Consider the following 288,358-nt stretch of genomic DNA (forward strand, 5'->3'; position numbering starts at 1 on the left):
GTAGAAAATCAACTGCAACATTTCTCTGACAAGTTAATTGAGATGTCTCATTGGGCCCTTCTAAATATTTTATGTTTTGATTTGAGTGCCAGTTTTTGCTATTTCATAGTAGGCCGACATTTCTGAATAGTAGGCTACAATAATAAAGTCATTAATAATAACTATATACTTGGTATAGGCACATTTCATGAAGCTAGATCACACTTTACAACCAGACCAAATAAGAAGGCTCATATAAATAGTCATATATTATTTCATTGCACTCACCACAGAGCTGTGTTCCATAGCTGTTCATCACCTCCCTCAGACTGGCAACGTCAGGCTGGAGGGAATATCTTCCTCCCACAGAAATAGCCTTCAATATATCAAGTTTTATATAGTGTCAAACAAGTCTGGCGGCTACAGTGCATCCTTCTTTCATTCCTTTAAGTAATTACTCATTAGAAATGGCTGGACAGGTGAATGCCGTGAGGTGAAGGCCTTGCGTTCACCTGTACAATCATGTGTAATCAGTGATTACTTCAAGGAAGGGAGGAAAGATGCACTTTTAAGGAATTTGAACAGCTCATGTGTAGCCAGTTCCCAGACTTGTGAACCAACATGGTCATCTAGCGGTCATTTGGCAGAAAACAAATCAAATCAAGTTTATTTTATATAGCCCTTCGTACATCAGCTAATATCTCGAAGTGCTGTAACAGTGAATAGATCCCTTCCTTATTGCGTTCCTGACAAATATAATGTATCATTCTCCACCCAGACCCCAGAACCAAAGGCATGAGTTCTTCAATGGACTAGTGGAACTACTGGTTGTAAACAAATTGCTGGCTCAATAACTTCTTCATTAAGATAATGGTCTTGGAGGGGGGTAGTAAAAAGAACACCCACTGGAAAGCCAACCCTCACCAGAAGTGGAGAGGGAGAGAAAGAAAGAGGACTGACAAGGCCAGAGAAGTCTACTTAACAGCTGTATATGAAAGGCTGATTGAGTGCCACAGTATGAGTTATAATACCCATAAAACCTGGTGTGACGTTCTGATAACCGTTTGAATCTCTCTAGGACAAGGTGACTTTTATCAATATATTCTTTCACCTGTATTTACCCCCCCAAAATGAAATGCTAATTATCTGCTAATGTGGCTATTGTTATTTTTTTTATTTAACTAGGCAAGTCAGTTTAGAACAAATTCTTATTTACAATGACAGCCTACTTTGGAACAGTGGGTTAACTGCCTCGTCAGCTCGGGGATTCGATCCAGCAACCGCCCAACGCTCTAACCACTAGGTTACCTACCACCCCTTCATGATGATCTGGACGAGACTGCCAAATCGAGGCAAAGGTAAGAATCTCTGGATTAACTATCTAATGTTAGCTAAGTGTATTAATGTAGATATTGGCTACATTTCTTTAAAATGGACAATTCTGTGAACGGTCTTGTGCAAGTTTTAAATTTACACAATACCTGTTAGCAAAGGTGTCAGATAGAGATGACGTGCAGGAAATCTTCCATGATTTCTACTTTTATGGTAATTAGCATTTTTCGGATCAGATTAAATAGAGCCGAATATATTGATAAAAGTATCCTTGTCTGAGATTTACATAGTTATCAAAATGTCAAGCCAGGGTAAGACTACACAAAACAGACCATATTTTTAAGTGTCTAAAATCCTCTATGGGAAAAAGTAATAGTGGAAAAACGATTAGAACAGTCTCTCTTTTTGGCCGCTAGGTTTTATGGGTATTATGACACCTCCACTGAGGGGCATCACACTGATGCTTGGCAAATAGCCTGCCCTTTCCCTTACCCCCACCCAGCGGACACAGTTGCCAGTGTGTCCACACAGATGTATCATACACTCGTACGCATGCACACACACTACATGTCGTCTCCTCTGAAATGAATGTCGTCATTCAAGGCCACAACACAAAAACCAAATCGTAGTCAAGAAAAGGTTTAGAGACGTATCTTTATTTACAGTATCAGGACATTCATGTACAAATTTGTTCCCATAATAAGGAGCCTCTCGTTTGATAGAGACAAACTTGGACCAATTTACAGTAATTACTATTGGGAGTTAGGACAGAAAAACAAGCGCCGTCTGCATATACAAGTAAATTATTTGCAATTATTGCTGAAGAGATTGAAACCCATGGGATGTTTCCAGTTCTGGGTCAAACGTGTGCAATGGCTTTTTAAACAGTATAATTTAGAGACATACTCTCAAAGCAACATAACGTTTGTTTCATCTACATAGAATTAACCCTCTCTCCCCCGTTCCCATTTTAGAAGATATCGATAACCTTAAACAAAACACCTTAAGAAAAGACATGGCCTGGCAAAACATGGACAAAAAACTGGAGAGAAAAAAAAAGGGAAAAAAATATGCAATTGCATTTATGGCCCAAGTCATTGCTAATTCTCCAAGCATGGCACCAAAGAAGAAGAAAACAAAAACAAAACAAAGTATCACAACAAGGTTTAGGGCCAGATTCAATCAGATCGGCTTTAGCCAAACCCACATAGCTGATGTTTTGACATTGTCGGAGGTGGAACCGTGTTAGAGCTGTCAACGGATCCCGCCATTATACCTGAAGCGGACATCGCCATTGGCTGCACAGAGTCGCATTGAGAGAAATCCCATGCAGCCTTGTTTACAAGTTCGAACATTGGAATGTGAGATGCAATCTACACCTCGATTAGGCTGATAGAAATCCTCACTATTTTGCTCAATGATTTTCTATTCGAGCGTCATTATTTCCATATAGCCTACACTTTCTCGTCCTGAACTTTAATGCAAGTGGGATGGCTGTGGTTTCGTAACAATGACCACAAGAGCAGCTCTGATTTGACAGCTCCAACGCAGTTCCACTTCCGACACCGCCAAAACATCAGCTCTGCGGGTGTCGGATATGGGTTAACGCTTGATCTGACTGAATCTAGGCCTTAGTCTGGATTAACGATTCCCATGTATAGTAAAGCAGCACAAACATAAGACAAAAAACAACAGGAAAAAAATAAAAAAAAGAGTTTGGCTTACGAGTACAGACCATGAGGTGGGTTAAAAAGTGTCATATTTATTCTGGTTTGTAAGTGCGACATTTTGTACCGCTTTCAGCTAGATGTAAGAGCAGGGGTTCTCCACTATGGTTCCTGGTGAGCTACTGGATGGTGCAGGCTTTCACTCCAAGCCGCCATTAATGTACCTGATTTTACTAACCAACCAATTAGGGCTGTGATCTGGTGTGTTAGTGAACGGCAGGAGGGAGACCCAACACAACCAGTACCTCTCCAGGACCGGAGCGAAGACCCCTTGTGTAAAGGTTGAGATGTCTGTGTGTGTGTCTGTGTGTTTGTGTCCTTCAGTATATGAAATCCCCGGGGACCTCTTGGAGGGTGCTAAAGGGCTCCTCGAACTTGAAGCGCTTGGAGATAGCCTTCTGGTCGGGGTTTATGACCTCCTTGTCTGTTGACTGGCGACACTGGCCCAGTGTGTAGGCTGCCACCACGATCAGCTCCTCTGTTACAGGACCTTCCTTCTCCTCTTCCCTGATGGGGCTCTCAGGGCTGGCTGGCTCCGAGGGGCACTTGGTTGAGCCGATAGTCTCTTTCACCGCTGTTGTCGCCTCCTCCTCCTTTTTCTCTTTTGGCTGGAGCCACTGGTGCTGCAGGCACTCTTCTGCTGTGGCACGGTTCCTGTTGGGAGAAAGGAGAGTGTGAGGCCAGGGAATCAATGGGAATATCCACCTTCTTCGCTGGCTTGGTGGGTTTCAGCAAACATTTTTTAGTACCCTTCCCCAGATCTGTGCCTCGACACAATCCTGTCTCGGAGCTCTACGAACAATTCTTTCGACACCATGGCTTGGTTTTTGCTCTGACATGCACTGTCAACTGTGGGACCTTATTTAGACAGGTGTGTGCCTTTCCAAATCATGACCAATCAACTGGATGTACCACAGGTGGACTCCAATCAAGTTGTAGAAACACCTCAAGGATGATCAATGGAAACTGGATGCACCTGAGCTCAATCTCAAGTCTCATAGCAACGTAAATCTGAATACTTATGAAAATAAGGTATTTTTGTTTTCTATTGTCAATGAATTTGCAAAAATGTCTTAAAAAAATGTTTTTGCTTTGTCATTTGTCATTATGGGGTATTGAGAGGAGGATTTTTTTTATTTAATCCATTTTAGAAAAAGGCGGTAACAAAATGTGGAAAAGGTCAAGAGGTATGAATACTTTCCGAATGCACTTTATACACTGAACAAAAATATAAAACGCAACATGTAAAGTGTAAAGAGCCTAGAAATGTTCCATTAACACAAAAAGCACAATTTTGGCACAAATTTGTTTACATCCCTGTTACTGAGCATTTCTCATTTGCCAAGATAATACATCAACCTGACAGGTGTGGCATATCAAGAAGCTGATTAAACACCATGATCATTACACAGCTGCACCTTGTGCTGGGGACAATAAAAGGCCACATGTCTCAAGTGTTTCATGTCTCAAGTGTTGCTATTGGCATGATGACTGCAGGAGTGTCCACCAGGGCTGTTGCCAGATAACTTAATGTTAATTTCTCTACCATAAGCCACCTCCAATGTTGTTTTAGAGAAATTGGCAGTACATCCAACTGGCCTCACAAAGTGTAACCACGCCAGCCCAGGACCTCCAAATCAGGCTTCTTCACCTGCGGGATTGTCTGAGACTAGCCCCCTGGACAGCTGATGAAACTGAGGAGTATGTATGTCTGTAATAAAGCCCTTTTGTGGGGAAAAACTCATAATTGGCTGGACCTGGCTCCCAAGTGGGTAGGCATATGCCCTCTCAAGCCCAACCATGGCTGCCTCCCTGCCCAATCATGTAATATCCATAGATTAGGGCCAAATTTATTTATTTCAATTGAACTGTAACTCAGTAATATTTTTGAAATTGTTGCATTTATATTTGTATTCATTTTTAGGGCATTAAAGAGTCAATACTCACTGGGGTTCTTTGATGAGCAGGGCTTTGATAAAGGTGATGGCGGCCTGGTCTACATGCTCCAGCTCCTCCTCCTGGTAGCTGATGTTGATCTGGGAGATGTTGAGGAATGTCTCCTGCTTGTCCTCTCCCAGGAAGGGAGATATGCCCGTCAGCATCACATAGGCCAGTACACCAATACTCCTGTCAGCCATTTACAGTGACAAAGGGTTAGACAGCCACTGGAAATAAGTTCCAGATTTTCTCTCTAAGATAAACTCATAACTTGACATGTGCATAATGGAACGGTGCTGTTTTCTTTCATGTGTGAAGTTTTTCATTTTCTATCCCTTTTTCAAATAAGCTTTTGGATAATTCAATCACAAGCCATACAACGTACTGTTGCACTAAGTTACAGTACAGTGAAATGCCACTTACCACATATCTGTCGCTGTGCTAATCGGCTCATAATTCAGGATTTCTGGAGCTGCAAAACATTTGTCTTTATTTTTTTGGGGTGAACTATCCCTTTAAAGATTTTGGACATGTTGAGTGCAGTGACCATGATGTCCATAACAAAATGGCGTCTGCTGCACTACTTACCCACATACTCCGGGGTCCCCATGATCTCCCTGAGCTCCTGACTGCTGCTCACCATCCTGGACAGACCAAAGTCCACGATCTTGATGTCCCCCAGAAGAGCATCGCTGGTCAGTAGAATGTTCTGGGGCTGGAGAGGAAGAAAGAAAAACACAGCAGCTTCAGAGGAGGTCCAGTGGGGCTAACTTGCGTGTGTTTGGTACTGCGTCTAAACAGCGATATTAAAGCTCGATTCCATCTTTAAAGGGATAGGGCAACATTCTGGCAATGAAGCTTTTTCGCTAGTTAGCAATGGCTCCAGAAACGACCTTCAACGTCCTTCAAACTGCACGCATACCTCCAAGAAAATTGGTATCCGCGAGTTCATCTGACTCTGGGTAAGCAGAAAAAAAATGGCCAAAATGACACACTATCCCTTTAATCACAAGGTGGACTATGTGATCACATGCATATAACAAGAACATTGGTAAAGTGTCTAGCAGGTGTCAGGGACTGACCTTGAGGTCCAGGTGCACCATGTTGTTCCTGTGGAGGAAAGAAACTCCCTCTAGGATCTGTCTCATCAACCTCTTCACGTCCTCCTCTTTGAAGGCCTCGTCCCTCTCCGCCACACACTGGTTAAAGATCTCTCCTCCTGCTGCACTGTGGACACACACCGACCGGTTAAAGATCTCATCTTTTCCATACAAACATGCAACCAAGTTGAAACCGTAATAGTAGTATTTTACAAGCTGCTTTGCGTTTCGGATTTGACAGGCTGGCTATATGCTGGTGTGCATTGGATGCACACAGACCACAAGTAAAACCACACATCTTATCAGTACAAACATTCAAACCTTTCATTTTGCATTTCACTATTCTCTCTCTGTCACTAATGTCTTAACCTCAACAAGTGGTTTGCTATATTCTTTGGGAGTCTTGGATTGCCTGTCCTGAATGACCAATCACTGAATGATTGATGACTGTGATTACTGTGTTTCTCATGTCTGGTGGTGGTTATGCTGCCTTCCAGCTAGGTCTGGGCTCCTGTCTGGCGGTGGTGATTATGCTGCCTTCCAGCTAGGTCTGGTCTCCTGTCTGGCGGTGGTTATGCTGCCTTCCAGCTAGGTCTGGGCTCCTGTCTGGTGGTGGTTATGCTGCCTTCCAGCTAGGTCTGGGCTCCTGTCTGGTGGTGGTGGTTATGCTGCCTTCCAGCTAGGTCTGGTCTCCTGTCTGGTGGTGGTGGTTATGCTGCCTTCCAGCTAGGTCTGGGCTCCTGTCTGGTGGTGGTTATGCTGCCTTCCAGCTAGGTCTGGGCTCCTGTCTGGTGGTGGTGGTTATGCTGCCTTCCAGCTAGGTCTGGTCTCCTGTCTGGTGGTGGTGGTTATGCTGCCTTCCAGCTAGGTCTGGTCTCCTGTCTGGTGGTGGTGGTGGTTATGCTGCCTTCCAGCTAGGTCTGGGCTCCTGTCTGGTGGTGGTGGTGGTTATGCTGCCTTCCAGCTAGGTCTGGGCTCCTGTCTGGTGGTGGTGGTGGTTATGCTGCCTTCCAGCTAGGTCTGGGCTCCTGTCTGGTGGTGGTGGTTATGCTGCCTTCCAGCTAGGTCTGGTCTCCTGTCTGGTGGTGGGGGTTATGCTGCCTTCCAGCTAGGTCCGGTCTCCTGTCTGGTGGTGGTGGTTATGCTGCCTTCCAGCTAGGTCTGGTCTCCTGTCTGGTGGTGGTGGTGGTTATGCTGCCTTCCAGCTAGGTCTGGTCTCCTGTCTGGTGGTGGTGGTGGTTATGCTGCCTTCCAGCTAGGTCTGGGCTCCTGTCTGGTGGCGGTGGTGGTTATGCTGCCTTCCAGCTAGGTCTGGGCTCCTGTCTGGTGGTGGTGGTTATGCTGCCTTCCAGCTAGGTCTGGTCTCCTGTCTGGTGGTGGTGGTTATGCTGCCTTCCAGCTAGGTCTGGTCTCCTGTCTGGTGGTGGTGGTTATGCTGCCTTCCAGCTAGGTCTGGTCTCCTGTCTGGTGGTGGTGGTGGTTATGCTGCCTTCCAGCTAGGTCTGGTCTCCTGTCTGGTGGTGGTGGTGGTTATGCTGCCTTCCAGCTAGGTCTGGTCTCCTGTCTGGTGGTGGTGGTGGTTATGCTGCCTTCCAGCTAGGTCTGGTCTCCTGTCTGGTGGTGGTGGTGGTTATGCTGCCTTCCAGCTAGGTCTGGGCTCCTGTCTGGTGGGGGTGGTTATGCTGCCTTCCAGCTAGGTCTGGGCTCCTGTCTGGTGGCGGTGGTGGTTATGCTGCCTTCCAGCTAGGTCTGGTCTCCTGTCTGGTGGCGGTGGTGGTTATGCTGCCTTCCAGCTAGGTCTGGTCTCCTGTCTGGTGGTGGGGGTTATGCTGCCTTCCAGCTAGGTCTGGGCTCCTGTCTGGTGGTGGTGGTGGTTATGCTGCCTTCCAGCTAGGTCTGGTCTCCTGTCTGGTGGTGGTGATTATGCTGCCTTCCAGCTAGGTCTGGTCTCCTGTCTGGTGGTGGTGGTGGTTATGCTGCCTTCCAGCTAGGTCTGGTCTCCTGTCTGGTGGTGGTGGTGGTTATGCTGCCTTCCAGCTAGGTCTGGTCTCCTGTCTGGTGGTGGTGGTGGTTATGCTGCCTTCCAGCTAGGTCTGGTCTCCTGTCTGGTGGTGGTGGTGGTGGTTATGCTGCCTTCCAGCTAGGTCTGGGCTCCTGTCTGGTGGCGGTGGTGGTTATGCTGCCTTCCAGCTTGGTCTGGTTTCCTGTCTGGTGGTGGTGGTTATGCTGCCTTCCAGCTAGGTCTGGTTTCCTGTCTGGTGGTGGTGGTTATGCTGCCTTCCAGCTAGGTCTGGTCTCCTGTCTGGTGGTGGTGGTGGTTATGCTGCCTTCCAGCTAGGTCTGGTCTCCTGTCTGGTGGTGGTGGTGGTTATGCTGCCTTCCAGCTAGGTCTGGTCTCCTGTCTGGTGGTGGTGGTGGTTATGCTGCCTTCCAGCTAGGTCTGGTCTCCTGTCTGGTGGTGGTGGTGGTTATGCTGCCTTCCAGCTAGGTCTGGTCTCCTGTCTGGTGGTGGTGGTGGTGGTTATGCTGCCTTCCAGCTAGGTCTGGGCTCCTGTCTGGTGGCGGTGGTGGTTATGCTGCCTTCCAGCTAGGTCTGGGCTCCTGTCTGGTGGTGGTGGTGGTTATGCTGCCTTCCAGCTAGGTCTGGTCTCCTGTCTGGTGGTGGTGGTGGTGGTTATGCTGCCTTCCAGCTAGGTCTGGGCTCCTGTCTGGTGGCGGTGGTGGTTATGCTGCCTTCCAGCTAGGTCTGGTCTCCTGTCTGGTGGTGGTGGTGGTTATGCTGCCTTCCAGCTAGGTCTGGGCTCCTGTCTGGTGGTGGTGGTGGTTATGCTGCCTTCCAGCTAGGTCTGGGCTCCTGTCTGGTGGTGGTGGTGGTTATGCTGCCTTCCAGCTAGGTCTGGTCTCCTGTCTGGTGGTGGTGGTGGTGGTTATGCTGCCTTCCAGCTAGGTCTGGGCTCCTGTCTGGTGGCGGTGGTGGTTATGCTGCCTTCCAGCTAGGTCTGGGCTCCTGTCTGGTGGTGGTGGTGGTTATGCTGCCTTCCAGCTAGGTCTGGTCTCCTGTCTGGTGGTGGTGGTGGTTATGCTGCCTTCCAGCTAGGTCTGGTCTCCTGTCTGGTGGTGGTGGTTATGCTGCCTTCCAGCTAGGTCTGGTCTCCTGTCTGGTGGTGGTGGTGGTTATGCTGCCTTCCAGCTAGGTCTGGTCTCCTGTCTGGTGGTGGTGGTTATGCTGCCTTCCAGCTAGGTCTGGTCTCCTGTCTGGTGGTGGTGGTTATGCTGCCTTCCAGCTAGGTCTGGTCTCCTGTCTGGTGGTGGTGGTGGTTATGCTGCCTTCCAGCTAGGTCTGGTCTCCTGTCTGGTGGTGGTGGTGGTTATGCTGCCTTCCAGCTAGGTCCGGTCTCCTGTCTGGTGGTGGTGGTGGTTATGCTGCCTTCCAGCTAGGTCTGGTCTCCTGTCTGGTGGTGGTGGGGGTTATGCTGCCTTCCAGCTAGGTCTGGTCTCCTGTCTGGTGGTGGGGGTTATGTTGCCTTCCAGCTAGGTCCGGTCTCCTGTCTGGTGGTAGGGGTTATGCTGCCTTCCAGCTAGGTCTGGTCTCCTGTCTGGTGGGGGTTATGTTGCCTTCCAGCTAGGTCCGGTCTCCTGTCTGGTGGTAGGGGTTATGCTGCCTTCCAGCTAGGTCCGGTCTCCTGTCTGGTGGTGGGGGTTATGCTGCCTTCCAGCTAGGTCCGGTCTCCTGTCTGGTGGTAGGGGTTATGCTGCCTTCCAGCTAGGTCTGGTCTCCTGTCTGGTGGTGGTGGTGGTTATGCTGCCTTCCAGCTAGGTCTGGTCTCCTGTCTGGTGGGGGTTATGTTGCCTTCCAGCTAGGTCTGGTCTCCTGTCTGGTGGTGGTGGTTATGCTGCCTTCCAGCTAGGTCTGGTCTCCTGTCTGGTGGTGGTGGTGGTTATGCTGCCTTCCAGCTAGGTCTGGTCTCCTGTCTGGTGGTGGTGGTTATGCTGCCTTCCAGCTAGGTCTGGTCTCCTGTCTGGTGGTGGTGGTTATGCTGCCTTCCAGCTAGGTCTGGTCTCCTGTCTGGTGGTAGGGGTTATGCTGCCTTCCAGCTAGGTCTGGACAGTAGCTTTAGCTGTATAGCTATTTGACATTCCAGGGTTGAGGTGGAACATTTTACTCTTATTCCACCACCTGGGTGATTCTGCCCCGGGCGATGCTAGCTGTTGAGTGAGCCACTCCTGGCGTTGACATAGACAGCCCTTTATAATGATATATGGCCACTGTTAATGAGGAGAGACCATTTTTAAGAGTCTGTTTGCCTCTGTAGCCCGCCACAGACAGTGATATGTCCTGCTAGTTCACCAGACAAGGTCATGGATCTCCTCTTGGGTGGGCTTCGGAGGTGCCGTGTGTGTGTGTTTGGGGTGGCGGGTATGTGTGTGTGGCTTAAAGCAATGGCATTCTGTTCCAAAACTTCTCTGGGGGAACTTGAGTCTATTCCAGTGTCCCCCATGGGAGACAGCTAGATATTGTATCTAGATCAAGGGAGTGTGTGGAAGGCTCCATCTCGCTAGAGGGATTGGTTCTAACATAGCACACTAATTAGGGATAGTGCACTACAATACCACTATTGACACGGTTTGATTGACCACATGATCATACGATTGTGATTAGTGAATAATATTATGAATATTTCACAACACAGTATGCCACAAAGTTAATATAAAAATATCCAAGACAGTTAATATAACTAAATGACATGGAACGGAAAGGGCTTGCCTTTTGAAATCACTGGCAGTTCTTAGTGACTGAGGGATAATACTTTATTTTACAGTCCTATTTCAGATGGTTATTACAAAGAATGATTAATGTCTTATGTCTATTTCCTAGTACTTACTAAGCACTGCTTCAATTAATCCCAACAAACGTAAAAGGTCATTATTAGGTAACCATTGTGTACATCATATCATGTGGCTAAGTAAATACCAGGCAAGCAACAGACTGTAAACTCAATACTATTTTAAAGTCTTGTGTTATCTCTCATAGTACCAGTTGTGTAAAGTACTTAAGTAAAAAATACTTTAAAGTACTACTTAAGCATTTTTGGGGGGTATCTGCACTTTACTATTTATATTTTTGGACTACTTTTACTTCACTACATTCCTAAAGAAAATAAAGTACTTTTTACTCCATACATTTTCCCTGACACCCAAAAGTACTTGTTACATTTTGAATGCTTAGTAGGACAGGAAAATGGTCCAATTCACGCACTTATCCCTGGTCATCCTGACTGCCTTTGATCTGGCAGACTCACTAAAGACATATGCTTTGTTTGCAAATGGTGTTGGAATGTGCCCCAGGCTATCCTTAAATAAAAAATAAAGAAAATGGTGCCATCCAGTTAGCTTAATATAAGAAATTTGAAATGATTTATACTTTATCTTCAGATAATCAAGTATATTTCACCAATTACATCTAATTTTGATACTTAAGTATTTTGAAGACCAAATACTTTTAGACTTTTACTCAAGTAGCATTTTACTGGGTGACTTTCACTTTTACTTGAGTCATTTTCTAAGAAGGTATCTTTACTTTTACTCAAGTATTACAACTGGGTACTTTTTCCAGTCTTTATGACATGAGGAACTAGCGGGGGGGGACGACGACGACGACACCACCCTGTGCCCCTTTCCACACGACACCTTATGTGACACGTGAAACTAACTTCATTTCCTCCTGACCTGCAGTGGCTGCCACCCAATTAGCTTGGAAAGCGAGACACGAGAAAGTTTGTTGAAAGAGTGAAGCTTATCAAAAATAGACAAGGGCTCCCTTGAAGCCAACATTAATTGGGTCCTGTCTGGGTATGGAGGGAGTTTCAGAAGTTGTTTTGGTTCTAAGGCTGAAAATACAGCGCTTGCCACATGCCAGGTTGAAAACACAAAAAGGTGGAACATAGAGACGTCAGATTTTCGTCAGCTGAGTGGTAGGCTTCATGTAGGCCTGCTGTACTGTATTGTCACATGGGTCTAAACTCACGGTATGTGGTTTTGGGTTATGCTGTATTATATTTTTTCCAGGTGGTGTAGCTCTACGCTGTGTTGCTCTGTGGTGTTGCGCTGTGCACATTATGGCATTACTAGTAATTCTATTTCCCTGGAGCTGTTGTTGTGTTGCTCTGTGGTGTTGCGCTGTGCACATTATGGCATTACTAGTGATTCTATTTCTCTGGAGCTGTTGTGCTAGTGTTGTGTTGCTCTGTGGTGTTGCGCTGTGCACATTATGGCATTACTAGTAATTCTATTTCCCTGGAGCTGTTGTTGTGTTGCTCTGTGGTGTTGCGCTGTGCACATTATGGCATTACTAGTGATTCTATTTCTCTGGAGCTGTTGTGCTAGTGTTGTGTTGCTCTGTGGTGTTGCGCTGTGCACATTATGGCATTACTAGTGATTCTATTTCTCTGGAGCTGTTCTTGTGTTGCTCTGTGGTGTTGCGCTGTGCACATTATGGCATTACTAGTGATTCTATTTCTCTGGAGCTGTTGTTGTGCTAGTGTTGTGCTGCTCTGTGGTGTTGCGCTGTGCACATTATGGCATTACTAGTGATTCTATTTCTCTGGAGCTGTTGTTGTGTTGCTCTGTGGTGTTGCGCTGTGCACATTATGGCATTACTAGTGATTCTATTTCTCTGGAGCTGTTGTGCTAGTGTTGTGTTGCTCTGTGGTGTTGCGCTGTGCACATTATGGCATTACTAGTGATTCTATTTCTCTGGAGCTGTTGTTGTGTTGCTCTGTGGTGTTGCGCTGTGCACATTATGGCATTACTAGTGATTCTATTTCTCTGGAGCTGTTGTGCTAGTGTTGTGTTGCTCTGTGGTGTTGCGCTGTGCACATTATGGCATTACTAGTGATTCTATTTCTCTGGAGCTGTTGTTGTGCTAGTGTTGTGTTGCTCTGTGGTGTTGCGCTGTGCACATTATGGCATTACTAGTGATTCTATTTCTCTGGAGCTGTTGTTGTGCTAGTGTTGTGTTGCTCCTCGGCTGTATCTAGGATGACATGTCCAGTGGCTAAGCCTGGGTGGGTGACTTGTCTCTGGTTTGTCTATGGCGGTCTGTCTACCCATTCTCTTCCCTCTCCGAGTATAGGATCCATCATCCAACAATTGGCCAAACTCGTCACAGACAGACAGAGACAGAGAAAGACAGAGAGAGAGAGAGACAGAGAGAGGCCCCATCGAAAAGCAGTGATGACTCCAGTCAATGCACTCTCTTGCAAAGGGCAGACAGCTGAGAGAGAAAGCCAACAACCTCTCCTCATTCATTATCTTTATCATCTTCCAGACAGGTGAGTCACACAGTGAGCCCATGCCTACACATCAGAGTGTACAGTTAATGTCCTTGAGTGATATTAAAACACATGGGCCATGTCTCAATAGTTGGAGAATGAAAGTCCTTTCCTCAGGTCTTTTTCTTCATTAACACTTGATAGGTGAGTAGGATTCCGCTATATTGCTCATGTCCTGCCAGATCAGCTATCATGGAGGTAAGAAAACAAGGTTGTTCAAAGGGCAACTCCACCACTTTTCAACCTCATTTTCCTTATCTCCAGCGCAATACCAGTGTCAACACGTGTGAAAAACGGCATATTATACATGAAGTTAAAGTCCATAGTCAAAAGTTAACACTTTAAAAAGTGCTTTTTCAAACACTGAGATTCACGGTGACGTGGGGAGCAAGAAAAATACCCTCCCTTGGGCTAGAAACTCGCTGCAGGTTTTTGAAAAACACAGTTTTATTTTATTTTCAATACTACCCTGTAATGTCACAAAAGCATTTTTTTTTTTTAGGACCTTACATTTTGTTTTACCACAGCTGTTTTCACATATGTAGACACTGGTTTGGTGCTGGAGAAGAATGGAGGTTGAAAAGTGGCAGAATTGCCCTTTAACTCGTGAGACACAGCATATAACTAACTCTCTAGCTGAGGGCGAAATGTGCTTTTCTGTTATTGTCTCTTAAGGCAATTCTGGAGAGATAATGCAAAAAACCCCTGCAGTTTCACTGCCTCACCATCAGGTGTCAGTCAAGGGTAGAGGAGATGGGTACAGTAGCCTGGTTAATGTCTATGACAGTAACAGAGTGGGATTAAACCTAAACAGAGGGAGACCTCCTTCCCAGGTCGAGGTCTGGTACAGCACTCTGCTCCATATGGTCAGCCACGAAAACACCCCATGGAGCACTAACTAAAGGCTGAATCAGGAAAATCATGTTATCAGCTTTGTTTTCCCTGTAACTCAGTGGTTGCTAAATGTTTCAGCATTGTGACCCACTAATCAAATCATCACAGCTGAGTCTCAAATTACAACTCTGACTTGGTCCCAAGTCCTGACCCACCATTTGGGGAAACAAACTGCCCCAACTGCAAAAAAATAAAATAAAAATCTGGATATTTTCAACGTTAGTCACTTGGTACCAAAACAACAGAGGGGATTCTGTTTGAACTTTGCGACCGGTATAATGCCGGACACCAGGGACGTCCAACTGGCAGAGAAAACTCAGACAACACGGCACAGAACCAAAATGTTTTTTTTGTGGGAGGGGGGACAGTTTCTTAGAGCCTCCCCTTCTCTATGTATTCTCCACAGACACCGAGGACATGGAGGGCTCAAACTGGTTCCTCTGTTAGCACGCCCAGTAATTATAGCCTAGCGCTGCCAGTTTAGCCTCTTAGAGCCTCTAACCACTGAGTGCACCAGGGGCGTCAGGGGAAATGAATCTGGCGGATTCATAACTAGGTCATTGCTGTTTTGGATGATGAGAGCACGTCTGGCCAGTTGCTGCTGTGCTGTTTTGGTGTGGTGGGACCGGGGGTGAAACCCCATTCTAATCCGAGGGGGCTCACACAAAGTGACATGAACTCTTAATGCCAAAGTGCCACACACATCACATGCACAAAAGAAACTATTGGAATGTAGCCTATTGCCCCATTTCAGAGAATATGGGAGTCTTTTTCTGAGTATAATATTTCTAGATTTTGGGCCCTTAGCTCTCAGTATAACAGGTCAATCATTGCTTAATCTGATCTGCTGAAAATGTAATGATGAATAGTATGTATTGGGATCAGTGGTTCATATGAAATAAGATTATAATTTTGATACCAATTTCCACGATACTAGCTTGTCAAACTATTTATGTGGATGGGATATCTTTGAACGTGACCTAAATCAGTGTTCAGTCTGAGCGGACAAAACATTTCCCGTGCCCTGGATTCATTCAATCAAAGACAGATAGATCCCACTGATCCCTGACCCATTTCAGCGGAACACGGGAATCGTCCGGTCTAGTTCTATATTTGTGGTGACCTGTTTTGTTTCACCACTCAAACAAAACACTAGCCACTTGATCAATGGAAGATGAGAACGAAAGAGAAGAATGAGGATGGAGGAAGGTGAAGTGGTTGGATTGATGGGACAGAGTGACAAAACGATCAAGTGCCATCGGGCACAGTAGAGCTCAGTGTAGATTTGCTTGAGATGGGCTATCCCCCTCGCTCCGGAGATGAACCCTCCTTTATTGCTCTTATCCTCCCACTTCTCTGGGCTGGCAGCCACGGTCCAGACCCTCACGTGCCGCCATGGAGCACCACTGACATAATAAACTTCCATCTGGGGCCCAGGGAGCCCAATGAAGCCACATTCCTCCCTCACCCAGCCCCTCCCCTCTCCATCCTGCCTGGAAAAGAGCTTTGGAGCCCTCTCCCCCAACCATCCGCACTCCCCCCTTCCGCCTCATACTGTAATTGCTCTCTTTAATTTCAGGCTGACCCTCATCAGAAGCCTCACCACCCCCTCCCTCTCCTCATTCCTCCCGGTTTGCCGTAGAGCTTCAAAATATCCATCAGCTTAAAAAATATATTAAAAAAATAAGACGAAAAAGGAAAAACACAAAATCTAAAAAAACACAAAACCCTCCCTCCTTCCCTCTGTCCGTCGCCCTCCCTCCGTCTGTCCGTCGCCCTTCGGCCGCCTCCGTCCCTCCCTCCCTCCCTCCGTCCGTCCGCCTCCCTCCCTCCCTCCCTCTCCTCATTCCTCCCGGTTTGCCGTAGAGCTTCAAAATATCCATCAGCTTAAAAAATATATTAAAAAAATAAGACGAAAAAGGAAAAACCCAAAATCTAAAAAAACACAAAACCCTCCCTCCTTCCCTCTGTCCGTCGCCCTCCCTCCGTCTGTCCGTCGCCCTTCGGCCGCCTCCGTCCCTCCCTCCCTCCCTCCCTCCGTCCGTCCGCCTCCCTCCCTCCCTCCCTCCCTCCCTCCCTCCCTCCCTCCGTCCGTCCGTCCGTCCGCCTCCCTCCCTCCCTCCCTCCGTCCGCCTCCCTCCCTCCCTCCCTCCCTCCGTCCGTCCGCCTCCCTCCGTCCGCCTCCCTCCGTCCGCCTCCCTCCGTCCGCCCGTCCGCCTCCCTCCGTCCGCCCGTCCGCCTCCCTCCGTCCGCCCGTCCGTCCGCCCGCCTCCCTCCGTCCGCCCGTCCGCCTCCCTCCGTCCGCCTCCCTCCGTCCCTTCCATTGTCCGTCGCCCTCCGGCTGCCTCCCTCCGTCAGTCCGCCTCCCTCCCTCCGGCCGCCTCCCTCCCTCCCTCTGTCCGTCGCCCTCCGGCCGCCTCCCTCCCTCCGTCCGCCCCCCTCCCTCCCTCTGTCCGTCGCCCTCCGGCCGCCTCCCTCCCTCCCTCTGTCCGCCTCCCACCCTCCCTCCCTCTGTCCGTCGCCCTCCCTTCCTCCCTCTGTCCGTCGCCCTCCGGCCCCCTCCCTCCCTCTGTCCGTCGCCCTCCCTCCCTCTGTCCGTCACCCTCCGGCCGCCTCCCTCCCTCCCTCCCTCCGGCCGCCTCCCTCCCTCCCTCCCTCTGTCCGTCGCCCTCCGGCCGCCTCCCTACCTCCCTCTGTCCGTCGCCCTCCGGCCCCCTCCCTCCCTCTGTCCGCCTCCCTCCCTCCCTCTGTCCGTCGCCCTCCGGCAGCCTCCCTCCCTCTGTCCGCCTCCCTCCCTCCCTCTGTCCGTCGCCCTCCGGCCCCCTCCCTCCCTCTGTCCGCCTCCCTCCCTCCCTCTGTCCGTCGCCCTCCGGCCCCCTCCCTCCCTCCCTCTGTCCGCCTCCCTCCCTCCCTCCCTCCGTCCATCCGTCCGTCTCCCTCCCTCCCTCCCTCTGTCCGCCTCCCTCCCTCCTTCCCTCCGCCTCCCTCCCTCCCTCCGCCTCCCTCCCTCCCTCCCTCCGCCTCCCTCCCTCCCTCCGCCTCCCTTCCTCTGTCTGTCCGCCTCCCTCCCTCCCTCCGTCTGTCTGTCCTCCTCCCTCCCTCCGTCCGCCTCCCTCCCTCCCTCCCTCCCTCCCTCCCTCCCTCCGTCTGTCCGCCTCCCTCCCTCCCTCTGTCCGCCTCCCTCCCTCCCTCCCTCCCTCTGTCTGCCTCCCTCCCTGCCTCCCTCTGTCCGCCTCCCTCCCTCCCTGCCTCCCTCTGTCCGCCTCCCTCCCTCCCTGCCTCCCTCTGTCCGCCTCCCTCCCTCCCTGCCTCCCTCTGTCCGCCTCCCTCCCTCCCTGCCTCCCTCTGTCCGCCTCCCTCCCTCCCTGCCTCCCTCTGTCCGCCTCCCTCCCTGCCTCCCTCTGTCCGCCTCCCTCCCTGCCTCCCTCTGTCCGCCTCCCTCCCTGCCTCCCTCTGTCCGCCTCCCTCCCTCTGTCCGCCTCCCTCCCTCTGTCCGCCTCCCTCCCTCTGTCCGCCTCCCTCCCTCTGTCCGCCTCCCTCCCTCTGTCCGCCTCCCTCCCTCTGTCTGCCTCCCTCTGTCCGCCTCCCTCCCTGCCTCCCTCCCTGCCTCCCTCCCTGCCTCCCTCCCTGCCTCCCTCTGTCCGCCTCCCTCCCTCTGTCCGCCTCCCTCCCTCTGTCCGCCTCCCTCTGTCCGCCTCCCTCCCTGCCTCCCTCTGTCCGCCTCCCTCCCTCTGTCCGCCTCCCTCCCTCTGTCCGCCTCCCTCCCTCTGTCCGCCTCCCTCTGTCCGCCTCCCTGTCCGCCTCCCTCTGTCCGCCTCCCTCCCTGCCTCCCTCTGTCCGCCTCCCTCCCTGCCTCCCTCTGTCCGCCTCCCTCCCTGCCTCCCTCCCTGCCTCCCTCCCTGCCTCCCTCTGTCCGCCTCCCTCCCTGCCTCCCTCTGTCCGCCTCCCTCCCTGCCTCCCTCTGTCCGCCTCCCTCCCTGCCTCCCTCTGTCCGCCTCCCTCCCTGCCTCCCTCTGTCCGCCTCCCTCCCTGCCTCCCTCTGTCCGCCTCTAAATCCATTCCGCTCTACTTCCCTTCTGTATTAAAAAATAAAAAACAAAACATCTCCATTATCCATATTGAATGGTGCTGACAGGGGCACTGCCAATCACCAGGGAGGGATTGCTTCCTATCCTTCACTCATCCCTCCTTTTTTGACAGGGTTATTGATGATATTGTGCCCCTCCTGGTCGTACAGAAGAAAGTGGGTAAAGGCAGGGGATGGGTAGTCAACTGAGGTCTGAACAGCAGATCAACAATGGGCTTGGAGGGGGGGGGGGGATTAAGACTAACGGGAGTGCAGCGGCAATTAAGAGATATTCTATTCTAAAAGATTACATTCTAATACACAAAAAAAATGTCATCCCGCAAATGCGATACGCCGATGTAACTATGAAAAACGATCCCCCCGCTTCTCAACGTAATACACATTACGCTGAACGAGCCCCCTCTTCTCAACGTAATACACATTAGGCTGAACGAGACCCCTCTTCTCAACGTAATACACATTAGGCCGATCGAGACCCCTCTTCTCAACGAGACCCCTCTTCTCAACGTAATACACATTACGCTGAACGAGCCCCCTCTTCTCAACGTAATACACATTAGGCTGAACGAGCCCCCTCTTCTCAACGTAATACACATTAGGCTGAACGATCCCCCTCTTCTCAACGTAATACACATTAGGCCGATCGAGCCCCCTCTTCTCAACGTAATACACATTAGGCTGTACGAGACCCCTCTTCTCAACGTAATACACATTAGGCTGAACGAGCCCCCTCTTCTCAACGTAATACACATTAGGCTGAACGAGACCCCTCTTCTCAACGTAATACACATTAGGCTGAACGAGCCCCCTCTTCTCAACGTAATACACATTAGGCTGAACGAGACCCCTCTTCTCAACGTAATACACATTAGGCTGAACGAGCCCCCGCTTCTCAATGTAATACACATTACGCTGAACGATCAGTCTCAAAGGAGAGTAGTAGGGCATCTCATCCTGTTAACATGAGTAATCTAATAACTGGCTACTCCAGTATTTGTCCATTGAGTAGCCCCCACCACAGGGAGCATTACAGCCTTGTCCAGGTGAGCAGTCAAGTCACAGAGGGGCTCCATATGGACTGGAGTGACCGTTAGCGGAGATCAGCAGTGTGGTGCCCTTTGCATTAGCTTAGGATGCTAATCTAGCAGGCCAATCAATTATCTCCCTGCTAATGCTAACACCACTTCCATCCCCCAGGCTACTCCAGGCCAGGGCACCACAGGGGTCCACTTAAAGCTTCTTTAAACCTGAGTCGGGGGGAGGGGGTGCCCAGCAAGCCACAGATAAGATGTGTCTCTGTAGGCTACTCTACTAGGACCTCCTCACATTGAAATCAATGTTGGAGCCACATCATCTTGGCTAATGTACTGCATTTGAGACACTATTCAATAATCTTTGGTGGCAAGGAGAAAAGCTGGGTGGACGTGCATCGTCTCTGTGGCCACAGTCATTAAAACACATAGACGACGCGCATCCATCAGACACTCCCTCCCTCTCCTCTGTGAACTGGACACATGACTGTTTGCCCACAGACCCAACTTCTCACGGACACTTCCTTATGGTGGACGTCAAAGTGGGCCGTTTTAAAACGGAGTGGGGTAATTGTGTGTGAAGGTGGTGCAAGACAAACGAGGGCTACGAGTGCCATCTACAAGTGGCACCTTTTTTCTGCTGGGGGAAAAAAACAACACGATTTTCTGTGTCAAACACCGTGGCCCGGCCCAATGAAACGTTGAAGTAGTGGGTTTAACATAACACAGCGAGAGGGTGAGAGAGAGAGAGGGTCTGCCCTGCAGTAAACTTGTTCCCCAGGCCCGTTTAGCGTTTCATTAAGTAGAATAACATCCGTCTCTGCTGTCCTGAAACACAAGTGCACACACATAAACATGCACGCACACAGTGTGCCAGTACAACCAGCAGCACAGTTACAATAATTGAATGAACACATTGGAGAAGAGAGAGAGAGAGACAGAGAGCCAAGCTGCCCTGGGGGAGGAGAGGTGACCCCATGTTGAGTGAAGGGTCCAAGCCTCCTGAGCCAGCACCAACATGTGGAAACATGGCAGCCTAGGGGGAAGTGCATGTCAATGTGCTCAATATGGGAGGGAAAGAGACACACACAGACACACCCACACCCACACACGGCCTGAGCAAACAGCGGTGGTGGGGTAGTTTTCATGTGCAGGCAGGGCGGGAGGGAGGAGGAGGGAGTGCAGCTCTATGAGCTAGCTGCTGGGACCTCTCCCTTCATCGCTTCACGCCAGTCTTCACACACAAAGGGCACATGAGAACCAGGTCAGGTCACTCATTGGTCAACAGCACTGATCTCACTCTACCACTCAAACAGTTGAAGACCGTTGGAATGTATTTTTGATAAGCCGAAAGGATGGCCATGTTTTGTCAAATCAGAATGAGGATTTCTTCATTAAAATGGTCAGGTTTTTCATCCAGCCAACATTATTACAATATTGTAAAAGCAAAGCGGCTAGCCTAAATCAGGGACTTTGACTTATCACAGAGGTCGACACAGAAGTTAGTATTAGGTAGGTACAGTAGGCTAATAGCTTTTCTTCTACAGTGAGATTGATTCCAAAAGAGACCAGTATGGATCCTGTCTGGGAAACCAATCAGCCAGTCAGTGTGATGGCACAGCAGCTAACTTCCCCTGAGTCCATGAGAACGCTCTCACCCCAACAACCCCAAAGTTCAATGTCTGCATGTGACAAAGGGGAAACCCAATCTGCCACGCAATGCGCCTGTGTCTGTGTGTCCCATCCAGTGCAGCAGAGGGGAGGGGGGATGGCACGTTGTTGAAATAGCCAGTGCTCACTGAGGCATGGGGAGTATCGCCCTGGGCTTTGGGACTGGATTACTGCTCTCTATGGCCCACTATCCACTTCTCTGTCTCTCTCCCCATCTCTATCCAGTGAGGCCTCCCCATCTCTATCCAGTGAGGCCTCCCCATCTCTATCCAGTGAGGCCTCCCCATCTCTATCCAGTGAGGCCTCCCCATCTCTATCCAGTGAGGCCTCCCCATCTCTATCCAGTGAGGCCTCCCCATCTCTATCCAGTGAGGCATCTCTCTTCCTCCCCAGTGAGGCATCTCTCTTCCTCCCCAGTGAGGCATCTCTCTTCCTCCCCAGTGAGGCATCTCTCTTCCTCCCCAGTGAGGCATCTCTCTTCCTCCCCAGTGAGGCATCTCTCTTCCACCCCAGTGAGGCATCTCTCTTCCTCCCCAGTGAGGCATCTCTCTTCCTCCCCAGTGAGGCATCTCTCTTCCTCCCCAGTGAGGCATCTCTCTTCCTCCCCAGTGAGGCATCTCTCTTCCTCCCCAGTGAGGCATCTCTCTTCCTCCCCAGTGAGGCATCTCTCTTCCTCCCCAGTGAAGCATCTCTCTTCCTCCCCAGTGAGGCCTCTCTCTTCCTCCCCAGTGAGGTCTCTCTCTTCCTCCCCAGTGAGGTCTCTCTCTTCCTCCCCAGTGAGGTCTCTCTCTTCCTCCCCAGTGAGGTCTCTCTCTTCCTCCCCAGTGAGGTCTCTCTTTTCCTCCCCAGTGAGGTCTCTCTCTTCCTCCCCATCTCTATCCAGCGAGGCCCCCCCCTCTCTCGCTAACCAGCGAGGCCTCACTCTCCCTTCCTCTATCCAGTGAGGCCTCTCTCTCTTCCTCCCCCTCTGCCTAGCCCGTGAGGCGCCCCTCTGCCTAGCCCGTGAGGCGCCCCTCTGCCTAGCCCGTGAGGCGCCCCTCTGCCTAGCCCGTGAGGCGCCCCTCTGCCTAGCCCGTGAGGCGCCCCTCTGCCTAGCCCGTGAGGCGCCCCTCTGCCTAGCCCGTGAGGCGCCCCTCTGCCTAGCCCGTGAGGCGCCCCTCTGCCTAGCCCGTGAGGCGCCCCTCTGCCTAGCCCGTGAGGCGCCCCTCTGCCTAGCCCGTGAGGCGCCCCTCTGCCTAGCCCGTGAGGCGCCCCTCTGCCTAGCCCGTGAGGCGCCCCTCTGCCTAGCCCGTGAGGCGCCCCTCTGCCTAGCCCGTGAGGCGCCCCTCTGCCTAGCCCGTGAGGCGCCCCTCTGCCTAGCCCGTGAGGCGCCCCTCTGCCTAGCCCGTGAGGCGCCCCTCTGCCTAGCCCGTGAGGCGCCCCTCTGCCTAGCCCGTGAGGCGCCCCTCTGCCTAGCCCGTGAGGCGCCCCTCTGCCTAGCCCGTGAGGCGCCCCTCTGCCTAGCCCGTGAGGCGCCCCTCTGCCTAGCCCGTGAGGCGCCCCTCTGCCTAGCCCGTGAGGCGCCCCTCTGCCTAGCCCGTGAGGCGCCCCTCTGCCTAGCCCGTGAGGCGCCCCTCTGCCTAGCCCGTGAGGCGCCCCTCTGCCTAGCCCGTGAGGCGCCCCTCTGCCTAGCCCGTGAGGCGCCCCTCTGCCTAGCCCGTGAGGCGCCCCTCTGCCTAGCCCGTGAGGCGCCCCTCTGCCTAGCCCGTGAGGCGCCCCTCTGCCTAGCCCGTGAGGCGCCCCTCTGCCTAGCCCGTGAGGCGCCCCTCTGCCTAGCCCGTGAGGCGCCCCTCTGCCTAGCCCGTGAGGCGCCCCTCTGCCTAGCCCGTGAGGCGCCCCTCTGCCTAGCCCGTGAGGCGCCCCTCTGCCTAGCCCGTGAGGCGCCCCTCTGCCTAGCCCGTGAGGCGCCCCTCTGCCTAGCCCGTGAGGCGCCCCTCTGCCTAGCCCGTGAGGCGCCCCTCTGCCTAGCCCGTGAGGCGCCCCTCTGCCTAGCCCGTGAGGCGCCCCTCTGCCTAGCCCGTGAGGCGCCCCTCTGCCTAGCCCGTGAGGCGCCCCTCTGCCTAGCCCGTGAGGCGCCCCTCTGCCTAGCCCGTGAGGCGCCCCTCTGCCTAGCCAGTGAGGCCCCTCTCTCTCTTCCTCCCCATCTCTATCCAGTGAGGCCTCTCTCTCTCTTCCTCCCCATTTCTATCAAGTGAGGCCTCTCTTTTTTTTTTGGTCCCATCCCTGTACTTATCTCCTCTCATTCTCTCTGCTTCCAGGAGCAGAGATAGTGGATAGGGCTTCACCTCAGTCTCAATATTGAACAGCTTGCCTTGCCATGGACCTGCTGCCTTTCAATAAACCATCTGGGTCACAGGCTTTTTATTATTCACCAGTCAGTTAAAGTGGCATGCAGCTAAGAGATCAGTCTGCAGTGCCCGGGAGCCTTTCTCATACTTCCTGTGGGTCAAAGGTGATACGTAGTGTCGAGCTACCTTTTCCATGGCCTAAATAACACTTTGCATTAGATCACTAGCACATTACCTATCCTGCTTTTTCAGATCAGTGTAAAAGAAGGAGATGAAGCCACATTACACTATTGAGATACTAACTGTGTGTAAATGCGCATAAAAAGAGATTGTCAGATTGTCATCCATGTCTGAAGTGGAGGGTAGACCTTCTCTCTTCTTCCACGACTGACCTTTAAGTCTACGCATCATAACGTTGAGAACGTGGCATTGTTCCTACAACTTCTATTTGACCAAAGTGCGACACTCACAACTGGAGGACGAGCACCATCTCGGCGGCCATCTCGTAGACCTGGTGCAGGTTGACCACCCGCTGGCTGGCCGTGGCGAGCTCCAGAACGGCCACCTCGTGGATGATCTCCAGCCTGCAGTCCTGGCCCTTCCTCCTCTTCCTCATGAACTTAGCGGCGTACTCCCGGCCCGTGCACTTCTCCACACACTTCCTGACCACCGCAAACTTCCCCCTGAGGAGAAGCACAGGCAGAGAGAAGAGGGTGCTGGGTGAAGACTTATATTTCACTGAGAGATTGGTTTAGTACAGAGAATAAGGTAGGCTTTTCCAGACACTTTCTAGTCTCATGTCATCTACAATAGAGAAGGTTTCTTTATACAACATTCAAGATATTCTAAAGCCTTTTAACTAGCTCTGTAACTATGGTAACTGAAGACCGTTCATCACTTGGCATGACAAGTTGACTATATGACCTAGTTTCACTGACCCAATAGGGCAATACTGACTTTCTAACAATTCACAAGAATGACACAAAGCCACAATGAATGTTAGAGTTTTCAGTCTGGAGAAACTAAAGGAAGTAATCGCAGTGCGTCTCATTCGAGCTGCATGACGTTACAAATCAAAATGACCCGATGAACAAGCAAGTGTTTTCACATACAAGTGTGTACACACAGGCAGAAATGTTTTTCGTAGAACCCTTTCATCTGTGAGAAGAGGCGTGTGTGTGTGTGTGTGTGTGTGTGTGTGTGTGTGTGTGTGTGTGTGTGTGTGTGTGTGTGTGATGCTGTTGATGAGAGGGAGGTGTGGTAGTGATCCTGAGACCAGCACACTTAACGTTGGATCTGAACATCCCTTTGTCTCCTTGGCATTTCTGCAGGATGAAGTCATCTCCCGTCTCCAGAACCCAAGATGGCCCATTTTCTTACCGCTACAGCCGTCTGCTTTGTGGCGCTGACCCACTTTGAATGTGGACTATGAAGGGGGTAGGGGCCTGAACTGGTCTGGTGTGAAAAACACACAGCGAGCGGTTGTGTTTCAAATGGCAACCTATTCCCTATGAAGTGCACTACTTTTGATCAGGGTCCATAAGTAGATCTGGTCAAAAGTATTTAGGGAACAGGGTGCCATTAGGGACACAGCGAGTGTGTTGCCCGGGGGGCCTCGCAGAGAGAAAGCAGTGTAGAAAGACGACACGCCCACATCAACTCCCCTCTCAGCTACCGAGAACGCAGTCAAATGCTCTAATACACTGAACCAATGGCCCCATTATTTTCTGACCTCATTGTAAGAGGATATGACAGCACAAACTCAGGTTCTAAAATGTGCAGCAGAGACATTTAAAATGCCAAGTAGAAACAGTGTAGGCTACAGTGATACTGTTTGCCTACTTTGTGTCCATGCGAAGGCAACACAACTTTTATTTACACTTTATAGTACAATGGTATTGACTTAACCTCTGAGGAGAAAGTATTTGCGGGACAAGGAACGTTTCTTTGAACTGAGGTTTGCAGTGGAAAAGTCAGAACTCTCCGGAGCCAGACAACTCTCTGATAAAACAGGTCCGAAGAATGATTTACCAGCCGAGGTGACTTGAGGCTGATAAACAGAGTTTTGTGAGCGATAACCATGCACACACACACACGGATTTACGACTCACGCCGGAACATAGTGGCAGTTGAGAAAAGTCTGAGCGATTGACCTCTCTGGAAGTGCCAGAGCTGCCAAATGGTGTAGAGTAAACATCCACCTAAACATCATTCCCCTGACCTTAGCTCCTCTCATCCAAGCCTTAAATCACCTGGTCCTCCTCATATCCGCCCACGTTCATCCCTCCGTGCACACGCAGATAAATGGTGTAAGACCATGTTCAACATCTACCTTAAAGAAGACAGTGGCCTTGAAGTTTGAGTCTGACAGCTGTCAAAAAGCTCAGGTTGTCTTTACTGTCAGATTGTTTAAGGGGATGGGCACATCCTCCCAGTTCTCATGAAAGTAGTGTCAACTAGCCTGCATCATGTGCAATACAGCCATGGCATGCGAGAGACTGGGCAGCAAAGAGGGATAGATCTGACTAGAAGTTGACCGATTAATCGGCATGGCTTTATTGGCCCTCCAATAATCGGTATCGGCGTTGAAAAATCGTAATCGGTCGACCTCTAATATACACACACATGTATACACATTCATACATACATACACACATATATATATATATATATATAAATAAATAGCCCGATTAATTGGTATCTGCTCTTTTTGGTCCTCTAATAAAATCGGTATTGGTATTGCCGTTGAAAAATCATAGTCGGTCGACCTCTAGATCTGACCCAAGAGAAAACACAAGCAAGAGACTAATGAGAAGTCCAGTTTAGTCATGCCTGCCTAACGCCACCATGCTGAGTGTCATTGTCATGTTGTCGGGGCAGGAGTGGAAGCAGACTGGAAGAAATTGTGTCTGGAGTTGGTGTTGCCCTCCAGAGAAACAGGCAGTAAATATCTGAAGAGCGCCTTAGACTTGATTCGCATAGGAATTGTGACAGACAACTATGCAGTAGCTGGTCAAAACGATGCAGTTCCTGACGTAATATGGTCAGTGTTTTTAGTCGTGAATATTCTAACACACCATCGAGAGAGAGAGCCTGGGTCTCGGGGTGGGGGCTAATCTGAGCTCATGTGAGAGTCATGGGTCTGGAGGATTGTGCTGGGGCTATAGGCTCTCCAGCTTTATTCCCTCTTGTCCTTACATTCTCAATCCCATTCTGTCCAGCCACGCACAGATTTACTACGTACAGCTGCCTTTCCCTTGGAAAAACACTCACAAGAAACAAAAACGTAGAGACTGGAGGATGAAAAAATAAAATGCCAAGCTCTTTGGCTTGTGCTGAACTCATCAAGTCCACAGACTTGCCTTAATGCGTTGGGTCAGGCTAAATATTTGAGGAGTTTGAGGATGTGGCAGACAGAGGCGTTTGTTGTTGTCTGAGGCCAGTGTGACAGGGCTGTGACAAAGAGCAACGTGACAAGGTCAGCGAGAACATGAACATGAGGCACGTAGAGGCGAGGAGAACCACTGACTCTGTAATGTGAACACCTTGTCAACCATCCAAACCAGGAGGAAAGACGCACTTGGTAGCTGCAGGAAGGCACTTGACATTAGCTTGTGAAAATCCTTCGGAGGGAGGGGTCTCCTTATAGTCACAGCATCCAATGACAGGAATGCGGGGAGCAGACGTAATCTCTTCCATTCATAACATCTTAACGGGCTGGGTCTAATCATTCAAGTTCAGAGGAAATAGTTTGTGCTATAAGGAACCTTCCGGGCCTTTGAAACTAGCTAAAGAGCAGGTCTAATAGGCTTTCGCCACACTTGACTGCATGGCTGAGGCATTCCTTCATACCTCTGCCACCACCGATACTCTAATCCAGCCCCTGCTGTCGTAAGATTGGTTTCCTAAAAACTTGAAAGCCCTGGAGCTCTGTACGTGTTAAGCGAATTATCTTATGTAAAAAAAAAACAAAAAAAACAGTGATATAGATGAGGTGTTTGTGGTGTAGCGTGGTGGCAGGGGTGCGAACCAGCCCTAGCCTAATGAAAACCCTCACAGCAGCCTCGTCCTGTCCCGTCTGGCCACTCACCCACTGTGAGTAATGATGCTTTGGATAGGATGCATTGGCATCAACTCTGTGTGAAGTTCATCAAGTCGGCCATAAATCGTTGCTATGCCTAGACAGGAGGTCTAGTGTTGGACAGGAGGTCTAGGCCTGCCTGGAACGTTCTATGGGTCATTCCAGAGGAGACAACTAGCCTATTTTGATTTATATTACAGCTGGGCAACTATCTGCATGGGATTGAGGAGAAAACACTCTACCATCAATGCTAGCAGTGCACAATATACTAAATATTCCAAGTTCAGCCAGCACACACAAGCCATTGATTTAGGGCTTGTGTACATGCATGCTGGAGAGACTGGTTGGGACTGGGACTCTGGTACCTTTAAAACAGACCACAGCCTTTCTGCAGTCATGTCAGCACATTTCCCAACGCCTGTGTTCAAACACAGACAACACCCTGAAAGAGATGGCTTTCACGTGTGCAGAGACCAGGGGTGACTGCTGGGTCACAGTCAATGTAAAGGAACGGTTCGATTCAGAACAGATGGCTTGGCCGTTTATGCACAAAGACAAATGGCTCAAAACCACTGGACTTCATCAAGAGGCAGTAAGTTTCCTTTTTTAATTTTTTCTTTTTACAAAAACTGTGAAACTAGTCTGAACGTGGCACCTCTACTTCGGTCCATTTTAGCTTTTGGCTGAAGTTTCCTTATTTATAATTTATCACACCCAGTTTCCTGACCCATGCTCATTGAAATTAATGGACATCTTTTTTCCATACACATTTTTGCAGTGGCAGGCGTCCAAGCAGAAGATTAATTTAATATAACAGTGCTATGCTGCAGGCGGTGTGCCAGGGCTGTTTGCATGCCAGGAGCTGAATGGTTCGTCTCCTTTTTTTATATGAAAAGATTCCACACAGTAGCCTCTCAGAAATTCTGAACAAGCCCTTGAGGGGGAAAAGTCAGCTCAATGCAAGTACGTAAGGTAACTTACGGGTTAAAAGAGGTGGAATGTTAGGAATCTAACATCTCTTTTCTCAGTTGAGTGGCCAAACTGTAGGAGGGGGCTTGAGATAAAGCTGCTGACAGATCTCAGCTTTATTGTATTAACCTCGGCAAGATCGTCCCCTCTAAATGGCCTCTGCATAGGCCCAATTTTTGAGAGTGACACAGTTGGTAAGGGTAGAGTGACACTTCATCAGGTGGCTGTAAATCTGATGGATGCTGACAGTAAATTAGAGTGGCTCTGACGGACAGATGCTTAAAGATGACGTGAGCCCACTTTGGCCTCTGGACTTTGACCACCTGTTAAACCGTGGCACCAAAGTTGTTGCTATGTTGGGCGTACACTGATGGAGTGGCCAGGTCATCTAACTGGTAGGTGTCAAACTCTCAAGTCACTGTGCGTACGGTACAAACCTTCTGCGCGTCATCCCATTTCTGACACCAATGTGCCACAGAAATTACAGACAATCAACACTTCACAGAGTGGTGCAGATGACATCGGCAATTTGGTGGCTTTAAGTTGAGAGGCCTTCCATTGTCGTCATTCGTCTCACAGATAACTGCAAAGCCCGGACAGATGGTTTCATTCCATCTGCAGTAGCAGACAAGTGGTCCACGCAGACTAAAAGGAGCTCCCGTCTACCATCTGCAGCCACTCTTATAAAGGTTAAAAGGTATTACTTTAAACCCTCCCGCCAAAACTATTCTCATCAATGGAATCAGATCTAAACAGTGCAAAAAGTGAACGCAGCCTGGGTATATTGAGGCCAGTTTATAGCGTCTATAAAAATGCAGACAGGGTCTCCAGTTGGCAGAGGCGTTGACAAGATACCAAAAGCCAGACTATAGCAGTGTCCTCAGATGGCAGAAAGAGAGAAGGCTCTAAGCCAGGGAATCCAGCCTGGCAGCAGGGCCGCTTCCTCCAGCTGTTGCCCATGGGAGAACGTGCCCGTGTTTTTAATGCATTTTAAGTATGTATTGGAAATGAGTCCCTAGACTCACTAAAAACAAAATCACTTTATATGGGGGGTATTTGTCTGCCTGCTCAGTTCTGTCAATATTATGGCAACCAGGTGCACTTTGGCTAATCAACTACATTTGTTCCAGCGTTTTTTTTTTTTTAACAGACTTGTAGTTTCGCCCGAGTGTCCGGAGTAAGTGCGGCCATCTCTCCATTAATCATCAACGGGCGCACGGAGAGTGAGCCTCAAGTAATTAGGTAGTGGCTTCTTTTGACAGGAGGAAAGCCTCATCACCATTAGAACAAAAAGCAAGGCAGAGTAAAGAGCTCCTATTGACCGACCCCTCGTTTTCCCCCAATAAGAATAGGGCCTCTTACCAGCGCATGGACTGAAACCAGGGGTATGTTTACTCTGCGTCTATGACATGGGGGAATAAGGAACTCTGACATGTGACCCCTGTATGGAGAGGAGAGGGACAGAGAGAGAAAGAGGTTGCCTATTCACATGCTCTTTGGACACAGGGCATTTTCTGAATACCTTGGGAAAGGGCATTATTACCTCATCACCATCCCCTGGGCTGCCTGTTTCAAAAACCCCACCGGCTCAGGCTCCGTTACACAGAGGTTAATGGCCCACAAAAGATGTGGTTCGCCCGCCACGCCTTTGTGGAGATGAATGATTTCCGTACTCGGGTTGGACTTCATTGCCTGGCTTTTGTCTCTCGCCACAGCTCAGTACATGTGAAAGGACATGACAAATGGAGTCTGCTGAGCGAGCAAGGAAACACGATAACGCGTAGCACCTCTAATCTGTGAGAGAGAAAATGTCTAGTGCTAATAGTTCATTTGAAACAGATTAGGCCCAGTTGATGGAAACGTGCGATTCCTTGGTGAGGTGTGTCACAGTTGTAGTCGGGGAGGGCCGTGACCCACAGGAAGTTCTATCAACTTAATTAGATTGCTTTGAAGGTGGGAGAGGAAGTATAGCATGACATACCCCCTCCATGCGCTTCCCTTCCCCTCATCTCATCATGACGAGAGAGTGAGGGGGGATCTCGCTGATGGGGTTCAATAACAAACTTGGCTTTCACATGTCCTTCCCCCCTCCTTTCTCCGCGGTTGGCTGTTTCCAAGGCGCTCAGCAGATGTTGCCACCGGCCCGGCCGCGAGACCCAAACAACGTGAAAAGCCAGGCCGATGATGTCATGGAATCCTGCCTGATTGTCAAGACACAGAGATCCTTTCTGTGAGAACCAGAGGGGGGAGGTTTGGTTCAAAACATGAAGGGGAGGGGTTGGGACTGGGGAGTGTGGGTGAAAGGCACACTGCACACATCCGACAGACACACAGGCTCATCCAGAGAGAAGACCCCCCCCCCCCCATACTAGGACCCTGAGAGCTATCCCAAGGAGGTGGATGCTGCATCACCGCATGCTGTAACTGCAGTCTAATCCTTCAGGGCGATTCCCAGGACAGCAACTAAATATGACACACTCTCTTAGTCAATGATGACAGATTTCTTTCTCCCTTCATGAGACACTGAAGGCTCCACTGACCACTGGATTACTGTTGGCAAAACAGATTTTCTTCACACATTTGGGGGTGCAAGTGGCGCAGCGGTTGAAGGCAATGCATCGCAGTGCTAAAGGCGTCACTACAGACCCAAGTTCGATCCTGGGCTGTATCACAACCGACTGTGTATCACAACCGGCCACAAGTGGTCCAGCGTCAATGTAAATAAGAATTAGGGGAAGGTTTGGCCGGGGTAGTCTGTCATTGTAAATAAGAATGTTCTTAAATAAGACAGTTGAAGACAGTTGAAGTCGGAAGTTTACATACACTAAGTTGACTGTGCCTTTAAACAGCTTGGAAAATTCCAGAAAATGATGTCATGGCTTTAGAAGCTTCTGATAGGCTAATTGACATAATTTGAGTCAATTGTAGGTGTACCTGTGGACGTATTTAAAGGCCTACCTTCAAACTCAGTGCCTCTCTGCTTGACATCATGGGAAAATCAAAAGAAATCAGCCAAGACCTCAGAAAAAATATTGTAGACCTCCACAAGTCTGGTTAATCCTTGGGAGCAATTTCCAAACACCTGAAGGTACCACGTTCATCTGTACAAACAATAGTACGCAAGTATAAACACCATGGGACCACGCAGCCGTCTTACGACTCAGGAAGTAGATGCGTTCTGTCTCCTAGAGATGAACGTACTTGTGCGAAAAGTGCAAATCAATCCCAGAACAACAGAAAAGGACCTTGTGAAGATGCTGGAGGAAACAGGCCCAAAAGTATCTATATCCACAGTAAAACGAGTCCTATATCGACATAACTTGAAAGGTCACTCAGCAAGGAAGAAGCCACTGCTCCAAAACCGCAATAAAAAAAGCCAGACTACGGTTTGCAACTGCTCAATCCTTGAGAAAATTTGTGGGCAGAACTGAAAAAGCGTGTGCGAGCAAGGAGGCCTACAAACCTGACTCAATTATACCAGCTCTGTCAGGAGGAATGGGCCAAAATTCACCCAACTTAATGTGGGAAGCTTGTGGAAGGCTACGTTTGACCCAAGTTAAACAATTTAAAGGCAATGCTGCCAAATGCTAATTGAGTGTATGTAACCTTCTGACCGACTGGGAATGTGATGAAAGAAATAAAAGCTGAAATAAATCACTGTACTATTATTCTGACATTTCGTATTCTTAAAATAAAGTGGTGATCCTAACTGACCTAAGACAGGGAATTTTTACTAGGATTAAATGTCAGGAATGATGAAAAACTGAGTGTACATGTATTTGGCTAAGGTGTATGTAAACTTCCGACTTCAACTGTATATGCATACAAATATACGTGTGTGTGTGTGTCTGTGATATCTATAAATACACACACATACATATATATACACATACATACATACATACATATATATACACACACACATACATATATATATATATACACACAGACACACATATATACATAAATACATATAAATATATACATACATATATGCACACACACACATATAAATATATATAAATACAGTGGGGCAAAATAGTATTTAGTCAGCCACCAATTGTGCAAGTTCTCCCACTTAAAAAGATGAGGCCTGTAATTTTCATCATAGGTACACTTCAACTATGACAGACAAAATGAGAAAAAAAATCCAGAAAATCACATTGTAGGATTTTTAATTTATTTATTTGCAAATAATGGTGGAAAATAAGTATTTGGTCACCTACAAACAAGCAAGATTTCTGGCTCTCACAGACCTGTAACTTCTTCTTTAAGAGGCTCCTTTGTCCTCCACTCGTTACCTGTATTAATGGCACCTGTTTGAACTTGTTATCAGTATAAAAGACACCTGTCCACAACCTCAAACAGTCACACTCCAAACTCCACTATGGCCAAGACCAAAGAGCTGTCAAATGACACCAGAAACAAAATTGTAGACCTGCACCAGGCTGGGAAGACTGAATCTGCAATAGGTAGGCAGCTTGGTTTGAAGAAATCAGCTGTGGGAGCAATTATTAGGAAATGGAAGACATACAAGACCACTGATAATCTCCCTCGATCTGGGGCTCCACGCAAGATCTCACTCCGTGGGGTCAAAATGATCACAAGAACGGTGAGCAAAAATCCCAGAACCACATGGGGGGACCTAGTGAATGACCTGCAGAGAGCTGGGACCAAAGTAACAAAGCCTACCATCAGTAACACACTACGCCGCCAGGGACTCAAATCCTGCAGTGCCAGACGTGTCCCCTTGCTTAAGCCAGTACATGTCCAGGCCCGTCTGAAGTTTGCTAGAGAGCATTTGGATGATCCCGAAGAAGATTGGGAGAATGTCATTTGGTCAGATGAAACCAAAATATAACTATATTTATATTTTTGTAAAAACTCAACTCGTCGTGTTTGGAGGACAAAGAATGCTGAGTTGCATCCAAAGAACACCATACCTACTGTGAAGCATGGGGGTGGAAACATCATGCTTTGGGGCTGTTTTTCTGCAAAGGGACCAGGACGACTGATCCATGTAAAGGAAAGAATGAATAGGGCCATGTATCGTGTGATTTTGAGTGAAAACCTCCTTCCATCAGCAATGGCATTGAAGATGAAACGTGGCTGGGTCTTTCAGCATGACAATGATCCCAAACACACCGCCCGGGCAACAAAGGAGTGGCTTCGTAAGAAGCATTTCAAGGTCCTGGAGTGGCCTAGCCAGTCTCCAGATCTCAACCCCATAGAAAATCTTTGGAGGGAGTTGAAAGTCCGTGTTGCCCAGCAACAGCCCCAAAACATCACTGCTCTAGAGGAGATCTGCATGGAGGAATGGGCCAAAATACCAGCAACAGTGTGTGAAAACTTACAGAAAACGTTTGACCTCTGTCATTGCCAACAAAGGGTATATAATAAAGAATTGAGATAAACTTTTGTTATTGACCAAATACTTATATTCCACCATAATTTGCAAATAAATTCATTAGAAATCCTACAATGTGATTTTCTGGATTTTTTCTAATTTTGTCTGTCATAGTTGAAGTGTACCTATGATGAAAATTACAGACCTCTCATCTTTTTAAGTGGAAGAACTTGCACAATTGGTGGCTGACTAAATACTTTTTTGCCCCACTGTATATACACACACAAAAAATGGCGATATGAAAAGAAAATACAAAAAAAACAAATGTCTGTCATACAGCACATAGTCATGAGTACAGGCTGTAACTTTGGCATAGGGCTGAAACTATGTGAAGAACTGAATATCCCTTATGGCTATTATAGGCCTAACCTACTTTTATTAATTAGAGCAGGCCTGGAAAGATCCAGAAGAGATGAAGCGATGTGGAAATAAATGTGATGGATGTCACCAGAGAGAACAGTAGTGCGAGCACTACCCACTCTTTGTTCTCTATATTTAAAACAGTGGGTTATCTTGATTTCATTAGTATGCTCTCTGAGGCATGTGATAGTGCTGGTTTAATAACAGGAACACATTTAACAGTTAAGCATGGTAAGGAAAAGGCTTCAGACTTAAAAGCTCAAAATAGTCTAGTTTAGTCTTTTTGTTTGTTTTTCCAAGGCTTTCTTTTACATCACCTATTAGCCCTGTTACAAACCTAGGCTAATTCCTTGAAATTTGTTGACAAACTAAACTACAAATGGTTGCACACTTATACAACGAGTATAGCCTTCAAGCTACCTACACTACATGGCCAAAGGTACTGTATGTGAACACCCCTTCAAATTAGTGGATTCGGCTATTTCAGCCACAGTGGATGCATTTCAAGGCCTACCTTCAAACTCAGTGCCTCTTTGCCGGACATCATGGGAAAATCAAAAGAAATCAGCCAAGACCTCAGAAAAAAATTGGAGACCTCCACTAGTCTTGTTCATCCTTGGGAGCAATTTCCAAACGACTGAAGGTACCACGTTCATCTGTACAAACAATAGTACGCAAGTATAAACACCATGGGACCACGCAGCCGTCATACCGCTCAGGAAGGAGACACGCTCTGTCTCCTAGAGATGAACGTACTTTGGTGCGATAAGTGCAAATCAATCCCAGAACGACAGAAAAGGACCTTGTGAAGATGCTGGAGGAAACAGGTACAAAAGTATCTATATCCACAGTAAAACGAGTCCTATATTGACATAACTTGAAAGGTCACTCAGCAAGGAAGAAGCCACTGCTCCAATACCGCCATAAAAAGCCAGACTACGATTTGTAAATGAACATGGGGACAAAGATGGTACTTTTTGGAGAAATGTCCTCTGGTCTGATGAAACAAACAAAACTGTTTGGCCATAATGACCATTGTTATGTTTGGAGGAAAAAGGGGGAGGCTTGCAAGCTGAAGAACCCCGTGCTTCACGGTTGGGATGGTGGTGGCAGCACCATGTTGTGGGGGTGCTTTGCTGCAGGAGGGACTGGTGCACTTCACAAAATAGATGGCATCACTGAGGAAGGAAAATTATGTGGATATATTGAAGCAACATCTCATGACATCATTCAGGAAGTTAAAGCTTGGTCGCAAATGGGTCTTCCAAATGGACAATGACCCCAAGCATACTTCCAAAATTGTGGCAAAATGGCTTAAGGAAAACAAAGTCAAGGTATTGGAGTGGCCATCACAAAGCCCTGACCTCAATCCTTGAGAAAATGTGTGGGCAGAACTGAAAAAGCGTGTGCGAGCAAGGAGGCCTACAACCCTGACTCAATTACATCAGCTCTGTCAGGAGGAATGGGACAAAATTCACCAAACTTATTGTGGGTAGCTTGTGGATGGCTACTCGAAATGTTTGACCCAAGTTAAACAAATTAAAGGCAATGCTACCAAATACTAATTGAGTGTATGTAAACCTCTGACCCACTGGGAATGTGATGAAAGAAATAAAAGCTGAAATAAATAATTCTCTACTATTATTCTGACATTTCACATTCTTAAAATAAAGTGGTGATCCTAACTGACCTAAGACAGGGAATTTTTAAGAGGAATAAATGTCATAAATTGTGAAAAACTGAGTTTAAATGTATTTGGCTAAGGGGTATGTAAACTTCCGACTTCAATTGTACATGTAATTTCATCTACACTGTTCACAAGCGTATGCGTAGCCAGGGGATAAAAAAGTCCCGCCTCTCCCATCTCCTCATTGGTTTTTAGGAGCATATACCCACATGGGTGATTTAAAGATAAAGCTATTTCAACCTGCGTGTCTGGATCGTGTCTGGTGTGGATGTACAAAATCAACTAGCGATGTCGCACGCGCATTCCCGGTCTAGCCAGCATGTAATCGTTCAACATCAGTGCCCGACCTCACTAATGCTCTTATGGCTGAATGGAAGCAAGTCCTCGTAGCAATGTTCCAACATCTAGTGGAAAGCCTTCCCAGAAGAGTGGAGGCTGTTATAGCAGCTAAGGGGGCCTGGTTTAGATCTTATCTGTCAGAAAGATATCAGTTTGTCTCTGTGGATGGTTTGACTCCTGACAAATCAACTGTACATTTTGGTGTTCCTCAAGGTTCTGTTTTAAGACCACAATTGTTTTCACTATATATTTTACCTCTTGGTGAAGTCATTCAGAAACATGTTAACTTTCACTGCTATGCGGACGATACATAGCTGTACATTTCGATGAAACATGGTGAAGCCCCAAAATTGCCCTCCCTGGAAGCCTGTGTTTCAGACATAAGGAATTGGATGGCGGCACATTTTTTACTTTTAAACTCAGACAAAACAGAGATGCTAGTTCTAGGTCCCAAGAAACAAAGTTGGATCTGTTGGATCTGACAATTAATCTTAATGGTTGTACAGTCATCTCAAATAAAACTGAAGGACCTCTGCGTTACTCTGGACCCTGATCTCTTTTGACGAACATATCAAGAATATTTCAAGGAAAGCTTTTTTCCATCTTAGTAACATTGCAAAAATCAGAAACTTTTTGTCAAAATGCAGAAAAGTTAATCCATGCTTTTGTCACGTCTAGATTAGACTATTTAGACAGTGGTTTATTCGAGTAGCCAGAAAGTAGAGCACTAAGTAAACTTCAGTTAGTGCTAAACACGGCTGCTAGAATCCCAAAAATGTGATCATATTACTCCAGTGCTAGCCTCTCGACACTGGCTTCCTGTTAAGGCTAGGGCTGATTGCAAGGTTTTACTGCTAACCTACAGAGCATTACATGGGCTTGCTTCTACCCATCTTTCCGCTTTGGTCCTGCCGTACCTACCTACAAATACGCTACGGTCACAAGACGCAAACCTCCTTACTGTCCCTAGAACTTCTAAGCAAACAGCTGGAGACAGGGCTTTCTCCTATAGAGCTCCATTTTTATGGAATGATCTGCCTATCCATGTGAGAGACGCAGACTCGGTCTCAACCTTTAAGTCTTTATTGAAGACTCATCTCTTCAGTAGGTCCTATGATTGAGTGTAGTCTGGCCCAGGGGTGTGAAGGTGAACGGAAAGGCACTGGAGCAAAGAACCGCTCCTGCCGTCTCTGCCTGGCCGGTTCCCCTCTCTCCACTGGGTTTCTCTGCCTCTAACCCTATTACGGGGGCTGAGACACTGGCTTACTGGTGCTCTTCCATGCTGTCCCTAGGAGGGGTGCGTCACTTGAGTGGGTTGAGTCACTGACATGATCTTCCAGCCCGGGTTGGCGCACCCCTCGGGTTCGTGCCATGGGGGAGATCTTTGTGGGCTATACTTGGCCTTGTCTCAGAATAGTAAGTTGGTGGTTGAAGATATCCCTCTAGTGGTGTGGGTGCTGTGCTTTGGCAAATTGGGTGGGGTTAATTCCTGCCTGTTTGGCCCTGTCCGGGGGTATCGTCGGACAGGGCCACAGTGTCGCCGAAACCTCCTGTCTCAGCCTCCAATATATATGCTGCAATAGTTTGTGTCGGGGGGCTAGAGTCAGTCTGTTATATCTGGAGTATTTCTCATGTCTCATCCATGTGTCCTGTGTGAATTTAAGTTCTAACTCTCTAACTGAATGAACGGCTATGAAAAGCCAAATGACATTTACTCCTGAGGTGCTGACCTGTTGCACCCTCTACAACCACTGATTATTATTATTATTAATATTATCATCATCATCATCATCATCATCTGACCCTGCTGGTCATCTATGAACGTTTCAACATCTTGGCCATGTTCTGTTATAAATAATCTCCACCCGGCATAGCCAGAGGAGGACTGGTCACCCCTCAGAGCCTGGTTCCTCTCTAGGTTTCTTCCTAGGTTCTGGCCTTTCTAGGGAGTTTTTACTAGCCACCGCGCTTCTACATCTGCAATGCTTGCTGTTTGGGGTTTTAGGCAGGGTTTCTGTACAGCACTTTGTGACATCGGCTGATGTAGAAAGTGCTTTAGAAATCTTAGCAGCGTCCACATACTTTTGGCCGTGTAGTGCATTTGTCCAGTAAATTCATTGGAACCTGAGACACAACTGAGCCATTTCAATACCACGTTGAAAACGGCAGCCGAGCTCAACGCTCGACAATGAGCTCGTAAATAGAAAAGGACATTCTTCCAAAATGACACGGGGTCTCTTTTTTTACATGGCCAGGTCCTCTTACAGCTAATGGGGTTAGTTTTGATGACTCACACATAGGCTAAGCCTTGGTTCTGGTGTTGATCCATGCGGACAGGGAGTTTCCCCCAGAGCAGGAGGCCTGTGGAATTCTTTAGGGCTGGGTCGGCCACCGCTAGGCCCTGCAATTATCTACATGCAAGAGTATGAAAATCACAGGACCGCGGGGATCGCACTTCACACCACTGTGCACAGTACAGAGGGATACAGACAGAATGTTCTCAGAGCTTCCGTCTTTCATGCTTTATCGTCAGTATGCAAAAAACACAGGCCTCTGTATATTTCTCTACCTCTAACTGCATTGACAGCGCTACACTCAGTGGCGGTAAAATACAGTAACTTTGTAGCAACATGCAGAAAACACTAAAACACAGGTGCACAACTCAAATCTAGTTCCAGGCTGAATTTACAGGTTCATAATCTCATGGCGGTTGGCGTACTAAAAAGAATAATAAAAAATAAAAATAAAAATTACATGACAAATCTGGAATTTGGACAGCTTAGTAGGGTTATTAGTCAAGTGCTTACTTCAGCATTACAGCCAGATAACTTCATTAATCACATTATTTACAGGAATTTGATACAAGGCCAACCCAAACAAACAGATTACATCTAAACCAGGCTCAGGCTAGAGCCTCAATTGAGGCATACAGACAGACAGCGATGGTAATTTAATGTCCCTGGTAAAAGTATAATGGTCCCAATACCACTAGTAAAGCAAAGACAAGCAAACAAATTGTTAACCGTCATGCAACTCCAGCTAACTCCATGACATCCATGCCTTATGTCAGGGTTCCCCAACCGGTGGCCCACGGGTCATTTTATTTGGCCCCCCAAGTTTTCTGAGCAAAATAATATACGGTGCATTCGGAAAGTATGCAGACCCTTTGACTTTTTCCACATTTTGTTACATTACAGCCTTATACAAAAAAGTTGTTTTTTTCCTTCAATCTACACACAATACCCCATAATGACAAAACAAAAACAGGATTTTTGCAAATGTGAAATATGTGAACAAACTGAAACCCTTTACTCAGTATTTTGTTGAAGCACCTTTGGCAGAGATCACAGCCTCAAGTCTTCTTGGGTATGACGCTACAAGCTTGGCACACCTGTATTTGGGGAGTTTCTCCCATTCTTCTCTGCAGATCCTCTCAAGCTCTGTCAGGTTGGATGGGGAGCGTCGCTGCACAGCTATTTCCAGGTCTCTCCAGAGATGTCCGATAGGGTTCAAGTCCGGGCTTTGGCTGGGCCACTCAAGGACATTCAGAGACTTGTCCCGAAGCCACTCCTGCGTTGTCTTGGCTGTGTGCTTAGAGTCGTTGTCCTGTTGGAAGGTGAACCTTCGCCCCAGTCTGATGAGGTCCTGAGCGCTCCGGAGTAGGTTTTCATAAAGGATCTATTGCTTCGTTCATCTTTCCCTCAATCCTGACTAGTCTCCCTGTCCCTGCTGCTCAAAAACATCCCCACAGCATGATGCTGCTACAGTAGGGATGGTGCTAGGTTTCCTCCAGACATGGCACTTGGCATTTAGGCCAAAGAGTTCAATCTTGGTTTCATCTGACCAGAGAATCTTGTTTCTCATGGTCTGAGAGTCTTTAGGTGCCTTTTGGCAAACTCCAAGCAGGCTGCCATGTGTCTTTTACTGAGGAGTGGCTTCCGTCTGGTCACTCTACCATAAAGATCTGATTGGTGGAGTGCTGCTGAGATGGTGGTCCTTCTGGAAGGTTCTCCCATCTCCACAGAGGAACTCTGGAGCTCTGTCAGAGTGACCATCGGGTTCTTGGTCACCTCACTGACCAAGGCCCTTCTCCCCCGATTGCTCAGTTTGGTGGGGCGGCCAGCTCTAGGAGGAGTCTTGGGGGTTCCAAACTTCTTCCAATTAAGTATGATGGAGGCCACTGTGTTCTTGGGGACCTTCAATGCTGCACAAATGTTTTGGTACCCTTCCTCAGATCTGTGGCTCGACACAATCCTGTCTCTGAGCCCTACAGACCATTCCTTCAACTTCGTGGCTTGGTTTTTTCTCTGACATGCACTGTCAACTGTGGGACCTTAGACAGGTGTGTGCCTTTCCAAATCATGTCCAATCAATTTAATTTACCACAGGTGAGCTCCAATCAAGTTGTAGAAACAATAATTATCAATGAAAACAGAATACACCGGAGCTCAATTTTGAGTCTCATAGCAAAGGGTCTGAATACTTATGTAAAAAAGGTATATGTTTTTTATTTGTAATACATTTCCAAAAATGTCTAAACCTGTTTTTGCTTTGTCATTATTGGGTATTGTGTGTAGACTGATGAGGGGAAAAATATTTTCGTCCATTTTAAAATAGGGCTGTAACATAACAAAATGTGGAAAATGGGAAGGGGTCTGAATACTTTCCGAATGCAATGTGTGTGTGTGTGTGTGTGTGTGTATATTTATTTTTTATTGTTGGACATAGACTAAAAACACCAGAAAATTATCTCAGTGATTTTAATGTAAGAAATCTGTTCCCAATTATTCCCACGCATAAGAGAGAGAAACATGTGATTGCATAGAAATGTAAGCAAGGTTTAAAATTATTATGTTTTAGTCAAACATATCAGTTTGGTCTTCTTTCCGTCAATTTGTCGTCTACAAATGATTTGTAATTATGTGCTGGCAACCAGACCATCCGCTCAAGAAAAAAAAATGTATTGAATAAATCTGCAGCCAATCAGATACCCTGAAGAGACGATCCTACAGACATTTTACATTCTTTGTTTGAGTAAAGGTTGTCTACAATGGATAGTCATTGAGAAAAAACGAATTAACAGTGAGGACATAGCAACATATGGTCAGCTAGAGACGTTCCATTGATTGAGATGTGAAACGTGTGTTTACCTTTAGGCTTAACGGGCCTCAATTTGCAGTTAAAAATGATCGGAAACCAGTTCATCTAATATTTCGTTGCAATTGACTCCTTTTTTCTTTTAAAATCTAAGAAACCAGGGTTCATAGTGGGTGTATTTGGGGGCTTTAGACTAAGGATGCTTATGACCAGTCACCAGAAGGCTACTTCCCTAGCAGCTGGTCACTGGGCAGTGCGCACAGTGATTTGACTCGTATGTGGCTTAGCCAAACACTTTGAAGTGAGTGCCTTTAGCTAATCTCAGACGCAACGGCCGGTCATGCGATGCAAAGCAACATTCTGAATGTCCCTTTAAATAAATAGTCGCTAAAACGTTAGAATCTCATACAAAGCTCAAATACCTTCTATAAAAAGGGCAATGGCTATGACGTTGAAGAGGGCTCACATATTTCTTATCAGTTTAATCAAATCTCAGAGGAGTTCAATATACTTGTCCTTGGGTGAACATGGTGCCATTCAGATGGTTGAGTATGGTGTTTGCAATGCCTAGTCTGACTGGTGCTCTTTAGAATGTGCAGTGGCAAAAGTCCCTATCCCAAGACTGTGGCAGGCATGTTCAGGGAGCTATGTGGATAAACAAGGCTGAGATGTTCCACTCATAAAAACACACTGGAATCTCCCCTCTTTCTGTGTCAGTAAAGCAGAGACGGCTTCCAAGAACAAAATGGACTAAAGCTATTAGGTAAATCCATTTGAATGTAATAACCTTTTGACAGCATCCCTTTGATTTAAACAAAACTTTCCAAACACGTTTGCCCATTGAAGAAGTGGTCAGAAAGTGACTCTTTGGACCTGAATGACAAAACATTCAAGAGTTAAAGGTGATCAAAGTTTATTCATTTGGAATAACCCACCAAACCATGAGACATCCATGTCTTCATCATTTAAAAGCTTGTCAAAATATCTGATCATAATTTTTTTTTAAGTCATTAAAGCGTATAACCTCAGATTGATTTCAGAGTCGCATATGTTGTAGCTTAAACCTTATTTCACATCATCCGAGTTTGTGTTGCGCCTGCCATCAGTTGAGACAACATGCTCGTAAATACAGGGAGGGTGTCATTTCAATCATAGAATGAACCTATTCCTTCAGATGACTGCAGTCTGACTGAGCGGTGGTAGGCAGCAGCAGGCTCTTAAGCATTCATTCAAACCGCGCATTCCTCCGTTAGCCAGCAGCTTTTCGCAATGCTTGAAGCACAGCGCTGTTTATGACTTCAAGCCTATCAACTCCCGAGATTAGGCTGGCAATACTATAGTGCCTATAAGAACATCCAATAGTCAAAGGTCTATGAAGTACAAGTGGTATAGAGAGAAAAAGTCCTATAATAACTACAACCTAAAACTTCTTATCTGGGAATATTGAAGACTCATGTTAAAAGAAACCACCAGCTTTCATATGTTCTCATGTTCTGAGCAAGGAACTTAAACGTTAGCTTTTTTACATGGCACATATTGCACTTTTACTTTCTTCTCCAACACTGTGCTTTTGCATTATTTAAACCAAATTGAACATGTTTCATTATTTATTTCAGACTAAATTGATTTTATTTATGTATTATATTAAGTTAAAATCAAAGTGTTCATTGAGTATTGTTGTAATTGTCATTTAAAAAAAAAATATATATATTTGTAATATCGGAAGATTAATCGGTATTGGCTTTTTTTGGTCCTCCAATAAATCGGTATCGGTGTTGAAAAGTCATAATCGGTCGACCTCTAGTGTGAATACTTTCTGAAGGCACTGTATATGGAAAAAAATGGAAAAAAATGGAAGTTTATGCGTTTTTAGATAGATGTTAAAGGTAACAACAAAAAAATGTCCAGAAATTATAAAGTAGTTTGACAACCCTGTTTGGAAACTTTTAAATAATGTGAATCTGAACTGTTTATATTTTCAGGTGATGAAAACATGGATGTCTCATGGTATGGTGGGTTATTCCAAATGAATAAACTTTGATCACCTTTAACTCTTGAATGTTTTGTCATTCAGGTCCAAAGAGTCACTTTCTGACCACTTCTACAATGGGCAAATATGTATGGAAGGTTTTTGTTCAAATCAAATGGGGTGCTGTCAAAAAGTGATTGAATACAAATGGATTTACCCTAATTCGTGGTGAAGTTTGGAGTTTCAAAGCGCCAATGACAAAGTCTTGATGTATTTTTACTGGCGTCGCTGAGTGGAAAGGGTACAGTAGTGTATGCAGGCTATGCTGTAATTATCATGTGTTTCATCAAACTTTACAACATGGAGGGTGATGCATCTAAGTCGCAGCTACAACTGAAGGCAATTTGAAACAGAGCCATTGCCAAGTCATAGGCCTATGCTTAGAGAAATGTAGATACTTAATGAAGTAAAAAAGACCAATAGTGTGTTTGCAAAATGCATTCATTAGTACTGTAATTGTTATGATGTGGTCCCAAGACTAGGCCTAGTGAAGACTGCCTGAAAACAGAGGGAGAAAAAAGCTCTTGCATGTTTCATTACAGAACCCATCTGCTTATTTTACGATTTAGCAGGCACATCACAAGGTGTGGCCGCCCACATCGCAGTTCAAACACTCAGCAAAGATATGACTTGAGCAGTGGTGGAAAAAGTACCACACTGTCATACTTGAGTAAAAGTAAAGATGGCTTAGAAAATGACTCAAGTAAAAGTGAAATACACACAGTGAAATACTACTTGAGTAAAAGCCTAAACGTATTTGGTTTTAAATATACTTAAGTATCAAAAGTAAATGGAATTGCTAAAATGTACTTAAGTATCAAAAGTAAAAGAATAAATAATTTCAAATTCCTTATATTGAGAAACCGGACAAACAATTGTATTTTTTTTTTTCTTTAAGGATAGCCTGGGGCACACTCCAACATCATTTGCAAACAAAGCATATGTCTTTAGTGAGTCTGCCAGATCAAAGGCAGTCAGGATGACCAGGGATAAGTGCGTGAATTGGACCATTTTCCTGTCCTACTAAGCATTCAAAATGTAACAAGTAATTTTGCGTGTCAGGGAAAATGTATGGAGTAAAAAGTACATTATTTTCTTTAGGAATGTAGTGAAGTAAAAGTAGTCAAAATTATAAATAGTAAAGTAAAGTGCAGATACCCCCAAAAAACTCAAGTAGTACTTTAAAGTATTTTTACTTAAGTACTTTACACCACTGGACTTGAGTGACCTTTGCTGTGGAGAAAATGCAAGTCTACTACTATACTTCAGCATTCTCAAACCAAACAACAACAAACAATGGAAGCATGATTTGGCAGCTGGGACCCTGTATTCATGGTTGAACATTGGAGTGCACCAATCATTGTTTGGTTCCAACCATGTGCACTGCGACATTGGGGAATCCATTGAAAGGATTTGCATCAACTTACACTTATGTGCACAATCCAAAATACATGTTGCAACTTTTAACTGCTGGACAACATCCCACAACGTTTCATTAAATGTAAATTCAATTAAAGGTGAACTTGTGGTGCAGACAAATGTCTACATAATGACAGCAGGGATGGAGATGTGGCACTACTAAAGGCTAAAACCGTGATATTTGAATATGAATTCATCTAGAAATTGAACATTTTCCTGTATTATATTTTCACAAGTATGGAAACAGACAGTCATAGTAAGCAAAAAGGTTATTCAGGCTGACAGACAAACTCACAGACAGACAACTTGACAAGCTGAATGGATAGATGGCCCCCTGTAATTATTAAGCACGTATAGTACCTGCCAAGTTCTTTGCCCGGAATGATGGTGTAGTGGTCAGTGAATAGTTCATTCTTGATAGGAGTTTTGATTTCGGAGAGTAGCCCACATCGGTTCTGGTTTGGTTCGGCTGCCTGACCATAGTGGCAACGCGTACGGCTTCTTGTCTCGCTGGTCCGGGGACTATATTCAGGAATCATCGCGTCGATTCGGTTTTTCAGCTTGTTATCTCCTGTCACTTTCAAACAAACCTAACAGCTACCGCAACCAAACTTCCCTAGCTAATAGATGGCTAGTAAACGTTGCCTACAAAGTGACCACAAAAATAGCAGTACTTCGCTGCTTAGGAGTGATAAAATAAGACCGCATGCCTCACGGATATTTCAGATGAGAGAACTGTTACTTTCATGTTCAATTAAATTATGTCGAAGGGCGCAACAATGTATCAATATTTTCAACTCCACTAAATGTTTGTAACCGGGTGATCTGTTCTAACTTCGCTCGCTCATCAGTACGAACAACGGATGAATGAATACAAGTTTACCAGTCAGATACTTTGCTCTCTGTCACCATGGTAACACTCTTGATTGACAAGTAATTAGACCAAATAGAGTGGCGCATGCTACTTTACTACAAGCAGGGGGAAGGCTCTCCACATAAATAAGATCAGCCTACAGTGGGCGCAGTGCCATGAGTCTTATTCAATTAAGTTACATTTGCTTTAAATATCCTAACTAATCGGAACACTGCACTACCGTTATCTCAATGAGAAAGGGATAATTCCCAGTAAGATAATAACTAATATAATCAATTGCTTGTCACTATACATTCCCCTTGTCTAACCTGTACAGTTTTCATAGTATTTTTTCATAGTAAAATCTGGGCACATTAACCAGTGAGAGTCACTAGAATGATAGAAGAAAATAGAGTATAATAGAATGAATACTTTATTGTTCATCTTGCAATGGAAACAACTGTTATGTTCCCTCCACCCTCCAATACCCTACAGAAACACACCCACCACAACACATTTAAAACAATAGATTATATGGTGTCTTTTTGTCTATTTTAACTAAAGGCTTGCACCTGAGTGAGTGGGTTTGCATAGCAGAACATGTCTTTTGTAGAATCTGCAATGTATATTAGAGTGCAGAGAATCAAATTCTCCCTCTTCTGGTGAAGGGCAGTAGTGCAGTAGTGCACATACTATAGTAATAGTGGTACTAGTAGTAAATGTAACCTTTATTTAACTAGGCAACTCAGTTAAGAACAAATTCGTATTTACATTAACGGCTTACCCTGGCCAAACCCAGACGACGCCGGGCCTGGATTCGAACCAGGGACTGTGGTGACACCTCTTGCACTGAGTAGTAGTAGTGCACATAGTAGTAGTAGTGCACTTATGCTGCACTTTGCTGTTTGTTGTTGGTGAGTGGTATGTAGTACCACAGTACGGGTCAGAATACCCATAAAACCTTGCGGTCAAACAATGTTTCCAATAATTTTTCCACCATTCATTTTTCCCATAGGGGATTTTAGACATACTTCAAATAAGGGCTGTGTTTGGTGTAGGCTTACCCTGGCATGACGTTTTGATAACCATGTAAATCTCTCTCGGGCAAGGTGACTTTTATCAATATTGTCCCCTGTATTTACCCCCCAAAATGAAATGCTAATTAGCTGCTAATACCGCTATGACACATAACTACAAATGCCTGTCTCAAACTTCCCGTCACTCATCAGGGCCATGATGAGACGAGATTGCTGAATCGAGGCAAAGGTAAGGATTGCTGGATTAACTAATGTTAGCTAAATTTAGTAATAAATACATTGGCTAAATTGTTTATTTACTGTACACAATACCTGTTATCTAGTTAGCTAGCTAGCTCATGGTTAGCAACATTAGCCTGGCTATGGCTACATTAGCCGTCTATTTGTCTAGCCATTTAAATGCATGAGAAGTTTAAAAAGTTTAGCTTTCTTTGGCTTTTATAAACCAACAGTTTATCTTTCTAGTTCACTAGCTAGCTAAGATGGTGGAGTTAGGCGTTATTAGTTAGGTTTCTTTGTGTCTGTGGGTGAGGAGTCTACTTCAAGTAATGTTAGCCTGATACTTGATTTGTAGCTACTTAGCTAGCTGTATTATTTTGGTCTGGCTTTTTGAGAGGTTTCAGAGATGGACTGATTAGCTCTTATCTCTTGAGTCAAGCAGTGTGGTTACTTTACTGCAGGAAGACATTGATCTGTTTGTTGTTTCCCTCTGGACAGCAGATCATTAGTATAGCTAGTAGGCAAGGTTATGTAACCGTATTTAGTCTTTTCTATGGTGGGTTTTACATTATTTGGTATTCACACATTTGTTTGAGGTAAAATTACTGCCATGTTATTGATGCCAAATTAAAAACCTTATTTACACCTTCTCTATTCCATAACCAATGGGTATGCCTGAGTCTTAGGCATTCAGGCCAAAGAGTTCAATCTTGGTTTCCTCAGACCAGACAATCTTGTTTCTCTTGTTTCTCATGGTCTGAGAGTCCTTTAGGTGCCTTTTGGCAAACTCCAAGCGGACTGTCATGTGCCTTTTACTGAGGAGTGGCTTCCGTCTGGCCACTCTAACATAAAGGCCTGATTGTTGGAGTGTTGCTGAGATGGTTGTCCTTCTGGAAGGTTCTCCCATCTCCACAGAAGAACTCTAGAGCGCTGTCAGTGACCATCGGGTTCTTGGCCACCTCCCTGACCAAGGCCCTTCTCCCGGGTGGTCAGCTCTAGGTAGAGTCTTGGTTGTTCCAAACTTCTTCCTTTTAAGAATGATGGAGTGTTCTTGGGAACCTTCAATTGTGCAGAAATGTTTTGGTACCCTTCCCCAGATCGGTGCCTTGACACAAAACTGTCTCAGAGCTCTACGGACAATTCCTTTGACCTCATGGCTTGGTTTTTGCTCTGACTTGCACTGTCAACTGTGGGACCTTATATAGCAGGTGTGTGCCTTTCCAAATCATGTCCAATCAATTGAATTTATGACAGGTGGACTCCAATTAAGTTTTAGAAACATCTCAAGGATGGTCAATGGAAACTGGACGCACCTGGGCTCAATCCTCAACGATGAAGTTGTATTATGTATGGCTCAATCTGTGAAAATGCTGTGATCATTCATTGTCTTTAATGTCGTGATTCCCAAGACACAGGATGACCATGATTATTGAATGCTGAGACAGAATGACCCCGAGTATGACTGGACATGGGCCGGATATTTGTGACAACGACCTAAAAGGGGTGCAGAAGCACACCAGCACCCCATTTTATATTTATTCCATGGCCATCCATCCCTTATTTCACACAATGATTTAATATCATTTAGACTCAGTAACAAGTGTTGTGGTGTACTGTTTTTGCTACGTTTTTTTCACCTGTGTAATGCTGTCCTCCTGTTTATTCTGGGGTTCTGACTGAATGCAGTATTAAATGTGCTGCTCACAATTGACAGCAGCGACATGGACCAACAATTGACAAGGGTGTTGATATAGCTGTATTTAGGCATGGCTTCCTTGTATTGAGTCTGTATATTTATCATTCTGCTGGAGATGACCTAGTATTTTATATTAAACCTACCTTACACATCCAGTTGTGTTTTACATGTTTTACATTTTGTGTTATTTGTGCTGGTCTAATTTCTAAAATGGAAAAGCAGAAGAATCTGTGCTCTCTCGGATAGTAACAATAGTTCATACTGTGCTCGTCGATGTCCCAGGTTTGTGGCAATGATGAATCAATAATTTAAGAAAAGTATATATAGATTAAATATAGACCTCCACCGGCTGAAGGAGAAGAGGATCTGGTAAAATAAGGCTATGTTGCTAATATCATCTAGGTAGGTAGCTTCTTTGCAAAGAACAAAGAACTAGCCTAGTATTCATGGCACATTGTAAATATCCGACTGTTACTAGGAAAGTATTCTATTTATATATATTTTTTATTTTAGCTATATATTTTAGCTTTTTTATATATTTTTGCCCGTTTTCTGCCCAATTTAGTGGTATCCAAATGGTAGTTAGTCTTGTCTCATCACTGCAACTCCCGAACGAAATCGAGAGAGGCGAAGGTCGAGAACTGTGCGTCCTCCGAGACACAACCAAGCTGCCCTGCTTCTTGACACAATGCCCACTTAACCCGGAAGCCAACCGCAGCAATGTGTCGGAGGAAACACAGTGCACTGTGGCCCGGCCCGTCACAGGATTCACTACTGCGTGATGAGACAAGGACATCCCTGCCGGCCAAACCCTCCCCTAACCTGGACGACGTTGGGCCAATTGTGCAGTGCCCCATGGGTCTCCCGGTCGTGGCCGGCTGTGACAGAGTCTGGACTCGAACCCAGAATCTCTAGTAGCCAGAATCTCAGAATCGGGTGGCCCTTAGGAAAGTATTCTGCACAAGACAAGACCAACTGCACAAATAAGCCAACAAATATTAGTAAAATAAAATATGGAACAGTAAATGAAAATGTTCAATCAATATTTTGTATTGGATCAAGGTAGCTAGCTAGCTGACAGCAAAGGTGTAGATTTGTAGTCTTGCATGTCTACTTTGATGCTAATTAGCATTTCCGAATCTGAGAGTAAATAGAGCTGATTATATTGATAAAAGTCCCCTTTGTCCGAGAGAGATTTACATGGTTATCAAAACGTCATGCCAGGGTACGCCTACACGAAACACAGACCTTATTTGAAGTGGTTCTAAAATCCCATATGGGAAAAATTAATGGTTAAAAAAAGATTGGAACCATTTCCGTGTTTGACCGCTAGGTTTTATGGCTATTATGACGCATCCACTGTGGGGCTCTATTGATTAGGAGCCTAGTTATCAAGGTCTCAAACATTCCTCTACCTTATCAGGCTCTTTAATCCTGAAGCTACCATGGTAACATTTGTACCACAGGCATTTTGGTTTTAGTGGCTCTGCCAATATCCATCTATTTCACTACATTGAGGTCAAACATATTCAAAGGGACTAGAGACAAAAGATTAATTACAAAGTGATTGTTTATTGACATTCGTGTACAGTGATATGAGTACATGGAGCGAAAGCACAGCCTGAGAATTTAGTGACCTGTCATCAAACCAAATTTGATTATAAACATGTCTTTCAAAATGTCACAATTCTGAAAGACAAAGTCTTACAGGACAAGGAAAGTTAAAAAGGAGAGGACAAAGGACCAATTTCCATAAGAGGGAGCCTTTTATCAAGTCATATCAACAAGGTATAGATGCTAATGCTAATCTATATCACAACCTTTCTGCCAGTTTTTGACTGATGATTGGAAGATCTACTGTTTTACCTTGCTGTTTCCAAGGGGATATAACATGAAAAATAAATAGGCAAATAAAAAGATTGATTTAAAAAATCACAAAAATAAGGTACTCATAAACAAACTGTAGTACAGTTAGATTGAATTACCGGTGCATTATTTATTTGAAAGCTCTGATCAAGCTCTGATCTTATATATTTGAATAGTTAATGCACTTAAACAACGTACATAGATCATTTAGAATAATTTAAGGGTAATATTGAATAATTTAAGAGCAATATTAATTTAATAAATATCCTCATATTTTAGGATTGATCATACCAAGTGATGCCCAGGATATTCTATGGATAAAATTCTTCATAAAGCCAGTAAAAATAGACTACTGAATTACATATTTTTTAAAAATACAATGCTAGACAATTCAAACAAAATTACTTATTCTCTACATGACACAATTGCATGTCCCAAATGGCTACCCAACCCCTATATAGTGTACTACTTTTGAGAGGGCCTGGTCAAAAGTAGTGCACTACATAGGGAATAGGGTACAATTTGGTATGCAGACATTCTCTGTGTCTTCGACCATTAAGGATGCAATTCCTACGTCAACAACTTGAATAAACAACCACTTTCACCAGCCAATACCAACATAGAAGATAGATAGATTGGGTTCCCACTAGATGGCCAAACTGCAAAATTGTCTATATCATAAAAATGTATGAAACAAAACATTTTTTAGGTTAGGGTTAGGCATAAGGTTAGCAGTGTGGATAAGGTTAGAGTCACGGTTAGGCTTAAAATCAGATTTTAAGAATAGAACTAGACAGGGCTTCTGACTTTGCAACTTGGCCAGATAGTGACGAAATAGAATGAGGAAGAGAAAGAAGTGGTTCCATTTACAGTGCAAAGGGAAGGAAGACAACACCAACATTTCCCCACAAATTCTAAATGAACAAAGCCATTTTGAAATACAATTCAAAATCATGAAAAATATAAAAAGGTACTAAATGAAGGCATAAGTAACAAAAAACTGTATGTACACATGGGGGAAAAAACACGTAAAAGTCCTGCTTTTGAAAGCATTTCAATTCCTATGCCATCATTATAAAAACACCTAAACAATACTGGACAATGTTTACCAAACAAACATTCAAATTAGTTTTCCACCTTATGGTCCTAAAGAGAAACCATAGTATTACATCACCCGCTTTGACAAAAAAAATCTAAAAACATTATAGAAAAAAACGACAGTACTTATGAAACAAAACTAACAAGAATCTTCTTTGCTCCCTGAACATGTTTTTTTTTTGTAGTAGCCCTGGTTCTTTCCATACAAATATTATACTATAATCATAGTACAACAGCTGTAGCTTCAATCATGGACAATCTACAGTATTTTACAGTATAACTAGGGGCCATTTAGGGCTGGTTTTCCTGAAAGCACAGTCAATTGAGAATCTTCATTGAAATAGCTTTTTAGTCTAGACAGTGGTATTCAAACTTTTTCAGCGGGAACCCCTTTTCTTTCGTTAGAATTTCTAGCGACTCCACCCCACCCTAAATCTAATGACAAACAAATAACCTTAAATTGATTGCATTTTCATATTTTATCAAAATGATACATTCACTTAATAAAATTTGATTTTTCTAATTATGTTTCTCAAAAAACGTTTACATATTATTGTATGGGACAATATACAATCCTAATTTTCTGGCCACCCTCCCCAAAAAAACACGACTGCAATTCCCTCCGACTTTGAATACCACTGGTATAGGACTATGCCTAATCTGTGTTCTGGAAACTGCCATTTAGTGTACATTCTTTTAATGAAAATGTTAAAAAAACAAAGGACGAGACCCCAAGAATAATTGTCAACACTAGACCAGGACAGAAAGGGATGTTCAACATGACGTTACACTCCATCAAAGTTGCACAGTGCCTCACTGAGTACAGAATTTACCTCTATGGTTGAGATCTCTCAGTCAGCGTTTGGGCTTAGATTGCAAAGCCCATGGTCCGAATGGGTATTATTTATAGTGTGAGCTCAATGACTCTGCAAGGCTGACAAGAGAACTCTCAGAGCTTAGCCTTTCACATTCTAATCTTAGCCTTGTACAAGATACATCATCACCTGGGTCTCTACAGTTCCTCTCACTGTACTGCACAGGAACTGTGACTTGACTCTAATAAGCCTCCTACTGCCATGATGCGGCAAAAACCATTGCACCACTGCATTGGCGTCTCCAATAGTATGTGTGATTCATTAACACATAGCTGGTGTCACTGAGGCAATAACTCACAGAGGCACAGTACAGTATCTTTCTTGGGCGGGAGATTCAGACAACTGTGTGCAGTAAGTACACACAGGCTGGGCATGGACTCAGAACAGTGAAGGAATTCCTAAAAAGCAGCTGTTCATCCACTCTGAGGAAAACAGTGATGCCCTTAGGATGATAAAGCAATTGGTGAAACATGCATGAAACATGCTTATTAAATGTAACAATGGAAATAAAAAAATGTTTGGTCTTGTCACTGAATGGTCGTCGGGAGTCAAGGTGATTTCAGGAAATGCTCTGCGATGATTGATAGGACAAGATTAAGGTCTGGAGAGACTTGCGATTTTTAGGGGTTCACCGCCGATGTCACTTCCTCTGATATCAGAGGTGGCGGGCTGTGGGCGGCGGCCGGTGGAGCAAGCCCTTCCCCTGCATAGTGTCAGCCTCAGTCTTTGGAGCTGGAATAGTCTTACCGGGAAGATTAAACTGATGAGACCATGAGGTGGACAAAGTGGGGGGGGGTCGTAGAACAGGCTGGAGCCAGGGTCTTCACTATTGCATACATGTTGGTTTATGTACAATGTCTCAGATGCAGTGCATGCAAGTTTTAATACGTTTGATCCCTATTTTTCAAACCCACTCCTCAGGTACGTATTGTAAGAAAACAAGAACAGAGAATACCATTTGTCCAGAGTTAATATTTGTACGTAAAAATAAAATAGTTTGTTAGTAGGGTGCCAAAGGAAGTCAGTCAGTGGTCAGCGCCAGTGGTTAGTCTCACTCCAGGCCAAAGGTACTGGTCTCCTCCACAGCAATCAGCAGTTTCTCATACAGCATGGTGTAGGAGGGGTACGGGGGAAGGTCCAGGCGGTTGAAGCACGTGTGAGCCCTGAAAGAGAGGAGAGGAGCGGTACCGTATGTCAGGGACAATACTGTATCAGGCACTGTCAGGGAGAGCAGCAAGTCGGAATGAGACCCCGATATGATATGATTGGTCTATTAATAATGTCCCATATGATGTGTTCATACTGTAAGTCCAGGGTTGTGGGTTTGATTCTGACTCATGGACATTGTTTATCTCTTCCACCAATCATGAGAAAGCCCTAGGTTGAAATGTTATTCGCTAGCCATGCCATTCCCTTCTCCAACCTCAGCCTTATTTAGCTTCCTTACTGCTGACACTGGGCTTCCTACACAATGATAAACACCACCACTTCCTCTCCTCCACAGCGAAATGGGAGCCCTCTCGTTTCTGCTGACTTAGTTAGCTTTAAATGAGATCTTCTCCCGTTTGCCAAATAAATGTCCAATGCAGGTCTAACAAGGTGAAAGGTATAAAGCAAATACTGTACAGGCATTAAATATAGCACTGTTTGCAATGCAACCAATTCAGAGGGATCCATGAAAATTGGAATATGAAAATAGAAGTAGGCCCAGGGGGTGTGTAAGGATCCAGTACTATAGTCAGTACTCATTTCAGCGAATTGAACTTCATATCACGTCTGGCACTAGTGAGTGACCATAATAACGTGTGTGTTCCAAACTCGGCAGCTCGCCTGGCTTTAGACATCAGCGACACCATAGTGTTGTAGAAGCAATGTATACTGTGTGACCTGGGTGGTGTTCATTATAAGGCACACGTAGCAAAACATTTTGCAATGGAAAATATACACAAGGATTTGTCATCAGATAGTAGGCCACGTCCCTGCTTCATTCTGTTTGGTACCTGCTGAACGTGACCCAGCCACTTTTCCATCAACAACTCTTCACACAAGCAAGAAACCACATGCTAGTGGCGGTTATAGAAAATACACCGATAGAAGTGACTTTTATGAATCTTTGCTAGACCACGTACAATTTACTCATTCGTGTTGAAATGACAAATAACGTTATCTGCTTCCAACGCAATTGTTTCATACTCCAGAAGATTGTCTAAACCAAATATTTTCACCAAGTTTTAGAACAAGGTGGGGGTGTGAGAAGTCTTTTTCTCGCTCCTGAGAAAATGGGTTATACCTCTCTGTAAAGCTGGCTGGCACTAAGAGCTGATTACGAGGTAGATCTCTACATGTAATGGTTGAGGAAACACCAGCAGCCGTTTCATTCCTTCCCCACATGGGTAACTGTCACGTTCCTGACCTATTTCTGTTAGTTTGTTGTATGTGTTAGTTGGTCAGGATGTGAGTTTGGGTGGGCATTCTATGTTGTCTGTTTCTATGTTGGTTTAAGGGTTGCCTGGTATGGCTCTCAATTAGAGGCAGGTGTTTGGCGTCCCTCTAATTGAGAGTCATATTTAGGTAGGTTGTTTCACAGTGTTAGTTGTGGGTGGTTGTCTCCTGTGTCAGTATTTGTCGCACCATACGGGACTGTTCGGTTTGTTTTGTACATCGTCATTTTGTGTAGTCTATTTTCCCTGTTCGTGCGTTCTTCGTGTTTAATGTAAGTTCGTCGTCCAGGTCTGTCTACTCCGTTTGTTGTTTTGTTAGTTTATAGTGAAGTTCGTGTTTTCGTGTTTTCTTTAATTAAATTATGTATTCACAACCCGCTGCGCCTTGGTTCAATCACTACTCCTCCTTTTCGGTTGAAGAGGAGGAGGATTACCATTACAGTAACGTAAGCCTTGATACCACACTCAACCAGCTGTCCATATGGAGAATATGTATAAAAAGGAGAGGGAGAGAGATAGAGAGCTGGTTACATCCGTCCTGTGGGTGAGAATAGAATGGTTGCACTACGAAAATGTTGGATTAAATGACAATATCATGTGGTCTGAATGAGAGTGTCTCAGGTAAGGGAAGTACAATTGGGAGATAGGGACTATGCCTGAAATGGGCAAATGTTTTTGTTTGAGTGACCACCTAATTTCCAATGACAGCTGACTGAGTGCATTTCTGTGGTGTTGATTTTGCGCTTTGAGAATTGTCACTGGCAGATAAAATAGTATTCGTTTCAAAATAGATTATCTCATTGATAGAATGGTAAAAGCCATTTTCTTTGTGACTTTTCTTTGTGTCCAGGACAAAACAATTGCTGCTGTATGGGGTCTCATGCACACACTAACAAAAAAACAAAAGCTGCCTTTCAGCCAGGAAAAAAAATTGACAAGGCCATTAACAATACGGAATTTGAAAGAACTGTCCCAAAGTTGGGATTGCAGTCTGTTCTATGTTCTAACGGAGGTCAAATTGGGCTGCCTGTGTATTTACACAGGCAGCCCACTGCCTGTGTATTTACACAGGCAGCCCAATGCCGATCTTTTTCTACTAATTTGTCTTTTGACCAATCAGATCAGATCTGTGTAAACGCAGCCTTACTCTCATAATAGCCCAGTCAGATAAGCTGCTGATATGTTTTTAAAAAGCAGACAGTTTTTTTAATTTCCTTAAAAAATATTCTCGCTACAGCTCTTCCTATGAGGTGAAAGACTGTATTTATTTTGCTCAAATGTCTGTCCCTAAATAGGGTGTGGCTACCTGCTTTAATAATTCTAAATGGCCACATTTAGCATGCGTTTCCAATGGACCTTATAAGTGTGGCAAGTTACAGTACATTTGACCCCAGAACCAGGTTTACTGTACTATTTCCCAGTGTGCACAGAAGTAAATTCAACATCTATTCCACGTTGGTTCAATGTAATTTCATTCAAATGATGTGGAAACAATGTTGATTCAACCAGTGTGTGCCCAGTGGAATGTCTTTCTGGATATTTTCATCTCCTTGTAGTGGAATAATTACATTAGTCAATGAAATTACCTCTTTATTCCAGAATAAAACACCCAAAACAGTGCACTCTGCCTCTAAGAATCATGAGTCTGCTTATGCCGTAGTGGTAAAAAAATACTTACAATGTAGTTTGCTTTTATTAAGAGATGATACTAGTTGATTATAAGAATAAAACTTGTCCAGGAGAGATATGATTCTTATAAGAGGATTCAATTCCAAACTATATATTTATTAATATGTTGGTATATTTTCCATCTAGTACCTGGGTAATGAGGTGACCTTGCCCCACTTCTCGATGCAGAAGCGTCGCAGGCCGTTGCTTCCCCGTAGGGCAGCGAAGCCTTCGTATGGAACGCTGGAGGTGCCTGTCACAAACTGCAGCAGCCGCAGTCTCTGCTCGTTGTTGAAGCGTTCCACCGCACCCCAGAACCACCGCATCACTATGTGGCCATCATGGTAACCTGGGGAAGGAGTCATTATGGTTCATTGGTGAGGTCAGTGTAGGTGTAACTGACTGGTACACAACCCTTATCCTCACTGCTTTGTATTCTGCATCAACCGTACACACATGTGGTTGCTACACACGGAGGGTGAAATGGATTGAGTCAACCCCTTATTTAGTGTTTGAGATATGTGCTTATTAACTGCAAGTCATTGTCATTACTATTAATACTGTGGACTAAGAAGCTAGCTCTCATTTTGAGATCAAATTTAATGTTCACCACTTTCTCTCCATTTTGAAAGTTTTCACTTTAAATGACAAACTGCAATCTAAACAGGGCGCTGTTTGCTTTGGAGGCTGTGGTGAGAAGGGTGACTGCAGGCTTTCCAGTCCGGCTTGTGATACTATCCATCCACAGCAAACTGACGTCTTTGCCAAACGAAAGGGCAAACGGCTCCAATTGTGCAGATGATGAGTTTGGCCAATTAAGAGCTTAGCCATAATGAGAACCAGATGAGCAGCCTGGCAGCTGGAGCACGGCCTTCTGGGTGATTAATGAGTTATGGACCTTTATGGGCATTTCGGGGCTTGCCGGACCCTCCGCCACATCTGTCTGTTCAAAGGAGGCAGAGAGAAATTGCAACGGCGCTCATGATGTGGCCGTAATCAGTTACAGACGCACAATCTCTTATGTCAGGTGACATGGTGCGTATGCGCTAATGAGGCCATGAGATGGATGTTCCGGCATGTTTTACTTGGCGTTGACCGCTCTGTGTCATTACTGTACTGTACCAGGCCTGTCAGTTGGAACATATAGACTCTAGTACTTTGTTATGCAGAAAGGGACACATTGATTTATGCTTCCAAAAATGTAGGTTTTACATTAAACAGCATGACTGTCAGGGACAGCTTTTCGACCATCACTTGGTCTTTGTCAGTCTTTTTACACTACTGCTTTCTTTCCTCCCCTGTGTGGTCTGCAGCACTGTCAGTTTCAGTTTAAACTCTTAGAAAAAAAGGTGCTATCAAGGTTCCAAATGAGTTCTTCGGCTGTGCCCATAGGAGAACCCTTTTTGGTTCCAGGTAGAAACCTTTTTGGGTTCCATGTAGAACCCAATAGGGTTCTACCTGGAACCAAAAAGGGTTCTTCGAATGGTTCTCCTATGGGGACAGACAAAAAACACTTTTAGGTTCTTGATAGCAGCTTTCTTTCTCAGAGTCAATAGTACATGTTTTACTTTAGGAAAAAAAAACGTTTTCCTTGGACACTTCACAAGATGACTATCCCAGAACAGAAATAGAAGCACTCAGATATCTGCATTGATTTTTACTTTCTCACCTCCTCTGTACTCTGTGTTGGTCCTCCAGTCGTTTAGGTCGATCTCAGCCGTCCCTGCAATGACCAGCTCCAGCTCTCTGGCATCAAACACCGACACCAGACGAGAGTCTACCACCTGGGGCCAGAGGAGGGTTGGAGTGGGGATTAGGGATGTCAATAGATGATTGCCGGCTGTTCCACAAATGAATGGAATTCATTTGGCAATGGTGAGATGGAATAATGTCTCTGACACTTCCTCTAGAGACCATACCTTCCTTTGGCATTTACAAATCAAAAGTGACTGGATAGGTGTACGCATCATGATAATGGGGAGGATCCGCCATATTGCTTATACCCATCCTATTCTTTCAGATCTGCAAACACTGACGGGTTAGTAGGGGTTAGTAGTAGGTTTGTGCTGTACCTCATAGAAGCCTCGGACCAGGGCCTCAGTCTGCTGCACCACCCCGCGCTCTACCCTCCACTTGGCCATGCGCTCAATGTACTCCTTCTTGTTCTTCTCCGTCACCTGAAGGTTGGAGCCACCCGACTTTAGCTCCCGCTCCGTCACCTGACACAGGAAATGACAAACAGGAAATTATGTCAGAGAACTGTATTTATGAAGGCTGCGTGGTGTGGGGACCATTTTGGGCTAAAATAACTGTTGCTTCGTTGACCTCCCGACAAAATATGTACTCTGGTGTGGTGGGTAGGTGTTAACTTCGAAATTAAACTTTTTAAAGTGAAACTTCCAACACATTTCATTCTGTCCTGGGCAGAATGATATAATCATTTATTGATAAAGTATTCCATTTCCCCAAGTTACAACACACTACAAAGTGCCAGGTCAGGCTAAGCAGAGACAGTCAAAGCCCTAGTGCCTCGTGGCCTACCTCAGACTGATCCCTGAGACTGACCCCTAACAGACTGACTCCTAACTGAGACTGACCTGGCCAAAGACCTCCTCATTGACGGTGAAGGTGAGGTCCAGGATGTCAGTGATGTCATTTTCCTTCATCCACTGGAGACTCTGATGGAACTCCTCATCCAGATACTCCAGATCACTCAGGTCTGTGGATCTGGGGGAACATCACACATTGACTGGTTGACTGATTGATATGATGTTACAGTAGGGATTCCTTTTAGTCGACGTGTAGCAGATACATTGTACAGGGAGAGGTGTGTGTGGGGTAATTGTACAGGGAGAGTTGTGAGTCGGGTAGATTGTGGCACAAGACGTGTGTGTGTGTAGGGTGAAGAGGGGTAATTGAGGTACAGAAGTAAGGATGTGTAGGATAGATTATGGTACAGGTGTGTGTGGGGGGTATATGGAAGCAAAAGGGTGGTCAATGCACTCACAGTCTGAGGAGGGCCTTGTAGAATGGTCGTGTGAAGAAGGCATCCAGCAGATACTGGTGGATCAGGGCCAGGCCTAGAATACGCCCACTGAAGCGGAACCTAGGAAGGAAAGGAGACGAGGAGAGGAATCCACTTTAGACTATTGAGAGGCAGGCCATGGTCTTGGACAGGACAAGCTGCATAAACTTGTCTTTGTCTTCCAAAGGTAAAAACTGTGGAAAAGCGCTATCAACTGTTCAGGAAAGGGTCTATTCTCAAGGAATGATGGATGTTGTTGGTTAATGGTATAATTGACACTAATTTACTTTCAACTTGTGACTGGTAATTAATGACTCGGCAGAGTGCCAACTGCCAAGTTATAAACTCTACCCTCATTGGTTCAAGTCCAGCTTCCAATGACAGGCTAATTGGAATGCTATGGCAACCATTTTGTGTCCATGAAGTAGTTTAATTTCCGGTGACAATGAACTGAGCTCACAAGGCTGCATTTCCACTAAGAGTAAAACAGGGAATATCACAGGGTGTTGGCTACATTTCACAGCTTAAATCAGTTTCTCCTCTATAGGTTTTAGTTTTTCAGTCTATGCTATTACATTATTCATTTGCCTGAGTACACAAGTCATTTGCGCTGTTGAAAACCAACAATCCTTGTACTATTCCCCACTGCTTCAGGGTTGACACAGATGGTCAATACATCATACTGGTACATCATACCATGTTTACTAGAGTGTCATCGTTATGTTTGTGTCAAGGGGAATATTAAACAATGCTTGGTTTTACATGACTCCCCTAGTCCCACCAATAAAATGCTAATGAGCGATAATAACCTCTAGACAGTTTGATGACCTACACCAGTTGCACGGTGATCATAAAATCCTTGGTCCTCCTTGGTTAAAGATGCACAGAAACCAACTGTAAAACCTCTGGTTTTATTAGTATTTTTATTAATTAATAGTCTCTTGGCTAAGCCTCCCATGAAGAAGAGATTCATATCTCATTGGCTGCATTTACTCAGGCAGCCCAATTTGGATATTTTCCCCAATTATTATAGGTCTCTCTTTATGTAGTGTTGTGGTGTCTCTCTTGTCATGATGTGTGTTTTGTCCTGTATTTTTTGTTTTAATCCCCCGTCCCCGCAGGAGGACATTTGCCTTTTAGTAAGACAAATAAGAATTTGTTCTTAACTGACTTGCCTAGTTAAATAAAGGTTAAATTCATCTGATTGGTCAATAACCATTTAGTGGCAAAATATCAGAATTGGGCTGCCTGTGTAAACTGTGTAAATTACCAACTGATGAATTGGTTTACAATTACCATCATAAACATAAAAACCAAAACATTCCTCTTTCCACTGTGGCCCTGTTAAATACCTGTATAAAAAAGTAAAAAATACGATAATATGCTCTCTTAGGGTATCAGTCCTCACCATTCCAGATGGTTCTCAACGAAGGCAGACATGGGGCTGATCTGGACGGTGTAAGTGTCGTTGGCTGAGTACTCAAACAGGCCGTAGTAAGGGTTGAATAGCTCTTGGGACAACAGGAAGAAGAACTCCCTGGAGGGGCCGCTGTAGTCCAGCCTAGAGACGGGGGACATGGGGGATGCAGTTTTAAAAATACGGCAATGGGATCAATCCCACATGTACATGTCCACTTCCATTCACACACATGCACACACACACACACACACACACACACACGCTTACCCCTCCTCTCCCAAGAAGGTGATGTAGAGCTTGTTCCTCTGCAGCTCCTTGCGGGAGTAGGCCATCACCTGGTTGAAGGTGCCCTCCAACAGGTGGTCTCTTCTGATGATCAGTCTGGGACAATAATTAAATGATTAGCAAACTACAGTTCCTGTACAGACATGCTTATCTCCTCTCATCACATCATCTTACTGGGTCTTATAGAGCTACTCAGAACATATATATAAATTCAGACATAATCCACAATGCTACATTGCATATAATTACCACCAGGGGGTGGGTATCAGCATATACACTCAAGCATGTGTCATACACACACACACACACAGACAGACTTACTTGATCTTCCCTGGCCCCTGGCCATAGCCCTTAGCTTCCAGCTTCCTGTAAAAGTTGCGCAGTTTGGCTTCAAAGTCTCTGCGGTATGGAGCCGGAGCTCGGGCTCTCTGTAAGCCTGCCAACACACACACACGCACACACACACACACGCACACACTCACAGAGTGAGTGATAGCCATAATTTACATCTAAGCTAATACAACTGCAATCAATACCTTATACATACATAATTCATGGACCTCAAGACCCAGTGAAAAACACAGGCACTTATGGTCAGTTGTTAAGAGTTCAAAACCTTCCCCAGTAGAGTAGCTGAGCCAATGATCATCCTTGTTGTTGTATTTTTTGGGGTCACGTTTTGATGCCTGAAGCACTTCCACATCCCTAAGGAGGACCTGGTGACCGTATTCACCATCTAATGCACAGTGTACATCCGACCAGCGGTGGAATATGCTGCCTCAGTGTGGCATGCAGGGCTAACCAAGTGACAATCCGATACCATCGAGAGAGTCCAGAGAAGAGCAGTTCTTATCATCATTGGCACATTTGTGATCCATCAGTCAACACATTTTTTGACCTGACTTGAAGCTAGCCCGAGTCAGGCCAGCCTCAGTTCAACAGAGCAAGGGAGGAGAAAAGTACTACTCAGATGCATGCACCAATCTGGGCCTACCATCACTTCACACGCACTCGCAGGGAAAGTCTCTCGGTCCTTTGCAAGATTACATTTTAAATCTGACCCGTAGCGCCGTATCCTCCCACTTCAACGATCGTCTGTGAGCCTACACCAGACCTGCCCCTCAACTAAAATGGAACTGATCCACTGCAGGTCTGAGCATTTCTGTTGCACCGCCATCCCAGCCATGGTTCGCCTGCTGAACAGTTGACGATTAACATAACTTTCTGTTGTTTACTGTATTTTAATTTGTATTGCCAATTGTAATATTCAAAAGTTGTATTCACAATTCAGTATGTTGCTGACATTTGTACTGCCAAATTCTGTTGAAAAAGCAGTAAAAAAAACTTCTCTCTTTTCTCTCGCTCAACAAAGACCAAAGGGAGAGAAAATGCAGCATCATTCCAATCCATGTTTGCCTCCCTCCCGCTGTGGCCCTGCTCCCATTCATCCATTAATAGCTCCTCTGCTCTCATCAAAAAATAATAAGAACCCCTGACACCTCCTCATGGCCTCTTAACGACTCTATCAGCTCATTAACGCTGCATGGCCATGCTCTAATGTAGCACAGCAGGGCCTTTCATGGGGAGTGGTGATCGTAGTGTCAGGATGCTAGCTGTTAGCTGCTAGCGTAGCACCAAAGATATTTATAACTAACCCAAGATATACTGAACAAAAATAGAAACACAACATGCAACAATTTCAATGATTTTACTGCGTTGCAGTTCATGTAAGGAAATCAGTCCATTGAAATAAATTCATTAGGCCTTAATCTATGGATTTCACATGACTGGGCAGGGGTGCAGCCATGGGTGCCCCTGGGAGGACATAGGCCCACCCACTGGGGAGCCAGGCCCAGCCAATCAGAATTTTTTTCCCCCACAAAAGGGCTTTATTACAGAGAGAAATACTTCTCAGTTTCAACAGCTGTCCGGGTGGCTGGTCTCAGATGAGCATGCAGGTAAAGAAGCCAGATGTGGAGGTTCCGGGCTGGTGTGGTTACACATGGTCTGTGGTTGTGAGGCCGGTTGGATGTACTGCCAAATTCTCTAAAATGACTTTGAAGGTGGCTTATGGCAGAGAATTGAACATAAAATTCTATGGCAACAGTTCTGGTGGATATTCCTGCAGTCAGCATGCTAATTGCACTCTCCCTTAAAACTTGAGACATCTGTGGCATTATGTTGCGTGACATTTTATTGGCCATTAATTGTCCCCAGCACAAGTGGCACCTGTGTAATGATCATGCTGTTTAATCAGCTTCTTGATATACCATATCTGTCAGATGGATGGATTACATTGGCAAAGGAGAAATACTCAGTAACAGGGATGTAAACAAATTTGTTCACAAACATTTTCGAGAAATAAGCTTTTTGTGAGGCGTATGGAACATTTCTGAGATCTTTTATTTCAGCTCATGAAACATGGGTCCAACACTTAACATGTTGTAATTATATTTTTGTTCAGTATACTGTAGTTCATCTGTGTCGTTTTTAGTGGGAGCAAATTAAGGATAGTGGGCAGAGCCAAGGACGCGTAAGCGAGATCCTATTGGCGCGTTTTAGCATGTACAGTACATTGGCAAGAAAAAGTATGTGAACCCTTTGGAATTACCTGGATTTCTGCATAAATTGGTCATCAAATTTGATCTGATCTTCATATAAGTCACAACAATAGACAAACATAGTGTGCTTGAACTAATAACACACAAATTGTTGTATTTTTCTTGTCTATATTGAATACATCATTTAAACAGGTTGGAAGGTTGGAAAAAGTATGTGAATCCCTTGGCTAATTGGAGTCAGAAGTCAGCTAACCTGGAGTCCAATCAATGAGACGGGATTGGAGATGTTGGTTGGAGCTGCCTTGCCCTATAAAAAACTCACAAAATTTGAGTTTGCTATTCACAAGAAGCATTGTCTGATGTGAACCATGCCTCGAACAAAAGAGATCTGAGAGAACCTAAGATTAGGAATGGTTGACTTGCATAAAGCTGGAAAGGGTTACAAAAGTATCTCTAATAGCCTTGATGTTCATCAGTCCACGGTAAAACAAATAGTCTATAAATGGAGAAAGTTCAGCACTGTTGCTACTCTCCCTAGGAGTGGCCATCCTGCAAAGATGACTGCAAGAGCACAGCGCAGAATGCTTGATGAGGTTAAGAATAATCCTAGAGTGTCAGCTAAAGACCTACTGAAACCTCTGGAAAATGCTAACATCTCTGTTGACGAGTCTACGATACGTAAAACACTAAACAAGAATGGTGTTCATGGGAGGACACCACGGAAGAAACAATTGCTGTCCAAAAAAAAAATGGCTGCACGTCTGAAGTTTGCAAAAGTGCACCTGGATGCAAAATATTCTGTGGACAGATGACACTACAGTTGGGTTATTTGAAAGGAACACACAACACTATGTGTGGAGAGAAAAAAGGCACAGCACAGCACACCAACATCAAAACCTCATCCCAACTGTAAAGTATGGTGGAGGGAGCATCATGGTTTGGGGCTGCTTTGCTGCTGCTATCATCAACGGAAAAATGAATTCCCAAGTTTATTAAGACATTTTGCAGGAGAATGTTAGGCTATATGTCCGCCAATTGAAGCAGAAGTTGGGTGAATCAACAGCACAACGACCCAAAACACAGAAGCTGTCATGTGTGCTCCCTCTCCGGCCTCTAGGTCACCAGGCTGCTCGTTATGGTGCACACATGTCACCATCATTACGCACACCTGCACGTTGTCAGACTCACGTGAACTCCATCACTTCCCAGATGACCTTCTCTATATTTGTCACTCCCTTTGTTCCCCAGGCATCATTTCTTCCCCAGTTTCTTCCCCAGGCATCATTGTTTCTGTTCCAGTTTCATGTCTGTGCATTGTTTCATGTTTCATTTATTGATTAAATCACCCACTCCTTGAACTTGCTTCCCGACATTCAGCGCACATCATTACAGAAGTAAATCAACAACAGAATGGCTTCAACAGAAGAAAATACGCTTTCTGGACTGGCCCAGTCAGAGTCCTGACCTCAAACCAATCGAGATGCTGTGGCATGACCTCAAGAGAGCACTTCACACCAGACATCCCAAGAATATTGCTGAAATTAAACAGTTTTGTAAAATGTAATGGCCCACAATTCCTCCTGACCTGTGTGCAGGTCTGACTACAGAAAACGTTTGGTTGAGGTGGTCAACCAGTTACTAAATCCAAGGGTTCACATACTTTTTCCACCCTGCACTGTGAATGTTTACACGGTGTGTTCAATAAAGACATGAAAACGTATAATTGTTTATGTGTTATTAGTTTAAGCAGACTGTGTTTGTCTATTGTTGTGACCTAGATGAAGATCAGATCAATTTTTATGACCAATTTATGCAAAAATCCAGGTATTTCCAAAGGGTTCACATTTTTTCTTGCCACTGTATCTGCACATTTCAAATAAGGAACACACTCTCTGTGAAGCGTGTATGTGCAATAATTCAATTCGCCCTTGCACTACCTATAATATTTTTTTTTACTTTAGCAAAGCGCCACAAAACTTAGTGAACTCTGTTCGTAACAGATTCCAGGTTTGGGAATAGAGAACTGTATTGCGATCTGGCTTTTCTTCGATGAGAAAATCAGCAGAATGTCAGCCCAGTTCCATCCCGCTCCATACTCTCCCACTGCCGGCCACTGGGCTTCCTCTCCTCACCATATTACATCAGAGGTATTGATCTATGGTGTGATATTTAAGCAATAAGGCCTGAGGGGTTGTGGTCAATATACCATGGCTAAGGGCTGTTCTTATGCATGATGCAAACCGGAGTGCCTGGATACCACAAACCCTCAAGGTGCCTTATTGCTATTATAAAATGGTTACCAAGGTAATTAGAGCAGTAAAATACATGTTTTGTCATACCCGTGGTATACAGTCTGATATACTACGGCAGTCAGCCAATCAGCATTCATGGCTCGAACCACCCAGTTTATAATGGATTCTATTTCACAGTGTAATTATTCATTCATAACTGGCGCTAGGAGCCCACAGTATGGTCTGACTGATATTTCATAGCCAGTGTAATTATGGGTATGTTATCTTTGTAAAGGCTGAGGATAGAATGTTGACACCATCAACCCAATTGCTCATTTAAATCACTCATTGTGGTTTGCATTGAGTGGTGCTTGGGCTTCGAGAGGTGACTGGTTGTTTCCCTTAATGGGACTAATTCATAAGTGGCACTTGTTATGACTTGATTTGATGTGGTTCTAAGGATCCTGATTGGCTTAGGTCCTTAGTGCAGTCCGAGTGGTTAACCTCACTTAAATAAATTATGCCTATTTAGACATGGTTTGGGGTATTAAGTTAGGAGGGATTGGTGGTGGCCCATGAGGCTAGAGCCCTGTACTTGGTTAGCATGCATGAAAGCTGATTGGCTGGTCAGTGAAGTTAAACGTGAGGGAAGACCCACCTGGGGAGTTTTGTGGCGAGGATCCGGGTGAGCAGCGGGGCGAGAAGCTGTACCCCGGGTGAAAGGAGTGGGGTGGAACATAGGACATGATTTCCTCCTCAAACAAGCTGCAGGGGAGGGAGAGAGAGGGAAAGAGAAAGAGAGGGAAAGAGAGAGAGGGAAAGTGAGGGAGAGAGAGAGCTTTAAAGGGATAGTTTACAAATTCCAAATGGTCCAAATGTTATGGACACCTAGAAAGTACTAAGTATCAGGTCTTTATTCCATTCCATTTCGTGAAGGAAATTATCCCTGCATTCTTTACAGAAACTGTCTGTCGATCATGTAGATGACAGGGTTTGCTCTCCTCACAAACATGGTAGACAGACTGTAACAAAGACCAATTCTGTCAGGCTGGGTCTGTGAACTATAAACCAATCAAATTACGGCTGCTGGCTGGTCTGTGGACTATAAACCAATCACATTACGCCTGCTGGCTGCTGGTTGTGGGCATGGGTATATAGGCCTAAAGTAATACAGTGTGCCCATGTGAAGGGTGTAATCGGATTGGCTGTGAGACAGACAGTGAATGAGCCGTGGGACAAGATGCTCTGGGTTTACTGTAATCTAGCCAGCGTCCGGCCAGCGGAGCCCCGCAGAACCAGCCAAAACAACCATCTAGTATCAACAACAACAGGGTAAACAACACTACCTCAGTAGAATGACCAGGTCAGCATCACAAGACAGCTTCTCCACCCCCTGTGAACCTTCCGTCTTGATGTAGTGGATCTTCTCCCTGATTGGTTGACAGAGTGAGGGCAGTCAAACATTCAGCCAAATTGTGACCTTAGAATTCTAAGGTTCTGTCGGCAAAAAGAGGATTCTGAGATTGGCTTTAAAGAAAAACTCACTGTACTGCCCTGCCTGTTCACACGGACTCTGTTAATACTAAGAACTTCACCCTCACACAGTAAACTGGATCCCTTGTAGTCACACTTACAAACTACAACATAAAGGCTTCATAGGGCATTCATAAAATAAAAAAGGAATATATATACTTCACAAATAATTTATAAACCAAGTCATAGTACATAAAAAGTGATATAAAACATTATTACCGAACGTATTTGTTCATAACGTAAACACAAAAAGGTATAAATACAAACTCATGAAATTGGCAAAAAAATATAATATATAGAGGATCACCTTAGTACATGGTTCCTGGTCAGGCTCGGCTGGCGCTCTTGAAGCATCTCAAAGATGTTTGGCTGGCGAAGGAACGTCACTATCTTGTCATTGTAAGCTGTGGTGAGGGGGAGACAGAGGGGCAGGATGGCATTTATTGAGATGACTCATGTATTGGAGGCAGCTCTGCAGACTGGTCACCGGCTGGTAAAGTCACAAAGTCAGAAAATCTGATTTGAAACTTAACCCTGACCTTAACCCTTAACCACACTGCTAACCCTAACCTTAAATGCTGGAAACCTGATAATATTTTTACGATATAGACCATTTTTAACTTTGCAGTTGGCCCACGTTAAGTTCTGCCTCCGGGGCAAGATTCATGACAATAAAGGTTAACCTGGACAGAGGGCAGGAAAGTGAGGCGCAACACTATCTCCCTTAAAATGATAGAGTCAATAAAATGATGATTAAAACAAAGTGACCTTTCTGTCAAATGGCATTCATCAGACAGAGAAACTGTGGAGACAGAAGACATGATGAAGTTAGCTCTGGTCCAGGGTGTTATAAGCAGCTTGCTGATGCTGAGGTTCAGAATTAGCAAGCTGCATATAAGTCCTTGGACCAGAGCAAGAGTATGAGTGATCGTGCTGAGATACTTCCTTTGGGTTATTGCTATTCACCCAAATCACTAAAATAAGACTAAAATAAAGTGTTACATCCTGCTTAAATATTATCCCATGATACTTTACATTCCTTTTAAATAATTTTGTTGAATACTATATATTTTTTTAAAAAAGAAGAAAATATTTATTCGATACAAACGAATGTAAGAAACGGATGGATGTTGTGTTAGTACTCTGTGGTTCCAGATAACTTCAAAAGATAACAGTCACTTTATAGTGTGGGTAATGATTCAAAATCCACCAACAGATGACAGAGTGCAGGCAAGTGACTGGTCGCACATCTTGTCCTCCATACAAGAAAATGTTCCGAGAGAATGTCACGCTGTCGTTGCTCAACACACATCTGGATAACTTACTGTATGTCTAAGTGAACACAACTACCCCATTGAACCCGTTTCCGATGGAAGACGGCTGCCCGGTTAAAACCGCCCATCACTCTGTCCTAGTCCTGACATGACTGAGGAGAGGAGAGGCATTCTGTGGCACTCTGGGCTTTGTAATTACAGCGAGTGCTGTGCAGCTCAACCGCACCAGTCGAGACGTTACAGATGCGGGAGGATGAGAGGGAACCATAGACTTACATGAGGGGAATGAGGAGGAATGTCAATTCCTATGGCAAGCCAGCGTGTCTTTGAGTGCCACACCAGCTGTGGTGGCTCGGGCCGTGTCTGAGGCCTGGCTGATTCAGGAACAATTTTCAGCGTAATTAGGACAGAGAGAGAAAAGGAGGAGTCTCTCAGGGGACGAGATAGAGTCACGCAATCATTGTCCTCAGCAAAGAGACTCTCCAGTGAGACAAGCTGTATGCTTCTGGTTTGGCCCTCACTAGAAACACTTGGGGTGGATCAGTTGGTAGGAGGGTTGGGTTCTTGCATAGATCACCTACACTGAATACCGGTACGCATGTCGTCAAGACCATTTGGATGAAAGTCTGATAAATGCCTAAACACAAACAGACAAAATATGTGTGACTATGACGAGCACGAGGGTCCAAGTTTTGTAAAAGTTACCGCCACAGCTGAACAATATGGACTCTGCTGCAGCACTTACATGGTGCACCTAACGGTGTGGAGTCGGGGTGGTACTGGCTGCGTATGGCGGCTACCAGGCTGTTCCCAGGTCTGTGAATCAGGGAAGCTACTCGACTCCGGGACACATCAGACGCCTGGGACAGACACCAAAAAGATCATCATCACTGTGATCCTCATCGTCATAATCTCAATCATCAGCTCATAGAAGACATTAGACGAGTCTACTATTATGACTACTATACGACTCCCTTAGTAATGACAAATAGACCGTTCAATTCCATTCCAAGAGGATTCTCTCACCTCTCCAGCACTGTAGCTGCGTAGTCTCTGCAGGTGCTGCCTGTGGGTCAGATGGTTGGGCAGACGGCCGTTCTGTAAGGGGATCCTGGGGTCAATGAAGGTTGTCGCCCGGCTGTTGTGGTCCACGAAAAACGACTGGAAAGAAGAGGAAAACAATGTCAAACAGAGATTTACATGAACAGGACTTAAGATGAAGTATCCAGGGGAAAGCCACAGCCATGGTACCTAAAGTTTCATTACACTTCACCATGGCTCAAGTATCTTTCCACTGTGGCTAGACATTATAGGTGGAATCCTGACTTCAGATAACTCAAGCTTCTTATTGACAATCAACTATGGAATCGGGTTACAATCCGAATCCCTCAGAATTCTTAGCTTCATCATTTATCATTTCAGGACTAAGCTCCATCTCTCAATTATAAACTACAACCTAACTATAAGTGCATAGACGCGTTTTGGATAAGTGAGCAGACCGTTACCTTGCCCTGTGGGTCTGTTTTGATCTCCCAGCCTCGGGGCAGCTCTAGTTGTGTGTCGGCAAACTTGTTGAGGAAGATCACCAGGTCTCTGTTGTGCTGGTAGCGCTCAAAGTTGCGTGCGTCCCGCCGGACCTTCAGGATCATGTGCTTCAGACAGGTACTGCTGGTGAATATCCGGTAGGCACCCTGGGATAGCGACACAGAGAATACATTACATTACAGGATGTGGTGTGGTGTGGTTATACTGTGACAGTGGAAAAATACCCAATTTACTGGCTTGTAATGCTTCTGAACGCTATTGGAGTCATTGTGCACAAACAGCGCAACTAACGCTCTCTCCACACAAACGTACCAGGCTTTATTACATAAACACTAAAAGCACGGCAAAGTTTCAATCAAACCATAAAGCTTGTGTTTACAGTATTGTACAGCATGCTTTTAGACACAACCCTGAACTGAAATAGAATTTCACAGAATCCGCAAACAAAGTTATCCGATCGGGTGTACTTAGTAGTAATACACACTATTTGACCTTTCCATCAGATCAACTATCTACAAACTCCTTTCAACCCAGGGGAAGAATTTCTCCCTCTCTGCCTCTCTCTATCAGTTGACAGGTCACGTCCCCACCTCTGTAACGGCTTCCCTTGCTTTGGCAGGAAGTTGCAGCGAGCTCCAACTCCCAACGGTCAATGAATCAATAACCAGACTCTATAAATAGATCGGCCATCGGTATGGAACAACGCCGTATCGACCCAACCGCAACCGCTGGGCTTAGTTTGATGAGGTCATGACCGTGAGAGGACCATGAAGTAACTGTTGGTGGTAATACACACCGTTTACCAAGGCAAAAGCAGGGTGACATTATCTGGAAATAGACCTGAAGTGCTCAGGGATATGACCTGTCCTGTGCTGTGCTCTGAGGGAAGATGGTGAACGGGGGAAACTGCACTGAACAAAAATATAAACACAACCTGTAAAGTGCTGGTCCCATGTTTTTATGAGCTGAAATAAAAGATCCCAGAAATTTTCCTAAAGCACAAAAAGCTTATTTGTCTCAAATTTGCTGCACAAATTTGTTTACAACCCTGACAGGTGTGGCATATCAAGATGCTGATTAAAGATCATGATCATTACACAGCTGCACCTTGTGCTGGGGACAATAAAAGGACACTCTAAAATGTGCAGTTTTGCCACACAACACAATGCCACAGATGTCTCAATTTTTGAGTGAGTGTGCAATTGGCATGCTGAATGCTGGAATGTCCACCAGAGCGGTTGCCAGAGAATTTCATGTTAATTTCTCTACCATAAGCTGCCTCTAACATTGTTTTAGAGAATTTGGCAGTACGTCCAACCGGACTCACAACCACCGACCACGTGTATGACGTTGTGTGGGTGAGTGGTTTGCTGATGTCAATGTTGTGAACAGAGTGCCCCATGGTGGGGTTATGGTATGAGCTGGCATAAGCTACGGACAATGAACACAATTGCATTTTATCAATGCCAATTTGAATGCACAGAGATACCGTGACGAGATCCTGAGGCTCATTATCGTGCCATTCACCCGCAGCCATCACCCCATGTTTCAGTATGATAATGCAGAGCCCCATGTTGCAAGGATCTGTACACAATTCCAAGAAGCTGAAAATGTACTAGTTCTTCTATGGCCTGCATACTCACAAGACATGTCAACCATTGAGCATGTTTGGGATGCTCTGGATCAACGTGCACAACAGTGTGTTCCAGTTCCTGCCAATATCTAGAAACTTTGCACAGCCACAGTCATCAACTCTATGCAAAAGAGATGTGTCGCACTGCATTTGGCAAATGGTGGTCACACCAGATACTGACTGGTTTTCTAATCCACGTCCCTTCCCTTTTTTTTTAAAGGTATCGGTGACCAACAGATGCATATATGTATTCCCAGTAGTAAAATCCATAGATTAGGGCCTAATGAATGTATTTCAATTGACTAATTTACTTATATGAACTGTAACTCAGAATAGGTTCTTGTGATAGGGCAACAAGGTCAGTGTTAACATGTGCTGTGTCATCAGGTACAGTGGTAGGATCGAGGCGAGACAGAGGTGAACTGTGTATTTCAACAGAGACCAACATACTGTAGGAATCAAGCGCCAGTTTACCAGGTGTTTACACACTGTAGCAAAGTTTGATTTATTCAGAAGGGAATTAATCACTGGTAGGTTATCAAAGGAAAAACAGACAGTAAATAAAGGTTCAACTGACAGTCAAACATTACATCCAAAGACCTAAACTATCAAAGGACTATTCCTATTTGAACAGCACTTACGTAGTTGGCGTGTAGGACCGTGAAGAACTCTGGGTGGGTGACGAACTTAACGGCAGGGCACTGGAGGAGCAGGGTGATCTTCTGGTTGCTGACAGGGGACGAGGGGCCCTCTCTCCTGGGCTCTGCACACAAAAGTAGGCAATGCGTGTCTAAATATTGAATAATATATGTACAATATGCATGTAATACTGTAGTACCACATACCTTGATCATGTTAATACCATATTAACGCCATGTCGGTCGAGCATGGAGCTTGCAATGGGTCATGGGTCTGATTTGAATGGGGCCACTCATACGAAAAGGTATGCATACACTATTGTAAGCGTCAACTAGATGGCATATTCCATTATGGTTTAGGTAGAGGAGTGAGATACACACCAATGGCCTGTGGTGGAGAGTCTGTTTCCGTTTCCGTGCTGACACTTCTCTCCAACCTCCGTCCACCACACTCATCCTCCGTCGCCATGGTCCTCTGGATGTTCTGGTACCTGGAAAGGAACAGGGAGTGACATCACTGTACGCCAGTACACCAACCAGGCACCTTATTGCATCGAGGCACTTTTACGGTCAACTCTGTTGACTTGATCTGCTACTGTACACACTCGAGCAGTAAAAGTAGAAATGAATCTATACAGTACTGCAGCTTTGCACCGTTTTGTCATTGATAAACTAAACGTTATACTTTCAAGATGCAACCCACGTCAAAGACAGCATCCACCTTTCTTAAAGCTGTAATCCATAGCAGTGGAACTGCCAGGTCCGTTTGCAATAGAACTGGGTAATTTCTCATCTCTTATTATTCATTTATTGGTCAGTGGGTGTCCCTTGTGGCATAAAATTAGGTCAGTGTGTGGAAGGAGAAATTAGTTTATTTCTGAAGGTGTGTGTTCTGAATCTAATGTGGGAAAATCACTCTGGAGCATTAAAGACAAGGGGGCCCTCAGCGACCGGGAGCCAAACGATGGCTTCATTGCATCTTCACAGATTTAAATGTGTGTGTGTGTATGTGTGTGTATGTGTGTATGTGTGTGTGTGTGTGTGTGTGTGTGGGGTGGGGGGGGGGGGGGGGGGTGATTGTGTGTGTGAGTTATAGAAAAACAGACAATGAAAAAGAGCGATTGTCAAATGGGAATTTAGATTGGAATTTAGGATGCATGCCCAGGCATGTCCAGTAGATGGCAGTACTACACAAACATAAGAGTAAACTGATGGCTTACCACAGAGGGGATATCGCATGACAAGTAGGTAAAGAGCACATCACTGAGAATCCAACTGGTCATCACATCGTATGACTAAGGCAAGGCAGCCTAAGAGATATTCAATCATGCATGACCCATTCTGACCATCTTGTGCACTGAAGTAGATCCCCGTCACTGCTCTCGTCCTCTCATCCCCCCTTTTCTATCCCCCTTTCTTTATTACCCTCCCCTGTCTCCTCTCTCCATCCCCCCTTCTCCGGTGCTTCAGGATGCCCATGGCCAGGAAGAATGTGTACAAACACTAATCTGTTCCCTGTGCTGTGGGATTACTAAATACAACATGAAATGTCTTGGCACTTATTTATTTACCTATTTTAACATTGCAGTTGGGGCAGCGGCCAGTTGTGAGTGAATGTATCGATGTCCTCTATGTGCTTGTGTATGCTGGACTGATGCTTTTCAATGTGCATGATGATGAATGTGCATGTGTATGGTGATGCCAAAGGGAAAAACATTAAAGTTCGATTCCATTCTATTCTCTCAACCCCAAACAAGACCACAAACCACCCACACAACCCAGAAAGTGAGGCATCACAATAGACCCCTCCCCATCCTCCTCTACAACCCTCTCTCAACCCCATTCTCTCCTCCTCTAACCTCATCCCCTCTTTCTCCCAACCTCACCTTCTGTTGAGCTGCTCCATCTGCTGGGTGGAGCTGGAGCGCTGGATGCCGTTACACTTGGAGGCGGCGTGCGTGGGCCTCCGCCAGGTGGTGGTGCGGTTCACATGGTCCACGTAGAAGACACGTCCGTGGCTGTCGATGCGCGCCTCCCAGTCTGCACACACACACAGGAAGTACAGAGAGAGAGAGGGAGGGGGACACAGAGAGGGAGATGTGATCGTAATATGACAGAAAAAGAAAGGAGAGGAATTGAAGGGAAAAGAAGTTGAAAGGGGTTTGATTAAGAGATCTAGTAGTAGCAAAAGGGAAAGCTGAGTAAGGATGGAATGTGAGGTTTGCTTTGGGAGATGATTGAAGCTGACAAGGGGTTATTGTCTGCTGTGGTCAGCTGGCTTTGGGATCAAAGTAATCTCACGGATGTCGATATTGTATTAAGCAACTAGCTATATGCTTCACACCCCACGACAGTCAGCAAGGTTGCTAACATCAGACATGAGTTGGACGCCTAAAGGTGCATGTACAGTACATCCCTGCATGAATGGCCCTCAGTAAATGGTAAACACATGAGCTTAAAGTAATAAACTACGTCCCAAATTGCACCCTATTCCCTATATAGTGCACTACTTTTAATGAGAATCCTATGGGTCCAGGTAAAAAGTAGTGCACTATATAAGGAATAGGGTTCCATTTGGAAAGCAGACTTGTCAGCTTTGGCGGTCCCTATAGGAATTACACATACATACTGTACATCCACAGCAACAGAGGACCCTTGCCCACAGATTTACACATTAATAGTGAACGTGACCGAGAGCCAAAGTGCCACTTCACCAGCGTGCCTGATGACACATACTGGCAACCATGAAGTGAAAATACAAGGGATCCTTCCTGACCTCTTAAAAATATGATTGAGATCCTGTGTTTAAAACTTGGAAGTGCTTCTAAATGGCATCTGTTGTTTGTGAGACAGGGCTGATGGCTAGCTATGATGCCATTAATGAGGTCTACAGTTGTAGCCAAGGACCAGCATGTAAAGTAATCTCCCAAAACCACTTAAGCCTCCGTCTCAACACATCCATTTAGCCTGCTGTACATCTTTCCCCTTTCTGTCATTCCCTTTCCCTGTCTTTCCTCTCTCTTCTTGAAACCCTCAGGGTGTTCAGAAGCTGGGCCTCACCCTGGCCAAATCTCTTTCCCTTCTCCTCCCTCTGTTTAATCATCATCTGTCTCTCTGTAGCAGGGCATGGCAGTGGGTGGGGCACAGCAGTGGGCGGGGCACATCAGTGGGCGGGGCACGGCAGTGGGTGGGGCACGGCAGTGGGTGGGGAATCATGGTGATGGGATTCACTCTGAGATTAGAAACCTGCTGGTTTTCACAACACATGGCACGGAGTGAGGGAGAGAGAGAGAGATCATCTCATCTGACACCCACCCACCCAGGAAGTGGATTATAACCCACTAAACGCACAGCAGTACAGCCTGCTAGTAGAAGCAGCAGAAAATATCCTCACCCCAAAATCAAGGCAAAGGTATTGAAATGGAACGTATCGCTCACGAGACAATGTTGCATCAGTTGTATACTACTGTATTCAGACTGGCAGAATCATGGGTAGTGTAGTCAGTGCTGTGGCAAGCAGACAGAGAGAGAAACAGAGAAACATGCATACAGGATATTATTACTGTGGAGGGAGTTACTTTGAGTCAGCGTGGAGAGATGTGGGTATTATCACTGCACTGCAGAGTAGAGCTGAATATTCAAGCCTATTTGGGGATGTGGATATGTCTACTTGAGGCTGTAAGGTGCTTACGTTAGATATGAGTGCTTTGGGAGATGCACGATTGAGAGGCAGTTACTGTCAGAGATAGTCTGTAGTTTGGTACTGTTTTGAAGAATGTGTGTGCGCGCATTCACGTGTCCTAAATACTAACACAGTATGAGTCAGTCTGTGAGTTGTGAGCATATTAACAACATCTCCTGACAGAAATATACCTCCTCGCTGCAGCTCCTCTCCATCCCTGCTCTGCTTATTCTAATGAGCTGGAATAGAGTCCCTCTTGGTGCAGCAACACTATATTTGTGGCTGTCGGATCTCTCCCCGGTAACTCTCCACTGATTTGGTTTTTGGAGGCTATTTTTAGCCATTTCATAGTAAAAACCAAAGCTCAGCAGGGCTTCTGCTGGTGTGACATTGCACCAAATCCCAATATCAACACAGAGAAAGACCAACCGAAAAACAGGATGAATTCTCTGCTCACAGGGGAAGAGAAACTTGAGTAAACAAATAAAAAAATGAAAAGCAATGTAAAAGGGAAGAGTGAAATATTTAATCGTATTTTTTTCTATTGTGAATATTTTTCATTTTGCTGCAATTTAACTTACAGAAGAGTTCACAAGGAACGATGTCTATGTTAGCGATAAACTACATTTTCCAGCTGCAGTCACATTCATCTCTTCTCTAGGGTTCATGGAACTTGTAGTCCAACAGACCTTAGCGTGAGGCGAACCCAACAGCCTCTACTAGCATCAGACGCCATGCTGATATAAATATAGACTGCCTCTCCCGCTCTGCCTCTCTTGTGCCTGTCACTATGGAAACGATGGTGGTGAGGGCTGTGGTGCCTGATGTGTGAGATGTACAGCACCCCAGGATGCCACATAGTAGCATATACTGTAGTAGCACCTAGAAACCCAATCTGGCAACCCATGTGTAGTAACACCTTGGACATAAAACGCCAGGTCTCACGACTCCAGTGGGACCAGGGGGACCAGAAATGACTGTTCTAGAAGGTCAAGTCACTATGGCGTGAAAGGTCGTACAGAAAACGTCAAGGATGGATCAATGTACTGATAGACAGAGAGATGGATAGGTACCACCAGAATGGTGTGTCCCTCGCCATTGGAGAGATGTTAAGAGAAATGGCTACATGCACATCGATGAATGCGACACACATATCAACGCACACGGGCGCGTGCACACACAGACACACGACTCCGGGGTAAGAGTAAGGGTGGTGAATGATGTTGGAATTCTTACTTGGAGGCAACGGTTCATCAACAGTTGGGTAATGGTGGGTGTCAGGTCGCAAAGCAGGAGGATGACCGCATGGCAAGTAACTATCTCCTATATAGACATGGGAGGAGAAACACAGGGGAACCTGTGAGCTAACAGAGGGGAGAAATGGTTGGTGAACGTAGACATGTATCCCATATATCAGCTCACATCGGATATATGTCAGGGGACGAGAAATTGGAGGAGAAAATGCAGTTTCAGTGTTATTGAGAGTTTTTTCGCCAGGTTGGAGACTTGCTTTCGCCGGGTTGACCCCAGCTAAATAAATCAGGAGGTAGAAAAGTAAATACCTGTGCAGAATGGATGCTGTGCCACTGAAACTTAATGATGGCGCATGGTATTTCTAGGGCACTCTACCCAGCCTAGAGGGACCACAAAGTAAACACCATCTTACAGTGACCAGAGAGAGTGAGCGAGAGATTGAGATAGAGAGACACATTGTATGGGTGGTGTGGGCGTGACTTTTTTCAGTTCCCAAAGTGCAGTGTGCGTGGCTGCTACTGTATGGCCCTATAAAATCTGTTTTATTTCTGGCCTGATTCCTTTTTGATTTATCTCCCTTTGGTTTTTCCAGGTGAAATATTTAGCTTTTTTTTTTTGCTCTTACTCTCAATATCATACAGATTTTTTATTGTTGTATTTTTTGCATTTTTTATTTACCCCTTTTTTCTCCCCAATTTCGTGGTATCCAATTGGTAGTTACTTGTCTCATCGCTGCGACTCCCGTACGGACTCGGGAGAGGCGAAGGTCGAGACACGTGCGTCCTCCGAAACACGACCCAACCAAGCCACAGTGCTTCTTGAAACAATGCCCGCTTAACCCGGAAGCCAGCCACACCAATGTGTCGGAGGAAACACTGTACACCTGGCAACCGTGTCAGCCTGCATGCGCCCGGCCCGCCACAGGAGTCGCTAGAGCCTTAGACCACTCCACCACTTGGGAGACCTCAAAAATCAGACGTTTTTAATTGAAAAACAACAACATTTTAAGTTCTAAGTCCACAACTATGTTTAAACCACATCAGGAGACCTTTTAACGGGTTACTCTTTAATGCAAGTGCGCACCAGGAAGAGGCCGCTGTTTGGTTAAGCAGTGTTGCTGTAGCGCTCATGTGATTGCAGAGTTTGCAAAAGAAATGGCCACTGGATTGATGCAAATAATCATGTTATCATTCTGCCAGGTAGGCATAGGTTACTTTGTAGTTACTGGGGCGGCAGGGTAGCCTAGTAGTTAGAGCGTTGGACTAGTAACTGAAAGGTTGCAAGTTCAAATCCCCGAGCTGACAAGGTACAAATCTGTTGTTCTGCCCCTGAACAGGCAGTTAACCCACTGTTCCTAGGCCGTCATTGAAAATAAGAATGTTTTCTAAATTGACTTGCCTAGTTAAATAAAGATAAAATAAAAAATTGAGAACGTTTTTGGGAAAGCCTTTCCATCTTTACGAGAAGAAGGTTGTCATTAGCATCATACCGCTAACGGCTACATACGCGCCTACATGCACACAGACAGGGGCATTCCTGCGCCGTTTCAGAAAACTGCATAAAAGTACGAATACCTGATGCATTTTGTTCCTGTCTTATGATTCACTTGGGCAAATGAATGCATAAAATTGTTTACGTTGAAATCTAGTTGATTTCATATTAAGTTCACTACATTTTTGAATATTCTTCAATTCCGTTTTAATGTTTTGGATTCCGTGATTCTGTCCTCATTCTCCGCAACTGGGATTCTATAAGGCCCTGATACTGTTCCGTGTGTGTCTAGCTATTGTACTGTGTCTGTGTGTGTGTTATTGCACAGAGCGGGCGCTGCTATTTAGAATGTCAGGTAAACGGCAACGGAAGCTCCCAGTGCTGTACACTAACAGGAGTGACTGTTAGCGTGGTGGATCAGTGGGGATTGACTTGGTTCTGCTTGGCCGGGTTAGTACAGTAGTGACTGTTAGCGTGGTGGATCAGTGGGGACTGACTTGGTTCTGCTTGGCCGGGTTTGTACTGAGTACGTTGTAGCTGCAGGTACCTGCACGCCTTCCACCCACCCACCCCTTCTCTCAGTATTCAGCAGTGTGTGTGGTGAGCGTACTGTGTGTCTGTGTTTGTGTAGGATTTATCTCCCACCGTATAGTATCTCCGTCCATAAAGAGGTACTGTACTGTCAGGCCTCAGAGAGAGGGAGAGCAGAGAAAACGTCAAACAAGTGTCAAGAGAAATTACAGATATAAAAACGCCACATGCCCCCCCTCCCAACATTACCCATTTTCTCTAACAATGATAACAATAGTCAGTTACCTAGGTGACAGAAGTTCTGAACATTTTTTCATTAGCAATTCTAATTAAGGAAGAATGACTTTGAAGTGTACATGAGATGAAAGGAGAAAGGTATAAAACACAGGCAGGAGTCGCGCCGTGCGCTGATCGAGCCATTAAATGGGGCCTTCATTTATTAGCTCTGAATTGTGACCTACATTGCGTATCGTGTCTAATGAGAGTCAACATGTAAAATACGGAACACTTGTAGTAAAGCTTTGGAGAACACAGGAGTTCAGGTTGAAAGAAGACAATGCATTTTCAGTGTATACCCTAAAAACAGCCAACAGACATAACGACCCTTTGAAGGTATGTTGCTCAGCAGCAGCAATGTCATCGTGAACGATGTAAATGAAGCTGAATTGTGGACTCGCTTGAACAGAACTGTTTCAAATTCAAACGCAATCTGTAACCTGCACTGATTATCTTCCTTATCTTTACTTCAACACAACCCAGCCTCAAACGGTTGGGCATCCACTTTGTGTAGCAGTGTTTTCATCCAGTAACTGAACCAGTAACTGAACCATTAACTGAACCAGTAACTTGACCAGTAACTGAACCGGTAACTTGACCAGTAACTTGACCGGTAACTGAACCGGTAACTTGACCGGTAACTGAACCGGTAACTTGACCGGTAACTGAACCGGTAACTGAACCAGTAACTGAACTAGTAACTTGACCAGTAACTGAGCCAGTAACTGAACCGGTAACTGAACCGGTAACTTGACCGGTAACTGAACCGGTAACTGAACCAGTAACTGAACTAGTAACTTGACCAGTAACTGAGCCAGTAACTGAACCGGTAACTGAACCAGTAACTGAACCGGTAACTGAACTAGTAACTGGACCAGTAACTGAACCGGTAACTGAACCAGTAACTGAACCGGTAACTGACCTAATAACTGAACCAGTAACTGAACCAGTAACTGAACCAGTAACTGAACCAGTAACTTAACCAGTAGCTGAACTAATAACTGAACTAATAACTGAACCAGTAAATTGATCAGCAACCTGACCAGTAACTTAACCAGTAACGAAACCAATAACTGACACCGGTAACTGAACCGGTAACTTAACCAGCAACTGAACCAGTAACTTAATTAGTACCTGAACCAGTACCTGAACCATTAACTGAACCAGTAACTGAACCAGAAACTGAACAAATAACTGAACTAATAACTGAACCAGTAACTTAACCAGTAGCTGAACTAATAACTGAACCAGTAACTTAACCAGTAGCTGAACTAATAACTGAACCAATAACTGAACCAGTAACTTAACCGGTAGCTGACCTAATAACTCAACCAGTAGCTGAACCAGTAACTTAACCAGTAGCTGAACTAATAACTCAACCAGTAGCTGAACCAGTAACTTAACCAGTAGCTGAACTAATAACTGAACCAATAACTGAACCAGTAACTTAACCGGTAGCTGAACTAATAACTGAACCAATAACTGAACCAGTAACTTAACCAGTAGCTGAACTAATAACTCAACCAGTAACTGAACCAGTAGCTGACCTAATAACTCAACCAGTAGCTGAACCAGTAGCTGACCTAATAACTCAACCAGTAGCTGAACCAGTAACTTAACCAGTAGCTGAACTAATAACTCAACCAGTAGCTGAACCAGTAACTTAACCAGTAGCTGAACTAATAACTCAACCAGTAGCTGAACCAGTAACTTCACCAGTAGCTGAACTAATAACTCAACCAGTAGCTGAACCAGTAACTTAACCAGTAGCTGAACTAATAACTCAACCAGTAGCTGAACCAGTAACTTAACCAGTAGCTGAACTAATAACTCAACCAGTAGCTGAACCACCATTTCAGTCAAAGCCAAATCATAAACAAACATAGCAACAAAGAACATAGATAACAAAACAACATGGCAGCAGCAAAGCAGCTTATGACCAAAAACAAAAGCCTGGTACCATATGGCAGCCAGGAAACTAAACCCAATGCCAAAGCGCTACCATGAGTTTGACCGCATTGTTTGTGTGACCTAACCACCCCATGCTGACCCCTCTCCTCTGAGGCCACCGTCACCTTTGACCCCTGTCCAGGAGGCCTGATGTGTGTGTGATGTGTGATGTATGTGTGTGGGGAAGACACACACACACGGGTCATCACAACAGACACAAAGACTGTTGTGAAATTGGGGGTAAAACGCACAACAGCGGGGGTATGTGTTTCCCATTGCCTCCTTTCTCGACCCACAGTGCACTGCTCTTTTAAAGGGCAAAACAATGATAATCACAATCATGGGTGATGGTTCGGTTGGCTTTCACTCATTTCACAGCAGTGGGGGGTTGGGGGGATAATTACAGCAACACTGACAGTGCTCACGCACCTGAATGTGGGGGAAGAAACAATAGGGCTCCCTGTGCAACACACTAATGGGCAGCCTGGCCTGTCACAGCGGAGGCTATGGACTCGATAACAGGCCTCTCCTGTACTCTCTCTATCAATAGACTATTAATGGTGAGGAGGAGGCCTTGTTTCTTAAAATAAGTTATAATAAGTTATAATAAGTTATAATTATTGTGGTGGGCTGCGATGCTGTCCAGTTGTTGTACAGTGTAATGATCACAAGGCAAGAGTGTAGAGTAGTCATGCAAAAATAGAAATGGCACCTTTGAATGGAGACGTTAAGAGTGTCGTTTTCATTTGTTATTCTGGGTATGTTTTTATCACGTTTGCTAAGGTTGACCTGGTGTCAGGTTCTGAACAGGGTAAACACACATTTACCAGGTGTATCAGTTAGCAAGTGACTATGAAGAGCATCTCACCTCCTCCTGTCCTATCGCTAGGCCCGGCCACCGGCGACTCCCCGCTCTCCCCTCTCGTCCCCTCCTCTGTCTCCTCCCTCCATTCTGCTGTCGTCCCATCGCCGCCAGGCTCCCTGGTGCCGGGGCTCTGGATGGAGTCAGGCACTGACTCAAAGGCGCTGTTCTCCTCCTCTTCCTCCTCTTCGTCCTGCGAGGAGAAGACGGTGCTCTCTGAGAGGCGTGTGCTGTCCACCGACGACAGCCGTGTGTGGCTGCAGGGGCGGTTGCGCCCCTCGTAGCCAGAGTTGCTGTAGCAGGAGGTGCTGTAACAACTGGTGCTGTAACAAGACGTGCTGTAGCAGGAGTTGTCGCACAACTCGCACTCGCTCCCCCTCACTCCCCGGCCGCCTCCGCCCCCTTCCGCCTCTTCGTTCTCCAGGCGTGGGTGCAGCGTCCTCCCTCCCCTCTCCCCTCCATCCAGGAGCTGGTTGAGTTCTGACAGGCGCTCGATGGACAGACTGCGGGGGAGGGTCCTACTACGACAGCAGGGAGCTGTGCACTCACGCACCTGGGAGGGGGACGCCAGGGATTGGGACGCGTCTCCCTCCTCCTCCTCCTCCCCTTCCCCCCCGACCTTGGAGGTGGGTTCGATGGTCGGCTCCTCGGTAGAAGACCCTCCCTCCTCCTCCTCTTCCTCCTCCCCGCTGCCCTGCAGTTGGTGTGCTGAAGGCAGGCTGTGGAGGAGGTGGTGGATGCGGATGTAGTGGGTGCGTGGCGTCTCGGGGTCGCCACACGATGAGGCGATCACCGTCTCCAGCTCCGAGACAGGCAGCGAGCAGGGCCTGTTCTTGCGCCGCAGGGCGCTCCGCATCGGAGGGGAGGCGCGGGCTGGGCAGCAACAGTCAACCCTCCTCGGTTTGGCTTCCACCACCACCTGCTGTCCCTCCTCCACTACCTCCACTACCTCCTCAGCCGGCACAGGCCCCGTAGCTCCTTCCAACGGCTCCTCCACAGCAGTGGTAGGTTCCTCACTGTCCAACTCCATCTCCACACCCTCAGGTTTAGGCTGCACCTGGGCCTCCCCCTCCTCAGACAGGGTTTGAGCCTCCTGGGCTCCAGTCTCCTCCTCCTCCTCTCTCTCCTCCACCAATTGTTCAGCTGAAACCTGCTCTTCTATCCCAGTCTGTGGCTCTGAAGAAGATACCTGCACCTCCCTAACTGTACTCTCCTCCATCTCAACCAGGGTGACCTGCTCCTCCACACCCTCCTCCTCCATGACATCGTCCCCAGGATGGGCCTCCTCTGTGAGGGAGACGTAAGCGAGAGTGGTGGAGGGCTCCGGGTCCTCCAAGTCTGGGGCTCCATCCAGGGGAAGTTCGGGTGTGTCGGGCCCCATGCTCAATGTGTCGTCGGCAGGGATCTCTGCTGGGGCGACTGGGTCCACCTGGTTTACCTCCAACTGGTCAGGGTCAGGGACCACAGGGCACTCCATGACGAGGGAGATGTCCTCGTCATCTAAAATGAGAGAGAACAATAAGTCACCTTACTGTCTTAGAATGGTGACTTGGGCACCCAATAAAATAAATTGCTGGCAAAGAGAAATTGCACTGTGAATTTCCTTTATGTGTAATTGTTTGAATAGTGGCATTGGCGTAGTACAGGGATTTTTAACACAAATGTGTTGGACTTGTAATCAGGACAATAATAGTACATGGAATGAATCAACAGTAATATTGTTCACATTAATCTCCACTGTGATCAATGTTCTTGACTAAATCATGTGGGACATAAAAAATTACTGGGTCTTATCGTGGTATTTCAATTTGATCATTGAGTAAAAAGGGACATAAATGTGATCTCGGTACTGATGTAAAAGAAGGTAAGGGATCAAAGAAGGAAGTGCTTGTGACCTGGGTGAATTGAGGACATTATCTCAAATCTGAACTGCAGCTGTCCACTAACATGATCCGTCGGCAGCCTGCGGCCAAGAGAATAGCTCACCACACGGTCCCTATAGTAGAGAGAGGGAGAGAGAGCGAGGCAGAGTGAGAGAGAGAGCGAGGCAGAGAGAGAGAGAGAGCGAGGCAGAGAGAGAGAGAGAGCGAGGCAGAGAGAGAGAGAGAGCGAGGCAGAGAGAGAGAGAGAGCGAGGCAGAGAGAGAGAGAGAGCGAGCGAGAGAGAGCGAGGCAGAGAGAGCGAGAGAGAGCGAGAGAGAGAGCGAGAGAGAGAGCGAGGCAGAGAGAGCGAGAGAGAGAGAGAGAGAGCGAGAGAGAGAGAGAGAGAGAGAGAGAGAGAGAGAGAGAGAGAGAGAGAGAGCGAGAGAGAGAGAGAGAGAGAGAGAGAGAGAGATACAAAGTTAGAGAAAACGCAAGCGAAGTAGAAAGAGACATTTAAAAGGACCAGACATACAATACCAATCAAAATTTTGGACACACCTACTCATTCAAGAGTTTTACTTTATTTTTTACTATTTCCTACATTGTAGAATAATAGTGAAGACCTCAAAACTGTGAAATAACACTTGATGTGGGACTATCATTTTTTTTCAACAGGACAGTGACCCAAAACACACCTCCAGGCTGTGTAAGGGCTATTTGACCAAGAAGGAGAGTGATAGAGTGCTGCGTCAGATGACCTGGCCTCCACAATCATCCGACCTCAACCCAATTGAGATGGTTTGGGATGAGTCGGACCTCAGAGTGAAGGAAAAGCAGCCAACAAGTGCTCAGCATATGTGGCAACTCCTTCAAGACTGTTGGAAAAGCATTCCTCATGAATCTGGTTGAGAGAATGCCAAGAGCGTGCAAAGCTGTCATCAAGGTACAGGGTAGCTACTTTGAGGAATCTGAAATATTAAATATATTTTGATTTGTTTAACACTTTTTTTGGTTAGTACATGATTCCATATGTGTTATTTCATAGTTTTGATGTCTTCACTATTATTCTACAATGCAGAAAATAGAAAAAAAAATCTTGAATGAGTACGTGTGTCCAAACTTTTTGACTGGTACTATACAGTATATACATAACATTCCATACAACCAACATGCAAACTGACATAAGGCTGTCCACACAGTCCACACAGGGGACATGGATCCCTAGCAGGGTCTGATCGCTAATGGCCCAGTAGGCCTGAGTGTGTGGAAGTGGCTGTGGTCAGGTCAGGTGACCTACCCGATGGCGTGTTTCTCCAGTAGCCTCTGCACCGGCATGGACAGCTTGCCCAGGAAACGTTTGATGATGGGCCGGCTCTTAGCAAACTTGTCCTTCACCTCGATCTCCAGCACGTCCGTAGGCAGAGACACAAAGCTGAAGCGCTGCAGACAGAAATAGTGAGAGGAGAGGAGAGGAGAGGAGAGGAGAGGAGAGGAGAGGAGAGAAAGGTATATTATGTTAGTGCCCATGGGCTTACTGATAACATCACTTGATTGGTTACACTCTATTATACATTAATGCCATTTACTGGGTATTTCTTCCAAGGAATTATATGGTAAATCAGGTACTGACATCATAATGACATGATAACTTCTATGTGGGTTTCTGTCACGCCTGCTCCCGCACTTCCCCCCTGGCGCACGAGGGCGCCAGGCTCCCCAGCATTGCGCACTCCTGCCATCATTATTAATGCAGAAGCCATCATACGAAGCATCGGGGAGTGCTGACGTTCCGGTTGGTGGTGACGTCGGGCCCGTGGCTCGACACCGATGGAACCGGGGTTGCCTAAGCTGGCTCATCGGGCCGTCATACCCTAGCTGGCTTGAGAGGTTTCTAAACCCGGTTGGCTCGGAAGGCGCCCATCCCACTTCAGACCTCAGCCGGATCGTTGGGGTTTCACGCCCAGCCGGCTTGTTCAGCGCCCGTTTCTCAGCCCGCCCATAGGGCTCGCCCACGTGGAATGCCGGGTGGCGCCCCTAAAGGAGGCAGTGGGGTACTGTCACGCCTGCTCCCCAGCATTGCGCACTCCTGCCATCATCATTACGCACACCTGCCTTCCCCCGTCACGCGCATCAGCGATTATTGGACTCACCTGGACTCAATCATCTCTGTCATTACCTTCCCTATATCTGTCTGGTTCCCCGCCCTGTTCCCTGCTTCTGCAATGATTATCCTATGTCCTTACATACCCATGTGCTGATGCTGGTCCTTTCATGTCTGTTCCCAATTAAATGTTTGACTCCCCTACCTGCTTCTCAACCCCGGCGTCGGTCCTTACAGGTCTCTTTATGATTCATTTATACACACAACTCTATGTACCATTAATATCATTCAGACTTGTTTTTCATGACCATTCATGGTGTTATCAATAGATCTATTAGGAATAGCAGGAGAGAGTGCATCTTTGTTAGGTATGGCTTCTCATTGATGAAACCTTCAAAAGCACATTAGCTTGTCATTATTCTCTTGATGACAGCTATTTTACATTGAAATAAAGAGCCTTTATCAAGGTCAAAACGGCAGCATTGCCTTCTCCGATTTACCTACTATGACCATACTCAAAATATATATTTTTTTTAAAGATGAAAGGACAATGGAACGTATAGAAATCTTCTTATGGAGTTTAGAGCTTGGATTAAGTAATCAATGTATGATAACATTGGATCTTGAAGGATAAGATTTTGAAATGTGCATTCCCTCTCTCTCTTTCTCTTACTGCCTTTATCTCTTTCTCTCCTTGCTTCACTCCCCTTTTCTATATTCCTCTCCTCCCTTCCTCTCTCTCTCCCCCTCCTTCCCTCAATCCATTTCTACATCTCCTTCCTTGCCTTTCTCTCCTTCCCTCACTCTCTTTTTTCTTTGACTCTGTCTCTCCGTTCCTCTCCATGGCTGGGATGTCTCTGCTGCTGTCCGTGGTGCTGAATGAACCAAGGCCGGCGGCAGCAGAATCTGAGCGCTGTCCAAGGTGCTTAAACGCCCTCTCCCTCAGCCAAGAATCAGAGAGAGAGAGAGTGCCTTGAACTCCATCCAAATGCTAGAGAGACCGGAGGAGCATCCTGCCCAGTGAACAAGCCAGATAAAAGGCACCAGTCTGCAGCTGCAGAAACTAACTGGCGTTTCATTGTAGAGCTTTGGTGGATTTGAAATGTACATAGGAGATGTAATGTGTGTGTGCAGTGTCCCAGAGCACGGTTAGCCATTGGGTGTACTATAACAGGGTTTGTGATGTTTAGTCCTCTGTGAAAGTGGATTTGCTGTGGTGCGTTCAATCAGTTACAGGTCAGTAGAAGAAAAAATGGCTTTGGCGTGGAGGACGGTTGGATGGGAGCACCTTGAAAGTGACCGGTTCATGGTTCCAGGGCACTGTTCCACTACTAGCCTGCTATCAGATTTCAGCTGCAGTGCCAAAGTGGATACGTTTGGTTGATCTGCTTTCTGCTGCACTTGAGTTGCTCCTCGCACTAAAAACAACAACGAAGCCACTGATTCCTCCATGCACTGGCCTAGTTAATGTCCCTCATCCCCCCCCCCCCCTGCACCACCCCTTAAAATCCAATCTGTAGCAGCTGAATGTAATTTGCACCCAGCAGTGTCTCTCCCTCTCCCTCCACCCCACGGCTTTGTCATCCTCAGTGCTCTGTTTTAATTGAATTGAAAAGTACAGCTCTTTCCTGTGTCGGAGAAGATAGAGACAGAAAGAAACATACACATAGTTCCACAAGCACACTATGCACTGAGCAAGAAGAGGTTTCATAGCCCATGTGAGAATGTTTTAGCCTGAGACTCCTTTCTCTGTGAGTTTGACCAATAACCACTACGCAAACAAACAAGATAGCTACAGGCCCACCAAAACAGATGCTGGGCGTATTCAAGGAAAAACGAAGACAGACAAATTAAGGAAGGAATAGGATGGAAGCAAAACTCAATCCATGTTTGCCTCAGTGTACTATCTGATGTGCAGGCTTTTTGCTTTCCCGATGATGGTAAATAAATAATGTCCATAGTATAGGTCATATTTTTGGGTTGAATGAATCTCTATCGGAAGAGAGCTATAGATTTAAATTACAGTAAAGTAGAGCAAATTGTGTGTCGTGACTCGTGAGTCATGACGATGCCTGCATACATGCAAATCCATTTCCCATCCAGCTCTGCATTCCTCTGGCCTGCAGCCATCTGGGAGACTACTGCAGTGACTAAGCTAAGCACAGCACATACTGTACAGTACAGTAAAGATGGTTGGCTGGCTATGGAATAGCCTCAGGCGCATACAGTTCTGTAGTATTATTGAGCCATACTGCTGAACCAGAGATGCTAAGCTAAGCTAACCTACCTGAAAACAAAAACATCCCTCTGTAGAGCAAGGTTCACAACATTGTTTGTTGTCACTTAAAGCCCGGCCAGGGTGGTTAACCATTAAGATGGATCCCCTCAAGTAAACCTCCCTTCCTAATTTACAAGGTGCTGTGGAGGAACTGAGGAGTAACAAAAACATGCTCCGTGCTAGCTATCATTAGCCTACAGCCTCGCACAAACACATAAAGGGTAAACAAACCAAGCCACTTGAGAGAACACAGAAGTGTTTTCTGTGTTCGAGTGCCAGGAGCGAGGGAAATGCTTTGGTGAGTCATTCTCCCAGTTCCAAGCCATCATATCACTTCTCGATTTTAATAAAGCAAAGTGTTAGCATACTGAGTGTTCGTGTAGCTTCCCTGATTAGCATGATTAGCGGGAGTGGCTGTCTGCCTCGGGTTCAGAGAGCAACACTGTCCCACAGTGGTGGGAAACTGAACGCACTCAGTGGTCGCAGTGATAATCGTGTTAGCCAAATAGTAGCAGCGCACTCCAGAAAATGCTGGGTCAGGGGCCGTTGCACTATTCTGAATGAATCCCAAATTAATGCCAACTCCTAGAGCCAGCAGTTACATTATATATACAAAAGTATGTGAACACCCCTTCAAATGAGTGGATTCGTCTAATTCAGCAACATCCATTGCTGACAGGTATGTAAAATCGAGCACACAGACATTGCAATCTTCATAGACTAACATTGGCAGTAGAATGGCCTTACTGAAGAGCTCAGTGACTTTCAACGTGGCACCATCATAGGATGCCACCTTTCCAACAAGTGAGTTCCTCAACTTTCTGCCCTGCTAGAGCTGCCCCATTTAAATAGATGTTCCCGAGTGGCGCAGCAGTCTAAGGCACTGCATCTCACTGCAAGAGGTGTCACTACAGTCCCCGGTTTGAATCCATGCTGTATCACATATCATACTACCATGATTGGGAGTCCCATAGGGCAGTGCACAATTGGTCCAGCGTCGTCCGGGTAGTTCGTCATTGTAAATAATATTTTGTTCTTAACTGACTTGCCTAGTTAAATAAAGGTTAAATAAAAAAATAAAAAAATGTAAGTGCTGTTATTGTGTAGAGGAATTGTCTAGGCGCAAAATTATAGGTCACACAAGCTCACAGAACGGGACTGCTAATTGCTGAAGCGCATAGCGTGTAAAAATCGTCTGTCTTCGGTTGCAACACTCACTACCGAGTTACAAACTGCCTCTGGAAGCAAAGTCAGCACAATAACTGTTTGTCGGGAGCTTCATGAAATGGGCTTCTATGGCTGAGCAGCAGCACACAAGCCTAAGATCACCATGCGCAATGCCAAGTGTTGGCTGGAGTGGTGTAAAGCTCGCCGTCATTGGACTCTGGAGCAGTGGAAATGTGTTCTCTGGTGACGATTCACGCTTCACCATCTGGCAGTCCGATGGACGAATCTGAGAACGCTACCTGCCCCAATGCATAGTGCCAACTGTAAAGTTTGGTGGAGGAGGAATAATGGTCTGGGGCTGTTTTTCATGGTTCGGGCTAAGCCCCTTAGTTCCAGTGAAGAGATATACGAACGCATTATAGATGATTCTGTGCTTCCAACTTTGTGGCAACAGTTTGGGGAAGGCCCTTTCCTGTTTCAGCATGACAATGCCCCCGTGCACAAACCAAAGTCCGTACAGAAATGGTTTGTCGAGATTGGTGTGGAGGAACTTGACTGGCCTGCACAGAGCCCTGACCTCAACCCTATCGAACACCTAAAGCTCGTGGCTGAATGGAATCAAGTCCCTGCAGCCATGTTCCAACATCTAGTGGAAAGCCTTCCCAGAAGAGTGGAGGCTGTTATAGCAGCACAGGGAGGACCAACAACATATTAATGCCCATGATTTTGGAATGAGATGTTTGATGAGCAGGTGTCCACATGCTTTTGGTAATGTAGTGTACCTTACTCATAGGAAGTACATGGACCAGAGTTAAATATGTAATACAGATACAGGTCCAAACCAGGTAGGAAAACAAAAAACAGCACACAATAGTGACATTTAGAAGTATTTCTGACCTTCTAACTTCTGTTAGCTGACAATCTCACCAGACACTACTGGGAACATTGACAGAACATTAGCTAAGATTCCCCTTTAAGTTCTAGTTAGGGATTTAGCTAACAGTATTACGATAACATCCCAAAAACATTCAGTGAATGTTTTTTGATAACCAAATCTTTATATATATGTAAAAAAAAACAAAAAAAACTTTTGACTGAAATATCATCGGAATGTTCTCCTAACATTCACTAAAATGTTGTGCACAACATCTTTACCAACCACCAGAGATAACACAACGTAGGTGATATAGAGACATGGCATTTTCATTTCATTAATAAGACATTTGAACAGAATTTAATTATACAAACACAACCATATTTTTTACAATTTATCTTAACAATCTGGGGTTTAAACCTGCAATGATTGGCTCCCAAGCCAGGTATTTTATCGATCGAGTTCAGTGTGTCAAATCGGAGGGTCTGTTGTCCGGACCTCTGGCAGTCTCTATGGGGGTGCCACAGGGTTCAATTCTTGGACCGACTCTCTTCTCTGTATATATCAATGATGTCGCTCTTGCTGCTGGTGAGTCTCTGATCCACCTCTACGCAGACGACACTATTCTGTATACTTCTGGCCCTTCTTTTGACACTGTGTTAACAACCCTCCAGGCGAGCTTCAATGCCATACTTCTCTCCTTCCGTGGCCTCCAATTGCTCTTAAATACAAGTAAAACTAAATGCATGCTCTTCAACCGATCGCTGCCTGCACCTGCCCGCCTGTCCAACATCACTACTCTGGACGGCTCTGACTTAGAATATGTGGACAACTACAAATACCTAGGTGTCTGGTTAGACTGTAAACTCTCCTTCCAGACTCACATCAAGCATCTCCAATCCAAAGTTAAATCTAGAATCGGCTTCCTATTCCACAACAAAGCATCCTTCACTCATGCTGCCAAACATACCCTTGTAAAACTGACCATCCTACCAATCCTCGACTTCGGTGATGTCATTTACAAAATAGCCTCCAAAACCCTACTCAATAAATTGGATGCAGTCTATCACAGTGCCATCCGTTTTGTCACCAAAGCCCCATATACTACCCACCACTGCGACCTGTACGCTCTCGTTGGCTGGCCCTCGCTTCACACTCGTCGCCAAACCCACTGGCTCCAGGTCATCTACAAGACCCTGCTAGGTAAAGTCCCCCCTTATCTCAGCTCGCTGGTCACCATAGCAATGCCCACCCGTAGCACGCGCTCCAGCAGGTATATCTCTCTGGTCACCCCCAAAACCAATTCTTCCTTTGGCCGCCTCTCCTTCCAGTTCTCTGCTGCCAATGACTGGAACGAACTACAAAAATCTCTGAAACTGGAAACACTTATCTCCCTCACTAGCTTTAAGCACCAGCTGTCAGAGCAGCTCATAGATTACTGCACCTGTACATAGCCCATCTATAATTTAGCCCAAACAACTACCTCTTTACCTACTGTATTTATTTATTTTGCTCCTTTGCACCCCATTATTTCTATCTCTACTTTGCACCTTCTTCCACTGCAAACCAACCATTCCAGTGTTTTTTTTACTTGCTATATTGTATTTACTTCGCCACCATGGCCTTTTTTTATATTTTTATTTATTAATATATTTTATTTGCCTTCACCTCCCTTATCTCACCTCACTTGCTCACATTGTATATAGACTTATTTTTCACTGTATTATTGACTGTATGTTTGTTCTACTCCATGTGTAACTATGTGTTGTTGTATGTGTCGAACTGCTTTGCTTTATCTTGGCCAGGTCGCAATTGTAAATGAGAACGTGTTCTCAATTTGCCTACCTGGTTAAATAAAGGTGAAATAAAAATAAATAAAAATCCTCTGTGCCACCAGGGAGGCCAGTCGTGTATATAGCCATGCCAGTATGGTCAATCAGGAATTCCATGCTTCCTTTTTAGCCTTCTTAGACATAACCAACCCAGGGAAATACTGGTAACTGAGTTATTCACCGTCACTTCACCCATCCTCTTTATATGCTGCATACTTCTGGGCCCATATTTACAAAGTATCCAGGACTATGAGCGCTGATCTAAGATCAGATCATGAAAAATAAGCCAAGGGGGACCTTGGTGAATGCACCAATTTGTAAGTCGCTCTGGATAAGAGCGTCTGCTAAATGACTTAAATGTAAATGTAAATGTTATCAAAAGTCAACAAGTATGAGTTATATCAGGTGTGTTTTTCAAAGTTGTACAGTCAATTTCTATACAATGTTTAATTTCTTACATTTAGTCTAAATTCTGCATTCGACTGGATTTATAAATCTGGACAAAATGAAGACATCCTCTCTTTTAGTAGAGTATACTGTATCTGAGGGGGGGGGGGGGGGCATGGTGAAAGAATAGTTGGGATTGAACCGGCAATCTCCAGATCTGCAGTGAGATTATTAGCCTTCTGTGCCGACAGGAGATAACTGTGGCGGAACACCATTTTTGAGCTATTAAAATGCTCCCATTCTCTTCATATGCTGTCAACTTCTAACACTTTATGATTTTCTTTCTTCATCACGTGTTGAAAGTCTTGTCACGTCTAAGAAGGTTAAAAAGATAGCACGGAATTCCTGATTTACCATACCGGCATGGCTACACACTGAGAAAAGAACATGTAAAGCCGAAACCACAGTTTTTTTTTTATTTTTATTTATTTATTTATTTTATTTCACCTTTATTTAACCAGGTAGGCAAATTGAGAACACGTTCTCATTTACGAAACCACAGGTAACTGGGTAAGAATGAGAGAGTAGAGAGCTTCAATTCCCAGACACTGCGCAGCGTATGCCTACTTAACTGTCACGAGTATCCATAGTAAACAGTCGTGTTTGTTATGTTCACTATATAGCCCTTGTGAATTATCGTTGTGTGTTCCTTTTGACTCACCTTACGTGTCCTACAGGAGCCACCAAACCTGCCTCCTGTTACGTTCGCTCACGAAAAAACGCGAGGAGAGTTTGCTGGGTACGTACTGAGCGACAATTGCAGAAATCATCAACTGAGTGCCTACAAATGGATGAACCCTTTCTCCCGTCCAGCCATTAACATTCCTGTGGTGTTCGGTGAGTCAGTGTGTGGCAATACTCAGAAGGCATGAACGGCATGCTCTGTGCCTCATCAGGGGTTTGATGATGAAATGCCTTTTGCAGAGTCAGACAGGCCTGCTTAGTCAAGCGCTAAGGTAGCTACAGCTACAGTACGTGCCCAGTCCCGCCTCAGGAGGTACCAAATATGCCAGGCGGAATAGAGTGTGACAGGGGCTAAATACTACGGCACGGCCAGAGTGAGAAAGATTAGCCTGGGCCAGGGAGAGGTCACGGGCTTGATTCATGACTGGGCCATCAGGACTGCATCACATTTTAAGCACTTCCCAAAAGACACAAAATGGAGGGATGGTATAGGACACTGCTATAAGAGGGTGATATAGCCACAAAGATTGAAAGGATATGTACTGCATGTATATCCTATATGCTGTACATAAAATATACAGCACAGCAAACCAGTTTTATGGCATCATCAATGCTTACTGTTCCACATCACAGGGCATAACATGCAACTTTTTTCCCTTCAATATGCACAAATGACTTCCTTAACACATCCACGGAAATGTGCCTGCTAAATCAATTATTCACACTGTGTCTCTGCCTCTGTCTCTGTCTCTGTCTCTCTCTGTCTCTGTCTCTGTCTCTGTCTCTGTCTCTGTCTCTCTCTCTCTCTCTCTGAGCGGGTGTGAGTTATGGCCACATGTATGACATGGCAGGCAGTATATTTCATTGGCGGCAGGGCTGTAAATCCTAAAGGACATTTATGGCTGTGGAGATGACACCGACAGGAATAGGGAGAGTGTGTAACAACAGTGATTACAGGAAAGCTCCACTAGTCCAGCATAGTCTGCAGTGCAGAAAGACAAATTCGGGTTAGAAATTGGTCCACAAAAGCAGGATCCAAATTAGTCAACTGGGGAAGGAGCTCCAAGGTATACAGATGACGATTCCAAATGAGTCCACTCACTGAGAAATTAATCTATGGTACAGAAGGTGCAGAAGGAAGTGGGTCGTTGGTGTGCATATAGCCAGCATGGGTAATCAGCATGGGAGCACTGTATTGATGTTATAGTTACAGTCTGTGGGGAGATAGCAGATCTCACCAACATGGCCCCCATGGAACCAATTCACTGAAGGGAATCAAAAAGGGATGGGGTTATCTTTCCCATTCCTCTTGCACCGACCAGGGTCCCATATTTCCATCAGAGTTCATCTCTTCGCCTCTGCTCTCCGCCTCTTGAACACTCATTTGCTCCATCTCTCGCTCTCTCCCCATCTCTCTCTCCCCCATCTCTCTCTGCCCATCTCTCCATTTCTCTCCCCCCGACTTCTCTCTCCCCGATTTCTCTCTCCCCCTTCTCTCTCCCCATCTCTCTCCCCATCTCTCTCCCATATATCTCTCTCCCCAATCACTCTCTCCCATCTTTCTCTCCCCATCTCTTGCTCTCCAGTCTCTCTCTCCCTCTGCTCCACCATAGATCTGTCTAACAGGGTGACGTTACATAGAGTCATATCAGGGTGCCACTCACATTATCAATCCCTCATATCACATTCATGTGCAACAGTGACTTGATGGGACAGACACAGAATGCTAACGCCATCTGTTCTGAGAGAGTCTAAAGACCCTTTCAAAACCTGTTGCAGTTGACACCAACCGAAAGGTTGCTGGTTGGAATCCCAGAGCTGATTAGGTGAAACATCTGTCTGTGCCCTTGATCAAGGCACTTAACCCCAATTGCTCTGGATAAGAGCGTCTGCTAAATGACAACAACAACAAAAATACTGCTGGGCCCTGAGTGTCACCCATTCGTTCTTTGTGTTACACCCATATTTCAAATCGGGTGGAGATGGAGAATGTGGGTCACCACCAGATGAACACCCCCACATTTGTAATGAAGTCCAGACCAACTAGGTTAGTGGGATAAGGTGGTAATGCAATACATGTAGAACATTTATGAAAGGGGTTGTCCTCCATAACATGAAGACGACAAGACATTACTTTAATGCTTACCTTCTATTTGACGTGAAACACATGTGGGATTGAAAAAACAAACAAAGGGAAGCAATTACTCCTAAAACATACCAGGTCAGATTCTTTTTCATTGCAGTTCTATTTTGAAAGAAATGCATTATTGAATATTTAAGGCATATAGTGCTTTTTCACACTGTCAAAGTCACCCAGTGAGTTCCACAGATGCTGTGTGTTCCAGCTATGTGGGGTTTGGCTCGGTGCCATGGTCCTCCCTTGCCTCAGTGCTGGGGGATACACGGGAGAACCCATAAGGACACTGTGACGTAGATACAGGAAGTCCGTTCACTCTGTCACACAAGAACCGCACAGTAGGTAGTGAGGCGACAGAGAGGAACTCCTTAGCACACACACGCACGTACACACATACACACCTACACACATTCTCTTTAGGCTCTTCTGTGAGCCGGCAAAAATCACCAGTCAGTGTAACTGTGACATAAAAGGTAACTTTGACAAATACACAATATTATAATAAACCCACCAATAAATTAGTAAATCAATGAATATCTAATGGCTTGTTTTCTGGAGTTGGCTCATTGATCACAAATTGATAGAGTGTAAGCCTGAGCCTTCTCTTGTACAGACTACAGACTTAACAAAGTGTTACGACAAAAGGGAGGGAGCAGAATGGTATGCGTTGAGAGGTGAAGTTGAACTGTTCTAAGGATACTCAGCGGCAGCATCAAGGAACCCACAAAGACGTTGCTTCCCAGGGGCTCCCCTTTTCAAGTCTCTCTCTCTGCTCCGCGCGAAGAAGAGAAATAAACTCAATGTCAGACACGAGTCCTCGACAAACACACAGCAACACTACAGCTTTCCCAATGAACTGTGTTGCGTTAACGCACAGCAGGCCAATGAAACCGTCCCAAACTTCTCCATCTTGATCCTGCTTTTTTTCCCCTTCCGGGACTTCAATGACAAATCCTTACTTTGGAAAAGTACCTTTGTTCTGGTGTGGACAAACATTTTGTTCCTAACCAAGTAGGTAAACTGAGCATGCACAGTGTACAAACTAAGACATAAAGATAGGTGGGGGAAACAATAATATCTCAGAGGCACACCAAGGTTTGAGTCTTCCCCTATCTAGAATCCTTACTTTGCACAGAGCTTTGAGGCCACTGTGTCAACTGCATTTCCCCGGCCGGTGTCAACATTCTCAAGAACAATGTCTGCGAGATGAATTAGATGTACTTGCCAAATACTCAGTGTAGCAGAGACAGACAGTCGAGGGGGACACACAATAGGGACACTTCCCAACCTGTTTGACTGCAGCCTGTCACCAACTCTTCTCACAGTTCCTACACTTTACATCCCTTTCTTCACCCTGTTCATGTCATGCATTTCTCAGATTTGCCTTTCAAAATGGCAGGCTCCCCCAAGCCCTGAGTTCAGTCATGTTCACAAAAGACATGTGTCAGGGTAGAATTATATCCCCTTAACAGACACACGACGCCATCGAGGATCCATCGACGCCGACCAAGATCCATTAAGGATGAACGCATTATCATTATCAAGTCAGAGTCAACACAGGGACAGGGAGGGAGAGGGCAGGCTTGTCCTCAGCTGTGTGGCTCTAGAGTCTCGTGAACTAAACCAGGCCAAATGGTCACAGACACAAGGTCCTAACTATATAAAGGTCTGTCATAAAAACGGATTTGGAATGGAACAGCATTGAAGTACTTAACAATCAACCAAGGGTATAAGCTATTTTCACATCTACCTCCATTCTATATTGTATAGTGTGTGTATTGTTTTGTGACGTACACGTACTGTATAATGCTTTTCCCTTGCTGGCGTCTTGCCATACCTCCCTGGGTTCAAAACTGAAGACACTTGAATAAACTAGTGACACTGTCACAGAAACAAGGTACAGTTTCTAGAATACCCAGAGACCACTAGCAACCCTAGACCACTGTCAACCCTAGACCACTGTCAACCCTACCAACCCAGCAGTCACACTCACCTCTCTTTGCCAAACAGGGTTGATGGTGTTACAGACAATGCGGGAGCGTTTCTCCTGGCCGTGGTGGGGCAGCGCGGGGTAGAGGCTGTGCTTGCCGGGCTGGATGGCGATCTTCAGGTAGGGGTCAGGGTTGAAGAACATGCCCTTCTTCAGCCCCACCGCTTGGACATCTGAGAGAGAGAGAGAGAGTCATATAGACTGTATTCTGTAGTTTGAAGGGATGTAACTATATTCTCTCTAAATATTCCCTCTCCAGGATGGCAGGTAGCCTAGCGTTTAAGAGTGTTGGGCCAGTAACGGAAAGGTTGCTGGTTGGAATCCCCGAGCTGACTAGGTGAAATATCTGTCAATGTTCCCTTGAGCAAGGCACTTAACTCTCTTAATCGCTCCTGTAAGTCAGACACAGTAAGAGTGTCTGCTACATTACTCAAATGTAAAGAAAAAGTAAGACAAAATGGGTGACGTACGGTAAAAGCTGGTGGTTGGGCGAGAGAAACAGGAAGATAAAATACGTGGAAACAGGGCGAGAAAGATAGAATTCTACAAACCACTCAAGAGCCTGATAACCTGTTCAAATATTCATCCCCTAACAGAGGGAGACTGAGCGATCAAACGCAGTGTGTGGATCTTGCTGTTAATGGTTCTGGGCCTTGTTTACAACTCGGCCTCTAGTCGTACCCCATTGATCAAAGCTTGTGGCGGTGTAGTTCTCTCTCTCCCTCTGCGTGTCCGCTGCCTATAGCTGCTCTGGGCCACTCGATAAATCACAAACAATAGCCTGGGCCAGGAGATCCCCCCCTTTCAGACTGTAAGCGCTAGCTCCCTCTCCTCCACTCCAATCAACCCCGCTGTCTGTCTGTCTGTCTGTCTGTCTGTCTTTGGTGTGAATATATAGGGCTGTACATGCTGCACCTCTAGGGGGGTGACTGTGGTAGCAGACAAGGCGGACCAGGGGAAGGAGGGTTTGTGTATAACGGGAGACGGGGTACAGACAGCAGTCAACACTGGCCTGCTTGGTAGCTAAGTCGCTAATGCTCATATTTGTACCAGCATTTCTAAAGCAGTAGCAAGAGAGAAGTGGTTATGAATGAAATATATATGAGAACACGACACGGTCAATGGCTAAAGCCACACAGTGTGGCGGGGTTGAACGATGTATGTGCGTTAAAAGAGAGTGTGTGTAGCTTCACTGCGTCTGGTGAAATGTTAGTGCTCGTTTGGAGTATAGTTTCATTGTTTGAGGAAAGCTTGGATAGAGTGGCAAAAGCTTTTCAGCTTTTACTCCAGGTAAGGGAGTAGTGGGCGGGAAAAGGGAGGATACGTGAAAATACAGAATACGTTTCATCTTGTGGCGCCTCCCATTGCTCATAGTAACATCTATTAGCTGAACATTTACACAAATAACAGTTCTGGACTACTCTTCACATTATGTTGCCCTCGTACCATATAGTTACTCTATAAGTACTTCAATAACCAGAGTGTACATGGTGCAGTAAAATAGGTGAATTAAAACTATGTTCAAATGACTAATATAGTTACTATGTAGATACATGTACAGTAACTACACCTTAATGCAAATTCCATATAATAACATGCCAAAGTCCAAAGTGTGACCCCTTTATGTGCACGTGAAAGGATGGCCTTGGTTTCAGCTCCTCTTTAGAGAGCGACAAAAGGAAGGTAACTGTGGACCTGTAGCAGTCAGAGCCTTGAAAGAGGACCCCTGAAGGGTTCCTGAAGATGAAAGCCTATATTGAACACGGTCAGCGAATCAAACGGAGCATTCCAACAGGCATCTGAAAGACAGCTACATTTGGAAGGTAGCTCCAGAGGCTCTATCCATAGCAATGTGAAAAACAGCTACAGTACAGATTGCCAGGGCATCAGTGACACTTGTGGGGGATGTTGAGCTGTGGAGGTATGGGCACAGTACAGTAGGGCCAGATACAACAAGCCCCAGGCAGTGCATGGGCGATTGGCTCTTAAAGGAGCACAACAACAAACACTTCCAAAATATAACTACACATTTGCTTTTAAAGAGAACTAGAAAGTGTATGTATAGCTAAGGACAAAGATGCAGTTTATCCACCTACCATGGAGAGAGAAAGAGAGAGGGAGAAACTGCATTGAAAGTTTTCGCCGATGCTCTTGCTCAAATAGATATAGACAAATTCCAAAGCTACAGATGCCTCCAAAATGTCAGTAGTGGTACCTTACCACTAGAACCGCCATAGGTCAAAGGTCACGGACGTTTGATTTTGTAAAAATAAAATAAAAATATAAGCCATGTCCTGCTCCTTCCCTGACTTTTCCTAAATGTTTGTATTTTACACTGCTCGTTTGTCAGAATTTTGAAATCACAAAAAAAGCATTTAGAGCCTTTTTACCTGTTTTATTCACACCTACTCCCAACCTAACCCGCTAAGAAATGTGCTGTAGGACGTTGGTACCCAGTCAGGTGCTAAAGCTTCTCTCTCTATGTCACGTTCCTGACCTGTTTTCTCTTGTTTTTTATGTCTTTATTGGTCAGGGCGTGAGTGTTGGGTGGGCAGTCTATGTTTTCTATTTCTATGTGGGGTTTTGTGTTCGGCCTGGTATGATTCTCAATTAGAGACAGGTGTGTATCGTTTGTCTCTGATTGAGAGTCAAACTAAGGCAGCCAGGGTTTCACTGGTGTTTTGTGGGTGTTTGTTTCCTGTGTTAGCGTTTGGGCCACACAGGACTGTTGCAGGTTAGTCACGTTTGTTGTTTTGTTAATTTGTAGTGTTTGTTGGTTTGCCATTAAAATCATGAATACCTCCTACTCCGCATCTTGGTCCGATCCATGCTCCTCCTCGTCTGAGGAGGAGAACGACATTGACAGCCTTTACAGAAACACCCACCCAACCAGGACCAAGCGGATTGGAGAAGGACGGCAAGAACCAAAGCAATGGAGAGAAGAGGAATGGATTTGGGAGGAGATCCTAGACGGTAAAGGACCCTGGGCACAGCCAGTGGAGTGTCGCCGCCCCAAAGCGGAGCTGGAGGCAGCGAAAGCGGAGAGGCGTCATTATGAGGCGCTTGCAAGGCAGAGTGGCTGGAAACCCGAGAGGCTCACCCAAAAATTTCCTGGGGGGGGGGCTAAGGGGTAGTGTGGCGAAGCCGGGTTGGATACCTGAGCCAACTCCCCGGGCTTACCGTGGAGTGAGAGGGCGTCGTACTGGTCAGACACCGTGTTATGCGGTAAAGCGCACGGTGTCCCCAGTACGCGTGCTTAGCCCAGTGCGGGCTATTCCACCTTGCCGCACTGGGAGGGCTAGGTTGGGCATCGAGCCGGATGTCATGAAGCCGGCCCAACGTATCTGGCCTCCAGTACGTCTCCTCGGGCCGGCGTACATGGCACCAGCCTTACAGGTGGTGTCCCCGGTTCGCCTGCATAGCCCAGTGCGGGCTATTCCACCTCGCCGCACTGGCAGGGCTACGGGGACCATTCAACCTGGTAAGGTTGGAGAGGCTCGGTGCTCAAGAGCGCGTGTCCTCCTTCACGGTCCGGTATATCCGGCGCCACCTTCCCGCCCCAGCCCAGTACCACCAGTGCCTACACCACGCACCAGGCTTCCAGTGCATCACCAGAGCCCTGTTCCTCCTCCCCGCACTCGCCCTGAGGTGCGTGCCCTCAGCCCGGTACCTCCAGTTCCGGCACCACGCATCAGGCCTATAGTGCGTCTCAGCCGGCCAGAGTCTGCCGTCTGCCCAGCGGTGCCTGAACTGCCCGTCTGCCCAGCGCCATCTGAGCCATCTGTCTGCCCAGCGCCATCTGAGTCATCCGTCTGTCCCGAGCCAGTAGAGCCGCCCGTCTGTCCCGAGCCAGTAGAGCCGTCCGTCAGTCAGGAGCCGCTAGAGCCGTCCGTCAGTCAGGAGCTGCCAGAGACGCCAGCCAGTCAGGAGCTGCCAGAGACGCCAGCCAGTCAGGAGCTGCCAGAGACGCCCGCCAGTCAGGAGCTGCCAGAGACGCCCGCCAGTCAGGAGCTGCCAGAGACGCCCGCCAGTCAGGAGCTGCCAGAGACGCCCGCCAGTCAGGAGCTGCCAGAGACGCCCGCCAGTCAGGAGCTGCCAGAGACGCCCGCCAGTCAGGAGCTGCCAGAGACGCCCGCCAGTCAGGAGCTGCCAGAGACGCCCGCCAGTCAGGAGCTGCCAGAGACGCCCGCCAGTCAGGAGCTGCCAGAGACGCCCGCCAGTCAGGAGCTGCCAGAGACGCCCGCCAGTCAGGAGCTGCCAGAGACGCCCGCCAGTCAGGAGCTGCCAGAGACGCCCGCCAGTCAGGAGCTGCCAGAGACGCCCGCCAGTCAGGAGCTGCCAGAGACGCCCGCCAGTCAGGAGCTGCCAAAGACGCCCGCCAGTCATGAGCTGCCCGCCAGTCATGAGCTGCCCTCCAGTCATGAGCTGCCCTCCAGTCATGAGCTGCCACTCAGTCCGGAGCTGCCACTCATCCCGGAGCAGCTGCCCCTTATCCCGGAGCAGCTGCCCCTTATCCCGGAGCAGCTGCCCCTTATCCCGGAGCAGCTGCCCCTTATCCCGGAGCAGCTGCCCCTTATCCCGGAGCAGCTGCCCCTTATCCCGGAGCAGCTGCCCCTTCTCCCGGAGCTGCAGCCCCTTCTCCCGGAGCTGCTGCCCCTTCTCCCGGAACTGCTGCCCCTTCTCCCGGAGCTGCTGCCCCTTCTCCCGGAGCTGCTGCCCCTTCTCCCGGAGCTGCTGCCCCTTCTCCCGGAGCTGCTGCCCCTTCTCCCGGAGCTGCTGCCCCTTCTCCCGGAGCTGCTGCCCCTTCTCCCGGAGCTGCTGCCCCTTCTCCCGGAGCTGCTGCCCCTTATCCCGGTGCTGGCCCTTATCCCGATGCTGCCCCTTCATTTAGGTGGGTTGAGTTGGAGGGTGGTCATTGGGAGGGGAATACGGAAGCGGGGAGTGACTATGGTGGGGTGGGGATCTCGCCCAGAGCCTGAGCCACCACCGTGGTCAGATGCCCACCCAGACCCTCCCCTAGACTTTGTGCTGGTGCGCCCGGAGTTCGCACCTTAAGGGGGGGGTTATGTCACGTTCCTGACCTGTTTTCTCTTGTTTTTTATGTCTTTATTGGTCAGGGCGTGAGTGTTGTGTGGGCAGTCTATGTTTTCTATTTCTATGTGGGGTTTTGTGTTCGGCCTGGTATGATTCTCAATTAGAGACAGGTGTGTATCGTTTGTCTCTGATTGAGAGTCATACTAAGGCAGCCAGGGTTTCACTGGTGTTTTGTGGGTGTTTGTTTCCTGTGTTAGCGTTTGGGCCACACAGGACTGTTGCAGGTTAGTCACGTTTGTTGTTTTGTTAATTTATAGTGTTTGTTGGTTTGCCATTAAAATCATGAATACCTCCTACTCCGCATCTTGGTCCGATCCATGCTCCTCCTCGTCTGAGGAGGAGAACGACATTGACAGCCTTTACACTCTATCTCTACTCACTGAATGAATGATGAATGGGCGATAATTGTGCACCTTACTTCACAATGGAATTTAAATTAGGCCTAACTGAATGATAAGGAGGGTGAAGAGGTTGATTTAATTCAGTTTAGTGTAATGATGCGTTTGTTATGCCTATTTATCAGCAGCAAATCATTTGACAGCACGCCTTTGGGGTTGATACCACTGTCTTTTACATTTTACTTTGTAAAAAGAAGCTGTTATCCTGTTGAGGCTGGGGGCGCTGTTGTCACTATTTATGCTAATCGTGTAATTTTTGAAACGGCTTCCCACTAAATTCTTGATCGTACAATATGCATATTATTATTATTATTGGATAGAAAACAGTCTATAGTTTCTATAGGAGTTGAAATTTTGTCTCTAAGGGGAACAGAACCCATTCTACAGCAATTTCCCTGACATGGAGTCAGATTTCAGAAATGTTGGCCCCTGATCTGGAGTCAGTTAAAAGGCCACTGTTATTGCTATGAGTATACGGACACTGCTTACGTCTTCCCCTGGATGCCTTTACGTGATGACGATTTGAATGGGGTCGATTGCGCGTTCACAGGCACTATAAATTAAAAAACCCTGTAGCTAGCAACTCTTTTCTTGGTGCGTCATGCGCGTGGAGGACACCGACCCGCACCTGTTCCAAGCATTAGTGTTGGGAGTAATCTTTCTCCGGTCATGTTAAGACTCGTTATAGGAGTTAAAAACATCATAAGGTAGTTAATTTAAAGCGTTTTATAGCAATTTATATCCGTTTAGTGCGATTTTGGGACATTTATTTCTGAAACGCTGTGAATCGCTGGGCACGAGTCCAGTTCATCCCGAACGCAGTTGGCATTTCCACATGGCAAGAGGACAGCTTTCCACCAAAAGACGATTAGACCCAAGAAAGGATCCTTTGCCCAAGATACTGATGGAAGAACAGCTCAAAGTAGGACATTTTTATTATGATAAATCGTGTTTCTGTCGAAAAATGTTAGTGGCTTAGGACGCCATGTTTTTTGACGTAGCTTCGCTTGGCGCAAACTGTATTGAAAAGTAAGGATAATTTAAAAAATGTAAATCCGCGATTGTATTAAGAATTAAATTGTCTATCAATCGCTGTCCACCCTATATTTTTTAGTCACGTTTATGAGTATTTATGTATAAGAGTAGATCACTGTCTAATATGGCGCACCAACATTTTCTCACCAGCTGGGCTACTTTTGTCATTGTGTAACCATGATTTTGGTGGCTAAATATGCACATTATCGAACAAACTGTATATGCATGTTGTAATGTGATGTTACAGGGGTGTCATCTGAAGAATTCTGAGAAGGTTAGTGAAAAAATAATATATTTTGGCGATGTTTACGTTATCGCTCACTTTGGCTAGAATTAATGCTGGGGTAATGTTTGCACATGTGCTATGCTAATATAACGATTTATTGTGTTTTCGCTGTAAGACACTTAGAAAATCTGAAATATTGTCTGTATTCACAGGATCTGTGTCTTTCGATTAGTGTATGCTGTGTATTTTTACGAAATGTTTGATGATTAGTAAGTAGGTAAACACGTTGCTCTATGTAGTTATTCTAGTCCATTTGTGACGGTGGGTGCAATTGTAACCTATGCCATCTACCTGAAATATGCACATTTTTCTAACAAAACCTATCCCATACCATAAATATGTTATCAGACTGTCATCTGAGTTTTTTTCTTGGTTAGGGGCTATAAATATCTTAGTTTAGCCGAATTGGTGATAGCTACTGGTGTTGGTGGACAAATAAAAGATGGTGGATTATGCTAATGTGTTTTTAGCTAATAGATTTACATCTTTACATATTGTGTCTTCCCTGTAAAACATTTTAAAAATCGGACATGTTGGCTGGATTCACAGGATCTGTGTCTTTCATTAGCTGTATTGGACTTTAATGTGTGAAAGTTAAATATTTAAAAAAAATATTTTTTTTGAATTTCGCGGCTCTGCCTTTTCAGTGGGGGTGGGGGGGGAGTGCCGCTAGCGGCACCCTCATCCTAGACAGGTTATGGAACCGTTTATTTACTATAACTCTGATACTAATCAAATGTATTGTAAGGGTAACAAAAACATTCTATATGTTGCAGTAGGCCGTTAGAATAATGCAAAACATATCCTTGACTCTATCCAACTTGATGAGCGGGAAACAAACGATGCCAGTCAGCCTGCACAGCCGGCCCATCAAAACTACACCTAAACTATACCGAAACTAATTTCACACATAATAAAAGTTAGCCTGTAGACAAGTATCAGATAGAGAATATTCTGCAGTTTCTATTACACTTACCTATTATTGTCAAATAACTAGCTCTAATTCCAAATGTCACTTTCCAAGAATATCCTTGCATTCAGCACATGCCCATTTGGCCAGCAACATTGCTCTGGCTACTAAGCAAAAACTAGAAACATAATAAAATTACAATTACAATATATTTATTTATGCAATTCATCCTTTACAATTGTTCATGCACTGGTGCTTTTGTTTAGGAATACAGCAAATAATTTCACCCGTGACCTGGCTGGTTCTACTATTAATTTTTCAGTTTCTATTTTGCCAAAAGAAGCTGTAACTGGACTTTATTAATTACTATAACTCTATTACTAATCGAATCTACAAATAAAGTTGATCAAATGGATTACACTGTCATGTTTTTATTGTAAGGGTAACGAAAATAGTCTATAGGCCTACGTTTTCCCTACGACTTTGTAGAATTATACAAAACATATCCTTGACACAATCTAAACAAATAACTATTGATATAATTGTTTTAAAAGGATATAGTTATTCACGCAATGAATCCTTTATAGTAGTTGATGCACTATTTATCAAGTGGTGGTGCTTATGTTTGATCACCTTGCGGGTTGATATGCATCTGATGCATATGCTAAAGGTGCGCCCGGAACGTTCTCTAGCGGGTACTTATAGGCTGAAAGGCCAGGAGGTTCTGGTGTTAAAAAGCAGAGCTTTATGCATTGTTGACTATACCCTCTCCCGCTAAAATGAAACATTGACAATATCGACACAAAGCCTGATATAGAACCAAAACAAGGGAGCGTCTCCCCTTGAAGTCTAAAATAGACCACATTTATAAATCAATTGACTGACATTGAGCCTGACCTTCTGAACTAAAATAGACCTGAAGAGAAAGAAAGAGGTATCAATGGTGCCAAACAGAGCTTCTCCTGTCCCATGTGACACCCTGTGTTAAAAGAGGGATGGAGGGATGGAGGAAGAGGGACTCACTTGAGAGAGAGAAACTGATGAGCCTTCTGTTGCCAAGACTCTGTGTGACCTCCTGGCTGACCACTGGCTTCAGCACCTGTGTGGAAAGAAACAGAGAGAAAGAGAGAAAATGAGAAAGAGCAATGAGAGATAGACAGGAACAGAGAGGAAGGAAGTGACATTACAGTAGGGAGTGAGTTACATGCTGTACCTCCCCTTACCTTCCCGCCCCCTCTCTTCTCCTCGTCCTCCTTATCTGTCCTGTCCTGTCTGGGAAGTGAGATCCAGTATTTCAGGGCCATTACAATGGGCCTGGTTGAGAGCTGGGGATCAATAGCCTTGCATTCATTAGGGCTCAATTGATCCGGTCTCCAGGAAGGAAGGGGAAGAGCAGGGAGAGGCCCCCAGGGAGAGGCCTTCTCAGAACAGGGAAAACTATAGCTGCATCAGCCCTCCCATCCAGGGCTCTCTGATGGGGGAAACACCAACACCCAGAACCCATCAGCTGTCTCTGACATAGTGGAGAAAATTGTGTGTGTGTGTCAACACTGTATTTACTACACTAGAGATTCACAAATCTGTACCGTGCCCTCAAAACCCTTTTGATATCTCGGTGGGAAGTGACTTTGCCCACCATTTTCTAAATGTTTATTACAAAACAAAAGCCTTAAATGCCAGTAAACAGAAACAATTGGCAAGCGAACAAAATAACCTTAAGAGCAGGTGTTTGGACCAGTTGTAGACACAGAAATGCAAATCCTTTGGTCCTGAACATAAAACAGAGGCCAACAACAAGGTCTATTCACAGATTATACCGTAACACAGAGAGATTAACATAATCTGACTGCCAGATTAATCAAATTACAGCTGAACCATAGATTCAGTCACAAAATGAATTTGCACTAGTTTCACAATAACAAGATTATAAAAATGTGAGATTTTTTTTTATTATCCTGAATTAAAAGATGTCAAAGAAAACTGGTTGAATCAAAGTTGTTTCCATCATTTCCATCATTTCCATCATTTCAACCACCGTTGAATCAACGTAGAAAGCTGATTGGATTTGCAACAAGCAATCAACGTAAAGGCATTTCATATTTTTTCCACTTCTAACCTAAATCCAACGACATTTGTTGTTGAATTCATGTTAGTTCACAACTCAACCAAATGTAATCAAAACTAAACGTTGATCTGATGTCTGAGCCCAGTTGGAGGGTGAGACATGATTGATGAGGAGAGGCAGTAATCGATCGTCCTACTTCCTGCAAATAATGCATTTAGGTTGAGGAGGGGCCAAGGGGAGAAAACAAATACTTCGATAACTATCTGACCTGTAGAGGTTTTAATTTCTGCTCTTGAAAGATCCAATATTGTTTCTACCAAACGATGCATATATTTTCAGGAATGTCTCAATATGGACTGTACCCATCAGTCTTCAAAGGTGAGTTAAAAAAATACATGTTTAAGCACTCTGTCCCCACGATTTGACTTAGCAGGCAATGCTCTTACTCAAGATCAAGCCGTACTACATCTGCAGAGTGGATCTGAATTACATTAAAGGGCAAAAGCCATAAATAGACAACGAGCGGATCTGTCGGACAGCTCTCCCATATCACCTTCCTTGTTCTATCATCGTCCGAGACAAAAGAGGAAGTGAGACATCCTACTCCCTCAGTTTTTTCTGGTTCATATACAGTTAATGAACTAAGCAGACCAGACCCAGCTGCTAATGCATGGGTGCCTATGGGAGAGCCACCCTGTTAAGCAGATCGGAACTGACCATTTTTTTTCAATGGTAAACAGCCTGAGTGGGACATCTTCATTTGTCTACCATCTTTGTCATCTTCCAGTTCAGAGAACAAAACCTCTAATTGAATCCAATGGTGTAGAAGTCATCACAATGAAAGAGAGATAGAGAGAGAGAGATGCTAGATTAGAGTCATCACGTAGTGTACACAGACAGTGGAACAGAGAGCTTTGCTGACAAAAGGAGATTGCTATGGTAGGAGTGTGTCTATAAAAGCCATGGGATGTGGTGGGGTAGGACCTAGTACATATGTGCATTATTATTAAAGATGGCACCGATAGAGATGGCAGCTTCGCTTCTAGTCCTTAGGAAACTGTGCAGTATTTAGTTTTTTTATGTATTATTTCTTACATTGTTAGTCCAGAAAACCTTAAGTGTTATTACATACAGCCGGGAAGAACTATTTGATATCAGAGAGATGCCAATTCACCAGCACAACCAGAATTACGACCAGGAATACAACTTTCCCAAAGCGAATCCTTTGTCTGCACCTCCCAAGGCATTTGAACTGATTCCAGAGGCCGACCCAAAACAACGCCACCGGAGGAGAGGGTGCCGGAGAGGTCTTCTAGTGAGGCTTCGGATGCGCGCACAGAACCCACCGCTTCCGAGTATATTACTTGCTAATGTCCAGTCCCTAGGTAACAAAGTCGACATAATCAGGGCAAGTGTTGCTTTCCAAAGAGATATCCGGGATTGTAACATACTCTGTTTCACGGAAACATGGCTAGCTGGGGACATGCTGTCTGAGTCAGGAGCCAACGGGATTTTCAGTGCATCGCGCCGACAGAATTAAACATCTCTCCGGTAAGAAGAAGGGTGGGGGGGTGTGTTTCATGATTAACGACTCATGGTGTAATTGTAACAACATACAGGAACTCATGTCCTTTTGTTCACCTGACCTAGAATTCCTCACAATCAAATGCCAACCGTGTTATCTCCCAAGAGAACTCTCCTCGGTTATTGTCACAGCCGTGTATATCCCCCCGCAAGCGGATACCAAGACGCAACCAAGGAACTTCACTGGACTTTATGCAAACTGGAAACCATATATCCTGAGGCTGCATTTATTGTAGCTGGGGATTTTAACAAAGTTAATTTGAGAACAAGGCGACCTAAATTCTATCAGCATATTGATTGCAGTACACAAGGGATTAACATGCTCGACCATTGCTACTCTAACTTCCACAATGCACACAAGGCCCCCGCCCTCCTTTTGGCAAATCTGACCATGACTCCATCTTGTTGCTCTCCTCCTATAGGCAGAAACTAAAACAAGAAGAACCCGTGCTTAGGTCTATCTAACGCTGGTCTGACCAATCGGATTCGACGCTTCAAGATTGCTTTGATCACGTGGACTGGGATATGTTCCGGGTAGCCTCAGACAACAACATTGGTGTATACGCTGACTCGGTGAGCGAGTTTATAAGGAAGTGTATTGAAGGTGCTGTACCCACTGTGACTATTAAAACCTTCCCTAACCAGAAACCGTGGATTGATGGCAGCATTTGCGCAAAACTGAAAGCACGTACCACCGCATTTAATTATGGCAAGGCAACTGGGAATATGGCAGAAAACAAACAGTGTAGTTATTCCCTCCGTAAGGCAATCAAACAAGTAAAGTGTTAGCAGAGAGACAAAGTGGAGTTGCAATTCAACGGCTCAAACACGAGACGCATGAGGCAGGGTCTACAGAAAACAACGTCTTGCTTCCAGACATATTAAACAACTTCTTTGCTCGCTTTGAGGACAATACAGTGCCACCGATGCGGCCCACTACCAAAGACTGTAGGCTCTCCTTCTCCGTGGCCGACGTGAGTATAAAATTTAAACGTGTTAACCCTCGCAAGGCTGCCGGCCCAGATGGCATCCCTAGTTGCGTCCTCAGAGCATGCGCAGACCAGCTGGCTGGTGTGTTTACGGACATATTCAATCAATCCCTATCCCAGTCTACTGTCCCCACATGCTTCAAGATGGCCACCATTGTTCCTATTCCCAAGAAAGCCAAGGTAACTGAACTAAATGACTAATTCTGTCATAATGAAGTGCTTTGAGAGACTAGTCAAGGATCATATCACCTCCACCCTACCTGTCACCCTAGACACACTTCAATTTTCTTACCGCCCCAATAGGTCCACAGATGATGCAATCGCCGTCACACTGCACACTGCCCTATCCTATCTGGACAAGAGGAATACCTATGTAAGAATGCTGTTAATTTACTACAGCTCAGCATTCAACACCATAGCACCCTCCAAACTCATCATTAAGCTTGAGTCCCTGGGTCTTGACCCCGCCCTGTGTAACTGGGTCCTGGACTTCCTGACGGGCCGCCTCCAGGTGGTGAAGGTAGGAAACAACATCTCCACTCTGCTGATCTCAGCCCCCTCCTGTACTTCCTGTTCACCCACGACTGTGTGGCCATGCACGACTCCAACTCAATCATCAAGTTTGCAGACGACACAACAGTGGTAGGCTTGATTACCAATAATGACAAGACAGCCTACAGGAGGTGAGGGCCCTTGGAGTGTGGTGTCAGGAAACTATCCTCTCACTCAATGTCAGCAAAACAAAAAAGATGATCGTGGACTTCAGGAAACAGCAAAGGGAGCACCTCCCTATCTACATCGAAGGGACAGCAGTGGAAAGTTTTAAGTTCCTCGGTGTACATATCACCGACAAACTGAAATGGTCCACACACACAGATAGTGTGGTGAAGAAGGCGCAACAGCACCTCTTCAAACCCTCACTAACTTTTACAGGTGCACAATCGAGACCATCCTGTCGGGCTATATCACTGCCTGGTACGGTAACTGCACCGCCCACAACCGCAGGACTCTCCAGTGGGTGGTGCGGTCTGCACGATGCATCACCGGGGGCAAACTACCTGCCCTCCAGGACACCTACAACACCCGGTGTCACAGGAAGGTGAAAAAAATCAACAAGGACAACAACCACCCAAGCCACTGCCTGTTCACCCCACTTCCATCCAGAAGGCGAGGTCAGTACAGGTGCATCAACGCTGGGACCGAGAGACTGAAAAACAGCTTCTATCTCAAAGCCATTAGATTGTTAAACAGCCATCACTAGCACAGAGAGGCGGCTGCCTACCTACAGAATTGATATCACTTGAATAAATGGAACACTAGTCACTTTAATAATGCCACTGTAATAATGTTTACATATCTCGCATTACTTATCTCATATGTATATCCTGTATACTATATCCTACACTATCTATTCTATACTATCTATTGCATCTTAGCCGCTCTGTCATTGCTCATCCATATATTTTATATTTATATATTCTTATCCCATTCCTTTACTAGATTGTGTGTATTAGGTTTTGTTGTGGAATTTGTTAGATATTAGGTTTTGTTGTGGAATTGATAGATATTACCTGTTAGATACTGCTGCACTGTCGTCTCTAGAAGCATGAGCATTTCACTACGCTCGCAATAACATCTACTAACCATGTGTATGTGACCAATACAATTTGATTTGATTTGATATGTCCCTTTTCCACTGCAGGGTTTTACACCGATGCTTTGTCTTTCAGCCCCTGAGGCCCCCAAAAAGCCTATGGCCATGGCCCAGGTGAACCTACTCTGACTTGAGGCCAGACTAGGGCCAGTGGGGTATTGATAGGTCGAGTCAGATTCAGCGAGGCAGCGTCAGATTCAAAGGCAGAGGGAGAGAGAGTGAGAAGAGGAGAGGGGGATTCTCCTCTGCAGTGCGGCTGCTCTGCTGACTGCTAAGGCTGGCGCCCCACTGAGTGAAAAGCTTACACAGCGGTCCTGTCAGCTCAGCACATGGCACGGCTTAGACTAAAGAGTCAGGACACAGTGAGGACAGAGACGCATACATACATATACTTTATGCTGACATAGATGCGCGTGTGCATTGCGCGCACACACACACACACACACACACACACACACACACACACACACACACACACACACACACACACACACACACACACACACACACACAGAGAGAGCATAGAGACACAATCACTCCCAGTTTCAAAGACACAAAGACACATTTACACCTCAAAACGAGATCCATGACATGGACAGAGCAGATAACCACACACACTCCCACTGCCGATCACACGGCAGAGGGAGAACCAAGCTTCTACAATGGAGGTAGACCTGAGCCAAACACTGTCATTTTTGTAAATAACTTCACCTAATTTCTAATGTAATAGAGGGCTTTGAGAGTGATGAAAGAGTGGGAGCAAAGAGGGCCCAGTTCATCTGGAGAAGTGAAGCAAAGAGAGTCACACAGACGGTGATGGGCAGATAACACTGATGATAAATACATCTCCACCCCCCCCCCCACCCCCCCAATTCACCACAACAAATCTCCTCCCTGCAGATGCAGATGCAGATGCCCACAACAGCGACCCAATATGTCTGGGACCTCCTGTGGGCTCTGGCATTTTACCAGTATGGGTACACTGATGGATGGGAAGAACAGGTTATAAGGTTTACATCCCAGCTCTGTGGATGTCACCATACATTGTGTTGTTTAGTATTATGGCTGTGGGTTTCTCAGTCAAGCCATTTGTAATCTAGTACACATTCTTGGAAGGAGAGTCCCTTGAGAGGAAACGCCAAGCCAGTAACACAGATAACACAGTGTGTGTGTGTGTGTGTGTGTGTGTGTGATCTGAGATGAAACACAAGAGACGATAGGGACAGTTCCACACTGATTCTCTGATTTGACAGGCTCCTTATCTCAGTACACAGCCACCTCTCCTACAGCCTGAGGTTAGTATGCAAGCGACAACACATGACAGTTAAAGTGAACACCACTTTGTACATTTTTGATACAGAAATGCTATCATTTAACTACTAGATTGACACCTGCTACTTAGACGACGCCTACGCTGAATATAAATGATTTAATACACTAAGCGACAACCATCTTCAAACTTCAAGCGTTATGCCCTTTGGCAGAATAGAGCAGAACACTACCAGGAGTTAACAAAACAGATACTGTCACACATAGGAAGAGAGAGAGTGGGGAGGGAGAGAGAGAGCGAGAGAACGAGAGAGAGAGAGAGAAAGAAAGAGAAAGAGAAGGAGAGAGAAAGTAAGAGGTCGAGGGTGAGAGTGAGAGGCAGAGAAAGTGAGAGGTAAAGTGTGAGAGTGAGCAGTAGAGAAAGAGAGGACAAGAGAGTACAAGAAGCAGAGAGAAATGAACTGGCCATCTATTACCCAGGCCAGCCAGGTGAGTAGAGTCCTCCTCCTCCTCCTCTCAGTGCGTCTCGGAGACACCATCAGTCACAGCTGTTGGCCGTCTCTCCATGAATCACACACCACACACACAAACACACTTCGCCTCATCGGTCCAAAGCGGCCGAGCATGTCCACTCCATCATCTATCTTCCTGACAGGCGTCAGTACTGTAGTGAAGCACTGAAGCTAGGGCCCCCTTCCTCTGCCCATGTCCGTTTGATGTGTACTCTAGCTCAACCACTTCAGCCTTCTCTCTCCCTCTGACAAGGTGAGGTTATTTTAAACCAGGAATACAGTAGTCAGATCAGGTTTAGAGGTGATCAGCATTTCTGGTGGCCACGCCAGCACAACGGCAGGCAGCCGCGGTAACACTATAGCTAGCCTAGCTTAGGTCAAACACTGCACTACCAGCCAGGACCAACGTTCAATGTTGAATTAAGAAGTATGCAACGACAGGTCCACGGGCTTATGTTATCAAAGCAAAAGGACAGGAGATGGTAGAAGCCAATGCAGTCAAAGTGACTCACACAATGACTGGCCAACACACACAACACAACACTGTGTTGACTTTAATGCAGGGAAATCTAAATCATTTCTATCAGCATGTTAAATGTGCAACCAGAGGGGAAATAATTATTCTAGACCACTTTTACTCCACACACAGAGACGCGTACAAAGCTCTCCCTCGCCCTCCATTTGGCAAATCTGACCATAATTCTATCCTCCTGATTCCTGCTTACATGTAAAAATAAAAGCCGGAAGCACCAGTGACTCGGTCTATAAAAAAGTGGTCAGATGAAGCAGATACTAAACTACAGGACGGTTTTGTTAGCACAGACTGGAATATGTTCCAGGATTCTTCAGATGTCATTGAGGAGTACACCACATCAGTCACTGGCTTTATCAATACGTGCATCGAGGATGTCATCCCCACAGTGACTGTACGTACATACCCCAACCAGAAGCCATGGATTACAGGCAACATTCGCACCGAGATAAAGGGCAGGAGCGGGACTCTAATCCAGAAGCTTATAATAAATCACGCTATGCCCTCCGACGAACCAACAAACAGGCAAAGCGTCAATACAGGACTAGGGTCGAGTCATACTACACCGGATCTAAAGCTCTTCGGATGTGGCAGGGCTTGCTAACTATTACAGACTACAAGGGGAAGCACAACCGAGAGCTGCCCAGTGACACGAGCCTACCAGACGAGCTAAATAACTTCTATGCTCGCTTCGAGGCAAATGGCACTGAAACACGCATGAGAGCATCAGCTGGTCCGGAAGACTGTGTGATCACGCTCTCCACAGCCGATGTGAGTAAGACCTTTAAACATTTGAACATTCACAAGGTCGCTGGGTCAGACGGATTACCAGGATGTGTACTCAGAGCATGCGCTGACCAACTGGCAAGTGTCTTCACTGACATTTTCAACCTCTCCCTGTCTGAGTCTGTAATACCAACATGTTTCAAGCAGACCACCATAGTCCCTGTGCCCAAGAACACTAAGATAACCTGCCTAAATGACTACTGACCCGTAGCACTCACGTCTGTAGCCATGAAGTGCTTTGAAAGGCTGGTCATGGCCAACATCAACACCATTATCCCAGAAACCCTAGACCCACTCCAATTTGCATACCGCCCCAACAGATCCACAGATGATGCAATCTCTATTGCACTTCACACTGCCCTTTCCCACCTGGACAAAAGGAACACTTATGTGAGAATGCTATTCATTGACTACAGCTCAGCGTTCAACACCATAGTGCCCTCACAGCTCATCAATAAGCTAAGGACCCTTGGACTAAACACCTTCCTCTGCAACTGGATCCTGGACTTCCTGATGGGCCGCCCCCAGGTGTTGAGGGTAGGTAACAACACATCCGCCACACTGATCCTCAACACAGGGGCCCCTCAGGGGTGCGTGCTCAGTCCCCTCCTGTACTCCCTGTTCACTCATGACTGCACGGCCAGCTCCAACACCATCATTAAGTCTGCTGATGACACAACAGTGGTAGGCCTGATCACCAACAACAATGAGACAGCCTATAGGGAGAAGGTCAGAGACCTGACCGTGTGGTGCAAGGACAACAACCTCTCCCTCAACATGTTCAAGACAAAGGAGATGATTGTGGTCTACAGGAAAAGGAGGACTGAGCACGCCCCCATTCTCATCAACGAGGCTGTAGTGGAGCAGGTTGAGAGCTTCAAGTTACATGGCGTCCACATCACCAACAAACTAACATGGTCCAAGCACACCAAGACAGTCGTGAAGAGGGCACGAAAAGACCTATTCCCGCTCAGGAGACTGAAAAGATTTGGCATGGGTCCTCAGATCCTCAAAATGTTTTACAGCTGCACCATTGAGAGCATCCTGATGGGTTGCATCACTGCATGGTATGGCAACTCCTCGGCCTCTGACAGCAAGGCACTACAGAGGGTAGTGCGTACGGTCCAGTATATCACCAGGTCCAAGCTTCCTGCCATCCAGGACCTCTATACCAGGCGGTGTCAGAGGAAGGCCCTAAAAATTGTCAAAGACTCCAGCCACCCTAGTCATAGACTTTTCTCTCTGCTACCGCACGGCAAGCGGTACCAGAGCGCCAAGTCTAGGTCCAAGAGGCTTCTAAACAGCTTCTAAACAGCTTCTAAACAGCTTCTACCCCAAGCCATAAGACTACTGAACAGATAATCAAATGGCTACCCAGACTATTCCCCCCCTAAAAGCTCATCACTATCCCCTCCCCTAAAATAACAGTAGTGAGACTATATACAGGGGGGTACCGGCACAGAGTCAATGTGAAGAGGCACCGGTTAGTTGAGGTAATATGTACATGTAGGTAGAGTTTTTAAAGTGACGATGCATAGATGATAACAACAGAGAGTAGCAGTGGTGTAAAAGAGGGGGGGGGGGGGGGGGGGGGGGGGGCAATGCAAATAGTCTGGGTAGCCATTTGATTAGGTGTTCAGGAGTCTTATGGCTTGGGGGTAGAAGCTGTTTAGAAGCCTCTTGGATCTAGACTTGGCCCTCTGGTACTGCTTGCCGTGCGTTAGCAGAGAGAACAGTCTATGTCTAGGGTGCCTGGAGTCTTTGACAATTTTTAGGGCCTTCCTCTGACACCGCCTGGTATAGAGGTCCTGGATGGCAGGAAGCTTGGCCCCAGTGATGTACTGGGCCGTTCGCACTACCCTCTGTAGTGCCTTGCGGTCGGAGGCCGAGTTTCCATACCAGGCAGTGATGCAACCAGTCAGGATGCTCTCGATGGTGCAGCTGTAAAACATTTTGAGGATCTGAGGATCCATGCCAAATCTTTTCAGTCTCCTGTGGGGGAATAGGTTTTGTCGTGCCCTCTTCACGACTGTCTTGGTGTGCTTGGACCATGTTAGTTTGTTGGTGATGTGGACACCAAGGAACTTGAAGCTCTCAACCTGCTCCACTGCAGCCCCGTCGATGAGAATGGGGGCGTGCTCGGCCATCTTTTTCTTGTAGTCCACAATCATCTCCTTTGTCTTGATCACGTTGAGGGGGAGGTTGTTGTCCTGGCACCACACGGCCAGGTCTCTGACCTCCTCCCTATTGGCTGTCTCGTCGTTGTTGGTGATCAGGCCTACCACTGTTGTGTCATCGGCAAACTTAAAGATGGTGTTGGAGTCGTGCCTGGCCATGCAGTCATGAGTAAACAGGGAGTACAGGAGGGGACTGAGCACGCACCCCAGAGGGGCCCCTGTGTTGAGGATCAGTGGGGCGGGTGTGTTGTTACCTACCCTTACCACCTGGGGGCGGCCCGTCAGGAAGTCCAGGATCCAGTTGCAGAGGTGTTTAGTCTCAGGGTTCGTAGCTTAGTGATGAGCTTTGGCGGCACTATGGTGTTGAACACTGAGCTGTAGTCAATGAATAGCATTCTCACATAGGTGTTACTTTTGTCCAGGTGGGAAAGGGCAGTGTTCAGTGCTATAGAGATTGCGTCATCTGTGGATCTGTTGGGCGGTATAAAAATTGGAGTGGGTCTAGGGTTTCTGGGATAATGGTGTTGATGTGAGCCATGACCAGCCTTTCGAGGCACTTAATGGCTACAGCCGTGAGTGCTACGGGTCGGTAGCAGCTACAGTAGGGTCTGTATAGGTTTATCAAATGTCTCTTTTTTTAAACGCCAACATAAGCTGATCCTAGATCTGTGCTAGACCTGTGCCTATAGGTTACAAAATATGTGGCTATAGGTTATTCGATCTGTGCCTATTGGTTAACTTCTACACGGAACATTAGGGAGGAGGACAGAGGGGAGGGGTTAAGACGAGGGTGTGTTGTGGTGACACTCACAGGGGCAGATGCATTCTTCACTGTCACACTGGGTGTGGTGGCTCGCAGGGCTCCACTCACACCATGGTAATACTTGAAGCATATCTTAGTCTCCGCTGCAGGAGAGAGGGAAAGAAACAGAGAGAGAGAGAGAGAGATTTTAACTTTAAGTGCCCTTTTCTTGACACATTTCAATGAATGGCCACCAATTGTTCCGTCAGACGACACTTTTGACTAAAATAGTCACATCCAGTGAGCGTGTCAAAATCAAGAGAGAGAGTGAGACATACTGAAAGAGAGAGAAAGAGGGAGTGAGAATAAGGGATAACGAGAGAGAGAGAGAGAGAGAGAGAGAGAGAATAAGGGATAACGAGAGAGAGAGAGAGAGAGAGAGAGAGAGAGAGAGAGAGAGAGAGAGAGAGAGAGAGAGAGAGAGAGAGAGAGAGAGAGAGAGAGAGAGAGAGAGAGAGAGAGAGAGAGAGAGAGAGAGAGAGAGAGAGAGAGAGAGAGATCGAGAGAGAGAGAGAGATCGAGAGAGATCGAGAGAGATCGAGAGAGATCGAGAGAGATCGAGAGAGATCGAGAGAGATCGAGAGAGATCGAGAGAGATCGAGAGAGATCGAGAGAGAGAGAGATCGAGAGAGAGAGAGAGAGAGAGAGGTGAGATTAAGGTCACATCACTACAAAGTCATTTTTTTCGCTTCCCGTGACCCACTGGATTAGATGGAGGGATGGATTGGACAGAGGGATGGATTGGACAGAGGGATGGAGGGAATAGAGAACAGTAGTGACAGAGACAACGGCAGGCTTCCTGACAGGATGATCCAACCCTAATCCCTTTGTTGACATCATCATCAGGTTGGTGGAGGAGTAAGGCAGAGATGGAGCACTACAGTTCATCATTGTTGTGTGACAGACTATAATCCACTGTATCCAATGAGGGATGTCAATCACTTCAACATCATTGTATTTTTTTAACTTTTCATTTTCCTCTAAATTGTACTGCTATCATTGCGATACAGCCAGTGTAGGTTAAAGAGGCGTCGGCTGACATAATAGGAGATTAAATCAATTTAGGATAGGCATGTGCATTCTTATCTATTGTGTGTGAGAGAGAGAGAGAGAGAGAGAGAGAGAGAGAGAGAGAGAGAGAGAGAGAGAGAGAGAGAGAGAGAGAGAGAGAGAGAGAGAGAGAGAGAGAGAGAGAGAGAGAGAGAGAGAGAGAGAATCATGCTCTAGGGAACACACATTGTGATGACAAAGAGGTGGGTGGTGGCAGTGTTCACGAGAGGAGAGTCCCAGGTGAATTTGTGCTGCCAAATCCGTCTCCTCATGCAGTTACTACACATGTTCTAAAAACAGAAAATCAGAGCTGAGCAAAAAAAATAACAACCAGAAAAGACCCACTTTCTGAACGCTCTACTTGACTTCCCCTGTGTGTGTGTGTCTCAGTCTGAAAACAGCTCACACCTGCTCCTCTGTCACCTAACTAATAGGGTACCATTTCACTCTGTAACACATTCCATTTGTATCCAAGGGAGGCTCTAACGAAAAATCACTATCTGCTTGTCACACAAAAATGGGCTCCCCTTATTTAAGCATTCCTAGCACAGTCATTGGGCTCTGCCACCACAGGGGAGTGTCAGGCTTTTCCACAGGGAACCTGAGGATATCTCTCTCTAGGCTTGGGCTTTCTGCAGCCTCGGCAGTAGATAAGGTGGTTTGTTTGGACTGATCCTGAGTCCCAGCCACAGATCAGGCAGGCTGCCATGTGAGCAGCAGACATTAGTCCTGCTAGTTGTCATATCCCTGTCGGAGATGAATAGCAAGGGAGAGAGAAATCAATACATCCGTCCTGGTCGGCGGTGGCAGGTTTGAGAATGAGATATGGACAGAAATGTGGATAATGGGACATATTTTGCATAATCGCAAAAAAAGTTATAAAAAAACAAAAAATAATCTCCCTGGCTGACAAATTGGTGGTGAAATTGTCAGAAAGTTCCCGACATCTGGAGGAGAGAGTGGGTATTTGAGTCTGCCTCACTGTGATTTCTGCAGCCCTCGGAAACATCCGTGCCTGCCTGTAGCCTGATGCACCATTTTAATTAGTATAAATAAAGTATCACCTCATGGTATAATTCTAACAGCTTGCGACATCCAACAGATAAATACTAACATTTTGCTTAGGCCAGTAAACATCCAATGTAGTCTAAATACTTATGACAAAACAACACAGAGGGCTTGAAACGAGCTATCAACTCTCCTACAGGTAAACAACATGCTCTACATGCAACAGTATAACAGGACGTGTTACAATGCTGAACTTCAAATCTCACACATAGTGATAAAACAACAGGCGCAGTCTCAGAATATCTGCTACCAGTTGACCTGTCGACATTTAAAATGTGATTTTAAAGGAGATAGGTATACTTACAATCTGCAAAGTAGGAGCTGGTATCGATCTTCCACACAATCTGGCCCTTGTGGGAGCCGTTCACTCCCCGGTTCTTGTAGTCCAGAAAGTTCTCCGACAGTCCCTCATCTAAATGAACAGGAACATCATACACAATGTAACAGTATATATTGTAGCTTCTATATTATTTTGCAAGCTCACTGTAATCAAAGGTTACTGTGAACTTGACAAATGTCAGTGGGGAAAAGGTATAAACCTCCCACTGGGCACACACTGGTTGAATCAACATTGTTTCCATGTCATTTCAATGAAATTACGTTGAACCAACGTGTACTAGACGTTGAATTGACGTCTCTGCCCACTGGGATTAGTCTAACGGGCAAAGTTTGGACAATCATTCTGATGTTTGGAACTGGTGTAGACTTTACTCTTGCCATTGACTCATCAGAAGCTCCACCCACCTATGAGGTACATGCCGATCCAGTCCCCGGCGTCCACCTCCTCCTTGATGTCCCAGCAGATGAGCATGTCCTGGGACTGGCCGATGGCGTAGTGGGAGGTGCTGACGGTCAGCGTTGAGCGGCTGTCCGAGGTGACCAGGTCAGCATCGCTAGTAGAGCGGGGCTGCAGCGCCAGGGCGGTGGCGTGGTCGTGCCGGGGCCCACCGTTGGGGTACTGCTCGGGGTTGTAGCTGTAACGCCCCCCAGCGTCCTTGCATCGCCGCCGACTCTGGGCGCTCCGCGATGGCGACGCCATGGCGGCCAGGCCCAGGAACCTGTTCTGGTACAAGTTCTGGAGGGAGGTACAACACACACACTACTGGGTGATGTAATTACCGGAAGATGTGTTGGATGTTTCATGTACGAGATAATACAGCTACCCTGTCAGATGTAAGTCCAGCAACTTTAAATAGTGAAGTAAATTAGGGACATTGTTGTAGGACTACATAGATTACATTCTGACTGGGGTACATTTTCTGTTAAAAAAAAAAGGAAGTAAAATGATCCATCATATTGGACAGATATACAACGTCACTGATACCATCCCTTCACAGTGTGACTACATAGAGGATGCATAGTGAAAATATTTCTGCCAGTACCAGCTTTGAGATGGGTGTGTTGAGATTGTAGGGCACTTTGCACTACCCATTGCCAATCTGCTTCGACATCGAAGCTCTTTCGCGTGGCATTAAAAGACAGATAAGAGCAAATGTAAACACAAGTGAATGCTCCTCGCTCAATCAGAAGATTCAGAGCCGTTCCACCCAGCAGCAGTTGCAGCCATTTGGCACTCCGTTCCACATCACCATAAACATGGAGGTTGTTAACTGTTAGCAGCAGGACAATCACAGTAATTCATAGGAGCTGGCAGAAACATTTGGGCAAACACACTCATTTGTAATGGACGCTAACGATGTGTGGGAAGAGTGTGGGGGAACGGGTTCCACTGATGGAAATGTTCATCTGATGGTAGAGCCATGAGGTGCAATCTGGGTCTTGTTCAGTAGGGAGTGAACATTATGAATTGTTTTTAAACTGGGAGGTGTTAGTAAAACTTGTCCCATGACAACACAGATATTTCCGTTACTGTTGCGAAACGTTTTAGTGCAGTTTGCCCCACTGAACACTGCCCTGGTGTTGTAGGTTGTTAGGGGTTGTCCACCACAAATTAGTAAGTGAATCCAGCCCACCAAGGTCAAGGTGGGGAGGTGTACACACTGTATACATTCCATTCTAACGAGCAACCATTACAGGTGCATTCTTTTGCTGAAGGTTGTGACTGATTACATGATGAATATGGATCCTAAAATGATGACCTTGGTTTGGTAAGGTTCAGTTTAAATGGGTCTTTTCCCCATTGGATGTGGGTTTGGTGCATTATAGTGGTGAAGGCCTAAAATTGGAAGAAGATAGGGAAAACAATATAATCCAGTCTGATGTGTCTTTGCATCGTCAAAGCCAGCTCCTCCTAAGGAAGCGTTCACATCCTTGCACAGTGAGTGCAATGATGAACGAGGCTACGTTTGCTTGTGTGTGTTTTGATCACACAAACCCCCCACACTCCCCAGAGATCCTTATCTTTTACATGCAGAACATCAATATAGGTATCTGGCCTAAGGGCACCCACAGACACAATCCTCATAGTAAACAGCCTGGAGTGAACAATCCATGGTGTAGCCTACATGCAGTGACAACATAAAAAGTCCTATCTGTGTGTTGGAAAGCAGCCCTCCCACAGTAGAAGAGGTATTGACAGACAGCTCTGCCTCTAGAGACACCTGGCAGTCTAACTCCCACTACGAAAGAACAGCCCAACTTCTCAGTGAGATTACCATCACCTTACTCAGCTTTAGGCTGGTTTACTCCAACACATCTTCAGTGAAAAGGCCTGATCCTTGCTAACACTGAACAGCGTACTTGGTTCTCTAGTTTTAGTTTAGAGTCATTCAGAATGCAAGCAATGGGTAGGGTCAGTTAGGGCCAACTGTAGGCCAATTAGTCTGTTTAATAGTGATACCGAAACATCACTGCACATCTCGTACTGTATGCTGTCATTCTTACATTTAGCGGGGGGTTGTTTGTAGGTTAGTTAGTTGGTTTAGGTCATTGTCTGTCTATTTCAATGCTTGGAGTTGAGCACCTTTCCCATCTAAGCACAGCCAGGGGTAAGACCCCAAGAAGAGGCATCAATTGGCATTGGACACTGGACCTGGCTACTTTAGTTGTAACACCATATGAGACACAGCTAGAAACACAAACACATTGAGTGAAGACACCACAGACGGACCACGACGCTGCTATGGAGCGCAGCATGGTAGGTGTGATGGCTGATGGGTAATGGTGACGGCACAGAGCGAGGAGGACACTGACCTTAACACTACACAGGTTCAGCAGCATTATGTGTCGTCAACTCAAAGCACATCAAATCCTGAGGAAAAGGTCATGGGATTATTTAGCATGGAAAGCAACACAGCACAATCACAGTTTATATGATTGACTATATGATTGATTACGTGATTAAATGGTATTTTCTGTAGCATATCCCTAAATAACTGTGTTTCTATCACTGTAGGGTTACATAGTACATAGTAGCTGTGAACTGGTGGGTAGGGACGCCACTTCTCTTTCAAAACATAAACATACAATAAGTAGCTATTTAAAACTGGATTATACAGATCGGATGTGTGAAAACGTGAACACTTATATACTGTATAACAGAGATTCAGTTATGGGTGGGGGGGAATCGTTACAATATTGGGATATAATTTTTGACGATATAGGCTATCGTATCCTTTTTACAATATTGCAATATAATTTTTGTATTTTTTCTTCATAGCCTGTTCTCCATCTTCTTTTTAAATATTTTAAGCCCTTTTATTTCCATGACTGATCAAAACTCATTCTCATGGCTCTCTCTCGTCCCTCTGCTAGCAGATTTATGGGGAGCAATACAGTATGTTTGGAACATCGACTCGCAATAAAATCACAATATTGATATATAGAATCGTGAGAATTGCAATACATATCGTATCGCCACCTAAGTACCGTGATCATTTCGTATCAAGAGATCCCTGGCAATGCCCAGCCCTATCATAAATGCGTAAAATACTGGAAATAGCATAAACTGGAGATGCTAGTGGCATGAGAAAGCGAGCAGTAGCTCAGGAGTTTTCATACTTCATCTTCATCAGACAAAATATGAATCATTGAGACACAGAGCATTATGACAGAGACAGACAAACACACACAGATCAAGGACATACTGACCATGTTAAAACAGACAGACAGAAAAAGACAGGAAGAACCAGAGACAGAAGCAGAGACGTAGACGCAGATGCGATAAGAAACAGGACAGCAAGAGCGTAGATCCTTCGCATATAGCCTAGAATCTATACGGCAGCAAATACATTGCTTCAAGTACATCAAAAGACAGACAACCCCATGTGCATTTGCTGATGACCCCAGGACAGTTAAGTAAAAACTAAACCTGCAGAAGAAAGTTAGACAAAACAACCAGGGCTGTCGTTCTCTTAGTATCTCTTCCTTCTATCTCTCTGCCTCTTCCTACAGCGCTTATTAAGTGAATTAAACAGCATATGAGATGCACGGCTCATCGGGTTTCAAATGTTATTTGTGCTAAGTGGGAGCTAAGCACGTTTCTATCCTCTTCTGGAGGAGCCGGTGCGCTCTCGTCAGCATTGAGCGTTCAGTAACAAGGCTAATGGAGTCGGACAACAGCCGAGAGAGAGAGGTGGAGAGATATCCTTCCACCGTTGCTAGTGTGAGACTACTGGTGGTGAATTCCCCTGATCTCCAGGAAACCACCTGATAGGCAGACAGAAACACTTCACTTAGCCTACATTCAGCATAAAACATGGTATTCTAGCTCCACCTACACATCCGTGAAATACAGAAATCTCTTTTTATTTGTCACATGCTTCGTAAACAACAGGTGTAGACTAACAGTGAAATGCTTACTTACAGACCCTTCCTAACAATGCAGAGAGAAAAATAGCACAAGGAATAAATACACAATGAGTACCAATAACTTGGCTATATACACGGGGTACCAGTACCGAGTCCATGTACAGAGGTAATTGAGGTAGATATGTACATATAGGTAGGGGTAAAGTGACTAGGCAAAAGGATAGATAATAAACAATATCTGCAGCGTACGCGGTGAGTCAAAAGTGTTTGTGCAAAAGGGGTCAATGCAGATAGTCCGGGTACCTATTTGGTTAACGAATTAGCAGTCTTATGGCTTGGGGGTAGACGCTGTTCAGGGTCCTGTTGGTCGGTAATGCTTGCCATGCGGTGGCAGACAAAACAGTCTATGACTCGGGTGGCTGGAGTCTTCGGTTAAGAGCGTTGGGCCAGTAACTGAAAGGTCGCTGGTTCGAAACCATGAGCCGACTAGGTGAAAAACTGTCCATGTGTCCTTGAGCAAGGCACTTCACCTTAATTGCTCCTTTAAGTCGCTCTGTATAAGAGCATCTGCTAAATGACTTAAATGTAAAAAATGCTGAATAAAAAGATATAGGGTCTTGTCTTAGGATGTATACATATAATGAGTGTGTAGAGGCTTTTCTGTATAGTGCAACAAGGACGTGATAGGCTGTAACCGGGCCAGAGGTCACAGTTGAATTGTACTGTCGAAGGAGACACGGATCACATGAGCGCACCAGGGTACAGGGTTCCCCACTCACAGGCTGACACTTTAGGCGGGAATCCAATGAGACACTGCTGGGTGAATCTCAATAGTATTTCCTCTCTCCTTGACTCTTTCTCAACATTGTCATAAGCAAGCGAGGAGAGCAATGGAGGTTCCTCTCCTCAGATGTTCTCCTCGCCTCCCCATGACAATTTTGAGGAGGTTGAGAGAGGGAAGGAAGAGAGGACTGCTGAAGAGGACTTAGAGGAGGGACTCCACTCACTGCCTCCCTCCTTTGAGACAGCACACAGAATCACAACAGTAGGTCCACACTTTAACATTCACACCCAGCACTGTGTGAGTATTAATCCCACTCTGACAATTCATTGGAGGCGGTTAATGCTAAACTCCATTACAGATTACACAACACACTGCCGTGCATTCTCATCATGGGAGATCCATGCACCCAGTGTTATTCCCATGCCGTGTCAGGTCTAAAGCCCTGTGGACCTCATTAGATAGATAACACATCCAGCAGTGCGCTGTGTCTCGGTGGGTTTAACAGGGTACCACATCTCCAGAGGGAAGACATGGCTTTCATTTCTACCAGGGCTGCTTCCTGCCTGACACTGGCATAATTAGCCCATATAATTACATTTGAGAAAGAGCCATCTGAATTCCGTTCACATACAGACGGAATAGCTGTTGTTTTATGGGGCTGACACTTACTCTTTATCTATCTAGGTTCACCCTCAACAACACCTCGGATTGCCTCGTGGTTAATTGCCCCTGACTTATCCACACAGATAATGGTCATCTTCCCACGCTCTTTCTTCAAATGTTAATAGAAAGAAATGGGAAGATACTGTAAGAGGCTTCGGTCTTTTTCCTACTCAGCCATGAAAGTATAGTTTAGAACAGGGATGGGCAACTATGATGGAGGTTTGGCTCGCTGGTCTCTTTGTTTTGATTCAAATAAAGCGCTACGTTCATCTGTACAAGTACAGTATTTGCATACATACACAGCACAAGGCCGTATATATGTGGATTTATGGACTTGAAGCATGTTACTATTTCATTGGACACCAGATATTGAATATCAATATCTGTCGGAGAAGGCATGCAACACTATCAGAGCAGGGAAACTGAGTACATCTACTCTTTCTGCTCTACCTCCTTTCACATAAGAGACAACTGGAAATGTTCCTACGATAGCCATTTTTGTACGGTATCTATTGCTAGACGGTTTTAACACACAATCCCAATCTGTATTAAACGCTACTGAGAAGTGACTCTCTCTATGCATGTCAGGTTGACTGTTCACATTCACCATCCTCCTAACATTGTGATGACTCAAGGCAGCTCTACAAGTTGCTGCTGTCTTCCTGCCATGGTGTTAATAATCCCCAAGATGGCTGCCCCATGCGGAGTCTCTTCCTCATTGAGGTAGGTACTGCAGGTCTGTGTGCTTTCATTGACTCATTGTCAAGGGTTTACGTCATTCTACCCTCACAGCAAAAAGATGACCGTGTGAGATTATGCTATAGCCTATATTATCCAATGAAGAGCTGACGAAGTCTCATGTGGAAACGGTTTCACTCTAACCAACTTCCCTCTGACGTCAATCCAACATATTCCCATCTGCATGAAATTCATCTGTTCTCAATTGAAGTGAAAAGTGTTTCCCCTGGGTTAATAAAGGATGGCATACTGTAGGTTGACTCTGACAGTTCTTCCCCAGTCATTTTCTGCGTTAAACATATTGAAGGCCCAGTGGGTAGCGGACCAAAAACAAAAGTTCCTTGTCTGAACAGGCTTTTCAAGTCTATGAAGCATAGCATTTCAACTCCTTTCTATTTGGGTCAGCTTTTGTCTAAGAGAGTATTTTATACATTGCCTCTGGCTTGTTCTATGTTTCAACATCGTACACAAACAAGCAGATTTATTTTCATCTGCACAGTATTTACATCTCAGACTGATGGCTCAACCAAACAACAACTGGATACAGCCTGTACACAGGCCCCATTGATTTACAGATGTCGGATTTGGATAAACAATTATACATTGGGCAGCAGCTTGATATAAACCAAATCAATGCCTCTAAATCATTGTACTAGCTAGAAAGAGTATGTTTTGTGACCTTAACAGAAATCACTCGGCGTTATTGGAAAACCCTAAGATTATGGCCAGATTTCCAATGAAGTAGAGTCTGTTCTTTGGTTCTATATGGACAGAATTAAATCAGCAACCTATGCACCAATAAGACTGTTCTGAAACATTTATAAAGTGTCAAATCCATCCAAATGTGTTGGTCCCAGGCCTGTTCCTAACTAAACCAATCAGATTTGAAATCAGGGTACAAGTTAGCGAAGGACAGGTCCTGGGGGTGATTATTAGAGGTACTGTCTTTTCCTCAAAGCCACCTTCAGACATTTACTGACAGCCGTCTCCACACCAACAACCTCGAAACCTAATTTAGAAACCAAAGCCCCTGCACTACTTATTAGCTCATCATGTGGTCGATGTATTCAGAGCAATTCTTGGCCACCACTGTATGTATGGACTAGTGGTTTAGCCTAGGCCATAAAAAGACTGAACACTCCTTGATGCTCTACACAGGCAGAACCGACCAGTGTCAAAATGTTCCCATTCACTGCATTTCACATCTTTTTGCACTAGAACTGTAACGTGTACACTGAGCATACCAAACATCAGGAACACCTTCCTAATATTGAGTTGCACCCACCCCCCTCCTTTTGCCCTCAGAACAGCCTCAATTCGTCAGGGCATGGACTCTACAAGGTGTCGAAAGCGTTCCACAGGGATGCTGGCCCATGTTGACTCCAATGCTCCCCACAGTTGTGTTAAGTTGGCTGGCTGTTCTTTGGGTGGTGGACCATTCTTGATACACACGGGAAACTGCTGAGCATGAAAAAACCAGGAGCGTTGCAGTTCTTGACACAAACCAATGCGCCTGGCACCTACTACCATATCCCGTTCAAAGGCACTTAAATCTTTTGTCTTGCCCATTCACCCTCTGAATGGCACCCATAAACACAATCCATGTCTCAATTGTCTCAAGGCTTAAAAATCCTTCTTTAACCCATCTCCTCTCCTTCATCTACACTGATTGAAGTGGATTTAACAAGTGACATCAGTAAGGGATCATAGCTTTCACCTAGATTGACCTGGTCAGTCTATGTCATGGAAAGAGCTGGTGTCCTTAATCTTTGTCTCATATTAGAAGGGTTATCCCTTCCCAGACTCTACCCTCAGAGAGACTTCTGAAGTAGTTAATGGTGAGTCAATACACATTTTAACTCTCAGCTTGACTCAGGCTTCCTATGGTATGAGGTTATGTGAAAGGGGGATACCAAGTCAGTTGTACAACTGAATGCATTCAACTGAAATGTGTCTTCCGCATTTAACCCAACCCCTCTGAGTCAGAGAGGTGCGGGGGGCTGCCTTAATCGACATTCACGTCTTTAGCGCCCGGGGAACAGTGGGTTAACTGCCTTCCTCAGTCCCTGGTTCGAATCCAGGCTGTATCACATCCGTCCGTGATTGGGAGTCCCATAGGGCGGCGCACAATTGGCCCAGCGTCGTCCGGGTTTTGCCGGGGTAGGCCATCATTGTAAATAAGAATTTGTTCTTAACTGATGTAACAGTTTAACTTTATCCCGTCCCCTCGCCCATACCCGGGCGCGAACCAGGGACCCTCTGCACACATCAACAACTGACACCCACGAAGCGTCGTTACCCATCGCTCCACAAAAACAGCGGCCCTTGCAGAGCAAGGGGCAACACTAGTTCTAGGTTTCAGAGCAAGTGACGTAACTGATTGAAACACTATTAGCGCGTACCCGCTAACTAGCTAGCCATTTCACATCCGTTACACTCACCCCCCTTTCAACCTCCTCCTTTTCCGCAGCAACCAGTGATCCGGGTCAACAGCATCAATGTAACAGTATAACTTTAGACCGTCCCCTCGCCCCGACACGGGCGCGAACCAGGGACCTTCTGCACACATCAACAACGGTCGCCCACGAAGCATCGTTACCCATCGCTCCACAAAGTCCGCGGCCCTTGCAAAGCAAGGGGCAACACTAGTTCTAGGTTTCAGAGCAAGTGACGTAACTGATTGAAACGCTATTAGCGCGTACCCGCTAACTAGCTAGCCATTTCACATCCGTTACACTGACTTGCCTAGTTAAAATAAGTAACCTTTTTTTAAAGAAAAAAATATATCACCGCATATTGGCTTTGCTTGAATTGCCCTGCCAATGCATTGTTGTTCAGACAATTAAAAAAAATGTTTTCACATTTTGAGGTAGGCTATATGATCACACCAGTAATAGATCCGTTGTATTACATGTGAGACACAGCTAAGTGAGCAAACATCTACATAATTTTATTTTTATTTTACTGGGGTGATGGTGCATGCATCTGATGGACAGTCTCAGCGGAAGGAGAGAGCAGCAGACTGAGGGTCCGCCTCTCAGTGTCCCCCCCACTCTCCCTTTCCTCCACTGACACTGACCGAAAAGGGAACTCATATGAACAGAGAAAGTGAAATATTCCTTGATATTAAAAAAGATCCTAGCCGCTAATAATAACGCAAGCCTTTGAAATCTCACAGTATCAACTTTGCTGTAGCTTTTTTCTACGCCTGCTACATTACTGCAGACACGGTAATCTGAGCCATCCCATTTCCCAGCAGGAGGCCTATAGTACACTTGATTTCCTCTCCGGGCCTGCAAGGGAAGGTACCTTTAGACACATGAAATGGTTCAAAATCGGAACACTTCACCTACCCGGCGAGCAGGTGTAGCTGAATTGGGTGCATCTACCGCCAACAGTGCGAGACTAATAAAAAAAATTGGAACGCAAGGCTTTATCGTTGTGTTTTTTACAGATATATTTGGGGATTGACTAGAAATGCCTTTGAGATCGACCAGTCATGATCGACCGGTTGGTGACCACTGCTGTGTAGTGTCAGCTCAGCACATGAAGAGAAGGGTAAAAAAACACATTTTGTTTTATGCTAGTAATAATGTACTGTAACTGTAGGGTCTCTTGCTATTTTTTAGCTTGGCAATGACTTTTGTTTGAGAGGGGCAACACCTAGGTCCTAGGGTGTGGTATGCTACAATAAGTGAAAATCTATGTACACTTGACAGATTACTGAAGAAACCCTATTAGAACCACCTATCCATCATTAAGTAAAGCCTGATGACAGAGGGCACTTCAAATAAGACCAAGCCCTAGTTGCCTGTCAAGGGAGCTTCAGAGGTAGGCTAAACCTCTAATATGAGTTCCATTTCTGCGTGTCTGTCCGCATCACACTCAACCTGTTCTAGTCTATGAGCCAGGTCAGTTACAGCTGAGTCATCAGTAGCCACATTAAAACCAGTTCAGCCACTATCTCTTGACACATTTCACCAGTGTTAAGGTGCATCTAGTCCAGTCAGCGGAGTGAAGGAGGCAGGCTGGGGTTGGCGTGACACTGACAGTCACGTCTGACTGGTTCGGGTCAACGGGAAGAGAAGGGACACTGGGAGAGTGGCACATCCCTACTGGGTCAGACACTGTCAGGTTGATTACACTGGGCTGTTCAGTCTGTGTATCCAAGTAAGCCAGAGAGCAAACCACCTTCCGGTGTGCTGTTGTCTAGTATTTACGGTCTCTCTGTCTGTGAAAAGGAAGATGGAATCGAAGACAACACAGAAATTAGACATTTAGGGTTCCATCAGCTGTTGGCTCAAATGAATAACTCATGGGAGCTTAATTTACTGAAAAGTGAGCTTTTGTTTGTCACCACAACGCTTTTATCGACTAGAGCTACTGTATCTCCTTTAGACTGCTTCATCAAATGCTAAGTGACTGACAACTTTGATGAGTTTGGGATAAGGTTGTAACATGGTTACAGCAACAACAAGAACAAAAGTAAACAACATCTGCGGAGTATGTGTCAGCTACACAGATTCTAAATTTCCAATCCAGGAAATGAACACTGTGTAGTGACAGTCCCAATGTCAACTGGGCACTTCTGGCTAAATCCCACTTTCAGTAGCCTACAATGAATTCCGTAGCCTACAGTGAATGAATAATACAATATTTCAGAGCATGTTCCATCAAATGATATTTACCTTCAGTATTGTCATGAAAGTAAGATCACAACTAGAATCGGTTTGATTATTTCGTGGGGGGGCATATTATCCCCATTTGGTACAGGGGACAACAAAACATGTTGTTGTTTGTCAACAAACTATACCTGTGAGTGTGGCCCAGTAAACGTGAATGACTGGGGTCTTTTTCAAAGAGAGGATTATGAGGGGAGTCCCACACAAAGGAATTGGGGGCGCCTTGCGTGCTGCCAGAATAACACTCCTGCGGATGCTGTGACATCGAATGAGAAAGTGACATTGACTAAATCCAGATATGCACTGTTTTTGTCACACTGTCAGTAGATTGCCGCAACACATATTCTATCAGTATTATGAGCGAAGTACATCCCAATAAATTCGCCTGCTATGCAATGTATCCAGTTAGAGCGATGCATCAACAAAAGCGACATACCGAATACGCGACATACCTGGGATAAAATAACTTGTCGGTGAATCATACTCCAATTGCGAGCAATAAATCCCAAACGTGACTATCAAGTCGAGCGGTGGATTTCACAGAAATCCATGTTTAAAACGTAGAAATTGAAGCCCAAACGTCCCGGCTGATGTCGACGCATGAGTAGAGCATATTCCCATAGACGATAGCTCGTCTCTGGGTACCAAGCGGCAGTACCAATCACAAGCTGTCTCCTCACATGCGCTACTTTGCCTCCGCCTCTCTGCTGCCCCCCTCCACATCCACTTTACTACAGGACCAAACCGAAAGTGTCAGATGAGCTGATACCATGCACAAAAGTCGGTGATATTCGGAGGAAATGCCTGTTAAATCGAGGCACCAGCCTTTCCGAACCATCACACGTAATGCAATACTATTCCCTGGTAAGGTTGGCAATAAACGTTTAAATGGAACACGAAATGCAGGTTGAATTACTGTATAATATCACATCAACTACCATAAATGCAGGGTTCAAATTCCACGTGAGTATCATCTTATTGATCCTGGGTGACTACCTTTTCCTTGCATTAGATGTAATTGATGTGTAGGGTACATTTTATCAGGATAATACAGATTTGTTGTCTGCGTATAGGCTAGTAAACTGTAGCTAATACAATAACCCCTAAAATGGGGAAATACTATTATAGCCATACTCATAACATTACAAGGATGGACTATTTACAACACATGACATGGTGTTACAATTTTTTAAATATATATTATACTGAACAAAAATCTAAATGTAACATGCAATCATTTTAAAAATGTTACTCTAGTTACGGTACATATAAGGAAATAAGTCAATTTAAATAAATTCATTAGGCCCTAATCTATGGATTTCACATGACTGGGCTGAGGCGCAGCCATGGGTGGGCCTGGGAGGGCATAGGCCCACCCACTGGGGAGCCAGGCCCAGCCAATTAGAATGAGTTTTTCCCCACACACGGCTTTATTACAGACATAAATACTCCTCAGTTTCATCAGTTGTCCGGGTGGGTGGTCTCAGACGATCCCGCAGGTGAAGAAGCCAGATGTGGCGGTCCTGGGCTGCTGTGGTTACACGTGGTCAGCGGTTGTGAGGACGGTTGGACGCATTGCCAAATTCTCTAAAATGACGTTGGAGGCGGCTTATGGTAGAGAAATCAACATTCAGTTCTCTAGCAACAGCTCTGGTGGACATTTCTGTAGTCAACATGCCAATTGCACGCTCAATAAAATATGTAGACATCTGTGGCATTGTGTTGTGTGACAAAACTGCACATTTTAGAGTGGCCTTTTATTGTCCCCAGCACAAGATGCACCTGTATAATGATCATGCTGTTTAATCAGCTTATTGATATGCCACACCTGTCAGATGGATGGATTATCTTGGCGAATGAGAAATGCTCACTAACAGGGTTGTAAACAAATTTGTACTCACAATTTGAGACAAATAAGCTTTTTGTGTGTATGGAACGTTTCTTGGATCTTTTATTTCAGCCTATGAAACATGGGACCAACACTTTACATGTTGCGTTTGTATTTTTATTCAGTATATATATATATATATATATATATATATATATATATATATATATATATACTAGCGTTCAAAGGTTTGGGGTCAATTTTTTGTCCATTAAAATAACATCAAATTGATCAGAAATACAGTGTAGACATTGTTAATGTTGTAAATGACTATTGTAGCTGGAAACAGCAAATTGTTTATGGAATATCTACATAGGTGTACAGAGGCCCATTATCAGCAACCATCATTCCTGTGTTCCAATGGCACATTGTGGTAGCTAATCTACGTTTCTCATTTTAAAAGGCTAATTGATCATTAGAAAACCCTTTTGCAATTATGTTAGCACAGCTGAAAACTGTTGTCCTGATTAAAGAAGCAATAAAACTGGCCTTCTTTAGACTAGTTGAGTATCTGGAGCATCAGCATTTGTGGGTTCGATTACAGGCTCAAAATGTCCAGAAACAAAGACCTTTCTTCTGAAACTCTTCAGTCTATTCTTGTTCTGAGAAATGAAGGCTATTCCATGGGAGAAATTGCCAAGAAACTGAAGATCTTGTACAACACTGTGTACTACTCCCTTCACAGAACAGCTTAAACTGGCTCTAACCAGAATAGAAAGAGGAGTGTGAGGCCCCAGTGCACAACTGAGCCAGTGGACAAGTACATTAGAGGGTCTAGTTTGAGAAACAGACACCTCACAAGTCCTCAACTGGCAGCTTCATTAAATAGTACCCACAAAACACCAGTCTCAATGTCAACAGTGAAGAGATGACTCCGGGATGCTGGCCTTCTAGGCAGAGTTCCTCTGTCCAGTGTCTGTGTTCTTTTGTCCATCTTAATCTTTTCTTTTGATTAGCCAGTCTGAGATATGGCTTTTTCTTTGCAACTTTGCCTAGAAGGCCAGCTTCCTGGAGTCGCCTCTTCACTGTTTATGTTGAGACTGGTGTTTTGCAGGAGTGATGGTTGCTGATAATGGGCCTCTGTACGCCTATGTAGATATTCCATACAAAATCTGCCGTTTCCAGCTACAATAGTCCTTTACAACATTAACAACGTCTACACTGTATTTCCGATCAATTTGATGTGATTTTAATGGACAAAAAACGTGCTTTTCTTCCAAATACAAGGATGTTTCTAAGTGACTCCAAACTTTTGAACGCTAGTATATATATATATATATATATAATGTGAAGCACTTTGCACTGCATCCTTTTTGTACGAAATATGCTATCTGGATAAAGTTTGATTTGATATGGCAGCCAATTGGGTACTAGCAGCCCGACCGGTTTAGACTACTCATTAAATAGTGTGCCTCATCCCTCTCCATTTATATGTTTCAGCTTCTGTGATGATATCGGTGAAACAAGGCCATTTTACATAACATCTGTGCCTACATACTCCTCATGAATGATTCAATATGGGGGGAAACGAGAGCATGCTTTGCATATCCTTGACACTCAGTTCACCGCCAAGGACGTCGGTGTTGTTTTTTGCCCCGTTTTGTTTTCCTTAGTTGTTTGCTTCTCTCCCTGTCTTAAGCTAATATGTGCATACCCAGTGAGGAATCTTGACTATTTTGTCTCTACAATATTTTTGGTCCGTCCCTTATGCCAGTAGCAAATGAAATCACATCATTACTTCCACACTAGGCTACTAAAACTACCACAGGCTGCCACACACTAGACTACCACAAAACACCACACACTGCTTCACATTAAAACACTACCACTAACTACGACACACAAAAACAAATTACAATAAACTACCACACACAAGTCTACTACACACACTGAAACAAATTACTGAAAACTACTACACACCAAAACCACATAGGCCACTAAAAATGCAAAAAAAAGACCACTCACAAAAAAAACTTTTCCCACATGGTCCAAATGATCACAAACGACCGCACACTAGTCTACTACACACACTACACATTCATCAATAAGTGCATCGATGACGTCGTACCCACAGTGACTGTACGTACAAATCCCAAACAGAACAACATTCACAAAGCCGCTGGGCCAGACGGAATACCAGGACGTGTACTCAAAGCATGTGCGGACCACCTGTCAAGTGTTTTCACTGACATTTTCAACCTCTCCCTGACCGAGTCTGTAATACCTACATGTTTCAAGCAGACCAGCATAGGCCCTGTGCCCAAGGAAGCAAAGGTAACCTGCCTAAATGATTACCGTCCCGTGGCACTCTTCCCGTGGCCATGAAGTGCTTTGAAAGGCTGGTCATGGTGCACATCAACAGCATCATCCCGGACACCCTAGACCTACTCCAATTCGCATACCGCCCCAACAGATCCACAGATGATGCAATCTCAATCGCACTCCACACTGCCCTTTCTCAACTGGACAAAAGGAACACCTATGTGAGAATGCTGTTCATTGACTACAGCTCAGCGTTCAACAGCATAGTGCCCACAAAGCTCATCACTAAGCTAAGGACTGGGACTAAACACCTCCCTCTGCAACTGGATCCTGGACTTCCTGACAGGCCGCCCCCAGGTGGTAAGAGTAGGCAACAACACGTCTGCCACGCTGATCCTCAACACTGGGGCCCCTCAGGGGTGTGTACTTAGTCCTCTCCTGTATTCCCTGTTCGCTCACGACGGCGTGACTCCAACACCATCATTAAGTTTGCTGACGACACAACAGTGGTAGGCCTGATCACCGACAACGATGAGACAGCCTATAGGGAGGAGATCAGAGACCTGGCAGTATGGTGCCAGTCGACGTGGCTGTAGTGGAGCGGGTCGAGAGTTTCAAGTTCCTTGGTGTCCACATCATCAACGAACTATCATGGTCCAAACATACCAAGACAGTCGTGAAGAGGGCACGACAAAACCTATTCCCCCTCAGGAGACTGAAAAGATTTGTCATGGGTCCCCAGATCCTCAAAAGGTTCTACAGCTGCACCATCGAGAGCATCATGACCGGTTGCATCACCGCCTGGTATGGCAACTGCTCGGCATCTGACCGCAAGGCGCTACAGAGGGTAGTGCGAACGGCCCAGTACATCACTGGGGCCAAACTTCCTGCCATCCTGGACCTATATAATAGGCGGTGTCAGAGGAAAGCCCATAAAATTGTCAGAGACTCCAGTCACCCAAGTTATAGACTGTTTTCTCTGCTACCGCACGGCAAGCAGTACCGGAGGGCCAAGTCTAGGACCAAAAGGCTCCTCAACAGCTTCTACCCCCAAGCCATTAGACTGCTGAACAATTCATAAAAATCGCCACCGGACATGACAACCCCCCCTCCCTTTTGTACACTGCTGCTACTCGCTGTTTGTTTGTTATCTATGCATAGTCACTTCACCCCCATCTACATGTACAGATTACCTCAACTAGCCTGTACCCCGGCACACTGACTCGGTACCGGTGCCCCCTGTATATAGTCCCGTTATTGTTATTCTTATTGTGTTACTTTTTATTATTACTTTTTATTATAGCCTACTTGGTAAATCATTTCTTCTTCTTGAACTGCACTGTTGGTTAAGGGCTTGTAAGTAAGCATTTCACGGTAAAGTCTACACTTGTTGTATTCGTCGCATTTGGCAAATAATGTTTGATTTGATTTGATTTGACATACAGTAGATGGAACCAACTCATATTGTAGGTAGTTACATGGCTCCCAGTTCGGGTCTCCCCTCGCTAAGTAAACTTAACTCCATCCATATATACAGTGGGGCCCGAAATTATTGACCTTTATAAAGATGCTCAATAATGACTGTATAAAATAAATAATAAAATAATGAGCGATATTGTATTGCAAAAAAATTGGGAAATTCTATTATTTTATAGTAATAAAGTTGCTCAGAGAAAGAAAGAGATTTTGTTTAACAAGTAACACTATTTTTCTCAAAAAGGTAGGGGTCATTTTGTAAACAAGAATATAATGTTTCTTAACATTTCAACATTAATGTGGATGCTAACATTATTACGGACAATCCTGAATGAATCGTGAATAATGATGAGTGAGAATGTTACAGAGGGTCAAAGATCGTATCCCCAATCATACCCCCAAGACATGCGAACCTCTCACCATTACCGATAACAGGGGTTAGCAGGTCTTAGGGGGAAATTATAATACTACCTCTAACTACTACACACTCAAACAAATTACACACAGGAGTCTAGGCCAGTAGAATATACCCTTAGCATAATATACTATCGTTATATGTATTTTATAGGTATATGTCATACAGTATAGGTATATATTTTGGGCCAAATTCACCCAGAATGCCCCATTGCAATTCACATAGATAGATGTTACACCCGAGGAACAAATCACGAGTTCATGACCATCTCTACTAAGAACTCTTAATATATCCTGAGAGCGGGCCTCCCGAGTGGCTCAGTGGTCTAAGGCACTGCCACGCAATGCTAGAGGCGTTACTACAGACCCGGGTGAATTCCCTGGCCCAGCTTTGTCCAGGTTAGGGGAGGGTTTGGCCGGTGGGACTTTACTTGGCTCATTGCGCTCTATCAACTCCTTGTTGGGGGCCAGGTGCCTGCGGACTGACCCATGTCGTCAGCTGAACGGGGTTTCCTCCAATGTATTGGTGTGGCTGGCTTCCGGGTTAAGCTGGCGGATGTTAAGCAGCGCGGTTCGGCGGTCATGTTTTGGAGGACGCATGACTCCACCATCGCTGTTGGGGAGTAGCAGCGATGAGACAAGATCTAAAAAAAGATATCTATCCTGAGAGACGCCCTCCAATGGATCTACAGCAATTCACAGGACAAAACACCACTATATAACTGACTAGAGTAGGCTACCAAGTTGACTAATAAATCAGACTGTGATACCAGCTTTCTGATATACAGTCTGAAATAAAGCACTGCAAAAACCTAGAACATTTCCTTACAAGCCCGAATGTTGAGTAAAATTACATTTGAACGTACTCTACCGGTTGTCTGTGAGGTTTATCCTTCTGCTGGTGGACATTTGTGATAAAATATCCACAGGAAAGTATTATTTACTCGACTTTTTAGAGCGCTGGTACTGACGTTGAGATTTCTATCACCTGGCAAATGCTCAAAACCATGTAAACACCTGCAAGACTTTGGTTAGTATGCACGCATTTTGTGCGTGTACTTCATTCTTGTGCAATTGTCTTAGGTGATGAGAAAACGAATCGTCATAGCCACACACAGAGACCCACGGTTTAATAATACTTTCTTGTTTATATTTTGTCTAAGATTTCCACCAGAGGAAAGATGGCATCAATGGACAACAGGTATAGTACGTTCAAATGAAGTTTTTTCAACAATATGACTTGTGAAGGGACTGTTTAGAATTGTTTTATCTAAAAGTTAGAGATGAGAGTGGACCAGTCCACACTCAGATTCAAAGAGGCTAGCTATCAAGATGTCTGTGAAGGAGTAGCCATTCACCTAAATATATTCTAAAGTATTCCAAGTATTTATTCATCACCTTCTGTTTTAAGATCTGCCAGCCTTTTTAGGAGGTTCTCGAGCAGCAACAGTTCATATGGTGTCAGAGGATCAGGTGCAGAAATAGGTGTCATTTATTTTCAGTGCAGATGGAGAAGACTGAATTCAATCAATCAAATGTATTTACTTTTAAATCAGCAGTTGTCACAGTTCTTATGCAGAAACCGAGCCTAAAACCCCAGAAAGCAAGCAATGCAGATGTAGAAGCACAGTGGCTAGGAAAAACTCCCTGAAAGGCAAAAACCTAGGAAGAAACCTAGACGAACCAGGCTCTGAATGGTGGCCAGTCTTCTTCTGGCTGTGCCTAGTGGAAATTAGAAGAGTACATGGCCATTAAGGCTAGATCGTTCAAATGTTCATAGATGACCAGCAGGGTCAAATAATAATCATGTAATAGTAATACTTTTTTCAATGACGTTCAAATCAGCATTGAAAATAGGTGCAAGTTTAAGTTTGTTCCACTTGAGCAAGTCTGAACACAAGTCAGAGACCACTATGATGACACACAAAATGTGTTGATGGATAGCGGGAAAAGAGCAGGAATAGGCTTTGGTAGGCTACAGTCCAAGCTATGTCTTCCAATGGTGCGACTGCTGTCGGCATCCAAAGATTATCCAACTTGAATAAAGGCTTGGAGGTAAGGATGACAGCAGTGGTGTAGTCTACGGCGATACAGATATCACTTGTTATTGATATCTACATAGCTCATTGATGTGAATTACACTGCTGCTCTCTCATTTAACTATTTGCGCCTTACATCCTGCCCAAACCGGAGGTGTCGCATGCGCAAGCACTGCAAAATAAATGTACACATAATTGTTATTCAATAATTGCACCCACACTGCTCGCGCGTTCCAACGAGCGTCTGCGTTGCCAGGCGCTAAAACAGAAGTTGCTTCTATTTGTGACACAGAACGCGATGCAAGTCCTGCCTCTCCCATCTCCTCATTGGCTTTAAGAAGCATATACCCACGTGCCAAGCCTATGGAATACCAGTGGGGCTTTTTTTTCTTCAGTAGTGCTCAAAGCATGCCATTCCATGAGCGCAGCATTTATTTTTCAACTCGAATCAATGAGCCCAATCAGTCCTCCATGACAACAAAATAATCATAAACAACAGAGTAGGGATGGCTAATAAGTCCTTAGGTTTGGGGTCATGCTCAGGTAAAACAATTTGGCTAATCTATACTTCCATATTTCCAAGTCCTATTCTCGAAGATCAAGTGGTATAACATTTATTGGAATGACTGGAATTCTGATAGACTTTGGTTTTTAATGTAACGATATAATTTAATCGTATTGTTATATGTAGTAGAAAGCGCTGAGTTAGAAGAAACCTACATAACCAACCCATAACGGAACATTTAACATCCATCTATGGTAAGCTATGTAAACTTTAACATTGATTTATCCTGCAATAGATGTCGTTCAATTGGTAAAATACATTCTTCTTCTAATGCCTCTTAATGGGAAAATGATCTAAAAGTAACAGAATGTAATCAGATTACGTTACTGACTTTGGGTAATCCAAAAGTTACGTTACCGATTACAATTTTGGACAGGTAACTTGTCACTGTAATAGATTACATTTAGAAAGTAACCTACATTTTTACTGGGCCAAAATAGAATTAACCTACCTGAATTGAGCAAAAAAGGCAAAACGCCTGGCAGATGTATTAACTAAATGTTGCCTCACCAACAACTGGCCAATGTGGACATGCATGGGAAATAGGGGCATAAAAGGACCTGCCCTCACCTGGCACAAACAATTAGTAGATTCTCAACAGACAGTGAAAATTGGTGTTTTAATTGAACCAAACAAAGGCTAAACATTTCTTTTTACCTCCTTTTCTCCCCAATTTCGTGGTATCCAATAGAGTCTTGTCTCATCACTGCATCTCCCGTACGTACTCGGGAGAGGCGAAGGTCCTCCGAAAGACATCCAAGCCAAGCCGCACTGCTTCTTGACACATGCCTGCTTAACCCGGAAGCCAGCCGCACCAAAGTGTCAGAGGAAATACTGGTGTCAGTGTGCACTGCGCCTGGCCGGCACAGGAGTCACTAAAGTTCAAAGGGACAAGAACATCCTTGCCAGCCAAACCCTCCCCTCACCTGGAGACTGCCCCATGGGTCTCCCAATCACAACAGAGCCTGGATTTGAACCAGGATCTCTAATGGCACAGCAATGCAGTGCCTTAGACCACTGCGCCACTTGGGAGTCCCAGACTCAACATTTCTAAACAAAGTAAATGCTTACGGTTCATGTACTTTTGGATAATTTATATTTCCTTTCATCGCGGCAAGGCCAATCAAGAGAAAATGTATAATTTTTTAGTTTTCAAGTTTAAAACCATAACAGAAAAAAATTATTTCCCACTTTTCCACTTATTTAAACTTTTGTTAACGGTAGGAGACAAAATATGAAAACAAATGGATTGTTCTAAGTACGAACTCATTTATTTTCCTGTCATGTTTTCAAACCCGAAATTCCCCAAAACATTTTGTTTTCTTTTTAAGTTGCCAGAAAAGAAAAGCAGTCATTATGTGCCAGCAGCATACCACCCTGCATACCACTGCTGGCTTGCTTCTGAAGCTAAGCAGGGTTGGTCCTGGTCAGTCCCTGGATGGGAGACCAGATGCTCCTGGAAGTGGTGTTGGAGGGTCAGTAGGAGGCACTCTTTCCTCTGGTCTAAAAAATATCCCAATGCCCCAGAGCAGTGATTGGGGACACTGCCCTGTGTAGGGTGCCGTCTTTCGGATGGGATGTTAAGCGGGTGTCCTGACTCTCTGAGGTCATTAAAGATCCCATGGCACTTATCGTAAGAGTAGGGGTGTTAACCCCGCTGTTCTCCAGCTAAATTCCCAATCTGGCCCTCAAACCATCATGGTCACCTAATAATCTCCAGCTTCCAATTGGCTCATTCATCCCCCTCCTCTCCCCTGTAACTATTCCCCAGGTCGTTGCTGCAAATGAGAACGTGTTCTCAGTCAACTTACCTGGTAAAATAAAAAAAATTATACTGGTGATGTAGGTGGGGCTAAATCTGTAGTATTGTATGATTGGTCAAATGCATATCCTGTCCAAACCTAGACTTCAAAATAAGAATTTAGTGTGTGTTGTGTGACAAGCCGTTAGAGACTGAGCGGTTTCATTGGTTCTAGGGATATGTACTGTAATGGACTCTCTTGGTTTCTACTTATGGTCTTATGGCAAAGTTTTTTTTGTTTGTTTTAGTATTTTGCAGTGGCTGTTGACTTTCCATTGCCTCCTGCTGCAGCCACAGCTTAGCTTTATGGCCTATCTATAAATATATTATGCTAACGATTCTAAGCTGCAGGGCTATCTCCTTCTAGAATTTTATGCCAATTTCTTTCATTTTAGGCTCAAAATAAGCTCTTATATCCCCTAGGCCATGTTATATTTCACTGTGTTCTGTCTTTTTGTGTATTTTCCCTGTTTATGTGTTTTGGAAAGGCAGTATAGTTATTGCATCATCATTTATCCCTAATACGACTTCACATCGCAGGAGAGGAGGCCGCCCGAGGCATTAGACAGCCCGGGTAACCTTACTCTAACCGCCCCCCTCGCCGGTTCCCCTCCCGACCCCTAGTGTAGCGTTAAAGTCTGCTTAAATAGAAGATGGGCTTTTAACTAATACTATTACGACTTTTACCTTTTATTGTTAGATGGTTTGTAAGTTTGTTTTAGGCAGTGGAAATATATATAAGGGTTAATAATGCAGGCCTGATTTCATGAACCATTATAGAAGTAAATCATTTCTAACTTAGAACATTTAAAACAGCCAAGAAGTATTTATTTTTTAGAGGACAGACACAATTAATACATTGACACAGGCCTAGACTTCAAAGGAAAACTCCAAGGTCATGCCCAGCCTTATTCAGCCAGCTTAATGGGCAGTCTCCACTCATTATCACAGGTACGCCTATAGGGGAGCTCCGTGGTGATGAAATGGACAGCGCCTCTGTTCAGTTAGCAATAGTGCCTATAACCTGTCAAATGTTTTGACAGGTTATAGGCACAGTTCAATTCACCGATATTGTCCTTTTTGCCTCAGTGGATTGACGTTAACTTTTTTCCACCTAAATGGAAATGGAATAGCATGCTGAAACCTTGGTATTATATCTATGGCTTAAAACAGGCAACCACCTACGCTTGCCAAATGTATATCCTAATCCTTTGCTTTCACTGCTTGGTGGCACAACACAAACTCAACAAACACTCAATTCTTATTTTGGACAGGATATGCATATGGACAATGAGACAGGACTACAGATTTAGCCCCATCCACATCACTAGTAAGGAGAAATATGAACAATTCCTTATTTTCTCTCATCTTTGTTGTTTTTGGCTATATGTCGGCTGGTTCCAACTAAAAACAAAACAACTTGTTTCTGGTATTATGGATTTTAGGAAACAAAAAGTTAAAGAAATGAATTATATTTTGTCTGCTACGTTAGAAAAAAAATGTGGAAACGTGGGAAATCATAGCATTTAGCATTTTACAATTGTTGGCTTTGAAATTGGTAGACTCATTTGTTCTTTCATAATACAAACCATGTTTGATAGGACAGCGATAGAACAGTTAGATGGCAATGTTAGCAAACCATGTTTGTAGCAAACAATTACTCTGTGGTTTGTGTGTGAAAGGAGAGAACTTTGACGATAGCTAAGCTCACAGGCACGTCGTCCCATGAAGGCCATTTGGCAATGCAAGTCTGCATATACGCTGCGTTTACACAGGCAGCCAAATTCTGATATTTATTCATTTTTTCATCTCTGAAAGAGCTCTGATGTGATTGGTTAAAAGACCAATTAGTGGAACAAATATCAGAATTTGTCTGCTGTCTAAACGCAGCACGTGTGTTTGTTTCATTAAGTAATTTAATTAAGACATTTTAAGACATTTTTGAATAGTACATGGAACTTGACTGAGTCAACCATTTAGCCTGTGAATAATGAATCTGTCTTGTTAATGTGTTTTATGTAAGGGGTGGACCACTGATGATGTTCCTGATGATTAATTTATATTGCTCTGACAGAGCAGAGAGAGAGAGAGAGAGAGAGAGAGAGAGAGAGAGAGAGAGAGAGAGAGAGCGAGAGAGAGAGAGAGAGAGAGAGAGAGAGAGAGAGAGAGAGAGAGAGAGAGAGAGAGAGAGAGAGAGAGAGAGAGAGAGAGAGAGAGAGAGAGAGAGAGAGAGAGAGAGAGAGAGAGAGAGAGAGAGAGAGAGGCTCTGGTGTTAACGGACTCCATTTTTGAACATGGGCATGATGAAAAGGAAGTCACTCATCCTTTTGTTCTGATCTTAGAAGCTGTGGCTACCTGGCACATATATTGTTGTTGCTGTAATAATTCATAGGCTTGTACGCTATTGATCATATTGACTTCAGTTTGTAAGTCACAGGTTGTGTGAAAGTCAGATTTTTATGAGGACCGACATCAATATTCTAGTGGATGACATGAAGGCAACAAAAGTCTCTAAATGGATTCTAGGTTCTCATAGACATGATATTTCTCAGTACAACTCTTAACATTCCACGGAGGAGAATTGATTGCTTTATAATGACCTGCCTAGGTTTTAATATCTTTATAAATAAGCCAGGATACTGGATATTAAAATGCATATTATATGCCTTTGTAGGGGTGATAGTCCCATGGCAGTATATTTTGGGATGCTATTGCCCAGTGACAAATAGAGCTGGTTTATACTGACACCTGGTGGTAAGTAATCATTAGAGTCATATTAGGGGCTGTGTATTTACATCAAATGCAATGCCTTCGAGAAGTGTTCAGACCCATTGACTTTTTCCACATTTTGTTACATTGCAGCCTTATTCTAAAATGTATCCAATTGTTTTGTCCCCCCCTTAAATCTACACACAATACCCCAATGACAAAGCAAAAACAGGTTTTTGGACATTTTTGCTAATTTATTAAACAAATGTAAAATGTACTTTTACATAGGTATTCAGACCCTTTACTCAGTACTTTGTTGAAGCACCGTTGGCATTGATTACAGCGTCAAGTCTTCTTGGGTATGACGCTACAAGCTTAGCAACCTGTATTTGGGGAGTTTATCCCATTCTTCTCTGCAGATCCTCTCGAGCTCTGTCAGGTTGGATGGGGAGCGTTGCTGCACAGCTATTTTCAGGTCTCTCCACAGATGATTGAGCGGGTTCAAGTCCGGACTCTGGCTGGGCCACTCAAAGACATTCAGAGACTTGTCCCGAAGCCACTCCTGCATTGTCTTGGCTGTGTGCTTAGGGTCATTGTCCATTTGGAAGGTGAACCTTCGCCCCAGTCTGAGCACTCTGGAAAAGGTTTTCATCAAGGAGCTCTGTACTTTGCTCCGTTCATCTTTGCCTCGATCCTGACTCGTCTCCCATTCCCTGCTGCTAAAACAACATCCCCACAGCATGATAATGCCACCACCATGCTTCACCATAGGGATGGTGCCAGGTTTTCTACAGACACTTGGCATTCAGGCCAAAGCGTTCAATCTTGGTTTCAGCAGACCAGAGAATCATGTTTCTCATGGTCTGAGAGTCTTTAGGTGCCTTTTGTCAAACTCCAAGCAGGCTGGCATGTGTCGTTTACTAAAGAGTGGCTTCTGTCTGGCCAATCTACCATAAAGGCCTGATTGGTGGAGTGCTGTAGAGATGGCTGTCCTTCTGGAAGGTTCTCCCATATCCATGTAGGAACTCTAGAGCTATTTCAGGGTGACCATCGGATTCTTGGTCACCTCCCTGACCAAGGCCCTTCTCCCCCGATTGCTCAGTTTGGCCAAACGGCCAGTTCTAGGAAGAGTCTTGGTGGTTCCAAACTTCTTCCATTTAACAATGATGGATGCCACTGTGTTCTTGGGGACATTCAATGCTGCAGAAATGTTTTGGTACCCTTCCCCAGACCGGTGCCTCGACACAATCCTGTCTCGGAGCTCTACTGACAATTCCTTTGACCTCATGGCTTGGTTTTTGCTCTGACATGCATTGTCAACTGTGGGACCTTATCTAGACAGGTGTGTGCCTTTCCAAATCATGTCCAGTCAATTGAATTTACCACAGGTGGACTCCAATCAAGTTGTAGAAACATCTCAAGGATGATCAATGGAAACAGGATGCATCTGAGCTCAAATTCGAGTCTCATCGCAAAGAGTGTGAATACTTATATAAATGAGGTATTTCTGTTTTGGGGTATTGTGTGTAGATTTCTGAGAAAAAAATTGATATTTAATCAATTTTAGAATAAGGCTGTAACGTAACAAAATGCAGAAAAAGTCAAGGGTTCTGAATACTTTCCGAAGGCTCTGTACATGACTTGTTGACTTAGGCATATATCTATCTGTAGTGATTAAGGTGGGCGAAAAAGGTAGCAGGGCTTGCACCAGCAATGTTGTGGCTACAGGGGAGCACACCTGTTCAATAGCAGTCCAGATCTCTTGGCAGAGTCCGTAGCACACTTGCATGCAGGAAGGCTACACTATAGCTAATGTCTCTCAACCTGTGCACAATCCCAATGCGAACAGAGGAACACCTCCAACATAGGACAGGAAGACATGCAGGGATCCCCCTGCTGTCACCAATATAGCGATTGAAGGGGAACATTTGGCATTCAGTTGGTTTATAAAGCACAGTATGTTCCGACCTTGCATTGTCCATCCATTTTGGATGAGAGAACAAAAGGGGATACATTTCCCTGCCCTCTAAAGGGAATTAGTTTGCTTTTATTCTCACAATTTCATTCCTTAACTAAACTGAACAGAAATGACAACTTCCTTCTGGCATAATTTAAGATATATCGTGGCTCCCTAAAATTATAGCTTGTGTTTCTACCCAAACTGTCATATATACTTTAACAAAGACTAAAGTGTTGTAGTTACACATCAAGTGGCCCAATCGCAAGGGCCACTTATTCTGAAGTGGGGCCAATGAAAGCTAACGCCGAGAAGATGGTTCTTATTTGTTCTTCATTGATCCATCCGGAGCATAAAAAATTCCCCTCACACTAGCGTCTGTATCCGCAGCAGTGAACAGAGATGAGACACAGTTTCATCTGCACCGCTGGCATGCAAGCAAATGGACTTGATCCGATGGTGACTTCATGTTGTGTGACTCGAAGTCTGATGCGCTGTATGATGGTAGGGTATGATGATTCGATGGTGGTAGGGTATGATGATCAAATCTCACTTGACTTTTTCTTGTTTTGTTTTCAGGAAGGAAATAAGAGAAATTACATCCCTGGACACTCAGCTCATGAGCAGCAAATAGACTGTGAGACAAGACAAGAGCCCTTGCTGAAAATGGATGAATCAGAATTGTTCTGATCCTCTGTTGTTGCCTGCGGTTATTTTCCCCAGATAGAGAGCCTATTGAGAAGCTATGTCCCCCTTCATCTCCTCTTACTTTCTCTCTCTCTATCTTCCCCTCTGTCAAACCCCGGCCGTTAAACTTGTCTAATTGGCGGCGAAAAAGAAGAAACGCTTCTCCGCAATCTATTTATCCTTTAACTGCACATGACATCAAAGTGGGGGAGATTAAGGGGGAGGAACAGATTTGGGAGGCAAGAGTGGCGATGTTTGAAATGAAGAGGGAGGTGTGGGGGCGACCGCATGGGGGAAGAGAAGAGGATGGTGGCACCGTGGACACCCACGCCAAGATGGCCTGGGTCCGGGGGAGACTGACTGGCTGCTCCCCTGGGCCAAGATACTTCCCCATTCACTGGTTTAACTATTGCAGCTGTCTCCTACCCTGCTCTGGGCCTGGCCACTGTCCCAGGGCGCTACCACTAGCGACCACCAGGGGGCAGTATGGCCATTTCTGTGATGACATTCGTTTTTTAAGAAGTATTCAGACTTTTGGCTACAGACTCTCTTGCATTCTCTCTCGCTCTCTTTCTCCTCTCTCCTCATGAAAGTCTCTCTCGCTTTCTTTCTCGTGGCTTTCTCATTGTATGTAATGACGAATGTTTCGTAATAAAACCTGCGGGCGATTTCATCCACTCCTGCTGGACCAGAACAAAGGTCCATGTTTACCTAGAGGGGGGCTGGGGCTGGCACCAGTAGTATTGGCTTCATCTCTATCCAACTCCATTGCATCATCCTCCCTGCATAAATTGAACATCACATATCACCCACCTACTCCTCTAAAGAAGACAAATCAAACTGAATATGGAGGAAGTGAATGTTCCCTGACAAAGTACTTCCGCCGCTGATCAAAGGATGAAACATTTCACCCTCTATTCGTCTCAATGACTTTAGATTTAAATTCCTGCTGCCTGATCTTGAGTGTTTCCACTCAGTGATATAGCAACACTGCACATAATAACAGTGCAGTGAATTATCCTCTTCATGTCTCTCTCTGTCTTTGTGTTCTGACAACCAGGAGAGAGTTGAGACGATAGAGTATGGTACATTCATAAAAATCTTAGGTCAAAGTTCAGGTTGAAATTTGAATAGTCATCTAAATGCCCTTCCCTTTGCTAGCTGTTGCCCTTCCCTATTGCACAGTACATGTAGTAGGAAGACTTCCTGGAAATGGAATAGCTAAATGTAAAGCTTGTCGTCTCGTCTTCAACGTCATCCCATACAGTACTCACAGGGCCCTGGCCTGCGTTTCCACACATTCTTTGGTGGCCCTAGCCTGCGTTTTCAAAACGTTTTGTGTGTGGACTTCTTTAATTTCCTCACCTACACGGAGGCAAAAATGGAATGTATTTTCTTTCCCATCAGCCTTCTGTGTGAGGTTTCTCACAGAGCTGCCAGGATTTTTCCTACAGCGTGTCCCCAAGAAGGCCACCACACTGAGAACTAAGGACACCCACCATCCCAGCTAATGAAGGGCCCAAGCCCCCAAAGTGCTTGAGAACAGGGGTACAACTCTTTCTGTGACAAAGGACAAGAGCTGACAACCTTTTGTGTGTCTGCCACTGCAAAGCTTGTGTTATGCTCCTCCTCGGCAGCCATTCTGCATTCCTTTTGCCCCACATTGCTATGACGCGTTCTCGCGCTCCTCCACACCTGCTACTTCCACCGTCGTCACGGCACTCGCTCCTCCACGAGGCAGACAGTTACATTTTAATTACCATACAGGGCCTCTGGAGAGAGGCACACAGCCTTTCCGGCAGCCATGTTTCTTTATTTATTTCATTGGTGCAGGAAACTTAATTTATGAAATGTCAAGTAGTGCCTCTCTAGGCTTTTTTGTCGACCGATATTGTGCCCATGTCTGTTTTGGGAAATGGTGCATAGTGCCGGTTGGATGGCGGTGTCGCTGGCGCTGGTGATGTCATTAGAGATAATTGCGACTCCAGAAACAGGATGGTACTTGCGTCGGGGGGTATTATTTTTAGCCACGTGCTATCATTTTGCTCTTGAATATCCTCAACTTGTAAACATCCCAATTAGTTAGGCAAATGAGAATGGGGGCTGTTTGAGGGGAAAAATGAAAGCTCAAGCACTTTTGATGGATGAAAACCAATCTATTCATAGCCTGTTCAGGCTTCTTAGATGAGAGGTTGGTTCAACCCTCTGTGGTGTTATTCTGTCTCACTTTTGTAATGACTCACTCATGGTCGATAGAACAGGTGTTGTGACCTTCCTCACCTCTTCAATGACATGCGTACTCGACTCCACGACTTAAAGTTTGAACAAATGAGTGGCTGGTTCATTCGTTACAGTTCATGCATTTCGCTCAGTTAATGAATGCAAGGTAAATCTTGGCTGTCGCTCGTTTTCGAATGAGTATAATGGCTCAGAGCGTTGGAGTGAGGAAAAAAACACTGGAATGCTGGTTGCGGCAATTGGTTCATACTTATGATAATATAACAGTAGATGACTGTTAGTGCTCATTGGTAGTTACTTCGCAACGTCTCCTTGGATCTATAATTGAGTCCAGGGCACCAAAGCCTCGTAAAAATGTCATTACGTCTCGAGGGTTGCAGTAAGAGATGAGAAATTGTCATAATATCATCTGATTTCTTCTGATGTGTCCCTATGGCATCTCATCACCGGCCGAGAGTCTCAGCGTGTACTCGGCCTCCTCTACCGTACCTCTTCTCTTAGCTCGTAATGAACCATGATAATTAAGTCCAAAAAGACCGTGTGCGCTAAGTTCTTGCATTCATATGTGAGTGTGATTCCATTAGGCCTGGGCAGACTGTGCGGTGTGAATGGCTAATGGACACATTGTGTGGAGCTGAGTAAATGAGCAATGGGGGCCAAATGCGGCAGCTGGAGCCAGCAGCTGGGCTTTGTGTGTTCAGTCAAAGTCAAAGTCACCCACATCAAGAGCTCCAGTGTCATCCACACCCATTCATCTCAGCTCTCAACCCCAGTCACTATTACTCACAATGGGAAATACAGCCTTTGGCTGTAAAATAAGGGAACGCCCAGAAATCTGGTTTTAAACCTAGCGTTAACCTTAACCACACTGCTAACCCTACTGCCTAACCCTGACGTTAAATGAAGACCAAAAAGCTAATTTGTTTTTCATAAATGTTTACAATATAGCCACTTTTTACTTTTGCAGCTGGCCCATCTAGTGGAAATCGCTCAGTTCTGCCTCAAGAACAAGACTCATCCCGAATAACATCAACCTGTGGATGTTGACCCTACAGAATACTGCTGGTTCAAGCGACTTTTGGTTCATGTCTACTTACTGAGAGGCCAGACACCTTGGCACAGTGAGTGAGAGGAAGTGTAGTCCAACCATATTGCTCATCTCACACATCAGTGGAGGAGAGCAATGAAAGGTTGTCTGTCGACGTGACATTAGTAGCATATAAAAGAGCTGTGCTTTGGACACACAAGTCACACATGCACTCAACCACATCATGAAGGAAAGCACATTTTATGCGCGCGCACACACACACCCATCACTCATGTGCCATCTCTATCACACACACACACACACACACACACACACACACACACACACACACACACACACACACACACACACACACACACACACACACACACACACACACACACACACACACACACACACACACACACACACACACACACACACACACACAATGGAAACATTGCACCCCTTCCTATCCCCTCCCTCCACTCTCAGCTCAGGGTGAGTGAGCACGTCCCTCCCTGAAGGAATAATTTCACGCTCCGGCATTAGAATAATTTGTTTGGCATGGAAATCACATGGGCAGGGGGCATGTACCCATTGGCGAAACCTGTTTGATCATCATTAGAGACACTGGAGGGGGCGTCTGCTGGTGGGGCGGCAACTCTGTCTTCAGACTGCACCGGAGACTACTGTGGCGAGAGCTGGCCGTATATCATTTCAGTTGCAAACACTGAAGTGTGCAGATTCTTCGGCATGGACCTGCTGGCGTGCGGGCCGGGCCGGGAGACCACCACAGGAGGTTTATGATGCGGACAGATGCTCCTACAAAAGTGTGGGGAAGTTCTTAAAAAGCTCAGTCCAGAGACTCCACATGATAAATGACTAGCCCTCTCTCTCTACCTCAACTTGCTCATCTGCTGGGCATGTGCCTTTAATATTGATCCCTGTGGTGTAATTCCTATCCCCGTTGTGCCCTGTTAGACTAAAATCAGCTTCTCTGCTTTTTTACTTTCTTTGCCGCTGAAAAGAAAGTGTTCTATCTTTTAAAAGTCCCAAACAGTGAAAATGTTATTCATCAAATTGGAGGATATTTGGATGAAACCAGTTGAAACCAGTGGGTTGACACAAGTATGAAAAAAGGACTCTAGCGGGTACTGTAAATTGCCGAAGTTGATCATAAAGTTACTTTTCCACTCCCCCCATGATAACGCTTGGATTTAAGAGGCAGGTGTTACTTCCGGCATTATGCAAAGTAAAGTAACGGTTGCGTCTTATCTGAACTAATTTATAAACTGTATGTAACACTTTAAAACTGTCATCACATGTGCGCATCATAAGGCTTTGTTTACAAAGCGTACAATAGCTCAACCAGAACGTGGCAGAATGATACTGGTAACCAACCCCTTTTCATTAGCTCGCAGACTACCTACCAGCATGCCAGAAAAAACACACTGTGTTGTGACTGGATGCCATATTGTTAATTTAACCTTACACTATTTCCCAAAGAATAAAGACATCTGACAGCAGTGGCTGCTTTTCATTTTGGGTGGGTAAGCTGCACCAAAAATGATGATCATGTTAAATGTGCACAGTGCTAATTTCCAGCTAAGTTGCTTTATCAATTGGGGAGAGCTTTCGATGGGTCTTGCCAGGAAGCTAATCCTGAAGACGGATGCTGTACCACCATTAACAGTGCATCAGTCGCTCTTGCAAGTGCTGACCACAATGTAAATATCAGAGTTTGCTGAGTCTGACACGACGGCTGTGGCTGTAACTGTGGCTGCTTTGACTTGTGAAAGGTATATTTTCAGTAACACACCTAACACACCAAGTCAATATAAGTTTTTTGTTCTTCCCTCCCTAAGCCCCTTACGAGTTTGAGAACTGCCAGAACACAGCTGACACGAAGGAATGTTGTCCACAAAAGGAGTGTATAGGATTTGTAATTTACCCCTGAAAATCCTATTTTGCCATTCCATTGTGTGGGTTGGTGTCTTAGAGTTGATGTAGCTTGTGTCATTGGGGCTAATCATGTTGATTAAGGTGTGTGATAGACATTTTATAAAATTAAACATCTACATCTGCACAGCTTCCCGGCAACCACCGCAGTAGGAATGCTGTCATCCAAAATCAGCTTTCCCAAGGAAAAGAAGTGGGAGTATGCTGTGAAGTCTGTGATGACAGACCCAACATACTGTAAGTCACAGTTATTCGTTTCAAATCAATTTAGCATTTCAGGCAAACACATTCCAAATACAACGTTTCATCAAAAAGTGCACAAGCAAATATAGCATATTTCAAATTGAGAACTTCATTAATACCAGAAAACCCACTGTAGATTGAGTAGATCACAACATAAATTAATTGATAGCATCATAACTCAGAACAGTAAATAAAAGGAAATAAAATTCACTACCCATTTAACAGACATTTCCCTTTTCAAATACATTACAGGCTATGTAGACCGGCTCCTGGATCTCCTCTTCAACGAGGTCACCCTTGATCCGGCAACGTATGTGGGGAAGCTGTGTGAGCTGTCCATCCCAGGACCCCTGTCTGCCCAGTGTGAGAGGCCTGAGCTGTCCATCCCAGGACCCCTGTCTGCCCAGTGTGAGAGGCCTGAGCTGTCCATCCCAGGACCCCTGTCTGCCCAGTGTGAGAGGCCTGAGCTGTCCATCCCAGGACCCCTGTCTGCCCAGTGTGAGAGGCCTGAGCTGTCCATCCCAGGACCCCTGTCTGCCCAGTGTGAGAGGCCTGAGCTGTCCATCCCAGGACACCTGTCTGCCCAGTGTGAGAGGCCTGAGCTGTCCTTCCCAGGACCCCTGTCTGCCCAGTGTGAGAGGCCTGAGCTGTCCATCCCAGGACCCCTGTCTGCCCAGTGTGAGAGGCCTGAGCTGTCCTTCCCAGGACCCCTGTCTGCCCAGTGTGAGAGGCCTGAGCTGTACATCCCAGGACCCCTGTCTGCCCAGTGTGAGAGGCCTGAGCTGTCCATCCCAGGACCCCTGTCTGCCCAGTGTGAGAGGCCTGAGCTGTCCATCCCAGGACCCCTGTCTGCCCAGTGTGAGAGGCCTGAGCTGTCCATCCCAGGACACCTGTCTGCCCAGTGTGAGAGGCCTGAGCTGTCCTTCCCAGGACCCCTGTCTGCCCAGTGTGAGAGGCCTGAGCTGTCCATCCCAGGACCCCTGTCTGCCCAGTGTGAGAGGCCTGAGCTGTCCATTCCAGGACCCCTGTCTGCCCAGTGTGAGAGGCCTGAGCTGTCCATCCCAGGACCCCTGTCTGCCCAGTGTGAGAGGCCTGAGGCCATAGCTGGATTTGTCTCCCGCTTCAATCTTGGGGGTGAAGCCTGCTTGATTGAAGCGGGGTACATGGGGCCCCCTCCTCTCCCGATCAATCTCTGTAGTTGGTTGCATTTCCTAAAACCTAAGTAATTCACTTTTACGTGATATATTACATTTAGTTACTTTCTATTGCATTTTTCAAGCATTCGGACGGGAGATGAGTGTTATACAAATCAATGGGGTCCACAACACTCATTGGTGGCCGGGTTCCTATATTAGGTTAATGGCTCTAATACATTTTTCTCTGTCAAAAGATGTCTCACCATTATTTCTCACCTTTATTTCTCATCAGTGTTCATGTTGATCAATACTTTGGCTATGTGATCAATACATATAATTCTGAACACCTTGTCATTTATAATGCCAATGCAGAGACACCAATACATTGTCCAGTACACTTATTGTATGATGTTTTAATGTACATTTCTTTATGTCTAAGCTTCTAAGGTGACTCAGGCTTTACTAATTCCTGTGAGTGTATCAGTGTATTGTATGTGTATCAGTGGATTGTATTCTGAATTATACTGAACAACAATATAAACGCTCTGTTGCATGCTCCCTCAATTTGAGACATTGGCATTGAAGAGACGACTCCCGGGATGCTGGTCTTCTGGGCAGAGTTCCTCTGTCCAGTGTCTGTGTTCTTTTTCCCATCTTAATCTTCTCTTTTTATTGGCCAGTCTGAGATATGGCTTTTTCTTTGCAACTCTGCCTAGAAGGCCAGCATCCCGGAGTCAGCTCTTCACTGCTGACGTTGAGACTGGTGTTTTGCTGGTACTATTTATTTGTGAGGTGTCTGTTCCCAAACTAGACACTCTAATGTACTTGTCCTCTTGCTCAGTTGTGCACTGGGGCCTCACACTCCTCTTTCTATTCTGGTTAGAGCCAGTTTGTGCTGTTCTGTGAAGGGAGTAGTACACAGCGTTGTACGATATCTTCAGTTTCTTGGCAATTTCTCCCATGGAATAGCCTTAATTTCAAGAGAAGAAGAATAGACTGACGAGGTCTTTGTTTCTGGCCATTTGTAACCTGTAATCGAACCCACAAATGCTGATGCTCCAGATACTCGACTAGTCTAAAGAAGGCCAGTTTTATTGCTTCTTTAAATCGGGACAACAGTTTTCAGCTGTGCTAACATAATTGCAAAAGGGTTTTCTAATGAGCAATTAGCCTTTTAAAATGTTAAACTTGGATTAGCTAACACAACGTGCCATTGGAACACAGGAGTGATGGTTGCTGATAATGGACCTCTGTACACCTAGACATGTAGACATTCCATAAAAAATCAGTCGTTTCCAGCTACAATAGTCATTTACAACTTAACGTCAGTTTCAATCTTATTGACTGTCCCTTTTAGCTTGCTTGTTTATTTCTTCATTGTCACAGCTTTTTCGACACTCATCTCGAGGCTCGCCTTCAACTCCTTTGCTGACTAATTCAAGTATGTCCGGTTAGTCATTTATTGATTTTAACAGATCGGTTTCCACCCTTACCATTCCCGGTGGTGAAAAGCATAAATCGCCTGTGTCCGTCAAGGAGTCACGTTTTCTTTTGGAGATTGGTTCTCCTTGTTTACACTGCGTCATGTTTGGGTGTTGCTTGTTTTCGTAATATTTGTTCATACATTTCTCTAGCCTTATGATTTGTTTTGTGTTATTATCCAGATTGACGGTTATTGCCCAGAAGTATGTAAAGCGCTAAGTATGTAAAGTGTCCCCCCCCCCCCCCCCCACCCCACCCCACCGCCTGTGTCTGCCTTGGTTAAGCTCCACTTGCCTCTCTTCCCAGAAGGGTCCGGGTCCCACATAGACTTTCGAGACAAGGCTAGCTAACAAGTGCTGCATAGTGTGCAAGCCAGGTTAACCATGTCTAAACTGTATTTCTGATCAATTTGATGCTATTTTCAAGGACAAAGAATGTGCTTTTACTTCAAAAACAAAGACAGTTCTAAGTGACCCCAAACTTTTGAACGGTAGTATATGTTTGGCAGTTCCTAATATTGTCACAATGTTGTGTCCTATAACACTGGATTGTAATTGAAAAGGTGCGTTGGCTCTGTTCGAATTGAATGCACTGCCTGTAATGTTAACTGCTAATGTACCTGTATATCAATTTGCAGTCCAGGTGTCATATAAACATTTTAAGACCATGTTGAACTACTTGAGTGTTAAATTTACAAACCTAATCAGCAAATGAGCAAATGCACAGTACCCAGGTTTTGTGATCTGCATTTTTCTTTGTGAGGATGGAAGCGAGATGGGTGATTAAAAATCCCTGAGTGTAGCCAGAGTTGCTCCAATCGTAATAAAGTGCGACTCAATGTGCCATGTAGGCAGCAAAGCAGCGGAATCAAACATCTTGTCAGTGGAAACGCTGAGACGATCATCTGCCAGGCTAATAGGCCTCGTCCCACCAGACATGATGGGAGTGACCGATGGTGGGAGTCTGTCTCTGAGTTGGGCCGTCAGCCCTCTGGTTAATGGGGGAAAGGGCTGTCAGTAGGACAAAGCCCGTCAGTCGGGCCCGCCTACCTGCCCACAGAACGGATTAACGTTGTCTAGTCACCTACCCGCCCGCCTCAACGGCCCCCCTCACCTATGTCCCGGCCAATCACTGTAGCCATCATTCACACCCGACGAAGAGGGGCGTCCTCATTAGTTAATTCCCCTCCGCCTGTGAATATCTCCCAACAGACCCTCATGCACCGCCGCCGCCACCGCCTCGGTCTCTGGCCTTCCCACTTGAGTTAAATCAAAGACAGACCTCCAAATCCTGGTTTCATCCAGGATTAAATTGACTATGCATAGATAGTCACTTTAATCCTGGATTAAATTACCTCGACTAACCTGTACCCTTGTACATTGACTCGCTACTGGTACCCCCTGTATATAGCCTCGTTATTGTTATGTAATTGTCTTGGGTTACTTTTGAATTTTTGTTCATTTTTTCACTTCAGTTTATTTAGTAAATATTTCCTTAACTCTATTTGTTGAACTGCATTGTCGGTTAAGGGCTTGTAAGTAAGTATTTCACGGTAAGGTCTACACCTGTTGTATTCGGCGCATGTGACAAATAAAATGTGATTTGATCCTAAAAGAAGAGAAGAGGAAGAAGAGGAATGAATATTAACTTATTTTCAGTCACGTCTCCCGGCTATGTAATGCCTCAGTTGATGTTTTTCGTAACAAGAGCCCTGGAGGCAGCCATATACATTATTACGGTACTCCTAGTGATTTCTTAACTTCTGCTATTATGATGTATGCAGTTTACAGGGTCCGTTTATCCCTCCTGGAAAACAATTGCATCCAAGCAATAATCAATCTTTATGTGAAAACATCATGAATATTGATGTTTTTCGTAACAGGATCCCTGGAGGCAGCCATATACATTATTACGGTACTCCTAGTGATTTCTTAACTTCTGCTATTATGATGTATGCAGTTTACAGGGTCCGTTTATCCCTCCTGGAAAACAATTGCATCCAAGCAATAATCAATCTTTATGACAAAACATTATGAATATGTACAACTCATTGGCAAATGATAATGCCAATTATCTACCTGTAGTACAACTATGCATCAAAGTGTATAATTGATCCCATTGGTGCATCTCACAGCTAGTAGAATATTGATTGTATTCCACTACAGTATGAGGAGGCGTGGATGCTATATAAATAATTGGAGCATGACCCTGGCGGAGCAGAGAGGTACAGTCAACAGACAGCTCTGTTTAAAATGAATTATCATTGCAAGTAGAGTAAAACATATACAGCAACCGTCAGAGACCCTACAACATGGGCCCATGACGAAACAGGGGGCAAAGGTCAGGGATACCCTCAGCTATGGTCCGCTATTGTATATTAATAGTGTGAAACACAAGATACACCATAAATGGTAAAAATAAAAAATAAAAATGACTGGCTTGCAACTGACAAGGACTGACAATGGTTGCAACTGACAATGCAACCTCACATGTAACCAATCGCACATGGAGTTAATATGTTTTGTGGTTAATGAGATTAAGGTTCATCATTGTACAGATGAGATCCATGAGTTGGAAGTTTTACATCAATGTGCATTATAATATACCTAATTTGAAGCAAATGTATGCGTAAAATGCTTTATTCTGTGATTAGTATGCTACAGTAGTCACTCATAGGGGTCAATACAACTAGCACAGTATAGAGACTGTTTTTATTACTTGAAAACAAATGGATAGGAAAGGTGCTGGTTGGCAGAAAGCTTGTCACTTTCTCAACCTCTATTTTACTTACAAAATTGCTGACTTTGACCCGTAGGCTGGAGTGTAGTTTTATGAGTCTGTGTGGGACTTGCCTTGTAAACAACAGATGAGATGATAAATTGTACTCTGAAACCTTCAAGTGATACAGTCGCATGCCTGGTGATGTTCCTGAAAATATAACACCTCAAATATGTCCTGTTGGTAGGAAAGGCAGAGAAACAAGAACCCTATAAAACATTGAACTTCTCTTCAACTTAAATTGGAAGTAACCTTTTGTGAAGTTCTGGCTTGGGCAGAAGTTATTATCTAGGGATCTGTCTACTTACTGAATTGACACATCCTGACGTTAGTTCACAGGTAATGGTGAAAAAAGATGTTGGTGGAGGTGGAGTGCATCTTACCACAGCAATTAGAATGTTTTTATTTTAGCTGAACTTACTATTGATTTAATACACAGCAGGGGAACAGCAAGGTTCAGTGGTGAGTCAGAGTGGCACCGCAAGTGGACCCGCCGCTTTCAAGTCTCCTTATTGCATTATCACTGCGGCTGCAGTGTCTGCAGATGGCGAACACTCTTTAGCATCTGCCACAAGAGCAAGAGGCTTCCTCCGAGAACCCATCATGCGACAGGAGGATATTATTCAGGTACTGAAGCAAACTACTTTCAGGCTTCAACAAGTTGTTTGGTCTTTCTTTCATTTCCGATGAACTCGCGCCAAATGTGATTGCATTACAAATGATATACAGTCTCAAGCAGGATGTGGATCTTGTAAGGTGTGGACATCAAAGACCAGGAGAATCCTGTGCATATGGTTCATTTCTCCAGTGGTGTCACGTTCCTGACCTGTTTTCAGTTGTTTTTGTATGTGTTTAGTTGGTCAGGGCGTGAGTTGGGGTGGGCATTCTATGTTATGTGTTTCTATGTTGGGTTAAATGTGTTGCCTGATAGGGTTCTCAATTAGAGGCAGGTGTTTGACGTTTCCTCTGATTGAGAACCATATTAAGGTAGGCTGTTCTCACTGTTTGTTTGTGGGTGATTGTTCCTGTGTCTGTGTCTACCACACGGGACTGTTCTGTTTGTTCGTTCGTTTGGGTAGTCTGTTCCTGTTTCATGCGTTCTTCGTGTCTATGTAAGTTCTTGTTCAGGTCAGTCTACGTCGTTTGTTATTTTGTAATCAATTCAAGTGTTCTTCGTGTTTCGTCTTTCATTTATTAAATTCATTATGTCTACATACCTCGCTGCGTGTTGGTCCGATCCATGCTCCTCCTCATCCGAGGAGGAGGAATATGACGAACGTTACAAGTGGAGGACTGGTCTGATATTCTATCAGAGGGGAGCCAATTACATATCCTTGGGAGGCACATATGGAGAGAGGGCTATATTTAGGGGAAACACTGCTGCGAGGAAAGGATTATTAGGGAGAGATAGACAGACAGAGGGGCAGAGAAAAGAGAGGAGGCAATATTGCTTATATGAGGTTTTGTGACTCCCCGTTGAGAGATCGAGAGAGATGGAACCATCAGCCATGTCAAAATACGATGATGGTTAGTTTAGAGAAACTCTGCTTTAGTACTTAGTACAAATCCAGTCCAGTGTATTAATTACATTTTGGGGGGTTCCCGAGTGGCGCAGCGGTCGAAGGCACTGCATCTCAGTGCAAGAGCCGTCACTACAGTCCTTCGTTCGATTCCAGGCTGTATCACATCCAGGCGTGATTGGGAGTCCCATAGGGCGGCGCTCAATTGGCCCAGCGTTTGGCTGGTGTAGGCCGTCATTGTAAATAAGAATTTGTTCTTAACTGACTTGCCTACATAGTTAAATAAAGGTTAAATACAAATAAAAACATGGTTTAACAATTCCATTAGAGACCAGCAAGATCAGTTTTGCATAGCTACTATACTAGGCTACTCAATGCCTTGATAATGACTGTCAAAACAAATGTTTTTCAAATATCAAACATTATTCATGGCATGCAGGAAATGTACTCCTAATTACTCCAGTCATTAAATATCTGTAAATATGTTTGGGAAACATAAAACCACTGACTTACTAGAGCAGAGAAATTGTGCACAACATACACGATTGCAGCCAGTGAGGAAATAGGTTTAGGGAATCTAGAGTGATATTTAAATGTATGTTGATTTCATTGATTGATGACGTGTACACCATGCACCTAAACATGTATAGAATTATGGCCATTTCTTTTTAGTGAATTTTCAATTTTACTTTGCTGTTGTTGCCTTAAATAAATCTATATCCTAAAGAGATCAAATGTTACACCATTACCTCCCCAAAGTCTATCTATCTGGGATATTCCTCTTGATTAATTTACCCCACAAAACCCAAACTCAAATATCAGCTATGAGAATGTGGTGACTGTGAAATGCTACAGTACAACAGTGGATATAGAGTGAGATCCAGACCGCTGTCTGACATTTAAAGGGCGGTGTCCATCACGTAAGATCACAACGTGGACAACAAGCGTTGGAAATGAGCTGCGTCTAATGGACTTTAGACACTTACTCTTTGATTCCATCCATCATTGTAATTGCACATCTATCTAGCTAATTCTTCAGTATCATTAACCTTGGCAGTGTCCCTCTAAGAGCATTGCCATCTGTTAATTCCTTCCTTCAGACTTGCGTTTGTGGAAGAACAACCCACCGTGGCGGCGGCGTGCTTGGTGGTTGCTGAAGCGCTACTGAGGAGTGATGATGCTCTCTGGGGAGGCTTGGGGGGAGATAGAAGTTCTGGCCACAGGTCTCTGGGTGGGTTAATGAAGTATCGCTGTAGAATCCCTGTAAATGGATGACTCTATGATCTCCTGCTCGCAACTTTGCCATTTGCGCGTATCAACAAGCACTCATTATTACCATTAGTCAATATTGGACGTGCTTGTTATTAATTAATTGGAGAGGGATTGATGAATCCAAAAACATCTTCCTTTCACCTGGCAATTAGAATATTATGTCTGTTTTATAGGAGCTTGAATTAGTATGATCAACAGGTGGTTTTAGTTAGGGCTGTGACGATACCAGTATCGCAATATTTCTTCCATGGCAAAAATGAAAACACGAAGCAGGCCAAAAGCTTTTTTTGTGTTGGATTGGGCAGTGTGGATTCCTCATAAACTGATTCCTGGTTCGGTAGGACAGGTTCTAAAAGTATGGCATGGGTCTAATAAGTGCTGATTAGCTTGCGTCACAAGCGCAGTAAAAGGAGAAAGAACCTAAACTATTAATAGCTACAGTACAGTAATTAAACCCACATTTACCCTACTCGTGAAAGTAGTAGATGAATTGTAAACCCTCCCTGTTTTTATATATATCACTCCAATTCCGAGCAGGTAATAGATAAAGTTAAAGTAGATAATGTTGTCCATCTGTACGTCGCCCTCCTAAATGTCACAACATGACAAACAACCCGGTTCTGCCCCATTACTCCCATAACTTCATTTAGGGCCGGACAGGCAGCCTTTATTCATATTTATGCCCCAGAGTCGAGTGTTTGCTTGGATGTATGTGCCTGTTAATAATTCATTAGACAGGGATTGATGAACCCCAAAACATCTTCCTTTCATCCGGTAATTATTACATTATGTCTTGTTTTAAAAGGTGCTTGCATTGGTATGATCAACAGGTGGTTTTGGTAGCCTGTACACTCTCTGAAATAAGAAGAAATTAGGAATCAAAATGTAATGGAATTGATAAGTGCTTAAAAGCAGGTCAAAAGCTTTTTTTTGTGCTGAATCAGGCAGTGCTGATTTCTCATAAACTGGTTCCTGGTTCGGTAGGACAGGTTCGAAAAGCATGACATTAGCGTCAAAGGTGCTGATCAGCTTACATCACAACCACAGTAAAAGGAGAATGGATCCTCCCTGTTTTTATATATCACTCCAATTCCGAGCAGGTAATAGATAAAGTTAAAGTAGATAAAGTTGTCCATCTGTACGTCGCCCTCCTAAATGTCACAACATGACAAACAACCTGGTTCTGCCCCATTACTCCCATAACTTAATTTAGGGCCGGACAGGCAGCCTTTATTCATATTTATGCACCAGAGTCGAGTGTTTGCTTCGACGTTAACATACACAGTGCTGCAAGGATTTACATCCCCACACAGACCAGAGTGTCAACATCTGATGGATGATCTGGTATGCTTGGCCATTACTCACCTGGTTCAGCACAGCATAGCCAGCTTCATTTATCTACGAACCAGAAAGGAGCCCCACCCACCGGCTTATGGGGGTAGACATTCGTATGCAAAATAACGAGGCGGCTCGTATGCAAAAACATCGAGGCGGCTCGTGGTAGAAAAGCAAATACGGGGTGTTATTATTAGGTTTGGCTTTGACAAAGGATGTCTCCAGAATCTCCAGACCTAGAGTTTCCCAATGGATACGGTAAGATAGAATATAAACTCAAAGGCTGGTAGAGAGAGTACATATGATTTAATAAACACATTAGTAGCCTGGTAACAAACAGACTATATTGAACAGGTTATTACGTAGTAATAAGCTAGTGAATACGCCAGATAGAGATGAATCTCTATATGTTCGTTGCTGATCCTCCAACAAAATTGAATGCGAGGCATTGATTGTCTGTCTAAAACATTGAGGAAAACGGCCACTTTTTCCTGTCACATTGCGATACACGATATACACACATATTTTCTCCTCACTTTTACTTAGTCTTAATTCATTAACTTGAATTGATGACAGTACTTAACGTCACAGTAAATTGAGACACAGATTCATTGGATTTGGCAGATGCACACACCTGTGCCTTGTAAAAAAACTGAAACTGTCAAACAGAATTTCATTGGAAAACAAACGGACTGAGCTAACTTTATCAAATTTGATATAGAGAAAGGTTCATAGGGACTGGTTGAAAACAGAACCAGTTGTGATTGGAAGGTTGTCTTTGTTCTAATGTGAACCCAGAAAATCACAAATAAGCCACATTTACACATTTCTGCCAAATGAGAAAAGAACTTAAAAAAGTCCATATCAAAAGATGTTTCATGTCATTTTATTTCTGCCTTAATTGGTAACTTTTTTCTCACTCCAAAGCGCACGGTTGGGATTTATACGCATTAGCTAGTCCAAATATTTGCCGTATTGAGTGGATTGTTCCCATCACATAGGAAGGGCATACTATTCCTTCAACTAATTGATCATGTTGAAGTCAAACAAAAAATATAATGGGAAATGCTTATATTCAACCGTGAACTGAAATGACGAAATGACTGAAATATCTAGAAATATATTTCACAAAGCCCATGCCTACTGCTCTGATAAATGTACAAATTCAAGATAAAGTTCTAAGCCAAGCAAATTATCTGTAGCTATTATCTGGTTTAATCTAAGTCATTGTTATGTGCTCAATGTATGGGAATCGATTACAAGTCTTGCCCGCATTTTGTGGACGTGCATAGACCTTAAAAAGCCTGCTCAAAGGGGACCTGTCATAGCCAATCATTAGAGGTCCGTGTTTACTTTAACTCATGTCTGAGGCTTTACAAGAGACTGTGGGCCGCGGTCATTGTCTCTGTGAAAGGTGAGCATTGTGGTGGATCCGCTGAGTAAGCTGCATTGGGTAAAGAAGGGACCATGAAAGGCAACCAATGGAGGAGAGGGCTCCGTGAGCCTTATGCAAATTGGCACCTCTTTTTGTTTGATCCACTTGACTCTTCGATAAACAAACACGGCCGAGTGTAATGGAGTGTTTTAGGGAGACTCCGTCTTCCAGTCAGAGCAGGGGATTTTCAATTAGTTTCATCATCAGGATGACATGTCCGGCTCCCTGTCCGACTTGACGTGATGCAAATGCTGCTACACCTTGAAACATCTCCCTTTTTTTTACCCATGTTCCCCAGATGGTATTTTATGATATTTCCCCATGTTCATTCCAAAGGACAGTGCACTTCAGAATGGAAATTTGAGAACTAATGAATAGAGAGTGGTTGGTATATCTGCACCCAATGCACTGCAGTGCAGGGGAAAGGAAGGCAAATGCATCAGTCCAGTGGGAACGCAGGCCTCTGTAATGGTAGTGTAATTATATTTGGCATGAGGGCCAGTTGAGGGTTGCTGTTAATGTTGCGTTGGGAAATCTCATCAGGGTCTCAGTGCCCTTGACACTTTCATTAAAACTGTCCCTCCCACTCTGCCAAGATTTATAAAGTATTTATAAATAAATGTTTAAGGCTCCTCCTCATTTGTCTATAATGAATATGGACCGGCCTATTTGTTACATCAAATCAATGTGGCCCAAACAACCTCTGTCTCTGCTTATCTGGCTCGCTAATGTCTAGGTCTCTAATAATTGTAGGTACATACAGTACCGTTCAAAAGTTTGGGGTCACTTAGAAATGTCCTTGTTTTTGAAAGAAAAACAAATTGTTTGTCCATTAAAATAACATCAAATTGATCAGAAATACAGTGTAGACATTGATAATGTTGTAAATGACTATTGTAGCTCGAAACAGCAGATTATTTTATGGAATGTCTACATAGGCGTACAGAGGCTCATTATCAGAAACCATCACTCCTGTGTTCCAATGGCACGTTGTGTTAGCTAATCCAAGTTTAACATTTTAAAAGGCTAATTGATTATTAGAAAACCCTTTGCAAATATGTTAGCACAGCTGAAAACTGTTGTTTTGGTTAATTTGATGTTATTTTAATGGACATTTCTAAATGACCCCAAACTTTTTAACTGTAGTTTATGTATCATTGTTATGGTTAAAGGAGCAATTTGGAATTGGTGGTACATCCATTTTGGGACTTTTAATTCAAAATCAGTAATATACCGTATAGCCATTGAAGAATATACCTGCCTCCTTTTTAGATTAGTTTAACTGTCGTACCCAGTAAGAATCCAAAATATAGGCTTGTTTTACTATATTGTCCAAACAATGTAATTGCAAATGAACTCTGTATAGCTTCAAAACATGGTTAAAATAATAATTTGGAGGTGATTGTGAGATAGCCATTGCACCCTTTAGCTCTGTCAATGAATTTGACAGTGGTTTAATTTCTCCAGACCAATCCCTTAGCTGTTTAACAAGCCGAGTGGCGGGGTGCGTGCTTTCTTGGTTTTCTGTATGCCAGATTGTCCCTTTAAGAGTAATATTGATTGGCTTTTGTGTGTATTACCATCTGAAACTGGGAAGTCATTAAGCACAGAGAACAATGAAATGCACTTCTTGTATAGGGCATGCCTTTCCTTTTGGAAAACACATTGTGGTCAATTGAGTAGGTCAATGGTCATACCATGTTTTAAAGCGTGCCAGGATGGGTTAAATGTAAGGTCAAGTCTGTGAACGCAATTGGCGTCAACATCCACAACCCAATTTCAGAAAGTTTTTTAGCTAAATATATGTGACTCGCCCTGCTATTCAGGCGCCCTGCTGCCGAGCTCTCATTTTCAACTCAATACAACAATGAGCGGAGGCTCCCAACTTGATTCTGGCTCTCACAGCCACATCAATAACATTTCTGCTGATGTTCCCTGCTCATCACTTTGGATAAGTTAGACAGAGTTATTTTATCTGGTAATAATCGACGGCAACATATTCCCTGTTTTCTAAGTGCATACAGTATGTCTGTTTCCCCACAGACTACACCCTTGTAACCAGATCCATAGCATATAGGTCAGGGCAACTCTGACTGAGCCCCCCACTGACAGTCATGGAAAAACTGATCAGAAATAGCAGTGACTTGTCTCATGAGATCATGTCACTGATCGCTCATCAATAGCCCATGATGCTCTCTCTCTCTGAGTGGAGAGATCTGGTTGGGAGAGGGAGTGAAGCTTCCCATCCCCTCTGCTTCGATACTGAGGCGTTGAGACATTGTGGAGACGTTTTTTCCCTAATTAGTCTGATTATCTTGTGTTGTTAATTGTTCCCCGTTGTATTATTCAGTATGCACGCACCCAGGTTGCTGGGATGTAATCGGAGATGGTGGTGAGCAGGTATCCTGAGGAGATGGTTCCTTCTGTTGTTTCCCAATCAGCTCTGTTTGTAGTTCAAATAGCAATAATCAAAATGGCTTCCTCGGAATTTCCCTACGTCTTTTGACATCAGGCGCTGGCAGTCTTCACATTGATGTAAAGTTTGCACCTGTTTTGATGTGGCTTTACAGTACCATAGACTTAACTATGTCGGTGGGCTCTCTGTGGATTGTGGATTCTGGCTAGCATAACATAGCATGTCCTCTCTTACATTATTGCTCTATGCTGTACTGATCTACTGCAAATTATTCATGTTTCCATGAAGATGCTTCTCACACCTTTGAAAATGACCAAAATGACATGCTATGTTATGATTAAATTTGTTATTTCATAGAACTTCAACCCAAAATGTTCAACAACCCAAAAATATATATGTATACCGAAAATGAAATGAAATACGACATCCACTTTAACCACATGGCACTGTGTTGAAATGGATGCTTATCTCCCTGAGACAGGTCTGCTTGGGGCAGTATGATATCAAGTCTGCCTGTGTAATGTGTCGGTGCGAGAACTTCGGCAGATCAACCACAGTCAACAGGGGTGCCTGTAATGTTTGCCTTTCATTTGAATCTGAAACAGTCTGACGTTTTCAGAGCAACACCTGCTGTGCCGCCTACTTGCACTACACAGTCTGCATCTGTTTAAAGGGCTGTGGATCCAGTCACCTACTGTACTGCTTTGACATTCACCTTTATCACCCTTGGTTTTAATTGCAAATGAGGGACGGTGTAATCGGACTCGGCAGAGAACTCAGCACTTCACTTTGGGTGGGCATTATAATGAACCTCATACCGTATATGTTGATTACACCAGTGACTATTGTGGAAGTGCAAAATACATGGCATATCCCACTATTCATTTTGACTTGATCTGATTCATCGATATGCCGCAAAAGGGTGGCACTCCGCATTGTGTCGGTCATAAGAACAGCCCTTAGCCGTGGCATATTAACCATACACACTACCACTCCCCCTCATGCCTTATTGCTTAATTGTACTATAAGATATGATGGGTATGGTTTATTCATGTAAATACAGTGAGGAAGGTTGCTGGCAAAGTTGAACCATTATTCTCCAAAGTTTGAGGGAAGCTTATCACCTCCATGGCTTTGAGTGATGCTTTGCACAAGTTTCCCACTTGTATCGGAAAGTCATTGTGGGTCGGCTACCTTTTTGTCTTTTTGAAATTGTCTTTCAGAGTCATGAATCAAAGTGTGCTATGGATTTGTTCTGTTTTAAGAGTAATTGCTGCCTAGGTCTGGGCCTTTTCCCTCTAATCTCCTTGACTTCAGATAGGGATCTATGTGTTCTCAGATTTCCTATCTCAGGGCCACCTTGATGTTCAGTAACGATACATTCCCTACATGATAATTATAGATCTCCCCAGCTGCCAAAACCTTTCCCCAAGACCTTGTTATGCATGCAGGAAAATGCTGGCCTGGCTAAGAGGCTGTAGGACCTCTCGGTCAAGGAGCAGGGATATTTGTCTATCCAATTTAGTGGGGCAGTATACTGTACTTGGGCTCAGTCTTCACCTAAAATAGATCCCTAATGAGAGCCACTGAGCCAAGTACACCAAGAACTAGATGCCATAGAGTTGTCATAGATCAGACCTCTGCTTAGCAACCGAGTAATGCCTTTGTATAAAGTGACAGTTTGACCTTGGATTGTTGTTTTGGATCGTCTTTTGTTGGCCTCAAGAGTCGCAATAGTGCTTTGATAAAAGAGCTTGCCTCAGAACTTGTCAGCAATAAATCATATTGAAGGGAATTAAGTTACCGCCCTGAAACTTTGATTCCAGTCGTTATTGTTCAGTTGTAAGACTTTGGAGATAGGCCTCGAATATCAATGTACCATATGAAAGACATAAAAGCGACACGAGGCTATACGTGAACATACACTGAGTGTACAAAACATTAAGAACACCTTCCTAATTTTGAGTTGAACCCCTCCCTTTTGCCCTCAGAACAGCCTCAATTCATCGGTGCAGGGAGTCCTACAAGGTGTCAAAACTGTTCCCCAGTGATGCTGGCCCATGTTGACTCCAATGCTTCCCACGTTTATGTCAAGTTGGCGAGATATCGTTTGGATGATGGATAATTCTTGATACACACGGGAAACTGTTGAGCGTGAAAAACCCAGCAGCGTTGCAGTTCTTGACACAAATCGTTGCGCCTGGCACCTATCACTATACCCCGTTCAAAGGCACTTAAAATGTTTTGTCTTGCCCATTCACCCTCTGAATGACACACATACACAATCCAATTCTCAGTTGTCTCAAGGCTTAAAAATCCTTCTTTAACCAGGTCTCCTCCCCTTCATCTACAATGATTGAAGTGGATTTAACAGGTGACATCAATAAGGGCATTCACCTGGTCAGTCTATGTCATGGAAAGAGCAGGCATTCATAATGTTTTGTACACTCAGTGTATACCTCTGAAGGCAAGCATACAGCATCTCTTGTGCGAGAACATTGCAGAGGACATTTTTCCCTTTTAAGTCCCACTTAACATATTCCTTTGGTGGTTCTCTCTGCAAAGAGCTAATACAGCCCATCAGTCATAACCAATGAACCATCATTTGCATCTGATCATTCAAATGCAGCAAAAGGCAATCCTCTTCCTTTGCAGACATTTAAAATGTGGGGAGTTGACATATAGAGCCCTCACCAGCTTTCATTTGAGCAGAGGGTGTGAGTTGTTTTGGGGGAAAATATGCAGACTATAACGGAAATGAAACAATATTTCTTCGAAGGTTAAGCGAACCATGAAGGAATAACAGTGTGTGGGTTTATGATATGATATTGTTATGGAGCTTGTTAGTTTGAACTTTAGAGTTAATCATTGACTGGATAACAATAGTTGTCACCAGAGGTGTACAAATTGTGCTGTTTGATAGGTAAACAATTGGTAAACAATTTGAACAAATAATGCTTTCAGTGTGAATTTGTTTCTATGTTTTTTTTCTGAAGAAACAGTACATTTGACAGCTGCTGTGTAAAGTTTGGAAACCTGTAACTTTACCAGATGTTATTGCAGTCTTGCACCCACAGTCTCTAGCTATCTAGCAGTCCCTGAATAATCTATTCTCACTAGGGACCATTCCCCCTTTTTATATTCAGCAAACCATCTGCACCATATGCTTCCAGGGAGAGCTGAGAAGTGGTCATGTTGACTGCAGGAGAGATGGAGAGGAGAGAGGGAGACTGAGATGAAGAGGCGAGAGTGGCTGAGAAGGAGAGGTGAGAGAGACTGAGAAGGAGAGACAGGAGAGAGGGAGATTGAGAAGGAGATGCAGGAGAGGGAGACTGAGATGGAGAGGCAGGAGAGGGAGGCTGAGATGGAGAGGCAGGAGAGAGGGAGAAAGAAGGAGAGGCGAGGCGAGAGAGACTGAGAAGGAGAGGCAGGGAGAGAAAGAGACTGAGATGGAAAGGCAAGAGAGACCGGGATGGAGAGGCAGGAGAGTCGGAGACTGAGAAAGAGAGTTGAGAGAGACTGAGATGGAAAGGCAGGAGAGGGGGGCTGAGAAGGAGAGGCGAGAGAGACTGAGACCGAGATGGAGAGGCAGGAGAGAGTGAGACTGAGAAGAAAAGGAGAGAGAGGGAGACTGAGAAGGAGAGCTAGAAGAGAAGGAGACTGAGAAGGAGAGGCAGGAGAGAGGGAGACTGAGGTGGTGGCAGGATAAAGGGAGACTGAGAAGGAGAGGCAGGAGAGAGGGCGACTGAGAAGGAGAGGCGAGAGAGACTGAGGTGGAGAGGTGAGAGAGACTGAAATGGAGAGGCAGAAGAGAGGGAGACTGAGATGGAGAGGCGAGAGAGACCGGGATGGAGAGGCAGGAGAGTGGGAGACTGAGAAGGAGAGTTGAGAGAGACTGAGATGGAGAGGGGGGCTGAGGAGAGGCGAGAGAGACGGAGACCGAGATGGAGAGGCAGAAGAGAGTGAGACTGAGAAGAAAAGGAGAGAGAGGGAAACTGAGAAGGAGAGGCAGAAGAGAAGGAGACTGAGAAGGAGAGGCAGGAGAGAGGGAGACTGAGGTGGTGGCAGGATAAAGGGAGACTGAGAAGGAGAGGCAGGAGAGAGGGAGACTGAGGTGGAGTGGCAGGATAAAGGGAGACTGAGATGGAGAGGCAGGAGAGAGGGAGACTGAGGTGGAGAGGCGAGAGAGACTGAGGTGGAGAGGTGAGCGAGACTGAGATGGAGAGGCAGAAGAGAGGGAGACTGAGAAGGAGAGGCGAGAGAGACTGAGAAGGAGAGGTGAGAGAAACTGAGATGGAGAGACAGGAGAGAGGGAGACTGAGAAGGAGAGGTGAAAGAGGGAGACTGAGAAGGAAGGGCGAGAGACTGAGATGGAGAGGCAGGAGAGAGGGAGACGGAGAAGGAGAGGCAAGAGAGACTGAGATGGAGAGGCAGGTGAGAGGGAGACTGAGAAGGAAAGGCGAGAGACTGAGATGGAGAGGCAGGAGAGAGGGAGACTGAGAAGGAGAGTTGAGAGAGGGAGACTGAGCTTGAGAGGTGAGAGAGACTGAGATGGCGAAAGGGAGACTGAGAAGGAGAGGCGAGAGAGACTGGGATGGAGAGAGGGAGAAGGAGATGCGACAGACTGAGATAGAGAGGCAGGAGAGAGGGAGAAGGAGAGGCGAGAGACTGAGATGGAGAGGCAGCAGAGAGGGAGACTGAGGAGAGGCGATAGAGACTGAGATGGAGAGAGGGAGACTGAGAAGGAGAGGCGAGAGACTGAGATGGAGAGGCAGGAGAGAGGGAGACTGAGAAGGAGAGTTGAGAGAGGGAGACTGAGAAGGAGAGGCAAGAGAGACTGAGATGGAGAGAGGGAGACTGAGAAGGAGAGGCGAGAGACTGAGATGGAGAGGCAGGAGAAAGAGAGGCGAGAGAGACTGAGATTGAGAGGCAAGAGAGAGGGAGCCTGAGAAGGAGAGGCAGGAGAGAGACAGATGGAGAGGGGGGCTGAGATGGATAGATGAGAGAGAGAGAGAGACCGAGATGGAGAGGCAGCAGAGAAGGAGGCTGAGAAGGAGAGGTGAGAGAGTGAGACTGAGAAGTAGAAGCGAGAGAGACTGAGAAGGAGAGGCGAGAGAGACTGAGATGGAGAGGCAGGAGAGAGGCAGACAGATGGAGAGGCAGGAGAGAGGGAGACTGAGAAGGAGAGGCGAGAGAGACTGAGGAGAGCCGAGAGAGACTGAGATGTAGAGAGGGAGACTGAGAAGGAGAGTTGAGAGAGGGAGACTAAGAATGAGAGGCGAGAGAGACTGAGATGGAGAGGCAGGAGAGAGGGAGACTGAGAAGGAGAGTTGAGAGAGGGAGACTGAGCTGGAGAGGCGAGAGAGACTGAGATGGAGAGAGGGAGACTGAGAAGAAAAGGAGAGAGAGAGGGACTGAGAAGGAGAGGTGAGAGAGACTGAGATGGCGAGAGGGAGACTGAGAAGGAGAGGTGAGAGAGACTGAGATGGAGAGAGGGAGACTGAGAAGGAGAGGCGACAGACTGAGATAGAGAGGCAGGAGAGAGGAAGAAGGAGAGGCAAGAGAGACTGAGATGGAGAGGCAGGAGAGAGGGAAACTGAGAAGAAGAGGCGAGAGACTGAGATGGAGAGGCAGGAGAGAGGGAGACTGAACTGGTGAGGCGAGAGAGACTGAGATGGAGAGAGGGAGACTGAGAAGGAGAGGCGACAGACTAAGATGGAGAGGCAGGAGAGAGGGAGAAGGAGAGGCAAGAGAGACAGATGGAGAGGCAGGAGAGGGGGGCTGAGAAGGAGAGGCGAGAGAGAGGGAGACCGAGATGGAGATGCAGGAGAGAGGGAGACTGATATGGAGTGGCAAGAGAGATGGAGACTGAGGTGGAGTGTCAGGATAGAGGGAGACTGAGAAGGAACGTTGAGAGAGGGAAACTGAGATGGAGAGGCGAGAGAGACTGAGATGGAGAGAGGGAGACTGAGAAGGAGAGGCGAGAGAGACTGAGGTGGAGAGAGGGAGACTGAAAAGGAGAGGCGACAGACTAAGATGAGAGGCAGGAGAGAGGGAGAAGGAGAGGCAAGAGAGACAGATGGAGAGGCAGGAGAGGGGGGCTGAGAAGGAGATGCGAGAGAGAGGGAGACCGAGATGGAGAGGCAGGAGAGAGGGAGACTGAGAAGAAAAGGAGAGAGAGGGGGACTGAGAAGGAGAGGCAGGAGAGAGGGTGACTGAGATGGAGAGGCAGGAGAGAGGGAGACTGAGGTGGAGTGGCAGGATAGAGGGAGACCGATATGGAGAAGCAGGTGAGAGAGACTGAGATGGAGAGGCAGGAGAGAGGGAGACTGAAAAGGAGAAGCGAGAGAGACTGAGGAGAGGCGAGAGAGACTGAGATGGAGAGGCAGGAGAGAGGGAGACTGAGAAGGAGAGGCGGGATAGAGGGAGACTGAGAAGGAGAGTTGAGAGAGGGAGACTGAGATGGAGAGGTGAGAGAGACTGAGATGGAGAGAGGGAGACTGAGAAGGAGAGGTGAGAAACTGAGATGGAGAGGCAGGAGAGAGGGAGACGGAGAAGGAGAGGCGAGAGAGACTGAGATGGTGAGGCAGGAGAGAGGGAGACTGAGAAGGAGAGTTGAGAGAGGGAGACTGAGATGGAGAGGTGAGAGAGACTGAGATGGAGAGAGGGAGACTGAGAAGGAGAGGCGAGAGAGACTGAGATGGAGAGGCAGGAGAGAGGGAGACGGAGAAGGAAAGGCAAGAGAGACTGAGATGGAGAGGCAGGAGAGAGGGAGACTGAGATGGAGAGGAGGGAGAGAGGGAGACTGAGAAGGAGAGGTGACAGACTGAGATGGAGAGGCGGGAGAGAGGGATACTGAGAAGGAGAGGCAAGAGAGACAGATGGAGAGGAAGGAGAGGGGGGCTGAGAAGGAGAGGCGAGAGAGAGGGAAACCGAGATGGGGAGGCAGGAGAGAGTGAGGCTGAGAAGAAAAGGAGAGGGGGACTGAGAAGGAGAGGTGAGAGAGACTGAGATGGAGAGGCAGGAGAGAGGGAGACGGAGAAGGAAAGGCAAGAGAGACTGAGATGGAGAGGCGGGAGAGAGGGATACTGAGAAGGAGAGGCAAGAGAGACAGATGGAGAATGAGAGAATGAGACTGAGATGGAGAGGCAGGAGAGAGGGAGACTGAGGGAAGCGAGAGAGACTGAGGTGGAGAGAGGGAGACTGAGGAGAGGCGAGAGAGACTGAGAAGGAGAGGCGAGAGAGACTGAGAAGGAGAGGCGAGAGAGACTGAGATGGAGAGGCAGGAGAGAGGTAGACAGATGGAGAGGCAGGAGAGAGGGAGACTGAGAAGGAGAAGCGAGAGAGACTGAGGAGAGCCGAGAGAGACTGAGATTTAGAGGCAGGAGAGAGGGAGACTGAGAAGGAGAGTTGAGAGAGGGAGACTAAGAAGGAGAGGCGAGAGAGACTGAGATGGAGAGGCAGGAGAGAGGGAGACGGAGAAGGAGAGGCGAGAGAGACAGATGGAGAGGCAGGAGAGAGGGAGACGGAGAAGGAGAGGCGAGAGAGACAGATGGAGAGGCAGGAGAGAGGGAGACTGAGATGGAGAGATGAGAGAGAGGGAGACCGAAGGAGAAGCATCAAGAGTGGAAGAGGGCGAGAGAGGAATGACTTTCACAGCAGAAAAGAACACCGAATTGCTCTCACCCAACTGAAGAGAAAAACAGTTAAACACCGCCTCCGCCGCATTCTCTATTTACACTCATACCATTAGCACAAGCCAATGAGCTGAGATGAACTATATGCTCGGGTACTTATGAGAGTTTACTTTGCAAATGCCCCCTTCACCCCTCCCTCCCTCCCTCTTCGTCGTACACTATCCCTGATGACAGACTGAGTCAAGTTAACTTGAGAGGAATCGAAACAGCAGAGGCGGACAAATTCAAATGAGTCCACTACTGAGGGATCAGCGTAGACGCTCATTCCCTCCTGATGAGTCTGTTGAGTATAATAGTATAATCTCTCACAGTTTATTTTTTTTTACACGCACACCCCCCAAGCCATCATGTTATGCCGGGCCTATTTATACTCTCGGCTCTTCCCATGCTGTTGTTACTCTGAAGCTAATTGTGTACAAGGTTGGGATACAGTCATGATTCAAACCACATAAGATACTGCACTTGCACAGTATCTTGTCTTTCTATGGAATATAACAGTCATAGCTATTTTTCCATCCTGCATTGTAGTTGCCATTCATATCTATTGTTATTATGGCTGACGGATGTTATTTTGTGCCAACCTTCTGCCTATAGGCTACTATGACCGTCTCTTTGATAAAATAAAACATTAGGTGTTCAGTTGGGAGGTAGTTAGCAGAGGCTCACACTAGGCTTGTGTATATACAGTATAACAGGGTATTTGGAAATAGCCGCGGGATGGTTTTTCAATACCATTCAATACTGTTAAAACTATTTCTTTGAAGTTTTTTAATAATTTGTCATATATGTAGCTACTTTTTAAGTAAATACGTTTGGAGATAAAGCACATCACGTTCTAGAGTGATCAGGGACATGCAACCATAGTTTCCCTTCACATTAGGCAGAAAATAGCTTCACTGTCATCAGATGACAACAGAAGTGCAACGCTGTTTGCCTGGCAGCCACACAAGTAAGAGCTTGCAACGGAAAAGCAAGGAATTTCTTTTCGCAAAAACGATGCATGGCCATCATATTTCTAATGTTTATCATAGAAAAACTGTAGCCAGCTACATTTCCTCATGTTTTGCTTATTAAAGTGCATCTTGCAATGTCCCGGAGAAAAGTAGGATGGCTATACTGAGAGAATGACCAGAGAAAATGAGCTAGCTACACATTAGTAAGAGCGCTGTCTAGTGATAGAACGCTTGTTCGGGAATTCTCATCCGAGTGTAGAAGTGCAACTGGAGCACAAAGCGAGTCTGATGACGAGCAACAATTACAACAAGAAGCATTTTACATCTGCTTTTACAAAACGCAGCAAGATTTTTCTTATGCGTTTTAAAACATGTCCCTGTGTGAAAAACACAATATTTTGCGTTAACGCGACCCCTAAGTTTAAGTTTCTAGTTATCTAAGTAAGTGGCTGAATTAATAAAGTGATGGGGCATCATATTGCGTTTTCTGCAATGTTTAAGAAGTCAAAGCCATTTAGATGAGTTATTTGTACAGCTGCCACTATCTTGAACTCCTTGCGTCTTTTTGCTGTTCTCGGCCAGTCTTCTCCTTCTTCTGAGCAGAGCAGGCAGGCCTGTTGCCCTAGCAACTCCAGACTCCACAGAGACACAGAATTGTCCACATTCTGCTCCAGAGCCAGTACTGTTCTTCCTTCAGAGAAGCATGCGTCAAAACTTTGTTCATTTGCACAATGTCTCTCGTTCACATGTCCAAACTCAGCAAAAATGTAATTCGGTAGCTCCTTTAACTTTATCAGCTGGATTTCCTGTCTTTGCAATTTGTTTATTTTTGTTTGCGCTCGTTAGCATATTTAGCTAACAGCCTCCATGGAAATTTGCGATGACTTGTGCTAATTTTGTTAGCATTCTGTTTGTTTTTTTGCCCCCACTTGTGTACTAAGCCGGTAGTACCTGTATATCTCATGATGAAAGAAGGACAGTATGACGATATGAAAATCTGGATACCGCCCAACTCTAGCTCACACATCTCCCCTCACTCAAGCCACTGGCGGTTTCTCCCTCTCCAGAGTCTTGCCGCGCTCCACCATTAGTCTTATTTACTTTTAATGTGACAGAGACAGAGAACGCCACACACCAGCCCTTTATTAGAAACCTGTGGCCTTGAGAAATTTAGGGCCATGAATCATTCTCAACACCTCAACAGTGGGGGGACGCAGCGCTTTTCATTGCCGCAGAGCCCCCCCCCTCCCCCTAGTTCTCATCCAGCACATAATTCACTTTAATGTGTCACCTCAGAGTCAACAAATGTAAGAGTTTAATTGGAAAGCGTTAACGGGAGAGGCGGGATACTTTATTGTCAGAGACTGCCTTGGAGAGAGGGCCCATAATGGAATGTCAGGAAGCCAGAGCCCTGAGCCACATATGAAGAAACCTCGCTGATGTACTGCTAATGCTAATGCTCTCCACCAGCCCGGGCAGGAAGGCAGGCACCTCTCCAAGCCTTGATGGATGTTAATATTTGGCTTGAATAATTTTGCCAACCTCATCCCGCACAACTCCATTATTTATTGCGACAGTCCAGGAGGAATGGAGAAAAGCCGTGGTCCAAACAATAACCCTTGGATTATGGGCCAGGTTGGCTGTGGAGAATAGACTTGGGGATGCAGGTAGAAGGCCAACTTTACTACCGTGGCAGCTTTGTAGCGGTGGACGAGATAATGAGCGAACAAGCCTAATTATGGATGTGTGAATGAAAGAAAACATGTTGGTTATTGATTATGTGCCACTTTACAACTATGACATCTATGTTGAATGTTACTCTCTCCACTAATGACATTCCGTGTTTTAACTCCTTTATGTAAACTACTGTCACGTTCCTGACCTGTTTTCTGTTGTTTTGTATGTGTTTAGTTGGTCAGGGCGTGAGTTGGGGTGGGCATTCTATGTGTTTCTATGTTGGGGTTAATGTGTTGCCTGATATGGTTCTCAATTAGAGGCAGGTGTTTGACGTTTCCTCTGATTGAGAACCATATTAACTTCTACTTCCTCCCAATCCCGGGTCCGGGAACACCCCCACCAGTTAACCTGTTGAGGATGGGGGCGCTGTTGTCACTATTTATGCTAATCGTGTAATTTTTGAAACGGCTTCCCACAAAATTCTTGATCGTACAATATGCATATTATTATTATTATTGGATAGAAAACAGTCTATAGTTTCTATAGGAGTTGAAATTTTGTCTCTAAGTGGAACAGAAGTCATTCTACAGCAATTTCCCTGACATGGAGTCAGATTTCAGAAATTTTGGCCCCTGATCTGGAGTCAGTTAAAAGGCCGCAGTTATTGCTATGAGTATACGGACACTGCTTACGTCTTCCCCTGGATGCCTTTACGTGATGACGATTTGAATGGGGTCGATTGCGCGTTCACAGGCACTACAAATTAAAAAAACCTGTAGCTAGGAACTCTTTTCTTGCTGCGTAATGCGCCTGGAGGACATCGACCCGCACTTGTTCCAAGCATTAGTGGAGGGAGTAATATTACTCTGGTCATGTTTCTACTCATTATGGGAGTTAAAAACATCATAAGGTAGTTAATTTAAAGCGTTTTATAGCAATTTATATCCGTTTAGTGCGATTTTGGGACATTTATTTCTGAAACGCTGTGAATTGCTGGGCACGCTTCCAGTTCATCCCGAACGCAGTTGGCATTTCCACATGGCAAGAGGACAGCTTTCCACCAAAAGACGATTAGACCCAAGAAAGGATCCTTTGCCCAAGATACTGATGGAAGAACAGCTCAAAGTAGGACATTTTTATTATGATAAATCGTGTTTCTGTCGAAAAATGTTAGTGGCTTAGGACGCCATGTTTTTTGACGTAGCTTCGCTTGGCGCAAACTGTATTGAAAAGTAAGGATAAATTAAAAAATGTAATTCTGCGATTGTATTAAGAATTAAATTGTCTATCAATCCCTGTCCACCCTATATTTTTTAGTCACGTTTATGAGTATTTATGTATAAGAGTAGATCACTGTCTAATATGGCGCACGGACATTTTCTCACCAGCTGGGCTACATTTCACATTGTCTAACCATGATTTTGGTGGCTAAATATAAACATTTTCGATCAAACTCTATATGGATTGTGTAATATGATGTTACAGGAGTGTCATCTGAAGAATTCTGAGAAGGTTAGTGAAAAAATTAATATATTTTGGCGATGTTGACGTTATCGCTCACTTTGGCTAGAATCAATGCTGGGCTGCTATGTGCTATGTGCTATGCTAATATAACGATTTATTGTGTTTTCGCTGTAAGACACTTAGAAAATCTGAAATATTGTCTGTATTCACAGGATCTGTGTCTTTCGATTAGTGTATGCTGTGTATTTTTACGAAATGTTTGATGATTAGTAAGTAGGTAAACACGTTGCTCTATGTAGTTTTTCTAGTCCATTTGTGACGGTGGGTGCAATTGTAACCTATGCCATCTACCTGAAATATGCACTTTTTTCTAACAAAACCTATCCCATACCATAAATATGTTATCAGACTGTCATCTGATGAGTTTTTTTCTTGGTTAGGGGCTATAAATATCTTAGTTTAGCCGAATTGGTGATAGCTACTGGTGTTGGTGGACAAATAAAAGATGGTGGATTATGCTAATGTGTTTTTAGGTAATAGATGTACATCTTTACATATTGTGTCTTCCCTGTAAAACATTTTAAAAATCGGACATGTTGGCTGGATTCACAAGATCTGTGTCTTTCATTAGCTGTATTGGACTTTAATGTGTGAAAGTTAAATATTTTTTAAAAATATTTTTTTTGAATTTCGCGGCACTGTTTTTTCAGTGGGGGTGGGGGAGGAGTGCCGCTAGCGGCACCCTCATCCTAGACAGGTTAAAAAGCTGACTAGCATAGCCTAGCATAGCGTCACAAGTAAATAGTAGCATCTAAATATAATTAGATCACAAGTCCAAGACACCAGATGAAAGATACACATCTTGTGAATCCAGCCATCATTTCTGATTTTTAAAATGTTTTACAGGGAAGACACAATATGTAAATCTATTAGCTAACCACGTTAGCAAAAGACACCACTTTTTTTACTCCACCATTGTAACGATCGTCGTCATATTCCTCCTCCTCGGATGAGGAGGAGCATGGATCAGACCAACACGCAGCGAGGTATGTGGACATAATGATTTATTAGACAAAACGACAAAACACAAAATAACACGTTAGAAAAACAAAATAACAAAACGAACTAAACAGACCTAAACTTATGAACTTACATGAAACGAAGAACACACGAACAGGAACAGACAAACCGAAAACAGTCCCGTATGGTAACATGTACTGACACGGAAGACAACCACCCACAACAAACAATGTGAAACAACCTACCTTAATATGACTCTCAGTTAGAGGAAACGCCAAACACCTGCCTCTAATTGAGAGCCATACCAGGCAACCCATTAACCCAACATAGAAAACACATAACATAGACTACCCACCCAAAACTCACGCCCTGACCAATTAAACACATACCAAACAACAGAAAACAGGTCAGGAACGTGACAACCATTTTCTTACTGCATCAGTAGCTATCACAAATTCGACCAAATAAAGATATAAATAGCCACTAACCAAGAAACACTTTCATCAGATGACAGTCTGATAACATATGCTATACAATAAATATGTTTTGTTAGAAAAATGTGCATATTTCAGGTATAAATCATAGTTTACCATTGCAGCCACCATCACAACTCTCACCAATGCAACTAGAATAACTACAGCGACCATCGTGTATTACCTAATTACTCATCATAAAACATTTCTTAAAAATACACAGCGTACAGCAAATGAAAGACACAGATCTTGTGAATCCAGCCAATATTTCAGATTTTCTAAGTGTTTTACAGCGAAAACACAACATAGCGTTATATTAGCTTACCACAATAGCAAACATCACAACAGCATTGATTCAAGACAAAAATAGCGATAACGTATAAATCGTATTAATTTTTTCACTAACCATCTCAGAATTCTTCAGATGATAGTCCTATAACATCATATTACACAATGCATATAGAGTTTGTTCGAAAATGTGCATATTTAGCGGCACAAATCGTGGTTATACAATGTGATTAGTGGCCAAAACTTCAAGCAATCTGTCCGGCGCCATCTTGGAGAGGCACCTATTATAATCGATAAGTAATCATAAACTTGACAAAAAAAATACAGGTTGGACAGCAAATGAAAGATACATTAGTTCTTAATGCAACCGCTGTGTTAGATTTTTAAAATTAACGTTACTGTGCAATACAGCGTGCGCTAAAGCGAGACCGCACCGAAATTCATGGCGGAATTATTATGTGACATTTGTCAACATAAATACGAATTAACAGCATAAAGACTGTTTACTATTTGCTGAGCTTCCATCAGAATCTTGGGCAAGGTGTCCTTTCTCCAGAACAATCGTCTTTTGGTTGAAAGATGTCCTCTTCTCCTGTAGAAATAGCAGCTAACGATAGCCACTCACTGGAGAGGTGTCCAACTCGTGAAAGCATGTGACAAAGAAATCCCAGAAAATCGCAATAAACTGATATAAACTGCTATAAGTCGGTTTAAATTAACTACCTTATGATGTCTTTAACACCTATAACGAATAAAAACATGACCGGAGATATAGAACTGCTAAAACGAAAGCTTTTGCAGGACGCCATTGTGATGTCCCTCTTGCGCCAGGCGACCCGTTGAAAAAAACGGTACTTCCATTCCATGAGCTTTTATAGTGGCCCAGAGGGTGCAATCCACTCCATTCAGATTCTCACCGCTTACTGACATCTAGAGGAAGGCGTATGCAGTGCATGTAGCCCCATAGCTTACATGGGGACTTATAAACTGACCTTAGAACAGGGACCTCTATTTCAGAAATCTCACTTCCTGACAGGAAATGTGCTGCAGAATGAGTTCTGTTTCACCCAGAGAAATAATTCAAACGGTTTTAGAAACTAGAGAGTGTTTTCTATCCAATAGTAATAATAATATGCATATTGTACAAGCAAGAATTGAGTAAGAGGCAGTTTAATTTGGGAACAGATTTTTACAAAGTCGAAATGGCGCCCCCCTATTGACAAAAGTTAAGGTAGGCTGTTCTCACTGTTTGTTTGTGGGTGATTGTTGCTGTGTCTGTGTATGTCGCACCACACGGTACTGTTTAGTTTTGTTCGTTCGTTCGTTCTTTCATTTCTTTTCGTGTGTTCCTTCCTGTTCGTGCGTTCATGTTATATGTTCTCTAGTTTCGTCTTTGTTCTCGTGATACAACTACTAGCTACACTGGTATGTTCTGATTATTCGCTAGGAAACAATTAATTGCATATTTGAACATACAAATTCAAATCTGTTATTTTTGTATAGTCATTGTGTAGTTGAATATGATTGTTTCACTGTGGAATATGGAGACAATGTTTGCTTTGCCTCAATGAACTCCGATGACAAAGTCTCAGCTCCAAGGAAAAGGCCACAGTTCAGAAGATCCTCACATTTGGAACGGAACACTGGCAACTGGTTTGGATGTTTCACACTCCAGCTGAAAATAATTTGTTGGGTTGAACAATATTCCAAGTTAGAATTGAAACAATACATGCTTTGCTGACCAAATGTAGGCCTGATGAGTACTGAAGGCATCCTTGAAAATCTATCACCAAGAAATGCTTGTCACGTTGGTGAAAACGGTGAACTCCGTCTTCAAGTCTGGGTGTTGCACCCTGTGGTGCCCTGAAGGTTTGTTATCATGCCAACTTATACATCCGCCGGGCACAGACGTCAGTTAAACATCTAGTTTAGATTTTTGGTTGAAATGATGCGGAAACAATATGGATTCAACCAGTTTTTGCCCTGTGGGACATAAACAGATACCATTCTCCATTCAAATCGCTTGTTATGCGACAAATGTACAGCAGTTGCCATCCCTAAAGACATTTTACTCAGATTTCCTCAGAACCAGTTGTCTGATCAGGGGTCTTGACAGCCCATTGTCCAAGGTACCGTTTGAGCAGAGAGCTCTCTCAACCAGCTAAGAAAAGCTGTCTGATTGCACACCAGTGGTGATCTTTGGCAGACCTGACACTTGTAAAATGGAAGCGTAAAAACACAAAGCTTGATGCACCCCACTGCGGCAGGACACTGAGGGGCCATCTTTGATGGACAAGTAAACGAGTGATCCAAGACTGTGGCTACATTGCAAGCAGGGTGAACCGGTAGGATTTCAGGTTTCAAACGGTTTTGAACTCGTTATTACATGAGGCGGTTTTCCCGAGCTGAGGGTGAGTTATATCAGCCAGTAAACTATTTTACATTTACATATCCCTGGGTTCATTAAGCCACTGTCTCCCATCACTAGTTCTCATGCCCTCTTATGTGTCCTTCGATCACTATGAAGCAGGCAACGTCTACGGGTAAAGGAACAATCGAGACAGCTACTCCAGTCAGTTATGTGATAGTAGTCTTATCCATCTGCCACTGTCAGAAGGAGAAAGAGGGAGAGCTCCTTAGTCCTATATTAGCGTCAACAATCTCTCCAGCGTCTCAGCTGCAGGAACCGGGCTCCAAAAAGTTGGGCAGTAACTTAATTAGTGAGTTATCAAATTATAGTCTAAGGCGATTGATATTCTGCCCTGCAGCTAATGCAATTATATTTTGCATTTCATTTATGATTTTCCCTTCCCCCAGTGAATTTCACTCGGCCCTAGTTTAAATTATCTTCACCAAGTGACCATCTCATCTCTTCTCAGATGATAATGTGGCTTTATAGATTTTTTCACCACACTTTTTTTTCACTGATCTCACGCTGTAATCCCAGTCCAATTATTTCCCGTCATTCTACAGCAAGGCACCCTCAACCCAAGCCTACAGGGTTTCATTATTGTGGATTCGCTCACAGGAGGATTTCTAATGCATTGTTTCATCCGTGGTGCACACACACAAACAGGAAATAGTCTGGGTGAGACTTGTCAGTCTTAATGATTTCTGATGCATTGTTGTACATGATTCATGAAGCCTGTCATTGTGCTCAGGCGTGCTGCAAAGATCTGACTTTACCTTGAGTAATGTAGAAGTCGATAGATGTTTTCAAAGTTGCATGGTTATCTCCTACAACTGACAATAAAAGTGAACATCTGCTCAAGTTGCTTGCCAAACATCACATCAACTGGAATAATACATTTATTAAAATAACCAAATTCCCGAGATCTATTGTTATTACAATCAACAATTTAAACAGGATGTACTATCTTAATTTGAACAGTTTCTCACAGCAGGAAAATAATCCTGCAGCAACAGGAAATGTGAATTATTATTTTTTATTATAATGAATGGACATTTTTGTAGAGATGAAATCTTTTGTTGGGCAAATAAAGTCTGACATTTCTAATTGGAAATGATACTTCAGGATATTTTTTAAACCTTGAATACACCACAAGTTTGCATGTCCTGCTGCGCAGGAAAATTATCTGCGACAACAGAGTGATCAAATTAAGATAGTACATCTGTAGGCAGGATAGACCATTAACCTGCCAGGGTTGTCCCCTTTTACCAATCAAGATTGGATCAAGGTATTTTCTATGTATAGGGCCCTGTATCTATTGTGGATTTCTATGTAAACAATTAAGATGTGTTCCTCACATTTCTTCATCCTTACCATAATGCATGTTTCAGTGCATGAAGTGTGTGATGTTGACTACCTTGCTCAGGGCCTTCTCATGGCTCAGGGCATTTAACATCACCATCAGTCTGTGTAGAGGGATAGACCGACCATAGCCTTGAGCTGTAGTTGAGCTCTAGGGGCTGAGGTGTCTGGATCAATCCAGGTCTGCTCATGGCCCTAATCAGGGTCGGTAGAAACCGTAAACATCTGTATTTCAGGGATACAGTTTTTCAGGAATTCAATCTAGCTTCGTTTTCCCTTGAAAGCCAGATGTGGGGATGACACTCAGGCCTTTATTTTACTCTTGCTACGTTAGGTTAGCACATGGCTGTCCTCACTGACTTTGTTCTTTATTTCTTTATCATTGAGATTTCATATCTCTTCAAGAAATGCTTCATACATGTATGAAACCCTTTCACCCCACACAAACTTGTAGTTTTCACCAAGTTTATTTAGCAGTGCTATAAGGCTATGAGCATGTCGACACAGGTCCTTTCCATCTTAATATCTCACTGTGGACAGAGATTGGACTTTCTGAAGCGACCTGCAGAACATGTTTATCCAGATCTCTATATATCACATTGATGGGAATTAAATGTCACTCCTCCGATCGCCTGTCTCTCCTTTAATTGGTGTGTGATATTCCTCAGTTGTCATTTCTCCAGAATGAGGATGCCATTTTGCGATGTTCCTGTAGGGGGAGGGTAGCGCGTCACTCAGGTTGACGGGTCTGTAATGCATTTCTCGCCAAAGGCTGCCTGTCATTTAGGGGTATGGGTTTTTGGAGGGTATGGGGGGGAAGGGGTGGGACAATTCATTTACCCAAGCCATCCATCAAGAGAAATCTGTCTTGAACTCTTGGTTTGGGGGCAGCTGGTTGCCTGGACGGACCTAAATGGATTGTCTGCTGTAGCATGAGGACTCCAAACGTCAAAGTACTACACTATGCATCTTTCTTTCCTAAACATACCGATTCCTAAACATTCATATTGATGTGGAGAAATGACTGGATGTTTGTCCAAAAAGAAGCCAACACATATTGTTTTTATGTCTATGCGGTTGCTGCCACAATCATTTAACAATTGCATTATGTGGATATGGAGTGTGAATCCAATTTAAAACAGAACTAAATGTGTCCTCCCTCCAGCGAGCCCTTTCCTGATGCCCCCTCGTTGACGAGCAGACTGTTAAATAGTCATTTAAGCTCTGCTTAAATTATCAAGCAATTTTATGCGGTGCAAATGGACCCCGAGACCTTTTTTCCAGTATGCCTTGTCCATATTTGTATTATTTGTTCCAACATTATCAAAATGTATCCCAAATTAAAGAGCATTCTTGGCAAGTTCATCTACATAATGTTATTTATTAGAATCCCACTCTGGCTTCAAGGACTAGGCTCGGATATAATTTGTGCTCATTGTATATCATATACTAATCAATCTCACTGCAAGAAAAGTGTAAATGCCAAGGACGGCTCTAAATAAAAGGTGGGAGACAACACATGCATATCAATTAAGGGAGCATGCTTTGCCATTCAACTTTCTGCCATGGTGCTATGGGCACAGCCATCCAGAAACCTTCCCAACAGCACCAGAGTGCATTCCCAGCTATCAGCCATAGTTCTGACCGCCAGTCCAGAAAGAGAACACAGTCATTGCCTGTCAAATCTCCTCTCCTCCCTTTCCCCTGAGTGACTTCCCAGGTGGCCATCCACTTTTCTTTGGCAAATCAAAAGGTGCAACCGTCCCGCTGCTTCCTCAAACAATCCCCTTTACCACAGTGAAGTGTCCTTCGACTCACCCTTCTTACAGGGTGCATCCTATTTTATACTCGGCAGTAAATCTTGAAGTGCCACCATTTACGGTAGTTTTTGAAAAGCAAGGTAGGCTAGAGCAGGAATGGGTAACTGGCAGCTGGCCTGCAGACCCCCCCCCCCCCCCCCCTTTATTAAGGACCTCAGTCGGGGTCGCAACTTACTGTTGAGAGTTAGAATAGTATAATACACAAGGTGCAATTTTGAAATGTGGTTGTGTATCAACAGTTTTTCTCTTGTTATATCAGTCACTGACAGTCACTCATTTAGCCTTTGTCAGCAAAAAAAAGTGATTGGTAAGTTAGTCTAGCCAGCTATCTAAACTTGTAGCTATCGAATTACCGACTGGGGGTCCCCATTGATTTTGTTTGTCACTTTCACTCAGATACCATATTAAAAACTGCATATTAAAAACTCTCTCCACCCTATGGCAAAATGTGAAGAATTACAGGAAGTTAGTTATAAAACTGCTACATTTTCTCTACAACCCATGGAAAAATGTGTAGAATTGCAGGAAATTTAAATAGTCTAGAATTGTAGGAAAAATGTTTTCTTCACTAAGGGCCCTCAACAAAATTTCACTTAGGGCCCTCAAAAGGCTAGGGCCGGCTCTGACTGCATGTGTGGGTACGCAGACACCGAGCCACCGCGGACCTTTATGATGAGTTCAGATTTTTTGTGGCTCCCACCTCCATCAAAGTTACCTATCCCTAGAGTAATGCATGTTCCTTTTAAAGTCTTGTACTGTACATTCTCTCTACGTAGCAATCTCAAATGTTTCCGGATATGGCTTAATAATGACAGATTATTGAATTTAACCCTTATAATATCACTATCTTCGGTCATCGATCAAAATACACCTGAAAATACAATGAGCTTTTGGACTTGACGAACATAGCTGTTCGATAAATGATGATACATTGGACAAAATAATTTCAAGAACATTTCTGTTTACATATTTCTGTTCCCTGCCTCGCCATGCAATATGCAAGTCACAGCTATTTAATGTTAACACAGTAGCACTTGAGGCAATGTACGCCAAAGCGTTCAGTCATGAAATGCCTTAACCAAACACACATCCTGTTCAACCATGTATATTTCATCACTAATCTAGAAATAATGTTAACTTCTTAATTAACCATGTGTCACATTTATGGCTATTGAATAATGAATGAGTAGATCATGCACATTTCCACAAACTGAACTGCCTATTTGTTCTTAGCTTAGTCAAAGCTGCAGAGCAATACTGCTCAGTGACAGTGACATATTGTAACTACAATTAGACAGTGAGAGTCCTCCTCTCCTTCCTCTCCATCAGCTTAACAGAATGAACCGGTGGCATAAACTGCAGGGATTTAAATGCAACTCTCAATAGCCGTCAGCTATTTCATGTGAGACCATTCGACAGGGATGAGGGGATGGGGGGGGGTTCACGAACGGCTTGTGATTTTACAGATCAAGGACTCTAGGACGCTGCCAGTCAATTGAATATGCTGCCAATGCTCACACCCCTATTTAAACCTCACATGTGAAGAGGGATTTCTGAGCAAGCTGCTCGGTCCCCCACCGTTCTGCAGCAAAAATAAAGCAGTCTTTATTCTTTCTTTTTTGTACCATTTATATAACTAAGACCACGAAAAGCTGTTTCTTTGGCTATGGCTTTGGATTGAATAGTGACAGTATTCCCCCATTATGATCATGTGTAAAGGGCACTCCCAAGGGAGTTAAGTTTACACTCTTGGGACTGTGGGTAGTGTGCCCACCTTGGGATGTACCTACTCCTGCTGGTGGTTGCTTTGGCTAGGAGAAAACACAATTTATCTGTACCCTACCAAAAACAAAAACAATATTTTTCTAATGATATCAGTTGGAATCCCAAAACAGCCCTAAGTAAAACAACTAGACTAAAATAATGAAATGCTGCTCATGACTGTTGATGATAGAAAACATCACATATTCACCCTGATGTAAGTCACTCAACAATTGGTTAAACATTTCTCATCCCCTAATAAAACGTCTCCTCACTCCAAACATTTCTAGTGAGTATGTTCCCTTCCAGGTGAAGCTGAGGTTGAAATATGGACACCGTCGAGGAGGGCTTTGATCCCTACAAAATAACATATCATAATGCAGTGCATTATGATCATTAGTCAGAGCACATAGTGTAGTGGTAACGATCCATCAATGGAAATGACAATCTTGCTAAAAAAGGATTAGTGTTAATGTAAATGGTTGCTTCAGTTATTTTCATAATGGCTGATCTCAGTGTGGATACATGTACAATCTCTGAGAAGATGAACAGAATTGTGATATTTTTCTAACAATGTCAAAGTCATTACTGCATAGCAGCCTTTTTTATTGTTGCGCAATTGATGATCGTTGACATGAAAATTTTTTGATCGACAATGGTGCTAAAAATTTTAATGTTTTCAATACCACCCAAACATTTGATCTACCAAAACAGAAACAAAAGTCCCACAAGGCACTTGTTCGAAGAGAGGTGCAAATCACAGACTTGTGTGTTGGTGGAACTGGGTGCATTTTCAATGACTCATTTGATATTGTCCTCTTGGTAATCATGCTTTTGTCCGTGTTTCTCTAGCCTGCCTCTATTGCTGCACTGCATCACATCCCTCCCCATTGCACAGAAACACATTGCCATGGCAACTTAGGCTGAGGAGATTTACAAGTAGAATTGCTGTGGTCCAGAAAACACCAACATCATTAAACAATGTAAATGTAAACACACACTGTATAGCCTGAAAACATGGTTAAAACTATAATTTTTGGCAGGCCACACAAGCTAACAGAACGGGACTGGCGAGTGCTGAAGCACGTAACGTGTAAAAATTGTCTGTCCTCGGTTGCAACACTCACTCAAGTTCTAAGCTACCTCAGGAAGCAACATCAGCAAAATAACTGTTTTCCGGGAGCTTCATGAAATGGTTTTCATGGTTGAGCAGCCGCACACAAGCCTAAGCTCACCATGCGTAATGCCAAGCGTCAGCTGGAGTGGTGTAAAGCTTGCCTCCACTAGAGCAGTGGAAATGCGTTCTCTAGAGTGATGTATCACGCTTCACCTTCCGGCAGTCTGATGGATGAATCTGGGTTTGGCGGATGCCAGGGGAACGCTACCTGCCCCAATGCATAGTGCCAACTGTAAAGCTTGGTGGAGGAGGAAGAATGGTCTGGGGCTGTTTTTCATGGTTCAGGCTAGGCCCCTTAGTTCCAGTAAAGGGACATCTTAATGCTACAGCATACAATGACATTCTAGATGATTCTGTGCTTCCAACTTTGTGGCAACAGTTTGGGGAAGGCCCTTTCCTCTTTCCGCATGACAATGTCCCCGTGCACAAGGCGAGGTCCACACAGAAATGGTTTGTCAAGATCGGTGTGGAAGAATTGGCCTGCACAGAGCCCTGACCTCAACCCCAGTGACAGAAGGGCAGCCAACAAGTGCTCTGCATATATGGGAACTCCTTCAAGACTGTTGGAAAATCATTCCAGGTGAAGTTGGTTGAGAGAATGCCAAGAGTGCGCAAAGCTGTCCTCAAGACAAAGGGTGGTTTTTTGAAAAATCTCAAATATAAAATATATTTAGATTTGTTATTTTGGTTACTACATGATTCCATTTGTGTCATTTCATAGTTTTGATGTCGTCACTATTTTTCTACAATGTAGAAAATAGCAAAAATAAAGAAAAACCCTTGAATGAGTAGTAGTTCTAAAACCTTTTACCGGTAGTGTATTAATATATATATATATATATCTTGATTAGATAAGTACTTAACACCCTGAGTCAATAATGTTAGAATCACCTTTGGCAGCGATTACAGCTGTGATTCTTTCTGGGTAAATAGATAAGAGCTTTCTCTGGCAGAATTGCGCAACATTTGTCCATTATTCTTTTCCAAATTCTTCAATCTCCGTCAAATTGATTGTTGATCATTGCTAGACAACCATTTTCAGGTCTTGCCATAGAGTTTCAAAGCAGAATTAAGTCAAACTGTAACTCGGCCACCCAGGAACATTCACTGTCTTCTTGGCAAGCAACTCCAGTGTAGATTTAGCCTTGTGTTTTAGGTTATTGCCGTGCTGAAAGGTGAATTCATCTCCCAGGGTCTGGTGGAAAGCAGACTGGACCAGGTTTTCCGATTATAAGCATATCCATAACATTATGCAGCCACCGCTATGCTTGAAAATATGGAGAGTGGTACTCAGTAATGTGTTGTATTGGATTTGCCCCAAACATAACACTTGTATTCAGGACAAAAAGTTTATTGCGTTGCCATATTTTTTGCAGTATTACTTTAGCCGCCTTGTTGCAAACAGGATGCATGTTTTGGAATATCTTTATTCTGTACAGGCTTCCTTAATGTCACTCTGTCAATTAATGTAGGTTTGTATTGTGGAGTAACTACAATGTTGTTGATCCATCCTCAGTTTTCTACTATCATAGCCATTAAACTATGTAACTGTTTTACAGTCACCATTGGCCTCATAGTGAAATCCCTGAGAGGTTTCCTTCCTCTCTTGCAACCGAGTTAGGAAGGACGCCTGTATCTTTGTAGTGACTGGGAGTATTGATACACCATACAAAGTGTAATTAATATACTCAAAGGGATATTCCATATCTGTTTATTTTTTTCAACCAATCTACCAATTAAAGAAATAATATATTGAACCTTTATTTAACTATGCAAGTCAGTTAGGAACAAATTCTTATTCACAATACCGGCCTACCCCGGCCAAACCCTATCCCGGACGACGCTGGGCCAATTGTGCGCCACCATATGGGATATATAGGTGCCCTTCTTTGCAAGGCATTGGAAAACATCCCTGGACTTTGTAGTTGAATCTGTGTTTGAAATTCACTGCTCGACCGAGGGACCTTACAGATAATTGTATGTGTGAGGTACAGGGATGAGGTAGTCATTCAATAATCATGTTAACCTCAAAGTGTAAGCCGTTAGAGGAAGGGGGGCTACTAAGCTAACATATGGAATTGTTTAAGAGAGGTCATACCATGGATCGTTTAGCAATTTAATTTGGAATTTTAGGACAGTCAAAAATAAATCATAAGGAACATGGTTTTGAAGTGTCTGTCCTATATTCAGGAAATGTGTTAGTTTTTTTGGACACATATTTAACCCCTTATATTTGTTGGCACAAAACTACCTCGATACTTCCGTTCATTTGTAAGGGTTACATTCAGATGAGTCCCGTGACACTTGTGTGGGACGTAGAGCAAAACGGACAACACCATTGTGTTCGTGAGAGTCTCCCCGTTCCATAATGGGGTATATTAGTTAAAACCAGTGGAGGCTTCTCAGAGGAGGAAGGGGAGGACCATCCTCCTCAGTGAATTTCATAAAAAGTGAAAATATTTTTGGGGGACAAATCTATACGAAATATATTCACGTCACCAAATAATTGATTAAAATACACTGCAACGAAGGTCTACAGTAGCCTCAGCAGCCCTCTGTAGGTCAGCACCATGGTGTTGCCGAAGGACAGGTATCTTCAGTCCTCCTCTGGGTACAATGACTTCAATACAAAACCTAGGAGGCTCATGGTTCTCACCCCCTTCCATAGACTTACACAGTAATTATGACAACTTCCGGAGGACGTCCTCCAACCTATCACAGCTCTTGCAGCATGAACTCACATGTTGTCCACCCAATCACTCCAGTATTAATGCTAAATTGTAAGTATTTTCGCCTCTAGGGCCTATTTATTGCCTACCTCCCTACTCTTCTACATTTGCCACTACAAATATTTCTATTTTTCTTTTCTTTTGTGTTATTGACTGTACGTTTGTTTATGTGTAACTCTGTGTTGTTGTATTTGTCGCACTGCATGCTTTATCTTGGCCAGGTCGCAGTTGTAAATGAGAACTTGTTCTCAATTGGCCTACCTGGTTAAATAAAGGTGAAATAAAAAAATAAAAAAGAACAATAAAGTATCAGAGAATAAATCTGATACTGAAAGCATAAGCTACAGCTAGCTAGCGCTGCAGTGCATAAAATGTGGTGTGTCAAAGAGAGAGAGAAAAACAATAGTTTAACAGTTTTGAACAAATTAATTTATTCCAAAATTAAGGAGAAGCAAGAGAGAGAGAGAGAGCTAGCTATATTTGGTTGTATTTTTATAAACGTTCACCTTCACTTAGCTTGATGAATGCAGCTAGCTAGTTTAGCATACTCAAACACCCGGCTCAAACGGAGATGGATGCTATGTTAGCTAGCTGGCTACAGCTATCCAACACTGGATCTCTTCGAAATCAAGGTAAGCTTTTGGTTTTATTAATTTATTGCCACCTGGGCCTGCTGGTGTAACTGCTAAACTGCTTTCTGACTGTATACTGTACTGCATGATTGTAGCGGTTTTACTAACGTGTTAGTTTTAGTAGCTATGTTGACTTGGAGGTGTTAATGATGTAGGCTGTGTAGTGGTTAGCGGTCATGAAGTTTTGGTTTGTAAAGTGACGAGGCAGCTGATGCGTTGTGCACTGAAGTCCACAAACAAAGGGAAAAGGTGAGAGGAGGAGAGCGCGTAGATAGCTGCGAGAAGGAATTATATATATAGTACAATGAGCAAAGTGATGATGCTGTTTTTATATAGCTGCTATGAAAGTGAACTGTGTTTAAGTCTGATCGGGGTGCATGCATACCGCCGACTCTGTTGTAAAACGTTTCTTAAACGGAAGCAAACGGGACGAAGCGGGGAATTTGTCCAATAGAAACTCTCATTTACAACTGTTGGACTAATGATTACACCCTAGATCAGCTAGATGGAGGAAGGACTGTGCAAGGTGGTATTGAATGTGTCACTGTCTGTCACCTTGATTGCTAAAAATGATCTTGACCTGTGCATCTACGTTCTAAACTTTTATTCATAGGCTAGGTTGTAGCAAACCTCATGATGGGTACAGGGAAAATTGGAGTATCATGTTGTAGCCTTAACCTATCGATGTTACATTGAGCTGGGTGAATGGAATCTGAATGGCAGTCATCCAATATGCTGTAATAGAAATGAGGCCATGCTCATCTTAAACAGCACTGACCACCACTGGTTCAAGCGGTTCGGAAGCGACAGACAGCAGTTGGCACATCAGAGTTACCGACTTCAGACGAGTCCCGTGAGTCTCCAGGCCAAATCTTTCGAATGCTACAGACGTTTCCCCAAGAAGACTGATTTTCCTGATGGTCTGAGAAACATCGCTGTAGCTTGGCCACGTTCCACCGACATAGGCGGAAGGCCGACAGAGGCGGATGCGTGAAATTGAAACGCAGCCCATGCAAAAATATCTCTAGCTTTAACTGATGGATTTTGATGCCGATTTTTTTATTGTCTTACTTAGATTGACGCACAGATGCATCAAAAGACTCTTAAGGATTTTAAACACTATTGCACACAAAGTGAGTCCATTTTTACTCCTGAAGTTATTTAGGCTTGCCATAACAAAGGGGTTGAATACTTATTGACTCAAGATATTTCAGATTTTCATTATTTATTAATTTGTTAACATTTCGAAAAGCATGATTCCACTTTGACATTATGGGGTATTGTGTGTAGGCCAGTGACAAAAAAAATCTAAATTTAATCATTTTTTAAATTCAGGCTGTAAGACAACAAATTGTGAAAAAAGTCTAAGGGTGTGATTACTTTCTGAAGAGACTGTAACTTAGTCATTGTCTTTATCATTTAAAACTCCATTGAGAGTTCAACATTATTTCTCCCATTACTGATGAGCTTTTGATCGGTTAGCTGCCACTCCCTTGTGTCCCTTTTGAGCCAATATGCGTACAGAATAACTGAAGCGCGTGCTAATGTTCTCAAATCAATGACCTCAACAACTCCCTGCAGGGTTAAAAAAAAGGATGCCAAGGCTTCACCAAAAAACACACATATGGCTTGTTAATGGTCTTGCCAAGATCCCACAGGCCACAGAGGTCAATTCAACGTCTATTCGACATTGATTCAACGTAATTTCATTGAAATTACATGGAAACAACATTGATTCAACTTGTGTGTACCCTGTGGGGGGACAAGGGGATATGGTGTTCCATCTTGAGGGCTGTCTTTTTCCTTTGATTTCTTATTGAGGCCCTGTAATAAAGGGACATTTGTCTTGAAGTGGAAGAAAGGATGATAAGATGCTAGAGACCTCTCAGACTGACAGATGCGGTGTGTTGTCATCACCTTGCTTTCAATAAGTCTCACATAATGGCCTAACTTCCCGGTGTGCGGTTGGCGCAGTGATTAAGAACTCCTCTCGGCCAATCGCAGGCAGCCCAGGATATCGCTATGTCTTCCTTTGAAGGCCAGTGGCCTGCTGATGATAACAGTGGCTGATAGATCTGGATCTCTGAGCAAAAGTCTGCAGGCGGACTGCTACACATTCTCCACATGTTTGCTTTGGAGCATGAGCGTGAATTTGAATGAACCTAACGAAAAGGCCAGCATAATCTTACTCTCAGAAGAAAATGAGACTATAGAGAAATGAGAGCGCTAGAGATATATATATATATATATATATATATATATATATATATATATATCTATATATATATATATATATATATATATATATATATGTATATATATATATAATTTGATCACTCTTTTGTTTCTGAGAACTTTCCTGAGCCGCAGGAAACGCAGATGAGCTTCGTGATTTATATAAATTCACTGAAAACACAGACACATATAACGCAGGTTATATTAACACTATTCCACTTTTCATGTAGCCTCATTTTGACCACCGTTCAAACAACAATATGGACTAAATGGTAAAATGCTGTTGTTGTGGGATTATTTTGTGGTGACAATGTACACTGAGTGTACAAAACCTTAAGGAAACCTGCTCTTTCCATGGCATAGACTGACCAGGTGAATCCAGGGGAAAGCAGGTGAATCCAGGTAAAACTTAAGATCCCTTATTGATGTCACCTGTTAAATCCACTTCAAATAGTTAAGATGAAGGGGAGGAGACAGGTTAAAGAAGGATTTTTAAGCCTTGAGACAATTGAGACATGGATTGTGTACGTGTGCCATTGAGGGTGAATAAGTAAGACAAAAGATTGTCTTTGAACGGGGTATGGTAGTAGGTGCCAGGCGCAACGGTTTGTGTCAAGTACTGCAACACTGCTGGGTTTTTCACGATCAACAGTTTCCGTGTGTGTCAAGAATGGTCCACCTCGCAAAGTACATCCAGCCAATTTGACACAACTCTGGGAAGCATTGGAGCCAAAATGGACCAGGATCCCGTGGAATGATGCATGCAGGAGAAGTGTGTTTCAGTATTTTATTAAATTACAGAGTCAGTTTTGTCTCAAAATGTCTGTTCACAGTCCCCCAAATGGAATATTGAAAGGCACAATGCCAAGTTACAAAATAACAATTCTTCCTAATCGTTCTACTGGATTACAGTGGTGGGCGTTGTGAGGAACAAGTGCCTCAGTGCACTCATAAAAATGGCGGGAAACATAACTAAGTGCTAACATAGTTAAATGCTAACAACAACCTAATTGTGTCCTAAATCTACATTCTCCCATCCTCATGTGAGCTATGCATGTGAGTCATCCACTAGAGTTAACTTAGTACTGTGGTAAGTAGCTGTGAGTTGAGTGTAGAGTAACAGCACACATTGGTAACAGCACACCTCGGGCAGGTGAGACAAAAGGTCTTTCATCATGCTCTCCCTCTTTTTCCAAAGAGGATATTCTTCATGCACTCTAATTTAGCAACTGTAGGCTACCATCAGAGCTAAGGTTACTGCTACAGTGCTAACACTATTTTGGTAAAATCTTGAAATATATGTGAAAGTAAGGTGTAATAGCACACCTAAAGACGGACTAGAATGGATTTTTGCATTTGAATGTAAATATGTTGAACGTTCAGTTTACTATCAATTCTGAAATGGCCCGGAAGTGTGTGAAATGCCAATGTTAATTTAGCATTTTGTAATGTGTTTATGTTGAACAGAGCGTTCTGTGAGGCACCTTCTGTGAAGGTGTGAGGAGCCACTCTAATCATACATAATAATACATCTCTATGTATTCGTGCACAGGACTTGTCATTAATGCAATTGCAGTAATTTTGCGTTTGTCAGTTTCCGACTGGCAACACATCATTAAAACTAGATTTGAATCCAGTGCTGCGTGAGAGTGCATCAGAATAATGCTATAGTGTACGCACTCAATAATGGCTTTGGTTCAATCAAAACAAACAATACGCTAACCACACATTATTCATTCACTGCTCCACTCACATGTCAAGATATTGTGAGGGTTGAAGCGCAAACAACTTATTTATCCTTAAGAAAATAAAAAAACATTATTCTCCACACGTATTATAAATCATAGCACAAGCAGTGTTGCTATATAACAGTGTTGTCAAACTCATTCCATGGAGGGCCTAGTGTCTGCTAGTTTTGTTTTTTCCTTTCAATTAAGACCAACTGTAGACAACCAGGTGAGGGGAGTTCCTTACTAATCAGTGGCCTTAATTCATCAATCAAGTACAAGAGAGGAGCAAAAACCGGCAGACACTCGGCCCTCCGTGAAACGATTTTGACAAGTGCTATACATCAACAGTGTTGATTATATAACGTGCATTCACTTATTGGAGAAAAAAAGGTTGGACTTACAGTACCAGGCTGTCACGACTTCCGCCGATGTCGGCCCTTCTCCTTGTTCGGGTGGTGTTCGGCGGTCGACGTCACCGGCTTTCTAGTCACCATCGATCCATTTTTCAGTTTCGTTTTGTTTTGTCTGTATTATACACACCTGGTTTCAATTCCCCCATCATGTTCCCTATTTAACCCTCTGGCTTTCATTTCTGTTTTGTCCGTGATTGTTTGTGCGTTAGTGGTTGTGATGATTACGTGTGTGTTTGTGATTATTTCCATTTGTGGAACTTTTGCCTATATTTTGAGTAAAACACTGTGGTTTCGCTCAACACCTGTGTCCTGCGCTTGACTCCAATACTTCTCCGCACACAATCCTGACACAGGCAAACATTTGCACACACCTACTCATTCAAGGTTTTTTCTTTATTTTTGCTATTTTATACATTGTAGAATAATAGTGAAGACATCATCAATATGAAATAACACTTTTGGAATCATGTAGTAACCAAAAAAAGTGTTAAACAATCGAAATATATTTTATATTTGAGATTCTTCAAAGTAGCCACCCTTTGCCTTGATGACAGCTTTGCACACTCTTGGCATTCTCTCAACCAGCTTCACCTGAAATGCTTTTCCAACAGTCTTGAAGGAGTTCCCACGTATGCTGAGCACTTATTGGCTGCCTTTCCTTCACTCTGCGGTCAAACTCATCCCAAACCATCTCAATTGGGTTGAGGTTGGGTGATTGTGGAGGCCAGGTCATCTGATGCATCACTCCATCACTCTCCTTCTTGGTCAAATAGCCCTTTGTACTGTGGGTGTGTCCAAACTTTTTACTGGTACTGTATATCAAAACACTGCTCTGTTTCTGTCATCTATCCTTATACTGTATATTTTGACAATAGCATGTAAAGATAATTTCTGTTTTTCATTTTTCTTTCAGTCAAACATTACTCTTGATTCAAGAATACTTCTCTGCATTCAATTCTTATTCATTTTCTGTTCACTGCAGTTCACTTCCTTTCCTTACTGTACTAACACAGCATAACATTTCTTGAGACAGAAAAATGTAAGCTTTCAATATATTCATTTTTCTATAGTTACACACGAGAAATGACAGCTTTCTGCAAAACATGACCCTTGCTTTTAATAAAATTCATGGATATGGACATGTCTATATTTGCACTGTTGTAAATACAATTCATTCGGCAAGTACTCAGACCCCTTGACTTTTTCCACATTTTGTTACATTATGGCCTTATTCTAAAATTGATAAAATTGTTTTTTCCCCCTCATCAATCTACACATAATATCCCATAATGACGAAAACAAATACAGGTTTTTAGAAATGTCTGCAAATGTATAAAAAAAACGGAAATATCAAATTTACATAAGTATTCAGACCCTTTACTTTGTTAAAGCACCTTTGGCAGTGATTACAGCCTCATGTATTCTTGGGTATGACGCTACAAGCTTGGCACACCTGTATTTGGAGAGTTTCTCAAATTCTTCTCTGCAGATCCTCTCAAGCTCTGTCAGGTTGGATGGGGAGCGATGCTGCACAGCTTTTTTCAGGTCTCTCCAGAGATGTTCGATCGGGTTCAAGTACGGGCTCTGCTGGGCCACTCAAGAACATTCAGAGACTTGTCCCGAAGCCACTCCTGCGTTGTCTTGGCTGTGTGCTCAGGATTATTGTCCTTTTGGAAGGTGAACCTTCAGCCCCAGTCCTGAGTGCTCTGGAGCAGGTTTTCATCAAGGATATCTCTGTACTTTGCTCCATTCATCTTTCCCTCGATCCTGACTACTCTCCCATTCCCTGCCGCTGAAAAACATCCCTACAGCATGATGCTGCCACCACCATGCTTCACCTTAGGGATGGTGCCAGGTTTCCTCCAGACGTGATGCTTGGCATTCAGGCCAAAGCGTTCAATCTTGGTTTTATCTGACCAGAGAATCTTGTTTCTCGTGGTTGGAGAGTCCATTGAGTGTCTTTTGGCAAACTCCAAGCAGGCTGTCATGTGCCTTTTACGTCTTTACGCCTTTTACGTCTTTCGTCTGCCACTCTACCATTAAGGCCTGATTGGTGGAGTGCTTCAGATATGATTGTCTTTCTGGAAGGTTCTCCCATCTCCATAGAGGAACTCTGGGGCTCTGTCAGAGTGACCATTGGGTTCTTGGTCACCTCCCCAACTAAGGCCCTTCTCCCTCAATTGCTCAGTTTGGCCGGGCAGCCAGTTCTAGGAAGAGTCTTGGTGGTTCGAAACGTCTTCCATTTAAGAATGATGGAGGCCACTGTGTTCTTGGGGACCTTCAATCCTTCAGACATGTTTTGGTACCCTTCCCCAGATCTGTGCCTCAACACAATCCTGCCTCGGAGCTCTATGGACAATTCCTTCGACCCCATGGCTTGGTTTTTGCACTCTCCACTCGGGGACCTTATCTAGACAGGTGTGTGCCTTTCCAAATCATATCCAATCAATTGAATTACCACAGGTGGACTCCAATGAAGTTGTAGAAGCATCTCATGGATGATCAGTGGAAACAGAATGCACCTGAGCTCAATTTTGAGTCTCATAGCAAAGGGTCTGAATGCAAAAGTTCATTTTTAATCTATTTTAGAAAAAGTCTGCAACATAACAACATGTGGGAAAGGTCTTAGGGTCTAAATACTTTACGAATGTGCTTTACATGAAGTGAATACTTGATTATTCAACACGCATATTTTCCTTTGCAGAAGATGCATTTGTCTGTGCGTCAAACTGAGAAATCAAGCAGATTGTGTTCTCCTCGCCTGTTTCCATTTGCTTTATATTGGAATCAGGAAACCCAGTACAGTTTGACCAAGACTACATGACCTGAGTGACAATACAGGCTAGCTTTCAGACGGAGGAAGACTGGGTATGTTAACAGACCCACATTGCTCTTCTTTTTACACCGAGCTGTCATTTAGCATTACTCTCTTGCGTAGGTCAACCATGCTTTGTAAAAGAAAGTTCCTTTCACTGTTTCACGCCTTCACGCTGTGAGTCATCCTCGGCTGTTACCGTTGAAAAGCAATGTAATTGGCTCCAGGTAAATGGGTGCTTTATAAAATTGCTATAGTGAGGTGAGAGACAACCAATTAACTGACTGAGCTGAGCCAGTGTCCTTGGTCTGTACTCATTGAAGCTGTATGAGACAACAAACAAAAAGTAAAGAATAATGATCTGCTCTATGGTTTAGTCACAGCATACTGTATAGTAGGGATGGGCACGGTTAATCGAATATCCAGATTTTTTTGGGGTCTATTTTAACAATGAAAAAGCTTTGTCTAAATTAAATTATCCCTGTGACATTTTTACCTACAAGGATATACCATGACATTTGAAATTCTTAATTTAATAAAACGACAAACTTTTGAATGTAGCTTTTATATTGAGCTAACTTACTGCTGCGCATTTACCCCTCTAGTCTGCCCTGGTAGGCTTTTTTCCTCATGTTGTGTAATTCTTACACACACCCATCAGTTGGAAAATCTCCATCTGTCCATTTTGTCCAATCTTCTGTTTGGTTCTGTACCCCACTACCAAATTTATTTGCCATTATTTTAGACGGCCCCCTTGGTTCCCAGTTCGGATCGTCCCTCCTGCTCTTACTATTCCCATTACCCATATTTAAAGTGTTTGAGAGAGCTAATCTCCTGTTCAGGAAATTAGTCAAGCACACAATTCTCTCAATACCTTGATTTAACTGTCACAAGCACACTGCTTTCACGCTGGAGCTAATCTCCTGTTCAGTAAATTAGTCAAGCACACAATACTCATACTTTGGTTTCACAAATTTCTCTCATACACTAGTGTTCTATTCATACAGGGTTTAGATATCTACGCTAGTTGTTCTATTTAACAGCATATTCGGAATAGTACTCTTCTTTCATAACTCCACATACATAATAACGTTATACATCAAACTTCACAGATGAGACACGTTATCTTCCTGTAATCACAAAAAAACTGTCATGTTACCCTCAGAGATATGGTATCCTCATTACTAACAAGACAAGACATCTAAACATGTTATGCTTTTATTAATCGAGACATCCTCTGTGACATGTTATCCTCTACCTATAGATAATGTAGGTAACATTATAGATCGGCTCACACAAAACTGGCAAACTCAGCTCACACAAAACTGGCAAACTCAGCTCACACAAAACTGGCAAACTCAGCTCACACAAAACTGGCAAACTCAGCTCACACAAAACTGGCAAACTCAGCTCACACAAAACTGGCAAACTCAGCTCACACAAAACTAGAAAACTCAGCTCACACAAAACTGGAAAACTCAGCTCACACAAAACTGGAAAACTCAGCTCACATTCACACAACTTTCACTTTATACTATTCCCAAACACACTCGGTAATCTCATTACCCCATGTGCATCTTCAACGATTCTCTTGTTGTTACTTGCTATGAACCATATGTATCGTCAACGTTCTCTTGCCGCTACTTGCTATACATAACACCCCGTATTCAAAAATACCTTGTATTATTTTGAAGTGGCTGCAGACCACATAGACATTTCTTGTAAATGCCTACATACAGCTGTCAGCGAGGCTTTCCATGGTACCGTTACGCCCTCACTCTAGTTTTCTCATAAAATGAGTGAATAGTCTTCTCTTTATAAGACTATGGGTACCTTTTTATGCATTACTCGTTTTAATGTTGTTGTTTTTTATTTTATCAAATATATATACATATTAATTTAAATTGACTTACTGAAATTCAGAAGACATGTCCCTCAGAGGTTCACGGATCAAGTATCTTCCCCGGGCAGCTCAGTAAAAGTCTGGTCTGGGTGGGTCTACGTCTTCTTTGGCCAGACGGGAATTTCCCTTAATCTTTCCCACTAGAGAATGTGGCACCAGTGTCTCCCTCGCAGACCTTCACTCGGATACTCCACAGGTGGAATCACTGATCCTGTTTGTTGCCGCCAAATTGTTGTGGAAATTCCAACACAGGACACTCAAAGTCAATATTAAATAATTCACTCTTTATTGTCAGCAAGCTGGAGAGGTCAGTCAAACTATGACGATTCTCGTCCTCGTCTGATGAGGAATATGAAAGATTGGACCAAAATGCAGCGTGGTATGTGTCCATGTTAAATTTATTAAACTGAACACTGAAATACAAAATAACAAGGGTGAAAAAAACAAAACAGTCCTATCAGGTGACACAACACAAAACAACTACCCACCAACACAGGTGGGAACAGGCTACCTAAGTTTGGTTCTCAATCAGAGATAACGATTGACAGCTGCCTCTGATTGGGAACCATACTAGGCCAAACACAGAAATACAAAACATAGAACAAAACATAGAATGTCCACCCCAACTCACACCCTGACCAAACCAAAAATAAAGACATAAAAAAGGAACTAAGGTCAGAACGTGACAGTACCCCCCCCCCCAAAGGTGCGGACTTCGGCCGCAAAACCTGTACCTATAGGGGAGGGTCTGGGTGGGCATTTCACCGCGGTGGCGGCTCTGGTGCGGGACGTAGACCCCACTCCACCTTAGTCCTGGCCCACTTATGTGGCGCCTCTGGAGTGGCGTCCCATGCCGCCGACCCTGGACTGCGGACCCTTACAGCGGGCCCCGAATAGGAGGGAGACTCTGACAGCGCCGGACAGGCGGGAGACTCTGGCATCGCCGGACAGGCGGGAGACTCTGGCAGCACCGGACAGGTGGGAGACTCTGGCAGCGCCGGACAGGCAGGAGACTCTGGCAGCGCCGGACAGGCAGGAGACTCTGGCAGCTCCGGACAGGCGGGCGGCTCTGGCAGCTCCGGACTGACGGGTGGATCTGGCAGCTCCGGACTGGAGAGAGAACCTGGAGGGAGGAGACGGAGAGACAGCCTGGTGCGTGGGGCTGCCACAGGACCCACCAGGCTGGGGAGACCTACAGGAGGCCTGGTGCATGGAGGAGGCACCGGATGGACCGGGCTGTGGGGGAACACTGGAGCTCTGGTGCTCAGCCTTGGCACCACTCCTCCAGGCTGGATGACCACTTTAGCCCGGACCCTCCAGAGTGCAGGCACAGGTTGAACCGGGCTATGGGGGAGCACTGGAGATCTGGTGCATACCACTCGTCACCTCTCCCTTAGGCTCAATGCACACATTCGCCCGGCACGGGCGGAGCGCAGGCATAGGGCGCACTGCACCCTCCCAGCACCCCGGAGACACAGCACGCAGAGCCGGCGCAGGATACCCTGGATTGAAACGGCGTACCGGAGACCAAACATGCTGAGCCGGCACAATATGCCCTGGCTGGATGCCCACTCTCGCAGGGCACTTGCGGGGGGCTGGCCTATAGCGCTCCGGGCTATGAGCGCGTACTGGCGACACTGTGCGGTTGGCTCAGGTCTATTGCCTGACTCCGCCAATCTCCCCGTGTGCCTGTTGCACTGCCTTACCTCATATCCCCGCCGCTCAGCTTTAGCTGCTTCCAGTACTTCCTTGGGGCGGCGATATTCCCCAGCCTGTGCCCAGGGTCCCTTACCGTCCAATATCTCCTCCCATGTCCATTTCTCCAGATCGCGCTGCTCCTCTTTACCACGCTGCTTGGTCCTTTTTTGGTGGGTAGTTCTGTAACGATTCTCGTCCTCGTCTGATGAGGAATATGAAAGATCGGACCAAAATGCAGCGTGGTACGTGTCCATGTTAAATTTATTAAACTGAACACTGAAATACAAAATAACAAAGGTGAAAAAAACGAAACAGTCCTATCAGGTGACACAACACAAAACAGGAAAAAACTACCCACCAACACAGGTGGGAACAGGCTACCTAAGTATGGTTCTCAATCAGAGACAACGATTGACAGCTGCCTCTGATTGGGAACCATACTAGGCCAAACACAGAAATACAAAACATAGAACAAAACATAGAATGCCCACCCCAACTCACGCCCTGACCAAACCAAAAATAAAGACATAAAAAATGAACTATGGTCAGAACGTGACACAAACTTAGATGCATAAGTTCCGGTCTGAAGTGAGCTCCCAGAAGTGCGTTCCTTAAATAGCAGTATATAAGGCTCTATCTAAACCTACATAAACATGATTCATTGGATCGGTTCCTACATGTGACAAGCTCCATCTCCTATCTTAACTTAACCTGTCTAGCGGAACCCCCCCCCACATTCCACTGAAAAGGCAGCGCCCGAAATTCAACATTTTTGGGGGGGAAATATTTAACTTTCACACATTAACAAGTCCAATACAGCAAATGAAAGATAAACATCTTGTGAATCCAGCCAACATGTCCGATTTTTTAAATGTTTTACAGCGAAAACACCACGTATATTTATGTTAGCTCACCACCAAATACAAAAAAGCATAGACATTTCTTTCACAGCACAGGTAGCTTGCACAAAACCCCCAAATAGAGATAGAATGAATCACTAACCTTTGAAATTCTTCATCAGATGAGTCATATAACATCATGTTACACAATAATTTATGTTTTGTTCGATAATGTGCATATATATATATTTAAAAAATCTCAGTTTACATTGGCGCGTTACATGCAGTAATGTTTTGATTCCAAAACATCTTGTGATTTTGCAGAAATACTCATAATAAACATTGATAAAAGATGCAAGTGTCATTCACATAATTAAAGATAAACTTATCCCCTATGCAACCGTTGTGTCAGATGGAAAAAGATTAATCTGAGAATGGCATTTAGAGCACATTCCAGCGAAAGAAATAGTCACCATTTTGGCGTCAACAAAAGCTACAAAAACACTATAAATATGCACTTACCTTCGAATAACTTCATCAGAAGGCACTCCCAGGATTCCCAGATCGACAATAAATGACTGAAAAGTTCCATAAAGCCCATCATTTAGCCACTTGTTGTTAGCATGTTCATCCCAGGAATCCATTTCATGACGCACGAACAATCCATCCAGACAAAAACTCAAAAAGTTCTGTTACAGGTCGTAGAAACAGGTCAAATGATGTTTGCAATCCATATTTAGTATGTGTTTTACATTAATCATCAATAAGGATCCAACCGGAGAATTTCATTGTCTGAAGAAAGAGCATTGGCACGAGAGCTCTCTCTCTCCCTCACGCGCAAATCCTGACTGAGAATTCTGATGACCACTCACTAGAACAGCTCCCATGAGCCCCTCCTTTATAGTAGAATAATAAGACGACGACATCTAGTGGAAGCCCTAGGCAGTGTTTGTTCAGCCTTATCTAGACAGGGTACCATTTGTTTTGAAAATCGACTTCTCATTTCATGTTTTGACCTCTTCTCAGGTTTTTGTCTGCCAAATGAGTTCTGTTATACTTACAGAAACAATTCAAACAGTTTTAGAAACTTCCGAGTGTTTTCTATACAATAGTAATATTAATATGCATGTATTACCTTCTGGGACAGAGTAGGAGGAAATTTAGTTTGGGCATGCAATTTGTTCAAAGTGGAAACACTGCCCCCTATCCCTATGAATTAAAGAACCTATTCTGCGCATTCTGCCAGATGTCCCTCCGTCATCTCTTGACCAGACACAGGCAGGAACCAAGGATTGTTTTTGTTTTTTTGTTTCTTCAAATAATCTACAATACCTGACATGGTTCAATGCAAAACACTCACCAGAAAAACTTTTTGTAACAGAATCAGTTCTATCTAGCAGCATGTCTGCTGTTTACCTCTGCTAACTTCCTATCTCTGCCTGTTAAAATTTCTTCTTAATAGGGGGCGCTATTTTCACCTTGGGAAAAAATCGTGCCTAAATTAAACGGCCTCGTACTCTGTTCTAGATCATACAATATGCACATTATTATTACTATTGGATAGAAAACACTCTGAAGTTTCTAAAACTGTTTGAATTATATCTGAGAGTAAAACAGAACTCATTTGGCAGCAAACTTCCAAACAGGAAGTGAAAATTCTGAAAATGGGGCTCTGTGTCAGGGCCTGCCTATTCAACTGGCTTATATATATGGATCTGTATGCACTTCATACGCCTTCCACTAGATGTCAACAGGCAGTAAAATGTTGAATGGGGTGTCTAGCTTGATGTGAGACCGAATGAGAGCTTTTGGAGTGACAGCTCCGCTCTTTTGGCAGTATTCAACTACGCACCAGGGAACCTCACATTGTCTTCTGAAATGCGTTAGGTACACACTACGAATTGCTCCGGCTCTGATTTTATTGGATACATATGAGAAAAACATCATAAAGTAGGATTTTCAACCGAGTTTGACCAGTTTATTCAACGTTTATTGGGACTTTTGGAATTTTTCGTTCCATGCGCTAAGATTTCTTGGACATGTGCCCTCCACATGGCTAGCCAAAGTTGCTAATTCGACAGAAGAAATGGACATTCTTGGAACTAGGACTCTTTGCACAACATTCTGATGGAAGATCATCAAAAGTAAGAGAATATTTATGATGTTATTTCGTATTTTTGTGGTTTGTGTTGGCTCCAACAAGGCGGAGAATTGTTGGGCACTGTCTCACAGTATTGCATGCTGTACATTGTACTAAAGTTATTTTTTTTAACCTGTTTGGGCTGCAAGCCCGAAATCGGACGAAAATGACAACAGCTGCAGGGCGCGAAATTCAAAATCTATTTTTTTTTAAATATTTAACTTTTACACATTAACAAGTCCAATACAGCATTTGAAAGATAAACATCTTGTCAATCCAGCCAACATGTCCGATTTTTTAAATGTTTTAAAGAGAAAACACCACATATATTTATGTTAGCTCACCACCAAATACAAAAGTGGACAGACACGTATGGATATGATTATGAAGTATGAATTATGATTGAAGTAGCATGCACAAGCCAACCGAAATAAACTAAAACCAACCTAAAGAGCCCAGAAAAAACTACCTCAGATGACAGTCATATAACATGTTACACAATAAATCTATGTTTTGTTCATAAAAAGTGCATATTTTAGCTATAAATCAGTTTTACATTGATGCTACCCAAAAATGCTAACACATAGCTAGAGTCTGAATCCAGACGGGAGTAGCCAGAGAAAATACATACACCAACGTCGGCTACTAATTACACCTCATAAAACATTTCAGAAAAACATATGGTGGATAACTAATGAAAGACAGATATCGTGTGAATAAAGCTAACATTTCCGATTTTTGAAGTGTTTTACAGCGAAAACACAATATATCGTTATATTAGCTAACAACATAAGCTAGCATAAGGCAGCATTGATTCTAGTCAAGCGCTAGCCTAGCACAGTTAGCACAGTTAGCATACAACAGTTCGACAGATATATGAAAAAGCATCCCAAATTGGGTCTTATCTTTCTTGGTATTCCATCAGAATGTTGTAACGGGGTCCAATGTCCAGTAGAGTCTTTAGTTGGGTTCCAGAACGAATTATTTCCCTCTTTGGTTAGCTAGCACAATAGCATTGCGGCGCTACACAGCGTTTCTTCAAAAAACTCTTCCGTCGTATCACATCTAAAGTCCAGAATAAATTGCAATAATATAATTAAAGTATATTGAAAAAACATACTTTAGGATGATTTTGTGACATGTATCAAATAATATCGTAGTCAGACATCCTATTCACCGTTATCTAACTTGTTCCAGAAGCCGAGACCAAATTATACTTCATGCCCGGAATTTTTTTTTAACTGCGCAAGTCTCACAAGAAGGTGTGTTATTCAGTCCATGGACGAGATATTCGACTCCTTTCAATTCTCACTTCCGCATTACAGCCTGAGGAAGGCGTGTGAAGTGTCCCTATGGTCCTAAGTCAAAGGGCCTTTTATAGAGAAGGTCTTAAAGAGACACATCGCATTTTGAAAATCTCAATTCGGCTGGGAAAATGGCTGTAAAAATATTTCTGTTCGACTTAGAGAAACAATTCAAACCTTTTTAGAAACTATAGACTGTTATCTATCCAACAGTAGTAAATATATGCATATTGGAAAATAAAAAGTTTCTTAGGAGGCCGTTTGAAAATGTGCACACATTTTCCAGTTTTTTCAATATTCAGCTTGCAGCCCAAACAGGTTAAACTAACACAGCGGTTGCATTAACCTTTCACGCCTCTCTACCCCGGGTCCGGGAGCACCCCTCACCCCCCCCCACACTGAGTAGCATCGCTAGCATAGCGTCACAATTAAATAGTAGCATCTAAATATCATTAAATCACAAGTCCAAGACACCTAATGATAGATACAGATCTTGTGAATAAAGCCACCATTTCAGATTTTTAAAATGTTTTACAGGGAAGACAAAATATGTAAATCTATTAGCTAACCACGTTAGCAAAAGACACCATTTTTCTTTGTCCACCATTTTTTCTCAACACCAGTAGCTATCACAAATTCGGCCAAATAAAGATATTGATAGCCACTAACCAAGAAAAAACCTCATCAGATGACAGTCTGATAACATATTTATGGTATAGGATAGGTTTTGTTAGAAAAATGTGCATATTTCAGGTATAAATCATAGTTTACAATTGCACCCACCATCACAACTCGACTAGAAAAAATACAGAGCAACGTGTATTACCTAATTACTAATCATAAAACATTTCGTAAAAATACACAGCTCACAGCAATGGAAAGACACAGATCTTGTGAATTCAGACAATATTTCAGATGTTCTAAGTGTTTACAGCGAAAACACAATAAATCGTTATATTAGCATACCACATGTGCAAACGTTACCAGAGCATTGATTCTAGCCAAAGAGAGCGATAACGTAATCATCGCCAAAATATATCAATTTTTTCACTAACCTTCTCAGAATTCTTCAGATGACACTCCTGTAACATCATATTACAACATACATATAGAGTTTGTTCGAAAATGTGCATATTTAGCCACCAAAATCATGGTTAGACAATGAGAAAAGTAGCCCAACTGGTCAGAAAATGTCGTGCGCCATATTAGACAGTGATCTAGTCTTATACATAAATACTCATAAACTTGACAAAAAAATACAGGGTGGACAGCGATTGATAGACAACTTAATTCTTAATTCTTAATTCTTAATAGAATTACATTTTTTAAATTATCCTTACTTTTCAATACAGGTTGCGCCAAGCGAAGCTATACCAAACAAAATGGCGGCATAAGCGTTTAACATTTTTCGACAGAAACACGATTTATCATCATAAATTGTTCTTACTATGAGCTGTTCTTCCATCAGAATCTTGGGCAATGAATCCTTTCTTGGGTCTAATTGTCTTTTGGTCGAAAGCTGTCCTCTTGCCATGTGGAAATGCCCACTAACGTTCGGCATGAACTGGAAACGTGCCCAGCGGTTCAAAGTGTCTCAGAAAGAAATGCCTCAAAATCGCACTAAACGGATATAAATTTCTATAAAACGGTTTAACCTGTTTGGGGTGCAAGCCCGACCTCGGACCGAAAATGACAACAGCTGCAGAGCGCGAAATTCAAAATCTATTTTTTTAAAATATTTAACTTTTACACATTAACAAGTCCAATACAGCATTTGAAAGATAAACATCTTGTCAATCCAGCCAACATGTCCGATTTTTTAAATGTTTTACAGAGAAAACACCACATATATTTATGTTAGCTCACCACCAAATACAAAAGTGGACAGACACGTATGAATTATGATTATGAAGTATGAATTATGATTGAAGTAGCATGCACAACCAACCGAAATAAACTAAAACCAACCTAAAGAGCCCAGAAAAAACGACCTCAGATGACAGTCATATAACATGTTACACAATAAATCTATGTTTTGTTCATAAAAAGTGCATATTTTAGCTATAAATCTGTTTTACATTGATGCTACCCAAAAATGCTAACACATAGCTAGAGTCTGAATCCAGCCGGGAGTAGCCAGAGAAAATACATACACCAACGTCGGCTACTAATTACACCTCATAAAACATTTCAGAAAAACATATGGTGGATAACTAATGAAAGACAGATATCTTGTGAATACAGACAACATTTCCGATTTTTGAAGTGTTTTACAGCGAAAACACAATATATCGTTATATTAGCTAACATCATAAGCTAGCATAAGGCAGCATTGATTCTAGTCAAGCGCTAGCCTAGCATAGTTAGCAGCGTTAGCATTCAACAGTTCGACATATATATGAAAAAGCATCCCAAATTGGGTCTTATCTTTCTTGGTACTCCATCAGAATGTTGTAACGGGGTCCAATGTCCAGTAGAGTCTTTAGTTGGGTTCCAGAACGAAGGATTCCCCTCTTTGGTTAGCTAGCACGGTAGCATTGCTGCGCCAGAAAGCGTTTCTTCAAAAAATTCTTCCGTCGTTTCACATCTAAAGTCCAGAATAAATTGCAATAATATAATTAAAGTATATTGAAAAAACAACCTTTAGGATGATTTTGTGACATGTAGCAAATAATATCGTAGTCAGGCATCATATTCAAAGTTATCTACCTTGTTCCAGAAGCCGAGATCAAATTATCCTTCGCGCCCGGATTTTTATTTTAACTGCGCATGTCTCACAAGAAGTTCTGTTATTCAGTCCAGGGACGAGATATTCGACCCCTTTCAATTCTCACTTCCGCATTACAGTCTGAGGTACGCCTCTGACGTGTCCCTATGGTCCCAAGTCAAATGGCCTTTTATAGAGAAGGTCTTAAAGAGACACATCGCATTTTGGGAAACTCAATTCGGCTGGGAAAATGGCTGTAAAAATATTTCTGTTCGACTTAGAGAAACAATTCAAACCTTTTTAGAAACTACAGACTGTTATCTATCCAACAGTAGTAAATATATGCATATTGGAAAATAAAAAGTTTCTTAGGAGGCCGTTTGAAAATGTGCACACATTTTCCAGTTTTTTCAATATTCAGCGTGCAGCCAGAACAGGTTAAATTAACTACCGTATGATGTTTTTAACACCTATAACGAGTAAAAACATGACCGGAGATATATTACTGGCTAAACAACAGGTTGGAAGGAGGCGAGTCCGACGTCCTTCGTGCGTCAGGCGCAGGCAGCAAAGGGAAGCTACTTCCGGTATTTGCTGTTTTATACAGCCCCTGATTGCGCAATCGACTCCATTCAAAGCGTCACCACGTACTGACACCCAGGGGAAGACGTAAGCAGTGTCTGTTTCTCCATAGCATTTACAGGGACCTTTAAACCGACCCCAGATCAGGGGCCAAGATGTCTGAAATCTGACTCCCTCTCATGAAAAGTGCTGTAGAAGGAGTTCTGTTTCACTCAGAGACAAAATTCCAACGGCTATAGAAACTAGAGAGTGTTTTCTATCCAATAATAATAATAATATGCATATTGTACGAGCAAGAATTGAGTACTAGGCAGTTTAATCTGTAGAGCAAATGATGCTAATGCGAAACAGCACCCCCTATATTCGCAAGAAGTTAAGAACCAGTGTATCTTTCATTTGCTGTACAACATGTATTTTTTAGGAAAGTTTATGATGAGTTTTTTGGTTAGATTACGTGACTGTAGGCCTCCCGGGTGGCGCAGTGTTCTAGGGCACTGCATCGCAGTGCTAACTGCGCCACCAGAGTCTTTGGGTTCGCCCCCAGGCTCTGTCGAAACCGGCCGCGACCGGGAGGTCCGTGGGGCGATGCACAATTGGGCCAGCGTCGTCCGGGTTAGGGAGGGTTTGGCCGGTAGGGATTTCCTTGTCTCATCGCGCTCCAGCGACTCCTGTGGCGGGCTGGGCGCAGTGCGCGCTAACCAAGGGGGGCCAGGTGCACGGTGTTTCCTCCGACACATTGGTGCTGCTGGCTTCCGGGTTGGAGGCGCGCTGTGTTAAAGAAGCAGTGCGGCTTGGTTGGGTTGTGCTTCGGAGGACGCATAGCTTTCGACCTTTGTCTCTCCCGAGGCCGTACGGGAGTTGTAGCGATGAGACAAGATAGTAATTACTAGCGATTGGATACCACGAAAATTGGGGAGAAAAGGGGATAAAAAATTTTTTTTTTAAAAAACAACAACAAAAAAAAGATTACGTGACTGTCCAAAATTTCTCCGGACAATTTGGTGCATCATGGCTACGTATTCACAATGTAAAACCACGATTTGTACCTCTAAATATGCAAATTTTCGAACAAAACATAAATGTATTGTATAACATGATGTTATAAGACTGTCATCTGATGAAGTTGTTCAAAGGTTAGTGATTCATTTTATCTCTATTTGTGGGTTTTGTGAAAGCTATGTTGGCGGTGAAAACATGGTGAAAACATGGCGTTGTGTGTTTGGCTATTGTGGTGAGCTAATATAAATATATATTGTGTTTTCGCTGTAAAACATTTTAAAAATCGGAAATGATGGCTGGATTCACAAGATGTTTATTTTTCATTTGCTGTTTTGTACTTGTGATTCCATGAAATCATATTATATGATATCCCTGTCGCGTTAGGCTAGGCTATGCTAGTCAGCTTTTTTGATGAGGAGGATCCCGGATCCGGGAAAGTGACTCGTTAGAGGTTAATAAAATAGCTTACTGGTGAACACTGATGGGGTATCAGTTCCAACCCTTCAAATCGGCACAGAATAAGAGATGACTCATATCTTTTCTCCCCATCGACTGGAGCTGTTTTCAAATTGATTTGAAACTGAGCAGCCACAGTTCTGTGCCTCTACTTTGTGACTAGTGTTTCCACTGGGTTGTCCCGTCACCCTACCATGCCATTGCTGGCTCGTGGAAAGTTTGGAGAAAGAGACAGCCCAGAAGTGGTTGGAGTTATGTGAGGCTGGGGGGGGGGGGTCAGTTGGTTTAGCGAGGCTGCTGTCAACATAGCCTCCTGCTTTCTGTGTACTTGTGTTGACCAGTGGTCTGGGGGAATTCTGGGCCTGTCGAGAGAGTAAATAACACATTTTTTAAATGTTTTTTTTTGGAAGATGTGGCAGGCGCGGTACACTGATAGTACAGCACAGCACCAAAATAAGCTTGACTAATTGGCCATTTGAAAGTCAGAAGATAATTGACAATGTATAATTCATCACAACAAGACATGTGAAACAGTAGGGGGGACAATGTGATTTTAATAAAAGATTACTGTACCTAGGTTGTCATTGCAGATAGCAACATTTACATTTGAGTTATTTGACAGACACTCTTATCCAGAGTGACTTATGTAAAGCTGTGTACTTTAGTAGTCTAGGTAGTCCATTTATCATACATAGACCACAGTCATAGTTGTGTCAAGGACTAAAAGTAAAAATAATTTTGAAAAACAATTACCAAAAGTAATCAACTACGACATCAGAGATAATATCTGTGATATTGTCAAAGTGGAAGCCCTTCTGTTGTTCAACTCTTCAGTTCAGAGTAAAGTCCTAACAGATTTAGAAAAATAAATATTATTTGATGCTTTGAAGTCTCATTTCCATTTTGTCATAGCCGTCTATAGCCTGCCTCTCCAGTACCACAGTTAGCGTTGTTAGCAAGTTTGTTAATACATAGCCTGCCTTTCCAGTACCACAGTTAGCGTTGTTAGCAAGTTTGTTAATAACGTTCCATTTTAAAGGCTTATGCTATTTGTGCCAGTGGGGTTGGAACTATATTGGAAAGATAGAACAAAGACCAACTTTAATTAGCTAAGCTTAGTGGGTCCCAGTTGGTGTGCCTTTGAGGCAAATCCTTGGCAAAACTCGTGTCCACTCTAGTATTCAACTCTTTTTAACAGACTACATAGGCTCCATCTTTACTTTGTTCAGTACACGTCTTAGTTTGCATAGTACTCCATGCAAGGGAAAGATTGATTGTAGATTATTGATTGTAGATTCATTATAGAGCAGTAGCCTATGTTTCTCCCTGCTTTGGTATTTGCAATAAATATTCCATATGTTTTATTTGCGTCGTAAGGATACATGTGTTGCATGTTTGACAGAAATTGGTGGGCCACACACTTACATTCATGTTAGGCCCATGCAATTGTGATTATAGCGATTAGCTTGTTTCCGGACTCAGCGAAGGCAGTTGCCTTTCCTTCGCTTGGTATTTCACCATGTGATAGGAAAATGACACAACATGTCAGCTGATAAAAATTAAGTGTGTCGAACAGAAAAATATGCAATTTTAATACACATTTTTTTTAACGGCATGTCAGGATTCATAGACTATTTAAAAGCTCCAAAAACCATTAAATCCCTTTTTGAACTTTGCTCAGGACAGGAACCTTGACAAGTGCGGTAAGTGGTCAAATCTTGTATGCAGGATGTCACAACAATATTACTGCTCAGCTGCGATTCAAGTCAAGCATGCTAATCTCATTAGCCACAACGACCTCACTGGGTTAGCTTCGTCTCAGGACATTAAACATGTTGTTTTTCAGTCCATTTCCACCTTAGCCAGGCAGAAAATATGCTCCTTGCTGAAATATGACTCCTATTGGTTAGGTGAGCGCTCTGTGAGAAAACGCTTCCGCTCACTCGGTTAGCATTTCTCAGTGTATAAACTCAGTGTGTTATGAGTGTGAATGATCATGTTGCACACTTCGTTTCATATCTCTACTTCGGTTAGAGCCATGTTATGCAGTTAAGTCATGTAAAAACAGGAGTTTAGTCTAAATAACACGTTTTACTACAGCAACTAGTACTAACTTTACGTCAATTACTCAGTGTCTACTACTTGGTTGTCATTGGTAGAACTTGAACCCTGTCATAAGGTTGTTATAATCTAGCAGATGTCCAAATTAGTCATGACAGTTTGTCTGCTTTTGTCGGCAACTGACTTTCTACAGTCATGTCACATCATTGGTAAGCTATCCAATTAGCTGACCTAGCCAATTGTCTCATAATAATGTAAAGTAGTCATCTGAACATGACATCAACTGTCATGACTGCTTTTAACATCTGTTCTATCATTATTAGGACAAGGAATGTGCTATCCCATTCAATCGTATTGTTACAGCATATGCTTGAAACATACCGGATCCAAAACTCAGATTGTGTCAATGTAAATGAAACACCTCAGACCAGGGATTGTTGTAGTGTGGAAAATGTGATTTTAGTGCTTTTCAAAGTTAACTTGAGGAGTTCATTCCATGGCTCTGGTTTCCACTAATTATGCTCCCATTGACCTGTTGCATATGAACTAGATGACACCATCACCGTACACTCACACAATAAACAGCCATCCAAACGGCATGTCACTTTGAGTGTGGGCAGGAAGGTTTTCTTCACTGGTAGGCAACTGCAGCGTTATGCTAATGAAACATCCAGGGAGAGAGCAGAGCCGAGCTGCAGTCAGAGTTTGTGTGGGCGAAGCTTCTTGCGCGTGTCACTCGCCGCATTCAAATGTCCTCCCTTCTCTCTCTCTCTCTCTCTCTCTCTCTCTCTCTCTCTCTCTCTCTCTCTCTCTCTCTCTCTCTCTCTCTCGCTCTCTCTCTCTCTCTCTCTCTCTCCTCTCTCTCTCTCTCTCTCTCTCTCTCTCTCTCTCTCTCTCTCTCTCTCTCTCTCTCTCTCTCTCTCTCTCTCTCTCTCTCTCTCTCTCTCTCCTCTCTCTCTCTCTCTCTCCTCACTCTCTCTCTCTCTCTCTCTCTCTCTCTCTCTCTCTCTCTCTCTCTCACTCTCTCTCTCTCACTCTCTCACTCTCTCACTCTCTCTCTCTCTCTCTCTCTCTCTCTCTCTCTATGTCTCTATGTCTGTACACGCAATTTAAATAGATAGTGACGTGTGTTCCAAAACTGGTTCAAATGAATCAGCCGAGGCACCTAGACCCGTTCGGGCAGAAAAATGAAACAGTTTGAGACAATGAGCTATTACATTTCTAAATATGCTGTTTTGAGACAGACAGTGCTCTAGTCACTTTCTGTATGATGACTAGTCAGTATGCCTCATCTGTGGTGGCTTCACAAATGTTCTGAATCACAGAATCTCTTAAAGCACCGTCATGTCATGTCATTTGTGGTTAGGCTTTGTCACTTGACATACATAGAGCTCTGCGTGACATGCCAGTGAAATGAAAGCTTTAAAAGAAGAGAAAATGCAAAGTAATCTCCTTTCATACTGTTATTGCCTAGTGAAGTAGGTACAGTCAGCACTTGATGGGTAACAAGTGGTCCATATTAGTCAAAGGCAGCAATGTTCTTAAGCTGTATCAACAGATGTCACAATGTCATGCCGTCTCGAGGTCCAATTCTATTTGATCAGTAAGTTCTATCGAAATGAAAGAATTGAAACTCTGTCTTGGGAAGGAATTGCCGATGTCCAATGCTAGTTGAATTGGTGGGTTTAATTGATATTTATTTCGGTCCTAAAGTTATTTTGATACATTATTTCATAGTCCTGTGGATATGTCAACTTTCTCCAAATCAGAAGGGGACCAACAACATCATAGTGTCATAGGTTATGCATGCGTCACTCTTCTCAGCATTTAGAGCTCGCTTCACGAAACGCTGAATTTAAAATGGTTGAAGCACCTTTGGCAGCGATTATAGCCTCAAGTCTTTTTGGGTATGACGCTACAAGCTTGGCACACCTGTATTTGTGGTGTTTCTCCAATGCTTCTCTGCTGATCCTTTTAAGCTTTGTCAGGTTGGATGGGGAGCGTCACTGCACAGCTATTTTCAGGTCTCTCCAGTGATGTTCGATAGGGTTTATGTCCAGGCTCTGGCTGGGCCTCTTAAGGACATTCAGAGACTTGTCCCGAAACCACTCCTGCGTTGCCTTGGCTGTGTGCTTAGGGTCTTGGCCTGTTGAAAGGTGAACCTTCAGCCCCAGTCCTGAGTGCTCTGGAGCAGATTATCATCAAGGATATATCTGTACTTTGCTCCATTCATCTTTTCCTCGATCCTGACTACTCTCCCAGTCCCTGAAAAACATCCCCACAGCATGATGCTGCCACCACCATGATTCACCGTAGGGATGGAGCCAGGTTTCCTCTCATTCGTGACGCTTGGCAATCAGGCCTTTTGGCAACTCCAAGCAGGCTGTCATGTGCCTTTTACTGAGGAGTGGCTTCCGTCTGGCCACTCTCCCATAAAGGCCTTATTGGTGGAGTGCTGCAAATATGGTTGTCCTTCTGGAAGGTTCTCTCATCACCACATAGGAAATCTGGAGCTCTGTCAGAGTGACCATTGGGTTCTTGCTCACCTCCCTGACCAAGGACCTTCTCCTCCGATTGCTCAGTTTGGCCAGGAGGCCAGTTCTAGGAAGAGTCTTGGTGGTTCCAAACATCTTACATTCAAGAAGGATGGAGGGTACTGTGATCTTGGGGACCTTCAATGCTGCAGACATGTTTTGGGACCCTTCCCCGGATCTGTGCTTCGACACAGTCCTGTCTCGGAGCTCTACGGACAATTCCTTCACCCTAATGGCTTGGTTTTTGCTCTGACATGCACTGGCAACTGTCTGACTTATATCAACAGGTGTGTACCTTTCCAAATCATGTCCAATCAATTGAATTACCACAGGTGGACTCCAATGAAGTTAACCCACAGTTAACCCGCTGTTCCTAGGCCGTCATTGTAAATAAGAATTTGTTCTTAACTGACTTGCCTAGTTAAATAAAGGTAAAATAAAGATCTTGAGGCTCATAGCAAAGGGTCTGAATACTTATGTAAATATGTTTTTTAAATATATATATGTATATACACCCGTCTGGTGTTCAACTTTCCCAAGTTCTCTCACGTCACCCCGCTCCTCCGCTCTCTCCACTGGCTTCCAGTTGAAGCTCGCATCCGCTACAAGACCATGGTGCTTGCCTACGGAGCTGTGAGGGGAACGGCACCTCCGTACCTTCAGGCTCTGATCAGGCCCTACACCCAAACAAGGGCACTGCGTTCATCCACCTCTGGCCTGCTCGCCTCCCTACCTCTGAGGAAGTACAGTTCCCGCTCAGCCCAGTCAAAACTGTTCGCTGCTCTGGCACCCCAATGGTGGAACAAACTCCCTCACGACGCCAGGTCAGCGGAGTCAATCACCACCTTCCGGAGACACCTGAAACCCCACCTCTTTAAGGAATACCTAGGATAGGATAAAGTAATCCTTCTAACCCCCCCCCTAAAAGATTTAGATGCACTATTGTAAAGTGGTTGTTCCACTGGATATCATAAGGTGAATGCACCAATTTGTAAGTCGCTCTGGATAAGAGCGTCTGCTAAATGACTTAAATGTAAATGTAAATGTAAATATACATTTGCAAACATTTCCAAAAAACTGTTTTCGCTTCAACGTTATGGGGTATTGTTTATAAATTGATGAGGATTTTTTTAAATTTAATCAATTTTAGAATAAGGCTGTAATGTAACAAAATGTGGAAAAAGGGAAGGGGTCTGAATTATTTCTAAATGCTCTGTATGTTTTTAGCATTTCTATATCATCAATATAATTTGTGTTATAAACTGTTTTAAGAGGACATGTCATTATTTTCCAAGGAGTGCCAAAAAGTGACTTTTTCAAATCCTCCTACAGAGTTACATGCATGTGAGACAATTTGATTTCTGTATAGCATCAGAGCAGATTGAGGTTTTCATAACACTTACCTTTACCTAATAAATCTCAAAATTGAAGAGAGGAGCTCTATTTCAAAATATAACTTTTTTCAAAAATATCTGCTGGTACATTGCGCTCCACACGTGGGCAAGCGGCAGCAGATAGCCTACAGTAACATAAACTAATGAACGTGCTATTTTGTTCTGTGAAATATATATAATTTTTGGTATTATAATATTACCCAAGACCTTCATAAACACAACCAAATGATATTTTTTTCCGATAGCATATATAACATTTCTTTATTCGACTTTTAGAATGTTGCAGTTAAAATGACTGCTCATTGGCTCAAAGTGAGGTCCCTCGAGGCTCGGCATTTCTAGTGTTATTAATAACCTATTTCTCTCAACATCTTTTGCATGCACTATTTTCTTCATATGGCGTTGCCATGCCAACACTGCTACCCCGCCTCTCATTAATACTGCCTGTGTATCTAACATAGCAGCTCTCTCAATGCAGCTGACACTTACAACTGCTTCATTGCTTTGCTGTGCTTTGTTTTTCATCATTACTGAGTTTTAGTGCGTCAGCCTGATGGATGTCTCTTGTTGGATCTCTCTCTCTCTTCTCTTCCTCCGCACCGCGTTGGAAGAAGAGGATGACTTGATTGATTTATTTCCACATCGCCAGCTTCATTTCCAATTATTGTTATTTTTGTGACGCTACGACAATGTGGCTCCACCACAAGTTATGAAATAATCGATCCACTCTGGCTCTTGGTTTAATTGTGTCTCTGTAATGTTAATTTATAGACTTTTTCCCCCACTGAAAATAAATGGCTGTTCACTTTTTGTTTATTGGTTGTAAGAATAGGGATCAAGCACATCAGTGTTACGTTTTTTTTAAACACAGAAATTCACAGACATTTGCCGCAAACCTGTAGTGTTATCATATATTTGCCAGTTCTTACATCCCTCTCTAATATTTCATCATGGCGCAACCTTTCACCCCATAGGCCCATTCCTTAGGAAGACAAATCAGCAAACAGTGATGTACTGTGCTGCAGGTACAGAGTACAGAGCACAGCCATGGAAACTCTGACTTTGTTGAATGAGAATTTAATGGACGGTCAACTTGGAACAGAAAATGCCTAGTTCCTAGCGCTGGAAGTAAGCTGGAAGCCAGGGAAATCATTGCTCCTAAATCTGTCACAGGTTCTTGACTAATGTTCACCTTTACCTCGTTTATTACACTTGACCCCTTGGCTCTGACAAGGTCAATCATCCTCACTGGCCCTCTCTGGCTCGGAATCACACTCCAGCCCTTTCAATGAATCCCAAAGAGCTGAGATGACGCTATCCTCTCCCTGCACTATGTCTCCCTCTGCACCTGCTGTTAAGTGGAGAGGCTGGGGCCCTCATTCCAAAACAAGACAGCCACTCATCCCTCATCACTTCAAGCCCTGCCCTTTGGGTTAACCTACCCTTTCAATGCCTTTTTGTGTTTCCATTGTATAATTGTCTAGTTCAACCCTACTGTTTTAAAACAGGGTCCATTCAATGTAAAGGCTCTACAGATGTAGGATCTTAATTGGATCACTCTTTTGTTGCTGAGAACATGCAAACTTGTAGTGTATTTCAGCTTTAAAAAGGCTTCTAAAGTTTATAATTTCCACTTTAAAATGTCAGACTTGATCTACCTTAACGAAAAATCAACCCCTACAAAATATTTCCATTAATTACAATCCACATAATAATTCACATTTCCTGTTGCTGCAGGATTATTTTCCTGCTGTAGCAAACTGGCTCAAATGAAGATCCTACATCTGTGTTAACTCGAATTTAGTCAATGTTTATTCGTACATGCATTTCGCCACACCAGCACCAACCTGGTGTGTATGCGAACAAATGTGTATTGATTTGAATTGCATTTTAATATTATGCCATTACTGCATGTTCTGAACTTTGGATGGCGAGGTGTTGATGGTGTGCCAAAGGAAATACAAGCTGGCCGGGGTAGTGTGGGATATCGGACCAGAGGATTGCTCAGATGGCTACAAATCCCAACAAATCCTGTTGCCCTCTGTCAATTATGAATAATAATTTGTTTTTCTGGGAGTCAAATGGATTTCTGCACAGCTTTCCATACTGCCTGGCTTGACATCGGTTAGCATTTGAAAGAAAGGTGGCAAGAGGGGAAATATAGGAGAGAGAGAGAGAGAGGGAAGGAAAAGAGCAAGGGAAGGAGGAGGAAGTGAAAGAGAAGAGAGAGGGGTGCGAAAGGGGATAGATAGGGATGGGAGTGAGATGGAGAGAAGGGAAAGTGCGAGTGGTGGGGCATTACACCTTGATTTATAATGAGAGGGAATTACTAATTCCTTGGTGTCACCACCTGTGCCTTAGGAAATTAAATAAAGTAATTTATATAAGGACTCTGAGTCAGCATAATTTATGCAGTGCTGTACTTTCCCCAACTAGCTATTCTGGCTGAGTGGTACAGAACATGGAAAGTACCAGGATGTAAAGGATGGTGAACAGATAGACAGTAGTATAGACAGTAGTTCTCCCGAGTGGCGCAGAGGTCTAAGGCACTGCATCTCAGTGCAATAGGCATGCAATAGGTGTGCAATAGACATGCAATAGGCGTCATTGCAGTCCCTGGTTCGATTCCAGGCTGTATCACATCCGGATGTGATTGGGAGTCCCATAGGGAGGCGCACAATTGGCCCAGCGTTGTCCAGGTTTGGCCGGGGTAGGCCGTCATTGTAATAAGAATTTGTTCTTAACTGACTTGCCTAGTTAAATAAAGATTAAATCAAATAAAAAAATAAAAAGTATGTACAGTATAAGGAGATATCTTTCAAAGCCTATCCTTAGGGGTTGACTCCAATGCTTCCCACAGTTGTGTAAAGTTACCTGGTTGTCCTTTGGGTGGTGGACCATTCTTGATACAGGGGGGAAACTGTTGAGGGTGAAAAACCCAGCAGCGTTGCAGTTCTTGGCACAAACCGGTGTGCCTGGCACCTACTACCGTACCCTATTCAAAGGCACTTAAAAATTGTGTCGTGCCCATTCACCCTCTGAATGGCATACATACACAATCCATGTCTCAAATGTCTCAAGGCTTAGAAATCCTTCTTTCACCTGTCGCTTCATCTACACTGATTGAAGTAAATTTAACAAGTGACATCAATAATCACCTGGTCAGTCTGTATCATGGAAAAAGCAGTTCTTAATATTTTGTTTACTCAGTGTGTGTGTGTGTGTGTATTATATATATATATATATACACACACACACACACACACACACACACACACACACACACACACACACACACACACACACACACACACACACACACACACACACACACACACACACACACACACACACACACACACACACATATATATATATATATCCACACACAGTTGAAGTCGGAAGTATACATACACCTTAGCCAAATACATTTAAACTCATTTTTCCACAATTCCTGACATTTAATCCCAGTAAACATTCCCTCTCTTAGGTCAGTTTGGATTACCACAATTGTTGGAAAAATTACTTGTGTCATGCACAAAGTAGATGTCCTAACCGACTTGCCAAAACTATAGTTTGTTAACAAGAAATTTGTGGAGTGGTTGAAAAACGAGTTTTAATGACTCCAACCTAAGTGTATGTAAACTTCTGACTTCAAATGTATATATTAATCAAATCAAATCATATGTATTTATATAGCCCTTCTTACATCAGCTGATATATCAAAGTGCTGTACAGAAACAAAGCCTAAAACCCCAAACGGCAAGCAATGCAGGTGTAGAAGCACGGTGGCTAGGAAAAACTCCCTAGAAAGGCCAAAACCTAGGAAGAAACCTAGAGAGGAACCAGGCTATGAGGGGTGGCCAGTCCTCTTCTGGCTGTGCTGGGTGAGGATTTTAACAGAACATGGCCAAGATGTTCAAATGTTCATAAATGACCAGCATGGTCAAATAATAATAATCACAGTAGTTGTCGAGGGTGCAACAAGTTAGCACCTCAGGAGTAAATGTCAGTTGGCTTTTCATAGCCGATCATTAAGAGTATCTCTACCGCTCCTGCTGTCTCTAGAGAGTTGAAAACAGCAGGTCTGGGACGGGTAGCACGTCCGGTGAACAGGTCAGGGTTCCATAGCCGCAGGCAGAACAGCTGAAACTGGAGCAGCAGCACGGCCAGATGGACTGGACACAGCAAGGAGTCATCATGCCAGGTAGTCCTGAGGCATGGTCCTAGGGCTTAGGTCCTCTGAGAGAGAGAATTAGAGAGGACATACTTAAATTCCCACAGGACACCGGATAAGACAGGAGAAATACTCCAGATATAACAGACTGACCCTAGGCCCCCGACACAAAAACTACTGCAGCATAAATACTGGAGGCTGAGACAGGAGGGGTCAGGAGACACTGTGGCCCCATCCGATGATACCCCCGGACAGGGCCAAACAGGAAGGATAGAACCCCACCCACTTTGCCAAAGCACAGCCCCCACATCACTAGAGGGATACCTTCAACCACCAACTTACCATCCTGGTAATGACTCCAACCTAAGTGGATGTAAATTTCCAACTTCGACTGTATATATATATATATATATACATACATATTCACACATACACATACATTCATATATAGAAGGCCAGCATCCTGGAGTTGCCTCTTCACTGTTGACATTGAGACCGGTGTTTTGCGGATACTATTTAATGAAGCTGCCAGTTGAGGACTTCTGAGGCGTCTGTTTCTCAAACTAGACAATCTAATGTACTTGTCCTCTTGCTCAGTTGTGCACCGGGGGCCTCCCACTCCTCTTTCTATTCTGGTTAGAGACAGTTTGCGCTGTTCTGTGAAGGGAGTAGTACACAGCATTATACGAGATCTTCAGTTTCTTGGCAATTTCTCGCATGGAATAGCCTTCATTTCTCAGAACAAGAATAGACTGATGAGTTTCAGAAGAAAGTTATTTGTTTCTAGACATTTTGAGCCTGTAATTGAACCCACAAATGCTGATGTGCCAGATACTCAACTAGTCTAAAGATGGCCAGTTTTATTGCTTCTTTAATCAGGACATTTCGGATCAATTTGATGTTATTTTAATGGACAAAAAATTTGCTTTTATTTCAATAACAATTACATTTCTAGGTGACCCCAAACTTTTGAACAGCAGTGTATGTATATATACACACACATAGAGTATATATATATATATATGGAATTGACTGTCTTATAAATGTGTTCCTCACGGGTTGCCGTTGATTACTATTCATTCATTTCTAACATCCAACATTCAACATTTATGAAGAGATAGAGGTTTCAGCTTAGCTCCAGGGTGATTCTGCAATGTACTTCGACACAACGCATTGATCCGCATAAAGCTATCTGTCGTACTTCATATTGAAATAACAGCTTTGTGATTTCCTGCTGGGAGAAAGCATCTGCGGATTAGAACCAATCCATTTGACACATTTTTATCATTGCCCTCAATGACATTGGCTGTCTGGACTACTATCATGGCGTCAGTGTGGTCAGATCTTTGGTAAATTAAAAATGGTAAGTGGTTGGCTGAGTCCTTAAGGCAGGCACAGTCTTTTTCAGTGGGTTGTTTCATAAATGTAACGCAGCTATTGATTAGGCAGTCAAAAGTGATATGTGTAGGAGTATAAGGGCTTGAACAAGGTTGCTAAGGTAAAGTAAAGCATTGAACACTGTACTGTTAAAGGGATGCTTTGGGATTTTGGCAATGAGGCCCTTTATCGAATACCATTTTTATGTCTCCGTGTCCAGTATGAAGGAAGTTAATAAAGTTTTGCGAGCCAATGCTAATAGCGTTAGCACAATGACTGGAAGTCTAAGGGTATCTGCTAGCATGCTAGTAGATACCCATAGACTTCCAGTCATTGCTCTAACACACAACGCTGAACTGCAGTCAGATCAAGACCCTGGATAGGACGACGAGCTTCACTGAGATGGTTTCTGACAGTTTTTACAGAAAGTCTTTGTTTGTGCAAACCCACAGTTTCCTCAGCTATCCGGGTGGCTGGCCTCAGACAATCCCCGCAGGTGAAAAAGCCGGATGTGGAGGTCCTGGGCTGGCATGGTTATACGTGGTCTGCAGTTGTGAGGCTGGTTGAACGTACTGCCAAATTCTCTAAAACGACATTGGAGGTGGCTTATGGTAGAAAAATGACTATTCAATTCTCTGGCAACAGCTCTGGTGGAAATTTCTGCATTCAGCATATTAATTGCACACTCCCTCAAAACTTGAGACATCTGTGGCATTGTGTTGTGTGACCAAATTGCACATTTGTGACCCGTTTCAGGAAACGAGGTGTATGTCACTACTTCACAGGAAAGCCTTTTGAACGTAAACTTTTATTTTATTTGATCAAAATGCGTTTTTTGGGCAGAAATGCCTCCTCGAACATGTGAACTTTCATGTGCCTAAATAACAAACTTCTATGCCATCTGTAAACTAGGGCTCTTTTATTTCAGCTCATGGAACATGGGAACAACACTATTTTTGTTCAGTGTAGATGGGAAAGTGTTGTTGCTCTCAGAAAAAAGTGGAACTGTATTAGTGAAGTACAACACATGGGCAGATGACAGCAGGCCCCTCAGCTCACACTCCTTCACGTAGATCCTGAAAATGCATAAGATGAAGTATTACATGAAGTAAATACATGAAGTAGAGTTGTGTGAACTTTCTGTAGTTAGACTACCACATACTTTGTCAAATTGGAGTGCCTAGGTGAAACAAAGTATTCACACCCCTTGACTTTTTCCACATTTTGTTGTGTACCAGCCTGAATTTAAAATGGATTTAATTGAGATGTTGTGTCACTGGCCTACACACCCTATCCTAACGTCAAAGTGAAAGTATGTTTTTAGAAATTTTAGAAATGAATAAAAAGTCAATAAGTATTCAACTCCTGAACAGTGTTTCCCAAAACTGCTTTTCTCAACTAGCATTGAGTATGTGCAGGTGTAGAACATGGTCTGAAGCCTAGCTACTGTACATACTTGCACTGGCTTCAGTAGGCATGGATGCTAGCCAGTGGTCGGCATTATGAGGACCACCTAGAATCTACATTTTTTAGGCAACATGGTGCTCAGAATTACATTCAAGCCCCCTTAACACTGCCACTTAACTGTGCTAAAGGTTTAAACATGGTTCTGAACAAGATATCCCTGTTTGTGTCCACAGGTGTACAGTAGTGGTGGGTACAGTGCCTTCAGAAAGTATTCACACCCCTTGACTTTTTTCACTTTTGGTTTTACAGCCTGAATTTAAAATGGATTCAATTGAGATTTTTTTGTCACTGGCCTACACCCAATACCCCATAATGTCAAAGTGGAATTATGTTTTAATTTTTTAAAACAAATTAATTAAAAATGAAAAAAGCTCAAATGTCTTTGTTATGGCAAGCCTAAATAAGTTCAGGAGTAAATATTTGCTTAACATGTCATATAATAAGTTGCATGGATTCACTCTGTGTGCAATAATAATGTTGAAGATGATTTTTGAATGACAACCTCATCTCTGTACCCCACACATAAAATTATCTGTAAGGTCCCTCAGTCGAGCAGTGAATTTCAGACAAATTCAGCCACAAAGACCAGGGAGGTTTTCCAATGCCTCGCAAACCTAATGGTAGACATTGAATATCATTTTGAGCATACTGAAGTTAGTCCTTACTCAGTTGCTGGAGAGGAAGGAAACCGCTCAGTGATTTCACCATGATGCCAATGGTGACTTTAAACCAGTTATAGAGTTTAATGGATGCGATTGGAGAAAGCTGAGGATGGATGATTGTAGTTACATTGTAGTTACTCCACAATAATAACCTAAATGACAGAGTGAAAAGAATAAAGCCTGTACAGAATAAAAATATTCGAAAACATGCATCCTATTTGCATTTAAGGAACTAAAGTAAAACTGCAAATGTGGCAACGAAATTAACTTTATGTCCTCAATACAAAGTATTATGTTTGGGGCAAATCCAACACAACACATCATTGAGTACCACTTCATATTTTCTTGCATAGTGGTGGCTGCATCATGTTATGGGTATGCTTGGTATCGGCAAGGATTGGCATCGGCAAGGACTAGAACGTTTTTTAGGATAAAAATAAACGGAATAGATCTAAGCACAGGCAAAATCCAAGAGGAAAAATCTGGTTCAGTCTTCTTTCCAACACACTGGGAGCCAAATTCACCTTTCAGCAGGACAATAACCTAAAACACAAGGCCAAATACACTGCAGTTGCTTACCAAGACGATGTTGAATGTTCCCGAGTGGCGTAGTTACAGTTTTTACTTAAATCGACTTAAAAATATATGGCAAGAGCTGAAAATGGCTGTCTAGAATGATCAACAACAAACTTGACAGAGCTTGAAGATTTTTGGGGAGAATAATAAGCAAATACTATACAATCCAGGTATGCAAAGCTCTTAGAGACTAACCCAGAAAGACTGTGTGTGTAGATGGGTGAGAAAAAATGTATTCAAGCTGTAACAGAACAAAATGTGGAATAAGTCAAGGGGTATGAATACTTTCTAAAGGCACTGTATGTGCAATGAAACTAAACCCATACAGGCTGTAACCATTCAGGTGGAAACTAATATTGCATAGCATGAACATTACAATCAGTTCAACAAAGATAAACCGACTTGACAAATCAGGAGAACTGGAAGAAATGATACGTTTTGGGACCTGCACCGCTATGGAGAATAGGAATGTAGGCTACCACATTATTAACGTTATAACTAATATATACTGCAGAGGCAAGAGAGCTAGCTATGGCCACAATACTTCATTTTGTTACTGCATTTCACAAGTTGTTACACTAAGAGCTCTAGCTATCAAAACTCTCAGCCCCATTCTTCCAATGCATTGTGGTTGTGAAATTCCAGAAAAGTGTACAGAGAATTCTAGTAGATGAAAAAACTAAATTAGTATAACATCCTGGCATTTAAAGCACTCGATTTTTGATCATTCACATACTATAACACTTTTAATATGTTTGCATACTCAGAATGTGTCTTGTGCGATTGCGTTGTTTCCCGCTATTTGTTCATTTTGGTAGCAAAGCCCCATATCTAATACACAGCTGATTATCAGCTATTATTAAAGCCAAAATCCGTATGACATCTGGTCATTTTCTAAATGTCACATACTATAAAACATTTTTTTGCGTACTCAAACTGCCTACTATTTAGGACGCAAGTGTGGGTATTTGGACACGGCCCTGTCTTCATCTAGTCACAGTTTCTAAACCCAGAGGCACAACATCGCTAGAATTCCGGGAATGCTTGCAAGGCAGAATCTGCAGTTCTTTGAAGTAATTGGGAGAAGTGAAAAATCATTTTTGTGCCTTTGATTTGACAGCCTGCACGTGCGCAGTTCGGCATGAGTCGACCGTTAGATTCGATGAAGTGTTTCTGTGTATGAGCTTAGCTAGCCATTGTCGCCATTACATTTTCTACTAGCATGATCGGAGCTTTCTATTAAATAAGTTTCTGCCTTTCTTCATCAAATCAAATGTTATTTGTTACATGCACCAAATACAACAGGTGTAGTAGACCTTACAGGGAAATGCTTACTTACAAGCCCTTAACCAAAAATGCAGTTAAGAAAAATACGTGTTCAGGAAAAAATAGATGAGTAAAAAATAGAAATAACAAATAATTAAAGAGCAGCAGTAAAATAACAGTAGAGTGGCTATATACATGGGGTACCGGTACAGACTTAGGTATGGCTTAGGGGTAGAAACTGTTAAGAAGCCTTTTGGACCTAGACTTGGCGCTCCGGGTACTGCATACCGTCCGGTAGCAGAGAGAAAAGTCTATGACTAGGGTGGCTGGAGTCTTTGAAAATTTGTAGGGCCTTCCTCTGACACCGCCTGGTTTAGAGGTCCTGGATGGCAGGAAACTTGGCCCCAGTGATGTACTGGGCCTTACGCACTACCCTCTGTAGTGCCTTGCGGTCGGAGCCGAGCAGTTGCCATACCAGGCGGTGATGCAACCAGTCAGGATGCTCTCTGGTGCAGCTGTAGAACACTGAGGATCTGAGGACCCATGCCAAATCTTTTCAGTCTCCTGAGGGGGAATAGGCTTTGTTGTGCCCTCTTCACAACTGTCTTGGTGTGTTTGGACCATGATAGTTTGTTGCCACCACACTGCCAGGTCTCTGACCTCCTCCCTATAGACTATCTCATCGTTGTCGGTGATCAGGCCTAACACTGTTGTGTCATCGGCAAACTTAATGATGGTGTTGGATTTGTGCCTGGCCATGCAGTCATGGGTGAACAGGGAGAATAGGAGGGGACTGAGCACACACCCCTCTGAGGGGCCCCCGTATTGAGGATCAGCGTGGCAGATGTGTTTTAACTTACCCTTACCACCAGGGAGCGGCCCATCAGGAAGTCCAGGATCCAGTTGCAGAGGGAGGTGTTTAGTCCTTGGATCCTTAGCTTATTGATGAGCTTTGAGGGCACTATCGTGTTGAACGCTGAGCTGTAGTTAATGAATAGCATTCTCACATAGGTGTTCCTTTTGTCCAGGTGGGAAGGGCAGTGTGGAATGCAATAGAGATTGCATCATCTGTGGATCTTTGTTTATCTATTTAACCTTTATTTAACTAGGCAAGTCAGTTAAGAACAATTTCTTATTTACAATGACGGTCTACCCCGGCCAAACCTGGATGACGCTGGGCCAATTGTGCAAAGCTCTATGAAGCTACGCGCCTATGGGTTCGTAGCTTCAACCCCGCAGCATGCACACACACACACACACACACACACACACACACACACACACACACACACACACACACACACACACACACACACACACACACACACACACACACACACACACACACACACACACACACACACCAATTGATTAATGGACTGCTGAATGTAAAAAAAATGTATCCTGCTTTGTTTGCTCTTTTCAGTGTAACGGTCCTGACCTGTTTTATGTTGTTTTTGTATATTGTTTAGGTCAGGGCATGTGTTTTGGGTGGGCAGTCTATGTTATCTGTTTCTATGTTGGTTTTGGTTGCCTGGTATGGCTCTTAATTAGAGGCAGGTGTTTTGCGTTCTCCTCTAATTAAGAGTCATATTTAGGTAGGGTGTTCTCACTGTTTGTTTGTGGGTGATTGTCTCCTGTGTCTGTGTCGTCGTATGTATGTACCATACGGGACTGTTTGGCTGTTCGTTTATTTTGATGTCGTCTGTTTCCTGTCCGTGAGTTTACGTGTAGTTATGTAAGTTTATGTTCAGGTTTCGTCGACGTCGTTTTCTTGTTTTGTAAATTTGAAAGTGTTTTGTTTTTTCGTGTTGCCATCATCGTCGTATTGAAATAAAAGAGATGGCCTATTTCCCTACTGCTGCATTTTGGTCTGATGATCCTTCTCTCCTCTCCTCGTCCGAGGATGAGGAGAGAGACAACCTTTACATTCAGTATTATGTTTATCTCTGATAAGCTTCCCAGGAAAGGGCTGAACATAGCCCATTTTAATATATGTAGCCTTAACAATATGGTTAATCAAATCAATAACTTTCTGACATCAGATAACATTGATATATTAGCCATTTCTGAGACTCACTTAAAAAATTCATTTGGTGATAGAGCAGTAGCAATAAAAGGATGTAACATCTATAGAAGAGACAGAAATGCTTATGGGGGAGGTGTTGCTGTATATATTCAGAGCCATATCACTGTCATGCTTAGAGAAGATCTTATGTCTTCTCTAAGCATGAGTGTTATTGAAGTGTTGTGGTTGCAGGTTCACTTGGCACATCTAAAGCCTTTTCAACCTACCAGGGGGTTTACAAACACTACAGGAACAAGATCATCCACATGTATCGATCACATTTCTATTAATACTGTAGAACTTTGTTCTAAAGCTGTATCTGTACACATTGTATTTTTTATTTTATTTTTTTATTTCACCTTTATTTAACCAGGTAGGCAAATTGAGAATACGTTCTCATTTACAATTGCGACCTGGCCAAGATAAAGCAAAGCAGTTCGACACATACAACAACACATAGTTACACATGGAGTAAAACAAACATACAGTCAATAATACAGTGAAAAATAAGTCTATATACAATATGAGCAAGTGAGGTGAGATAAGGGAGGTGAAGGCAAACAAAATATATATATAAATAAATAAAAATATAAAAAGGCCATGGTGGCGAAGTAAAGTTGTTGTGACTCTTATCTGGATGATGTTAAAAATATTTGTTGGTCTGATGTGATGAGCAACATCCAGACGCTGCACTTTATGAGTTTATGAAATTGCTTCTTCCAATTATTGATAAACATGCACCTGTTAAGAAACTGACTGTTAGGACTGTTAAGGCTCCGTGGATTGATGAGGAAATGAAAAACTGTATGGTTGAAAGAGATGGGGCAAAAGGAGTGGCTAATAAGTCTGGCTGCACATCTGACTGGCTGACATGAAATGATGTGACTAAACTCAACAAAAAGAGGAAGAAACTTTACTATGAAGCAAAGATCAATGATATAAAGAATGATGGAAAAAACGTTGGAGTACTTTCAATGAAATTATGGGCAGAAAGACAAATTCAACTCCATCTTTCATTGAATCAGATTTCTTAATCATCACAAAACCATTTGATGTTGGACATTATTTTAATGACTATTTAATTGGCAAAGTGGGCAAAGTTAGGCAGGAAATACCAACAACGAACAGTGAGCAATTGTATTCATGCATAAAAAAACTAATAATGAAAGAAAAGCATTGCAAGTTTGAATTTTGTAAAGTTAGTGTGAGAGAGGTAGAAAAATTATTGTTATCGATCAATAATGACAAACCTCCTGGCATTGACAACTTAGATGGAAAGCTACTGAAGATGGTAGCTGACTCTATAGCCACTCCTATCTGTCATATTTTTTAATCTGAGCCTAGAGGAACGTCTTTGTCCTCAGGTCTTGAGGGAAGCCAAAGCAATTCTGCTACCCAAGAGTGGCAAAGCAGCCTTTACTGGTTCTAACAGTAGACCTATAAGGTTGCTGCCAGCTTTTAGCAAACTGTTGGAAAAAATGGTGTTTGACCAAATACAATGCTATTTCTCTGTAAACAAATTAACAGCAGACTTTCAGCATGCTTATAGAGAGGGGCACTCAACATGTACTGCGCTGACACAAATGACTGATGATTGGTTGAAATAAATTGATAAGAAGATTGTGGTAGCTGTACAGTTAGATTTCAGTGCTGCCTTTGATATTATTGACCATAACCTGTTGTTGAAAAAACTTGTGTGTTATTGCTTTTAAACCTCTGCCATATCATGGATTCAGAGCTATCTATCTAATAGAAATCAAAGGGTTTTCTTTAATGGAAGCTTCTCTAATGTCAAACATGTAAAGTGTGTACCGCAGGGCAGCTCTCTAGGCCCTCTACTCTTTTCTATTTTTCCCAATGACATGCCACTGGCATTAAACATAGCATGTGTGTCCATTTATGCTGATGATTCAACCATATTCACATCAGCAACCACAGCTAATGAAGTCACTGAAACAGTTAACAAAGAGTTGCAGTCTGTTTTGGAATGGGTAGCCAGTAATAAACTGGTCCTGAATATCTCTAAAACTATGAGCATTGTACTTGGTACAAATCATTCCTTAAGTTCTAGACCTCAGCTGAATCTGGCAATGAATGGTGTGGCTGTTGAACAAGTTGAGGAGACTAAATTACTTGGCATTACCTTAGATTGTAAACTGTGATGGTCAAAACATATAGATTCAATGGTTATAAAGATGGGGAGAAGTCTGGCCATAATAAAGAGATGCTCTGCTTTTTTGACACCACACTCCAAAAAGCAAGTTCTGCAGGCTCTAGTTTTGTCTAATCTTGATTACTGTCCAGTCGTGTGGTCCAGTGCTGCAAGGAAAGACCTAGTTAAGCTGCAGCTAGCCCAGAAGGGAGTGGCACATTCTGCTCTTCATTGTAATCAGAGGGCTGATATAAACACTATGCATGCCAGTCTCTATTGGCTAAGAGTTAAATAGAGACTGACTGCATCACTTCTTCTTTTTATAAGAAACATTAATGTGTTGAAAATACCAAATTGTTTGCATAGTCAACTTACACACAGCTCTGACACACATCACACACATATCCCATCAGACATGCCACCAGGGGTCTTTTCACAGTCCCCAAATCCAGAACAAATTCAAGAAAGCATACAGTATTATATAGAGCCCTTCCATCTCATATTGCTCAAATTAACAGCAAACCTGGTTTAAAAAAACAAATAAAGCAACACGCCTCTCCACTATTTGACCTAGATAGTTTGTGTGTATGCATTGATATGTACCCTACGTGTTCCTTTAAAAAAAAATCTATGTAGTTCTGTCCTTGAGCTGTGACCAGCCTTTGTGTTGGTGTTGATGTGAGCCATGACCAGCCTTTCAAAGCACTTCATTGCTACAGACATGAGTACTACGGGTTGGTAGTCATTTAGGCAGGTTACCTTAGTGTTTTTGGGCACAGGGACTATAGTGGTCTGCTTGAAACATTTTAGTATTACATACTCAGTCAATGACAGGTTGAAAAGGTCAATGAAAACACTTGCCAGTTGGTCAGCACATGTTCGGAGTACACATCCGTCTTGCCCTGTAGCCTTGTGAATGTTGACCTATTTAAAGGTCTTACATCGGCTGTGGAGAGCATGATCACACAGTCATCCGGAACAGCTGATGCTCTCATGCACGATTCAGTGTTGCTTTCCTCGAAGCGAGTATAGAAGTAATTTAGCTCATCTGGTAGGCTCGTGTCACTGGGCAGCTCGCGACTGTGTAGTCTGTAATAGTGGCAAGCCCTCCCACATCCAGCGAGCGATGGAGCCGGTGTAGTACGATTCATAGTCCTGTATTTGTATTTATTATGGATCCCCATTAGCGGCTCCAAAGGCAGCAGCTACTTTTCCCGGGGTCCTGCAAAATGAATGCAGTTTATACAATTTTAAAAACATTACAATACATTCACAGATTTCACAACACACTGTGTGCCCTCAGGCCCCTACTCCACCACTACCACATACCTACAGTACTAAATCCATGTGTGTATAGTGCGTATGTTATCGTGTTTGTATGCATGTGTCTGTGCCAATGTTTGTGTTGCTTTACAGTCCCCACTGTTCCATGAGGTGTTTTTTTAATCTGTTTCTTAAATCTAATTTTACTGCTTGTATCAGTTACTTGATGTGGAATAGAGTTCCATGTAGTCATGGCTCTATGTAGTACTGTGAGTCTCCAATAGTCTGTTCTAGACTTGGGGACTGTGAAGAGACCTCTTGTGGCATGTCTTGTGGGGTATGCATGGGTGTCCGAGCTGTGCGCCAGTAGTTCAAACAGACAGCTCGGTGCATTCAACATGTCAATACCTCTCATAAATACAAGTAGTGATGAAGTCAATCTCTCCTCCACTTTGAGCCAGGAGAGATTGACATGCATATTATTAATATTAGCTCTCTGTGTACATCCAAGGGCCATCCTAAGGCCTTTTTTGTGGCACCTGACCACACGACTGAACAGTATTGACGCTTTTCCAGTTTGACAGTTCGTCGGAGGGCATAGCGGGATTTCTTATAAGTGCCCGGAATAGAGTCCCGCTCCTTGAATCCGGCAGCTCTACCCTTTAGCTCAGTGCAGATGTTGCCTGTAATCCATGGCTTCTGGTTGGGGTATGTACATACGGTCACTGTGGGGAGGACGTCATCAATGCACTTATTGATGAAGCCAGTGATTGATGTGGTGTACTCCTCAATGCCATCGGAAGAATCCCGGAACATATTCCAGTCTGTGCTAGTAAAACAGTCCTGTAGCTTAGCATTTGCGTCATCTGATCACTTCTTTATTGTTTATACTGTCCATACTATATTGTTCTTGATTTACTGTAATTTTTTTATCAGAACCATGGACAGAGGTTATCCTCTTAACTTGGTGAGCTGATATCATAGCCTAGTCTAGCTAAATCTTTGGGATACAATGTGGCGTCTATATTATTAAGACTATGCAGTATGTCTATAGGTCCTCCTGAGTATACTGTACATTTTGTCAGACATCTTCTAACAAGTCTGATCCATTGGGTGAAGATTCATTTGGGATAGAAATGTTAACCAATTCACATACCAGTTGGAGCTGTTGAGGGTGTTGGCCAAAACTTTGAGATTTCCGTCATATAAATTCCCATGATTCCCAGCTTCCCAGGTGCTAAACATTGTCTACAATCTATGCTTTTGGATTCTCATAGGATTTCCAGAAATTAAATGGGCAATCCATTTTGGGGCTTATAACTTAATGATATGTACCCATCGATTCTTGAATAATACAACTTATAAATCCCTCATGAGCTGTTCAACTGTTGTATTCCTTTAGAACCCAAAAATAGATGCTAGTTTTACTCCAATTTTTGTTAATAAAGAAAATGTAATCAAACACTATACAGCCTCAAAACATGGTTACAACTATCATTTTGATGTAATGGATGGTCAGTCATTGCATCCATAGGTCTGTCTATGTATATAAGAGTGTTTATATTTCTCCAGCACCATCCCTCAGCTATTAACTGAACCAGGGGCAGGGAGTCCGCGTTATTGTTTCTACTACTGATTGCCGCTTTAAGAATTTGTAACGTCATCTACTATCTAGTAGTTCGCATATAAAAGCACATGACTGTCGTTTTGCTGAATGGATAAGATAAATCAAGAGTGAACTGTTAAAAAAGTAGACCTTTGTGAAGGCACATCCCTCTGGAGAAATAAAAGGGAGGCATATCTGATAAGACACCATTTTGTCTGGCAAGAGATGCAACAATCCTGGCAGCGGCCCAGTTGATATTAAGGAAAGGTGCAAGGAATTCGGTCAGGAGATGGCCAGAGAGAGAGAATTTCCATTAAGGTTTATATGATGTATACATCACAGGAGAGAGAGAGAGAGGGCCTAAAGATTGACACTTAAAGCACTCATACCAAACACAGAGCTCTAGTGAACTAGTGATAATCAGGGATAGCAAAGACCCCAGTGTCGTCCGGAGCATTTCCCAACGCGGAACACACAGGCCAGCATGAAACAACACCACCGGAGCAAGGCAAAACCACTCTGAAGCAGCTCGTTTGGACAAATCAGATTGGTAATTGCTGTGGCAAAACAAAGATCAGAAAGAACAAAGATGTGGAAAAAAAGAGAGGTGTAAAATCAGTAGTCTAACGATCAGAGCAGGTCTCGGGGGATGGAATAGGGATCCTCATTAATTGCACAGTTATCTCTCTTCAGAGACGCTCTTCAGAGACGCTCTTCAGAGACGCTACAAATCTAATCCAGATCCCTCTGTTATATGGGTAAATCACACTGCTCGGGCCGAATTAGGGATCATTAAAGATGTGACTGTGGGAGTGGAGTGCAGGTGGCCATATTAGGATAGCTTCACTCTGATACCAAGTACTTTGACTCTGACAAGATAAAGTGACTGACACTGTCCTAATTTGGACACTGTAAAAGGTGAGAGATTGTCACAGCCTGATAGATGCCACAAAGCAGATGTGGCTATGCCCACGCAGACTGCCTGGCAAATAAGCAAATTGAGTTAAGTAAATTAATAAGTCATGGACTTCTAATTATCCCCCTCTTGATCTCGAGACTTTTGATGTGTGCCATGGGATTTCCTATTTTCAAAGGGAATAGGAGAGTTGCCACCTTTGTAGTCAGCCTGATCGTAATCCAAAACCCTAGCCCTTATGAGAAAGTCTCTGTACTGTAACTGTTGACATTAACACTGCTACAAGTAGGTTATATGATTTATTTTGACTATAGTCCTGCTTTTTGTTGTAGTCGTGGATGGTCAGTCCTTGCATCCATAGCTCTGTCTATGAATTTAAAAGTGGTTACATTTCTTCAGCCCCATCTCCTAAAACGATATTGGAGGCGGCTTATAGTAGATAAATTCACATTTAATTCTCTGGCAAATGCTCTGGTGGACATTTCTGCAGTCAGCATTCCAATTGCACGCTCCCTCAAAATGTAGACATGTGGCATTGTGTTGTGTAACAAAACCGCACATTTAAGAGTGGTCTTATTGTACCCAGCGCAAGGTGCACCTGTGTAATGATCATGCTGTTTAATCAGCTTCTTGACATGCCACACCTGTCAGGTGGATGGATTATCTTGGCAAAGGAGAAATGCTCAGAAACAGGGATGTAAACACATTTGTGCCCAACATTTCTGGTATCTTTAATTTCAGCTCATGAAACATGGGAACAACACTTTACATGTTGCGTTTATATTTTTGTTCAGTATAATATACACCATCACAATAAATCCATTGTTTATTTTAGGCATGTCTAAACACTATGTTATTTGGCTATGAGCCATGCCATAGGCTGTTGGCTTGTTCATTTAGCAGACAAGATATGCTTGTAAGTCCCGTGCCATTGATTTTATAGTAAGAAGAATATAATTGAAATTAGCTGAATAAAATATAAAGGATATTTATCCTATTCTGGAGCGAGTGGTCATTTGAAACAGGTCGTGTACGCTAGATTTAGAGTTATTTGACAACTTTAGTAGTGAATGAGACAAAACTCAGAATGTCTTTGAAATCAAAACATATGTGGGCTTCATGATGCGACTACAGGCTATTAATGATTTGAGAAAGTCTTACGTTCTGTTCCTTGCCTCAGGCTGCACGTGCTGTTCTATATATTTTCATCAGATAATTCTAAATATAATATTTTGTTTACTAATGTCAAATTAGTTTAAATTTAGAATGGAACAGGGGCAGGGCAAAAAATACATGTCATCCGTATGCACTCGAATAGTGAAAGGAGGCCACTTTCCTGCTGGTTTGTTTTTCCACTCACACTGGTAGGCTACTGTGGTTATTTTGGTTACTTCACTCCACTGTTTCAGGGGCATGCAGCCTCTAGCTGGGTGACAGGTGATATTCCACCTAAACTCTGTATTCCTGCAGACTTCTGCAGAACTCCTGCAGCTACCCAGTATTTCATTTGCCAAAACAAGTTACATCTGTTCGGGAACATCGTTAGTAGCCTAGCATGTTTTTACAACAAAACATATTTCCTTAAACCAGCCTCTCTCTGTGCGCTCGAGAAAGGAATGAAGGAGAGAGGGGAGGAGATGGAAATGCATGGTGGTAAGATTCTGTAGCTGAAAGGTAATGTGTCAGCAAATGAATGATGAAAATATAAAAATGCCCTAATACTGCCCAATAATGTTTATACCATGTTTTTAGCTGCTACCATGTTGTATTGCTCCCATGCTGTGTTGTCATGTGTTGCTGCCTTGCTATGGGGTTGTCTTAGGTCTCTCTTTATGTAGTGTTGTGTTGTCACTCTTGTCGTGATGTGTGTTTTGTCCAATATTTATATGTTTATTTTTACATTTTAAAAACCAGATCTGGGGAAGTGTACCAACACATTTCTGCAGCATTGAAGGTCCCCAAGAACACAGTGGCCTCCACCATTCTTAAATGGAAGAAATTTGGAACGACCAAGACTCTTCCTAGAGCTGGCCACCCTGCCAAACTGAACAATCGGTTTGGCTGGAACCCGATGGAAACCGATGGTCACTCTGACAGAGCACTAGAGTTCCTCTGTGGAGATGGGAGAACCTTCCAGAAGGAAAACCATCTCAGCAGCACACCATTAATCAGGCCTTTATGGTAGAGTGGCCAGACAAAAGCCACACCTCCGTAAAAGGCACATGACAGCCCGCTTGGAGTTTGGCAAAAGGCACCTTAAGGACTCTCAGACCATGAGAAAACAAGATTTTCTGGTCTGATGAAACCAAGATTGAACTCTTTGGCCTGAATGCCAGACGTCACGTCTGGAGGAAACCTGGCACCATCCCTACGATAAAGTATGGTGTTGGCAGCATCATGCTGTTTTTCAGCAGCAGGGACTGGGAGACTAGTCAGGATCAAGGCAAAGATGAACGGAGCAAAGTACAGAGAGATCCTTGATGAAAAACTGCTCCGTTCCTTGATGAAAACCTGCAGCACTCAGGATCTCAGACTGGGGTGAACGTTCATCTTCCAACAGGACAATGACCCTAAGCACACTGCCAAGACAATGCTGGAGTGGCTTCGGTACGTGTCCTTGACCGGCCCAGCCAGAGCCTGGACTTGAACCCGATCGAATATCTCTGGAGAGACCTGAAAATATCTGTGCAGCGACGCTCCCCATCCAACCTGACAGAGCTTGAGAGGATCTGCAGAGAAGAATTGGAGAAACTCCCCAAATACAGGTGTGCCAAGCTTGTAGCATCTCTGGAAGACTGAAACAAGTTTCACTCAAGAATTTCCCTGTATTAGGCACCATACATCATTCCTTCAATTATGACCAGTTTCCCAGTCCCTGCTGATGGTGTTCTCGGGGTGATGAGAGGTGTTGGGTTTGAGCCCGATATAGCTTTTTCCTTGATTGCCAAAAAGCTACATTTTAGTCTCATCTGACCAGAGTACCTTCTTCCATATGTTTGGGGAGTCTCCCACATGACTTTTGGCGAACACCAAACATGTTTGATTATTTTTTTCTTTAAGCAATGGCTTTTTTCTGGCCACTCTTCCGTAAAGCCCAGCTCTGTGGAGTGTACGGCTTATTGTGGTCCTATGGACAGATACTCAAACCTCCGCTGTGGAGCTTTGCAGCTCCTTCAGGGTTATCTTTGGTCTCTTTGTTGCCTCTGATTAATGCCCTCCTTGCCTGGCCCGTGAGTTTTGGTAGATTTGTTGTGGTGCCATATTCTTTTTTTTAATAATGGATTTAATGGTGCCCGATGGGATGTGGGATGTGCTCCATGGGATGTTCAAAGTTCAAACATCCATGGGATGTTCAAAGGATATTTTTTTATAAACCAACCCTGATCTGTACTTTTCCACAACTTTGTCCCTGACCCGTTTGGAGAGCTCCTTGGTCTTCATGGTGCCGCTTGCTTGGTGGTGCCCCTTGCTTAGTTGTGTTGCAGACTCTGGGGCCTTTCAGAACAGGTGTATATGTACTGAGATCATGCGACAGATCATGTGACATTTAAATAAAGTCCACCTTTGTGCAATCTAACTAATTATGTGACTTCTGAAGGTAGTTGGTTGCACCAGATCTTAGTTAGGTGCTTCATAGCAAATGGGGTGAATACATATGCACGCACCACTTTTAAGTTTTATTTTTGGAAACATTACATTTTTTCTTAACATTAACATTTTTATTTTTTACATTTCACTTTACCAATTTGGACTATTTTGTTGTATGTCCATTACATGAAGTCCAAAAAAAATCTATTTCAATTACAGGTTGTAATGCAACAAATGAGGAAAAACGCCAAGGGGATGAATACTTTTGCAAGGCACTGTATGCTTTATGATTAACGACTCATGGTGTAATTGTAACAACATACAGGAACTTAAGCCCTTCTGCTCACCCGATCTAGAATTCCTTACAATCAAGTGCAGACCATTTTACCTGCCAAGAGAATTCTCGTCAGTTATAGTCACAGCTGTGTACATTCCCCCTCAAGCAGACACCAAGACGGCCATCAAGGAACTTCACTGAACTATATGCAAACTGGAAACCATACATCCTGAGGCTGCATTTATTGGAGCATGGGATTTTAACAAAGCAAATTTGAGAACAAGTCTACCTGAATTTTTCCAGCATATTGATTGCGCTATGTGCATGCGCAATACCCTTGACCACTGCTACTCTAACTTCTACGATGCATACAAAGCCCTCCCCTGCCCTACCTTTGGCAAATCCAACCATGACGCCATCTTGCTCCACCGTCTTATAGGCAGGAACTCCTTACAGGATGTACCAGTGACGAGAACCATTCAATGCTGGTCCGACCAATCGGAAGCCATGCTTCAAGATTGTTTTGATCACGCGGACTGGAATATATGTTCCGGTCAGCCTCAGAGAACAACATCTACCTATACGCTGACTCTGTGAGTGTGATTTATAAAGAAGTGCATTGGAGATGTTGTACCCACTGTGACTATTAAAACCTACCCTAACCAGAAACCGTGGATGGATGGAGGAATTCGCACAAAACTGAAAGCGTGATCCACCGCATTTAACCATGGAAAGAGGTCTGGGAATACGTCTGAATATAAACAGTGTAGTTATTTCCTCCGCAAGACAATCAAACAAGCGAAATGCCAGTACAGGGACAAGGTGGAGTCACAATTCAACGGCTCAGACACGAGACGTATGTGGCAGGGTCTACAAGAAATCAAACTAACCTTCTTTGCCCGCTTTGAGGATAATACAGTGCCACCGTCGCGGCACGCTAAAAAGGAATGCGCCTCTCCCCTCCTTCTCCGTGGCTGATGTGAGTAAAACATTTAAACGTGTTAACCCTCTCAAGGCTGCTGGCCCAGACAGCATCCCTAGCCGCGTCCTCAAAGCATGCGCAGACCAGATGACCGGTGTGTTTACGGACATATTCAATCTCTCCCTATCCCAGTCTGTTGTCCCCACATGCTTCAAGATGGCTACCATTGTTCCTGTACCCAAGAAGGCAAAGATAACTGAACTAAATGACTACGCCCCGTAGCACTCACTTCTGTCATCTCAACCCCGCCCTGTGCAATTGAGTACTGGACTTTGACGGGCCGCCCCCAGGTGGTGAAGGTAGGAAACAACATCTCCACTTTGCTGGCCCTCAACACTGGGGCCCCACAAGGGTGCATGCTCAGCCCCCTCCTATACTCCCTGTTCACCCACGACTGCGTGGCCATGCACGCCTCCAACTCCAGACGAGACAACAGTAGTGGGCTTGATTACCAACAGCAACGAGACAGCCTACAGGGAGGAGGTGAGGGCACTCGGAGTGTGGTGTCAGGAAAACGACCAAAAACTCAACGTCAACAAAACAAAGGAGTTGATCATGGACTTCAGGAAACAGCAGAGGGAGCACCCCCCCCCCCCCCCCTATCCACATCGAAGGGACAACAGTGGAGAAGGTGGAAAGTTTTAAGTTCCTTGGCGTACACATCACAGACAAACTGAAATGGTCCACTCACACAGACAGTGTGGTGAAGAAGGCGCGACAGTGCCTCGACATCTTAAATCCGTTTTTTTAAATGTTTTTTTCTGCCGTAGGCTATGCATTGTATAACAGCACAATCATTTTTTAATTAAGAATTTTTTTCGGGCTAGGGCTCATATATAGGCCTATGTGTATGCTCTAATATGCATATGGGTGTTTTGAATGAATCATCACCTTAGAAAGCACTGTCCATTTCGTTGTATTTGGCTTTGAAACAACATCCACAAGGGCCATGTTTTCCCACTCCGCTTCAACCTGTTGTTGAACTTCTTTCTTCAACCTGATCATCACAGTGAGTTGAGTTTCAAACGCACACACTGTTTATGATAAGTGTTTGATGTGATTTTTCATTTGCATTGATGTCAGAGTGGTTGGAGGGACAATAGAGCCCCGAGTACCAGGCCATTAGCGACCTGATGATAGTCAGCGAGTTGGCTACTACAAACGCATGTCCGGAGTGCATGAAAGGAGATGACTGTGACTCAACGATCACGTGGAATTTTACTGCAGTCATGACCCATGACTGCCAGTGTGGCGGTAATGCAGTCACCGCAACAGCCCTACATGGAACATCTCTGGGTCTGTCCTTTACTGTATCTATTTATATTAGTAGGCCTACATTTAATTGGTTTTGACAAGGCTTGGGGTCATTTACAATTCTGACTTGTGATGTCACTTCATGGTAGACCCTCTGTGATCGATAGAACAGAAGCAGAAGGTTATACAAGGACGCCGTATGAGGGTCTATTTGTAATTCAACAGGCGGATGTGTTTTTACTCTTCTCTTCATGGGGTCTACACATGGGATTTACTGTATATGAAAGAACATGAAACAACTGGTTTTACTAATGTAGTACATCTCTCTGATGCTCAGCAGCCATTCACCTGAGAATACCACTGTTGGTTCTCAGTTACTTTAGGTAATGTACCAAGTAGATCAACTTTTTGGAACATTTTCAACATTCTTGTCCCATCCTTAATTCAGGTGATGGAATGAATTTGTTCACTACTTTTTTAATTTAACAATACCGTTTTAAAAGATTATTACATAAAATAATAATTTCCAAACTGGCACAATAGACAGCAATCTCACAATGCATATATTGCTCTTCTCCCACCGATTTAGGTGGCCATTTTGATTGGATAATAAAGGTGAACATTCACATCTGAATGGAAGTTTTAATAAGATGTCTGATATAATTAGAATGCAGATCTGAGCTACAACTTGCGATTTTTTACGCAAGCGCTACGCAGAGTGTAGATTGAGGATAATGATGCTCCGTTGTTGAGTGGCAAACAACTGACTCGTAGTCAGCTCACTGGAGTGACACAGCAAGGTCACGATGAGCTCAGACACTTCATTACTCATTATTATGGTGTAGATTAATGGCACTAGTCAACTCCTTCATTTGCCATGCCGCTAGTTCCAAGACAGTCTATTATTTGGCTGATATTTGTCTAAAAACGCTTTATTGCACTTCAGAATAACATAAATAGGGATGAACCTCCGGGCCAGGTCAAACGAGCTGACCAGCCAGAATCCCTCACACAAGCACAGAGCCCATTACAGTCCCAATCAACTATAATTCAAATTGAGGATGACTATTCCACGTCACTTGGGGTTAGTGGCTTGCTGTCCTCAAAGTCTTTGACAGGATTAATTAATAATGGGAAGACAGACAAACATAACAAAACCAACATACAGAAACACAACAAATTAACTGAGTGGACTTGCTTGTCGAATGATTCCTAATAAATGATGCTGTATGCGTTTCCCACAGTACCCAAACTAGCCAAACATGTCAGCAGCTTTCACAAAGGTGAAAGTGCCTCACTAAGTGAAGCTGTATGAAACTCATTAGCATAACATTATTGAGGTCTCGTGTGCTGGGCAAACTGTAACAGTGTTAGCAAACAGCAAAGCCTTGTTAGAAAGGAGTACAATTTCACTGAGTTGGATTATTCTCCTAATGCAGTTGTTTGTTTTTCCAGGTTTCAGAGAGGTTCGACCCTCTCTACATTTGCATAGCTCTATAGGTTTTTTAAGTGCATATGAGTAATGTACATAAGACAAAAAATTGCTGTAGAGTGCTGCCGCCTGCATCACTTGTTCAGATAGAAGTCAAACACAAAACGTTGAACTTAAAGAATCATGTCTGTCATAAAATACAGAGAAACGTCACAATATGCACATTTCCATTGTGAAGGCTGTTGATTGTAGAACTCATTATTTTTGCATAGAGACTCCGGCCGCAAAACCTGAACCTATAGGGGAGGGTCTGGGTGGGCATTTCACCGCGATGGCGGCTCTGGTGCGGGACGTAGACCCCGCTCCACCTCTGGCTTGGCCCACTTAGGTGGTGCCTCTAGAGCGGGGAACCTCGCTGGCTGCTCCGGACAGGAGGGAGACTCTGGCTGCTCCGGACGGGAGGGAGACTCTGGCTGCTCCGGACGGGAGGGAGACTCTGGCTGCTCCGGACTAGAGGGCGTCGCTGGAGGCTCCGGACTAGAAGGAGATGCTGGAGGCTCCGGACTAGAGGGCGACGCTGGAGGCTCCGGACTAGAGGGCGACGCTGGAGGCTCCGGACTAGAGGGCGACGCTGGAGGCTCCGGACTAGAGGGCGTCGCTAGAGACTCCGGACTGAAGGGCGTCGCTGGAGTGGAGAGACACACAGGGGGCTTTGTGCCATGGCTCATCACTGGAGGCTTCGTGCAATGGATCATCACTGGAGGCTTCGTGCCATGGATCATCACTGGAGGCTTCGTGCCATGGATCATCACTGGAGGCTTCTTGCCATGGATCATCACTGGAGGCTTCTTGCCCTGGATCACCACTTGAGTGGAGAGACACACAGGAGGCCTGGCTCTGGGAGAAGGCACAGGACTCACCAGGCTGGGGAGACATATAGGAGGGTTAATTCTCGGCGCAGGAACAGGACTCACCAGGCTGGGAAGACATGCAGGAGGCCTTGTCCTTGGCCGAGGCACCGGATACACTGGGTCGTGGAGGCGCACTGGAGGTCTCGAGCAAAGAGCCTGCACGATCCGTCCTGGTTGTATGGTGACTTTGGCCCTGCACGTGCGGGGCGCAAGCACAGGACGCACTGGGCTGTGCAGACGCACTGGAGACACAGTGCGCAGAGCTGGCGCAGGATAACCAGGGCCGAGGAGGGCTGGCACTCCGTCCTGGCTCGATGCCCACTCTCGCCCGGTCGATGCAAGGAGCTGAGATGTAAAGTACCGGGCTGTGAATGTGCACTGGAGACACCGTGCGCTCCACCGCATAACACGGTGCCTGACCAGTACGACGCTTTTGAATGACTACCTCATCTCTGTACCCCACACATAAAATGAAGGTCCCTCAGTCGAGCAATGAATTTCAAACACAGATTCAACCACAAAGACCAGAGGGGTTTTCCAATGCCTCGCGAAGAAGGGAACCTATTGGTAGATCGGTAAAAAAAATTGAAAGTAGACATTGAATATCCTTTTGAGCATGGTGAAGTTAATTACACTTTGGGTGGTGTACGAACACACCCAGTCACTACAAATATGCAGGTGTCCTTCCTAACTCAGTTGCTGGAGAGGAGGCCAATGGTGACTTTAAAACAGTTACAGAGTTGAATGGCTGTGATAGGAGAAAAACATTGTAGTTACTCCACAACACTAACCTAATTGACAGAGTGAAAAGAAGGAAGCTTGTACAGAATACAAATATTCCAAAACATGCATCCTCTTTGCAAACAAGGCACTAAAGTAATACTGCAAAAAAATGTGCAAAGCAATTGACTTTTTGTCCTGAATATAAAGTGTTACATTTGGGACAAATCCAATTCAACACATTACTGAGTACCACAATGCATATTTTCGAGAAAAGTGGTGGCTGCATCATGTTATGGGTATGCTAAAAAGAAACAGAATGGAGCTAAGCATGGGAAAAATCCTAGAGAACATCCACCAGACAATGGGAGAAGAATTTACCTTTCAGCAGGACAGTAATATAAAACCTAAGGCCAAATCTACACTGGAGTTGCTTACCAAGAAGACAGTGAATGTTCCTTAGAGGCCGAGTTACATCTATTTGAAAATATATGGCAAGATTGGAAAATGGTTATCTATCAATGATCAACAACCAATGTGACAGAGCTTGAAGAATTTGGAAATTAATAATTGGGTAAATGTTGCATAATCCAGGTGTGCAAAGCTTTTAGAGACTTACCGAGAAAGACTCACAGCTCTAAAGAGCTGCCAAAGGTGATTCTAACAGGTGTTGACTCAGGGGTGTAAATAGTTATGTAGATGAGATATTTAATTGTCAATAAATTTGCAACAAATTCAAATAAACATGTTTTCACTTTTTCAATATGGGGTAATGTGTGTAAATGGGTGAGAGAAAAACATATATTTCATCCATTTTGAATTCAGGCTGTAACACAACAAAATGTGGAATAAGTCAAGGGGTATGAAAACTTTCTGAAGGCACTGTAAGTACACATAAGTGCTGTTCACACACGTCTTTTATTTTGTGTGAGCGTTTACCCACCTTTTCCGAAAAAACTCACCACTAACGGCATCATCGTTTACCCACCTAATATTTTACCCCTACATCACTGTTTGTGTCCAAACTAGTCATGTTTGCACCCAAACAATCCCTGTGTAACTGTTGTTAAGAACTGAAACCTGCTCTGGAAGTGGTTAAACCCGGTTCTAGCCAACAAGGTCGTGAGACAAATGATAATAAAGTCACAGTATAACATTGAACCAGGAAGATTTGCCCATATTCTCTATCTACACAGTTGTATAAATGCTGATGGACACACTCCAGGTCGCCTCCTACACTGCAAATCCAGTCAGAAAACTGGAGAATATCTTTATCAATATAGCCTTGGAGAAAAAAAGAAATCATACAAGGAAAGAAACTGAGAATGTGGGATAAAGAACATCTACAATCTGAGGTTTCTCTGACAGATGCCCTAAGGAAAGCATTACATAGGGTTTCTGTAGCATTAAAACTCGGTCTACTTCCTCGGCAGGCTTAACCTCTCAATCCCAGAACATCCCATCCACAGGCTTGAACCTTTATCTATTAGGTTTGATTGAGACAAACTTAGATAAAAAAAAGTAGTTTGATAGGTCTTTGGTGTGTACTTAAAAAGTATATTTAAAATGTATATTTGCAGTATTCATCATATTGAAGCATTTTGTATCCCATCGGTTGCTCTTACCAGAGGTTATTAAGAGACGTAGTCACTCTGAAGATATGTAGTGAACAAAAAGTTTTAATTGAACATTATCATGTCATTTGGCTTGATTTGAATGAATGATGTCACCTGGGGGATTCAGCCATCGTGTCTGGCCTGTCCACAAAACAGAAACATTAGATGACTGTACACATTCAGTGTGTGTACATTAAAACACATTTGTCAGCTAACTGGTGCCTAATTAACCTAATAGATACAGTAGACGCTAACCGCTAACAATGGCTAATTCATAATGACACTTGGATGCAGCCATCCACATGCGTACCCAGTAATTACCATGTTACAGAGAGCATATTAAAGTATGTCCATGTTTGCTTCATTAATGTTAATGGTATAAGTACCTGTCAAATAATAAATCAAGATGAATAGTGAAATAGTAATGATCCCGTCACCCTCTGACTCTTTTGCCCAATGAAACATGACATGTCACATCAAATAAAATGTCATCTTTACATCAGATGTAGACTTTACAGTGAAATGCTTACGAGCCCGTTCCCCACAATACAGAGTTACAAAGTAAGAAAAATGTTCCCCCCAAAAAAGGAAATAGTAACACAATAAAATAACAATAATGAGGCTATATACAGTACAAGTATTCCCGGTAACGAGTAAATGTGCAGGAGTACGAGGTAGTGGAGGTAATTGAGTATTATGTACATATAGGTAGGGATAAAAGTGACTAGGCAATTAGGATAGATAATCAACAGAGTAGTAGGAGCGTATGTGAAGAGTGTGAAAGTGTGTCTGTGTGTGGCATCAATATGAATGTGTGTGTTTAAGTGTGTGTGTTGGAGTGTCAGTGAAGTGTGTGAGTGTGTCGGTAGAGTCCAGTGAGTGTGCATAGAGACAGTGCAAGAGAGTTGGTGGGGAAAAAAGGCGGTCAATGCAAATAGTCCAGGTAGCCAGACTAACTGTTCAATAGGCTAATAACTTGGGGGTAAAAGCTGCTCGGGAGCCTTTTGGTCCCAGCCTTGGTGCTCCGGTACCGCTTGCCGTGTGGTAGCAGAGAGAACAGTCTATGACTTGGGTGGCTGTCGTCTTTGACAATTTTTAGGGCCTTCCTCTAGCACCGTCTGGTACAGATGTGCTAGATGGCGGGGAACTCAGCCCTAGTGATGTACTGAGCCGTACGCACTACCCTCTGTAGCGCCTTGTGGTCGGATGCCAAGCAGTTGCCATACCAAGTGGTGATGCAGCCAGTTAAGATGCTCTCAATGGTGCTGAGGGCCCATGACAAAAAAAATGTGCCTCCTGATGGGGGGGGGGGAGGCGTTGTCGTGCCCTCTTCACGACTGTGTTGGTGTGTTTGGACCATGATAGATCCTTAGTGATGAGGACATCGAGGAGCTTGACGCTCTCAAACCGCTCCACTACAGCTCCGTTGAATGGGGGCGTGCTCAGCACTCTCTTTCCTGTAGTCAACGATCAGCTCCTTTGTCTTACTGACGTTGAGGGAGATGTTGTTGCCCTGGCACTACACTGCCAGGTCTCTGATCTCCTCCCTATAGGTTGTCTCATCGTCATTGTGAATCAGGCCTACCACCGACTTGTCATCGGTAAACTTAATAATGGTGTTGGAGTCGTGTGCAGCCAAGCAGTTGTGAGTGAACAGGGAGTACAAGAGGGGACTAAGCACGCACCCCTGAGGAGCCCCCATGTTGAGGGTCAGCGTGGCGGATGTGTTGTTGACTACCCTCACCACCTGTGGGTGGTCCGTCAGGAAGTCCAGGATCCAGTTGCAGAGGGAGCTGTTCAGTCTCATCTCCTTAGCTTAGTGATGAGCTTGAAGGGTACTATGGTGTTGAACGCTGAGCTGAAGTCAATTAACAGTATTCTCAAGTAGATGTTCCTTTTGTCCAGGTGGAAAAGGGTAGTGTGGAGTTCAATAGAGATAGCGTCACCTGTGGATCTGTTGGGGTGGTATGCGAGTTGGAGTGGGTCCAAGGTGTCTGGGATGATGGTGTTGATGTGAGTCATGCCAGCCTTTCAAACCACTTCATGGCTACAAATGTGAGTGCTACATGGCAACAGTCATTTAGGAAGGTTACCTTGGCATTCTTGGGCACAGGGACTATGGTGGTCTGCTTGAAACATGTAGGTATTACAGACTGGGTCAGGGAGAGGACGAAAATGTCAGTGAAAACACTTGCCAGCTGGTCAGCGCATGCTCTGAGCACACATCCTGGTAATATGTTTGGCCCTGTGGACTTGTGAATGTGAAGTTGTTTTAAAGGTCTTACTCACATCGGCTATGGAGAGCGTGATCACACAGTGGTCCGGAACAGCTTGTTTTTTTGGCCATTGTTCTGGCCAGAAGTCCATAATGTCACTTGTGCTCATCATCACGTGATGTCACACTAGTTGCATATGTTGAGTATTCCAGATTGCATGCTTTTTTTTGTTTTAACCTTGAGGTCCTGGCCCATTGTATAAAATATAGGAAGTCGCACACTGAATATACTCCCAACAATTTAAAGGGTACACCTAACCAACGTTTCGGCACGCAGTGGCTGGCCCATTGCTTTTATTAATGTGAAATAACAACTGTCCCCCGATCCAAATAAAAATGCCCATTTATCAAATTGAAGAGAGGGACAATCATTTCATTTAAGAACTGGCTTCATGGTTAGGCACAAGATAACACTGAGAATGCAGTAGAGAACACTGTATTCACTATTCTGTTTAAGGAACACAACAACGAAACTTTGAAAGCCATCTGCCCATCTCTGTCATGAAAAGCCATTGTGAACACTGTTGATTTGAAAAAAAGTATATCTGACTTTGGCAGTGAGGGATCTACTGTGATATACAAGCTTTTCTCCCTCACAACATTTGATGTTCATTAGATACAAAGAGGGAAGTACATTATTCAGGCTAAGGCTGCCAAGTTATTCTCCCAAGGTGTTTCCATACTGGTAATTAGTCTCACTGCAAACAGGGTGCTTGGTGCTGTGTTGTCCTCCCTCTCCTCTCGTCCGTGCCCTAGCCAAGGCACTAGCTAAAATCCCCAGCAGATACAATAGAATCTATGACTCCGTGCTAAAGGGCTAACTCTCTCCTTTCACACCCGTCTGCCCTCATCCACAGAAGAGTGTTGCCACAACAATTTGACTGTCAACCATTTTCAAGCACTTTGTTTCCCCAGTGTTCTGCTGGATTGCAGGTAGGCAGAGTGGGTCAGTGTTATTACGACCTCCCTGTTCATGACAGAGCTGTCCTGCCATCACTAGCATTATCCTAAAAGCCCAGAGTGAAGAGCCTCTGCTGTGCCAGTTTAGATTGGTCCACAACTAGAGATGCTAGGACATGCACCTCCTGGAATGGCTGCAATGATGCCAGATGCACCATTGAATAGAATGGGGATGATTCAACACCAGGTGTACCTATTATACGAATGTGTGAACTGTTCATGATTAGGCCCAGGCCACTGAGTTAGCCATTTCAGTAGTGGCACAATGTACATGAGATGATTAGGGGTTGTGTTGGTTCAGCTGGGGTTAAAGCTGGGGAAGGGGTAAACATCCATTTATTTTTATTTATTTTTATTTCACCTTTATTTAACCAGGTAGGCAAATTGAGAACATGTTCTCATTTACAATTGCGACCTGGCCAAGATAAAGCAAAGCAGTTCGACACATACAACAACACATAGTTACACATGGAGTAAAACAAACATACAGTCAATAATACAGTGAAAAATAAGTCTATATACAATATGAGCAAGTGAGGTGAGATAAGGGAGGTGAAGGCAAACAAAATATATATATAAATAAATAAAAATATAAAAAGGCCATGGTGGCGAAGTAAATACAATATAGCAAGTAAAAAAAACACTGGAATGGTTGGTTTGCAGTGGAAGAAGGTGCAAAGTAGAGATAGAAATAATGGGGTGCAAAGGAGCAAAATAAATAAATACAGTAGGTAAAGAGGTAGTTGTTTGGGCTAAATTATAGATGGGCTATGTACAGGTGCAGTAATCTATGAGCTGCTCTGAAAGCTGGTGCTTAAAGCTAGTGAGGGAGATAAGTGTTTCCAGTTTCAGAGATTTTTGTAGTTCGTTCCAGTCATTGGCAGCAGAGAACTGGAAGGAGAGGCGGCCAAAGGAAGAATTGGTTTTGGGGGTGACCAGAGAGATATACCTGCTGGAGCGCGTGCTACGGGTGGGCGTTGCTATGGTGACCAGCGAGCTGAGATAAGGGGGGACTTTACCTAGCAGGGTCTTGTAGATGACCTGGAGCCAGTGGGTTTGGCGACGAGTGTGAAACGAGGGCCAGCCAACGATATCATCAGGGCCTTTTTGTGGCCTTTTTGTGTGCATTTAAATACATCAGGGGCATCCATGGAAATTGTTAAGATGATGATGATGATGATGATGATGATGGCGTTAACCCTGCTCTCATTCCATATGGCCACTCATAAATGTATGGTGATGGTGTGATAAGTTAGAAGAACACAAGGGGAAGTATAAATCTAAAAATGCTCTTTGGAAAAATATTTCTCAGATGGCCACAGTTCGCTTCACGAGCATGACAAATGGTTGTGTCAAAAGAGAATGCATCATCAAGGCTGTCTTTTAATATAATTATCTAGTTGAGTCACACTCATTTTTTATATGGTGGATGTGGAGGGACATTGCCAATGGCAGTTTTCCTGACTTACTCTGACTTTGACTTAAGTTTTCAGTTGATGGTCACGCACATTCCCTTCCACTGCCAGGTGATAATTATCCTTTGTATATAGAATAAATTACGAGGACTTGGCCAGCCTTTCTAGCCATCGGCACTGTATGTGCATGCAATGCCATTTTCTCTCAGCGTCTACGTCGGGACAACTTCAGATTTCCCCGGCGTTTGACACACATGATAGCAGAGCTAGTTTGCTGACAGTGAACGAATGGGAGAGTGTGAATGAGACACGCCACCGCCACCAGCCCCGCCAATCGACATGGGGAGGCAGAATGTGACTCCCTATCCATCCATCACATGCTGCTGTAGTAGTTAAGTGGGCAGGTTAAGAGCCCAGTATCACTCCATTATTCAACAACATACAGGCTGACAGCCCCGGTAAGGGCCTGTGACAGGCAGGTAGCTGATTGCTATGTCACAGTAATGACATCTAATGAAATAATGCATCTACCAGAGCGGGACACCTTGTCGACTGTGTGACTGTCACCTCCTAAATGCTCTCCGGTGAACATGGCAGTAACTTCAGCGTTACCAAAGAGGATATCTGGTCCCCGAGGATTTGATTTCTCTCAGCCACACTAGAATGGCATTTATTGGGTTATGCTTACTGTGTATTAGAAGTGTAGCATACCATTGTTTATGGTATCACCCTATGTAGGAGACCATAGCAGACAGTGGCTCATTTTGCAAGACCTGCTTCACTACTTGATATAAGCTTCAGAACTCAAATCCCATTTCTGCAGTTGGCTGAGGAATAAGCTGTGCAAACGTGTCACCTAAGGTTCAGGATGCCTGTAATAATGTTCACAGACATGGTGTCATTGATAAGCCACAGAAAGTGATGCTTTTGCGATTAGATTGGCATCACGGTCCATGACGCATAAGTCCATACACTGACACATCCTGTAACAAATGACTCTATGCCCCAGCTTGGCTTACAGTACCTCTTAAACCTGCACATGCCTACATGTACTGTAAGCTGTGTTCAATGAATGGCACAGATGCTCATATTCAGGACAAATAGTGCAGCACATAGCCTCACACAATGTATAATGAAGCAGGAGGGATATCGCTGCCTGCACCTTGTGCTGAAGGGCAAAAAAAAGATCATCCCTAAATCTGCAATGAGTAACCTGGCATTCTAGGTCAAATAAATACCAGATTAACACACACACACCTTCTTAGGTTATGGAATATAGGATATCTAGAACTTTAACCAAACACTTATTTTCAAATGCTGGCTGCAAACAGCTGTAGTATGCAGGGTTAACTTAGTGCTTTTCAGGGTATTGTATTTCAGTGGATATACTGTGTTTGTAGTACAACATATCTTCCCAGAGATAATAACATGTATTGCTCTTCTCAGTGGATACATTTACTATAACACTTTCAAATGATGCACCAGCAGGCACGTTGTTACAATGTACAGACAACCATTTGGCACATCAGTATGATATTATGCATACCCAACATTCACAGAATTCATTCATAGAATAATTCATTTACATTCATAAAATCACGTTCACAGCAATACGTTTGCAGCCAATTTGTCTTCTACAAATTACATTTGAGATGGTGAGTACAATGTTTACAAGGAAGAATAAAATGCTTCTCAAATAAATCTGATGAATAGCTGCTGATTATTTCAGACCCTATAGAATGCAATATTACAACTGAATTACAAGTAACATACTTCATGCATAGGTCTTTATCAATAAAACATCACAATAAGGTGCATAGCATTGGATTTGCCTGCTGGGGGCCAAGGAGACTCCCGGCTCTGCGGAAACCATTGACAACTGCGTGCCGTTTTCAAACGATTGCTGAATACATGTTAACTATTTGGTTGTATAACCTCTTGAAGAGCATAGTCAGATCTACCCATTTCTGATTATTCCATGCAAAACAATTTTGCACATTTAGCTCAGAGTTACTAACTGCATGCCTTTCATGATCAGTAAACATCAGTTGATCATGCAATTTCAGATGCGTGTGTAACGTTCTCGTCCTCTTCGTCTGAGGAGTAGCAAGGATCGGACCAATACGCAGCGTGGTAAGTGTCCATTTTAATTTATTAAAACTGAACACTGAAAAATACAAAATAACAACATGAATAATACCGAAAATCAAAACAGTCCTGAAATGTGAAACAAACACTACAACAGGAAACAATCACCCACAACACACAACGAAAAACAGGCTACCTAAATATGGCTCCCAATCGGACAATGACTGACACCTGCCTCTGATTGAGAACCATAGTAGGCCAAACACATAGAAAATTACGTACAGAACAAAACATAGAAAAACAACATAGAATGCCCACCCCAACTCACGCCCTGACCAAACTAAAATAAAGACATAAAAAAGGAACTAAGGTCAGAACGTGACAGCGTCAGGGTAGCCTCAATATTGGCCACCATTTATTGGATATTTGAGTGACCTACAGTGCCTTCAGAAAGTATTCACACCCCTTGACGTTTTCTACATTTTGTTGTATTACAGCCTGAATTTGAAATTGATTAAATTTCGATTTTTTCTCCCCCCAATGGCCTACACACAATACCCCATAATGTCAAAGTGGAATTATGTTTTTCGAAATTAAAAAAAAACGAAATTAATAAAAAACATAAAAGCTGAAATGTCTTGAGTCAATAAGTATTCAAACCCTTTGTTATGCCAAGACTAAATAAGTTCAGGAGTAAAAATGTGCTTAACAAGTCACATAATAAGTTGGATGTGCCCATTCTGTGTGCAATAATAGTGTTTAACAAAATATTTTAATGACTACCTCATCTCTACCCCACACATACAAATTATCAGTGAGGTCCCTCAGTCAAGCAGTGAATGTCAAACACAGATTCAACCACAAAGACCAGGGAGGCTTTACAATGCCTCACTATGATAGATAGTTAAAAAAAAGCTAACTTTGAATATCCCTTTGAGCATGGTGAAGTCACTAATTACACTTTGGATGGTGTATGAATACACCCATTCACTTCAAAGATATAGGCATTCTTTCTAACTTAGTTGCTGGAACGGAAGAAAACAGCTAGTGGATTCCACCATGAGGCCAATGGTGACTTTAAAACAGTTACATAGTTTAATGGCTGTGATAGGAGAAAACTGAGGATGGATCAACAACATTGTAGTAACTCCACAACACTAACCTAATTGACAGAGTGAAAAGAAGGAAGCTTGTACAGAATAAAAATATTCCAAAACATGCATCCTCTTTGCAACAAGGCACTAAAGTAATACTGCAAAATAAATGTGCAAAGCAATTCATTTTTTGTCCTGAATACAAAAGTGTTACGTTTGGGGCAAATCCAATACAACCCATTACTGAGTACCCCTCTCTCATATTTTCAAGAATAGTGGTGGCTGCATCATGTTGTGGATATGCTTGTAATCGTTAAGGACTGGGGAGTTTTTCTGGATAAAAAAAAGAAACAGAATGGAGCTAAGCACAGGCAAAATCCTAGAGGAAAACCTGCTTCAGTCTGCTTTATACCAGACACTGGGAGATGAATTCACCTTTCAGCAGGACAATAACCTAAAACACAAAGCCAAATCTACACTGGCGTTGCTAACCAAGAAGACACTGAATGTTCCTGACCGGCAGAGTTACAGTTTTGACTTAAATTTGCAAGACCTGAAAACGGTTGTTTAGCAATGATCAACAACCAATTCAACAGAGATGAAGAATTTTGAAAAGAATAAATGGCCAAATATTGTACAATCCAGGTGTGCAAAGCTCTTAGAGACTTACCCAGAAAGGCTCATAGCTGTAATCGCTGCCAAAGGTGATTATAACATGTATTCACTCAGGAATGTGAATACTTATGTAAATGAGATATTTCTGTATTTAAATTTCAATACATTTTCAAGAAAATCTAAAAACATGTTTTCACTATGCCATTATGAGGTATTGTGTGTAGATGGATGTGAAAAAATATAAATTTAGTCCGATTTGAATTCAGGCTGTAACACAACAAAATGTTGAATAAGTCAAGGAATATGACTACTTTCTGAAGGCACTGTATACCTGACAAGCATGAGTGATTTAGGTTAATTTCCCATCCTTTGTGGGCTCTGTCTGTCAAGCAGGAGAAGGGCGCATTTGCCTATGTACTGTTAGCTGATAATGCTTACCTTGCAAGCTACCGGTAAAAACTGTGTACAGTTGGCTAAACATAGTGGTAAGTAGACCTAGTAATGTATTTTTTCTCTCCAACCAACGTAGGCCTACCTAGCGAAGTTAGATGAAAACAATGATGAAAAGAGGATAATGTTAAATGTTTAATCACGATTGCTGCTGACAGACATCATAGACTATTTTGATTGATGGACCATGACAAATTGGCTAGCTAGCTACTGTAGCTAATAACAGATCATGTCAATATGGATAGTTAATAAGCTACAGTGCATTTGGAAAGTATTCAGGACCCTTGACTTCTCCCACATTTTGTTACGTTACAGCCTTATTCTAAAATGGATGAAATATTTTTTCCCCCCTCATCAGTCTACACACAATAACCCATACTAACAAAAGCAACAAACTTTTTTTTGCAAATGTACAAAAAAATAATAATAATGAAATAAGACATTTACATAAGTATTCAGACCCTTTTCTCAGCACTTTGTTAAAGCATCTTTAGCTGTGATTACAGGCTCGTGTCTTCTTGGATATGATGCTACACGCTTGGCACACCTGTATTTGGGGTGTTTCTCCCATTCTTCTCTCCAGATCCTCTCGAACTGTCCGGTTGGATGGGGAGCGTTGCTGCACAGCTATTTTAAGGTCTCTCCAGAGATGTTAGATCGGATTCAAGTCCGGGCTCTGGCTGGGCCACTCAGGGACATTCAGAGACTTTTCCCAAAGCCACTCCTACATTGTCTTGGCTGTGTGCTTAGGGTCATGAAGGTGAACCTTCACCCTAGTCTGAGATCCTAAGTGGTCTGAAGCAGGTTTTCATCAAGGATCTCTCTGTACTTTGCTCCTTTCATCTTTGCCTCGATCCTGACTAGTCTCCCATTCCCTGCCGCTGAAAAACATCCCCACAGCATGTTGCTGCCACCACCATGCTTCAACATAGGGATGGTGCCAGGTTTCCTCCAGAAGTGATGCTTGGCATTCAGGCCAAAGAGTTCAATCTTGGTTTGAACAGACCAGTGAATCTAGTTTCTCATGGTCTGAGAGTCTTTAGGTGCCTTTTGGTAAACTCCAAGCGGGCTGTCATGTGCCTTTTACTGAGGAGTTGTTATGCTGATGAAGGAGGACCCAAAAGCGACAAAATAGAAACAGAGTCTTTATTCCAGTCTTAGACAAAAACGATACTCCTGATATATCTAAGGTAAAAACAAAACAGGAAAACTGAAATCCTCTCGTCAGTAGAGATGAACGACTGGAGACGCGACCACTAGACACCTGCTCACACGCAGCATCTGATGAAGGCAAAAACACGATAGGGCGGAACAAGGACACAGAACAGCAAACATCAAACAAGAATCCGACAAAGACAGAAGCAGAAAACAGAGGGAGAAATAGGGACTCAAATCAGAGGGCAAAATAGGGGACAGGTGTGAAAGAGTAAATGAGGTCGTTAGGGGAAAGAGAAACAGCTGGGAGCAGGAACGGAACGATAGAGAGAGAGAGCGGGGGAGGGAGAGAGGGAGGAGGAGAGAGAGGAATAGAAAGAGGGAAAGAACCTAATAAGACCAGCAGAGGGAAGCACAGGGACAAGACATGAAGATCAAAGACAAAACATGACAGTACCCCCCCACTCACCAAGCGCCTCCTGGCGCACTCGAGGAGGAACCCTGGCGGCGACGAAGGAAATCATCAATCAACGAACGGTCCAGCACGTCCCGAGATGGAACCCAACTCCTCTCCTCAGGACCGAAACCCTCCCCATCCACTAAGTACTGTTGACCACGTCCCTGAGAACGCATGTCCATGATCCTCCGTTCCTTGTAAATAGGTGCGCCCTCGACAAGGACGGGAGGGGGGGAGGGAAGACGAACGGGGGCGCGAAGAAAAGGCTTGACACAAGAGACATGGAAGACAGGGTGGACGCGACGAAGATGTCGCGGAAGAAGCAGTCGCACAGCGACTGGATTAACGACCTGAGAGACACGAAACGGACCAATGAACCGCGGAGTCAACTTGCGAGAAGCTGTCGTAAGGGAAAGGTTACGAGTGGAAAGCCACACTCTCTGACCGCGACAATACCTAGGACTCTTAATCCTACGTTTATTGGCGGCTCTCACAGTCCTCCCCGCAGACGAAGGCAGACCGGTACTAAAGTCTAAGGCGATCTGAGACCATGGTCGAGAAGGAATGGGAAGCGGTCTAAGACGACCGGCATGAGGAGAGTTACCTGACTTAGTCTGCGCGCAGTCCGGACAAGCAGCCACGAAACGGCGCGTGTCCCGCTCCTGAGTAGGCCACCAAAACCGCTGGCGAATAGAAGCAAGCGTACCCCGAACGCCGGGGTGACCAGCTAACTTGGCAGAATGAGCCCACTGAAGAACAGCCAGACGAATAGAGACAGGAACGAACAGAAGGTTACTAGGACAAGCGCGCGGCGACGCAGTGTGAGTGAGTGCTTGCTTTACCTGTCTCTCAATTCCCCAGACAGTCAACCCGACAACACGCCCTTCAGGGAGAATCCCCTGATGGAGATCAATACAACAATCATACGACCGGTGAGGAAGAAGAGAGTTGGCTCTGGACCGACTGAAGACCGTGCGCAGATCATGATGTTCCTCCGGCACTCCTGTCACATCACCAGGCTCCTCCTGAGTAGAGGGGACAGAAGAAACAGGAGGAATAGCAGACATTAAACACTTCACATGACAAGAAACGTTCCAGGATAGGATAGAATTACTAGACCAATTAATAGAAGGATTATGACATACTAGCCAGGGATGACCCAAAACAACAGGTGTAACAGGTGAACAAAAAATCAAAAAAGAAATGGTCTCACTGTGGTTACCAGATACTGTGAGGGTTAAAGGTAGTGTCTCATATCTGATACTGGGGAGAGAACTACCATCTAAGGCGAACATGGGTGTGATCCTCCCTAACTCTCTGAGAGGAATGTCATGTTTCCGAGCCCATGCTTCGTCCATAAAACAACCCTCAGCCCCAGAGTCTATCAAGGCACTGCAGGAAGCAGCCGACCCGGTCCAGCGTAGATGGACCGACAAGGTAGTACAGGAACTTGATGGAGAGACCTGAGTAGTAGCGCTCACCAGTAGCCCTCCGCTTACTGATGATCTCTGACCTTTAACTGGACATGACATGACAAAATGTCCAGCAGAACCGCAATAGAAGCAAAGGCGGTTGGTGATTCTCCGTTCCCTCTCCTTAGTCGAGATGTGAACACCTCCCAGCTGCATGGGCTCAGTCTCTGAGCCGATGGAAGGAGATGGTCGAGATGCGGAGAAGGGAAGCCCCGCTGACGCGAGCTCTCTTCCCCGAGCTCGGTGACGAAGATCTACCCGTCGTTCTATGCGGATGGCGAGTGCAATCAACGAGTCCACGCTGGAAGGAACCTCCCGGGAGAGAATCTCATCCTTAACCTCAGCGTGGAGTCCCTCCAGAAAACGAGCGAGCAACGCCGGCTCGTTCCAGTCACTGGATGCAGCAAGAGTACGAAACTCTATAGAGTAATCCGTTATGGATCGATCACCTTGACATAGGGAAGCCAGACCCCTGGAAGCCTCCTTCCCAAAAACTGAACGATCAAAGACCCGTATCATCTCCTCCTTAAAGTTCTGATAAACGTCAGAACACTCAGCCCTTGCCTCCCAGATAGCTGTGCCCCACTCCCGAGCCCGCCCAGTAAGGAGTGATATGACGTAAGCGATCCGAGCTCTCTCTCCAGAGTATGTGTTGGGCTGGAGAGAGAACACAATATCACACTGGGTGAGAAAGGAGCGACACTCAGTGGGCTGTCCAGAGTAACATGGTGGATTATTAACCCTGGGTTCCGGAGACTCGGAAGACCAGGAAGTAGCTTGTGGTACGAGACGAAGACTCTGAAACTGTCCTGAGAGATCGGAAACCTGAGCGGCCAGGGTCTCAACGGCCTGACGAGCAGCAGACAATTCCTGCTCGTGTCTGCCGAGCATTGCTCCCTGGAACTTGACGGTAGTGTAGAGAGAATCCGTAGTCGCTGGGTCCATTCTTGGTCGGATTCTTCTGTTATGCTGATGAAGGAGGACCCAAAAGCGACAAAATAGAAACAGAGTCTTTATTCCAGTCTTAGACAAAAACGATACTCCTGATATATCTAAGGTAAAAACAAAACAGGAAAACTGAAATCCTCTCGTCAGTAGAGATGAACGACTGGAGACGCGACCACTAGACACCTGCTCACACGCAGCATCTGATGAAGGCAAAAACACGATAGGGCGGAACAAGGACACAGAACAGCAAACATCAAACAAGAATCCGACAAAGACAGAAGCAGAAAACAGAGGGAGAAATAGGGACTCAAATCAGAGGGCAAAATAGGGGACAGGTGTGAAAGAGTAAATGAGGTCGTTAGGGGAAAGAGAAACAGCTGGGAGCAGGAACGGAACGATAGAGAGAGAGAGCGGGGGAGGGAGAGAGGGAGGAGGAGAGAGAGGAATAGAAAGAGGGAAAGAACCTAATAAGACCAGCAGAGGGAAGCACAGGGACAAGACATGAAGATCAAAGACAAAACATGACAGGAGTGGCTTCCATCTGGCCACTCTACCATAAAAGCCTGATTGGTGGAGTGCTGCAGAGATGGTTGTCCTTCTGGAAGCTTCTCCCATCTCCACAGAGGAACTCTAGAGCTCTGTCAGAGTGACCATCAGGTTTTTGGTCATCTCCCTGACCAAGGCCCTTCTCCCCCGATTGCTCAGTTTGACCGGGCGGCCAGCTCTAGGCAGAGTCTTGGTGGTTCGAAACGTCTTCCATTTAAGAATGATAGAGGCCACTGTGTTCTTGAGGATCTTCAATGCTGCAGAAATGTCTTGGTACCCATCCCCAGATCTGTGCCTCGACACAATCCTGTCTTGGACAATTCCTTCAACCTCATGTCTTGTTTTTTTGCTCTTACACACACGGTCAATTATGGGACCTTATATAGACAGTCGTGTGCCTTTCTAAATCATCTCCAATCAATTGAATTTACCACAGGTCAATCAAGTTGTAGAAACATCTCAAGGACGATCACTGGAAACAGGATGCACCTGAGCTCAATTTCGAGTCTCATAGCAAAGGATCTGAATACTCAAGTAAATAAGGTATTTCTGTTTTTTGTTTTTACCAACAAACAAAAAAGTTTTTGCTTGTCATTATGGGGTATTGTGTGTAGATTGATGAGGCAAAAAACTATTTCATTAAGTTTAGAGTAAGGCTGTAACGTAACAAAATGTCGAAAAAGTCAAGGGGTCTGAATACTTTCCGAATGCACTGTAATAAGTAGAGATCAATTATAGGCTACAGAATACCGAGCACGTTGACAACACATGTTGTTTAGGCAGTCTGTTTGCTTTGCTTTGAACCCCAAAAAATGAGGCTCTCCAAATACTTGCTCAGTATGGTCGAGGGGTTCATCAAACACATGATCTGCAGATATCCTCATTACAATGTGTATTTTTGCTGACAAGGATCTATTGTGTATTTGCGCCGTTCTGGGGGGACATTTTTTAGGGTATGTACAGTAGTCCCTTTGACATGCTCACCAGGAATGACAGAGTGACACCCCTGCCTTCGGCTGACAGCACCCGGTTAGGGCCACCACCCAGGGTGGCGGGAACATTTAGGGTAGACTGGGCTCTCAAATCCTGGTGTGCCCCCAGTCTAGGAGATGAACAACTCCAATTACAAAGCCACAAGTCCTCAACCGCTGACCAGGTGAATAAAGGAGTCCCATCTCCCAAACAGCTGGAAATACAGATTAAGGCTGTAACTGATAACTAACTGTATGCACTCACTAATTTAAGTCTCTCTAGATAAGAGTGTCTGCTAAATGACTAAAAGGTCAAATGTAACCCTGAGACTCTAAGGAAGACATTCTCACAAAACTGCATGTAACTATTTATCATCTGTACCCAATCTGCAATTCAAATCAGAGACCAAATAGCACTAAATAATTCATTAAAGATGTTGAGAGATGCCCAGTTTCAAGTAGCATGGCTCTTTGAAATTCCACCGCTTTCAAGAGGCAACAGAGGGAGAGAGACAGGGAGCATTTCAGAAGGTTTGCCAAGCCATGGTTTGGTCATTAGCATTTGATAATACATACAGATTGCAGGCACCCCATTATGTGAGCCTGGCGTAAAGCTTAAGAGAGAGCCATTTCCTCTGTTTGAGGGCCTGTGGAAGAAACATCTGCCCTCCTCAGGGAAGTCCCCAGTAACTACTTCAGCAATCCAGAAAGATAGTAGCTACACTCCAAAAAGCTCCAAAGGGGTTCTTCGGCTGTCCCCATAGGAGAACCCTTTTGTGTTTCATGTGGAACCCTCTGTGGAAAGTGTTTTTACATGGAACCCAAAAGGGTTCTAACTGGATTCAAAAAGGGTTTTTCTATTGGGACAGCCGAAGGACCCTTTTAGGTTTTAGATAGTTGCACCTTTTTTTCTAAGATCGTACAGTACTTTACGTGTTGTTGTTTTCACTCAATCAGTGGCACTTGCTTCAGGTTAGTATACTTTTAGAAGCCACATGAGTAATATTTAAAAATCATTACAAAAGGAAAGAAACTTGTTTGTTTTTTTGCTCCTTTGCATCCCAGTATGTCTACTTGCACATTCATCTTTTGCACATCTATAACTCCAGTGTTAAATTGCTAAATTGTAATTATTTTGCCACTATGGCCTATTTATTGTCTACCTCCCTATCTTACCTCATTTGCACACACGGTATATAGACTTTTTATCTATTGTGTTATTGACTGTATGTTTGTTTATTCCATGTGTAACTCTGTGTTGTTGTTTGTGTCGCACTGCTTTGCTTTATCTTGGCCAGGCTGCTGTTGTAAATGAGAACTTGTTCTCAACTAGCCTACCTGGTTAAATAAAGGTTAAATAAATAAATAAATAAAAAATTAGCCACCTTATAAAACTAGTTTCAATTTCTAATGACAATGTCAACTTCAAGTCATCATTTTGAGCAAAAAAAGTTGTTTATGTTTTCATGGTAGCATCAGTCATTCTAATTCAGTTATATCATGCTAAACCACAAAGTATTTTAGTGAAAGACCAAATTGTGCCTCAAACCAGATCAAACCAGATGCCACCACAGCAATCACATTAAATGTTCTCCATAATTCATACACAGTAATCCCTTGGAGTTACTGTCTAGTGCCGTCCCCTGAGATAATGTAACAGGGTGAAGATTGCCCTGTTACTATTGTCTTTCTACTTGCAGGTTAATGAGGTGATTGAGCATACCTGTGCCCCTCCCTTTAATAGAGGAGCACATGGTGTGCTCTGGGTGCAGAAGCCAAGTCAGGGAGAGGTTGGCAGCGGCGGGTGGCGAAGCTGCCATGCCTCTTTCCCGCAAGGGTGATTGTTAGTATTGTTATTGAGCTTAATTGTTAAAGTGATATTAAGGTAAAGGTGATTGTTTGTTGCTTGGTGTGGCAACTTGGAGACCAACCAGGTACAGCGCACTTTATGCTTGTATTGTATTTCATGCTGTGCACTCTTAAAGCACAAGGCTACATTTTACATTTGCCTAGAGCCTTACTATATAGTACTTGTACTTGTTGTTATTAACTTTGCAACTTTTGTGTGTCTTCCTCATGTTCGCTGTGCTAGTTTGCTGTGTATTCACTAGACATCTGCTGTGTGCTGTGCTATACCTATTTCACTTTGGTGTGTATCTAACCCACGCAACTTAAAGCTGAAATATGTAACTCTTTGGGTGACCCAACCAAATTCACATAGAAATGTTAGTTATAGATCTGCCATTCTCATTGAAAGCAAGTCTAAGAAGCGGTAGATCTGTTTTATTTTTGCGTCTTTAACTTTCGGTTTTGTACACCAGCTGAAAACACAATATTTTTGTTTATGGAAAATATATTTCAGGGAGGTTTAGATGGTATACTTGCTTGTTTTGTTACATAGACTAAAATTAGGCAAACTATTTGAGCAACCAGAAAATGTCAGAGCGATTTCTGCATAATGCATCTTTAAATACAATAAGTCTACTTGTGCATAGTGTTTTCGGGCTCCTGCGTTAGGCAAGAAGATTTTGTGAACCACTTGAGCTTCATGCTTTCTTTTTATTGAAACTGTATTAACATTGTAATAACCGTGTAATAAATATATATTTTGTAATTCTGTGGTTGTGTGATGTGTTTAAGGCCTTGTACCCAGTCAAAGGCCTTGTTGATTCTGCCCTATCCGCCAAGAATCTGTTTGTTACAAGATGACATGTGTTGAGGATTCCTTTGATTACAGAGCCTTGCTAGAGAGATTGAAGCCCTTGGGAGAAGGTAATGAATGGAGAGATGCAGGTAGTATTGTACCCCATCAACAGACAAGACTAATGAGGCTCTAAACTTCATGAAACTTCAGAAAGCACCCAAAATGAAGTAAGTATCAAGCTGTCCAATTGGTTTTTGGGTGGTTGAGTGCATGGTGAAGCTATGCCACGTGGTGCAGATATCGATCAGCTAAAACAAGTTATTCTGAATGTTTTGGGTTGCGAAAGTAAGTTGTCCGCCGATTCGTTTTCTCTTCATGTATGAATTGTCCATGTTGTCCCAACTTACAGTAGCAGGAAAAACGTGGATTGCTGCAGCATCCACCAATGCAGCTGCATAACAATGTATGACATACATAGCAAGAATACTTCTAGAGAATTCTTGGGAATTTTTTTACGGCCATGAGAGACACACAATCATGTGATGTGTAGAATATTGTGATATATTCAGATGAGTGCATGACAGGTGACGCCACAGGGAGTCTATTCATATTTCCCTTAGCACCTTTACATGCAGGTAAGCACATGTATCAATGTGAAAATAGTCCTATCTGAAATAGAGGGAAAGTGAATCATGGCCATGGCCCACCGCATCAGAATGCTGCCTCTAATTTACAGGTGTAATCAGCCTGTCAAGAACGAATGGACATCCTAATGCCTCCACACATGGCTGGGTCCAAATCATGCTGAACAGCTTGAATGGGCAACAGGCTTAACCCAGGGAGTTGACACATCTCCATCATTTCAAGTCATCTGAAATGGGAATCTCAATCCTCGCTGTGTATTTATCAACTGGCAGTCCTGAGCCTAATCAATCTGACACGCCATCTGCCTTAACTTCATAACCATCTGCACCGCAATCAGTCTGAGGCATTCTCTCTTTCCGTGGCCCCAATCTCCTAATATTGTGTTGGTAATATCAACTGTGCTACTAATTAATGGAATTGTATGGTAGAGAATGATAAACAGATGGCACCTTGGGGTAAACACAAATAAATACAATTATGTCAAAAACAGTCGGTGACAAATTCTATAACGTCCTATGATTAATAGAGATGGGGCGGTTGTTGCAGGGTGATTTGCAATAATGCATCTAGGAAAATAGAATACAGGTACCAGTATAGGAAACCATTTCAGTGTATAAACAAATTACGGTGGATTGCTCTTTCTAGACAAAAAAAAAGGAATTATTTTAATCAGATGTGGCCAATATGAGTGAGAAACAATCATTTAGATCTGTGCTTAATTTAGTATTTCACGATTCATATGTACCATTCAGACGTCAGGTCAGTTGAGTAAACAGGCTTCAGTAGACCGTCTCATTTTGATATCCCCATTGGACATCATTATCACATACCAGCATGAATTTATGACCCACATTAAAGAGCTGGGCGCTTGTATGAGCTAATGCTTATTCTCCCATCATTGCATTCATTTGTCTAATGACCAATAGTTGGTTTTGAATTCAGGCCAGGCCACAAATAAAAGCAGGAAGAAACACAACAATTTCAAAGGCATTGATGTGCACCATTAAGAGAGAACAAGGCGTTTCCGTGTCACTGGTGATTTACACATGCGTTATACATACCGTGCAGCCTATGTCAAGAGATGTGTAAGCAGTGGAAGAATCCATTGAACAACGAGAAACTTTCTGGTTCCCCCCTGGGGGCCAGGCCTTTGGCGTAACCCGCCTTCTGACATTTGTGCCTCCTTTTCCACTGAATGCACAACGACATGTTATGTCTCATTGGGCTGTAGCAATCAGCATCAGTAATGAGTTTTAACTTCTGACATAATGAATTTACAGATGGGGGTCACAGAGTCCTGTTGTAGCTGTCTGGATTTGCCTCCTCTGTGGCTAGACATAAAAAGAATAGGCAGTGCTGCTCTCTCAATGGTGGATTCAATGTCAAAGTAAAGCAGAATCGTCACGGCAAATAAAGGGCTATTATGTGGCAGAACAGCACACCTTTATCTAATACAAACTACACTTCTATCACATCAACACAATGTTCTTTCTGTTCATGTGAAATGTAGTCTCCCATTAACATTTTTATTAAGTTCTAGAAATGTGTGATGGAAGTTTTTCTCAGGGTTACTGGGAAAATAAGAAATAGATTTCGGAGTAGACTGACACAAAACTTGGAGTTATCCAGTCAGTAAGCAAGGAGTTTTTGTTTAACTTTTCTCAAGAAAAACATGTAGAGTGATCTGGCATATTGCCCAAGGCATGGTTATGGAGCAGAACAGAGAACAGAACAGCATAGAACAGAAAGGATTCCCTAGATCTTTACTCATAATTATGGATGCTGTCCAGACCGGGATTAATCTGGTACCCAAGTAGAATGTATGGTGTCCATTTTAGGACATCCTCAGCCAATCTAAGGAAAATGAACCACAGCATCAATAGGAACAACCTATTACCTTAAAGAGTTGCAAACACAGGTCAACATGTTACAATTGGGATTGAGACATCTTGCTATCCGCCTTGAAGGAGAGAGATTTATTCTGAATCAGGTTCCCCCTCTTCTCTTCATCATATACACTTATATATGATAACACTTACAACAACTGTTAAATTGATGGATATTTGGGGGAAACACAAATAGGAAAAGAGGTAAGGAAGGTGTAGCGGCATTTAAAGTTCAAAGTCCCTTTAGTTAAACATTACAAATGACATTTAAGAATGAATTGAAACAAGTGAAGTCATTTTGGAACACTTCAAGCACATAATTACTTTATCCGTCGTATTTATCTTCAAAAAATTCTTACAAATGAAACTAAATGTAATCAAAAATGTAATCTAAGTAATCCACAAAAGTATTATTCATCATGAGGGCCATAAACATTATTAAAAACTGGAAATCAATCAATTCTCCATCGTGAACACAATGGAAAGGTAAAATGCTCATTATCTCTCTTTCTAAAATGATCTGCTGAAATTGTTGCAACCCTTATTACTAGCCTGTTCAACCTCTCTTTCGTATCGTCTGAGATTCCCAAAGATTGGAAAGCTGCCGCGATCATCCCCCTATTCAAAGGGGGGGACACTCTAGACCCAAACTGCTGCAGACCTATATCTATCCTACCCTGGCTTTCTAAGGTCTTCGAAAGCCAAGTTAACAAACAGATTATCGACCATTTCGAATCCCACCGTACCTTCTCCACTATGCAATCTGGTTTCAGAGCTGGTCATGGGTGCACCTCAGCCACGCCCAAGGTCCTAAACAATATCATAACCGCCATCGATAAGAGACATCACTGTGCAGCCGTATTCATCGACCCTGCCAAGGCTTTCGACTCTGTCAATCACCACATTCATATCTGCAGACTAAACAGCCTTGGTTTCTCAAATGATTGCCTCGCCTGGTCCACCAACTACTTCTCTGAAAGAGTTCAGTGTGTCAAATCGGACACACTGTTGTCTGGACCTCTGGCAGTCTCTATGGGGGTGCCACAGGGTTCAATTCTCAGGCCGACTCTCTTCTCTGTATACATCAATGATGTTGCTCTTGCTGCTGGTGATTCTCTGATCCACCTCTACGCAGACAACACCATTCTGTATACTTCTGGCCCTTCTTTGGATATTGTGATAATTTTACGGGGGCAGCCCGACACCGGTACACTTATGACAACATCCAGCTCAAAGTGCAGGGCGCGAAATTCAAAATCTATTTTTTTTTTAATATTTAACTTTCACACATTAACAAGTCCAAGACACCAGATGAAAGATGCACATCTTGTGAATCAAGCCAACATGTCCGATTTTTAAAATGTTTTACAGGGAAGACAAAATATGTAAATCTATTAGCTAACCACGTTAGCAAAAGACAGAACTTTTTCTAACTCCATCAGTTTCTTACTCCATCAGGTGCTATCACAAATTCGACCAAATAAAGATATAAACAGACACTAACCAAGAAACAAATTCATCAGATGACAGTCTGATAACATATTTATTGTATAGCATATGTTTTGTTCGAAAAATTTGCATATTTCATGTATAAACCATAGTTTACATTTCAGCTACAATCCGAAATTGCACCGAAAGCAGACAGAATATTTACAGACACCAACGTCAAATAGCTAATTACTCATCATAAAACATTTCTGAAAAATACATAGTCTGCAGCAATTGAAAGACAGGCATCTTGTGATTCCAAACAATATTTCCGATTTATTAAATGTTTTACAGCGCAAACAAAATGTATCGCTATATTAGCGTAGCTACAATAGACAGAAATAATTGGGCGCCCACGACAGATATATGAAATAACATCATAAAATGGGTCTTACTTTTGCTGATCTTTCATCAGAAGGTTGAAGAATGTGTCCTCTGTCCCGATGAGTCGTTGTTTCGATTCAGAATGAGAAATGTCCCTCTTCAATTAGCATTGGCACTAGCCGAATGGCATAAATTTCTCCAACGTATACACAGTCAGAGGACGGAACACGGCAAAACTCCCGAATAAAGTTTCAATAATCTGATTAAACTATATTGAAAAAACATACATTACGATGATATAGTCACATGTATCAAATAAAAATCGAGCCGGAGACGTTAGCCATTCGTTACCAAGGCAAAACAGATGTCAATCCCACTTCCTTCAGAGTACTGGAAGTGGACCGTCACGTCAAAGAAATAGGTTTTTTTCCACCACAGACCAAGAGGAGCAAAAACATTTCTTTTCTGACATCCTCTTTACACCAATAGGAAGGCGTATAGAGTGTCAGCAGACTCCTAAGTGTTAAGACCATGTATAGGCATCAATTTGAAAAGAGCATCGATTTCTGACATTTCACTTCCTGGTCAGGAAAAGTGCTGCAGAAGGACTTCTGTTTCACTCAGAGAAATAATTCCAACTCTTTTAGAAACTAGAAAGTGTTTTCTATCCAAAAAGAATAATAATATTCATATTGTACGAGCAAGATTTGAGTAGGAGGCCGTTTGAAATGGGCACGATTTCACTGGCTACTCAACACTTTGCCTTGCAGCCATAAGAAGTTTTAAGCACCAGCTGTCAGAGCAGATCACTGTACTGCACCTGTAAATAGCCCATCTGTAAATAGCCTATCCTACTAACTCATTCCCATACTGTATTCATATATTTTTCTTGCTCCTTTGCTCCCCAGTATCTCTACTTGCACATTCATCTTCTGCACATCATTCACTACAGTGTTTAATTGCTATATTGTAATTACTTTGCCACCATGGCCTAATTATTGCCTTACCTCCTTTATCTTACCTCATTTGCACACACTGTATATAGACTTTTTTCTACTGTATTATTGACTGTATGTTTGATTATTCCATGTGTAACTCTGTGTTGTTGTATGTGTCGAACTGCTTTGCTTTATCTTGGCCAGGTCACAGTTGTAAATGAGAACTTGTTCTCAACTAGCCTACGTGGTTAAATAAAGATGAAATTAATAAAAAAAATAAAAAAATCTAATGTTGAAAGAGCGTGGGCGACGAAGGGAAACAAAATGGTGCAGATTGAGGCCACGTGGCGGACAGTGATGTGGGCGCTGGAGATGGGGCGTGATCTTGTGGGTCTGGGCAGGTGTGTTGTAGAGGATGTTTGTGTGACATCGTTTGTATGTGTATGTTTTGTTTTGTTGGATTTTTTAAATATCTTACAAAACAAGTGAATAAAAAGGAAGCACAAAGGTAATGTATACTTAATACAAACTCTTTGTGGTTTACCTTTTTAAATCTAACCCTTAATCGATTCAGAGGGGGTGCTGAAGCCTTGTGACATCTAATGTTTGATTCATGACTGGCTATGACCCCTCATGCCTGCCCTGATTATATCTCTAATTATGGGGAAGCCAATCTCAGACACTGGCTTACATCAGTGGATTACACTCTGCTAGACTCCTTGGGCCTAATTGAATCTGTGGACTCAATCATTCCTGTTTTATTCAATTAAAGCAAATCTGGGATGGTGGGCTTAATATCTTTCCTGGTAGTGTCTGGTGGTCTCATGACAAATTACTAAAGCGAGTGTATAGAATAAAAATAATGTTCCCATACCCCTTACCAATGGTTTTCAGTTCAGATTCTATGAAGCTAAAGACTTACACTACATGATCAAAAGTATGTGGACACCTGCTCATCAAACAGCTCATTCCAAAATCATGGGCATTAATATAGAGTTGGTCCCCCTTTGCTGCTACAGTATAACAGCCTCCACTCTTCTGGGAAGGCTTTCCACTAGATGTTGGAACATTGCTGTGGGGACTTGCTTCCATTCAGCCTCAAGAGCATTAGTGAGGTCGGGTGTTGGGCGATTGATGTTGGGCGATTAGGCCTGACTCGCAGTCGTCGTACCAATTAATCCCAAAGATGTTCCATCGGGTTGAGGTCATTTAATTAAGCTCCCGACGAACAGTTCTTGCGCTGACGTTGCTTCCAGAAGCAGTTTGTAAATCGGTAGTGAGTGTTGCAACCAAGCACAAAAATGTTGTCGCGCTACGCACTTCAGCACATTCTGTGAGCTTGTGTTTCCTACCACTCTGTGGCTGTGCTGTTGTTGCTCCTAGACATTTCCTCATCACAATAACAGCACTTACAGTTCACCAGGGCAGCTCTAGCAGGGCAGAAATTTGACGAACTGACTTGTTGGAAAGGTGGCATTCGATGACGGTGTCACGTTGAAAGTCCCTGAGCTCTTCAGTAAGGCCATTCTACCGCCAATGTTTGTCTATGGAGATTGCATGGCTGTGTGCTCAATTTTATACACCTGTCAGCAACTGGTGTGGCTGAAATAGCCGAATCCACTAATGTGAATGGGGTGTCCACATATTTTTGTATATATGGTGTATATAACACCAGATGCCATAAAATACAAAACACAGTGCAAGGTGGTGTGGTGTTCTACTTCTGAATAGTTTTATCAGCCTACAATGAGAAGCCTATTAGAGGAGATGTCTTTGTTATTGCAGTTTCCGCACTGATATCAGAGCTTGCTTTCAAAACAATCACAGCGGGGAAGCAAGCACACACAACCCCATTTACATTTAAGAACAAATCTTCTTGCTGGCCCCTGAATTGGGCTTTGTTACACCGACAGATGTTGACAATATTCGAGCTAAGACTGGTTGACGCAGTGGCTGAATTATTCCACTTTACAAGACACTGATGCAGACGGAAGATCAGACTATAAATAGGTTTGTCACCAATCCAATTCTACAAAATAACAGAAGATAGAAACAGAGACAATAATGTAATTGACAATCAACAGTGGTTGACAATAACTGGTTTTGGTGCCGGCGATGATATGGGATCGGTGCAAGACAGTACAGATACAGACAGTATACAGCACAGTATAATATAACAAAGTACAGCAGGTCTCTCCAACCCCGTTCCTGGAGAGCTAGCATCCTGTAGGTTTTCACTCTCACGCCAATCTGATTCTAATAATTAGCTGGTTGATAAAATGAATAGTTACAACTGGAGTTTGGAGCAACAACCTACAGGAAGGTCGCTCTCCAGGAACAGGGTTGGAGAGCCCTGTAGTACAGCAAACGCCTTCCAGGTGTTGATGCTAAAGTTTTGGCAGTGACTCTTGAGACATTGTCACCTTGCCATCTGGGGCAGGTGATACAGGATCCTTCTCACCTGTCAGTTCCTCAACCACAATGTGTCCCTCACCTCCGCTCTGTCCCCTAAGGGTAACCACTCGTTGTCGATCTGCTTTTCCACAGTTGGAGGTGATTCCCAGTCTGGTCTTTATCTTTTCTTACTTTGCTCATATTGTCAAGGGGACAATGTTGCCGTCCTTACCTTGCATTATCACACACTCTGTTTGTTGTCGTCAATTTGGCAGTCACATAGAAAAAGTTAAATAATGTTATGTTTGATGCTTCTCCAGAGCTATAGTGTTTTGAATCTTTGTTGCAAGGCCACGCCTTACCTGAATCTCAGATAAGAAAGTCAATAGTTATCAGGCAGAACTCACACACTTTTTCTAATCAAGGGCTTTGATTATTTGCACTATATGGACTGACGCATGTGCACTCAGTACCACTCAAACGTGCAACCTGCTTTCTAGAAGGTATTGGGTCAGCCTAGGCTACATCTGATTTCTCGACGGTAACTGGCAAGGCTACTGATGTCAGTTCCCATCGCCTGGAGTGATTATGTAGCCCCTGTTGTCTTCCAAGACTCTGGCTAAATTGGATGTGGCAACAGAGAATCAATGAGAGCTGGGGAGTCCTGAAATAAATTGTCTTGGGAAAAACACTGGCATGCAGATTGAGCTGCTGTGGGGCGCTCTGGGACATTGTGCACCACTGCTGCTGCCTGTATTAAGACATCCTCCACTGACACCTTGGAAAGAAGGGAAAAAGACAAGGCTTTGGTTTTTTATCAGATTGGCGTTCATCCCTCCCTCCCCCCATCCCATGCCCCACGTTGCATACAAAGACACAGAGAGATCTTTGAGGCGACATCTCTCAGTAGGTGAAATTATGAACCTGAACATCAGTCTCACAATGGGACAGCATTGGCTCATTATGTTATGTTGTTTTCGACACTTTTTTAAACAGGAGATATAGACAACTGTGGGTGTTCTCTGTCAAATGAGCTTTCGCAGGTGCAATTGAATCCATTTAATTATCACATTCAAAACTCAATGATCAGAATAACGGCTATGCCAAGCTCATTGGTACAAAACACAATATAGAACAGAAAGTGCTTTGTGGATGTCTATGAAAACAAAGGAAAACTAATTTAGATGGAGGGAGTACACAGTCTTTGGCTGCAGATGATGAATATGTCATTAGCCTGGTTAACCCTGGCAGTAAATTGTTTTAAATCCAGAGAGCGCGAAATGCATTATATAAAACTGCTCGGATCAGATCTGGACCATTGCTTTAAAGCAGACATGCTGCAACCCAATTAATTTGAAATGATTGTTCATAGAGAACAAAAGAAAAACTCATTTATTTTTGTTTTACACGTCATATTGATTTCATGCTCGCACGACTAACCTGGCTCGATAAAACTGAGTTCTTCAAAATTAATTATCCTCTCTGGGATTTGATACATGCTCATTGTTCTTTTCATGTCGACAGCATCTCCAAATACGCTCAAAAGCGCTTGCAAGCGAGTCAAATAGAAAATGTATCTCAGAACTATTTGCAGTTTGTGTTAATACGTGTTGACCTTTCAGGTTTAACAATTTTATGTACTATATAACAATGTGTACCTACTGAACCTATGGAACTACCATTAGGGATACTTACTCTTAAGTGGGACCAATCTTCCTGAAAGAACACAGAGAATGCAGAGAATCTGATTGGACAAAGGGACAGGCCAATGAGAATAGAGTTGCCATATCACTTTGATTATAAAGACAAGTCTTTCATTCATTGTAACACCAATGCCTCCATTGATTTTCTCCATCAAACATCCAGACCTTCTATGTACCTTTTGCCATCTGTCCAAAAGAAGCTCCAAAACCATATCTCAACACTCAGCTATGCAGCGGTGGGTCAAGTATTCATTTCTCTGAAGTGGAGAGGCCCCCCTGCTGATCGTTCAGTAACGGCAAGCATGTTTCCTGTAATGTTTCACCTGCATGACAACCGTCTGGGTCTTCTCGAGGTACACTTGTGTTCCTTAAGTGCCCGCGAGACAAATTATGATTTTACAACCAAAGCGCCGCAAGCCATTTATCGTGCCCGGGAGTCAAGTCAAGTCATAAGTTGCTCCTAACGGACAGACGGTTCGTAACCAGGTAGCGGGCGGCTCTTGACAGCTGCTCCCCAGTTGGAACATCAATTTAATTTGTGCCGTACCTGCCTGCCTCTTAGAATCTCCTAGCAGTTTTGACGTCTGTAAAGCATTCACAGTGGGATGTTGGTATTAATGAAATGTGGCTGTGAGTTCAGCCCATGTACAGTGATGTGTCAGTGTTTTCCTTCTGGCTAATAATGTGTGTTATGCCTGTAAGTGAATACGTAATCTCCGCTGAGATTTTACATAACTTATTTTAATAACGATTGTGCATGATGCGACAGTCACAACAAAACAACAACCACTGGTCGACAACAAATATGATTACTCATATAACAGTCATACATGCCATTGTAAAAGAAAAACTCCACAGGCGCTATCTAGAACCTAAAATTGTCTTTCGGCTGACCACATAGGATAACCCTTTTTTGTTACAGGTTAAACCCCCTTTTTGTTCCAGGTAGAACACTTTTGGGTTCCGTGTAGAACAGAGGGTTCTACTTGGAACCCGGAAGGGTTCTACTTGGAACAAAAAAGGGTTATCCTATGGGGACAGCCGAAGGACCCTTTTGGAAGCCTTTTTTTCTCCGAGTGTATCATACTGTAGTGCAAGCACAGCGGATTGTTATTGTTCCTATGACTCCTCGCTCTTACGAAACCAAAATATATCCGCCTTTACTGTAACGAGAGCTGACATTGGATAAAACAAAAGTTAGAAATGTGTCATGCTTTACATAAGATGTGAGGATGAAGTAATTTCCCCCTATCTGTAGCAACAAGCCCAAAATAATCGGATGAAAGTGAATAAAAAGTTCTGAAAATATCCCAACTTGCTTGATAGTTCAACCTCATGTTACATAAGTTGTAAAGGGAGATATTGAAGCTGAAATGTAAAAGATGAATCCCCTGTCAAGAGATTCAGATATCTAACTTCATAGAGGAGACAATCAGACGTGGTAATTTCCATATAGACAGTTCTGACAGCATCCATAATACACACTGCTAAGGAGCTCCTCTCACACTGACATTGCCCATGAAACATTCAAATAGAGGAAGAACATTTTAAAATATATTTTACATCTGCTTTACTTGAACAACATTTAACAAGTGAAAAACAGCAACTGCTGAACCTCACTTGTCAACAGTCATCTTTTTGACCTGTGATTGATTGATATTAGCCAGGTACTGTAGAAGCCTTTGTGGTTGAAATGCTAAGCTCAAGACTCCAGGGAAATCCTTCAAACGATCATTAAATCAACTGGCTTACAGAAAATTCAATAGAATGGAAGGGGGAGGGTGGAATTAGCCCTTGAGAGTATGGGAAATAAGGTATGATGTGCTCAGCTTTGCATTTTCTCATGAAAATATGTCTGTTTTGTGAAAATACTTTTGAGTTAAGAAACTTTTTCAGTTGGAATATTTTTGAATCTAGATACACTCTTTCCTTTGATAAAAAATATAAAATGCATGCACAGCATGACGCAATTTTGTCTTCACAAACCCATGAAGAGAACTGTGATTAGAAATTTGGTAACACAAAATAACCAAAAATGTCAATTAATCTCTCTGAGAACGCTAAACTTTGATGTTTAATGCAATTCAATTAATTGACTAAAGCTTTGAAAGGCGTTAAATAGATATGATTGATTTAAAGATAGCCAAACACTCCACGCCTTTGAATATTGGCCCACTCATGAATAAAAAAAAATCCCTCACAGAAGTGCATAAAACGTTGTCTATACATATTGCAATTGCAATGAAGTCCACCTCCGAGATGATTGACTCCATTTGAACTCATTTATAATTTTCTTTGACCTTGGTGTCACTGGAAGCCAGCACAGATAATGTTTCATCAGGCTTAGTGAACAGATGTCATGTTAATGTGTTGACAATAACTACGTTACATGTTTTTTCCTCAATCATAGCTTTTAGTTGCTCCATCCCTCTAAAAATGGTTTTGTCAGTATACTTTGTGCATCATTCAATGAAGCATCCTAATCATGTGAAAGTCTTACATTTACGTGTGAACGTTCATGTGCAAGCCATATGTCACGTCCCATTCAAGGAATTTGAGCCTTACGACAGTTTTATGAAGAATGATAAAAAGCCCACTTCACTGCTTATCCCGCATACAAAAAAAAAAAGACTTATCTTCTCAGTTAAATTTCAATTTATGAAAGGCTTAACCTCCCTGGCAGATATGCCTCGCTTTCATCACAGCCAACTTCTATTTGCTTGGGTTTATCTGTCACCAGACATCAGCAATGTGACAGAAATACATTACACAACTGTAACGATGGCAGGAACAAATCTAGCAGAATAACGTACAGTAGTGGATGTTGTGCAAACTACAAAGTTCTGCGTTAGTCCAAATGTGTGATGATGTGTCCCGGAGGGTGCATTACAAACCCAAACAAACACTAGGTCTTACATCACCGCTTACCCAAACCTTTGCACCTTCCAGTCCCCTTTGGACATGTGGGACACATTATTACCAGGAAGCTGATACAGCAAATAAAACCTGTGAAATACTTTTCGAAGTTCAACATTGTGTCAAAAGGTGATGTACTGTGTAGGCTACTGTACCGGCTTTATAGGCTGTTTCTGTGTTACATCTGGTAATAGGACGGGTGACACTCATGTGATTCATTCAAATCTAATTGTATTTGTCACGTGCTTCGTAGACAACAGGTCTAGACTAACAGTGAAATGCTTACTTATGGGTCCTTTTCCAACAATGCATAGTTAAAGATAAGATGAAAAATGTACATAGAAAAGGTGACATGAGGAATACATACTGCACTACCAAGCAAAAGAGCAGTAACTGCACATTTGGTAAAACATTTGTTAATGTCATTCTTGATACATTAGATACATGCTTTATCATGTGGACAAAATATTCTGCCTCCATTGTGTTGTGGAGAAAATGGGAGGTCATGTTTGCAGTAACTGCAAAAAGTTACAGTAAAACCAAGGAAAAAAGCAATAAGTACCATCACCCACGTCAGTTACTGCCTTTTACCTTGGTTTGACCAAGCTTTGGGGATTCAGCGTCTATGGTTTACCTTAGTATTATTGATTGTTATTTGCTGATACAAGTATAAAGCTATGTGAAACTGACAGCCACATTCAAATACATTTATGAAAAAAACTGTAGGTGTACCAAGCAAAAGGCAGTAACTGCCGTAAAGGGTCAAATGGAATGTCAGATGTCAGGGTCAATATGAATAAAACATTACATCATAGTAAGACAACAGATAATCACATTTCCAGTGATCTGCCTGCAACTCATTTGGCTGAACAATGAAAAAACTTGAAATCCATGTTTCTTGGTAGGGCAGAATACACAGTGAATAATGGATAAAAATAATGGCTATATAGAGGGAGTAGAAAATAACATGGCTATATATAGGAAGTAGAAAATAACATGGCTATATATAGGAAGTAGAAAATAACATGTCTATTTTTAGGGAGTAGAAAATAACAAGCTATACAGTGCCTTCGGAAAGTATTCAGACCCATTGACTTTTTCCACATTTTCCACATTGTGTTATGCTAAAATGGATTACATTTAAAAAAAATCCTCAGCAATCTACACACAATACCACATAATAACCAAGCAAAAACAGGTTTTAAGAATTAAAAACACATAAGTATTCAGAACCTTTGATATGAGACTCGAAATTGAGCTCAGGTGCATCCTGTTTCCATTGATCATCCTTGAATCAGTGCAAGAGAGTTAGTGCAAAGGGTAAATGCAGGTAGTCTGGGTAGCCATTTGATTAGCTATCTAGCAGTCTTGTTTGGAAGTCTTATGGCTTCGGGAAAGAAGCTGTTCAGGTCCCAGGTTGTTCCAGACTTGGTGCATTGGTATAGCTTGCCGTGTGATTGCAGAGAGAACAGTCTGTGGCTTTGGTCACTCGAGACTTTGACAATTTTTGGGGCCTTCCAGTTGGATGGATGTCATTTTTGGGGCCAATGAGAATACAACATTGAGAACCTCTGCATAGCTTTCTGAGTCAGATGGATCATACACACACAAACACACACACACACACACACACACACACACACACACACACACACACACACACACACACACACACACACACACACACACACACACACACACACACACACACACACACACACACACACACACTTAATTGTTCATTGAATTGTGTTCCAGGGCCATGTAAGAATGACAGGGTAGCACTCCCCTCTTTCTCAGCGCAGTCCAACCGTCTCCTGGCTGACGGTTCAGAAGAGTTTGCAGTGCCACTTCTGGTCTGTGCCTGACCTTTTCAAAGTTATACATACAAAATGAGATTCTGCTCTTGCAGGACTATACCATTTGGGACTGATTCCATAACTTAGTAGACACTTTCGGCGGTGTGAAGAATTCCAAATGCCCGTAGAGACGCATTGTATCGTTTTTTCCTGCTCCAGTCATTTTGCGCCTCAGATCTCACACATTCAATATTGGGAGTAATATTCCAATGACCTTTTCTCTGCTATATTTGGTGAAAAGTGAAAATATTGTTCCATCATGCTTCTCCAACAGCAATTTCAAGAGCTGTGCCTGGTAGGAAAAAAATACAACTTGCCCCTTCCAAACTCATTAACAAACTAGTTCGCTAAATAAATAAATAAAATAATTGCCTCCTAATCTAAATAGCTACATTACATTTTTCACAGTTTAGACTAGTGTTGTCAATACTGTTGGAAAGATAGCTGAAGAAATATAATTTTAACTCACTTTCCACAAGTCTTGCTACTCAGCCTAGTCTGATATGACCAATGATATTTACATTGCGTGAACGCACTCAGGATCATAAATAAACGTGTTAATTTTGGTCCTGCTGTTTCAAATGACAAATTACCCACCTTGTAAATGTTGTCAACAGATGGCAAAATTACTGAACCACAGTACATAGCACTTCAGGGATATGTAATGTGGCGTTTGCCTCTCATTAGGGTGCTAAGTGATGCGCGGTCTCCATTCTTCTCACTCAGGTCTATTTTCCAACACATCAATATATCATATTAGTACTATGAGTTTCCCAGACAGAGAGATGTGTTCAGAACAAGACTCACGTGGAAGTATTTTAACCCTCAGATATCCTGCCAATGCAAACCCACCCTACATATATTACAAGATGTGTTGTCCCCAGACTCGCTACCCAGCGTGATCAAAAGTGGCTACAGCAGTTACACCATCAACTGTCTGCACCGAAATGTAGCTAGAATTATTCACTTTTCACAGGTTACACAACGGTGTTGTTAGGCAACAGGGTCTGGAGGAGGTGTGGATGAGGTCAGGGTGGCGTTATATAACCCCCCCATCAGCTGCTTGAAGGAAATTATCTGGACTGATATGCTGAGAAGCATCTGAATATGTCTCTCGACACACAAGTGCCCTCATTGTGTCCCTCTGAGCAGCAATTACCTGACTCCCTCTGTCACTCTCGTTTCTCTTCTTTCGCTTCTTGCCGCAATTGATGGCAGGGACAGACTTGGATGATGGCCCCAGATTTTCAATAGGATCCGTCTGCAATAGCCTGGTCATCTCAGCTAGCAGCTCTGTGATGTGTTTTTTCTCTCTCCCATCATTCAAAAGTGATCGTCTCAAAATATTGTGTTTCTGCTTGGTGAGGCCTGCAGTCTGTTTTGGTTTAGTATGGCCTTTTGTTTTTTTATCATCTATTTTAAAACTATCAGTGTAAAAAATTATCCAAATGTTTCTCAACAACAATGCTTGAAGGTCGCCCCTTTGGCCCCATTAATCTCTCTAAGAGACTGATATAATATGAAATGATAAACTGTTCTGATAACTCGTAATACATGTTTATCAATTAATTGGCCACCATTATGAAGTTAACTTTGCTCAAACATTTTGATAGACCATGTTCCCTATTCTTCGAGCTATTGTGGTCAGTTAAGTTCCCTTCTGCAGAGTCTGCAAGCAGTTTCTAACACCATTGTAAAGGAAAATGTCTTTATTGTTCTCTATGGGTTGTTCCACCTCAAAAAGCACAATTAAGAGGATTTTGACACCCCCGCCGTTTCAGATTGTGCTAAGATCGTTACTGTGGTTAGAAACAGATAAGATTCGGATTCCTGAAACATTATTTTGTTTAAATATAATTTGATCTCTCAGAAATTAAGCTAATTGGTATTTGGTATTTTATAAGGATCCCCGTTAGCTGTTGCGAAAGCTACTCTTCCCCACAAAACATGAAACATGACATAATACAGAACATTAATAGACAAGAACAGCTCAAGGCCAGAACTACATCAATTTAAAAATGACACACGTAGCCTACATGTCAATACATACTGTACACACAAGCTATCTAGGTCAAATAGGGAAGAGGCGGTGTGCTGTGAGGTGTTGCTGTATCTGTTTTTTGAAAGCAGGTTATATTTGCACCCATTTTTGGGATTCATAAAATCTTCAATAAAGATTAGTACCGAATACAGTATAGTACCGAACATTCGATTTCCAAATCAAATCAAATCAAAGTTTATTGGTTGCGTACACAGATTTGAAGAAGCGAAATGCTTGTGTTTCTAGCTCCAACAGGGCAGTAACAGCTAGCAATACAAAACAATTCACACATTATCCAAAAAGTAAAAAGAAAGAAATTAATAAATATCAGAACGAGTAATGTGTGTATAGACAGTACGGTGTGTCTAAACTGTATGGACAGTATATGAATAGAAAAGGTGTGTACAGTAGTAGTTATGTAGGATGAGCCATGACTAGTATACAGTATATACACATGAAGTGGGTAAAACAGTATGTAAACATCACTAAAGTGACCAGTGTTCAATGACTATGTACATAGGGCAGCAGTCTCTAAGATGCAGGGTCGAGTACTAGGTGGTTGCCGGCTAGTAACAGTGACTAAGGTTCAGGGCAAGGTACTGGGCGGAGTCCAGTTTAATAACAGTCTGATGGCCTGGAGATGGAAGCTGTTTTTCAGTCTATCGGTCCCAGCTTTGATGCACCTGAACTGTCTCCGTCATCTAGATGGTAGCGGGTGAACGGGCCAATGCGAGGGGTGGCTGAGGTCCTTGATGATCTTCTTGGCCTTCCTGTGACACGGGTGCTGTAGATGTCCTGGAGGGCAGGTAGTGTGTCCCTCCCGGTGATATGTTGGGCTGACCGCATCTGCCTCTGGAGAGCCCTGCGATTGCGGGCGTTGCAGTTGCTGTACCAGGTAGTGATACAGCCCTACAGCCCGACAGCCCGCTCTCGATGGTGCATCTATAGAAGTTTGTGAGGATCTTAGGGGGATAGCCAAATTTATACAGCCACCTGAAGTTGAAGAGGCGCTGTTGAGCCTTCCTCACCACGCTGTCGGTGTGTAGGGCCATTTCAGATCTCCAGTGAGGTACACGCTGAGGAACTTTTGACCCTCTCCAATATGGCCCATTGATGTGGATGGGGGTGCGCTCTCTCGGCTGACTCCTGTAGTCCACGATCAGCTCATTTGTTTTGTTGACGTTGAGGGAGAGGCTATTTTCCTGGCACCCCTCCGCCAGGGCTCTCACCTCTTCCCTGAAGGCTGTCTTGTCATTGTTGGTAATCAGGCATACCGCTGTTGTGCTGTCAACAAACCTGATAATTGAGATGGACATGTGCGTGATCCAACAGTCATGGGTGAACAGGGAGAACAGGAGTGGGCTCAGCACGCACCGCAGTGGGGCCCCGTGTTGAGGATCAGTGTGGCAGATGTGTTGTTGCCTATCTTTACCAATGGGGTCAGCCCGTCAAGAAGTCAAGGACCCAATTTTACAGGGCAGGGTTCAGACCCAGGGCCCTGAGCGTAGTGATGAGCTTGAAGGTCACTTTGGTGTTCTTACAGCATTCTTACATACAGTAAGTATTTATCTTGTCCAGGTGGGATAGGGCAGTGTGCAGTGCGATGGCACCGTCCATAGATCTGTTGGGACAAATTGTAGTGAGTCTAAGGTGTTGGTTAAAGTTGGAGGTGATATGATCCTTAACTAGCCTCTCAAAGCACTTCATGATGACAGAAGTGAGTGCCATGGGGTGACAGTCATTTAGTTCAGTTACCTTCGCTTTCTTGGGTACAGGAACTATGGTGGACATCTTGAGGCGTGTGGGGACAACAGACTGGGATAGGGAGAGATTGAATAGGTCTGTAAACACTGCAGCCAGCTGGTCTGCACATGCCCTGAGTTCTTGGGGTGGGATTGGGACTGATGGTTTTTTTAGCAGGAAGAATTTGGTCCGAATCGGATGTTGGATAATATATTTATTGAATATTATATGAATCCTATAAATTAAAAGTGCCAATTTAGGTGAAATCAATTAGCTTAATTTCTCAGGGATCAAATTAAATATTCAACAAAATAATGTTGCAGGAATGCTGATCTTATGTTTCTAACCACATAAACGATTTCAGAACAATCTCTGATGGTGGGTGTCAAAATCCTCTTTCTTGTACTTTTTGAAGTGGAACAACCCATACAATTATACAGACATTTTCCTTTGCAATGGTGTTAGACTGAAAATAGACAGTTTGCCCTATTTTTGCTATCAAAATACAAAGTTAACTTCATAATTGTGGCCAATTAACCATGTTTTATAAGTTATTAGAACTGTTTATCATTTCATATTATATTAGTCTATTAGAGAAATTAATGGAGCCAAAGGTGTGACCTTCAAACATTGTCATGTCTTGCTGAAATGACATGGAACGACTCTCATGTCACTTTGTTTCACCCCAATGTTTTTCTGTTTTATCCCCAATTGTGCAGCAGTGCTCTCAAGATCAATGTGTCTGATACCCATCAGTCAGAGAAGGTCAGTAAGAGTGCCTCGGTGGGGTGAGGGTCGAACCAAGTCTCCAGAACCTCACTATAATTGGTCAATTAACCTTAACAAACCTCTCAAAATTAAAAGGATGAAAACTGCAGCTGGCAGTTAGAGATAGAGCTGGTAGATTAGGGTATGCTAATTGTTTCAATAACCCAGTTGGATCCCAGTTAGCGGGGATATCACGTTGGATTATTTTAAAACATGAGACGCTTCCTCATTCAAAGGAAATTGGAGAAACTTCCACGCTGAATAGATGGGTAATGAGGTTCCACATCCGACAGTAATTACAGTAGCTGTTTTTGACATATAAGCAACGGGTGTCTTATCTCCCTTCTCTACTGAATAACATCTATTTTCACTACAAGAGGAGCACATCTCATGCTCCTGCTAAACCCTATGTTTGATTTCTGCTTTTTCATCTGATGCCTGGCCATATTTCACGTCAAGCTTTGTGACTTAGTTTGATACCTCTGAAGGTGATAGTGTGCGATGAATACCAATTAGGCATGTTTTCTGCTTTTGGAGATTGACTCTGATTTGAAGCTGGTCATTAATGGCATTCATGTTAATGCCTGTTGTGGTGAGGGTGAATCATTATCGTACTGAAGAAAAATATAAATGCAACAATTTGAAAGATTTTACTGAGTTACAGTTCACATAAGAAATCAGTCAATTGAAATAAATTCATAAGACTCTAATCTATGGATTTGACATGTTCGGGCAGGGGTGCAGTGGGGAGCCAGGCCCCGCCAATCAGAATGAGTTTTTCCCCACAAAAGGGCTTTATTACAGACATAAATACTCATCAGCACCCCTGGATGTGGAGGTCCTGGGCTGGGCTGGTTATACGTGGTCTGCTGTTGTGAGGCCTGTTGGACGTACTGCCAAATTCTCTACAACAATGTTGGAGAAATTAACATTAAATTCTCTGGCAACAGCTATGGTGGACAATCCTGCAGGCAGCATGCCAATTCCATGCTCCCTCAAAACTCCGATACATCTGTGGCATTGTGTTGTGTGACAAAACCATACATTTTAAAGTGGCCTTTTATAGTCCACCGCACAAGGTGCACCTGTGTAATGATCATCCCTTTTTAATTAGCTTCTCGATATGCCCCAACTGTCAGGTGGATGGATTATCTTGACAAAGGAGAAATGCTCACTAACAGGTATGATAACAAATTTGTGCACAACATTTTAGAGGAATAAGCTTTATGTGCATATGGATCATTTCTGGGATTTTTTTATTTCAGCTCATGAAACATGGGTCCAACACTTTACAGGTTGCGTTTATATTTTTAAATTAAAACTGTCAAAACTGTTCTAATTCCTAACGTTTATTCAGAAAAGTACTAATTAAAATGTGAAAAAGCAGACAAGCTTTGCATAAGTGCACTTGCAAACAGTCCTGACTAGGACGGTGAGGTTTATCTACCCGTGTCTGGCAGACTGTCTAATTCCTCACCCAAGGCTAATGATCGTTGGACCTAAGTGTTCCAAAAGGATTTTAACCAAACATAGAGACCTAACCAAACATAACCAAACATAGAGAATAAATAAGGATTTCTAAGGTCAGGGCGTGACAGTTCCCCCCCCAAAGGTGCGGACTCTGGCCGCAAACCTGAACCTGTAGGGGAGGGTCCGGGTGGGCATCTACTCTCGTTGGGGGCTCCGGTGCCGGACGCAGACCCCGTTCCGCTTTAGGCTCCCCCCACTTTGGTGGCGCCTCCGGTGCAGGGATTGTCGCCGGGACCATCCGGACCGTAGATCATCGCCGGAGGCTCCGGACTGCAGACCGCTGCTGGAGGCTCTGGACTGCAGACCGCCACTGGAGGCTCAGGACTGCAGATCGCCGCTGGAGGCTCGGGACTGCAGATCGTCGCCCGAGGCTCTGGACTGGGAACCCCCGCTGGAGGTTCTGGACTGCAGTTCGTCGCTGAAGACTCTGCACTGCAGATCATCGCTGGAGGCTCCGGACTGGGGACCGTCGCTGGAGGCTCGGAACTGGGGACCTTCGCTGCAGGTTTCTTGCCATGGATCATCACTACAGGCTCTGGGCCATAGATCATCACTGGAGGCTCCGTGCCATGGATCATCACTACAGGCTCTGGGCCATAGATCATCACTGGAGGCTCCGTGCCATGGATTATCACTAGAGGCTCCGGGCCATGGATTATCACTGGAGGCTTTGTGCCATGGATTATCACTAGAGGCTCCGGGCCATGGATTATCACTGGAGGCTTTGTGCCATGGATCATCATTACAGGCTCCGGGCCATGAATCATCAATGGAGGCTTTGGACCATGGATCATCACTGGAGGCTTCGTACGTGGAGCCGTAACAGGTCTCACCGGACTGAGGAGACGTACTGGAAGCCTGGTGCGGGGAGCTGCCACAACACGTCCTGCCTGGATACCCACTCCAGCTCGGTGAGTGTGGAGAGCTGACACGGGACACACTGGGCTATGACGGCGCACTGGAGACATAGTGCATAGAGCCGGCGCAGGATATACTGGGCCGTGGAGGCACACTGGAGGTCTGGAGTTCAGAGCTGGCTCAACGCATCCTGGCTGAATCTCCCCTGTAGCACGGCATGTGCGGGGAGCTTGAACAGGCCGCACTGGGCTGTGCTGGCAAACTGGGGATACCTTGCGTAGAGCTGGCGCAGAATATCCTGGACCGAAGAGACACACCGGAGGCCAGGAGCGCTGAGCCGGCACAATCCGTCCTGGCTGAATGCCCATTCTAGCACGGTAACTGCGGGGAGTTGGAATATAGTGCACCGGGCTGTGACTGCGCACTGGAAACGTGCGCATCACCGCATAACACGGTGCCCGACCGGTCACACGCTCCCCACGGTAAGCACGGGGAGTTGGCTCAGGTCTAAACTCTGACTCACGCAGCTGGCCCGGGTCTGCTGGGTCAGTCATGGCCAGTTAGTACTATCAGGTATGAAGGTAAGACCCAGATGCAGACAACATCGAATTAACAATGGTTTAATAATCCAACAGGGGCAGGCAATAGACAGGTCACGCAGGCAGGGGTCAGTAAACCAGAGGTGGGGCAACGGTATCGAACGGCAGGCAGGCTCAGGGTCAGGGTAGGCAGAGGTCAATAATCTAGAGGTGGGGCAAAGGTACAGGTCGGAAGGCGGGCTCAGGGGCAAGCAGAGTGGTCAGGCAGGCTCAGAGTCAGGACAGGCAAGGGTCAAAACCAGGAGGGCGAGAAAAAAAGAGACTGGAAAAGCAGGAGCTGAGACACAAAACCGCTGGTTGACTTGACAAACAAGACAGAGAACACAGGTATTAATACACATAATAATGGGGAAGGGGGGTGGAGACAATCACAAAGACAGGTGAAACAGATCAGGGTGTGACATCAAGGTGTAAAACAAGTAACCGAAAATTTTCCTACTTTATTGTAGTGCTTTAGACATTATAGACATTATTGGGATTAGATGTTATCGGTAGTCTTATTGAAATAAATTAATGAAGCAATCCTTCAGTGTTGAAAAATAAAGGATTTAGGAAGAATATAGACATAGAAGACATAGAATATGTAACCACACAGCAAACAAACCACAGAAGCCTTTGCAAAGATAGATTTGTATTAGTGTTCCCTTTCTAATTTCAACAGTATCTGTCTGACTGTACATAGTGGGAGGATTCCTATAATTCTATACCAGTACTTTTTTATTTTAATTTAATGCAAAATGTCAGTTCTCAAGTGTTCCGATTATCATTGCCCCTAGTGAACCCCAGCTTGCAGATTGAAGCCTTATTCAACCACCCATGTCCCCGGGGGATGTTTGTACCCCTGTGCATGAGTGATTTATTCCTATAGGGAACTATTGCTTTGAAATAAACCCCTCCAGTCCAGAGAGGATAGTTACTGAGAACACTTACTAAGAACAGGGTTCCCCAACTGGCGGCTGAGGACTGAATTTTGCCCGCGGTGATTATATTTGTTCCCTCAAATTTTCTGAGCCCACAAAATATATTTTTGGTATAATTTTTTATTGTCTGACATAAAAGACTGTAAAAACACCAGCAAATCAGCTCCAAGTGATTTTACTGTAGTTTTGGAAATCTGTTTCAAAGTATTTCCACGCAAAATAAAGAATTACACTATATATCCAAAAGTATGTGGACACCCCTTAAAATTTGTGGATTTGGCTATTTCAGCCACCCCCGTTGCCGACAGGTGTATAAAATCGCACACAGCCATGCAATCTACATAGACAAACATTGGCAGTAGAATGGCCTTACTGAAGAGCTCAGTGAACTTCAACGTGGCAGCATCAAAGGATGCCAACTTTCCAACAAGTCAATTCTTCACATTTCTGCCCTGCTAGAGCTGCCCTGGTCAACTGTAAGTGCTGTTATTGTGAAGTGGAAACGTCTATGAGCAACAACGGGTCAGCCGCGAAGTAGTAGGCCAGATAAGCTCATAGAACGGGACCGCCAAGTACTGAAGCACATAGCGCGTAAATATCGTCTGTCCTCGGTTGCAACATTCACTACCGAGTTCCAAACTGCCTCTGGAAGCAACGTCTGCACAATAACTGTTTGTCGGAAGCTTCATGAAATGGCTTTCCACAGCCGAGCAGCCGCACACAAGCCTAATATCACCATGCACAATGCCAAGCGTCGGCTGGAGTGGTGTAAAACTCGCCGCCATTGGACTCTGGAGCAGTGGAAACGTGTTCTCTGGAGTGATGAATCACTCTCCACCAGTCCGACGGACGGATCTGGGTTTGGCGGATGCCAGGAGAACGCTACCTGTCCCAATGCATAGTGGCAGCTGTAAAGTTTGGTATAGGAGGAATAATAGTCTGGGGCTGTTTTCATGGTTCGGGCCCCTCGGTCCAGTGAAGGGAAATGTTAACGCTACAGCATACAATGACATTCTATACAATTTTGTGCTTCCAACTTTGTGTCAACAGTTTGGGGAAGGCCCTTTTGTGTTTCAGCATGACAATGTCCCCGTGCACAAAGGACCCACTCCAATTTGCATACAGCCCCAACAGATCTACAGCTGACGCAACCTCTATTGCACTCCACACTGCCCTGTCCCACCTGGACAAAAGAAACACCTATGTGAGAATGCTATTCATTGACTACAGCTCAGCATTCAACACCATAGTGCCCTCAAAGCTCATCACTAAGCTAAGCACCCTGGAACTAAACACCTCCTGTACTCCCTGTTCACTCATGACTGCATGGCCAGGCACGACTCCAACACCATCATCAAGTTTGCCTATGACACAACAGTGGTAGTCCTGATCACCGACAATGATGAGACAGCCTATAGGGAGGAGGTCAGAGACCTGGTTGTGTGGTGCCAGGACGACAACTTCTCCCTCAACGTGATCAGGAGATGATTGTGGACTGCAGGAAACGGAGGACCAAGTTCCTTGGTGTCCACATCACCAACAAACTATCATGATCCAAACACACTAAGACAGTTGTGAAGAGGGCACAACAAAGCCTATTCCCCCTCAGGAGACTGAACAGATTTGGCATGGGTCCTCAGATCTTTAAAAGGTTCTACAGTTGCACCATCGACAGCATCCCACTGGTTGCATCACTGCCTGGTATGGCAACTGCTCGGCCTCCGACCGCAAGGCACTACAGAGGGAAGTGCGTACGGCCCAGTACATCACTGGGGCCAAGCTTCCTGCCATCCTGGACCGCTATATCTGGCGGTGTCAGAGGAAGGCCCTAAAAATTGTGAAAGACTCCAGCCACCCATAGTCATAGACTGATCTCTCTGCTACCGCACGGCAAGCTGTACCCGAGCACCAAGTCGAGGTCCAAAAGGCTTCTAAATAGCTTCTACCCCCAAGCCATAAGACTCCTGAACAGCTAATGAAAGGGCTACCCAGACCCCTCTTTTGCGCTGCTGCTACTCCCTGTTTATAATCTATGCATCGTCACTCTAACTCCATATACATACTACCTCCATTATCTTGACTAACCGGTGCCCCGCACATTGACTCTGTACCGGTACCCCCTGTATTTAGCCTTGATGTTTAATTATTTGTTACTTTCATTTTCTATTTTCTATTTTTTACTTCACACATGATTATTATTTTTCTTAACTTCTTAAAGCATTGTTGGTTAAGGGCTTGTAAGTAAGCATTTCACTGTAAGGTCTACACCTGTAGTATTCGGGGCATGTGACAAATACAAAAAACGATTTGATTTGAGGTCCATACAGAAATGGTTAATTGAGATCGGTGTAGAAGAAATTGACTGGCCTGCAAAGAGCCCTGATCTCAACCCCATCGAACACCTTTGGGATGAATTGGAACACCGACTGCGAGTCAGGCCTAATCGCCCAACATCAGTGCCCGACCTCACTAATGCTCTTGTAGCTGAATCGAAGCAAGTTCCCGCAACAATGTTACAACAT

General features: G+C 44.0%; 2 protein-coding genes across 6 annotated transcripts; both read right to left on the reverse strand.

Annotated features, from left to right (window-relative positions):
* Positions 1–1,946: 1,946 nt before the first annotated feature.
* On the reverse strand, positions 1,947–45,681 carry LOC129859262 (serine/threonine-protein kinase 17A-like). Its single transcript, XM_055928804.1, has 7 exons — positions 45,166–45,681; positions 23,888–24,100; positions 6,059–6,203; positions 5,565–5,691; positions 5,400–5,448; positions 4,986–5,165; positions 1,947–3,692 (listed from the first exon to the last, which is right to left on the reverse strand). Exons 1-7 carry the CDS (start codon positions 45,342–45,344, stop codon positions 3,359–3,361), a joined length of 1,227 nt encoding a protein of 408 aa, XP_055784779.1. The 5' UTR covers positions 45,345–45,681; the 3' UTR covers positions 1,947–3,358.
* Positions 45,682–50,162: 4,481 nt separating this feature from the next.
* LOC129859263 (E3 ubiquitin-protein ligase HECW1) lies at positions 50,163–132,545 on the reverse strand. Of its 5 annotated transcripts, XM_055928806.1 has the most exons (29): positions 132,362–132,545; positions 123,486–123,543; positions 121,077–121,407; positions 120,637–120,744; positions 118,224–118,318; positions 106,868–106,943; positions 98,125–98,294; positions 85,909–86,051; positions 84,645–84,745; positions 82,756–84,249; positions 77,622–77,708; positions 74,590–74,743; positions 73,085–73,194; positions 72,707–72,828; positions 70,393–70,578; positions 69,914–70,048; positions 69,633–69,747; positions 67,921–68,017; positions 67,427–67,510; positions 66,739–66,845; positions 61,610–61,724; positions 61,271–61,384; positions 60,992–61,144; positions 59,566–59,664; positions 59,156–59,285; positions 58,631–58,777; positions 58,228–58,342; positions 56,709–56,907; positions 50,163–53,612 (listed from the first exon to the last, which is right to left on the reverse strand). In XM_055928806.1, the coding sequence occupies exons 2-29, from the start codon at positions 123,510–123,512 to the stop codon at positions 53,501–53,503; spliced, it is 4,926 nt and encodes a 1,641-aa protein (XP_055784781.1). In that variant the 5' UTR covers positions 123,513–123,543; positions 132,362–132,545; the 3' UTR covers positions 50,163–53,500. The 5 variants fall into 5 exon arrangements, with proteins under 5 accessions (XP_055784781.1, XP_055784780.1, XP_055784785.1 ...); XM_055928805.1 differs by lacking the exon at positions 123,486–123,543; XM_055928810.1 differs by lacking the exon at positions 77,622–77,708.
* Between the last annotated feature and the right edge of the window lie 155,813 nt (positions 132,546–288,358).

The sequence above is a fragment of the Salvelinus fontinalis genome, chromosome 7 (assembly GCF_029448725.1).
Source record: "Salvelinus fontinalis isolate EN_2023a chromosome 7, ASM2944872v1, whole genome shotgun sequence".
Classification (NCBI taxonomy): domain Eukaryota; kingdom Metazoa; phylum Chordata; class Actinopteri; order Salmoniformes; family Salmonidae; genus Salvelinus; species Salvelinus fontinalis.

Excerpts from the sequence above, each read along its gene's own strand:
- LOC129859262 (XM_055928804.1), bottom strand. The coding sequence starts at position 45,344 with ATGATTCCTGAATATAGTCCCCGGACCAGCGAGACAAGAAGCCGTACG. Across the intron at positions 5,166-5,399 it reads AGCACAGCGACAGATATGTG|GAGTATTGGTGTACTGGCCT; the intron begins GTAAGTGGCATT and ends AATGGCTGACAG. Across the intron at positions 3,693-4,985 it reads CTGCTCATCAAAGAACCCCA|GAACCGTGCCACAGCAGAAG; the intron begins GTGAGTATTGAC and ends TTCTCCCAACAG.
- LOC129859263 (XM_055928805.1), bottom strand. The coding sequence starts at position 132,391 with ATGATTCACCGACAAGTTATTTTATCCCAG. Across the intron at positions 74,744-77,621 it reads TGATGAACCGTTGCCTCCAA|ACTGGGAGGCGCGCATCGAC; the intron begins GTAAGAATTCCA and ends GTGTGTGTGCAG. Across the intron at positions 59,665-60,991 it reads GTTGAGAACCATCTGGAATG|GTTCCGCTTCAGTGGGCGTA; the intron begins GTGAGGACTGAT and ends TTTCCTTCCTAG.